The following is a 288,358-nucleotide window of genomic DNA, read 5'->3' on the forward strand; positions in this document are numbered from 1 at the left end:
AATTTACTCATGTCCTTATTCAAGCGAAGATAGGATGCACCAAGAAAGGAAGGCAGGAAAGCTGTAGGCTAAATAACTCATCTGGCAGGTGGGGGGCGGGGCGGGGGAGAGGTGGAGGGTGCAGCTCTTAAATGAAGTCTTCTTCATAAGAGCAAAATTCCTGCAGGGTAAGTCAGCTGATTGGTTTTTAATGGAGTGCAAAGTTTAATCCAGTTACAAACTAAATCGTACCTAAATCAAATCAGAACCCCTCCAGCTGACTATAAAAAGAATCTGAAGATGTGCCATTCCTGTTGCTTTTCCAAAGACCTGACACCTCCACGCAGTAGTCATCACCGTATATAAAACATAGGAATCATTTACTGGTAACTCTTTGGGTTAGGATTTACATTTCATCAACTGCCTTTGGGGACAAAAATAAAAAAGAAACTGTCTTCTCTTTCTAAGGTCAGGAATAATCTGGGGCTTTTTTTGAATAATGGAAGAGACAATATACTCTGAAAGAGGGTTATCAGTCATGCAAAGGTCAACTTTCATCTATTTTGAACTCAGCAAAAATAAACCAGATAGTTGATGTGTTTGAAGTTCTGACAAACTGAGAAAATGATCAATTACATCAAGGGATAGAACTTATCTGGCCATGGATTAAAAAAAGAGAGAGACAGAGGGAGGGTGGGGGAAGGAGTTACCATCCATTAAGAATCTATTATGTGTCGAACAGTAGTGTTTTATGTAGACTAAGTCATTTACTCTTCATAACAATCCAATGGTGAGAATATTACTATCCCCATTTTAGAGATAATCAAAGAAACTCAGGTTCAAAGAGCTTAAATGACTTGTCCAGAGTCTTACAGCTAGTAGTGACTCAGCCACGCATGAGAGACCAAAACCCATCCCTGGTCTTTGCACTGTACCATAACCTCCAAATGGACCAAGTTACTTTACACATGTCCACAGACTTTAACTTTTAAACACGTTTAAGAAATTATTAACCCAAGTGTTAAGAACTCAAAGTGAATTTTTATAGAGAAATAACCATATAAATTGAAGGCATGAAGACCAGTCTGCAAAAGAGTAACAAAGCCGGAATCCCACAAAAGTAAACAGTTTAACAGCTTTAATTGCTGTTGCTTACTTGTTGATTATTTTGGTTTTCTTCATTCTCTCAGGTAAGGTGTTTCAGTTTGTGGGAGAAGAAAGGTAAAGAACTGCAGTTAGTGACAACAGATATTAGCCAGGGACTAGTATTAGCCAGGGACTAGCTGGTTACAAGAAACAACTCATTTAAATTAGTTTAAGTAAAATAGGAAGAACAGGGGAACTCAGGCTGGGATTGGCAAACTGGAGTGAACGTGTATTCCATCCCCCACCTTGAAGGGTTCACTTCTTGCCTTTGCTCTGCATTGTCAGGTTGCTTCTTTCTTCTCTCTCTGAGGATAATTCTCCCTGCCTCTCCACACTTGGGGTAAAAAAAAAAAAAAAAAAAAAGTCCCACTTTTATCATGTCCCAGTTCAAATTCTTCCCTGAAAAAAAAAATCTCTGAATAAATTTGCAAATATTCCTTGGAATATCTGGTTCACTGGAAGCAGATTTCTTTTCTGCTCCAGTAGCAGAAAGGGGTTTCAAATACTCAGCACATAGACCTGCAACTTAGTCTGCTCAGGCTGCTAGGATAAACTATTATAGACTGGGTGGCTTGAAAAACACACATTTATCTCTCACAGGTCTAGAGGCTAGGAGGTCCAAAACTGAGATAAGTAGGTAGCTGCTTTCTCACTGTGTCCTCAGATGGAAGAGAGGGAAAGAGAGCTTTGGTCTCTCCATCTTATAGTAAGGTCACTAGATCCCATCAGAGAGACTCCATCTGCTGCCTCATATAAATCTAATAACCTCTCAAAGCCTCCATCTCCCAATACCATCCCACTGGGGTCAGGAATACACACATTCAATCAATAACAATCTGGGGGCACCACTGCCTTGGTTCTCAGACCAGCCCCCCTTACCAAGGAGTCCTAGTCCCACATTTCCTGGCCCCTCCTTCCATCCCCAATCTTCCTTCAGCTACTGGCACTTCTGCTCTCTGTTTCATCAACCGGTAAAACTCTAGAAGAGCTATTGGACAACAACTTTGGAGCAGGAGTAGTTTGGGCACTGCAAGCTCTAGCAGCAGGTACACATCTCCCCGCTGAGTCTCTGATGGTGGTCCCAAATATGGCAACCTGAGACCAGATTTAGGAATAGACCTTTCCAGATATTTTTTTCAGACACTGCCCCCTGCTACGGTATCTTGGGCAAGTCACTTCTTCCCTCTAAAGTTCAGTTAAAAAGTGAGAAGATCTGAGCAGATGAACCCTGAAGTCTACAGATCTGGGACCATGACACAATGCCAGCTTTGCCACGCCACCATTCATTTATCCTGAAGTCTATATGACTAGACTGGGTGCTTAAGCTACATTTACCCTAGTTTGTGTCACAAACTAGCCGATGTGTATACTTGTGAATACACTTATTTTGAGTTCTTCAAAAATCACAATCAATCAAAAAAGTTCTGTTGTCTTTATGAGCTCTTCACCGCAGCCAGAACTCCAGGGGATTCATCTATTCATTCATTTCTTTCAACTATGGTGAGCACCTATGCCAGGCGAAAGGAAAAGTGCAACACACGGCAGAAGCTCAGAGGAAACTGATCTTCAGTGGGGAGACAAATCACCTTCAAACAACAGCAGAGAATATGAGCAGCTTTAATGAGGGTTAACCATTATAGCAAGCTAAAAGACCTTTAAAGTTCAGAGAAATGGGAAAAAATATCAGTGATGATGTTTGTCAAGTTCTTAAATGTGTCTGAGAAAGCTGAGTCCTTACCAGACCACCTTCAATAAGGTGTCTCTTGGGAAATTAACAATGTCACAAAAATATATGGCAAAAATTGAGCACAAAGGAAAATGGGAGTATTGATTCTTGGTTGGCTCCTAACCCCATCCGGCTCCAGTTCTTATATTGTTACTACAAGTGGGGAGGGGTGTGGCAGAGAAGGTAAGGGTGTCAGATGTGTCATTCATGACGCCATACTCCAGCTGTCACATGGATATTTCATAGAAGTCCCAGGCCAGGGTCTTCCTGGTCATTTCATTAATGCCCATCACCATCACCACCCAACCCACTAAAAGAACCCTGTGTTTTTTGTGATTGAATTTTCCCCATCTGTATTAGTCAGAGTTCTCCAGAGAAATAGAAATCAGTAGCTACTACCTACATATAGATAGTGATTAGGAGGAATCAGTTCAAAAGATTATAGAGGCTGAGAAGTCCCACGATCTGCCATTCAAAAGTTGGAAACCCAGGAAAGCTGTGGCATAATTCAATCTGAGTCTGAAGTCCTGAGAAACCATGGGAGCTGATGGGGATAAACCCCAGACCAAGGTTAGGAGAAGATGAAATGAGATGTCCCAGCTCAAGTGATGAGGCAAAAAAGTGGGGGGGGGGGGCATGATTCCTTCTTCCTCCATCTTTGTTCTATTTAGCTGTCAACAAATTGGATGATGCCCACCCCCAATCAGTAAAGGGCAATCTTCTTTACTGAATCTACCAGTTCAAATGCTAATCTTATTCAGAAACACCCTCACAGACATGCTTAGAAAAATGTTTAATTTGCTATCTGGGCCTCCTGTAGCCCAGGCAAGTTGACACATAAAATTAACCATTACACCACCTACCACACTAAGACATGGCTGTACTCTATGTGAATGGCTTATAAGGAGGGCTAAGGAGATATGGGAGCTCAGAGTAATTAGAGAAACATGAAGTAAAAGTAACTATCAGCTTCCCACAGGCAAGAAAATATGCTGGAAGTCTAACCAAATAACAAGAAAGATGATGTATAAAGCTCCGCTTTTCTGAATGTCTTCATGCCCATGTTTTCTCTCCATTCCCATGCTGCCATCTTGACTCATTCACCATGGACATGGGGTTCCCAGCTGGCCTCTCCAGGGCTATGCTTCCTATCCTCTAAATGTATTTTCTAAACTTCCTTAGATTATCTTCTCCTAACTGCTTCCATCACATCACTCCCTTCTCAGAAACCTGATTCAGTCTACATCAAATACTTGGACCTAGGATTCAAACTTCCTGTTCTCCATTCCAGTCAAACTGGTCTCACTCCCACATGCGGCATGCTCGTTCCTGCCTCTCTGCCACGTTCCTCTTCTTGAATACTTGACTACCTCCCCTGTCACTGGCTTGAATCTTCCAGTCCAGAAAAGTTCCCCTCTCTTCATGAAAGTCAGCTGTGACCACTCAGATCCTCCCCAGTGGATGGTCCCTTCTATGAACATCTGCAATGCCATGTCAAATGAGTTTGCAAGGAATGATGTATTTTAATACCTTTTATTCTTTATACCTTTTTAATACCTTTAATCCAGTTAGACTATCAACATCTGTCAGATAGGCTGTATAGGTGTTTAATAAATACAAGAATGAACAATTGTACTGACCATAGGATCTATACTCTTTACCTCTTATATAATAAGTCATACAAGGCAGTACTGATATTTTATCCAAAGTAGGAGTTAAATGGCTTCCAATGGTAGCACCTGGAGGAGTTGTGGGGTGATAATACTTTAGGCAAACTTATGCCTTCACAGGGCAGCACACAAGAAAGAAAAATAGCATCAAAAGTACAAATGGGTGATTGAAATTCTGGATGTATCAAAGATGAGGAGATAGTTGTTACATGTACAGACCAAGAGCTCATGTGTGAGAGTGGATTTGAGTGCAATGAGGTGTCAGGCAGAAAGCAAGAAGTAGAGCAAGGACTGAATGAATAATGGAGAGGAGACACCTGGGTCGCTCAGTCAACTGGGCATTCAACTCTTGATTTTGGCCATGGTCAGATCTCAGGGTTGTGGGATGGAGTCCTGTACTGGGCTCCTCACTGAGCATGGGGCCTGCTTGAAATTATCTCTCTTCCTCTGTCCCACCCTTACCCCCCGACCCCTACCCTGGCTTATGTGCATGCTCTCACTCTCAAGCACTCTCTCTATAAAAAGATGAAAAACAATAATGAAGAAGAGCATGAAAAAAAAAATGTGTCCATACCTCAGCTTGGATTCTTTAGCAAAGAATAAGGAAATGGGCACAAGATGTAAGTACAACCTGGTACCTATTTAGATCTGTCCCCAAACTATGAGTATGTGCCTGTCAGAGTTGGAACAGAAAGGAGGGGGCTTGTTGGTTTACCTGTTGGTTCTAACTCCAAGTATCTGACTATATGATATCTAGTCACTGATTCCAGGTGCTGTGTGTGGGTTCTAGTGGTGATTCATTTGTTCGTTTACTATTTTTATTGGGTACTTACTGTTTGTTAGACTCCTTGCCAGCTGATGCTATTCACCATACAAGGTCCCGAGCCGACCTTCAGGTAGAAACAAAGACTAATGCAAAGGAAGAAAAGTGATAATGCAAGAAAAGTAGGCATGGTCCCTGTGGGTGGGACAAAGAAGAACCCTTCATATGTCCAGAGCAGAAGGGCCAACTCCGGAGGCAGCTAGCGCTGTGTAAAGTGCTCTCAACTGAGAGTTGCTTGAGCCAGCTTTTAAGAATATTAAACTTTCAGTTTAGGGTATATATTTTTTATTTTCCATTGTATCATATCTGCTATCAGGATAATGATAATAACAAATATTTAAATAGCCCTTGCAGTGTGCCATGATACATTCTAAATGCTCTACGAGGGCTCATTCAGATATTCTTCCCAACAACACTATGAGGTAGACACAATTATCAGTCCTTGGGATGCCTGGTGGCTTAGCAGTTGAATGTCTGCCTTTGGCTCAGGGCATGATCTTGGAGTTCTGGGATCGAGTCCTGCATCAGGCTCCCTGCATGGAGCCTGCTTCTCCCTCTGCCTGTGTCTCTGCCTCTCTCTCTCTCTCTGTTTCTCATGAATAAATAAATTAAATCTTTAAAAAAATTATAGTCCTATTTTAGAGCTAAGAAACTGAGGCACAGAGGAGTTCTGGCACTTGTCTAAGACCACAGAGTTTGTCAGTGGGGGAGCCAGTGTTCCCACTATGGAGCTGGTGTCCACAATCCCTGTTCATCAGTAGTGTGTTTAAGGGAATATGCACCCATGTGCATTGAATACATCTACCCCAAACAGTTATTAAACCAAAGTGCATCTTCCAACCAAGGACTCCTTAAAATCAAAGAAGCCTATATTGCCTTGAATTGGGGGTGGGAATTCAATGTGATTTAGCAAATATTTACGTAGCTGTGGAGGATTAAGAGATGAATAAGATGTAGTCACTCTCCTTAGGGAGGTCAATACGTAGTGGGAAATGCAGATAAGTAAACACCTCATTACAGCATACCGTGGTATGGCTGTGGTATTAGATCCATTGTGTCGACAAAGCTTGTGGGCTGCTAAAAACAAAAGGAATCATTCTGTCTGCCAGGTCTAAAGAGGCTTCGTGGTGGTGGTAACCACTGAGCTGAGCCTTGACAGAAGATCCATTTCACTTGGGCCAGGGGAGGGTTGTAGGTGCTAGCAAAGACACTGCGGGAAATCTTCTACAGAGAGCTAATGGGGGGGGGGGGGGGGGAGTGCATGAAATGGAACTGTACTAGTACCAAAATTCTGTTTTGGCATTTCTAGGCCTTTTCCTTAAAGGTAACTGAAGGGTATATGTGCACCAAAAAAGGCCTAGCAATGTCACCTAATATATTTTTCTTAGCTTCCTGCCCTCCACCTCAACCCCTGGTGTAAATTCAGGAGCCAAGCTAGGCTCATGGAAAATGCCTTTAACTAGGTTAGCATGATGGAAATGCCCTAGAATCCCAACAGCACACAACCCAAATCATATGTCTCATCATTCTGGTTTGATAAAAGCTTATCCAGAGCATAAGCTAGAGTCAAGATGAGCTAGTTAGAGTGTGTGTGGACACAATGGCTTGGACAGCATATGAGAGAAGGACCCTCCCTGCAAGAAGCCTGGCTCCCCTAAGGCCTTAAACAACTCCAGCCAAGGGGGCACCTGGGTGGCTTGGTCAGTTAAGGGGCCAACTCTTGGTTTTGGCTCAGGTCATGATTTCAGGGTCATGAAAGTGAGCCCTATATGGTGCTCCACACTCAGTGGGGAGACTGCTTGAAATTCTCTCCCTCTACCACTATCCCCACTCACTCACTCTCTCTAAAATAAATAAATATATCTTAAAAACAAAAACAAAAAACTGACTCCTCCAGCCAAGTAAGTGGAAGCACAGGATGTCGCAAAAAGCAGGTGAGAATCAGGATGCTTGTAGGCAGGTCCCAGTCCCCATTGCTAATCTTGCTTTGTGGGATCTTTTGGAATTTCTGTAATACATGCACTGGGGGCTTTATTTTTTTTTTTAAAGATAAAACATAATGAAATCTTTAGCCACTGGCAGTCCTTATAAGAGACTGATGATAGATAGCAACCTCTTCTTTCTTAGGATCAAATAAGGAGGAAAGGGGAGACTGTGAGGAGCAAATGGGTCTCCATCCCCCACATCACATGGAGGCCTAGAACTCTGCCATGTATGAAGGGGACCAGTTTAAGCCAGCGTGTCAGAGCATATATTCACAGGGAAGAGTCAAAGAAGTGAAGTCATGTCTCTCTGTCCGTCTGTCTCCCCACCTGAAAACGAAGGAAACTATCCTGAGATCTTAGTAGGCAGCAGATATTTCTGAGACTAACCATTTTTTGGTCCTAGCTGGGAAAAGACACAAGGCTTAAAGGAAGGATGGGATTTCCCTTCCTAGCTCTCTGGCCTTAGGCAAGTGACTGACCTCCCTAACCTCACTTTTGTAGATAGGGACCTTGACAAAATGGCAGTGATGCCTACCTCCTAGGGTGGCTGGGATGAGCCAATAAAAGAATGTATGTCAAGAGCCTCACATGAAACCTGGCACATGAAACTCACTTGTTCTCCGTGAGGGCCTACTATTATATAAGGTCAGTCCCTGCCCTCAAATTCCATGGGACTGGACATAACCAATGCTATTTGCACTAGGGTAGGGCAGGAACCAGAATTTACCCCACATATTTTAAGCAAAATGGGTTTAATAATACAGGAGTTGTGAGGCTTATAGAATCACTGGCAAGTGAGAGATGAGCTTCTTGGAATGAGTCCCAGAACAAGCAGAGCCAGCCTAGCAGAGGGGCTGCAATCACCGAGGCACAGCAACAGCCATGGCAGAGGCCTGAGGTCCCTGGGGTAGCAGGAAGCAGGAGAATGAACAGAAGAGGCTGTGCTTAGAGACTGGAGATCAGATCAAGAGGTGGCCACTACCTCCACTGCTTCTTGTCCAGCACGAAGCTAGAGAAGGCCAGAAACCAGTGCAGGAAATCCATAGTCTTGCTGGTCAGAGAGGACAGCCAGAATCTAAAAGAAGCCCCTGTCTCTCTTCTTCTAAATCTCCTATGAGAGCTTCCATCAGTGGAGCCTAATTTATAGCCAGAATCAGCTACTAGAGAGCCTGGGAAATGTAGTTTCCAGTTAGGCAACCATGTGCCAAGCCAAAAACGCTATGACTTGTGAAAGAAGGAACATAATTCTGGGAACAACTAAATGTCTATCTCTTCCAGTACAAGATGGAAAAGGCATGTGAGGGTAGAGAAGAGTATCACTAAAGACTCTGGGGAAGGAAAGAGGAGTCCACTAGAATAACGGGGTAATCATGGTGAAGGAGGCTAAGAAGGACCCTCCAAAGCAAGCTAGAAACCAAGTACCTGACATGGTCTGGCAGCTAAAATAGAGGCCATTTCCGACTTTCCTACTTTCAGCCTTAGAAGAGTGAAAACTTATCATTCCTTCTTCAGCATTAACTTGTCATTATGAAACAGAGCATCATTCACTGGTTTTGGAAAGATCTAGAAGCCCCTTCCTCAAGGTTGGCTCTGCATGCAGCTGGTCTCCCCCACTCCCCTAAAGCTGTACTGCATCATCTGCTTAGGTTCAATGAATGCACAAAGGAGTTGTCAAGAATTACCTGCCCACTAGGTTTTCTGAATTTCTCTTTTAAAATGCTACATAGTGTTATTATGATTATGATCATGAGTGATTAATCAAGGGATGCTCTGTGAACCAAGAACCAATTTGCTTAGAGTTGAGCACGGAATGGAAGGAAACAAAGCAGCCGATGAGTGGCCATTATATGTTTACAAGGAAACATATTTCAGATCTTGAAGCTCAGTCTCTGATGGCTGAAGCCATTTTTCTTTGCTTGTGAGCATGGTATGGGGAAGGGTGCTAATTCTCCACTGGTGAAAAAGGGGTGGCAGACGCAAGCAAAAAGACAGTATTGTTTCCATTTTGCACTAACATCCCCAGACAGAAGCATGCATTTCTCACATTTGCTTTCTCAAGGCCCTTATTGTCCCAGCTTCCTGTTAAAACTCGAGCTGGCGATGGCAGACCCATGCGATCCCATTAGAATACTGAAAGCAGTGTATTACGGTACCAGGCAGGAGAGTGAGAGCCAGACAATAGGTATAATAGGAAAGTATTAACCCCAAATGAAATCGATAGTAAGCTGCAAATTGCAGAGCCCAGGCTATGGCAACAAAATGAAGACACAAGTCACCATTGATGGACTCTCATGAGCAAGCAATGTCAGAGAGGCTGAGGGCAAACACAGGGGAGACTGAGAGGTTGGGGGAACCCAGTTTTGTTCCCACCAGCGCTTCCAGGGAATTCACCATGTCTCCCTAATTTACATTAAGTCTGCAATTTCAGACACAAGCATAGCTTGGACACTGAAAGAACTGTTTTTGAACAGAGCTGTTTGAACAAAGAATGTTGGATCCATCAAACAGAGAAACATGCTTGGAGTCCTTAAGCTTTTTGGGCATGCCCCCATGTGCATTATCAGTCATCATATCTAATGGAAACCCCTCTCTATGCCTGAGCAAAGAGTGGGGCAAGAGGAGAATCTCTTGGAAGCATAGAAGATGAACTTTAGGGTCAGTTTCCTAAGGGCTTACAGCTAGACTTCCTCCACCCTGCAATGAATCTAGAAGGTAGGAGGCCAGAGAAAGATCTGCATGCAGATAAACAGACATGAATAAGGATGAGTGATTCTAAAGCTGGGCCTTGAATGAATACCAGCAGAAGAATTATGCCAGAATATTTCCAAAATATTATAATGTATTTCTAAAGATGGAGATATACAGCCATAGGTCCATAACCTCTGTCCACATTAAACATTGACCTAGGGAAGGCAAGCCATCAATTGCACAGAAATTGAGTCCAAATTCTTTGTAAAGGTAATTATTCCAAGAAAAGACAAATTTACCTTCCCCACATCTGCCTGCCTGGAACAAATGTCAAACCTTTTAAAGAGAGAGGATACACCTAAATTATCTGAGGCATACAAACCTCTCGAAATTATCAGCCTAGATATTTTCAACAGAGATGAGTCTATTTGTACACACTTAACTGAAGTCAAGAAGTAGGAAACTATAAGACAATTCAAGTCAAACAAAATACTTTCACCTTAAGACCTACATGAGTAAAATCATAAAACTTTACTGAGAGACATAAAAGAGGATTTGGATAAATGGAGACATATGACATCACTAGATAGGAAGAATTGATGTGATAAAAATGCCAATTCTTTCCAAATTAATCTATAAATTCACTGCAATCTCAAGTAAAACACCCATAGTTTTCTTTCATGGAACCATTCTTTGGATTTCTGGGTACAAGAAAATGTCCAAAATTCATTAACAATTTTTTTAAATTAAGTAAAGCTATGCTAACTGAAACAGTGCACAACTAGCACAGGAAAAGCCAACAAGAATAATGAACTAGAACAATGTATTGACTACCTCCCATATATGTATGTGTCTGTGTGTGTGTTGTGTGTGTATTGTATGTGTGTGCGTGTATGAAAATTTATTTCAAATTAGTGGGGAAAAGAGGATAATTGATGTGAATGTAATTTTCTACCCATCTAGGAAAGATAAGGTCAATCCCTACCTTCTAACACCCCACCACCACTACAAAACAATAAAAAATTATCATAAAAACAATAGGAGATACAAAATCTAAAAGAACAAGACAAGACTGACGTATATAACTGGGCAAAACAAACTCTTGATTGTAAATAATGCTGAAAAACAAAAAGACAAGGGATAAGTGAAAAGAGAATGTTTGGAATATGTAACACAGAAAGGGAAAAGATCCTCAATCTAGAAATATATACTACATATCAGTAAGAAAGAGCACTAGGTCAAATGGATAGAAGGTTTGGAAAGGCAGCCATAGAAGAAACCAGGCAAATGGAATCTCCCTTGACTTTTCTGTCTTACTCACTCCTGCATGCAATCTATCAACATTGCTCTTCTTTCCAGCTCCACCATCAACACCCTGGGACATGGTCCATCTCCTTCTCCCTTCTACCGTAATAGCCTCCCATCAAATCCCCTCATAACTGGTGAGTCCTCCACACTGAAGCCAAACTGAGCCTGATGAAATGTATGTCACCCACACACCTGAATCACTGCTTCCATTACTCTTAGGGCTGAGAACCAAGTCCCAGCAGGGTCTACAAGGTCCCACAATGCCTGGGACTTAGCAGCCACTCTGAGCTTGTCTCCCACAGTGACAGACTGACTCTCTGGATATTAGCCTTGTTTATTTTTCTCAATAGCACAAGTCCCTCCTATCATAAAGGCTTTAATCAAGCAGTTTCCTCTACCTAGAAAGCTCAGCTGCTCTGGATCCCTCTTTTCCCCTCACCCCTGTAAGGGCCAAGGGCAGGCCACTGCAAGATATGGCATTGAACACAGTTTTGAGTTAAAGGTAATCACAACCCGGGGTTCAATAGAAATTCCTTAGCTCCCTTCAACTACCTAAATTTACAAGGGAAAGGAGAGCCTGTACCAAGAAGGCGACTAACCCTTAACAAAAGATTCCTCTTTACCTACGAAATTCAACTGCTTAATAAGGCAACCTTTATTTTTTCCAATATCTCCTCTCACCTTCCTGCTGGTGGTCTTCTCCCCTGTATCCCCAGGCCCCACCCCTCTCCTTGGCTCAGGATGGCATAATAAGCCTCCTGTTGCCTAATTATTTTTGCAATTTGTGTCTCTGTCAATTCCCTCTATGTATGAAACTAAATTTGATTTTCTGTAAAGTGGTCTCGTATCAATTTGAATCTTTTACCTAGAAGGGGACAGGAAATTCTTGCTCCTCACATGCCCATCTTTTTTAGGTACCATCTATTCTCCTCCTTAAAAGTCTAAATTCGGTATTATCACTTCTTCCAGGAAACCTTCCCTGGCAATCTTGGATTAAGACCCGTCCCCAACATAAAGTCTTACAGAATGTATTTCTCCTTTATTGCAGTTGCCACATTTGTAATGTTATATGATTCAATGTCTCTCTCTCTTGCAGCTGGCTGTTAGGCTCCACAAGAAGAGGGACCACGTCTGTTTTTGCTCACCATGTTATCCCATTGCCTGGAACATAACAGATGTTCAATATATAATGTTTAATAAATGAATTTTTAGGGCAGCCTGGGTAGCTCAGCGGTTTAGCAACGCCTTCAGCCAAGGGTGTGATCCTGGAGACCTGGGATCGAGTCCAACATCGGGCTCCCTGCATGGAGCCTGGTTCTCCCTCTGCCTGTGTCTCTGCCTCTCTCTCTCTCTCTCATGAATAAATAAATAAAATCTTTAATAAAATAAATAAATGAATGAATTTTTATTAAAAATGTGTGTATATTTTTATATATTTATATGTTATATATTTTTATAGATATTAGATATAAATATATTATAGATGTTATATATCTTTTTATATTATATATTATACATACATATTTTTATATATAATTTTATACGTTTGTATCTATCATTTATATTGATGTATCATATGGCAAGTGCTCGAAAAAATAGACACTAAATTTTAGTAGAGTTTTTCGCTGGGGGTTTTGGGAGATTTTTACTTAATTTGAATTTTTTTTTAAGATTTTATTTATTTACTCATGAGAGACACAGAGAGGCAGAGACAAAGGCAGAGGGAGAAGCAGGCTCCCTGCAGGGAGCCCGACTTGATCCTGGGTCTCCAGGATCATACCCTGGGCCACAGGCGGCTCTAAACCGCTGAGCCACCAGGGCTGCCCCTTAATTTGAATTTTTAATGGTGAGTACCTATTGTATTGCATTTAGAGGCTAAAAAAAATAAAATTATTACCATTTGGAGAAAAATACTCAAAGGTAAAAATTAAAGTTATGTAGCAGCTGGGAAATTGAAAAATTTATCAGGTTTGAGATAATGAAGATTCTGTATTCCTTTGTTTTTTATTTTATGTGAGATGGCCAAAAGCCACTGCTCAGACAGCCCACATGCCTACACACCTGTAGGATTTTCAGGCCACCTCACAGTTTATTAACTCAGTTTAATTTCTCCATCACTTCAGTTTTTTACTCTCATCTGTTGTTGTTGTTTCACTATTGTTATTAGTCTTTTTTTTTTTTAATTCAGCAAAGCTCATTTTAATTGCTTACTGCAAAAACCACCTACTTACCTGGCATCAGAGACTGTCCTCATCCTATTTGAAAAAGCGAACCTAATTAGCAACAATGCTAACAAGAAACTGGAAGCATGAGGGGGAGGAGGCAATGGAAAGAATATTTGAGAAAAATTATTTTAAACACTTTAGGGCAGGGCCCCTAGAAAGGCAAAGACGGCCCTGAGTTTTGATTGATTGTCAGGCTTCTAGATGGTGATGCTTCTCAAATAATGAAGTGGCGGAGCCAGAAAAGGTGTTAATTGACTTCAGGGATTATGGCGTCTTTCACTTTGCATAATTACTCAGAGGAAATTCAAGAGAGTGTGGGCTATCCTATAGGAGTCCATCACTACAGTAACCCAGGAAGGGAATAGGGTTGAGATAAATCAAAGTTAATGAAACAAGGATTTTCGATTAAAAGTTTTAGATTTTTTTGTCTCCAGCATTGGTAGGATTTCATTCCCCTTGCAACATCGAAAGCTGTCATGCACTCTACCACATTTTAACGAAATGAAAGCCATGTACCAATTTTAAACCTTGGAGACCCTTAGAAACCCAGGCATTTGCTCTGATTTTTATAGCTATTATGAAATTATTGCAAATCTCACCTTAAAAATTAATAAGTGACACTCCATGAACATAATTACATTGTTCATCTTTTCCTAATCCATAATTCCTTGGCGTGTAATAACATGTGATCAGTCCTCCTTGTAACCCAGCTGCTTCACATAATTGCTTGCTGTCCTACTGAGAAAAACATTTAATAAACGACATGTTAAGCAAAATAGTGTAACTCTGTTCTCATAGCCACAAAATCCAAAACGGTTTTTCCCCAGAATGAAGTCCTATGATTCTGCCTCCTTTTTTACCATAGCACTGGGAGAGGGAGGAGGGGTGGTTGAGGAGGACAGGGAACTCGAATATTTCAATTAGAACCCCCACAGTTCTTGAGGAATACGACCGGGACTATGTCACTAATTGAAGAAATAGATAACACGTGTCTTTCCTTCAGCAGCTCTTATTTCCTTAATAGACATTTTTTCCAGCAACTTTAAGAAATGTTTCCCTTTGAAATACAACATAAAAAAAAAAAAAAGAAAGAAAAAAGAAATACAACATCTACATAATGGGCCCCATCTGGAATGGAATGCACACAAACTGAGAAATGGGGGGGAAATCTTTTTTTTTTCAGCTTTGTCTAGGGTGAATAATTGCAATTAGCTACTGTGGTATCTATATATGTTACCATGCTAGAAAATGAGCAAAGCTTTTCAGTGACTAGGAACTCTAAACCTTGAAAAGGCTGATATCCAAAAAAAAAAAAAAAAAAAAAGGCTGATACTCAAAAATCTTGTGGATTTTGTTTATTCAAAAGGGAAGCATTTTCTTTTCTACTCAGTTCTATACTACCCTCATTCTGACAGTCTGGCTTTGTTTTGTTTCGTTTTGTTTTTAACAAAACGTGTATTTGGGATAACATCTGAACTTTCTAACCCCCTTCTTCAAATGTGGATGAACTCTTTGGTGAATCATGAAAGCTTTTCCTTCAGTCAAAAAAAAAAAAAAAAGGAGAATTTCATGGGGGCTAGTGTTGGGGTCAATGAAGACTGGAATAGGCAAAAGGATTTAAGACCTGGACAGAAAAACATTAAATCACAGCTGCTGAATCTCTTCATTCCATAATAATTTCTTAGGTCTGCATTGAAAGCAACATGAGAAGTTCAGGTATAATTTAAAACACTGATGAGGCACCTGGGTGGCTCAGTCGGTTAAGTGTCCACTTAGGCTCAGGTCATGACCTTGGGGTTCTGGGGTCAGGCCCACGTGGGGCTCCCTGCTCAATGAGGAGTCTATTTCTCCCTCTCCCTCTGCCCTTCAACCCTCATCATGCTCTCCCTCTCTCTCTCAAATAAATAAATAAAACCCTTGAAAAAATAAAATAAAACACCACATAGCCTATACTACTTGAAAGCAAGGCCCAATACAGGAATTATGGGCCAACAATGACAAGTGGAAGGAAGCGATAGATCAGTATAAAGTGAGCTGATCATTCTATTGAAGACCAAGCCAAAGAGGGATTCCCAGTCCTGTTGGGAAAGGGCCCCTAAATTTCAAATCATGGCAGTGGGATAAAATATTAGGTGAGTTCAGTGAAATCCTGCATCCCTGCTTTGGCAGATACTCACAGTTGGGATGGCATTAGTTGCCACATTAACACAATTTTGCATTTGCTTTGCCCTCCTCTGTCATCAGTGGAACCAACCCTGGAGAGCTGTTTTGGGTAGAGGCAGCCAGCTCAAGCCTTCCTCCAATTCCATTGTGTGATATGATTCCAAATCAACAGTTTTCCATTGCATTTTGGCCGCGGTTTGTCCTCCCAGAAATTAAGGAAAGGTATGTCACTTGGCAAACAGAGAAAAGAGAAGGGGCTAGTTCTAATTAAAAGCAGAACATGAAATTGACTTGAAAGCATTGGGTTTTGAATTCTCCTTGTCATTCTATCTGAAGTGCTTTGTAAACCCAATCATCATCTCTGACAGCCAGAATAAGAAGTCTTCTCAGTCTCCTCTAGCCCTTCTAGCAAATAGCCTTGGGACCACGGACTGCTGAAATGCAAATCCTATTACAAGGTCTATACATGGAAATAAGGAGCATCTTCCAAGATAAAACAATGAGTGCTAACTAAGCTCAAGGAGCATTAAAAGGAAAACTATCTGTATTTTCAGACCTCAAAGGACTGTCTATCTTTTGAAGATAATGACGTTTTGGACACAAAAATCACTACTTTACAATGGAAATATCTGATATTCAATCTGCCTCTGTCAACATATGTTTAGAACCGACGCATGCAGCTTATTTCATTAAACCGCTTCAGATCCAGGATTGGAATCATTATGCCATTACAGTGCAGAGCCTTCTTCTAAAGTATAATGTTCCCCATAAGTGTTTACCTTCATTCTTTATTCTAGCCCTCTATCCTATTCCCCCTCTCTCTGGCAGTTATCCAAGACAGTAAGAATTGCCTGATGGTGTCATTTTGTAAGACGGGATCATACAAAAGTTTTACAGTTAACTTTGAGAGATGGGATCAAAGACTCAACCATAACCCTCTGTGATCAAACAATTATCTACTACTACGAAAAAAAAAAAAGGTAATAACTACCTTGCCAAACTAGAAGTCATAATAAGCAGAAATTTGTGTGTTGTTGAGATCCTCCCAAAGTGTTGTCCAGCAGCCATAATGTGCAGCCCAAAATAATACCTGCTGTCGCTGCCCTCACTCGCCCCCGCCACCCCCTTGAAATGAAACATGGTAAATCCTAATGGATCCCTTGGGAGTCACAGATACTCCCTCAGGGTGACATGCCGAGTCACTGAAACTCAAGTTCCCAGTTAAAAGAGGTGACCTCAAGTACAAGTAATGTTCTAGAATTCATCTTCCAGGAAAGCTAGATCCAGAATCTCTATAATTCACATTTTGCAAACATTCCCTTCAAGAAGACACAAAGTAGATAAATACTCTACACATTTTCCTAACCAAAAAAAATGGTAATGTTCTGATCCCAGCCTGCCCGCCACATAAACAACTGACAAACCGGGCCCCATTAGCAAGCTCCTCCGAGGCTTGATTAAAGGCTCGATGCACTTTTCCTAAAATCTCCATGTTATGACACACTCTCTGGCAAACTCTGAATGCTGTCATGACCCACCCTGATTCAACAACACTCAGAAACCTTGGTCCCCAGGGATGCTGTCATGTTTCACAAAGGACCACATTGTGTCTCTAATTCCGATTCTGCTCGAGGTTCATTTTATATGCTCTGTCTGTGCTTTTTGATTTTCAGAACATGACTCATACCTTTTAAATTACTCTGCAAACCTACAAATGGAGAAAAGGAGTGATAGGTTGTCTGATTGAAAGTGAAAGAAGGTGTCCTTCTTTCCCTGGACAGCATGCCTTTTTAAAGAATGCACTAAGTGACTTCCTGGCTCCCCAAGATCAATGTTATGTGACATCTGAGAAGGGACAGGAGTAGTGGGTGTTCTCCTTACATTATTTTTAGGCAGCTCATCATTTTTTCACTGACAGGAATAAAGCTATTTTTTTTCTCCCCCGTCTTTCTCTCAATAGAATAACAGAGCAACATGGAATGAATCTAGCTCAGTTAGCTCTTCCCCATGGTTATGTCTAAAGTGAAAGATTTCACTAAGTGACCTATTTAAAGTTAATAGTCAAAATGTATTGGCTACGATTCTGTTATCCGCGTTCAGCCCTGAGAGGCCCTAGAATTTTTAGGTAATACGTAAATATTTCACACTTTTGTCAGGAAGTAAGACTTTATTCTCCAGATTGACTGGGAAGCCCTCCTCATCGTTTGAAAGAATGGTTTCTGGAAGGCGAGGGGCCCGCCCACCATGCGGGCCTGGGGGTGGTGGGACAAGTCACTTTGCAGGAGCCAAGAAGAAGAAATCTGTTCTTTGGGGTTAGGGTTGAGGGGTGTGGGGAGGAGATAGAAATGAGGAGGGAGGAGAAGAGTCAGTCTTTGGAAAGAGGCTCTTAATCTGTCCCAGAAAGGAGTGAGGACTCACAATATGTTCTGAACTAACTATTTCTGTCTTCACTGTTGCCAAATAAACGGAGTCCCACCTGCACACCCAATGCCCTCTCCCCTGTTCCCACATGATCTACCGCATGTCTGGGACAGATAATGTTGACCGTTGGCATCAGAGGGACTGAGTTTCTCTGTGCTCTTGCTAGGTTATGCAGCAAAGAGTCTGCCTGGTAGGATGCAGAAAGCCGAGGAGAGAGCCCTCCTTGTGTAAAAAAACTTGTGTAACCATGAGAAACCTGGGGAACTTGCAGAAATCTTGCAGGGACTTGGGGTGCTCAGTGCTACCCCTGCTATGGAGTCAAAGATCCAGTCACCTGACTCAGATCTGTAAGAGCAGAGAGGTTCCAGCTACATCTGGATTAGACTTTATCCCTCTCTCAACTTTTACACAACATGTATGTATTTCTTATGTGTTTATCTTAGGTACAGGTGGGTTTGAGTCTGCAATGTGTATGAGAGAGAAAATTCACATCAGTATCTGACCCAGAATGGGACCTTTTTTGTTCTTCTTTTTCTCTAAAGAAAATCTCTTAAAGACTTGGGTGGAAACCCAGGGGCCTACAGAGAAAACATGACTTATCATTGCATGTTCTAATTGTCCTGGGGTGAGAGGCTCTGACATCATTTCATTCTTGTATTATTTTGACTTGTGTTTTTATGCTTTTCAAAGGACTTTTACATCCATGATGACATCTCATACTGAGGACACAGGGGTAGGAGGACAGGTATGATCAGAATTCAGCCACTCTTCTGTCAACAGTTGTGGTTCATGACCAAAGCCCCAGAGCCCACAGCAAGGAAAGCAACCCAATCGCTTTCTAGAACCCCCAGAAAAGTCCTCTAAGGCTGATGGTCTGACCAGGTTTTGCAAGTGGCCAAAGGAAAGAGCCCTGATAAAAGGGTAGCCTGCCCAATGGCCACATGACAACAGCTCTGCCTGGCACGGACTGGGTGGGCTAGAGAGAGAGGTATTCTCCTATAGGGTGATTTTTCTTGTTTTGTGTCCATTAGAGCATCCAGGGTTAGAGGCACTGGGTGGGGAGGGGAGCATAGCTGGAGTCTTTACTTTCTTCCTACAATCTGGGAAGTATGATGCAATAGGACTGAATAAGAAAGAATGATCCCTCTTTTTTGTTTAGAGGTCTTTCTTTGGGAAAACAGCAAGAAAGTAAAAATCCCTGGATTTCAGGGAAAGATGTGTAATGTTCTCTTTTTTCCTTTCCCAGCCAGTGATGGCCATGCTTATGTATACCATATGGCTGGACCATTTCACGGCCAGGAGAGTCGATTTCTGATCCTCAGTAACTTCTATGTTCATAGCATGAGGTTAAAAACAATGTGGAAGTTATCAGCTTAGTACATAGTACAAGTTCTGTAGGTACCATCTATTATCATAATTATATACAAAAGACCAGCGACAGTATAAATTGGTATGTCTCTTGACATATCTTGTATATCTCTTGTATATCTATACAGATAATAGTTTTGTTTGCTTTTTTTAAAATTTATTTATTTAGGGCAGCCCCGGTGGCTCAGTGGTTTAGTGCCACCTTTGGCCCAGGGCATGATCCTAGAGACCCAGGATTGAGTCCCGCATCGGGCTCCTTGCATGGAGCCTGCTTCTCCCTCTGCCTGTGTCTCTGCCTCTCTCTGTGTGTGTCTCTCATGAATAAGTAAATAAAAATCTTTAAAAAGTAAAATAAAAATTATTTATTTATTTGAGAGAGAGAGTGGGAGGTGGGGAGTAGAGGGAAAGAAAAACCCAAGCAGACTCCATGGTCAGCACAGAGTCTATCATGGGACTCTATCTCATGACCCTGAGATCAGATCTAAGCCAAAACCAAGAGACAGACGATTAACCAGCTGAGCCACCCAGGTGCCCCAAGGTTAACAGTTTAAAATAAGTTAGACAAGTGTCCTGCCTGTCCGAGAACTGGAGTAAGCACAGCCTGAATGGAGAGGCCAATAGGTATAAGATTAGCATCAGCTTTTCATGACCCATAACGCAAAACAAACACACCTGCAAGACCACCATTACTTGGCAGCACGTGAAATAGTTTAGATTAGAAACAGGGAAGCAGTGTTACTGAACCCAAGGTATTTATTCACATTGGTTTGGTGATCCCACACTCAATTCCAAAGGCAAGAGCCTACAATGATTTTTAAATGTATCCAATTCACAGCCAAGTGAAAATGTTTCTGTACCAAGAATAATCTTACATTAAACTTTTTTTTTTCCCCACAGCCTAAATTTAACCAGTGGGAATTCTTTTTTTAGATGCTATTCTATTCAACCTTTAAAACTGAAGGATCTGAATTTAATGTGAAATCTGCATTTCATCAAAGGTGGGACACAGCGTCCTTGGCTTAATTATTCCTTGGAAATCGAACATCTTTACTACTGCATGCTTCACAGGTAGCAAGAAAAACAAGTTGCAGAGAATGTGATTCAGGGCTCAAGGACTATGAGCACTGATTCCATCTACACTGATAAAGCATGGGGAATCCACCTTGCACTGAAGCTGCTTACATGCTGAACTAGCATGCAGTGTAAACAGGCAATGATAAGGTCACTACTTACCTACATGTGTAAGGAGAATTTAGAGCTATGAATAAGTAGAGTAAGAACACTTCCCAATTACAGGACACCTTCCTTCAGAACTCCCCTTATAATATGGATCTCCCATTTGGTTCTTTTATTGGCCCCTGGAGGGGAGAGCCAGTAGGGTTCAGGGAAGAGATGCAGTGGTGACCATTCAGTTGGCAGGCTGTAAAGCCAAGATGCGCATGCGTCCCGCCATTCCAGAGCACCTGTCTTTCTGTCATGCAGCTTCCTATGAATGTGGAGATTTTGTGGACGGGGGCAGGAGGTGCAGTAACTGTACTTACGCAAACAACTTCATGAAAAACAGAGGAAGAACAGAGGGCTGGAAGTCAAACTCTGTGGAGCTTGGATTATGCTTTTAAGGCACTAGGGTGACCTGGGACAAGTGCCTAGATATCCATTACCTCTGCTTTTCATATCACAAGGGGGAATGTTAACTCTAGCTCCTTTCACCTCATCAGGTTTTTAAGGAAAGAAGCAGCTAATGAATATGAAACTGTTTTAAAAGGTATTAACTCTTTTCAAAACGTGGGTATGGAGAGGATTGTTTAAAGTATATTGCTAGGGGGCAGCCTGGGTGGCTCAGCGGTTTAGCGTTGCCTTCAGCCCAGGGCCTGATCCTGGAGACCCGGGATCCAGTCCCATGTTGAATTCCCTGCATGGAGCCTGCTTCTCCCTCTGCCTGTGTTTCTGCCTCTCTCTCTGTCTCTCGTGAATAAATAAATAAAATATTTTTTAAAAAATAAAGTATATTGCTAGTTAACAGAAGCACTTAGATCAAATGAATGTACTAAAAGCCTATGAAGTCCAATCTCCCACTGGCCATATAGATGATTCCATAAGGCAGTGATGGAGTGGGATCTGGTCTCTGCTGGTGAACCACCCTTTCCCTTCTGATGGTAAAAGGTATAGATTTGGGAAACTCCTCTCCCCCCTGGATACAGACAAGAAGGGAGCTTCATCGAGGAACCAACCTTCCCTGGGCCTAATCACACTGCAGACAAAATGGAGCTGGAGCAGAAGGATACGGCACCCAAGAAGAGTTGGTGCTCATTTGCCTCCAGGGCAGGGCTGGAAAAAGACCTCTCTGCCTCTAATCTTCCTAGAGCTCCTTGCTCCTCTGCCTGCACTGCTCAGTTTTTCAGCCTTCTCTTTGATTCTGGAAACTCTTCCACACCCTTGCAGTAAACGCCATCCATGCCCTCTTGTTATTGTTCTTTCTTTGAGGTGGCCAGTGCTAGCCCCAGAAACTTCAAACAAAATACCCTATCCATGAAAGCAGCTACACTAACAGGCCTATGCAGCCGAGGAAGGTGGACAGAAGAGTGAAAATCAAGAAAATCACACCATTTGGTCACCTATTAATCTACTGCAGAAGAAAAGGCAGGAAAGCCAAGTAAATGCTCCACCACCATACTTAAAACGTCTTTTTTCTTCTTTTTGTAAGTCAATACAAGTTTAGCAGCTCAAAACAAAAATATTAATGTTTTAACAAAAAAAATGAGTTTTTAAAGTATATTATACAATTTAGGGGCACTGGGGTGGCTCAGTTGGTTAAGCGCCTGACCCTTGATTTTGGCTTAGGTCATGATCTCAGGGTCCTGAGATTGAGTCCTGCACCAGAGTGGATTCTGTTTGAGATTCTGTCTCTCATTCTCTTTCTGCCCCTACCCCCCAAGATAAATAGATAAATCTTTGAAAAAATAAATAAAAGTAAATTACACAATTTATATATGTATATATTCTACGAAGTTTTTTATGGGACCACATAAATAGTACTGTCAGTTTTATTTATTTATTTTTAAAATTTTTATTTATTTATTTGACAGAGAGAGAGAGCACAAGCTGGAGGAGCAGGAGAGGAAGAAGCAGGCTCTCCTTTGAGCAGGGACCCTGATTGAGGCTTGATCTCAGGACCCTGAGATCATGACCTGAGCCAAAGGCAGACGTTTAACCAACTGAGCCACCCAGGAGCCTCAGTATTATTAGTTTTATAAGAAATGTAATAGTTAGTAACTGTTAAGGAAGTTGTCAACTTTTTGTATGCAAGTTACTCTCTTCAAGACCTCGGCTCTGCTAAAGTATATTTGATGGTGCATGGTCATCACAAAATGAAATCACAAGGAAGAGCTGCATTCCAAATTCTTCAAACTGTTCTGGAATCAGATAAATAAATATCTAGAAATATAGAAATATTTCTACAAAAGAGTGTTCAAAAGCCAGAAGAACAGATGTGAAAGGGAAAATCAAAAATTTGCCTACATAATAAAATCACCATTAGGGTCACATTTTCTTTGCATCTAAACATTGACTTGGTTCTAATATTCCCTCTTTCAAGAAATCTTCTGTTCGATAACTACTATGACCTGCCAAGCCCCTCTTAGTCATAAGAATTTAAAAGAACGATTTTATAATGCCTGTAGATTCTGCAGGTCAGGAATTCAGCGTGTAGCAAGGATGGCTTGACTCTCTACTCCATGATGTCTAGGGCCCACGCTGGGAAGACTTCACAGCTGAGGTTGACCCAGCAGCTGGGAGCAAGAATTGTCTGGAGGTATCTTCCCTCACCTGTCCACTGTGGATGTTGGCCATCTGCTAGGACCTTAGTTGGGACTGCCAACTAGAACCTACAAGTAGTCTCTCCATGTGGCCTGCGCTTCCTCACAGCATGGTGCACTCAGGTCAACTGGACTTCTCACATAGAGGCTCAGGAGTTTTTACATTGATATCCCAGCAAACAGGGCGAGAGGTGATTCTCCTTCTCTGCCATTACCTTGGAAGTTATGTGGTGTCATTTCTGGAGGGCACAAATGAGTCACAAGCCCATTTTAGAGAAGAAGACACCAACTTCTATGATGGGAAGAGTCATCAACATCTCGTCATAAAGAAATATGTTGGATGGGGGATATTGCATGGCTACCTTTGGAAGATACAATCTGTCACACCATCATGGATCTCTTCTTTCCAGCTAAAAATAAGCTTTGTTTCTCTAATTTCTCATAATCCTTGATTTTCAAATTGAGGCTTACGGATTTCCATCTTATATTATAAATCATCACAGACGTGTCATCTCCATCCCTCTATGAGCTTCTGGGTTTTCTCTCTTTTTTTTTTTTTTTTTTGTATCTTCACGGTGCCTGACAGAGCTCCTGGCAATTCATAAACCCACAGTAAAGTTCACTGAAGAAATGTGGATTGTTTGAAACCAGTTTCAGATAGGACTACAGCTGACCCTTCAATGGCACAGGGTTGGGATGCCAGCCCCTACTTCACACAGCTGAAAATTCACATATAACTTTTGGCTCCCTCAAAACTTTACTAATAGCCCACCACAGACCAAAACCAAAGCCCTATCAATAACACAAAGGGTTAATCAGTACATACTTTGTATGTCATGTGTATTATATACTGTGTTCTTAACACCACCACCTAACTTTTTCTTACTTTTGGGGTACTTTTAGGCTACGTAGTCCACCTGTGAATTTTTTCAAATTGTGGCAAAATCTCCAAAGAATTTTCCAATATATTTATTTTTTAAAAAGCCTGCATGTAAGTGGACTTACAGGGCCCAAAAGCTCATTGTTCAAGGGTCAACTGTATTCTGGACCTAGGAGACACTCACAAGTGCTTTTGGAAAGAAGCGAGGAGGAAGAGAGGGGTGGGGGAGGAGAAGAAGTTGTAAGGCAAACAAGCAGGCATACTGTTTGAAGTGAAACTTTCATTCTCAAAACACTTAAATCACCACATTAAAAAATTTCCAGGGACGCCTGGGTGGCTCAGTGGTTGAGTGCCTGCCTTTGGCCCAGGGCGTGATCCTGGAGTCCTGGCATGGAGCCTGCTTCTCTCTCTGCCTGTGTCTCTGCCTCTCTCTCTGTGTCTCTCATGAATAAATAAATAAAGTCTTCAAAAAAAAATTTCCAAAGCTGAGATGGCTGGGTGGCTCAGCGGTTGAGCATCTGCCTTTGGCTCAGGTTGTGATCCTGGGGTTCCAGGATCAAGTGCTGCATTGGGCTTCCTGTGGGGAGCCTGCTTCTCCCTCTGCCTGTGTCTCTGCCTCTCTCTCTCTGTGTGTGTCTCTCATGAATAAATAAAATCTTTAAAGAAAAATTTCTAAAGGAGGGGGCCTTTGGATCATGTTGTGATCCTGGGATCCTGGGATTGAGTTCCACATCGAGCTAGTCTGCTTCTGCCTCTCCCCATGGTTTGTGCACTCCTGTGCTCTCTCTCCCTCAAATAAATAAATAAAATCTTTAAAAAAAAAATTCCAAAGGAGAAAAGATTCATTTATTCACCTTTCATGTACAGGAGCTGAAGATCACTGGAGAAAAACATACAACCACGCTCACAGGTCTCACATTAAATTCACGACTGTGAACATCCTAAGGAGGCCCCTGTGTTAGGCACTGGGCCTCCCTCGTCCGTTCATGGCTTCCCTACCCAGATGTCTGTTTCAGACCTTCATCTGTTTCCTCAACTTTTGACATCTTCTCCTACAGCTTTGTGTTCAGTTGGTGACCTCCTTCCCTCTGTGTATGATGGAACAGTGCAAAGGGAGGCCCTAGAGATCCCCCACTCTAGCCTCTGCACAGAGATGCTCTGTCTTCCCATCACTGCCACACATGGACCATCCATGCCCTTATTCTAGAGTCAGTCCCTCTGCTCTAGTGCCAGACTCTAGTCCCACCCACCATGGTGCTCCCAGTAGGAACTCAGAGCAAAATTGGGCTAGGGTTGGCAAAGAGGTGAGGGAGACAAGAGACAGGGTGGTAGTCAAACGAGTACCAGACTGAGGTGCCTGTCTGGCTTGGTCAGTAGAGCATGCAACTCTTGATCTCAAGGTTCTAAGGACCTAAATAAGGATCTAAGTAAGATCCTAAAAAGGGGGAGGGCATTGGACTTTGGAAAAGTTGTATAATATCCTTTTCTCATCTGAAAGATTGAGGAGGTATATTATGAGCACTACATTTCACCCATGCAGTGAAGTATAATAAATATCACCTTGGAAGTCACACAGCTAGACTGAAATTCTTTCTCACTCAGGAGCATGAGAAAACTACCTAACTTCCCCCTCCACTCTAACCAAGAAGTAATATGAAGGCTCCCATACATACCCTAAAGGAGAATGCTCGGGATGTGTCCTCAGAAACAGAAGATGGACAATTTGGGAGGCCCTGAACGACAAACATGGCAGCCTCCATCATTAAGCCTGCTCTATGTGTGAATACGGCCATGACAAACATGGTCTCCCTCATCTTGAAAATGTCCTAGTGTTCCAAAGAGGATATGTGATGTGTAAAGGAGCTAAGATGCTGTTATCTTGTCATCCATTTATTACCCAGGGCTACGATGAAGACCTAGAGGGAAACATGTCCTAAGAGAGATTTCTTTCAGACTTTGGGACACAGGACTGTAATATTAAGATAAAGGAGACTCAGCGGCAGTCTTGTAAAATCCAGCCAGGCTAATCCCCTGCTGGGTCCTTTTAAGGTACACAGACATCAGAACCATGTGCCCGCATCCCCACTGCACAACCAAAGCAAGTCAGTTCAACAAGACCTTTACTGAGAGCTAATTTACTTCCTCGTGTAAATAAGTCAACGATAGTCATGAACTGGCTAATGTAGCTTGTTTATATTCTCCCCAATTTTTTCATGGACTACATCCCTTTCAGAATAGCTACAGACCAATGGTATTACCCACAAACACTCCCCTCTTGCTCTCTCCGCCACCCTCCCTTCCTGTTTCCCTGCCTCCCTCCTTTCCTTCAAGAATTGGTTTAGAAACCATCCCAGCATTATTTGCAGAACCAAGAAACTATGGTAGTGCTAATTACAAGAGGCCCGGGGCACCTGGGTGGCTCAGTCAGTTACATATCTGACTCTTGATTTCAGCTCAGGTCATGATTTCAGGGTTGTGAGATCAAGCCCCAAGTCGGGCTCTGCACTGGCTTAAGATTCTCTCTCTCCCTTTCTTCTGCCCTTCTGCTCATCTCCCTCTCTCTGTAAAAACAAACAAATAAATAAGCCAGATACCACAAATTGCATAGTGTATGACTGCATTTACATGAAGTTCAAAAATCAGCAAAACTAATGTATGATGTGAGAGGTTAAGGTCATAGGTTAGTTAGTGGGGGGTGGGGGCGGTTGTTATTATGAATACCTGCTAGGGAGTTCTGGAGCACTGGCAATGTTCTCTCTCTTCATCTGGGTGATGGTTAGACTACAATGCACTTTTCCATATGTTTATTTTACTTCATTTAAAAAAACTTTGAGGTGCTTTTTAGGGAACAGACTCCTTCATCTCGTCAGTGAGCCAAAAGTTCAATCACACTAAAATGAATATTGTGTTAGTTTTGTTCCTCAATAAAAAAAAGTCACAAAAATTATGCATAATCTATCATGCCATCACATATTTAAAAATCACCATGGATATTGATAATATTCTAGTATCAAATTATTCAAATATCTCAAATAGCAAACCTCAAGTGTTCATATTAACATGGTAGCTACTGCCTACTAAAATACTGAATATATGCAATGCATGCATTCAATTAGCATTTGAAATTTTTGGCAAAGCCAAAGCCTGGTTTGCGAACAAAAAAGAAATTCAATTCTAATACTTTTTCTGAGATATAGTGCTCAGAAAAATCCCATAGTATAATACTTCAACATAAATCATGATATGGAACCTGTCTTCCCTGGCCAGATTCTGAACCAGTGAGAATGAGGAGAGTGGAACAGAACCAATCACATGCTCGGTGCAGCTGACAAGACCCAAGAGAAAGAAGAAAGGCAAGGAGAAGCTCACCAAGTAGGTAACGTCACAGCCCCCTCTTACCCCCAGGGGAAGGAATGAGTGAAGACGATGTCAACACCAATCCGGTTCCAGGCTCCTAGAAGCATAGTGGGGCGTAAACTTCTTCACTTACAGATGCCAAGATTTGACAAGTTAAAAGGTGCCTTTTAATGAGGTGGTCATTGCTAAAAGGATATCTGATAAGCCAGAGAGAGCTGTGTTAGCCCACCTCACAGACCCAGTCTTGCACAGAAGTAGGTGCTAGCCCCAATGCTGCTTTTTCTCTTTTCCAGCACATTCTGTGTTAGACTGGGCTTTGCAACCATGAGCTAGTGAAGGCACATGAGCACACCCAAACATTAGGATTACACTTCCTAGGAGTGAGACTGGCCCTGGAAATCAAAAAGGATCAGGATTGGTGGTCTTCCCCAAGGGTCTATATTCCAAGCATATGGGTGCTAGGACAGACCCAGCGACTTGTGAAACTTCCATGCTGCTATAAGGGGATGATCCTGGAGGGCGTGAGGTGTGCCCCTGTGGAACCCAGGGAGACCAATTTGTCTGCTGGGGAGAGTTGGCTGGTCAGGTCACAAGAGGGAAGGGACAGGCCTCTCATAGCAGGAGCTCTGGGGCCAGAACAAAGGAGGAAGCACTGTGATACAGGGAGCTAGACCTGCCTGGGCTCCAGCACCTAGAGCTGCACTGACCCAAGCAGGTGCTTAAACTCAGCGTGTCTCAGGGTCTTCACTGGCAAAATGGGATAAACATGATTATCTCAGAGGGTTATTATAAAGTGTCAGTGAGCCTACAGATGTAAAGCCGTTTAAAACATCTGGCATACACCAAAAGTTATATAAATTTTGCTGTGAATTAATTGTCATAAGTAATAGATAATGTAATATAAAAGGTAAGAAGCATTTGGAAGCCTGGAAATATACATATTTTGGTTGTTTTGATTTATTTTTCTAGATCAAAGGGGGAAGGAAGAAGGGAGGTCCAGAAGTAGTAGTAGTTGAATCACGTAAAATTGCTGCTATTTTGCCAATTATTTTATTTTATTTTACTTTATTTTGCCTATGTAAGAGCAATTTCATGTGACTTGAACTATTATTAAGAGGGGGATAAAAATGTTCATTTTTCCATGGGACGCCTGGATGGCTCAGTAGGTTAAGTGTCTACCTTCAGCTCAGGTCATGACCCCAGGATCCTGAAATCAAGCCCCACATTGGGCTCTCTGCTCAGTGGGGGGTATGCTTCTCCCTCTCTATTTGCCCCTCCGAGCCACTTGTGCATAGGCACATGAGCTTTCTCTCCTTCTCTCAAATAAAATCTTTTTTTAAAAAAGCTTATTTTTTCCCATTTTTAAAAAAGATTTTATTTATTTATTCATGAAAGACCCAGAGAGAGAGAGGCAGAGACATAAGCAGAGGAAGAAGCAGGCTCCACACAGGGAGCCTGATGCGGGACTCGATTCCAGGTCTCCAGGATCAGGCCCTGGGCCGAAGGCGGCGCTAAACCACTGAGCCACCTGGGCTGCCCTATTTCTCCCATCTTTTGAAGTGTCTGGGCCCATCCTGAACTGGGCCAAGAAGTGCTTGTGGATTTGTGAACCCAAGGCTCATCCATTAAGCGCTCTTTACTCTTAGTTGCTGCACACACCCTCAGAGGCAAACCTGCAACTGGCCACGGCTGCACTACGAGGTACATTATTCTCGCCTGAGCTTTTAGGTGCACAGGGGAGGCACAAAGTGCCTGAAGGCATTCATGGATTTACCCAAACTATCTGATGGAGCTCTTCAAGTTTGTGCAATCTTTAAACTGAAAGGAATGTGAGATGACCTCCTTCTACCAGAAATCCCAGCCCACTGCTAGGAATGCCACCCCCATCTTCCTAAGGGGTACATTGCCAGCCTGGTTGAAAAGGCACAGTTCTTCTTTCACCTGATCCATAAAGGCATGAAATAAATACTAAATCTTGCTTGCCTACTCTCAATAACTGGTCCTTTTCCCTAAAATAAACATTCTTAAGAGTTTCTTAGATATTTATGGGTGCCTGGATGCCTCAGTCGGTTAAGTGCCTGACTCTTGATTTTGGCTCAGGTCATGATCTCAGGGTCATGGGATCAAGCCCCACACTGGGATCCACACAGCACAAAGGTGGCTTGAGATTCTCTCTCTTCTCCCTCTGCGCCTCCCATTTGTGCACTCTCGCTAAAATAAATAAATAATATCTTAAAAAAGAGGAAGAAGAATAAGAGTTTCTTAGGTATTTAACCAGAAAAAGTTACGTTTTTACCCATATTTATGTTTCTGCTTTTTACAGTTTACCCAAATGAGAGCACCTGGGTGGCTCAGGAGTTGAGTGCCTGCCTTTGGCTGGGATTGTGATTCTGGGGTCCTAGGATCGAGTCCTGCATCAGGCTCCCCCCACAGGGAGCCTACTTCTCCTTCTACCTGTGTCTCTGCCTCTCTCTGTGTCTTTTATGAATAAATACATAAATTTTTCTTAAATTAATTAATGAATTAAATAAAATTTACCCAAGTATCATCAATGGGATCTTGCCGTGCTTCCTGCTCTTTTGCTCTTTTTTTTTTTTTCCACCGTAACCTACTTAGAAATCTTTCCACTACCTTCGTACAGGAAACCATCCTGGAGCACACAAGGAACGCCCCAGAGGGCTCCTAAAGCCACATGTCTGTTGGGGCAATGGGTGATCTTGTTATGAGAATAGTAACTAGTCATACAAGTAGCTAGAAGACTCAAGCTAGTGAGGAGAGCTGTACCTGTGGAAAATCCCGTTGCATAGATGTGCCCCCTAACTTTTTAATTTATTTTCAATTTTTAAAAAAATATTTTATTTATTTATTTGAGAGAGAGCAAGAGAGAGTGACAGAGAGAGAGAGCACACACATGCGGAGGGACAAAGGGAGAAGCTGACTCCCCACTGAGCAAGGAGCCCAATGCAGGGCTCTATCCCAGGACCCCGGGATCATGACCTGAGCAGAAGACAGATGCTTAACCAACTGAGCCACCCAGGAGCCCCACTCCTAATTTTTTTTAAACAGTCCTTTATTCATGACCTTCCATGTTCCTTCCAGTTTTTTGCTATTAAAAATGTTGATGTGCTACTCTCTTTGGCTCAAAGATGTACTATTTTTAAGGCAATCTGTTCCACTGCAGGACACTCCAGTTATTAGGAAATGTGTCCTTGAATTGATATAATATCCAACACTCTTTGGGTTCAAAGTATTGGTCATAATTTACGACTTTAAAGTCAGGGAGACAAAGAAGCATGCTGAATAATGAACTATCACATTTATAAGACATTGCCAGTTAAGTATTGTAGCATGTATCCTGGGAAGGCTTGATACATTTAACAAATAAAAATCCAGAAAACCCAATCAAATTTCAATTTCAAGTAAGTAATGAATAACATTTTTGAGGTTAGTTTGTCCCATGCAAAATATGGGGAATAATTATCCTTAAAAAGTATTAAGTGTTTATCCTTTTTTTGTTGTTTCAAAAAAAAAAAAGATTATTTATTTGAGAGAGAGAGCACATGCAAGTGCAAGCAGGCAAGGGGTAGAGGGAGAAGGAGAATCTTCAAGCAGACTCCCCGCTGAGCATAGAGCCTGCCATGGGGCTTGTTCCCAGGACCCTGGGATCATGACCTGAGCTGAAGGCAGACACTTACCCGACCAAGCCACCCAAGAGCCCCTAGCATTGAGACATGCAGAGCTTCCAAGTGACCCAGAGCTGATTCTTCCTATTACCCTATTCAAAACTGCGTCCACATTTCTATTCATCCCACAAAGCCTTTGCCCCTGACACAGACCTGTGAGTAAAAGAGCATACATTTGCATCCTACTACACCAGAATGAGACCATTCCCAAAGCAAAAGAGAACGAACATCCTTAATGTCTATAAAATGCGTCATCAGAAAACAGCTATATATATATATTTTTTAAATGTTGTCAAATTGTTGGTTTATATCTTTTAAGCTTTGATAGTAGCCAAAGCAAGCAGGTTTCCATAAAACAGATCATATTGCTGCTGCTCAATCAATTATTCATTAGTTTGATAGTGTGAGCTGGGGCACATTTATTTTGACACTTTAACTACCAGTTTGGATTAGCCACGTTGCTCATTGACTGAGTTCAACTGGCTGCTAATGAGAGTAAACAGAGACAGTTTGTCATATGTAGATTTTGCTCCCAATTTTAACCCAGGAAAAGAAAGGATTAAGAGAAGGAAGAATGGGAAACTAAAGGGAAGGGAGAAATGATAAAGGAAAATGAGAAGAAATGACTAGAGGAGGCTGAGCCAAGGAGACGATTCATGGTTCTCTCATACCCCTGCTCCTTGGTCCCTAACTGAGGTCATTTCTATTAGGCAATCATTTTCCTAAATAGCCCCGATAAAACAGAATTATAGTACATTTATCATTCTGCAGCTTCCTTTTTCACTCAACACCAGCTCCTGAAGACATTTCCACGTGCCACTGGTAGACTCACCTCACTGTTTTACAACAACACAGTGTCATTGTAAAAATAGGCGGCAATTTATTTAGACCGTCGTTAAGCTGCTTACCTTTATTGCTGTTATACACAATGCCGCGGGCCATGTCCCCGTGCATTCTTTCACACGCACATTCAATTGGTTTTCTTAAGTGTAACTTCTGAAAAGTAGAATTTCCAGGTCAAGGAAAATGAACTTTAATTTAAATAGATGCTGCCAATTTGGAAAAGGTCTAGAGGGTAATAGTTTGTCTTCTGGGGAAGGGACTGGTATGACAGCCAAAAGGGATTTTAGCCTTATCTGGAATGTTTTAATTATTTTTTAAAGAAAGAGAATGAATTCACTTATTAATTATGTAATGAAAAATAATTTTTGGAAAAAGAGTTTAGATACAGAATGTATCAGTGGCTTAAATAACCCTAAGGATCACAGAGAGCCAGTCTACCTGCCCGTCCTATAAGGGCCCCTGTGTAGAAGTGATAACTGTCCTAGTGAAAAGGGTCGAACCCCAGCCCCCCAACATGTCACACCACACACCGTACATACCACACGTACATGTCATGCAGACACCACACACCACACATGCATATCTCACACACACCACCTGCATCTCACACACACACAATCACACATACACATCATACATACTACACAACACACGCATACCACATACATATCATACACATTCCACCTTCATCATACACACACCCATATCACACATACCACACATATTCATCATATACATATACACCACACCATAAACACACAACCAAACACACCACAGACCACCCTCATCTCACACGCCACACACATTACACATACCACACACACACCACACATACACACACCAGACACATACCACACACATACACACATCACACATTCACATCATACACAACATGACACTACACACACAACACCACATCGCACACCACACATACAAAACACACACCATACACACATACACATGTATATCACACACACACCACACACACCACTTGCATCACATACACATCCATATCACACATACCACACACATAAGGACACCACACATACACATCACCACCCACTGCCCACATCACACACACCACACTCCTACCACACAAACCATGGACACACCACACATACACATCATACATACCACACACACAGACACCACACACATACCACACACTCTACACATGGCATACAAACCACACACATCATACACACACACTACACACACCACACATGAACACATACCACACCATATAGATTTCACACACTACATGTACCACACACAGCACCTACACACCATCACACACATACACATTACATACACACACATCACTCATATCACACATACTATACACATCACACCAAAAACATACCACACCACATATACACCACAAATACCATTATATACTACACAGAAACACCTTGTCTAAAAGGTGCCCTTGTACGGGTCAAACACTTTCATGCAAATCTGGTACAAATGGCACTAGATGGGGTCAGGGTTTCTGAAAGAGCCACTAATGAGTAGCTTCCTCACTCCTGTCTTAAGCAATTTAAAGACAGAATTGATGTAGACGTCAAAATATCTTTATCCAGCTGACTTTTGGAGGTTTAAAGATATGGGTTCGACCTGTGAGAGGGTGGTCCTACTAATACTGAGTCTTGAAATAGGTCAGACTGTCCCAGAGGGGTCAGAGGCCTGGAGTGGGCCTACCCCGTGCCCCTGTCCCCATCACTGAGGGTCCCAGCAGAGTCCGGAGGGCACTCTCAAACCAGGATGATGCAGGGAAGCTGCATCAGAAGTGTGGCCAGAGCAAGTACACTGAGGTGGAGAAGAGCATTGTCTTAAGTTGGTGCCAGAGGAGCAAAGCGCAGAGACAGAGATCAGCATGCAGGAAGTTTGCTGGGGTAGCACACTCAAGACCCAAACTGTGTGGGGGACTGAAATGAGTGGAAGTGGCAAGAGGAAGGGGCTGAACGGCAAAGAAGCTGCAGCAAAGGCCTCAACTGATCCAAGGGCTGAGTTGAACCCTCCCAGATGTCTTGCTTGATGCAAGGAAGCTGCGCCATATGCTGACCATGCACCGGATGGGGGTTGCCTCTGGGGAGAGAGTGATCTTGGCTCTCTTAAGCAGAAGGCAGTTCCTGGAGAGGGCCTCAGCTGAGAAGCCCAGGGCACCAAGTCATGAACATTCTCAGAAGGCGGGGTGGGAGTTGGGGGGGTTGGTCTTCTGTCTAAAAGAGGTATCTGGCAGTGGCCCACAGTGCTCACTCGGGCTCCGCCCTGGGCCACTTGGATCCACTGTCTTCAAAGGTAAAAGCTAGAAACTGCTCCTCCGGGGATTCTGACTGGCCTATTTTTCCCATAAACTTGTAAGAGAAAGGTTAGTGACATGAGTTACAGCTCCCGTTGCTGTGGCTGGTTTAAAGGTAACTGATGCACATCATCTCTCCACTCCACTGTTGCTGTAGATTCCTCTGGCTCTTGGCTAGCACCTCTGTTGGTCTAAGGGGCTCACCTGGTGGGTCAGCCTGACTCTCATCAATGAGATGATCTGGGCCCACGGTCACCATGCCCTTCTCAGGCTGCGGCTACTGCCTTCATCCATTGATTGTTAAATATAATGAGTTCCAAGAGGCACCCCAGGATGTGACAGCAGCCCTACCTCCTCCTGACCACCCAAGTCCATTACTTCTGCTTGGATGGAGACTATTTCCCTTGCTTGGTTGACTGTGGCACAAAGGTGAGTCATCATATAGAGTTTAAGGCTTAAACTGACCCCTGCTGAGTTTCCTGATAGAAATGTTCTCCCTCTGGAAACTGAGAGGTCTAAACCCAGAAAGCCTAGAAGTGCAGTTAACAGAAAGCAAAAATGCCCTAAGTGGGTCAGTTGGAATGATATAAGCAGAGCTACACCTCCTTGGTTTCCAGACTCACACTTGCTACCTACTGGTGACACAGCCCCATATAACGGTGGTTGACATAGGGGTCATACTGTGTCCTGAGGATAGCGCCCACTCAAATGGCCGATAATCTCTCAGCTGAATGTTCGGTGGTTGTTCAGAAGCTGTTTTGTTGCACTCGGCAACTTCTGAGTGACGTGGTATGCGATCAGGCCAGTGGATCCCAGCCATGCACCCACTGCCATACCTCCTCATCTGTAACTGGGTCTCTCAGTCCAACAACCTGGGATCACCTGTCCGTGAATCAAGCATTCTGGAAACCCTTTTATAGGCATGCTGGCAGATGCCTCCAGGCAGAAAAGGCAATTTTCTATCTGGTGTACATGTTAATTCAGTCAAAACAAATTGCTGCTTCTTCAAGATGGGGGCTGTTGAATGTAATCACTTGCCACTAAGTCTCCATAAAGGATGATACCAAGTTAGCAGCTCATCATCGGTCCACTCCTAGAAAGGTGGACGTTCAGCAGTGGCAGATCACCCTTGGTGAGAGGAAACCCAAGCTGCTGGGCTCACGCATCACCTCCATCCCTGCCACCATGGCATGAACGTACGTTGGGATCCACTCCCAAGGATGCAGCCTTAAGAGCCCAATGTGTTGTTGAAGCCATGTAGATGGCATACCCGAGTGAACCCATTTAAGGCCTCTACATAAACTTGTAAGATCCTGGCAGGCAAGTGCAGAGATCTGCTGGACCTGTGGCCACCCCAGACAAGCCTCATATGTAAGTTCCCTTGCTTATTAAACCTACCACCTGGGGCGTTTGCGTGGCTCAGTTGCTTAAGCCTCTGCCTTTGGCTCGGGTCATAATCCCTGGGTCCTGGGATTGAGCCCCTCATTGGGATCCCTGCTCTGGGGGGAGCCTGTTTCTCTCTCCCTCTGCCTACCTCTGCCCCTACTTGCTTGCTCACTCTCTCTGTCAAATAAATAAATAAAAATAAAATCTTTAAAATAATAATAATAAACCTACCACCTACCAATCTGGAGTGGTTGGATTCTTTCTTTGAGCTCTCCTTGCCCTCTGTGTACAAAGGCCAGTTTGCAGACTCAGGGACCCTCTCACACCCCTGCAGCCTTAGGTGTAAGCCCAAAGAGAGGCCCCAGAGGAAGAGTGGTGGGTGAAATGGGTCCGTATAGCATGCGATTTCACCCAAGACAATTTCCTTGGGTGCCTGACCCCATTTATGTCCAGGGCCAGATGTAGCTCTTCCATCTCACCATAAACCGCTGCTGAGAGTATATGATATGGTGTATCTCAATAGAGGTCAAAGGAGCTCACGGAGCTAGAGCCATACAGGTGAGCTTCCGGAGCTTCAAGCAGGGTACAGACTGGAAAAGTGGATTTAAAGCCACACAGAAGATATTCAGGACACCTCACAGCCTGCCCACTATAGGGGCAGAGCCCTGGGGGAAGAGCAGAACTTGTATCTTGTATTCCTACAGACAGCTCGTTCCCAAATAAACAGATCAGGGAAGCATCTCCACCTCCCAAGAGCAGAAGTCAAAAGGCAGGTAGAGGTCAGAAATGTGCTTAGCGAAACATTCCTCCCAAGGAACCGGAGAGGGACTAAGCATTTCTGCTCTAATAAGCAGATGAGCTGGATTCTCCAGGCCCGGAAGAACTAAGTACAGCCTGAAAAGGGAGGTCCCATTAACAACCAGAATGTTCCAGCCAGCTAGCACTATCCACCAAAACTTTCTGAGAAGAGGAAAATGTTCTAGAGGTCTGTGCTGCCCAGAAAGATAACTGCTGGCCACTTATGGTTCCTGAGCACTAAAGAGCTTCTACCGAGACAGGGGAATGGAGTTGTTTACTGTGATTAATTAAAATGTAAGGGACGCCTGGGTGGTTCAGTGGTTAAGCGCCTGCCTTCAGCTCAGGGCGCGATCCTGGAGTCCCGGGATCGAGTCCCACATCGGGCTGCCTGCATGGAGCCTGCTTCTCCCTCTGCCTGTGTCTCTGCCTCTCTCTCTCTCTCTCTCTCTCTGTCTCTCCTGAATAAATAAATAAAATCTTTAAAAAATAAAATAAAATAAAATTTTAAGTGGTCATAAATGGCTAGTAGACTGTACTGAGCAGCCCAGAGACTGGGGAATACACAAGCCTTAGCCCTAGAGATAAAGAGATAAACAGGCTCAATCACACAAGTTCCCGTGGTGCTGGCACTGAACACTTTCACCCAAGTCCCTTGCACTTGATGGAGTCATGCTCTTGGCCGGGGGTACGCCACAGGCTTTGCAGTCATGCCGGCCGGGCCTCTGCTAGCCAGCTGCGTGATTTCAAGCCAGCTGCTTGACTTCCCTGACACCCAGTCTCCTCCCCCCGGGGCATGAGGACAACACTGACGTTACAGGGCTGACACGGGTGTGAGTTGTGACGCCTGGTGCCCAGTGATCCTTTCCTGGACACAGCGTCTGCCTGCAGGCCCCAGCCTCAACTCGGGCCTACTTCCTCCTCCCTCATGCATCCCCACAGTGTGAGGCCAGTTCTGTGGGTGCCCCTGGCCATCCCACTGCTAAGAACCAAGGCAGCCTGGCTTCCTGCTCTGGATATTCCTATTTGGGAGCTCAGGCACGGATTAAAAAGCAGAAAGTGAAGGGCCAGCCCGTTACTCTTTGGGGAGAGAGGCGTGGAACCCATTCTATAATCTCATAAACGTGGCGTTTCCTTCCACACCATCCGGGCGACCCCACCAACAATATGGGCTCATAAAAATCAGCAGCCTCGCTGCATCAGAGGAAGCGAGATTCTCACCTATTTTGGCTGCCAGGCCTTAGGAGGAAAAGCCTAACAGGAGATGCTGAGATTCGCAGGGAGGGAGAGCTCTTGTCTGGGAATTACGTAATTCCCGCGGGGCAAACAGCCAGAGCCGAATTTGGCAACTCACCAGGGCTTGCTGATTTCTGCGCTTGTTTGTTTGGCCCTGTGGCACCCCGCTTTTGTTTTGGTTGGGGATGTTGTGAGTGAGGCTCGGGGCCCTGTGACGACTCTCAGGTCGGCCTCTTCCCTGGCCGGGGAGGAGAGAGAGCTTCCTTTGTTGGGGGGAGTTCAGTAATGATCTCGTTCATTCTGTGGCAGGAGGTGTCAGAAAGTTCACCGGTTCAAATTTTAATCCGGTTCCACTCCGGGTCCCTCTGATGAATTTCTGTCATATTATTATTATTATTTTTTCATCCACATCTCAGCAGCAGACATCACATAAATACATGAATACATAAATAAAATTCACGAAGCGGGCCCGGGGGATTTGAAGCTAAGACGCCTTGCTGAGTTTCAGGGCCAAGTTTTAACCTCAGAGCCTCCTCGTTTTGTTATTGTTACCTGTGCAAAACTCAGTAATGAAAGACAAAGTAGGTCAGTCCCAGCTGTACGGAAGGAGAACACAGTGAAGGAATTATCACAGAAATGTAAAAGCCTGTCATAGCCATTCAAAGCGCACACTTTTGTCGGGTTTCTTTCAGTGAGAATCTGACCAGTCAAAATCATGCCAGCCGACCGACTCTTCTAGTGCTGTCAAAGCAGAACTGATGTCAGTATTCCTAACAAGGTTTGTGTGGGAGAGGGCAGGGAGTATTCATGATAATTAAAAGCACTGCGAACCAGTCTGATGTTATTCTTAGATCTTGGGGTTTTGCTTTCCTGTGTAAAATAATAAAATAACTTCAGGCTCCTCTGAACTCCTAAAAGTCACTTTGTACTCTTCTGAAAGCGAAATGCATGTTTGAATGGATTATGTGAGCGTTTCCTGGGATTACCTGCATTTCAACAGCTCTCTACCAGTTTGCAAACCATTTTTGGAAAGATGGGGGAGGGGAAAGGTTCTGGCAATTTGCCATCCTAAAAGGAGCTAAAGCTGAATCCCTGGAGATAAAGAAAAAAATGGGATTAATTCCAGTCCCCCATGTCAAAGGTAGACAAAGGTAATGAATGAAGGCAGAAAGCAAGCAAAATGAACTTCCATCCAGCCTAGATGATGGGTTTTCCTTTGCAGTCTTCCTCCAAGAGAAGTCCCATGTTAGAAAACACTTAGCTCACAGAGATAGTCTTAGCAGACCAATGCACAGGGTACGGGCCAGCTCTTCCCAAAGACAAAAGGCACTGGTTTCTCTGGTTCAGAAGAAACTCAAGGAAAGTCAGGAGCCTGGCCTGACATACCGCACCTGGTCAATACATGTCAATCCCCTTCTTTCTCATCTCCTTTCCCACCTTTTAGCGGGCCACTTGAGGAGGAAACCAGCCTCTGAACAGATGCCCAGGAAACCTGAATGAAAGCAGTGCCCCAAGAGCCCAGTCTGCCAAGGGCCCGGGAAATGACATCCTCTTGTTTGGTACACACTCAACAGGCAGGGTGACCTGAGAGTTCCATCCCCCAAAGAGAAGACACCTGCTCTCTTCCTTTTCCTCCACCTCCCCATCCCCACCCAGATCCCTAGAAGCATCTATGCCATCAGATAGCATACTCAGGACCTTAATACTAGTATCATTATCCTTAATACCTCTACAAGATCCCTTTTTCCTCCCAATGTCCATTCAGTAGGGGGGAAAATCCTCAAAGTAGAAAGGAGAGAAGTAGGGCAGGTGGTTTAGCAGTAGCAGAATATCCCCTCTCACCTGGGTTGCTGTCCTCAGGCCATGCACACACACATACAGACTGTCCCCTTGCATCGAGGGTCAGAGTTAAGGAGCACATCCTCTGAGGGCATGAACTGACTCCTGCCAGGCCACCCCATGTCCCCCATGAGAAGGAGCTTCCTACCCCTAGAGGTCTGGGCAGCGCTCCACACAGGGCCCTGGAGACATGGTATAATGGAACAATCCTGGGCCAAGTCAGACGCAGAGCCTGAGTCCAGCTCCCCACAGATGTACAATCTTGAGCAAATTTCTCAACCTCTTTGCACCTTCATTTTCTCCTTCAGTATGTGTGGTAATAACACCTAATTCACAGAGCTGGTACAAGCCTCAGAAAGATAATATATAAGAAGCTTCTAATCTGGGACACCATAGATCCTAATAAATATCAGTGTTCTCTCTCTCTCTTTTACACACACACACACACATACACACACTTAAGACAAAAGGGATGGAGAAGTCAGGAGAGGAATATGTAGTTGTGTTCACAAGTCACTCAAGCTTCTTGGCCACAGATCCTCAGCTGTAAAGTCAGGAGGTTAGGTTACATGATTTTGATATTCCATGAAAAACTGAAGTGACACGACTGAGAAAGAGAAAAAAAGCAAGAAAGCAAAGGAATGGCAGATCTCAGAGCAGGATGGCCACTAGGATCACAGTCTACAGAATTCCAAGAAGACTAAGGAGGCTGCCCTGGAAGGAATCACAGGGATTCCTTCTGGTTCCCTGCAAGATCCCACTCCCAGAATTCAACCAACATAAATTCAACTCAATAAATATAAGGTAACAAGTTCAACAGCACACACTAAAAGTGTTGCATTGGGACTGGAAATGCTGCTTCTTCCTTGGCTCCTGTCACAATTTTCTGTTAAGCCAAGAGGACAAGAGGTGGACGGATGGAGGAGAGGTTCAAGCAGATCCTTGTCACACAGACATCCTCTTCCAGTCTTGCTCTTCAACCCAGATTACTTAGAAGAGGTTAACATACCAAAGTGTAGACTATGGGGATCCCTGGGTGGCGCAGCGGTTTGGCGCCTGCCTTTGGCCCAGGGCGAGATCCTGGAGACCCGGGATCGAATCCGACGTCGGGCTCCCGGTGCATGGAGCCTGCTTCTCCCTTTGCCTGTGTCTCTGCCTCTCTCTCTCTCTCTCTCTGTGTGACTATCATAAAAAAAAAAAAAAAAACAACCAAAGTGTAGACTATGAATACTGCAAGGAGCTTTGATTTCCACGTAAAGATTCTTGAGATACTGAGCACTTGTCAAATGATGGGCGGACTCTAGCCTCCTCTTTCATTTTGGAAATGGGTCATTTGTTCCCTTTTGACCAATCCCAAAATGTTTAGGAGCCCTGTGGCCCAGGGTTTGTGTCACTTTCTTCCTCAGTGTATAATATAGACCATGAAGAGATGGACTATGTCCGTAGTTACACTTAGGATGGCCAACTCTGTTCTAAGTGGCGACTGATCAGAGGAAACTAAGAAAACAAGACGTCTTTTAGAAGAGGTGTCTCTCCTTCAACTTGAGATGGAGTTTGGAGGATACCTGGGTGGTAGTCAAAAACCAGGTGGTCCTGGAGAACCGCCAATAACCCATCCGTTCAGTGCCTAGCAGATATTCTAAACAAGCAAAATGTTTTACATTTTTGCAAAGGGTGTTGGCTTTGGATTCAAAATCAGTTCAATTCAACAACATTCTTTCCCTGCCTTGTATTGTCCTTGGAAGAGCTGATGGTTGCCAGTCCTTGAGCGAGCGGAGGACTGCCTTTGGTGCCTGTAGTTGGAGATTCACAAAAGTGGGGGATTTTGTTTCCCTAACTTCAGGCATTATAGTTGTTTGTGCTGGGGCCCAGAAGAGCCAAGGCAGCTACCCTGTACTCATTTAACCTTAAGATAGACAGCTCTGTGAATGCCTGACTCCCTAATGAATGCCTGACTCTATCCAGCCAGTATCGCATAAAATGAAGCCAAACACTTTTTGCTGGCAGGTTATAAAGAGAGACAGAGAGAGAGAGAGAGAGAGACAGAGAGAGAGAGAGAGAGAGAGAAAGACAAAGAGAGAGAGAGAGAGAAAGACAGAGAGAAAAGCAGGATTAGTTAGTCCTAAACACTGTTTTCTTCACTATTGGAGTTCTTTGCTCCATTCTCTCTCATTTTAAAACTGTAGGAAAGTGGTAAACACAAAGAAAATTAAAGATTTCTGGTAAAGGGTAAGTTTGATGGAAGCTCTCCCCCCCCCGCCCCTTAGCTCTAGGAATAAAATGCTTTTTACGATTCCCTTGAATTCAAACTCCAGGTAGGTTCACCCATTCCAAACTGGACCCCACCCTGTGCACCTTGCATTTCAATCTGTGCCACACTGCATCAGTGTGACAGTGTTCCAGGTGTCACCCTCGAAAGGTGTGACTTCGTAGAGAGCCCAGTCGTAGGGTTTTGATCTGCACCGTCTGGCCCTTCTTCAGTGCGTATTGAATAAAAAATAAAAAATAAAATCATTGAGGGTGAAGTGTTCCCCTTCTTAGCATCACCCAGGAAGCCTTCTTGGCTTTACAGGGAGGTGTGGAGAGAGTCTACACACCTCAAGACTGCGGAAAAGCAGGTCAGGTGCTACAGAAAAGTCACTGGCAGTTTTCCCACGTGGAGATGTAGAAGGAACGGATGGCTTTACCATTCTGCGTTTTTGCCAATGAGCTGTCTGCATCCACCCCTGGAAGACTGGGCCATTGTGAGAGTGAACCCCTGATCAGAACACCAAAGACCTGAGCTAAGCTTTCTGCTAAAAGGGCAGCCAGCCTGCACACCTCGCAGGGTTGGGAGCTCCAACTCTCAGGAGCCAGATGAGCTTGTTTGATTTAGTGGCAGCACCAATCTGATCCTTTAAATTGTTTCCTAGCAGAATGGAACCAGCTCTTTTGAAAGTCATTCTGACAGTAATTTGCTACTAATTGTAGTGTAAAATGAGCTACTCTGGGTCCAGCTGATAGCAAAGCATAAATTCAAGAGGCTGCTCTTAGGATGTCCTTGAATTAAGGTGAGCTTTAATATTCTCACTACCTGGGCTTCTGGAAATCAGATCATTTTCATGCTATTGTACATATCACACTACTCATCAAATTAAGGTAAGCTCCCAAATGATGAGAAAGATAAGAATTGTTTGGACAGTGTTTAAATTTCATCAAAGAACAGTGTCTTAGTAACTAATTGTGCAGCTTGCTTCTATTACAAATGTCTTTTTCTGGCCGCCCATATTCTGACCTTTTTTTTTTTTTTTTTTTATTGTTCCTTGGACCACTTACTCCTTAGGGCTATATTTGCCAAAGCGTGATCCACAGAGCATGCTGCAAAAATGCAGACCCCCAAGTCCTAACCCAATTCTACTGAATGGAAACTTGGGTGTGGGGTAGGAAACAGGTCTCAGCAATCAGCACTTAAAATAAGATCCCAAAGGGATTCTGATGCACGTCCAAGTTTGAGAATCACTGCCTTATAGAGAGATTGGGCTCGTTCACCAATGGGAAATTTTTAAATCAAAGAACTGAGTGCTGACTGTAGTGAAATCGAAACCAAGAGGAGTGTGGAGTGGAGGTGCCAGAATGAGCTCCTGTATCTCCCTCCAACCTCCACCACTATCCAAATTATTGCCTCTGCCACTCTGGGAGGGTGAGGGGTAGGCAAGGGGTGGTATCAAGATAACAAACCATGGGTCTGGGTTCTCCACTGTTTAGCTTTAACATCCTCTTTCTCTCAAGCATATGCCACTCTGGCCAGATTAGTGGCCTCTCTTCTCATGTGGGCTGTGCTCACATGGTCACGACAGTCTCCATGTCTTTGCTCTGCCTCCGAGCACCCCCACCATATACAAAGTCTTATCTCTGCCCCTTGATACATCCTAACCCCACACATCTTTCCTGCTTAAGCTCTAAACTCCATACAAACCTTTTCCGACCACCTCAAAACACCTTCAGCTTTCCATTCTTTGAAACTTATTTCCCTTAGAATCAGTCTCAGGTTTGGGTGGGGTTTTTGTTTAGCACTGAGTTAGGACATGTAAGACTCACCTTGCCAGCTAGACTTCGAAATTCTCTAGGCAATTATATTTTTTTAATATTTCCCTGTTTTTTTTTAAGATTTTATTTATTTATCCATGAGAGACACACACAGACAGAGACAGAGGCAGAGACACAGGCAGTGGGAGAAACAGGCTCCAGGCAAGGAGCCCGATATGGGACTCGATCCCAGGTTTCCAGGATCATGCCCTGGGCTGAAGGCGGCGCTAAACCACTGAGCCACCCGGGCTGCCCATATGTCCCTCAGTTTTTAGCACTGAGTACAAAGTTAGTATATAGTGCAAATCTAACCAATTCTTCTTAAATCTGGCCAATTCTTGTTGATGGCACACCTGCCTGCCCAGAGAACTATATGATAATTTCCACCTCCCCTATCACATCCGGCCCCACCCAGCACTAACTGAGTCAGTGGTCTTATAGAAGACACTACGAACTGCCATGAGAAACATGCAAAGAGGACAGCGTTCAACCAGTCATCATTTATTAAGCACCAACTGAATGCCAGGTACGGGGTTAGGTGCCGAGAATATAGTGGTTAGGAAAACATTCTCTTTATGGAGTTTCTGCCCCCCTAGAAGGGACAGATTATTCAAGTGATCATAAAGACCAATATAAGATTATGACACGATACATATTAGAAGGGAATGATTTATGTGGGCACTGAAAGCAAGATACAGGAGGACCTTCCCTTCACATGCATGGGATCAGAAGGAAGGGAAGAGTGTTGGAAACAGAACTCTGTGCCACCAGGTTGAGACCATGCAAACCTCTCCCTATACCCACCCTTTCCCCAAAAATTCAAGTTTCAGGACCTTCCGTTTGGGAGCTCCCCACAAATTTCAGAGCTGCTTGAGTCCATATGGCTGAAACATGACTGCCAGGTGATTCATATGTTTTATCCCAAAATGGCCAAACCCCTGGAATTCTTCTTGGCCTTTCTGGCAATAAAATGGATATGAGAGTAGAGCTCTGCTCAACTCACACTGAAGATTAAGAATGATTGCAATGCATTTGAACTCCTGGAAAGGTGAAGCGGTCACACCCCCTCCTCAAAACCTTCAGAGCTAGCCCCAAATTTCTACACTATCCAACCCCAGAAAAAAATGTGAAGGGAGGAGGGACAAGGATTCTGCGTGTGTGTGTGTGTGTGTGTGTGTGTGTACACATAATAAATTAAACTCAGTTATTCAGTTCAGCTGTTCTCCTGTGACTTTCTGCGGATTGCAACAAAGGGACATTTTAAGGGGTTCCAAAAGAATCTTCTGAGGGAAATTTGGCTGCCTATCAAATGACAGAGGGTATTGTTTATCCCTGAACAGCTTTGTCAGCAATAGGCAAATTTAAGAAGATAGTTACCCTGAAAACTCAGCGTGTAGGAAGAGCAATAACATATGGAGATAGATATGTGTGCTTATTATTTTTCTGCTCTGGAAAGCTTACGTAAAGTGTGCCACTTGTCCTTCCCTCCTGAGAGTGTAAGGAAAGGTAGGAAAGGGTGGTGGGGGGAGCCGCCAGAGGCGTTGGCTAGCCACTTAATATAGCCCTGCTCCGTCAGATGGATTGTATTATGCAAACTCACACATTGAAGACATTTCTTTCCAACCTTTAAAACATGAGATTCAAAATAGCACTGTCATAAGACCCAGAAGTTTCATAGAGATAATGCGTCTAATTGTATTTCACAAAAAACAAAACCCTCAGTGAGTACAACTAGACACACCTTTGTATTAAATCTGACCCGCTTCTAACTGCCATTATTTTATACTCAAACCATAAAAGCAAAAGATACCTGTTTTTACAAATACATGCTTTCCTGGTCCATCTGCAGGTTTTGCTCGTCCGAGAATTCAAATATTACACATTTAGAACACAACTTATTGAGAAGAAAGCACGCTAATATTTTGCTTCCTATGCATAAGGCACCCTCCTGTCTTGAGGTGTATCTTAACTCATCTACTACTTGCAACAACCCACGAGGAAGATATGAGCTTTGCTTCCATTCACAGATGAGCAACCTCAGGCACACAGAGGCCCAGTAACTGGCCCTAGGTCACAGAGCAGGTAAGTGGTAAATGCATGATTTGAATCCAGATATGTGGATGCCAGCATCCACCATCTTTCTGCCACTGCCATATCCTCTCTCTAAGGCTCTGGAAGAGAGATGGCTGCTCATAATTATAATTTTCTTGGGGTGGATTTGAAAAGTACAGTGTTCCCCTAGGCTTTCCATAGGCTGATTTTTAAAACTCTTGTTTAGCTAGATGGTTAATGATAAGGTAGATGCCAGTTAACTTACAGCAAACCTAATGTCATAAATGAATGGCAAATGGCTAATTTGTACCACCTAAGTCAGATTTTGCAATGAAAGCAAAGGGGAAAAAATGTTTGAGAAAAGTATCTTCAGAGGAAAAAGCAATAAGTTAAAATTGACTCCCTGAGGTAAAAAGACTCTACTCTTTGCAATTTACCCAAGTGCTAGGAGGTGACTTACAATTCCCAGCCTACGCTCAGATCTGAGTTTAAAAGTGCTTCTTTTAGCAGCTCTTGCAGGATAAATTATGACTTCAAAGCAGAAATGTCTCCATTCACAAATGGGTCGCTGACAAGAGCTCTAGGGTGCAAAGGAAGTATAACAAGCAAAGAAATATGGCAACAAGAAAAATGAATTTTTACCCTGGGTTCTGCTTCCTCTCAGCTCTTTCACGCTATATTATGGCGAGCCTCATTCTCCGGCTCATCACACTGGGAGGAGCACGAGAAGGGGAAGAGGCTCAATTAAGCCCCGTGGGCTGGGCCCACACGGAGGGGGCTGGCAGGGGAAGAGGTACCATTGACATTCTCTAAGGTTCCTGTGGCTCGAGCCATGGGACGACCTAGCCAAAGCCCTTTCCGTGGGGGCTGACCAAGACTTGATGGCCACACTTGGGGCTGGAAGTCTGGGCCCACTGTGACATAGACATGCTCCACAGAAGCCCCCGGTGAAGTCCCTCTGAGACAAGAGATTCCAGGTCCATTGAGAATCCATGAAGGCCTGCAGCCACTTCTCACATCTTTGCATCAAGGTGGGGCTTCTGTCTAAACAGGAGTGGCCAGTGCTGACAGGATGGAACTGCATAGACAGAAGTGCATAGACAGCCCTGGAAACGCCAGGGCTTCCAGGGTGGGGACAAAGGAAGATGGCATTGCAGAAAGCATGAGAGCCTTCCGTGTGCCCAAGGGCAGAAGCCTAGAAGGTCTGGTGGTGCAGGTGACAGAGCAGAGCAGCAACATGGATCAGCCAAGAAGGCGAAGCACACATGTGCTGGGAGGGGGGGGTCTCAGTCACTACAGGTGTGGGGATGATGTGAGGGCACCCCCAGCAGCCAGGTGATGAAGGAACTTGGAGCCAAAGTCAGCTTGGCAGGATGAGGTGATGCCGTTACTTCACAGGCTCAAATGGGAAGCAGCCCTTAGCACAAGGCAGCTCAGAACCTCCAGCTGACAGGCAGTGGAATTTCAGGAAGGGGCCTTGCCCCACTCAGGTCTCTGGCCTTTGCCTCAGTTTCCAGCCTGGTACTGTAGTTCTTTCTGAGAATCAGAGCATAGCTGGGACTCTGGCCACTTGGCTGAGGCCCTGAGGTCTTATTGGGGTCTCACTGTCTTCCTCCTTCACCCTTCAACCCAGAAGTATGAATATTTTCTCCCACCTCAACCCACAGGAAAGAAAACCGGTGGAATACCTCTGTGTCTCATGACTAAGGTGCTCAGAGAGAATCTGTGAATGTTTCCAAGAAACTATGCCTTACCTATTGGTGCCGCTCAATAAAAATATTAACTAACTCATGGAGGGCCTGGGGTAGTGCAGTCGGTTACACGTCTGACCTGGTTTTGGCTCAGGTCATGATCTCAGTTTCCTGGGAAACCTGGGGCTCTCCCCTCAGCACAGTCTGCTGAAGATTCCTCCTTCCTCCATCTCCCTCCTTCTCCCTCACTTTCTGCTCTTCCCCACACTTGTAGGCTCTCTCTCCTAAAAAAAAAAAAATTTAAAAAAAGTCTTAAGTAACTCCACCTTAGGCTTTGTGCCAAGCACTTAAGTTAATCTCCCCGATTTAACCTGAGAGAGAGAGTTTTTTTCCCTCATTTTGTAGATGAGGAAACAAGGCACAAAGGGCTCATGACTTTCCCAGATCAAATTTGGAGCCTGTCCTTAAGTGGTAGGTTACATTCCTTCCAAGACACGCTGGATATATCCCCTTTCGGTGCTTCCCCTCGCTTCTCTTGAGCACAGGTGACAGTGTTGAGGAGGGTGTCACAGGGTGAAAACTGAATCCAATTCAATAGAGTCACCAGAAAACGGGATCCCGTCCCTGAGCTAGCACTGCAAGTAACCGGTGTGATGGGAAAATCCTTTTCTATAAGGGAGGAATTCTTCACAGGTTACTAAAGCCTTCCCTCGCCACCATCCCATCTTCCTCTCCTTTCGTAGAAAAATAAGCAGCAAGACAAAGTCAGCACTTGGATTCTTCCTACTGTCTTGATTCAGCCAGGAAAACATGGAAAACAGACCCAGCTCCCGGAGGAACAGAATATGGAGGAGAAGGGGTGGGAAGAGTTAGCTGGGAGCCCAGTGGGGATGGGGAGGGATGGGAATTGGATGCATCGAGAAAAATTAGAAATGAAAACAAAAGCGAGTTCTTTTATTACTGCTAATATATACCATATCAAGCCACAGATGGAGGAAAACATGGGGAACAAAACAAATAAGGAGACAAAAGAAAGAGGGAAATGTTTGCAACTGTGTCTCTTATGTCCAGTGGAATGATAATCCAACTGGCAGTGAGAGCTGAGGGTCTGGTCCTGACTGTGCTGCTAACCGGCTGTGTGACGATGGCCAACACGCTGCCCACTACTGGCCCCCAGTTCTAGGTTTGGGCTGGCCACAATCTAAACAAACACATTCAACCCATGACTCAATCCACTGGCATTTGCTCATTAGCATGAGTTGTTCCTACCTTTTTACACTCATAACATTCAGAGAAGCAAACAGGAGAGAAAAAGAGGATAATACTAAGTCACCTGCTTTCTTGTAGGGAGATTATTTCATCTCAGCGTCCCTGGGAAATAATTTAAAAGTCATCTTCACATATTCACACACACACACACACACACACACACACACACACACACACAAATGCTTCCCCTGTGATTTAAAAAAAGATTCGTACTGACATTCCGGAAAAAAAAAAAAAGTAGTAGGTGGAAAAACTGTGAAATTAACATCACCACGTTTCAGTTCTGGCCACCCTTAACCTTAGTTGGGATTCAGACAGAGCTGACTAAGCATGTGGGCTTCGAGAAAATAACACATATTTCTCTTCCAGGAGGAGCTCATATCATTTTCTGCAGATAAAACAATGAATGGGGGGCTTAGCCTTTTATCTCTTTTTTAGAAATTAGTCAATGTTGTAGGCATAATCATCAAACCCAAGTATATGTTTTCAGAATACTTGAGCAACAACAGGTTGGAACTGATGGGACCACTTATACATGGATTTTCTTCAGTAAGCACAGGAGAGTAGAGCAAATGCATTTGCGCTTCCTTAGGATTTTCTGAAATAACGTTCTTCTCTTTAGCTTTCTCTATTGTAAGAATATAGTACGTTACACATATAACATACAAATACATGTTCATCGACTGTTTATGTGATGGGTAGGGCTTCCAGTCAACAACAGCTTTAGCCTTTTGGAGGAGTCAAAAGCTATATGCATAGATTTTCACCTGCACGAGAGTGGGGGAGTAGGGATCACTGTCCCAAACCCCACTGTTGTTCAAGAGTCAAGAGTAGATGTTTTCAGACACTCTTTCTCAGTTAATAAGACTATCACCCACGTTTTTGAATGTGAAATACACACAGTATAAAAGTGACAGGTATAAGTGACATCTTGTATCAAAATTAGTCTTCCTGTAGTTTACTGGGAACTCTGAAATTCTTTGAACCCTCTTTGATTAGTTTTTGATGGAAGCAGAAAACGAAAGTGATAGATAATGTCTGAAGGAAAGAGATGTGGAGAATGGGTCTATGCTCTCCACCCTTACCCCCAATATATTAAGTAGAGAAAAATAAGGAGTTGCTTCTAACCCCAGCAATGCGTTCCCCTTTATTTAATGCACTCAGCTACTTAATTAGCATGCCAATTTAAAGCTCTGAAAAACTGTGGGCAAAGTCAACAGGGGGTCTGAGTCCTGATAGTATTTTTCCCACAGCTGAATAAATGATTTCCACCACCACCACCACCACACTCACATGCCCGTCCTCATTAGTATGTATGAAATGAGTGGAATAACCATTGGGAGATTTATACTGTGCCACAGCCAGCTTAATTAATAAGAAAGGGAGCCGATTTCTAGAGGAAGAAGTACATGTTCACAAGTTCCCACATACCTCTGTTTAATTAATAATATAAATCCGTCATAAGAACACTTTAAAAATGCCCTTCTCATTTTCTCTACCCGCTTAACAATTAACTAAACTTTTTAGTAGCTTACAGATGTCAAGGTGCCATGATCTTTGGGTACACATCTATAATTTAATTATAACCTTAACATCCCTTACCTCATGCCAATTCAGTGATTCAGTGAATATTCAGCAAGAGTCCACCAGGCCAGGCAGTGTGCTTGGGACCCAGAATGCAAAGGTGAACGAGGAAGAGCCCAATTTTCTCAAGTGGGTTGCATGCATAAATCACTGAAAAAGCCACAGGTAATGGTGGCAGGTGAGAAGAGTACAGAGAAAAGTTTCACAAAGAGCTGATATCTGAAAAATGATTTAAAGGCCACATGCCAGGATGACAGGATTAAGTCCATTAAGTCACATCCACCAGTATATCCCCAGCACCTGACACACAGTCTGCGCGAACAGAATTTTCTCAATGAGTTAACCAAATCAGCCAGGTATAGAAGGATGTGACAGCATTTTGGGCCAGAGACGGGGACAAGAGTCAGAGGACTTGATTCCGAAAACCTCAAGTAACTTATTACAAAGGAGGAGGTGGTTCGAGCAAGGAGGGGGGAACTGGAAAGGGATTATAGAAATCCTGGTTTATGAAATTGGGCAAAATAAATAGCTTTTTTCCAAGAATATTTACTTCACTGAAACTTAGAAGCATATGAGAGCACATGTCAACCACATACATAAATTAAGCATAATATTAGTGGTGCCTTGATAACCACCCTATATTGCTTCTTGGTTTGTCTACACCACAAAAAAAGAAAATAAAGCCAGGTGTCTCACAACAAAAACATATTTCTTTCAGTTCGGAATAATGAAAAAGTTCTGGAGATGGAGAGTGGTGCTAGTTACATAATAATACGAATGCACTTAATGTCACTGAATTGTGCACTTAAAATGATTAAATTGGTAAACTTCATGTTATGTATATTATACCACACAGAGAAAGTATTCTTTGAATGCCTACCAAGCACAAGACACACATATTTTTATCTTATAGAATTCCAGTAATGATGGATATCAAGCTCACTGGGTTTTCATTTTTTATTGAGATACAAGTGCCCTACACACAAGGCTGAAGTCTACAGCTTGACACATTTTAATGCATACCAACACCCAGATCAAGCCCTCGTATCCAATGTCAACAATTTCCAGCACTGCCCCCAACGTACCCCTGCACCTTCTCAGGAACCCCTCATCAAGCTAAGCACAACACTGAATTCTATTGGAAGAATCTTTTTCTTCCTTTGAAAATACACATTCATTCTCACACTCTCCTGATTTTACTCGGTAGGAGCTTTCGGCGGTTGTTGACCTACTAGTTTAGGTTTTTGTTACCGTATCATGAAGGGCCACAAACTCAGTGACTTAAGATGACATAAATACGTTTCTCTCAATGCCCAGGGGCTGGGAGTCTAGCCACAGGTTAGCTAGGAACTTGGACCTCACCACCCTCATCAGGGTGCAGCTCAGGGCTGCTACTCCTTGGGGGTGCAAAGTCCTCTCCCCAGTGTACTGGTTGGTAGAATTTATTTCCCTGTGGCTGAATTACTAAGGTCCCTGTGTTCTTGCGAGCTGTCAGGCAAGGATGGCTCTTGGCCTCTTGAAGCCGCCCTCTGGTGCCCGGCCCCCTCCTCTCCCAACATGGCAGCTCACCTCTTCGTAGCCAGGAGCAGACTGTTCTTTCAAGGAGAAGCCATCTTGCAAGGGCCTGCCTGATTAGCTCAGGTCCACCGAGGATCATTTTTCCCTTCTGATTAACTCAAATTCAACGGAAAGGACCTTAATTACATAAGCAAAATGTCTTTAGCCACAAACATAATGATGGGGGAGTGACAGCCCGAGTCACAGTAGGAGGAGATTATCCAAGGCTAGCACCCCGGGGGGGGGGGGGGGGGGGCAGGAGTCCTGGGGCCATCTTAGAATTTGCTCTTCAGCTGTTTCACCTGACCACGAAAGCAGTTGTTTTTCTACAGAAGGCACTTATTACAGAGAATTGAGAAAACACAGATCAAAGAAAAGCAAAATACAAATTAATATTCCATTCACTGGGCAGCCCAGTGGCTCAGCAGTTGAGCACCTGCCTTCAGCGCAGGGTGTGATCCTGGAGTCCCAAGATCAAGTCTCACATCGGGCTCCCTGCATGGAGCCTGCTTCTCCTTCTACCTGTGTCTCTGCCTCTCTCTCTCTCTCTCTCTCTCTGGGTGTTTCTCATGAATAAATAAATAAAATCTTTAAAAAATATATTCCATTCACTATTATAACCACATAGAACTTCTTTAGCATTTTAATGACTATTTCCGGTTTTGTGCTAAGCATTATAAATATACGTATGTGGGCATTTATAGAATGGTGATTGCACTGTATAATATTAGGTAGGTATTTAAACTGAGTTTCTGTCTGGTCACTGTGTTCTTGGAGGACTATTTTCATCTTCTGACTCTGAGCATATGTTACAGAGTAGCCCTGTGTTTATCTATGCCATATATTTGCGTGTGTGTACAGATGCATAGTTGTAAATTCTGCTAAACTAGAATGTGCAACAAAGCAACATTACCAAAATATCCAACAAGTCCTTCTTTCCAGGTAGAAAAACACAGAAAATGGAAGAAGAGTGCTCCTCAGCTTAGGGTTTGCCCAAATGGGCTTTCATTGGGTAGCAGGAGGTACAATTAATAGAGCAGGGAAGTATGTCATATTTATTTCTTACTAAGAATTTTTCTCTTTTTACATCGGTAGCGATCATCCAGGCTTTCACAAATATTCCATTTTTCCTTTTCTGAACATATCACCAGACAGCATTTCCCTGTCCCCAGATGGCATGGCCTGTTTGACTTATCTTGGCCACAAAATGGGAACAAAAGCGATGTGCGTCACTCTAGAGCAAAAACGTCAAGGATGAGTTTGTGGCTGGTGATGGGGATTTCATTACACCAGTTCTGTGACTGTGTGTGCAGCTTGGTGATGGCATCTTTGCCAGCTGGATCCCTGGGTGGTCGTGATGGGCAGAGGGCCCCCTCACTGTAAGCTCCCAGTGAGTCGGACACAAAATGTTGTGTTCGGCCACTGACAGTTGTGTCTTACTGCGGTATAATCTAGCCTACTTGAACAATGCAAAAACGAAAGTTTGAGAATAATGTGTCTCTTTATAAAATAGAGTAGATCCAAGTTCATACCTGTAAAATATGATGTGTGCTCACTTGCATTCTGATGAGCTTCTGTTGAGGGGAATGAGTGGGTAAAGGAGACACGGATGTGCTGAGAAGTGCACATGGGAGCCTGTCCTCAGGGTGAATATCTTCTGTCACATGTGATTTAGTGGGAAAACCATTGAGAACAGCAGATTATCACACTGGAGCCGCCGGACCAGAGAGCTGAAGCATCTGCATCCCTCGACAATTGTGTATGACCCACTGTTAGTGCATCAGGTTAGTTAGGAACTGAAATTGAATGTATCTGAATGCATCTCCAACCTATGAAAGTCTAATTCCACTAACATTCTCTCTTGAAAGTAGGGCATCATAAATAATTACTTGTAAACTACATGATTAAGTCTTGGTACGCACTTAACCCTTTAGAGTACCGTCTAATACAAATCAGCAGAGGGAAGAGTGTTCTGACTCACCGCTGTAGCCAGGTTAACACTATGTGGCTGAGAGACACGTAGGAATTTGGGTGGTTGTGGTTGATACAGAATGAAACCAGCAAACAAAAACAGTTTTGTTGAGTGTCATGAGTTGAAGGGATGTTTTTTAGCACAGACCAGACGAATGCTTTTAGACGAGCTAAAATCTAAAAATCTTTTAGACAAGTCAAGTGGCATAGGCATTATATTTGATATTGAAATCACATCCCCCCTCGCGTTGATTATGCCTTCTTCAGGTAGCTCCCCTGATTTTGTTCACAGGTAGCCACACCTTCCATGAGCACCTCGGGCTTTCCAGGAGGTCAGTGTCCCCTGTTCCCCCTGAGGGTAGCCCAAACTCATAGCCCAAGCTAATTCACATGCCCTCCTCCCCTGTCTCCACCGATTGGCTCAAATGGAACGTCCACCAAGTGGATGAACAACTGTGAGCCACTAAGATTGGGGGAGTTTGTTTCTTATAACGTCCAAAAAAGACCCATTCTTGCTCTTTTCAGGGTGCTTCTGAAAATAGCCATCTCTCTGGACCTCTCCAAGGATCCTTGTGAAAGCAAGCCCCCTGAGATTGGTTAGCAGCCAGATTACACTGCAAAGTAAAACCAGCCTTAAGGGGAATCCTCTGTTGTAGTGAGCCAAGAGGAGAGATGAAAAGAAAACCTTGATTGCTCTGCTGAGCTACTGAATTGAAGTAATCCAGGGGGCTGGCCTACCTGTGAACTGCCCGCTTTCCATGCTCATCTATATGCTTTGAATGCTAAAAGTCTGTCTTGGGTTTTGAAACAGATAAAATTGCAGACTGATTGGGAAACCCAGCTGCCTAAAGACCTACGTGGAACACAAAAATCAGATGCCCTTTTCAAAGCAATGGCTTTAAGCCGGCCGGGTCTACACTTCCCAAAATGACAGCTCATAGTAAACCACTCTCACAGTTCCAATTATGTCCAACAGAATATAAGCTGTGAAGAGTTGCAGGTATGGTCTTTTGAGTGTGTGCAGTGTTGGGGGAGTGGGGGGGTAAACAGGTGTGATCAGAAAGTGGATGGCAGAGAAAAAAAAAAGGGAACATAGACTTGATTACAATAATAGCTAATGCTGTGCTGTGCTTACCATGTGACCAGAAGCATTCTGCGCAGTGGACATATGAACTTATTTACTCCTCATAACCATCTGATGGTAAAGATGAGGGAACAGAAGGCTAGCCCATGACAAAGCACAAGCTGACACCTCCCCCCCCCCCCACTCCTGGGTGGGATATGTGTGACATTCCTCCAGGAAGTTCCCAATTGTCTTCATGTTGATGCCTTGCTAGAGGTGAAAAACAAGCTTAACCTGACAATGGCAAGGCCTCCAGGATACTGTGAGTCTTCTTTAATATGAAAATCCTTTTGAAACCTCCCTTTACTTACCTTCCCCTGACTCCCAAGTATATAATCAGCTACCCTTCACAACCTCCAGGGCAGCAGCTCTTCTTGTCCCTGGGTCCCGTCATAAAACCACCATTTTGCACCAAAGAGGTCTCAAGAATTCTTTCTTGGTTTTCAGCTCTACACCTCACCCCACCAAGCCTCACCTACGTTCCAAAACTACACCAGTACTATTATGTTCGTTTCAGAGAGAAAAATAGAGACACCAGGGGTAAAGCAACATGCCCCTGCCCCTCCCCCAGCTGCTGATACCAGCCACGCCTCAAGCAAGGGGTCTGGCTCCAGATGCTACCCCACCCTCCTACAGCATCTGCCACTTTGGTCCTTAATGTAAGGACCTACATAGAAATACCTCAGTATCCATAGGAGGCATTCCCTGTGATCTGTATGTAGCTTCCTTTGAAACCCCGTGGACCTACCTAGGATTCATCTGGATGAAGGCAGGTGATCTGATGGGGACGTACCTCGCAGGGCCTACGTGGACAGTGTTTGCACATGACTCACGCCAAGGAATTAGGTAAACAAAGGGAGTTCTCCTGCCAGTTACTTGCACAGACTTCTTGGCCACCTACTTACCTGTTGATGTCATTGAGAGCCAAAGTTTCTTCTCTGTAAACAAATTCTACCTTTCTTCCTCCCTCCTACAGACAGGGGCGTTGAACCACGGTGAAAAAGCACCGCCGTGGAAGAGATCTTTTTTGCTTCAACTGTGACAATGTTAGTTAAATCTAATCCAGCTGTAAAAGTAATGACAACAAAACAAAAGAATGTATTAAAACTTCTTTTAAGAAAAAAATTTTTGAAATTTTTATTTAAATTCCAGTTAGTGAACACACAGCGTAATTATTAGTTCATGCATACAACCTAGTGATCCAACACTTCTACACATCAGCTGGTGCTTGTCTCCATAGGTGCCCTCTTCAATCCCCACCACCTGGTTCGCTCATCCCCCCCCCACACCACCACCTCCCCTCTGGTGACCATCAATGTGTGCTCTAAAGAGTCTGTTTCTTGGTTTGCCCCTCTCTTTTCTCCTCCTATAATTGTTTGTTTTGTTCCGTAATGCTAGAAACGAATGCTCCTATTGCTTTCACTGTAACTATAAATTACAAGTTCAAGGAGTTAAATGAGACAAGTTTTTATTAAGCTACTTTTTGCATTATCGCTGGTGTTGCGTAAAGTGTGATAGCAAAGAGCAACAACAAAAAGGCCTAGAGGGTGTTATTATTTTTTTAAACATTCACTTAATTTTCTTCTCTTTTGTATTTTTCTTTTTTTTCTTCCTCTCCCAGTAAAGCTCTCCTACCCCACCCCATCCCATCCCAGCGGAGGACCAGATCTCCCACTCATTCAGGAAGGGCATAGAATGGAGTGGAAAACGGGCTTTTGTGTCTTTGTTTTACAAAAGCCTAAACCCAAGGGGAAGAGATTCTCTATTCACATCCTGAAGACACAGGAATGGAGAAGTTCCTCTAAACCCTCCCAGGTCCCTGGGCTGAGGGGAAGTGTGGAAGAGGCGGGGGCCTGGGACCAGTCCCAAGAGCAAGGAGCTGTGCCCCGCATTAAGCAGCCTGCTAGGAAGCCTGCCAGCCCCGAGAGGACGGCGACATTGTGCACATTGACAGAAATATAAGCAGCCTTCACGAAGATTCCTGGGCGCCCAGCAGGACGTGGGAACAGCAAGAGGACCATTAAAACTGAGCCCAGAGACAGAAGCTCTCAGACCTACCCTGCTTGGAGCACTAACAGAGGATCCAGTGTCTCCTGCCTCCCCACCCCTTGGCGCTGCAGAAGATCCCAGAACTTCCAGGGAAGTGGTTAGAGTAACAGTCCCCCCACACCCCACCCCACCCCCGCCAAAGAACTAAAATTTAGTTGCGTTTTGCTTGTTGGCTTGTTTTTCTCCAGGCCCAACAGAATAGGCAAATCATAGTTAGACCTCAAGATGAGACACATTGAAAAGATTCACTACTGCTTGTTTATCCAAGTTTGGGGTATGGGACTCGTGGCTGCAAAAGGAGCAGGCAGGGAATCCTATCACAGAGTTTATAATCCCATATAGGGGCTGCAGAGACTCGGTGAATCTGAGCACCGGCACGGAAAGCAGCCAGATGGTAGAATGTGTGGAAAAGGAGATAAGATGGTGACCTGAGTGACACTCTGGTGAGGGTGGAATCTGACTCAGTTTCTCAGCAGAGTAGGTGAAAATAGCAAGTATAGGGGGCGAGGCTGGGCTCTCCAGGCGATGGGACAACACGCGTGAGGACTCAGGGTCATGGGTGAGCATCTTCAAGGGTGCTAGTAAGGAGACACACTTGGCAGAATGAGCTGAGGGAACAGTGGGTGACCAGTAAAATAAGGGGAGACCGCCCTGCAGAGGATCTTGAGTGTTTGGTTCTGAAGTCTATATGGGATATCATAGGCAACGAGACACCCACTGGGAGTCTTGACCCAGACTGTGCAGTGGGTTCTGGAAATTATATACTAAGATTAATGTGAGGTTGGTATGAACAGATTATGAAGAGCCAGTGATACAGGAACAAGGCAGCAGCATGGGGTGCCAGTTCTATGACCTATGGAAAATAGGAGGAAAGTCCTGCCTTTGGGTTGGATGGGAAACAAAAGGAGTGTATAAAAGAGTGGAAGGAAACATTTCAAGGAGTGGCAGTCATTTCAGCAAGCTGGAACTATAATTTGAGCATTCTGTTTAGCTGGACTTCCAAGCAAATGTTGACACTGGGAATAAGATAGTTCATTCTGTCTAAGCAATGTGACTGGCAAAAGTCATGCGACAAATTTTAGTTTGCTATTTTATTTTATTTTTATTCCTTTGAGACCGAGAGAGTGCATAGAGAGACAGAGAGGGAGAGAGAGGGAGAGAGTATGAGCAGGGGCAGAGGGAGAAGCAGTTCCCCGCAGAGAGGGAGCCCGATGTGGGGCTCGATCCCAGGATCCCAGGATCATGACCTGAGCTGAAGGCAGACACTCACCAACTGAGCCACCCAAGCACCCCTAGCTTGCTATTTTAAGGTGCCGTTCACCTCAGTCCCTTAGGAAATGGGCTGTATTGGGTTGGGTTGGGAAAGAATTCCAAAAGTGAAAACGAGTATTTCCATCCTCAGAATGTTTTCATTCTCAGTAATGTTCGGTGGTCTTGCTGTTTAATATTTTCCCACACTGGGACACACTGTTGCACAAGGCACCTGCGAAGACATACATGCCTCCCTGCATGAACAAACCCACCTCAGGGTTTTTCCAGGCAGAGTCCTGCGTTCAAATTCTGATTCTGCCACTTAATGACCGTGCAGGCTTGGACAAGTTACTTCAAAGACTAGCCCTTAAGACCTCCTTCCAATTAGAAACAGGTGTTCCCCTGGGCAGATGAAATCCCGAGGAGGCTGGAGAGCTTGTTTTCTGATCTCCGCTCTCCTGCGACTGAGCACCCTCATGCAGTAAGCAATCCACCCGATTGTACCCAGTGGCTCTACTGCTTCCAATCTCTGTTTTCATTTCCTCTTCGTATATTGAAGGAAATGAGAGGATCTACCTCAGGGGCTGTTTGGAGGATTAAATTGCCATAGAACATGTCAAGTGTTTAGTATAGCATTTGGCACATTGTAAACATACTGCAAATGTTTACTATTATGATTGCATTTTTATTCATCTAAATCTTTCCTATTTTAGGGCAGAGGTTAGCAAGCTGTGGCCCATAGGTCAAATCTGGCCCACCACCTGTTTTTATACAGCCGGAGAGGTAACAATTGTTTGTATGTTTTTAGACGATTGGAAAGAAATCAGAAGGAAAATATTTTATGACACATGAAAATTACATGAAATGCAAATTTTACTGTCCATAAGTCAAGTTTTATTGGAAAAGCTCCTCTCAGTCACGTATAGATCCTCTACGGCTGTTTTCACAGCCCAGCAACAGAGCTGAAACATAGCATCAGAGATGGGATGGCCTACAAAGCTCAAATTATTTTCTATCTGGCTTTGCAGAATGGGCTTGCCAAGCCCTGTTTCTCCCCCACCCCACCCCACTGGCCTCAGGATGTGCTCTTCAATCTTTCCCAAGGCTTAGAATGAAATCAAAATGATTTTCGAAATTCTTGAGCACCAGTGAACATCGAACTGTTGAAAGAGAGGCATTCTCTTTCTTTCCAAGTATTTTGCAATATCTTTCAAAACACTGTCACTTCTTTTCATGGGTGATGACAATGTGCTTCACATTAATTTTCCTTCTGATATACAAAGATAGTGGCAGCGCAGTGCAATGTCAGAGCCAGAGCAAACACATGCCTGTAGAGGCTGCCCTTGGTGTTACTCTATGTTAAACAGGTTTAAGTTGGAAACACATTTCGTATGGACAGGTGCCAAGCCATCTTTGGCTGTCACATGATGTCAACATATACACGAGCACAGCCGAAAATTCAGCCCATCACTGAGATGTTTTATTTGTTTGATGCCAAAGATCCAGATATTTGGAAACATCTGGATAATTGATTACATTTTTCACGTTTCATCTGGATTTGGCCGTCAGCCTATTTCAGCTACAGAGAACAGCCAAATATTAGCTGTGTTCTAAAGACCAACATAGAAAACAAAATCCACTTTCTCCCTAGCTTTTCCAGGAAAAGTTTCTACTTCTTCTTTTGAGTACATTCTCTGTTTTCTTCTATTTTCCTGTTTATTTTTAACTTTATCTTCTTTATCTCTTATATTTTTTCTTGTTCTCTTTTTTTACCTCAACTGTTCTCTTTAGCACAATTTCTACCATAAAACTTTTTTAAAGAGTATGCTCTTCTTTCCAATCCAAGAAGAAAAATGAGTGGCTTCATAACAAATGAAGTTTTTGATTAAAACCTGACATCCAGGGATCCCTGGGTGGTGCAGCGGTTTGGTGCCTGCCTTTGGCCCAGAGCGCGATCCTGGAGACCCGGGATCGAATCCCACGTCGGGCTCCCGGTGCATGGAGCCTGCTTCTCCCTCTGCCTATGTCTCTGCCTCTCTCTCTCTCTCTCTCTCTCTCTCTCTCTCTCTGTTTGACTATTATAAATAAATACAAAATTAAAAAAAAAAAAACCCGACATCCAAGCCTCTGATGACGGAAAACAGCTGCAAAATTGCTGGGAGACTGCCTGCCTTGTGTACAATCGACCAGACCACGTCTGTAGCAGAATTCAAGGGAAGGTCACAGGAGCAGCCTCTGATTTACCTATTCACACTTTTTCTATTATTTTCAATTGATTTTTTTAAACAATCTGTTCAATGTTATAAGTGGATATAAACCCGCTGTGATATAATACAGACTCTTCTGGGCCACTTACTTAAAATTATGGCAATTACACCCTTTCCTTGACTTCGGCTATTTTGGGAGGCACAGTTATGGTCTACACTGTTCCACAGTCTTCTAATACTATGCACCTTGCCAAGACATATGCAATGTAGCGGACTACATTCCTATGAAGTCTTACTGTGAATACAGCATTGAATCCATGACACTCCTGTCTGGATGGCTTTTGTACCTTTCTGGTGAAGGCCGTTTCTTCTCCAAACAACATTGTAGGGTTAGCTGTAGACCTGGAGCATACAAACAGGAGTAGCAGCTGCAAAATGCAGAATGTTATTATCCTTAGTCCTAACCTGCAGGCTTCATATTTAAGAAGAAACAGCTTCATAAAGAAAAGAGAAAATATCTTGGTGTTCAAATAATCATTGTGTGAGTCCTGGAGGTAGTGAGTTATGTTCTATTTATCTGAATGTTCGGTTTCCTTTTTGCTTAAAGATGACTACAAAAGATACCTTTTCCCTGAAATCCTTTATAATTAAAGGGAGAAAAGTTATGCTTCCAATACTAGCTTGTACTACCTCATTTTAATGCCAGCCCAAATCAGGGATATATTAAATACAAAATTGCTAGAAGAATATAAGCAGTAATGAGGAAACAGCAACCAATATGGTTGTGTGATGGGAAAATCATGCTGAACCAATATACTGTCAAGGTAAAATCCAAGCATACTGTTTCAGAAACATTTCTGAAGTGCCTTAATGTCTTGGGAGATAAACCAGAATGACAGTGACTTTTAATTAAATTAAACACAATCCTCACTACCAAACTTTTATGCAGTACACACTTCTTCAGGTCTCTGCCAGAAAGTTTATATTCCCAACCCTTAGACACCTTTTGTCCTTTCTCTGTGTTGGAAAAATAAAAATAAAATAAAAAAGAGTCAAGATCATCTTAGCTATTCCACTAGCCTATCTGTTAGGAAGTTCAGGTCACTTTCTACCCCTCTTCCCGTCTGACACTTTCAACACCCAACCACAGCCCTCAACACAGGACTGAGTCCCTCAGAAGAGGGAGGGGACATGAATGACATCTCACTCTGTTTGGAATTCATTGCTCTCTTTAGGGAATGATTCACCAAAGAGCCTGGGAAGCAGTCCGGTTTGCTCCTAAGACCTCTGCTAAGATTAAAATGTCTGCAAGTTTGCTGATTTCTTACACTATATGGGATCATAGCCCTCTCCTTCTCAGGACCCTCCAGGAAGCCTTCTACCCCACTCAGAATGAAATCCCCAACAATTTTCTAGGAAGACCTACAAGAGCCCAGCTCTAGCTCCAACTCCTCTCAGGAACTTAGTCCCTGCCTTTTCCTGCCCTTTGTCTACTCTATACCAGCCATATGGGCCTTTCTTCTGATCCTATGGATGTACCCTGTTCATCCTGCCAACGAGTTCCTATACTCGCTGTCTCCCAAGAGAGACCTTCCACCAGGTGCTCCCAGGGCTCACTCACTTTCTGCTTAGAGGTCAACCTCACCCCACCCTGAGACCTTCCCTGATCACCCCATGGTAGGCAGATTAATAACAGATGTCCATGTTCCTACTTTCCTAAACCTGAGAACATGGTACCTTACATGGCAAGAGAGACCTCACAGGTGCGAAAAAAGGTAAGAATCTCACGATGGAAGATTTTCCTGATTATCCAGGTGGACCCGATGTAATAAAAAGGGTCCTTACAAGAGGGTAAGTGTTGGTTGGCAAACTGGCCCCATACAGAGAGCAAAGGGAGACTGAAGAAATAGACTACTCCAGAGTGGTTGGTGGCCATTTTAATAAGCAGGAGAACTGACATACAAGACTTGTCTTGGGCAACCATGACACCAGTAGATCTCCATACCAGCAATGAGAATCTTAAAATTTTGTAAAGAGGCCTTAACTGGGTTCAGTCATGTATACCATCCAAATGGTTCCAACAATACCGTTTCCATCAAGGTTGTGTCCTTGAAAGAGCTCATACTGTGGAAACAGTGGGCCGAATGTATATTCCAAAGATGGGTGTGGGAGTGAAGAGCCTTCCATTGCCCAGGTCCAGCTCTGGGTCAACCAGTGCTCATATCCTCCAGATGACATCCCCAACAGTAAGAGTCACAGAGAGAGTTGTAAAGATGTTAGGACATTGGCTTAGAAGATGGAGGAAGGAGCCATGAGCCAAGGAATGAAGTAAATTCTAGAAGTTTTTTTTTTTTCTTCTCCCTAGACTTCCAGAAAGAAGGCAGCCCCTTGGACACCTTGACTTTAGCCCAGTAAGACTCATTTTGGACTTCTGGCCTGCAGAACAGTAAGATAATATGTTGTGTTGTATTAAGCCACTAGGTTTGTAATAATTTGTTATGGTAGCAAGAGGAAACATATACACACCCTTCTAAAATAACTTTCCTTCCCTCTTTCCCACTGGGTTGCTTTCAATGCCTTACTCTGCTTTATTTTTCTTCATAGAACTTACTACTATTGAAAAGCATATTACTTTCTCATCTGTTTGTCTGCTTGTCTATCTCCTGCAATAGAATGCAAACCTCATGAAAGTAGAAACTTTGCTTCGTTAACCTCTGGAGAGGTTACCTGGAGAGAGTAGGCAAACCTACTCATACCTACAAGATTACCTGGAGAGAGTAGGCACTCAATGGATCTTTGCTAGGTGAATGAATTGAATAAGTAAACTAATACTTATTGAGACCAGACCCTACTGAAACAGAATTTGGATGCTTATGGAGAGGTGTGTGTATGTGTGTGTGTGTACACAATGGTCTGAGTAGAGTAAGAGGATTAATAAATAATCCTGGCTGAGAACAAACTGGCCCCATACAGAGTATGGGAGTAGCAGTACTAGCAGTGGTAGTGGAATTGTGGAATTCAAACTCTTTATGTGATAGAGCAGTGGCGCTGATTGACATTAATTAAAATATATCAATATTTCAAGAAGGCTTTTGATTAGATCCTCATATGTCAATGTCCTCCCTATCTAACTTCAGTATTTTCTGGACTATGTTTCCCTACCATTTAGATAACATGTTCAGGGCAGCCTGGGTGGCTCAGTGGTTTAGTGCCGCCATCAGCCCGGGGTGTGATCCTGGAGATCAGAGATCGAGTCTCACATCAGGCTCCCTGAATGGAGCCTGCTGCTGTCTCTACCTGTGTCTCTGCCTCTTTCTCTTTCTCTGCCTGTGTCTCTGCCTCTTTCTCTCATGAATAAATAAATAAGATCTTAAAAAAAAACAAACAAATAGGGATCCCTGGGTGGCTGAGCAGTTTGGCGCCTGCCTTTGGCCCAGGGCGTGATCCTGGAGACCTGGGATTGAGTCCCACATCAGGATCCCTGCATGGAGCCTGCTTCTCCCTCTGCCTGTGTCTCTGCCTCTCTTTCTCTCTGGGTCTCTCATGAATAAATAAGTAAAATCTTTTAAAAAAAATAGATAACATGTTCAAATGGCCCCACAAGGCCATTATCAATAGTTCAATGTCCGTGTATAGATAGCATACTTTGAAAAATTTCACCAAATTGTGTGACTAAAGAAGTTGACATTATTGTGATCAAAACCATAATGAAAAGTCAACCCCAAACTACAGTCAACGGTAAGATACCAAAACAAAATTAGACACATAGATCAAAGGAATAGAACTGAGAATCCAGAAATAAACCCATGATTATATGGTCATTTCATCTACAACAGAAAAGGGTGAAAATATATAATGGGGAAAAGACAGTCTTTTCAATAAATGGTGTTGGGAAACTGGACAGCTACATGCGAAAGAATTAAGATGGACCACTATCCTATCCTACCCTATACACCAAAATAAAATTAAAATGGATTAAAGACCTAAATGTAACAATGGAAACCATAAGATTGCTAGAAGAAAACCTAGAAAATTATCTCTTGGTCACCAACCTTAGCAAGATTTTTCTAGCTATGTCTCCTGAGGCAAAGGAAACAAATACAAAAATAAATAATTGAGACTACATCAAACTAAAAAACTTTCGCACAGTGAAGTAAACCATGAACAAAACAACAAGACAACCTAATGAATGGAAGAAGGTATTTGCAGAAGATATATCTAATAAGTGATATATCTGATAAAGGGTTAATGTCCAAAATATGCAAAGAGCTTATACAAACAACACACACAAAAATAAACAATCTGATTATCAAAGAATGGATGGAGGAACTGAAAAAAAACATTTTTCCAAAGAAAACATACAGATGGCCAATAGACTCAAGAAAAGATGTTCAACATTACCATCAAAAGGGACATGCAAATCAAAACCACGATGAGTGACCTTATACCAGTCAGAATGCATAGTATCAAAACAACAAGAGATAACATGGGTTGAGAGTATATAGAGAAAAGGGAACCCTCATGCACTGTTGGGAGGAATGAAAACTGGTGCAGCCCCAGTGGAAAAGAGTAAAGAGGTTCCCCAAAAGCTAAGAGTAGAAGTATTATATGATCCAGTAATTCCACCTCTCGGTATGTATTTGAAGAATATGAAAACACTAATTTGAAAATATATATGCACCTGTCTGTTTATTGCAGCATTATGTACTAGCCAAGTACATAGCCAAGACATGGAAGCAGCCCAAGTGTCCACTGATGGATGAATGGATAAGGAAGATGTGGTGTATGAAGACAATGGAATAATACTCAGCCATAAAAAAAGAATGAAATCTTGCTATTGACAACAACATGGATGGATGTGGAGGGTATTAGGTTACATGAACGAAGTCAGAGAAAGACAAATACTGTATGATTTCACTTACATGTGGAATTTAAAAAACAAACAACACAAGAAAAAACACAGTCATAAACACAGTGAACAAATTGGTGGTTGCCAAAGGGAAAAGGGGTGGGGGAGGGGAGTGAAACAGGTAAAGAAAATGAAGAAGTACAAACTTGAGGTACAAAATAAATTTTGAAAAAAGAAAAATTAACCCCAAGAAGTGGCATCTTGTTTTGCTTCAATTTGATTAACTTTCATCATTGAGGAATCTGAATTATTTTTCACACACCTGTTAATTCTTTTTTTTTTTTTTTTAAAGTTTTATTTATTTTTTTTTAATTGTATTATATGTATATATGACATTTTATTTTATTTTAATTTTTTTTTTTTTTATTTATGATAGTCACAGAGAGAGAGAGAGAGAGGCAGAGACACAGGCAGAGGGAGAAGCAGGCTCCATGCACCGGGAGCCCGACGTGGGATTCGATCCCGGGTCTCCAGGATCGCGCCCTGGGCCAAAGGCAGGCGCCAAACCGCTGCGCCACCCAGGGATCCCCACACCTGTTAATTCTTTTTGAATGATTCTGATAACTATCTGCTAATGACCTTTACAGGTTTTTCTTTTTGTTTTCTTTTGACTTATAGACATTTTAAAAAACTACATTCTGGATATCAGTTCAGTCTTTGTTACCAATGCTACAAATTCTTTCTCCTAGTCTGTTTTTTTTTTTTTTTTTTAAGATTTTATTCATTTATGCATGAGAGACACAGAGAGAGAGGTAACCTGAGACACAGGCAGAGGGAGAGCAGGCTCCATGCAGGAAGCCCAATGTGAGACTGGATCCCAGGACTCTGGGATCACGCCCTGAGCCAAAGGCAGATGCTCAACTGCTGAGCCACTCAGGTGTCCCTCTCCTAGTCTGTTTTAACTTTAAAATACTTCATTTCTTTTTTTTTTTTTTTTTTTTTAGTTTATTTATGATAGTCACAGAGAGAGAGAGAGGCAGAGACACAGGCGGAGGGAGAAGCAGGCTCCATGCACCGGGAGCCTGATGTGGGATTCGATCCCGGGTCTCCAGGATCGCGCCCTGGGCCAAAGGTAGGCGCCAAACCGCTGCGCCACCCAGGGATCCCAAAATACTTCATTTCACTTTATTTTAATCTACACATTTTTCTTTAGACTTGTGTTTTGAAATGAGCCTCTCTGATAAACCCTATATCCATTCAAGTGACATCACTGGTAAATGTATGTACATATTTTCTGGTCTCACTGTTACAAAATTTTGTTAAAGGTTCAAGTTATCTTTAGCATACTGAATGTATTAGGCGGAAGTAGCTTTCTTAAGAGAGTCGGACTGGATCATGAGTAAAGATATCCTAATACTCAGTAACATGACTTTCCTTAATGCCCAGTCACTGTATTTCCAAATACAGTTAAAATGTGCCTATTCATTTACAGGAATTTTCGGGAACTTTAATATTCTTTCCACATGGGTATGTTCATTTTTAGCACTTCCATGACATTTTCTTGGGGAAAAAAACCCCAAAAGACCAAAAAACTTCAACTTATTTTTGTTACAACATAGTTAATTTAACTTTTGTGAACTAAAAAGGAATAAGGTCCCATACCACATTAATTTTTTATTTGCCAAGTCAGTGATTCCTTTTAAGTGGCACATATTAGGATTGGGTTTCTTTCATTAATATTTAAGTACTATCTAGGTTTAAAGATACCAACTTTATTATTGTGTAAGCAAAATGAAATAAAATATAGATCTTTAAATTCCCCCGAAATGTTGAAGCAATGCCTTTTAAAGACTATCTAAAAGAGCATTAGATCAGAAATCTCTATAGACCCTCCCTCAAAGAAGTAGATGTAAGTTTGAGTGATCTATAATAGGAACACAAAATTTCACCTATAGAACTGGTGGAAAAGGTAATTATTATAAGTTCTCAATTATTCACAGTGTAAGGATAAAGCAAATCCACACAAAAAAGTTAATTTCCAGCCAATATTTCAGAGCTCTCTTGCCACTAATTCTCTTGGAAGAACTAGAAACACACAATGTGCATGGGTGGGTGGGTGGAAGGAAGATATGACTTTTGCTCTATCTTCTGTAACATAACAACATCTCTGGGAAGCTCTATTGAAGATCAGGGCACCTAGAAGAAAAGGGTGACCTGGACAAAGAACTAAATGTGCAGAGTCCACAAACAGAACCACGTGCTTCTGAACCGTTACATTCTTGGAGAGCCAGTAAAAGCATGTTGAGAACTGCCATTCTAGCCAGAATTGAAGAACTGGTAAATAAGGTGTGTCAGGGGTGGAGGGGAAGGGCCGGCTGAACATGCAGGCATCACTGTGTTCTGCTTCGCTCAAGATTTGTATTTAAAACCTCATATAGGAGATACCTGGGGGGCAGCCTTTAAGCACCTGCCTTCTGCTCGGGTCATGATCCCAGGGTCCTGAGCTGAACAGGGAGCCTTCTCCCTCTCCCCCTACTTGTGCTCTCTCTCAAATAAATGAATAAAATATTTTTTAAAAATTTATTCATGAGAGACAGAGAGAGAGAGGCAGAGACATAGGCAGAGGGAAAATCAGTCTCCCTACAGGGAGCCCGATGAGGGACTCGATCCCAGAACCCCAGGATTATGACCTGAGCTGAGGACAGACGCTCAACCACAGAGCCACCCAGGAGCCCCATGAATAAAATATTTTAAAAAATAAAATAAAATAGGTATTGCTGAAGATAGAAGGAGGGGAGAAAAGAGGTGCATTTCTTCAAACAACTGCCTAGAACAACAGCTGGGCAGACTCTGCTCAGTGTTCCCAACTGAGCAGTGAAGCTGTAATGACATGATGACCTCTCCTTTGCCATCTTCTCAGGGTTTCTTCTCTAAATACCTCTTTCTCTTTTTCTAGATCCTTTTCTTCAAAATCTCTAGCCACCTCAGGGGCAGAAGCCACTGTAAAAATACCCAAGCTGTTTCGTTCTACTTTGAGAGGCTCTTGGGTTGTAAACTATAAAGAGAGAGGAACTGTGGAAGAAATCTGCCACAAGCCTGCAAGTGTGAGTCCACACCACTGATGTTGGAGAAATCTCCTGGGCAGTCTAGTCTGTGCCAACCCTTGAGCTGAATTGACCACTTCAGCAGGTACGGAGTGGTTTTCTGCAGAAGACCATGCACTAGCTCTGCAGTTAGATGGCCACGGATTTAAATCCTGGCTCCATCCAATTCCTAACAGGGGCCTTGGAAGCTGGTTAGTCTCTTGGAGACTCCAGTTTCTTATCTCTGAACCCAGTGCATGTGCTTGCTTTGCTGGTTCTGGTCAGTGGATGGGAAGCCAAGGGATCCATGCCCCCAGAGGGTGGAGAAGGTTTGGTGCCTCTTCCATCTTTAGAGGGTGTGTATACAGGTGATATCACCAGAAGATGGAGGAGGGCTGCCCACTTGCTTGGAGCTTTGCAAGAGCAATGGACCTTTCATTGTCATGCAACTGAGATTTTAGAGTTCCTTTTCTCCTGCAGTATCACCTGGGAACTGGTTGGAAATGCAGATGCTCAAGCCCCACCAGGTCTGGGTTCTGACCTGGAACCCAGAAAATCTGGAGATGGAGCCCAGCAATCTGTTTTTGTTTTTTAAGATTTTATTTATTTATTCAGGAGAGACACAGAGAAAGAGGCAGAGACACAGGCAGAGGGAAAAGCAGGCTCCCTGCAAGGAACCGGATGTGGAACTTGATCCCGAGCCCCAGGATCATGATCTGAGCCAAAGGCAGGCGCTTGACCATGGAGCCACCCAGGTGCCCCAGCAATCTGCATTTCATCCCCACAGGTGATTTCAGCAATACTCTCAAGTTTGAGAACCACTGATACAGACCAGCCTGACTAACCCCACCCAGCACAAAATGAGGACTCAAGAAATAGGAGTTATTATTGGTTCAATCAAACCACGGGCGACAAACTAGTTACTGCAACTAAGTAAAAACACTCTGGTGATGTTTGTCATGATAAAATATGTGGGTCACATTTTATAAATGACATCTGATCCCCAGTTAATATCTTCTCCTTCTTCTTCTATTTGGAAATGCAGATGGTGGAATTGTTAAGATGATCAAGGAACCCAAGGATGTGGTCATCCTGAGGCTAAGCCAAGTTTATGATTATAATTAAATTGATATGTGAGGTTCAGTGGTGAAGCATGGAAATCAAATCCCCTGAACTTACAAATATTTCATAATCAATTATGCAACAGCTGCAGTTACCAAACAGGGGACCTCACGAAAAAAGCTGCAGTTGTAAAATGTTTTTAGAATTTTGTCTAATTTATACAACAAGGTGTGAGCGTCTGTGTGTGTGTGTGATAGTGAGATTGGCCTTTTTTGATAAAATTCTTACATTTAATTATAATGAGATTTATTGCAATCATGTCTGCTTTCCTTCCTTCCTTAACGTCTGCTTCGATTTTAAATTCTGTTCTGGCCCCACCAGGACTTTAGGTGCTGGAGTCACCAGGCTGTGCTGCTCAAACAGAAGAGTGCAGGCTTTCCACGCTCATACTGAGCCTCTAATGGATCATATGATGACCTTGGAAAATTGTTCAATGGCCTAAAACCTTTCCATGACATTGTACACGGCCTACGGCTTTGATTCCAACACAACAGAGCCCCACCTATCATGGCTAGCCTCACTAATCTGTTGCGATGATCCATTTTTTCCCCCTTAAAGGGCTGCATAACGTATATTTTTTGTCCTAATTAAAGTCAGTTAGAACAAATTTTGTCTACAGAATTAAGTGGCAGGCATGAAGCTTTCTGGGAGATCAGCAAAATAAGATCTGGAAACCACTTTTCTGAGGACACCACAACTTGACCATTCTTAACAAGCATGCATAAGAGAAAAGAACCTGGAATGTTCCCCTCAAAGACATTTTCCATCAAGACCAAGAGAACACTTCTGCATTCTTACTTGGAACATTCAATTCTAGTGGGAATCAGAATTTTTTCTATTTTGTCTGCGCTAAGGAATTTTGTCTTTTAAGAAGTCCCAGGCCATAGCTGCCTGCTGATAATGTCCCATCATTATTCTCAAAACCTTGGAGGAAATTCCCAGCTAACAAATGGATTTTTGTCATCTCCATCCATTCTCTGTTTGGCTGCTCCTTATTCACGCTTACTCACCTTGGAAACTCAAGCCACCTGCATTCACTGTTCATTCAACAAACATCTGTCCTCTTAAACTTGTTATTTTTCTATCTCATCTTATTTCCCATGTCCATCCCTGACTGCTAGAAGGCATCTCATTCTAATACGTTAATGTATTCCTCTTTGTATTCTTGAAAAATTGCTGTTTTGCATACATATATATTTAATTCTTTTAAATGGCATTGTGTTATAGATCTAATTTCCTTGTATAGTGCTTTCACTCAGCATTATGTTTTTAGAGACAGCCATACGAGGCCATGTAGACAGCCAGTCCACTATTTCCAATTCTTGTATGTTAATGATGGGCCCTTTTTCTAGCAATTAGGTATAAAGTGTCAAACAAGAAAATTCATGGCTCCTGTTTCTACAGAGCTTACATTCCCATTGGGTGAATACATATTAAACACCACCACCAGGGGACCTGGGTGGCTCAGTTGGTTAAGTGGTTAAGCAGCTGCCTTTGGCTCGGGTCATGGGGGGTGACAGGTGGTAGGTGTCCCTGCTCAGTGGGGAGTCTGCTTCTCTCTACTCCCTGCTTTTGCACTCTTGCTCCTTGTCCTCTTTCTCTCTCCCCATTCCCCACTCAAATAGATAAATAAAATATTTTTAAAAAGTAACCTCCACCACCCAGTAAAGTGTCTGTCATTTGTTTTTCAATAAATAATTATCAAATGCCTTCCATGTGCTAAATTCTTTAAGCACTGGGGATAAAGTGGAGAATGAGACAGGAGAGATACCTGCCCTCATGAGGCTTAAACTCCAGAGGATCAGCCAAGTCCTGAAGCTCATAGTAAGGATTTAAGGTCAATGGTAAATGATTAAATGGTTTTCTACAAAAGAATAATAGAATGTGATATCTTTACTCTAGGTACCATCAGAAGAATGGATCAGAGGGGACAAGACAGGATTCGGGGGAACCAGTTAGAAGGCTGCTGCAGTGTGGCAGGTGATAGTGCAGCTGGTGGATGGAACAGGAGAGAAAGGAGGTGGGGAGATGTGACATATCCTGGAGAAAAAACAGGTGCGAAGTCCTGCTGGATTCATTGTGAGGGGTGAGAAGGAACCAGGAAGCATCCCTGGATTTCTGGTCTGAAAACTGAGTTGCAGAAGACCGAGAGTAGGCTGAGATTGGGGAGAAAAGCCAAGTCTTGTGTTGGGTTGTGATGCCTGTGTGGCCTCTACATGGTATCTGACAGACAGGGATACCATGTAAAGGTATATGGTATATGCCTATATGAATCCGATGCTCTGAGAAGAGCTGTCCACTGAAGATGCATTCAGGAGTCATCACATAGAGATGGTTTTGAAAATCATGAACAGGAATGCAGACAATGGCCAAAAAGGGGGAGGGGGTGGTGTGGAGGGGGCATTACAGAGCCCAAATGAACCCAAAAATTCAGACACTAGATGGAGGACAAAAAGCCAGCAGGAAATCATACTGAATGTTCAGGGAGAGTCTACTAGGATTGAGCCACTTGGATGTCTACATGTATCCCTAATTAATGCCTTCAGCCAAAGCTGTCTTCATGAGGAGGTCAGGAGCACACCTTCAAAGAATAGTATAAGCAGTAGGTGGAAGTTAGGAAGTAGAGATGGTGCGGGTAGACAAATCTTTAGTGAACATGGGGAACAAGGAGAGGGAATAAAGGCAAGGTGGGAGATACCTGGGAGAAAATTTTGGATGAAGAAGAGGACTTTTTATGTGGGCAAGACTTGGACATGATTAAAACCTGGTGCACAGGGACACAGGGATGGTGGTGAGCAGAGCACTCCTAAGAGGCGTGGAGAGGTGGGATCCGAGCCTGGGACAGGCTTTGTCTGAATGCTGCTTCACTAACGAAATAAGACAAGAGGAGGAGCTCCTTTGGAGAGTTCAGTTCCAATAGATTTCACAATGAGCTGAAGGAAAGGGGACTTAAAAGTAATTTGTTCAAAGGTCATTGTCAAAGAAACGAGGCCTCAGAGTAAGAGGACATCTATAGAATTTGGTGCAGAATCTGATTTTATGTTGTCACAGGGCAAATCTGGGTTGGAAGAAGGCTGTATGGAAGATGAAAATTACTGTCTATGTCTGGGAAGAGCCAACAACAGGCTTTGACAGAAACTGAGAGACATGGAGCAGCCTTTTTTGTGTGTTTATCACAACGCTAAAAGCTCTCTTTTCCAGCCAAAGGAGGTATACAGAGCACTCTGTATACAGATGGGTTCTCCAGGATACATTAAATTCAGGAATGTCCAACTAAGTAGGAGGAGATGGCCAACCAAACAGGTAGAGATCGGAAGACACACTACTGCCTTCTAGCATTTAGCTGGGCACAGGCCAGGTGACTCTCCCTGTGAGACCTCATCTATGAGTCTGAGAGGACCTAGTTAATGAATTTCTACTTAGGCCCAGGAAAAAGACCACACACAAATTAATTCAAGGATAGGATTAGTTCAAGGATAGGAGCAACTATATCTAAATATATTTATTTCTTTGAATCTTAGACTAATGACCTCAGATATTTCATTTCCCTGGTCATATAGTATTCACAGTGTTTTGGAACTTTCTGAGTTGACTGCTTATGCATCATAATCGATTTGTCAAGTCACATCTTAGGTTTTATATTTCAGATCTTTACACCACAGAGACATGTGAGAAGTTGGATGGCAAAGCTAGATCCAAGAGGCCAATGCTGACATGGGAGGCAGGGTAGCTCAGAGGAGAGAATAGATCTCTACAGGGTTCAACTCTTAAATCCAAGCTTATAAAATGGCATCACAGGTTGTAAAGAGGGGCAGTACATTACATGGCAAAGAATGCTAACTTGGGAACTAACCTTTTACTACTGGCCTGCCCCTAACATATGGCACGACTCTGGGCGGTTTACTCAACTCCCCACGTCACTTCACGTGCAAAGTATGCACAGGTACTCCAGAATTGTTAAGGCCTATCTAGTTTAAAATCTCTTAATCTGATGTATTAATTGGGATTAGTTTGATTCCAAGTGACGGAAACAGACCTCAAACTGACTTAAGTAAAAGGGACATGTGATTTATTGATTCATACAACTAACTGTAAAGCTATTGGCAACCCACAGAGCCCCTTTTGAGAAAAGGGAAAAGGGACTCCTGAGTGAACATGTGACTTGGCAAGCAATGGGAGTCTGTGTATGAAACAAAACACAACAAAAACATGTCCCTTTCTCTTGGTAGAGGCAGCCCTGCTCCCTGATGCACCAAATAGATTTCAGCCCTATTTACCCCTTTGGCTGGGAACCCTCCACAGCCCACAAATTGCTCAACTGCTTATGGTGGCCCCAAATCTAAGGGTAACTTTTATGAAGTTCAGCTGGTTTTAGGGACTTAAACACTGTCACCAGGACTTAACACTCACTCTTGCCTTGGGGCTCTACTTGCCTTTTGTGGACTTCATTCCTCTGTGGGTGTGTGTGTGCGTATGTGAGAGAGAGAGAGACAGAGAGAGGGAGACAGAGACAGAGAGTGTCACCATGCTGGGTCACATGTTGACCCCTTGGATCTGAGGGTGGGGCAAAGGTCCCGTCAAACCACTCAGAATGAGAGCAGAGGAACTCAGGGTGATGTTCCTACAACAAGGGTGTGGATGTTGAGCTGGGAAAAATAATCCTTATCTTTTTATGTATCCCTGTAGCCCTCAATCAACTGACCTAGTAGTCTTAGAAGAGCTGAGGAACTACTCCCCCCCACCCCCCAGAAGTGTTTACATTACCTGGAATGACACTAGGCACTGCCAACCATGCTGCGGTGAAATCTGTGTATTTGCATGTGTATGGTGCTGAGGCATCATTAATTGCCATGAGGCTTTAGAAAACTATTGGGCAATTGTTACCAACAAGAATACAAAATATTGTACAAATACAATACATGACACATGGTGTCATGGGGAATGGGTAAGTGAATTATAACATAGAAACTGAATGAAATATTGAGTGGCCATTAAAACAACAACTGTAAAGAGAGTATAACCAGAACATAAGTGTTAGAAGGTATGCACAAAATTACATAAGCTTTTAATGATAACATGACATGTGAAAGCACATAGAAGAGGCCTTAGGAAGGGACACCCATAAATGGAAATCGTGCTTGTAGGGAGGTGTAAGAGGAAAGCCATTTTGTCTTTCAATTTCCTTTTTAATTTTTTTTTTAATTTTTTTTATTTTATGATAGTCACAGAGAGAGAGAGAGAGGCAGAGACACAGGCAGAGGGAGAAGCAGGCTCCATGCACCGGGAGCCCGATGTGGGATTCGATCCCGGGTCCCCAGGATCGCGCCCTGGGCCAAAGGCAGGCGCCAAACCGCTGCGCCACCCAGGGATCCCTGTCTTTCAATTTCTTATGATTTTGGTATGACTCTAAAAATAAATAAAATCTAGTCAGAGGGGCAGCCCAGGTGGCTCAGCAGTTTAGCGCCGCCTTCAGCCCAGGGCATGATCCTGGAGACCTGGGATCAAGTCCCTCTCCCTCTGCCTGTGTCTCTGCCTCTCTCTTTGTGTGTCTCTCATGAATAAATAAAAATCTTTAAAAAAAAAATCTAGTCAGAAAATTCTATGATTTAAGAATTACCATCTCAATTTCCTCATGAGGGTTTTGGATAGTTAAGTCAGAGGTTGTACATAAAATATTTGGGAGGGGCGCCTGGGTGGCTCTGTTGGTTAAGTGACCAACTGACTCAATTTTGGCTCAGGTCATGATCTCAGGGTTGTGGGATCAAGCCCCTCATCAGGCTCCAGGCTCAGCATGGAATCTGCTTAAGATCCTCTCCCTCTGCCCCCCCGCCCATTCATAGGCATGCGCACACACACTCTATAATAAATAAATAAATAAATAAATAAATAAATAAATAAATAAATAAAACCCAAGCAAATAAACAAAAATGTGTCGGGAATGCCTGGTCCATACCGAGGAAGCAATAAATGTCAGCCATCACTATTAGGGTAATAGACTTAAAACACTGACTATACACCCTATAGTAACAGATGACAGAAAGTGACTTTTTCACTTGAGCCCTGACTTCTAATGCCGAGAAAGTGATTTCCCTTTGCTACACGCGTCCCTACCAAGTCATACTGCCTTACTCTATGGATCTAACCTCAAGTGCATTCGATGGTGTCCTCAGAGGTTCCTGGTTGAGTCCTCTGACATGAAGGGAGGTCCTCTTGAAAAGTCTTGCTAGGAGCCTCAGAATGTAAGTGTCAGCCTAGATTAATACTGCTCCGGGGATAGGTAAGTAGCAGGGGAGGAGACCAGCTACAGGGAAAGTGAGAAGAGTAAATTTACTTCACAAAGTGAAAGTTTTAATCACCCAGCTCACAGGGAAATACATTCTCACCCTAGAATACATTGAAAAGAGCTAACCTGGGATGCCTGAGTGGCTCAGTGGTTGAGTGCCTGCCTTCAGCTCAGGGCGTGATCCCGGGGTCCCAGGATGAGTCCCACACCAGGCTCCCTGCATGGAGCCTGCTTCTCCCTCTGCCCATATCTCTGCTTCTCTCTCTCTGTGTGTCTTTCATGAGTAAATAAGTAAAATATTGGGGGAAAAAAGAAAGAAAGAGAAAGAAAGAAAGAAGAAAGAAAGAAAGAAAGAAAGAAAGAAAGAAAGAAAGAAAGAAAGAAAGAAAAAGAAAGAAAAGAGCTAACTTGTCAGCTACGGCTAAAGCTCAGGCTGATGTCACAAAATACCGTAGCCTGGGTGGCTCCAACAGCAGACATTTATTTTCTCACAGCTCCAGATGCTGGGAGTGCAAGATCAAGTTCCTACAGTGTTAGTTTCAGGTGAGGACGCTCTTCCTGGTCTGCCGATGGCTGTCGTCTCACTGTGTCCTCACATGGGAGTGAAAGACAGAGAGGGAGAAAGAGCAAGCTCTCTGGCACCACTTGCTATGGATGTGTTAAATCAGGGGGACCCCATTCTCATGACCTCATCTAATTACTTTCTTACTTCAAATACAGCCATCCTGGAGGGTTAGGGCTTCAACATAATTACTTTGAGAGATACACACATTCAGTCTATGACAACGGTCCCCTCCTTCCCCCACCTACATTCTTCTTCCCCAGTTAGGACTCTATGATTAGTTCTCAGGTACAGAACTATATTCAGACTTTCTTCTTTTAAAGAAAAAAAAAAACCTTTAGACTGTATGAGGTTTATTCTTTGCAGTTTTAAAAATCTTCCTGATTGTACTCTTCAACTTGTTTTTGTTATCATCATCATATTATTATTATTACTAAGCTGCTGCATAATATTCTAAAAAAGGAACTGACAGATCCTATTAGCTACTTTATTATTTTTATCAAGCAATCTCTACACCCACCATGGGGCTTGAATTCATGACCCTGAAATGAAGAGTCACTTGCTCTTCTCACTGAGCCAGCCAGGTGTTCCCTATGAACTACTTTAAATAACTACCACCATATTGATAAACATTTAAGTCATTTCTGATCTTTCTTCCCCATACAGACAATTCTGCAATAAAAATCTTTACACATATCTCTGCACACAAAGGTGAATGCTTCTCTTGGGTAGATATTCAGAAGCTGAACTGCTGGATCACAGAATATGCATATTATCAATTTTAATAGATACTGGCAAATTGTCCTCCAAGGTGGCTATCCCATTTATATTCTCACTAGTAATTTATGAGGCTGCCTGAACCTCCTTGCCGACATCTGAAATGATCAAACTTGAATATTCTTTCTCAATCTCATGAGTATCCAAAATGTTATCTTATTATTTAAATTTGTATTTCCCCATTTGACATGACGGTGAGCATTTTCTGGGATATTTATCAGCCAAGTCCTTAAGCGTTACCACCTAAGTATTGCCTTTTTTGTGTGTTTTGACTATTTTTCCCTATCAAATTGTTTATCACTGTCTTATTGAATCTGTACGACTCCTTTCTATATATGTGAATCCTTTGTCTATTAGTTAGGTTGCAAATATTGTCTCCCAATCTGCCAACTGCCTTTTTTTTTTTTATGGTACGTTTTGCCTTATGAAAATTTTTATTTTGGAAATAGTCAAAATTTCTGACTTTTTCCTTACATGACGTTGCTTTTAGTATTACAAGGGGGCGTTTTCTGTGCCAAGATTGTAAGTATATACTCTTATGTACTCATTTAACTCTCTTATATTTTTTTCCTTCTACTTTTAGATCCTTAATCCATCTGGAATTTTATTTTCAAAAATGATGTGGGGTGGGAGCTAATTTTACTATTTTCCAAATGGATAGTCAGTTGTTCCAATGTAGGGAGTTGATTCTTTATGGGGACGGAGGGGATGGAGGGAGAGAGAGAAACTCAAGCAGCCTCTATACCCAGTGCAGAACCCAACTCAAGGCTCCATCTCACAACCCTGAGATTACAACCTGAGCTGAAATAAAGAATCAGATGTTTAACCAGTTGAGTCACCCAGGTACCCTGGGAGCTGATTCTTTCTGTAGGGAGCATAAGCTCTAAGATGAAAATACACTTTTCTATCTCACTGTCTCTGGGATCCAGCTCAAAAGGAAATGAGCTGGTATCTACAGCCACACCCAACACTCTCCGGGAGAATAGGACTGTATACTTGGAAGCCATGGAGCTCAGGGCTCATTTCTTCATGCAACTTATAGATTATAAGTGATATTTTAGTAAATTAAACATTAAACGTAAATTGAGAGATGACTTCAGCACTGACGCTGCTTCTTAAAAGCACATCATCTTTTCTAGAAATTAAATTATTAAGCCCTGCTTTATCTGTCTTATAATTAAGATTTGCCTGCCTCGGATTTCATTTTTGGTTGAATGAGCACCCATTTACATTTAAACAATTTTCTGAAGTTGTGCTAGAGGAAGATTCACCATGACGCCACACACATTTTAAACCAGACGCTATTTTGTTAAGTTAGCAGTAGCCTTAAACACCACATGCCTTGGGGATCCCTGGGTGGCTCAGTGGTTTAGTGCCTGCCTTTGGCCCAGAGCGTGATCCTGGAGTCCCAGGATCGAGTCCCAGGATCGAGTCCCAGGATTGAGTCCCAGGATCGAATCCCAGGAACGATTCCTGCCTCGGGCTCCCGGCATGGAGCCTGCTTCTCCCTCTGCCTGTGTCTCTGCCTCTCTCTATCATGAATAAATAAATAAATTAATTAAAAAAAAAACACCACATGCCTCAAGGAAGTTCTGGACTTCTATGTGTTTCTCAAAAGGGTTGGAACAAGGAATCAGCTGCATATAACACACATGCTTCTTTTGCCTGACTGCTCGGTGCAACCAGTGGTGGGGTGCCAGAGACCTGGCTTTGAATTCTATCTTACCCACCTTATGACCACGAAGCTTTGGCCATGTTTTCTTCTGTTTGGCTCCTCTGTTGAATGGGGACAATAAAAATACCTATTTATTAGAATCATTATAAAGACAAAATGAGTTAATGCCCACAAAGCTCTTAGAAATGTCTCCAGCATGACCAATGTTCAGAGTTAGGGGCAGCCTTCAGCCCTGCAGCCTCCTGCTTTCATAATGTCCCACTTTGGTCCTTCTGAAAAAACTTCCCATGTTTTTAGAGTCACGTCTCTTTTTCATTCTTACTACTTTTTCTTTTGTGTATTTTCAAAAATAGAGCCTTTGTCCCAAATTCGCTGTCAGAGAAATCTGGGGAATGTCTTGGTGGCCAGTCTGATGAGGAGAGCAACCGGATCCCCCTACCTCAGCTTGATTCCAAGACAATGTGAGCCTCCATCATAGATCTCCTCTCACAGTCGCCATGAAAAGTCAGCTCTAGGTCTGCACTGCTCCTACTGCCGCAAGGCTCAGAAAGCATGCTTGCCACATGGATTGACTGAGGTCTTTTTTTGTGAGTGGCACTGTGCTAGGTTTCAGCTGAGGAGCTAAGGCTCAGGATCTCGGGGCACATCTGGGTTTCCTGGGCCAGCTCTATGCCATTAGCACACAGGCTGCCTCACCATTCCCAAAACTATATCTTACCAGAGGTCTTGACTTTATAGAACCCAGGCCTCCATCATTATTTGGGGGCTCCCCTGTGAGTACCACCCTGGAGAAAATCAGTTTGGGGAGTAGTTTGCATGTTTTTGGCTCTACCCTCTATTGCAACTGATGAAGTCTTCATCACCCAAGAATGGCCATGAAGGGCCTGGGGTCCACTTGTATGCCATATTAACAGAGAACTGGAGGTGGAAAGATTAGTTGGTGAAGATGCTGAGGATGCTGGGGTGGGTACTGTTCATGCTGGAGAAGTCTCAAAGAGATAAGGACAAGGCAGGGAGGTCCAGAAGGCAGGAGAGAGTTGGAGACCCAGCTGAGAGAGAAGCAGCACACAGCTGCAATGACAGTAAAACACAGGGAAGGATCACTGGAAGGGAGGGTCAATGTTTGAATGATAATGAAGAGAAACCAGGACAGCAGGCATGGTAGATGGCAGTGCCCCAAATCTACAAGGCAGGTCCTGTGATGTCGACAGAAGCGAGATGTTCCACTATATCAAAAGATAAAAGGTGCTAAAATGAGTTCATAAGCACTGTAGAAATATTTAATTTATAAAATAAAAACATAATGGCCGTATGTTATATATATTTTACATGTTATATACATATGTATATATATACATATGTTATATATATTTTTTGTATGTGGTGTGGGTGTGAGCCTGAACATTATGTGAAGAAAAGTTTAAGAGATTATTGGAGAATGTTCCTGAAAATGAGACCCACACCAAATGGCCCTACCGGCCCCTCCTCCCTGTCAAAGCCTGCCTGGGGGACGGTGGGCAGGGGATTTCACAGGGTTCAGCTCAGCCTAGAAGGGAGGCTGTTAGGAGCTGAGTGCCTGTGTTCTCCCGAAGAGTTCATACGTTCATGCCTTAACTCCCAGGGGAGCTCTCTTTGGAGTGGGGAATTAAGGTTGAGTATAGTCATAAGAGTGGGGCGCTTATCCAATGGGATCAGTGTCCTTTGAAGGTGAGAAAGGAGAGAGTTCAGTACCTCTCACAGGTAGGGAGAAAAGGCCATGTGAGGACAACAGGGAGGAGAGGCAGCCATGTGCATGCCTGGAAGAGTGCCCACCAGAAACTGAATCAGCCAGAACCTTGGTTTGGGCTTCTCAACCACAGAACTCTGTGAGAAAACAAATGTGTGTTAAGACAGCCAGTCTGTGATGCAGCATCAAGGCAGCCCAAGCTAACAGGGAGATCTGCATGGAGGCTATGATGTGAGTTGGCTCTCCTTTTCCTCTAGGTCTCTGGACAGGATCATGTGAATCACCACCCAGTAACAAGAAAAATCCTCTTCTGTCCATAGCAAGCATTTCTACTTCAGAACGTCCTAGCCCAGCATACCTGTTCCCATGCTCACCCTCCAACAGCAGGCACTGCCTCAAAGCAAATGGTATTGAAAACACAAACACACCGCAGGCTGCCTATTGCAATGTTAGGCAGAGAACCCATCAGAGAATTCTGCCATTTCTTGACAGAGAGCTACTCGCTCTGCCCTGTGACGGAGTGCATAGCACCTGCACCCTGTGGCCCTTGTATGACTGGCATTAAAAGTGGTGAGGTGCAGTGCTCCTCTCATTCCCTCAGCCAATATTCACTGCATTTCTAGGATGTACTAGGTGTTGTTCAAGCCTAGAGGTCAGCCAGCATGGAGACTGTGAAAGAGAGGAGGCCCAGGAGGGCAACGGGAGGCCACATGGCACTGGCTTTGGCTGTTGCTCCCAAGGACGTGGGAAAGGAAAACCACTGGATCATTTTGAGCAGATACTGATAAGTCAAGTAGCATCACATAGGTCACCAACACCCAGTAACACACTGATGGGAACCCAAGAGTGCAAGGCTGATTTTCTCTCCGCGCTGAGTGAATGAATACTGCCGTGTAACATTCTTATTACAGCTTCTCTGTTCTGTTTTGTATGAAAAACACCTAAACATTTTCTCCCCCCTCCCCCCCAAAAAAACTACTGGAAAAAGTAACGTATTGAGCAAAAAGAGAAAAGTCTCCAAGGCAAGGGAATCCAGGGGACCCATGTCAAGACCAAATCGTAATCCATTCAAAAATGTATTGCTCAGACTCTTGTTTGGAGGGTAGGAAAGAGTGGTGAGGAAGACACAGAGGGTCAGGGACTTTTTCAAAAGTTTGCCTGAACAAGAAAAGGCTTGAAAAGGCTACATTTGAAGAAAGGAAATGTCTCTGTTGCTTTGAAGCCTGGAAAAAAAGAAAGGAGCTATGAGGAAATGAATGTGTGTTTTTCTAAGAGTCTCACTAACAGTTCCTGACACAGTATTTAAGAAAATAGGTGTGTACATTTTCAGTTCAAATGTAAAAATGTTAACATTCTAGTTTATATTAGTAAGTACTTGGTTAGGAATAACTGTATTTAAGAGGGTTCATGAGGAAAATGCCATCAAGCATTCATTCCACTTGTCTTAAATTGTGGGATAGTACAAATTGAGCGTTACAAATTAGTGAATCATCTGAAACGTTCAGGAAATACCGGAGAATACATTACTTATGTCAAAATATAATGTTTAAGCTTGTTTCAACCTACAGGTTATCTCTGAAAACATTCTTAAATCCAGCTCGTCAAGTGGCATCAACGTATTATGGAACTATTAACTAGAGACCTGCTCACATATAAAATCCAACATCAGGTTAAGACACTAAGAAACCACCTTAATGTTTTATAGCTACATGTATAGGGGGGTTTTCAGGGGATAACTTTATATTTAATGACGTTATTTGTTAAAACTTCATTAAAAAATCGACTTCGGAGCATATTGGGTCATTTTTTTTTTTTTTTTGGTACTTTCACTGTCTGCAATGATCCAGCCGAAGTTTAGATGTTTAAAACAGCTGTCTTCTGTTTTAAAGTTAAAGCAAACAAAACACCCTCATTGTCTCCATTTCTCTGGTTATAAAATTACTCTTAAATACACATTTATCCTAAACGGCCTGGAAAAAGTCTTTCCGTTGATAGCAATACAGTGTTTTCTCACATTATCTACAACCTAGATTTGGAACAAGTTGGAAGCCTCATTTTTTATTTAAGCAGGGGCCAGAACAATTCCCTCTTCCAGCCAGGCCTTCCACTACCTGGAAGCAAAGGCCCTGAAAACAGTTCTTCCCCCCGAAAAAGTTCTACTTTGCTTTTCATCAATCTTTTGGCCAAACAGCAAATTCCAAAGTGGTGTCTAATCATCTGGTTTATCTGGTTATGAAAAGTATAAATTACTTTTCGGTCACTGTGTTTTTAAACAAACTTATATCCAAGTAGGTACTTTTAAGTCTAAATGTTAGCAAGAAGGGCAATTAAGAGCAGTTATGTTGGAACAGCAAGCCAAAAACAAGGCCAGAGACAGCCTTGGCTCTGTATTACATAACCAAAGACTTCAATGAAATGTAAAGAGCTTTTGTGGGGGGAGAAATGGAGTTCTGGTTTACTTAACGTTTATTGTTCATTCATTACCTTATTTCTAACCTACCATTCTCTTCATTTCCAAACAATAATCTGATATCAGGAGTGAATGGGGCCCCAGCTCCGCAGCGGTACAGTGGAGTGATTGTTACACCCGGAGAGGGTACCACCCGTGAAGCTATTCATGGAGGGGCAGACAGTTAATCACTGTTAGCGCTCCGGCTTGCTGGGAGAGCTCGGAGCTGTTCCTTGGAGATGTTCCTACAGTGTTCTCCGTGGATTCAAATTGCACTTTATCTCCTTCCACAGGTCTTTCAGAGTTCTATTTATATTCTCATGGCAGCGTATTTCCAAGCATCTTGTTTTGTAATTGTGGTTATTTAGCCATCACTTACATCTGCAAATCCTTTTTTCCTCATTCCAAAAAGAAATCAGACACTACACAATAGAAGTTCGATGTTGGGGGAAAGCCTAGTTTTTGTTCATCTTTAGAACCAGAAACTCAAAACAACTGTCTAGTGTTGTGGGTTTTTTTTTTTCTCTCTTTCCATTTTTAAAGGGTCCTATCCCATGCAAAAATCTTTTTTTTTTTTTTTTCCTACTGCAGCCTTGAAAAACAACTAACTGCTCTCACTAATCCACCACTCTTTTACGTGCCAAGCCCTTACTCTCTTCTAGATACTGGAGATACAAGAGAGACAAAAGAGATGGAGTCCCAGGACTTTAAGAAGCTTCTGCCCTAACAAGAAAGAGAAGCATCCAAACAAATAATTGTACCAACAGTTAAGTCTAGTTGTGATATATGGACTAATTTGGAAGGGTACTTTGAACCTATAATGGAAAGGTATGACGTACTCTGCAATATCAGGGAAGCCTTTCATGAAGGGAAAGGGATGTTCGGGCTGACATTTGAAGGATGAGCATGGGCTAACAAGGTAAAGAAGTAAAGAAGTGTTCCAGGCAGAAGCACATGGGCAGGTCTGTGGTTACAAAGCAGCACGGAAGTTTCCATTAATGGCAACATTGTGGAAGAAAAAAATTGATGGCAGCATGGCAGACAGAAGAGACCAGAGAGGTAGATGATAACCAAATCGTCCATTGTCTTGAAGGCTCTATGAAGGTTTTGGGTTGCCAAAGTACTTTTTAGCAGGGGAGTGATGTGATCAGATATTCATCTTTCAAAGATCACTTCAGCTACAATTTGGAGAATGAGTTCAAGGGCTAGAGTAATTGAGATATTACTTAATTTGGGGGGAAAATCCTGCTACATACTGGTTCTGGGTACATACAGTATACGTAAAAGCACAGAAAACTCAGGAAGATATTGCCCATGGAGAAGTGGAGAGAGGTAGGAACAGTATAGACTATATGGACGTGAAGCTTTATATACCGCTTTTCATTTCTTGAAATAAAGACAGGAAACATATATGACAAAATATTAACAGTTGCTAATTCTGCAGAGTGAAAATTGGGAGGTTCTATTATTCTCTGAAAATTTCTGTATCTTTCAATTTCCTCAAAAGAAAAGTAAATATTTTGTAAAGATTTTACTTATTTGACAGAGAATGAGAGCGAGAAAGAGACGACAATCAGGCAGAGTGACAGGCAGTAGGGAGGGAGCAGTAGGCTCCCAGCTGAGCAGAGAGCCTGATTCAGGGCTCCATCCCAGAACCCTGAGATCTTGACCTGAACAGAGAGCAAGACGCTTAGCCAACAGAGCCCCCCCCCCCCTCCCCAGACGCCCCCTGAAAAAAAAAATTAAAAAACAAATGAGAGAAATAGGAAGACAACAGGAAAGAGTGATGTGTTGTAGAAGTCAAGGGCAAAGAGAGTTTCACAGGAGGAGTGTGGTCCTATTCATCACTGCTCAGGATACAAATAAAATGAAAACATTAAATATCCACTGGATTAACTGTCACAGATGTCGCTGAGGACTTCAGCAAAAGCCTGGTCAATGGAATTGCTGGAGACAGAAGTCAGATGGAAAGGAGTAAATAGGAAAGGAGGAAGGAGCAGTGGTGCTTGTCACTATTCCTTGGTGAGGTCTCGCTTTTGAAGAGAGGGGAGAAGCGGTAGCTTGGAAAGTAATGGAGGACCCAAGAAGGGCTTACTTCTAAGACTAGAAGAGACTAAAGCTTGGTTACCTGCTGATGGGGAGATGCAGGAGAGGTGGAGAAAGAGCAAAGAATTTGTAAGTATAAAGGATCAAACAGAGGGATTGGCCTCCAGTTGGAGGAGAGGCATCACCTCCCCTGTAAGAGGAGATGTGTAGGAAAGAATGAGTAGAGGGGCAAAAAGTCCCCATGTGACAGACTCGGAGTTTTTAAAGAAGTGGGTGGCACCAAGGTGTAAACATCTGGTTAAGGGGAGAAGGTCAGAGCCTAATGAGAGAAAGGGAAGATGACGAGGCTGTGTTCGACCAACCGAGTTTGGTAATTGAAATTTTGTTCTATCAGGCCTCAGCCTGTAACAGCCCATATGTACAAACAGCCCTCTCCAAGGGCCCCCCAGGAACTCTTACCCACCAGGAGCTGACCGTTAAGCATTACTAGACCCCTAATCTCCCAAGTGCACTCGCCCTTTTTGTTTTAAAGCTGAGTTTCTGATCAAATAACTAGATGTGCTCTTTAAAAGGTTCCTGTGCGAGTTTACTTTTTAAATCTTTCTTCCACACTTTTCCCAGGTGATGTGGGGGGAAAGCAGGCGTTGTCATCACATAAAGTTATCAAAGCGTTTTAGGGGTAGCTCCCAGCACTGACACAAAACAAGCCCTGTTTTTCCTCAGCGCTTCCATCTGACTGCTGTCAAAGGTAGTGGTGGGACTGACATGGAGGATGACAAGGATGAGGGCGACACTAGTCTACCTCGACAGAGTGGTGTGTACCAGGCCCTAGACTCAGACTTGAGGTTTACACACAGCATCTCATTTAATCCAAACAATCCCTGGGAAGCGAGAAGGTGAATCCCCATTTACAGGTGAATCCACTGGGGCTTCTGAGAGGTAAGTGACCCAAGGTCACCGGTTATTAGGTTACACAAGCATAGGCCACCTCCAGAGACCTAGCGGGGTTTTCCTCACTCCACTTCATGCCCTTTAACTACAAAAGAGTCTAAATTTCCTTTCAGTTCTTACACTCTGGGACTCTTTAACCCCCATTGGCTTTCTTTCCCTGGAGGGACAAAGTAAATTGCAGACTTCAAAGGCTTTGGAAGAGCAGTGGTTTCACTGAAAAGTTAAGGCAGGCTGCTGGTGGTGAGTCTGAGGTGCAGCGAAGGGGAAATGACATCATGGGGTTTCACTGGGCAGCCTCCCCACAGGTGCTCCCCTGAGGGCCTTGGGAGAGACACAATAGCTGGCTTCTCTTCCACCTCTGGGAGCATCTCTCTCCAGGCAGGTGGAAATGTAATCTCACCATGTCAGGACAGATGGGTGCCTCATTGGATGGTGAAACTTTGGGATCTAGCAATTGCCAGGAAGATTCTGGGTGGTATTTCTTGGCCGTCTGAAAGTTAAGTCGAACTCTTTACTTCTTGTATTCCATAGCCTACAATCAGGTAAGTTTAATCTCTTGCTTCTCGGCTCAGCGTTACTGCAAATTAAACATGCGAGTATTAATAATGGGAATAACCTCCCTTTTAAAAAACACATCCTGAAACTCGATGTGGGGCATTTCCAATATATCCATAAAGCAAACAAGACAGCTTAATTGTTTGTTTCTCCAAGGAAAGAAGCTAAACCCGGAATTAATTTGGTTCAGCTTGTGAAACAATTCGTTTGCTCTGCCTAATTCTGCCAATTAAAGAACTTTTCCCAGACACAATTAGCATGGAAGGCAGCGGCTGAGAGCGAAGAAGCGGCCCCGCGACGCGGGCGGGGCGGAGGTGCCGGTGAGAGCCCCGGGGCCCCGCGGTCGCGACCCTGGGACGGAGGGAGCCCCCGGACCGGCTCGCAGCGGCCCCGAACACCAGCCGAAATCCGGGCGTCCGAGAGCGCAGCTGAGGACCGAGCCGGCCCGGCCCGCACCCGGTCCCCACGGACGTCGCGCAGCCGCCCCCACCCGCGCCGCCGGGACGCCCGGCCGAGGCCCCCCGCCCCGGGCCCGCTCCCGGGGCCCGCTCGCGTGCTGCGGGGGCTGCGCGCGCACCTCCGGCCGCGCCCCCCGCCGCCCGGGCCCCGCGGTCCCCGCTTGGGAAAGGTGGGGATAGCGGCCCCTGCTGGCGGCTCTGGCGAACGGCGGAGATAGACCCCTCCCGGTCCTCGCCGCCTCTTCCAGGTGGGTGGGGGTGGTGGGGTGGTGGGGGTGGTGGGGGGGGTGGGGGGGGGTGGGGGTGGTGGGGGTGGTGGGGGCGGGGGGATACATATACGGTAGATGCAGGGTGTTGTCGCATGTGCGTTTATTCTCCGTGAGTCCTCGCCAGTGTTTGTACGTAACTTGAGTTCTCGGCAGGAACATGGGCCCGAGCCCCAGTTAGGGAGCAGGTGCGGCTCCTAACGCATTTCCTTGGGGGTACTCGGCTTAAGGACACCTGGGACCCCCATCCTCCTCCCAGTGCCTTTCTCGGCCGCCCCCGAGGTCGCTAAATATCGCTCCGCGGACTGCTTGGCCGCCCAGGGCTGCTCTCTGCAGAGGCTTGTGGCTCCGGCCCGCCCCGTCTGCGAAGCCCGCTGGGGCGCGGGGTGCGCGGGCGCCGCGGGGACGGGAGCGTGCGGCGGCCCGGGGCGGGGGGCAGGGCCCGGGGCGGCGGGACCGGTCGGCACAGGCCTGTAGCTGCAGGGGTTTGGGCGGTTGCAAGTTCACGCGGCGGAGAAAGGCTGTGCCTGCCATTCTCCGTGTGATCCTAACAATAGCGCCGTGGAAGAAGTTGCGATTTCACTTCTTCCACGCGGTTGTGGGATTCCCGTTGGAATTGTCCGCGTCCTATTTCTGAAGTTTGCTTATTGCTGAGGGCACTCCATACACTTCCTAAGTTTCGAAACAGATCATGGCTGTCGTTGACAGCACCATCCTTTGTACTAGGGGTACGTGCTTCCCTACATGCTGGATGTGCTGGATGCGCCTGAACTTGGTGTCCGTGTCTTCGAAGTGTGCCTTTCACTGCCCCGGCTTGTATCCAGTTCACCTGGGTGCGCAGGGCAGGGCGCCCCTCACTTCTGGAATCTACCTCCCGGTGCAGTGATCAGAGTCAGAAAGGCTCGTCGTTCACTTACCCTCGTCCTTTAAAACTTTTCCATTTAAGAAAATCGATAAACAGATCCTTTCTTGTAACTCGCTCCTGCACTACGTCTATTTTTATTTATTTTTCTGATTTGGCAGGGCTCAGCAACGCTGTCCGGGCTCCCCGCCCCCCCCCCCCCCCCCCGCCTTGCTGGAGCAGATGCGCGGGTGGGGGAAGCAGGGGCTGGGATCCAGCCCGAGTCGGGCCCGCGGGGACCTCCACCCGGCGCACGGCGGGGCCGGGAATCGCGGCGGAAGGAAGCCCCGCCGGCCGGTCGGTGCGCGGCTCCACCTGCAGCCGCCCCGCAGAGGCTCTCCCGCCCTCCGCCACGCTCACTCAGTCACACACAAACACCGCGGCCCGCCTCCGGGTCGGAGAAGACGCCAGCCCGAGGAGGCGGGGCTGCGGGAGGAGAGTCCTCCCTGCGCAATCCAGTCCGGGACTTGGCTCCGCCCGGGCGCCTCGGCCTCTCCGGTGACAGAGGAGTAGTGAGCGGCTCCGGGCGAGGCTGCAGCCAACTCCGCTCCCCGCGCACTCGGCTGCCCGGGCGCTCGGGACGCAGCAGCGGCGCTTCTCCGCGGGGCCGACCGCCCGCGATGCCCGCTTAGGAGCAGCGGCAGCGGCCAGCATCGCCACACCCGTCGCAGAGCGGGGCCACCGCGCGCCCCCCGCCCCAGCCCCCACCCCGCCCCCCACCCTGAAATGACTTGTTAATCCGCGCAGACACCACCGAAGGGGCTCACCGGAGTGGAATCCCAAGTGGAATTTGGATTTGGAGAAGAGTTTCTTGAACATTCACTCCTTCCTTGTTGGGGTTTTTTTTTCTTTCTTTCTTTCCTTCTTTTCCCCCCTCTCCCCTTCTGCGCCTGTCACTGGAGATGAACACAGCGCGTTTGCTTCCCAGAAAGTAGTCGCCGCGACTGTTACCCCCAAAGAGACAAGCACACATGTGGGAATGACAAAGGCTTGCAGAGGAGAGAGCGCAGCTTGCGGCCCGGAGAGATCTCCTCGATAATGGATTACTAAATGGGATGCACGCTGTACCAGCCCGCCCCGAGCCCCGGCCGCCTGCCCGTCGATGCACCGAAAAGGTACGGCGGGGGCGCCCCGGCGCGCCCCACCTCCCTGGCGGCCCGGCTCTGGGCAGCGGGTCCCGGGGCCGCGGCCGGCACGCGCTGTCGGCTTTGTGGTCGCTGCGTCCTATTCTGTCTGGTGTCTGCCTCCCGAGCGTTGCCCGGCCCTGGGGGAGCAGTCGTGAGCCCAGCCCGCCGCTCCTCTCCGCCCTGTGCCCGGGAGACCGCGGGGCTCCGCGCCTCGAGCTTCCCCACCCGCGCGGCGCACACGCCCGGCGCCGCCCGGTGCTGCCTGGCAGGGGAACGCGCGTGTAGGACCCGGGGCCCGTCCTCACTTTCGGGCCAGCAGGGAGGGAGCAGAGAGGCCCCGAGAGGGTGGGATTCTCAGGAGCGCCCAGTCCTGGTGCAAAGGCGGGGGCAAGCGTTGTGCCCTCAAGGGCTGGCGGACGTTGGGTGGAAGAGCGCCGGTGGTGCCCAGCACCAGGTTTGGGTTCTGTGGTGGGAGAAGGGGTTCCGCAGAGACGGTGGGGAAGCGAAGAGAATCTTTTGTTGTCCGCTCGGGGTCTGGGAGTGCGGGAAACTTGTAATGGCCCTGGTACCCGTGCGCCCTGCCACTTGGGGACATCCTGGCTTTCGCGGCCGCTGGCACCAGAGGTTCCGGGCTTTGTTTGCTCGAATGAGTGCCCAGGAACGGTCTCCTCCCGGTGTGGCGCGGTGCCCCCCGCCCCGGATCCTGTCCCCCGCCGCAGCTCCCTTCTGGCCGGCGAGGGCGGCATCTGTCGCGGCTGCGTCCCCCTCCGGCACGGAGCCCGCCACGCCGGGGCTTCACGCCCGCTGCGCCCTCCTCCAAAATCTAAGGGGTCCCTCTGTGGAAAGGAGTTGTCCCTGGAGGGGAAGGGTGGAAAGACTTGCGAAAGATGGCCCAGTGCTTGCTACCCAGACAAGGGCTCTGCCCCGGCCACAGGTCCTGGGGGCCGGAGTACTCGCTGCGTCCTAGAGAGCTGCGTGGCCGGCCGCGGGGCGCCTGGGAGCTGGCCCGGCAGTGCCCGCCCTCCCCGGGTGACTCCGCGGGGATGGAAGTGCCCCTTCTCCAGAGCCTCTGCCTTTCCCCCTCGGCTCCCCACTGTGGTATACGGTGCAAAAGCAGGATCCCAAGATCCGCTCCCTCTCCCCACACCCGAGAGGTACAGGGGGAGCCAGGGAGCAGTCCCGAACTTGTGCGTTTCGGGAAGGGAAACAGGATTCCGCTGCCTTTCCCGCTCCCGCGCCGCCTCCTTTTCCAGCACGGGGTCACTCGACCGGGCGCTTCTGGAAAGTTTCTCTCAAAGCCTGGGCCGGCAGGCATGACGGGGTTGGGGCGCAGCCTGTGCGGCCCGCGGAAAACCGAACCGGGAGGGAAGCGGGCGGACCGCCCGGGCCGCGGGGACTCGGGTGCTGGCCCGCAGGCCGCGGCTCCCCCGGCCGGCAGTCGGTCGGGATGCGGCCTCGGCGCTGCCCTTGCTGGGCCGCTCGAGAAAGCGGGGGCGAGGCGGAGGGGAGGGAAAGGAAGTTCAGGGGCAGGATTCAGGATGCTGGGGCGGCCACTGGACAGCGGCTGGCGCAGGGGCCAAGCGCACCAGCCCCAGGCTCCCCCTGGGCCACGCGCGTTTTCCCAGCCGGCGGGGGTCGGGGAGGGTGGAGCAGGCAGCCAGGTGTTCGTGGAGCGGGGAGCAGCTGCGTCTGCACAGCCGGGGAAGGCGCCGCCAGCCGCGGCCTCCGGCCCGCAGCGCTGCGGGCAGCCCCAGTGGCCGTGCCAGTGGTCCTGGGAGAAAGGTGGCCGCTGTGCCAACGCGGTGGCCGGCCGGTCGGGCGGCGGTGGGATCGCCTTCGGCGTCCGCTGGAGGATGGAAATCAAGTTGCTCCTTACCGAATTTGATCCGTGAAAGGTTTAAAACACAGGCGAAGGCGGACGCACAGCCACGCGCGCGCGCGCACACACACAGAAGCACGCAGATGCTCACACTTGTACGCGCAACTTTCTTCGCCTCACATCTGAAAAGATGTTTAACCCAGTTGCAGTGTTCCGCCAGCAGGTCTCCAGAAAGCTATGCAATGCCCCCCAGCGCTGGTTTTTAAGTCTTTCCGGGGTAGGAAGGTCTCGAGTGCTTCTGCCGGTCTTTCTTGAATCCTGATAATTGTCCGTCTTCCTTCAGACCTACATCTTGGGCATCAAGTCCAATTCTGATGGCGCAGAAAAGCTATAGGTTCCAGACACGTGAATCCTTTCTTTAGGCTTTTTCTCCCAAAGTAAAGATGCCTGTGCTCAATTCTGAATTAAAGTATCGTACTTTTTTACACCATAACCAAATGGCTACCAGAGGTCAAGACTGCAAAGCATTTGGTGCGTATTTTTTATAATACCCTGTTTAGTCTGCATGGAGCAGTTTTATGATTTACAGTAAGCTTTGATGAAACTACGCCAGGCACCAAAGTTAATTATTAACCTGACCTTAAATACTGTGGCAGAACACTGTCTCCACCTATTAACCTCAGTTATTTGTCAGAAAATAATTGCACTATTTGAATTTGGTTTACCCGTGCTTGTTTACACGGTAACTTTTATTTGAATCTTGAGTAACTCCTACTCTGTATTATTATTTTGCTTTTAGGATATTCTTGAATGAGGCACTTGGCAAACCAATCCGAAAGCGGGAAAGAATGGAGGTCAGGTTTAAAGCCTCATCTCTGTTGCATCCTTTTTCAACTTGATGGAAAGGAAGCATTCTAGTTCCTGTGTCTTATTTACAGTGCTGGGGTGGTGACAGTCTTCCCAAAGTGTTGGGTTTTGTAACTATCACCCTCGAGAGATGGGCCACACTCTTCAGTAATGCATGTAGTCCTCATGTGTAAATGTTGAGCAGCCACCCAAAACCATAGTCTCAGGAGCCATCTGCAGAATGTACTTAAAACTTCTACTACACTTAAATAGGTTAAGAATTCATTAAGAACTAGGGTAGAAACCTAAGTAAATGTTGAATGAACGAAAGAAAGACATAGTCACACATGATTCACATTTCTCTGCTTAGAATGGACCTGCTGTTTTCCCCCCCCTACAAAGCAGCTTCAAATAAGTGATTATTTATTATAAAGTGGCAATAAGTGCAACTCTTTATTTACACACACAGCAACACACACACACACACACACACACAAACACACAGCCCTCAAGTTCTTTCCAAGCCTAGTGAATGCTTTTCCCATCATTAAAAAAATATAGCATTTGCATTTTGAGTGGGCGGGTAATATTGCTTAGTATGTTGACTCAGAAGGAGAGCAAGAATTAAGAAGACTGTTATCTTCATTGAATGAAAATAAGGCACCCAAATTAAGAATTTGTATTAAATTCAAAATAAATACTCATGCTTTAAAAGCATTGCACTCCCATGTGAAATGGAAGGAAAAATACCGTTTTGAAGCAGGAGGTAAGTCAGACACTTTACTACCGGTACATGGTGGTTCAGCTCTTTTCTGAGCAGGACAAAAGAGTGATCATGGGAGAAGAAGTTTTTTAAAACTAGATTGCCAAAAGCGAATATATTCTCCCATCTTATTTGTTTGCAGAAAGGAATCACAGAACAAGCCAAACTAATTGCAAATGCTTTAATTAAGCATCTGCCGTTTGCAGCAGTATAAAGCCTAAGAGAGACTGTGTGTGTCTCTCCCTCTGCCTCCCCCACCCCAGGTTTCCACAATTTATTGTCCTCCTCCCGGAGTGGGTGTTCCCTGGGCCATGGGCGTTCACACTCCCAGAGGAAGGTGGAGCCTGGAAACATCCTGCTGTGGCCTCCCCTATCAGTGATCAGTGTCCCCCACTCTCTCGAGGTACCCTGGAGCCAAGTCATCTCTGAGATCTTACTATTCCAGAGTGAAGGCTTTTCTCAGCAAGTGAGCTATTCTCTGCCAGCAACCACATGGTTGCCTCTTGGGGATATGAGAAGGCAGGGAGGCATTTAATCCCTCTGAAATGGGCAAGTGAGATGTCATACCACACAAACCTCAAGGGGAGAAAAGCATACAGGATACTGCTCAGCATGGGACTATTGCAGAAGAGTCCATACACAAGGGGCTCCTGCTTTGTGAAGCTGGCAAGTTCTTGTAAAACTTTCTGATTCGAATTAATTCAGATTCCACTAATGGAGAGTATCCTCTAAAACTGTCAGGACTCAACACAATGTTTCCCAAGTAACCTCTTCACCCCAGACCTCTCTCCTGGGTCTCTCAGATAGCAAATCCTACAGGTTAGGTAGCCTTCTTGGATCTGATAGACATCTCAAACTTGACATGTTCCGAGCACCCAATTCTGGGTCTTTTCTCCCCTAGAGAGGCTTTTCTTCTAACTTCCTCCATCTTGGTAAATGGTGGAACCACATGCTTTGGGTTGTTCACATGTGAAAACTTAAGACTTACCCCTTCACTCTTTGTTCAGACCCACACCCACTCCAGCAGCAATGCTGTGGGCCGCTCCTTCAGAAAGCGCAGGGGCCTCCTCCATAGTCGTCCACCTCTGGAGCCCTCCTGGTGCCTGAGCCGCTGCCTTCTCCTGCTGGGTGACTGTGCCAGCCTCCCAACTGGTCTCCCTGCTTTGCTCTTGGCCCCCTACAGTCTCTTCCCCACACAGCAGCCACAGTGATTTTTCTGGAAAAAAAAACAACAAAAAAACACGAAGCCAGATCAGATCACTTCCGCTCAGATGCTTTCCCATCTTCTTCTAGAAGCCAGAGTCCGACCTACAACCTTTGTGGCCCAAAGGGATCTGGGATTTCCACCCCTCCTTAGGGCTACATGACTATGCCAGACGTGTTCTCTTCGGGGTCCGTTGCATGCTCTTCACTTCTGCTCTTCCATGGCCTGGGATGATTCTTTCCCCAGATAGCTGTGTGGTTTGCTCCTCACATTCTTTAGGTCCCTGTGCAAATATCACTCTTGCAGTGAAGCCTTTTCTGATCACCTAACTTTACTCTTTCCTCCAGGACTCCCACCCCCACTCCCCCTGCCTCATTTTTTCCCCCCTTCTCACTTTTAACAGCCCGACAGAGTATATGTTGTTCTCATTTATCTTCTTTCTTCCACTAGAACATAATACCACGAGGAAAGACTTTCAGGTGTTATTCACTGCTGTATCTCCAGCCCCTAAACCTGTGCCTGGCACACCATAGGCCCTTTGTAACAAGTATGTGTTCAATCAGTTAACTGATTAATCAATCCATCAAGAGTGACTCTTTTTACAAACATCTAATTTTTCTTTTTTATCTGCTCTTGTTTTTCTTATGTTTCCACCCAATGACATACTTCTTTGCGTGTGTGTGACAGTCTTCCATGTACACAGGTGATTTGTCTCATGCACCATTAGTGGAGCGTGCATGGCAGGTTGTTTTCCCAGTCCTGGTGATGGATTGGGGCCTGTGAATTCCCACACCTTCACCCAGTCCCCTTCTGTGGCCAAGAGCACACATCTGTGGTACACCTGGTTGAAGCTGGAGGGAATCTGAGTTTTAGGTAAAAGCAGCTTGCCAAGAAACAGAGCTAGGAAGATAGCCAGCACTTATGGGGATTGAGCTTTTGACCTTGGCCTCATTTGTTCTGCATTGTAACCACTGGCCACAGACCCGTTGTGCTTTTTTGGAGTTTGCTGATAGTACTTTTTAAAATCCATCTTTCCAGGGGCACTTGGGTGGCTCAGCAGTTGAGTCTGCCTTCGGCTCAGGGCGTGATCCCGGGATTCGGGATTGAGTCCCACATCGGGCTCCCTGCGAGGAGCCTGCTTCTCCCTCTGCCTGTCTGTGTCTGCCTCTCTCTCTGTGTCTCTCATGAATAAATAAATAAAATCTTTTAAAAAATCCACCTTTCCGACAGGAGAAGATAGTATGCTTATGAACCCACATTTCTGCCCCCTACTGCCAGTACCATGGTAATTGTAGTTAAGATCCTCTACCTGGATGTCCTGAGTTCTAGACTCTTATTTGGACAAGCCACTTAACCTCTCTAAAGCTGCATTATTTTAAACAAAATTTGTGAATAGTAAACCTATGCTTCCCACCTTGTCGAAACTGTTGGGAGAATAATTTGAAACCACAAATGTGAATATTTGGTAAGATGTGAAATGCACTCTGCAAACTTGGAAGAGTATGACGCTAATTCCTTTCTACTTACCCCAGACCCTGGGCCTCGCAGAGATCTTGCTTTACCGTCTACTAAATCATACAAGAAAGATTATATTCTGTTGGCATCACATTTTAGTATAAACCACGTGATGAAATTAAATAAGATCCCCAAATTCATTGGAAATTCACAGTCTTAATAGAGCACGGAGAGCGGCAAACCTATTCATCAGAATGCCAACTGCCTCAAGTGACGATGGCTTTTCAGTGTGACCATTAATTTGGGCAAGGTCATGGGAGTGGCACTCTGCCAGGCATTATAAAAGGTGAGGGCATTGTTTTTGCTGAGGTAAGCCTTAAAATAGTTCATGTCAGTGTAAGCATTAGTGTAGAACAGACATGTCAGGGTGAACCAGGGGTGCTAGGAGAGGAGTTTTGATCCTTGCTGTGACAAGGGCGAATTCACTAGGATATTGAGACCTCGAGTTTATAAATGTGGAGGGACTGTCACGGGAAGGCAGTGGGCAGCGACGGGGACAATGCAGAGGCCATACTCCGTAGGCAGATGTAGCCCACTGATTTGCAGCCTGTTTTTTGTTTTTTTTTGTTTTTGTTTTTGTTTTTTGTTGTTTTTTTGCCATTTACAAATAGCGTGACTTTGAGCCAGTTACTTCTCTGCCTCAGTTTCCATCTGTAAGATGCTGGTATGACGCTAATGTCACGGCTGATGAGAGTCAATATGGTAACATCTGTAAAATTCATAGCACAATATCTGACACAGGATACCCGCTCATTAAATATTAGATGTTATTTTTATTTGGGGGATAGAAGTCACGGAGAGTGCCCTGGTGGGGAGAGTAAAAAGGAAATGGCCACAGAAGTGTAACAGATGGTACAAAGGAAGCCGCCTCTGGACTAGAAGTGAACATTCACACCACGAGCTGGCCGCAGTGCCAGGGGTTTTCAGCTGGGAAGCATGTGAAAGAGTCACTTGTGTGAGGAGTTGTGATCCTCTTCCTGACTTTGGATGCTGAAATTTCACACCCAAAATACGGAAGAAAAAACATTATACCAATAAAACCACTGTAGGCAGTATAAGACTTCACATCAGGTAAGAGCCTAAAGGATGACTGCTTAAAAAAAAAAAGATAGACTTCACTTACTGACATCTAAAAATAAAATACACAATTTGCATGCGCTAAAGAATCTGAGAGCAGCCTGCAATGTTGGTTCAGGGATGAGCTGAATTGACCGCAAGGACCCTACCTGTCATGGAGAGAGGCTTGTCTGCTGACTGCTCCAGGAGGCTGTAGCTAGGCCTTCTACCAGAGGGCCTTCCTGGTGGCCATCTCCTTGCTGGATTGCTCTTCCCTGGCCAAGCCCAAATCAACTGGTTTGGGAGAGCATTGAGTTTCCACGCAGAAGCAAAACTCCACCTTCCCCACCAAATGGAGCAAGTAGTTAGTTGGCTGATCCCATAGGAGCTAGCATTTACCCTCCTGACTGGTACAGTGTCCTATTACCTGACATCTGACTCAAATGGTAGTTGTAATACAAGTTCTTATCAGGGAGAAGAATCTCACTTCTAAAAGACATAGAAGAAGGGGCAATAAATTGGTATAATCACCACAATTCCCTGATGGACTCTTCTTGGACCCAGGGGGAGCAAGACTCTCCCTCTGTGGCTTACTTAGAATAACAGTTATTTTCATCCAGGAGGAAAAAAAAATTCTTTCTTAGACTTTGTAAGTAGAAAGAGGATGTCAGGAGAGTGAAATAAATCAGCAATTAACATGCCCCAAAGAGGGAAGGGCCAGGTCTTTCTAGCAGCAAGTGTGATGACTGGTGCTTTGAAAATAATGGTTAGACAGGTATTTCCACATCCGGCTCATAGACCTGAGGCTTTCATTTAACATGACTCGGCACTTTCTAGTGGTTTCCAACTAACCTATAATTGCTGTTTGTAGAAAATCTAATTCAAAGAATCCACGCCAATTAAAAAACTGGGAGAAGAACCACTAAAACGGATGCTCTTTCACAACACTCTCATGCCTTCTGCACCCACCCACCCCCATGTTTAAAACCAAGCCTTTGCCATGATTTGATTGGAAGCATGTCTAGAACACAACCGGATCAGCCACTGAACACAATGAAAACAATGCCACCAGAAAAGAAACATTTTAGAAACTGGGAAGAAATAAAGAATCTATTAATTATGGTTGGACGTCAGATAAGAGTTTTACAGACAAGCTTTCTGGGATGGATCCATTCTTCTTTCCCTTTTCCTCTTCCTGAAATCTTTTTTTTAAAGAGAGTATTCAATCTTTTCATTAATATTGCAGCAACACCAGGGCTTCCCCACCCTTTCCCCAGACTCCTACTGTCCTTGAATGAGGAAACTGAGAGAATACTGATTGAGCTGGTGAATGGAAATGTTCCTTTCCTGAAAATGGAATGCTTTATGAAAAACTGCATTCCACACACACACACACACACACACACACACACAACTCCCCCCCCAAAAAAAACAACACCCCACTCAGACAATCCAACAACTGTCTCTCCTCCTTTTTATTTCGGAGAACCACATGACTCCACTCATGTATTTTGGTGTTTGAATGCATTTGTTCTTAGGCCTCAAATACCCAGGTGGAAAACCAATCTATTAAGCCTTTCGTTATTCCAAAAACGTGAGCATCTGAGTTACTAAGAACATTCTCATCTCTGCAGGGTGAGCGATAAATAGAAACCAAATTGTTTATAGCATTCTAAAGTGGAGTATATGCAGCAGGATGGCAGTTGGGTGGATTTTTACAAGAAGAATACTTGTAAATGGTTTGCGAGATGGATTCTGTGCTAATTCTTCTCGTATCATGAATGATGGCCCTAGCTAGACACTGTCGCTGGGATCTTCATCTATAAATCATGGAGGCTGCTTTCTTATTCGGTTGCCATAGTTTCAATGCCTCAGATAGTGTTGGGGTGTCTTGGGAAAGGTTTGAGATATACTGGGGCTTGCAAGCCTTGCAGTTATTTTGGCAGTTGTGGTGCTCTGAAAAGAACCGAAAACCGCTTCTCGTATAATTCAGTGTTGGATTAAAAGAGGCAACTTCTGAGTGTCTCTCTGGACCTTGTTATGTGCACATCCAGCTGATATTTACTCCAGGATTTGCCTCATGCTCAGTCTTGGCTGGTTAAAAAAAAAAAAAAAAATTACTGTCCAGGGACTGATGTCACTTTCATCTTTCAACAAGAAAGCCAAAGGGTGCGAGCTCTTCATTAAGACTATTCACAAATGTGGAGGTAAATGAGGGCATTCATGGCTCTGCTCAAAATTTCAGGTTCATAATTCGGGTTCGGCTCTGCAGATGGCTAAATAAATAGAATGACCTCAGGAGTGCTGTACGTTGTGCTTTGGTATGGCAAGGGAGACACGCTGTGCTTTACCTAAGGTTTAACCTCCATTTTTTTTGTTGTTGTTTGTTGTTTTTTTTTGTGTGTGTGTGTTTTGGTTTTTGTTTTAGGGTGGATACACATTGCTAAGGAGCTAGAGACCATTTCACTGTATTTTGTGACAGTGGCCCACAGGGCTCTTGAGTATCTAAGCTTTTTGTTTGTTTGTTTTCCTTTCTGTAATTATCATCTTTGGTTGTTTTGCCTTTAGGTTTGTGACTTCAGGGCTGATTAGGAAAAGCTGTCCAGTTGTGGATATATATTGGGTGACCGAGTCAAGAGTAAGATGGGGAGGAGTAAGTTGCTGCAAGAAGGAGATACACACACTCAGTGATTTATGTGCTTCGTGGGTGATGTAGAACACAGCTTTCCTTTGTTAGGTACATTTGGCCTTGTGTAACAGATACTGGTACACTTCTTAATGCTTTAATTCCCATTTCTCAAGTGGACTTTCAAGGACTCCTGCCATTCGAAGCCAAGCCATTTCATTCCTTTGTAGATTAAAACATAAAATAAAACAAGCGCACACTTGAAGCAAACAGCACCGAATTCAGGACATGCAAGGCGTCAAATAAAAATCCAGGCAGAGTCACAGGAACAAAACCTTGAATTCATTACAAATGGGTCTAATCTAGAAAATTAGTCACTTTTTTCTTCCCTTACTAGAAAATGACTAGTTTTTATTGCAGGGTGAGCTTCAAAAGCAGCCGTTTTACATTTCCCCAGACCCAGCCTGCCAACATTTTTGTGTAAGATCAACAAGCATTTTTCATGCACGTGCCTATTATTTTTACCCCCTCCCCTATGCAACCACACAAAATGATTGATTTTAGAGGCCAATAATTTCAAGTAAATTAAAAGGATAACATGGCCTTAATTGTTACTGGCTTCACCAGGCTTCTGGGCACCAGAATTCCTTGAGGAGAAACACTTTTAAGTGTCACAGCAGTTTCTGATCATGTGGTCTGGCTTACCCATAGGCTGCAATTATCCGCACACACTCCCCGCGCCCCCCCCAACCTTTCTTCCCCTCCCCCTCCAAATTCTCTGGGAAGCAAAGAAAACATGTATTTGTGAATTCAGTATGATGGACCTCTGGTTATTTGGCATAGTCTTGTTCGTTTTTCAGTGTTCTCCTAAGTGAGTTGTTTCTTGGGGATTTTGTTTGTTTGTTTGTAAGATTTTATTTATTTATGCATGAGAGAGAGAGAGGCAGAGACACAAGCAGAGGGAGAAGGAGGCCCCGTGCAGGGAGCATGACATAGGACTCGATCCCGGGTCTCCAGGATCCCACCCGGGGCCGAAGGTGGCGCTAAACCCCTGAGCCACCAGGGCTGCCCTGTTTCTTTGTTTTTTGTGGAAGGCTTAGTGATGAGGAGGACCGGGGGGAACTAATATCTCAGATCAGAAGCTTTTTCTTCGTTGGAAGAAGAGTTTGTATGAATTCAATTTGCTGTCCTCCTGACAATAACAAGATTGTGATTACTCTTTGGCGTCCAGGCAGACACAGTATTGTACACATAGCCTAAAGAAAAGTAAGCAGTACTTTTGTGTGAATGTCAGTCAGATACAATGTGGACTTTAATTAACCTTAATTAATGATTTCTGATTACAGATTTTCTTTTGTGCCTCCAAGATGCCAGTGCCTTGGAGGCTGTATTTTGGTGGAACATTTTCAGACAGCAGTGACTCCAACATGCTTCTGTTATCTTGCCATGCAAACCATAATAGGTTCTTATATGAAAAGCGTGATTCTGTATCACTTGCAAAATGGTCATGCAAAGGAAGAAATATCATTTGAGGCTCAACTGAAATTTATAAGTGATCCAGATACTTTTAATCTTTAGGAGAACCATTTTTAATTTTCTCAAAACTGAGATTTACTGGCTCCTAGAGGGACTGGATGCCCTTCCTTCCCAAGATCAAATGGGACTTTGAGTTCTTTCAAATGAAAGAACTGGGGGCAGTGGGCCAAGTGGCATTTCCTTTGCCCAAAAGTACCTGTTACCATGTGCTAAACATAATGATCGGGGAATACTATAAACATGGGAGAGATAAAGGCCTTACTTTTAGTTAAAAGTACTTTTTCCCGTGGCATGAGTTCTACAACAGATATCAAGAAGCTGAATTATAATGTTAATGTGCTACTTAGGTTTGACTTTTAACTAGAGGGTCTAATAAAAGTTAGGTATAATATATTAATTAGATTACAAATATCTTATTAATTAAATTTTCGTGTGAATAATCATTCAGTAGCTTATACAAGATTCTAATAGCATATAGCCCATCTAGTTTAGCATAATTTGTGCTTATGAATTATATAAATGTTTAACTTTTTACAATTAAGCTTACCGATCTATAAGCATCATAATGAGAAATTACCTAAATTAAACTGATGTGCCGTATTTGCTGTACTGTGTTCTAGGGTAGTGATTATCTAAGATAATTTTCAAGATGGTTGTCTCATTGCATGCAATATGGTTTTACTTTTAGCGGAAATAAAGTGAACCCAAGATCTCATGCTTGCCCAGTCAAGGGGAGATGCTAATGCTATCAAAAGTAGAAAGAACAGAGTAGTTTCCTGTGTAGCCAAGAAAAAAAAAAAGGTAACAAACATCTCTTGGATACTTTTCTTCTTTAAAGGGATGTACAGAGTACAAGGGAAGGTTTTCTATTCAAAAGTCAACTTGTATCTACAAGGTGTTTCCTCTCATTTGTGATGAGGGGAAGTTCACCATGTTGAATATGCTGATTAATTAATTCTCATGGGCTATCTTGGAGGGTGGAGCTTTCATGTCCATATTTTGTCATGTCCAGAACATAAGACCTGTTAATATTGCCCAAGCACATCCGCTCCCAAGAATGAAAAGGACAACATAATTGCCTCTGCTGTTAGAAAACAGCCACATCCAGTTCCCCAGCAGATCCTACAACATGCCAGGTGTGCAAGAGGAGGCTTTGAAATGTTGTGAATAGCTTGACATTATCACAATGTTATTGAAATGCAAATTCTTCTGAGCACAACTTGAAAAGGTTTTACATGTAGGACTAGGACAATATCTTTTCTTGCCTGTAGTCGACCATACCTAGTCTTAACTCAGAGTGCTTCTTCTATTAAAAGTCATCATAAGCATTTGCATATTTCATTGTTTCTCACTGCCCGTGTTTCAAGTGAAGACACATCTTCCCCAGGGTGGCACCTTTTGGGGCCCTTTTGGGGAGAGGATGCACTGGCCTCCAGCAACGAGGTACAAACACAGGACTGTGTGTCTGCCTTGGAAGGAGTCTTTTGCCGAGTTGCAGATTGCATTCAGAAAACAGGCTAGCTGATAACCATCAACCTCAACAGTATTTAACGGTGTTATTATGAATAATAAAGGCCTTATTTATATCATAAGGATATTTTTCAAGGTGCTTTTATAAACATTGCCTCATTGGATACCAACAACATGGGTTAGGCAGGGCAGGGATTATGAGGCCCAATTTATAGATGAGATAGCTGAAGCTCAAGGAGATCAGGTAATTTGCCAGTGTATACCTCTGGTGAGGGAAGGGCTTGGGACAAGGTCCCCAACATTCGGAATCTGCGTTTTGCACTCCTCCATGCTGCTGCACTGTTTTCTCAATGCTTTAACAATTCCGAAAACTGATGACTGCCTCCCAACCACAGACATCGTCCCATTCTGCCTCTTTCGCAGGTTGAACCGTGACACAGAACAAGTTCAGGAATAGCTTTCCAAGGACTCCACCTGTGGCATCAGTGCAACTGGAACATAAGTTCCTGCTTCTCAGTGGAGTGCCATTTCAGGACACTGTCCCCAAAGGCTTTTAGGGTCTGGACGGTCATCTGAAAGGAGATCAGTTGAAAAGTGGAGGATGTTTGAGGATGTTTTTGAGGGGTTTCTAGTCCAGTTTTATAGAAGGAATACAAAGAAAGAGCAACGTCAAGGTGCAAACTCTGACCCTGGTGCAGGGTAGACCTCAGAGGGGCAGAAAGGTGAACCCGATATTGTGGTAGGAATATCCTCCTGGGGCTTGTAACTTGGACCTAATACAACAGATACGTGTTTTTAGCAAGGAATAAATAGACAACACGGGTGTATCTTCCCCTCTGACAAAGGTCATAATATTCCTGAGCCAGGCTACCAAATCTAGTGAAAGCAGCAGTTCTGTTTAATCCAACAGATTATAGGCAAGTTCTGGGTACTGCAGAGACATAATGATGACCGAGTCCAGAATTTACTAATCAGCTGTGAACCCAGTATAGGCCAGACACTGGATCCACGTTCTAGCAAGGAAGGCAGATACGTGAAACATCACTTTGGTGGAGTGACTGTTCTCCATTCCTAAAGCAGTGTGTTTGCTCAGCGAGGTACTTAGTTAATTAGGGATGCTAAGAAGGCCAGGAAGGAGAGCTCTGTCCAGCGGAAGTTCAGGCAGGACTTTGTGAAGGAGGAGGCATCTCAGGTGCTCGAAGGAGACTCTAGTAGGTGGGAGTGGGTGGGAGAAAGAGCCGTGGGTCTAAGGGAAAAGCAAGAGCAAAGGCCCATGGCAGGGAAATGGGGGACTTGGTCCCAGAGGAGCAAGGGGTCTTCCTGGCCTACCTGGAAGCCTGAGGATGGAAAGAGATTGAGAGCACCCTGCTGAGAGGGCTCCCCACTGCTCCAAAGGGGGACGTGGAGCCACAGGCGGTTGAAGCTTCTCAACAAGAAGATGACATCATCAAATGTGTGTTTTAGAAATATGAATCTGCTAGCACTGTGAGTAGAAGAAAGGAAGCAGATTCTGAGTGTGTTGGCAAGATACAGCCGTCAGGACATAGGGACCAGTTGGACGTGTGGGGCAAGAAAATAGAAGGAGGAAAAATTGCTCCAAGCTGTCATATCTGGGGAGCTGAGAGGATCATGGGGGCCAGTGAACTCAGGTTTTCAGACAAAAAGAGTTCATATTTCACAGCCATCACATCCCATATTTAAATGACACATAATAGCCCAACACAGAGCCTTGGCCCTAGCCCTACCGTGCTCACACCCAGCTCTGTAAAGGGAGTGCTAAAGATTTTGAAATTAAGAGTGATTAAACGGTCACATTTGGCCTGGCAGCTGGGGCCACTTTCCCCAACATCACGGTAACAGGAGGGGGATAATTGGAGGAGAAGTGAAACAGCATCCCGCACATCTCTAAAAACAGGTTACACAAGCGTGGGAGAGGCAAGTTCTGATGGTTCGCTCCTGCAAGATCAGGGCGCAGATCAAGCCGCCTGTTCCTTGTCTTTTTCATTCTGAACAATTTTACTTCATACAAGTATCTGAGCTCTGAAATTAGACGTCCGCGTGTTTGTCCCTCCACCCTACCCCACTCCATGCTGGGCATCTTTTTATGTGTTGATCTCTTAAACTGCCTTGTACAGCTGAAATGTTGCAGATGACGTAATTCACAAAACACAAATAACACCTAAATTGTGTTGTTTATTTAATAAGACAGTGTTCACAGACAGCTAGGCCTTCTTATCTGTTGAGTTGCGCTAAAATTGAACACTGCTTATAAGAAAAAAAATGTGTTTTATAAGATTTCACTTAAGAAGAGATGGATCTTCATTACATCAGTATTGAGGTATCACAAGTTTTATTTTGTGGTTTCAACCTTTAGGGTAAGGGTCAACCACAGAGCGCAGCTGTCCAGCAGAATCCCCCGATGTCTTTAAGAGGTGCAAATAAGTAATATTAATGCCACAAAAAAAGAATCCTAAAAAGATGAATGTTGTTGTCTATTTACCCTTCCCATCATATTCTTCTTTCAGAGGTCTCTAAATACAACTTGTGTTTTTATTTTTTCTCCATTTTTTTTATTGGAGTTCAATTTGCCAACATATAGCATAACACCCAGTGCTCATCCCATCAAGTGCCCCCCTCAGTGCCCGTCACCCAGTCACCCCATTCCCCTGCCCACCTCCCTTCCCACTACCCCTTGTTCGTTTCCCAGAGTCAGGTGTCTCTCATGTTTTGTCACCCTCACTGATATTTTCACTCATTTTATCCCCTTTCCCTTTATTCCCTTTCATTAATTTTTATATTCCCCAAATGAATGAGACCATATAATAACGATTGTCCTTCTCCGATTGACTTTCTAAACACAATTTATAACGAGAAAGTTTTATTCTGTATTTTAAGAAAAAGTTGAATAACAAGTGAAACAAAACAGGATGAGTTTCATCAGGCAGCTCTAGCAAACTAAACGAGTTTCTAGGAGGGAGACAAGTTTAGGTCTTATTTTAAAGGCCAATTCAGGTGAAACGTTAGGGAGTTATTTCATTTTGTGAGGACCCAATATTTGAGTTGGTGTCAGAATGCTGAGAGACCCAACTATAGATTACTTACCTATTGGCATAGGCCAAATTATTGCTTTGGTGTCCTATTACTTGTTTCCAACTTGTAGGCTGCCCTCTAGTGTCACTTAATCTCAACACAAGCACTTTTGTTCAGCTCCCACGAAAGATGAAAAAAACAATACACAGGATCAGACCAGCTAGTCAGCAGTTAACCCCACCCAGCTAGACGTCATCTCTAAACACAGTGTCAAGAGGCTGATGACACCTGCTTTGAAATACTGTGAACAAATGTAAAGATGCCCATCACCAAAGCTCTTGAGGATAGAGGACAGTACTGTCTAGAAAAACACACTGACCAGCACTCTGAGGTCCCAAATGCAAGTCAACTCCCAAATATGAAGTCACACACTGAACAAGAAGCATTAGGACATTACGAATTTCACTTCTGTTTTCTGTTGGTGTGTGTGCAAAGGAGCGATCAATGATAAAATAAGCCCTGACGAAGTACGTCTGAAAGGCCTCCTGGAATAAGTTGAAATAAAAATGACAACTGTCAGGGGTAAGTTTCAGCCACCACTGGATGGGAGGCGTTTGTCCAGAGAGCCACAAGGTCTCTGGCGTAATTAGCCCTCAGGGAAGAGTTCTCCCAATGTCAATACACTGCCCCTACTCCCAACCTTCAAAGACTCAACCCCAGCTCTTTGTAGATTAGCCTCTGAAGATATTAAGGAGAGATGCATGCACTGCAGCCTCAACTGGCACTCTCTGACAGTAGTGCCAACTCTGGTTTTTTCTTGGATGTAAGAGTAAGCATACTCCAGAGTCTACAGTCAGTGGAGGGAGTAAATTTCGAACTCTGCCTGTACCATGTTGGCATTCTCCATGGGGTAGGAAGATAACCTGACAAGGTTCAAAGCACACCCAGCTCATAGCAGCAGAATGCCTGACACCAATTCAATAAAAATGGTGACTGATGATAATGATGGTTTCCCTACGGTTTCAAGACTTGCATTAGCAAGAACAAGAGCACAGCAGTGCTAGACACAGAGTGAAGCTGAAGGTCAAAATTACACCTGGGAGTCAACTTCTTTTCTTCTAGAGGGCTAACACGAGGGAGTAGTTAAAAGTATGGTGTTTCCTATTCTACTGGCTGTGATCTTGGGAAAGTCACTTAACCTCTCTGCCTCATTTTCCTCATCTGTGAAATGGGAATACTAACAGCGCCTACCTCATAAAGTAATTCTGAGGCCTAAATGTGACTGTATGTGCCAGAACAATGTCTGTACGTAATAAGCACTCAATAAAAATTAGCAATTGTATTTTGACAACAAGTCCTCTTACTAGAATTGGCTAAATTCAGTATTTTATGTCACGAGCAGGGTATGGTTCTTGGCATATAAATTAAAACTGAAAAGACAAGATGATGACGGGATGATAGCATCCAGAAGGATCTTTCTGCCTGCTTCTGTCTCTGTCTCTCTACTCTTTTGACCATCAGGGAATGATTGAAAATAACTGACTAAATCATCACTCATTATTTAATTTAGGAAATATTTAGTGCATACCTACTATGTGCACCGAGCTGTACTGCATCTTGGATCCTATTGGATAAATAAAGTATTAGGTGAGGTGACTAGGTTTTGCTCCATTTTAATCTGCCTTTGTGGGGTTTAGTACTCAGCTAGGAGCCTGAGTGTATCAGGCTTATGCCACATGCCCCAAGCTACAACTTTCTTGTGTTCTGGAAATAAAGGACATAGAAACTCCTGGGGAATAATACCTAGAATTTTCTCGCTGAGTTTTCTGTATGCAAACATTTCAATTGTCGTTAATGTGTATTTAGAGTCACGAAATTGAGGAATCTCCACTAACAAAGAGGCCCCAAAGATCTCTGGTAATATCTGACTCAAAACCAATGTATATATGCAAAGAAGTTATTTTCTACAATACGACTTTAAGCGATGATGTGGCCTTAACCTCTTACACCGGTAAAACCAAACACATCACAGTGATGCGCTGGCTGTAAACCCTTGTTTCTCAGAAAACCTACTAGTTGAACCATGAAATAGCAGTCAGGGGGTTGCAAAGTCAATCCCTAGAAGGCAGAAAAAAAGAAGCTGGGTGATCAGAGAAGAGAACCAAGGGCCGACTAACTTGATCATTAGCTCTCGAGTAAACACAAGTTACTTCTGACTTCATCCACCCCAAGTATTTACTGCAATGGGCAAAGCCTTGTTCACAAAAATCAGGAAGTTGCTGGTCAGGAGTTAGGGAATGTGCTAACAAGTCAGAGCTTGGAGACTGGGTACATCCGGAGACAGATAATAGGAACTGGGGCCCCGCCTCCCCAGTGGCAAGGAGGATTGTGTTTATTTGGTACCCGTCCAAGCTCAGGACCATCTGACAGCTGTTTGGTGTTTCTTGTGAAATGGACTTGGGCCCTGGCCAGATGCTAGTGGACAGATGTTCACAACACAAAACCTTCACCAAAATAGGTGCTAATTGGCACTCTCCTAATGATCTGAACAAATGCGGCAGGAATGGGCTGCATGTGCCAGTGACCACCACCTCCACGCCCAAGCCTGCCTCTCCCACTTAGGGGGGAGGCCTGGTGGGAAACCGCTTTCCCACCAGGGGACTTTGGGCTGCCAGGCTCCTGGACCTTAAAACCTCCAAAAGGAGTATTTCGTTGTTTGTTTTGTGTCTGTGTATGCTTGTAGGTATGTGCTTAACAAGTGAAACTTCGCAAGAAGGTGGGCAAATCCGGGTCCTTTGGATTTCACCCACCTGCCACTGAGGCAAGTGTTAAAATGCAGATTTTCTCTACGCGTTTGGTTTCTATGCGGTAATTCTTGAACAAATACTTTGTAGAAATAATTACGTATTACCTTCACGTGAACCCTCACACAGAATGTATTTCAATTCATACCTCTGATTGTAGCTGTCATAGCAGCCATGTAATTTGGCCCAAATATTTTGGTTAAAATGGAGTTTAAAAAAAATCCAAATTAGTTTATAGGGAGGTTTTCAGGGGCAAACTGGTTTGACAATGCCTCATTCATAATTAGGTGGACTTGCTCCCACATGTACAGGCTACAATTTACTGTCTTTGATTTCAACAATTAAGCTGTCTTTTGAGTGCCTGGAGCACTCTTTGAGTAGGAATTACTCTACTCCCTTTTTCCCTCTGTTTTGCGAGCTGGGAGCAAACTTTTTTTTTTTTAATTTTTTTTTATCTATTTATTTATGATAGAGAGAGAGAGAGAGAGAGAGAGAGAGAGAGGCAGAGACACAGGTAGAGGGAGAAGCAGGCTCCATGCACCGGGAGCCCGATGTGGGATTCGATCCCGGGTCTCCAGGATCGCGCCCTGGGCCAAAGGCAGGCGCCAAACCGCTGCGCCACCCAGGGATCCCTGGGAGCAAACTTTTAACTCCTGGCTTATTCTTAATAGAATCAGTTACCCAGCTAGAGACCAACAAATACTTTTTTTCTAAGGTGGGACGTAGTGTTATCATAAGGTGGTTTAGAACATCATATGGATGCTGCTGTTCACTATTTGTCTTCCATGAAATCCAATCATATGTGGATTAGGACATAGAACAGAGACCCTCCCAAGCTCTATAGCCCCCACTCACACTCATCAGAGCCTCCTTGGTCCCATACCTTTCCAGAGATTAAGATCTAATAAAGACCCATTGTCCACCCAGATCTTTCTAAAACACACTCCTATCATACTAACCCAGCTAAAGAGGCTGGACACATTTTATTAGTCATTTCTATAGTTATTTCTCCCCCCAAATGATTGACTTGGCTGAAGCACATTGAGTGGAAGAGGCTAGCTCATTGTGGCATTCACCTTGGTGGAAAGTCTCCTGGCTTTTTTCCCCTTAATATCTTATGCCCAGGATTTCTCTGGACCAATAATAACACCGCCACCCCCCTCCATTCTCCAGCGTGGCTCCTGCTCCCTTGAATGAAAGGCAGCTCCCACTGAAGGAGCTAGAATATGCCCAGCAACCAGTGCTGGGGACTACTGAGTCCATTGTTTGCTCTCAGCACTGTGGAGCCAAATCTCATTTTATAGCACAGTGTGTTCTAGGAATTCCACTTCATCAGTACAACAGACCCTCTCTAATGCTTTCCTATTTTCCCCATTGGCCGCTGTCACAGGCAGCGCCACACAGTCCTGCGGCAGGCAATTATAATTCACTTCTCTCCAAGGCTTTGCTCCCCCCCCATTTGCAAGGGACCACAAGGCATCAGCTGCCGTATTAAATAGACGCTAATGACACCAAGCGTGAGCAGCCAAAGCAGTCAACGTGATGGCGTATTTAAGATTTAATACCTTTGAAGGACCCAACTTTGGGAGCTCAGAGGTGGTCTCCCCATTGTGGTTACGCTGAGGTTTATAAGAAATTCGGCTGAAACTATGCTTGGTGCTTTTTCAAGTGCTTAAAAGCAAAGAAGGTGATTGTGTTTAAAGTGAATATGTCAGTAAGAGTTGCCCAATACAGTCACAGAAAATAGGTCTGTTACAGAGTCATGTAACATGTATTGACATTATTCACACGTAAGATCCATATTTAGTCTTCCTCTATAGGTTTCCACGCACTTTGCAAATTAGTAATACTGCCCACCTTCCAAGTGGAGAAGTGTCCTTTGGTGACTCGCAAGGATTCTTGGGAATGAATGAGTGCTCTCTAGAGCATAGCCAGCTCCTCTTGGACCCTCATCTGTGCAGGGAGATGCTTTTCTCTCAGAGAAAAGGATCTCCATCATTGCTTATTTATCCCTACACCCACACAAATCTTACTCCAACTTGCCAGTCTGTTTTGGCAATGGTTGCATGGAGATGTTTCCATTTCTGTCCCATCTGGCAATACATGGCACCACTTAGGAATTAAGTTTCTGTGGGATTGGTAAACTGCCCCATTCTTGACCCTTCCTGTAAGTAAGAGTAAGTGACTGTCTCCCACTGGTAGAAGGTTTCTGAGAGAGAAGCTGATCTGCATTTGTAGGTGGAGAGGCTGATGGAGGCTAACCCTTATCCTAGTAGACAGGATGCAGCCTAATGCCCCACCTAAGGCAGAGGCCCTCTCCCCCTTCCACCTTTTAGGGTCCTTATCTAACTAACCTCATGGCCTTGTGCCAAGAGATGGCGATGAGCATTATCCTGATGGGCCCCACCTTGGGGGATTTCATCTTGTACCACACCATCAACTGACCTGGAGGGTAACTTAATAACTGGTACAAGTACAAGACTTTTCAGGGCTCTTTTAGATGCACCGCCCCCTTTCATCCTTCCAAGACACAATGGCACCTGGCTTTGCGCCCTGGTTTGGAAAAGAGAAGAAACATTCTCCTCTTGAATAAAAGGTAGTCGATGTAAAGTTATGGGTTCTCATCCTTTTGCCCAACTCTTGCACTTACTTGGTAATTTTCAGCTTGGCAAACTAAAACATGTTGAAAAGGATGGCTGGCTACAAAATCCTTTTTAAAAAAAGAAATGTGAACATCAGAGGAAGGCTTAGGCCGGGAACAGAGTTATTTTACACATTCTGGGAAATTTTAAAGAAATAAGAACAATAAGAAAGGGGCCATGGCTCCCTTTGCAGTGCTCTCTCCAGGTTAATCAGTAATTCCGAGATGGTGTTAGGGACTGGGCTGGGTGGGGGGAGAGGGAAGGTTGTCACATCTACGCTTTTCTGTTGTCACCATTCTTCATGTTCATGTAAGTGACCAAGTCCAGATCTGTAGACAGGATCCTGTGACAGACTCTCAGGGGGGTCCTTGTGGCAAATATCAGGCAGGTATTTTTTAAAAGCCCTACCCTAGCTGTCAGAAAGCTGATGGCTCCTGATACTTAAATGTGTCAGCCCAGACATTCTAATTCCTTCGTGGGATTATTGATGATGTTGTTGTAGGAGGTCTGCGTTTAATTGCAAACAGGAAGCTGATAGAGCAAGCTTGTTGTGATTACATCCTCTGAGGTACCTATTATATCTGAATTCAGTAATCAGGTCCAAACTTCGGGGTGAGAGGGACGGAAACTACATGTGCAAGAGAAGAGGGGAAGAGAGGCTGCGAGTCGCAGAGACGTAGGTGCCGGGGTCCAAATCCAAAGTTCACCACTCACTAGGTACATGACCTCAGGCAAGCCTCTTAACCTCCCTGTACCTCAGTTTCCTCCTCTGTAAAATGGCATTAGTAGTAGTGTCTGCCTCAGGGTTGCTGTGAGGATAAAGGAGTCAATGTGTAAATTGCTTAAAGGGTCTGTTATATAGTAAGTGCTAGATAAGTATTTCCTATTTTTACTCTTTTCCCCCAAAATCTGTTCATCTAAGCATGCTGATGAGGCATAAGCTGCAAAAAGAATGTATGTATGTGTGTGTGTGTGTACACGCACGACTAGAAAATAGCAAGCAGAACTGCTTCTATGCTTGAATTCTAATAACATGGGCAAACATGGCTTTTGTTGCCTACCTGACCTGTTTTGATACCTTCTCTCCACCCAACACCACTGCCCTGTCACTCCCCTCTTCCACATTCCCCCTCCAGGGTCTTCTACCCACATTTTCTTTGGTCATGGCCTGTATCTCGTCTAAGTGAGGCTTTACAAATTCCATAAGGCTGCTCCCCATTCAGGTCCCCAAGAACAGAGACTATACCTAGTCATTTCTGCACTCAGAGTTCCTTGGTGAATGTGCTAACGGATGCTAATATTGAAAAACAGAATCAACCCAAGACCTCTCCTGACGATGCTGGATTCCTGTCCTTAAGGGTGAGAACCGTAGGCCTGAAAGCTCCTTGGGAAACTGGGATGCCAGACGGCCTACCCGATCAGGATCTCCAGGCTTGAGACCTGGGAATCTGCAAGAGTCAAATGAATATCCCTGGGGTGATTATAATGATCCGTCGGTCTTGGGAACCTCCGATTTAATTTATTCTGAGAATGACGTTCCTTGTGTGTGAGAGGATTAGACAGCCGAGCTTTTGTCCTGGGGTTTTGGAAGATGCCAGACCGGAAGATGCCAGGCGGTTTTATACCATGTAAAGCCCCAACTGACCCTAAGGAGCTGTTCCTAGCACAAGATGCAGAGCACCTGGGTGCTGTGGAAGGCGAGCAGGGCACAGAGGTATCTGCTGGCCACATGCTGACAGGTCACTGGAGAACCTCTCTCCTTCCACATCGTCTCTGCTTTTGCCCTGATGTAGTAAAGCCAGTTAAAGGCAAGGTTTCAAGCCCACGGAGCCTGACTTGGGGTTCTCTGTACCATTAGGTATTATTGACATTAGCACTTTAGAGTATTATTTCATAGGCCTGGTTTCAAGTTCATGAACTAAAAGGTAGGGTAATGGTATCAGATACCCTTGGCCAGGATCCTTCTCTTGGTAATCTCTCCTTTCTTAAAATAATCCAGACATGCTGACAGTGTGCAACTTGTGACCAACCTTCAGTAGATACGTTTGTTTCGCTTTTAAAATACAACCGAGGAAGCTCAGAAGTCGCCACAGAAATAAATATCGTGGAAATTAATGACCTGAGACAATTGAAGGATAGTTATAACATCTATATTTTAAAACAATGGCTTAAAATGCCTCAGATTGACAAACTCTTCAACCACCAACCCCCTTTCCATTCAGATCCTAAGGAAATGCAATTCCGTATTTTCTATTTGAACAAGGTCAGGATCCATCACTGATTTAAACACCATCCTAGGATGCCCAGGAATAGTGTGACACCAGTCACAACCAACTGAATGGGGTGTGTGCTGTCACCACCTCCGAAGGTAACACTGGCCTTTGCCAGAGTGGCGTCTGTGACAGCGCATGAATGTTGGTTGTGCCTTCTGATTATTGTTTGTGTACTATTCTATGCTCTGAAAATTTATATGCAATACAGGTGATGTGAGGGAAAACTTTTGTGAATTTTGCATAAAAGATGCACTGCATTCCTGTTGTTACTAGACACACTCGGTTATCAATAATCAGGAAGAGTGTAATTTCTCACTTATTATAAATAAAATCATTTTTATCTCCTGTATCTCACGTCTCTGGGTTCCAACTCTGTTTTGTCTCCCTGCTTGGTGTTGGTAGAGGTGAAAAGAAAAGTAGCCTCTAACCTGCCAGTCAGAGGATGGGCAACAGCAGGGCGCTTTGGGTTCCAGCAGGAGCCATTCCCATGCTGCTCCTCCATCCTTTCCCCACTTCTAAATGACATGAGGATTTCATGGAAGTTTACACTTCTCCAGGGGATAAATGTAATCAAGATCCTTCTGCTGTTCATCTCTCTTCAGGCTTTTGCCTGAATTGTGTTCTAGTATCTGATATCTCCATATGCTTTGGGAGGGTAACAAACAGAAGTTATCCATTAAAGCTAACTCAGTTTCCAGGAGAGATTTTTCTTTCTTAATTCAGTCTTCAAGTGCTACAGAGTTATAAAGCAACCTCTTAGTAGGTCCTTGGCTATAATAAGGGAATTTGGTATGTGATTTCTCCCCCCTGATTTTCAGAGACATTTAAGAGATGATAGGTCATGTCCATTTTGCTGTTTGCTCTTTTTTAAAAAAAGATTTTATTTATTTTTTCATGAGAGACAGAGAGAGACAGAGACAGAGAGAGGCAGAGACACAGGCAGAGGGAGAAGCAGGCTCCATGCAGGAAGCCTGATGTGGGACTTGATACTGGGACTCCAGGATCACACCCTGACCAAAGGCTAAACCACTAAACTGCTGAGCCACCCAGGGATCCCCCATTTTGCTGTTTGTTTATGGTGATTTTTAGTTTTAGTTCATCCACTGAGAGCCTGAAAAGTGCTTATGTGGTCTTCTCATCACTAAGAACCTTTAAATTAATGGTTTGGAATATTTTATCTACAGATCATGATTTAATTACTGTATACTTCTTTCTAGAAGTAAAAATTGCAGGCAGAGAAGATTGAGTTTGTCCAATTAATTCCTTTAGCTTCCAAGGCAGCATTCATATAAGAAAAGAGTCTAAAAAAGTAGGGCTTTTTTTTTTTTCTTGATATTGACAAAATTGTTTTGGTTATCCATTGTGGCTAATGGAATCTGGCTGGGCAGGGCAGGGCAGTACTATTTTCACGTAAATAGAAGCTGTATATCCAAAGAGAATACAGTCGTCTTCTTGTATTTTCTGTTGACTTGGTATATAATCTATGGGGAGGCACATTTGTTCCCTGGCCTCAGTTTCCCCACTGAAAGGAGGATTTGGGGAAACAGATCTTAAAAACCTCCAGCTGGAGAAGTTCTATCAATGATAAATGTATTATTTAAGCACAACAACAGTGTCTTCATGGTACATACAATTTTGTTTTATTTATTTACTTTTTAACATTTTATTTATTTATTCATGAGAAACACACACACACACACACACACACACACACACACAGAGGCAGAGACACAGGCAGAGGGAGAAGCAGGCTCCATGCAGGAAGCCCAACGTTGGGACTCGATCCCGGGTCTCCAGGATCAGGCCCTGGAATGAAGGTGGTGCTAAACTGCTGAGCCATCCAGGCTGCCCTGGTACATACAATTTTATTTATAGACTACATATTGAACAGAGCTTTGAATGTAATATAAATATGAGGAGACCTGTTTTATAACTCTTGATCATCTGCACGCAGAGATGGGTTAGCAGCCCATGCTGATCCTCCAGAGCCCATTGCATAGTTGTCTGTATAGAAGGACATGCACACTTCCTGTCCTCCACACCAGAAGCTTGAAACTTTCCTCCATACTCCACCCCAAAGAGAGTTTTCTACTCCAGCCTGACAATAAATGTACTCAATGAAATGCACCATGAGCCTTAAGAACTATTATTGAGCTGACATGGACATGGCAGCTAAATGGACAGTAGCAGAAGTGTGCCAGTCCTCCCTGGAAGCAAGAGTTAAGGTCCATAAATCAGGACTCAAGAATGGCAAAGAAAGAAAGAAAAGAAAGCTGTCACCGAGGATGGAGGCATTACAGCTGGCCCTTGCTGTGCCCTAAGACCTAGCTGTTGTTGGTACCCACAGAGCTCTGGAACCAACTCAAGACCCATCAAGCCCAAACTAGACAACTAAGTTCCAGGGCTGCCAGACATCCCAGGTGCAAATGTAAGTGTTAGGGTAGATGGTCCTACACAATGACCGTGATAGCCACACGGCCGGAGTCTCCCAGCAGTAGGGCATATACAGGGATAAGGTACAGCACTTGTGCAGATGGCATTCATTTGTAGCCCCTAAGGACATCTTAGCTCCTCTCAAAGAGTAGCTTACATATTGTAAGGTTCTCCATATAATATACCTTAATTAACAGTGCTAATCATGTTCCCTCTTTATTTGCAGAATGCTTTACGCTCATGGGTGTTGACTCAAGGGATTATTCAGCTTTCTTTTATTAAGTATCAGATGTATAGCAGTTTACATCACTGGATCCTCTCCTCTGGTTTAGATCCAAAGACATTATTAGCCAGTCTTAATGCTTGCTTCTTAGTAATACTGTTATGAAATAAAAGCTTCTGTTGTAGAAGCTTCCTTAATAGACAAAAACAAAGGCCTTTTCTTAATCAGTACATTAATATTAATCAAATAGTTCAGGAATGAGAAAAAAATGGTCAGTGCTTTAAAACGCAGACCTTTTCACCTTGAGACTATATACACACCACTAATTTCTGATAATATGCACCCCCCCAATCTGCTGACACTTGAGGAGTTAATTCTTAGGAGTTACTTTAATATGTTTGAATATTGAAAAATGAACAAATATAAATGTTGTTTGAAATACATTTAGAGGGTTTAGCATATGCCTTGGCTAGGACTGTAATTAGGATGACCTGGAAAGAAAGCATGAAAGCAAATATTTCCATACAACCAAATACAAAGTTTTTTTAGCAACATCGGTGCTGCAGCCCTTTGGGACACTTAGGTAGTTTGCAGGCCCGGTACTACCTACCATTTTTTTGATGCCACTAGAATAAAAAGGATTTGTTTTTTTAATCCTTTAAAAATCTTCTAGAGTAGCAGGAAAAACTGATGCAAAAGCGAAGAGCAAACAGGATGACTTAATGGAAATCAGGCAACAAGTCTAGGGGAAAAAATAGGTTTGGAACCGAAAATAAATTGAATATATAACACCTTTCCATTCTGTTCCCTTTTTCTCTTTGTTTTTCATGGCAATCTATATTTATGGAAAAGTCAGTTGATTGCTTATCAGGCTGAAGCTTGTGTTTGCTCAGACTAGTGATAATGAGCAATAAAAAGAGGTGGGAATGGCTAATGTGTGAGGAGTTAGGAGTCAGGGAAAATGAGTGGGTGGGCTCAGGACAGTTCTCTGGATTTGAAAGCTGAGTTTTGAAGGCATTGTGGTTCCCCCTGATGCTGCTGTGTTAACTGGAGGGTGTTGGGAGGATAAGATCTGCGCTGAGGAGTATAGGGGCTCTCCAGGCAATCTGGAAAGTCGGCTGACTCTGGGGAAGAGCTCCCAGTCACTGCTTAGTGACAGCCCTGTGGTCCGGTTGACAAGGTGATCTAAAGCCTTGCTCACCTGAGAGCTGATCAGAATGCAGATGCTCAGGCCCCATGCCAGAGAGACCGCAGGTGAGTCCGCATTTTAACAAGGTGGTTGGTGTACACGTTCACATGGGAGAAGCACTGGTTGAAAGGACGCCCAGACGTGAGCTAGGACAACACCATAGAGTGTACAGTACAAAAATGGGATTGCCTTAGAAAATGGAGCAGACTCTTTAGATGACTAGCTGACTAGGCTGCAGGGGTGTAGGCAGTTTATCTTTCGTGAAGCAATCGGAGTGGCTCAAGGAAGTAGTTACCTGGACCTCGAAGGTGCCTCTAGAGTCCCCGGAGCCCAGTGTTTGCCCGTTGGCCCCAAGGCCACATAGGCAAATGGAGCTGAGGTAAGAGAGCTGGGTGATAAGAGGAGTTGACACTAATCTCAAGGCCTTTAGGATTATGGCTCTCGTCAGGTTTCAGAGCTTTGACTCCAGTACACCCACACTCTGCCCTTGGTTTCCAACACATATCCATTATTAAGACGCCTTACCATTTTGCTCAAGCTTCCTGCTTCCAAAATGCTTTAAAAACCATCTTGATCATCATGACAGCGCCACGAGATAGCCGTGTGCTGTGTTTCCCCGGCTCTGAAGGACAAGTGAGGGTTTCTGCCTTCACCCCTGCAGCCTCCATGGACAGCAGAACGGAATGGGGCCATGAAGACGGCGGGATGGCAGGACGCCTCTCTGCAGAGCATACCGTCGCCCCAGCTGAATGGCAGCCCAGGCCGACACGGAGAGACTAGACTGGCCCTTGTCTTCACCTTCCCCCCCTGGGCTGCCATTTTCCAGGGCAACCGCGTCCATTAGGTAGTGTGTGAATAAGCCTCTCACACAGTTTCCTGGAAACGGTGGAGGGTGAGGCGCCCATAAACCCTCTGCTCCTTCACGTCTTGTGCCAAAGTCTAAACGCAATAAATACCAAGCGAGAGAAACATTGACTAGAAATGGTGATATCACAGTAATTACAGATTTTGGTTTCATCCTTGTAACTTATTGATAAAATGACCTCCGTCCTGTTGGGCAGGCAGGGAGAACCATCCTGAGGGGGGATGTGGGCAGGGGTGGGGGTGGAGGTAGGTCTCTTCTGAGAAATACATAAGGAAGCTGCACACAGCTTCTGGGCCCTAGATCATGCCCAGCCCCAGGCCTGGGAAAGAGGATAGGGAAGGCGATTCCTCGGTGATCCCAGAAACCAACTTTGATAAGGAAGGGCTACCCAGAGGGCCAGCGGTTAGAAGGAGTGCCTTCAACACTAATAAACCAGAAGTGTAAATACGTTACTAAGAGAAAGCCTTGACTCTTTCCCAGCTTTTCCAGCACCCAAGTTATTTCTCAGAAATGTTAGGGACCACAGGGAATTCTGTTTTCCTATCTAGACAAAGTGCATTTATTCTGAAAGAGAAATGCAGCAGAGAACATTGGCTGCCATATAATCAAAGATCCTCTAAGACTTATTTTAAAACCTGCCCAAAAGATTCAAAGCACTTAATGGAAGAGTAAAGGAGAAGACAGAGTCTACAAAATCTACCACAAAAGTGAAAAGGTCTACTTTGGCCATGAATTTAACCATGCAGGAGGCTTGATTAGGAGACTGAAGCTTGACTCCGTTATCATAAGGCAATTTGCTTGCCTTACCCAATTGTCCTATTTACTTTTCTTCTTCTTCTTCTTCCAGCACAGACTCTGGGCAGCATGTGGGGGTGGTGGTAGTTCTGCTACCTAATCTTGGTTAAGCAGCCCTGGAACGTCAGGAAAGTAGTCAGATTATAAACCTTTGGAGAAGATCCAATGGTTATCACCTGTTGATCTGTCTTGACCACCTGCTGATCAGTCTTGACCACTCCGAATTGAAAACGGAGTCTTGTCCTCACTTAAAAGTGTCACGAGCCTAGATGCTAAGGATAAGCGTTGTTTTTATATTAGCAAGTATTTCTATACATACTGTTTGGTTTCTAGGGTAATGAGAATTATTTCAGGAAGAAAAAGGTATTTTTGGCAGAAACTAGACCAAGAGAAAAACAAGAGGTTGAGCCTCATCTACAGTTTTGAAGACTACCCCAGAAATGATGAGAGCAGAGGGGTGCCAGGTGATAGAGAAGCTGGGTCCTTCTGTTCACTGGCTACATGGGAGGAAGCAGGCAAAGGGGACTGCGACTGAACCTAGGGGTCCTAAGAGTTTTCCAAAACTAGTATAAACTTAGATATAAAATAGGAAGACACACTTCCCTGCCTTAAAGAAATTCAGTTACAGGCCTGACAGGGAAAGTGATCATCATCCCCTAGCAGTTCAAAGATGAAATTGACATCATCTTGCAAGACAAAAGCTGGTCGTTTTTGAACTTGGGGCGGGGGGGGCGGGGACCTGCAACTTTATGATATGTGACTTGGGCTTTGTTATATTCAAGCAGATGTACACGCACAGAATTTCGGTGTTCAGAATCAAAAACGCTGCTATCTCCCAAATAACAAACAAAAGCCAGGGCCAAGTTTCAAGCAGTGCTGAAGCGGCAGCCTCTGGAAGAAAAGGAAGTGGTTGCCAGGCTAGAGAACCAAAGAGAGGGATTCCTGGGTGGCGCAGCGGTGTGGCGCCTGCCTTTGGCCCAGGGCGCGATCCTGGAGACCCGGGATTGAGTCCCACGTCGGGCTCCCGGTGCATGGAGCCTGCTTCTCCCTCTGCCCCTCTCTCTCTCTCTCTCTCTCTCTCTGTGACTATCATAAATAAATATTAAAAAAAAAAAAGAGAGAACCAAAGAGGGAGAGGGTGGAGCTGGTACGAAGTTGTCCTGCATGGATGAGGCCGGACAGCCTCACTTCCTCGGGCCTCTCACCGTTCAGCCAGAGACACATCCTGTTTCTCCAAGCCTGATGCAGGAACCAGCTGTCTTTAGGGTTTAAAGTGATGAAAACCCCCACAAGTTTTGCCCTGATCCACTAGTATCTGCTCATGGTCAAACTTCCTTCAAAGAAACCTTCAAAGGAATCCAGATTCTTTTGGGATAGTTGTGTGTGATAGTTGTTGCCCTTTTTAAATTTTGTTTTCTTAGTTTCTTTGAGCAGTAGATGTATGGACCCGTTTTGCTTTTAAATTCCCTGAAGTCAGGGCGCCTGGGTGGTGGTTAGGTGGCGGCCTACAGCTCAGGTCACAATCCTGGGTCCCCCACAAAGGGCTTCCTGCTCAGCGGGGAGCCTGCTTCTCCCTCTCACTCTGCTGCTCCCCTGCTTGTGCTCTCTCTCTCTCTCTCTCTGTCTCTCAAATAAGTAAATAAAATCCTTAAAAAAAAAATCCCAGAAGCCTAGGGTGAATGAGAGGGGAGAAAACAAGTGTTTTCTGAAACTTGTTAATGAAAGATAGAGGGGCAGTCAGGTCCTTTTGTGAGCCTAAAAGGCTCGCAAAAATGCTATCTGTATATAAAGAGGTTGGAGGGGGTCTCCTGGGAACAAATAAAAGACAACAGAACAGGAAAAGGAGAAGGCAAATGCTGAGTGTCCTTTAGAAGATACTGTACTTTCCAAAGAAGTGGCTAGATTCCTGCCTTCTATAAACACCAGATTATGGGGCAGTTATGATAGCTTGGTTCCTGAACTTTACATGATTTGGTTAGACGATATTCGTCTGTGAAGGATGTAAGAAAGGATGATCTCAACCTCCTTGTCCAAATGAATCTGCAACTATAGATGCATTTACCACAACAGGGCATGTGCTTCTGCACATGAGGCTGCTTAACTGAATAAATAAAGCATCTTAAAGAACTTAAAAGTTTTCTTCTGCCCCAGATACCCATTCATGTGTAAGATGTTACCAAGTTCACTCTAACTATTAATTAGCGTTTGAACTTGTAATGACAATAACTGGAGCTTGGTAGTGACAGGATGAAGTTGTGTGGGTGGCCTCTGAGCATAGGGATATGCATAGTAATTAACCCTTTACTGACTCATGCTAGTCTGGGTTTGTTGCCTCTTAAAAATATTGCTTTCAAATGTCCCTGAATGCTAGTTATCATATACAAAATAAAATAATAGTTTTGGTTACTCCACCTCTTTCCTCCTCAGCACACAACAGACATAATAGGACTTCTGCAAAAAGATACAAGTTCAGGTGAAAAAGACCTGTGGTGCTAATTTGAATTCTGATTTTAAATATCTAAAATGCATCTGACACCATGATCATTGCTAATTAGCATTTTGTGTAGCCGGTCCAGCTTATGATTCAACTGTTTTTGTGTTCACCCTCCGCCCCCACCACCCCTCACTGCTGATCCACATGAATGTTTCCCAAGCCTCTGCAGCGTGAACAAGACATGATCCAGATCTGATTCCTTGGTTTTGCCCCAGTTAGGATCAAGTGGGGCTGAACACTCTCCACTGTTAAGTCTCTTACATTGCCATCTTACTATTTTCATGATTGTGAATGTCACTGTCTTGGGATGGGTTGAGAGCTCTGACATCAGCTCAGTATTGCTAATGGAAAATATTATTTACACAAGACCTTTTCCTGTCTGTGTTCAGCTGTGCAGAAATATACTGTCACCTTGGACGCCTGGGTGGCTCAGCAGTTGAGCGTCTGCCTTTGGCCCAGAGCATCGTCCCAGGTCTGGGGATCGAGTCCCGCATCGGGCTTCCTGCATGGAACCTGCTTCTCCCTCTGCCTATGTCTCTGCCCCTCTCTCTGGGTCTCCTGTGAGTGGATAAATAAAGTCTTTAAAGAAAAAGAAGGAAAGAAAGAATAATACTGTCACTCAAGTGCCAGCAGATGCTGATCTCAAGTAGAAGTTGTTGGCTGGTCTCGGTGCCAGTCAGATGACGGTCAACAGCCAAGGAAGACATGAGTGAAAAATTATCATCTCGGCCATGTTTCTCTCTCTCTTTCTCTGTCTCCCCCATTCTTGAAATGAGGTTTGTAACACAGGCCTACACACAATATCGGGCTCAGGGAAACATGCCTGATTCCAAGCAAACAGGGAATGTTGTAGCAATACTCTAGTGCAGCTTCATGCCCCACCTCCCTCATCTTGCCATGTCATGGTTCTGACAGTGAGAGACGAAAGTGGCATCTCCATGTAGGACAAGGGGACAGCCCCTTCTAGTAGAAGTGACTCAAAAAGCAACAATAGCCAGAAATCAGAGGATCTTTGGGAACACATCTGAAGCAGGAGTTTATCCAGAGATAGGCAGTTTTTCCAGGGGTCTCTGCAGTGGTGGAGACAACCCACAGGCATGTGCCAGAAAACGGCTTCGCTGCTGCAAAGTTTGTAATGATGACAGGATCCAGATGACCTGCATTTACCGTAGCCATACTTTACTGACCTGCTTTGAAAGTGGTATTTGAAAAGAATGTGAATCAAAAGCAGGATAATGGATACTTTTCCCAATTAAAAAAATATTTATCTATCAACTTATTTATCTGTCTTTGTGTTAGAATAACTACATGCCCTGAAAACAATGAGGTTCTGAAACCTAGCTCATTATCTGAAGAAAATATCAGAGCATATAAAGATCGATCTTTTACTAGCCGAGATGCTACTATGTAAGTAAAGGAGTTTTGTTTTAAAAAAATACACAGCTTCCCTCTGCCTGTGTCTCTGCCTCTCTCTCTCTGAATAAATAAATAAATCTTTAAAAACATAAAAAAAAACATAGCTTATCACAAGAAAATGAGTAAGATGAGCCTGTAACTGAAGTAAGACTTAACACAACTAAGAATGGCATCAGACAATTCCCAAGAGCACTTACTCAACAAATAAAAAATTAACGAAAGCAACATAATGCATTCTGAGTCTAGTGTTAATTTATGATACACTAGAAAAAGAAACTGATGTGACTGATGACCTGAATAATTAAATTTTTATGTAAAAATCAAAAGGTTAAAGTCCAGGACAGAAGTAAAATAAAGACTAAAATATAAAGTATCTGGACTTCAAAGACCTGTAATAATTTAATTTGAGCATCTACCACTGATAGAAATGGTGTCAACAGTTCTAGTAGTGAAAATCAAGTTATTGAAGGAAATCCATCATGTATGTTTATGTGTGATTTGAGGGGAATTAATCAGGCACAAACTTTTTAAAAAGCCACCTGTGTGAGCATTAGAGGAATGATTAGAATGTACTGCAATGGAAGGTACGGGTTATCGCATTGGAATATTGGGAGCCATTTCTGTGGAGCGTAACCTAAGAGTGCTGCCCTGCACTCCCTTCCCTTTTGGGGGAAGGACAATTCTTGGAAGTGACGACTGTCAATGATTTGTTTTATTCTCAGGTTGCAAAACACAAAAAATGCTTTTCATCGCATATCAGGTAATGTGCATACTCAATAATCTGTAGATCCTTAACAGCCTTAAAACCAGGATTATGTGAAATATATCCCAGAAGGAACACCAGAATCCAACAAAAACTACGCAAACAACCCAGTATCGCCTCTGGCTTTAGGAAGCAGAACTACCACATAATGTTTGCCCAGATCATCGCAATGCAACTAAAATCTTGTAAAAAGTTGTCTAGTGCTGAAGAAAGCAAAGCCGTTTGTTCTAACTTCCAGAGGTGGGGGCACTGGGTTGTGATACATAAGGATAAGGCACAGATGGTTAAAACTGCATCTTATAATATACAATGAAGAAAAATTTGTCTCTAAACTGAAAATGGTATTTTCAATACCATTACAACTAAAAATGGTATTTTCTATGAATGACTTCCATGGAAGAACACCGCCAACTCCAAGTACATGGAAAACACCTAGGAAGTATATTCAAACAGATACATAATATCTTAACCAAGGTAACAGACAAAAATATTACAAATTGTTGTTGAAAACAGAATCACATCTAACAACACTCCAGTGAAATTCTGCTGCTCTGAACAGAACTACAAAACACGGGAGCACCAGGGACACGAAAGAGTTCATGATGCCAACACTCTGGGTGGCTCTGCCGAGTGTCAGGTGGGCATCTTAGCCACCCAAATTAATTACTCCAGGACACCCACTGGTCAGCAGGAAAAAAATTTTAAGGCCATGAATTTGTTATTTTGAGGAAGATAAAACATTCTTAAGCAATCAACAAACGCCTATTACTAACATTGGAAAAAACAGTCTCAAACCACTGAGCCCAAGTAGATGGACTGGAGGTATAATACTCATTGATGAAGACGGCACAGACAGTTATTCCTACAGAGCATGTGGCCTGGGTTTTTAAGAGCGTATAAAGCAATTAAACGTTTTGCTCGTGTGATCTGTCTTACATTTATTACTCATATGCATACTCATATATCTTTGTGGTTATTTTGTACGTCCTCCCTGTTCTTTCTTTCTTTCTTTTTTTCCCCAAACGTGTTAAAATTCCCAAGCAGGTAGAAACGCAACTACTGCTACTGATAGCAATAATCATAGTAACCCACATTTTTTTAGTGCTTCCTATTGGTTCAGTTAATCTCTGCAGCAACCCTGAAGGTATGTGTTACTGTTATTCCCATTTTTCAGTTAAGTTAGTTAAGATTTGAAGAGTAGGGAGGCCTGGGTAGCTCAGTCGTTTAAAACTCTGACTCTTGAGCTCAGGGCACGATCTCAGGGTCATGAGATCAAGCCCTATGTAGGGCTCTGCGCTCAGCATGTTGTCTGCTTGTGAGTCTCTCTCCCTCTCCCTCTCCCTCTGCCCTTTGCCACTGTGCTCACTCTCTCTCTGAAATAAATCTTTAAAAAAAATTCTGAAGAGTAAAGGAATTTTTTCCTAGGAAAACAACAGTTCTAGGGGTTCAAGCCCAGATGAGACTGATGGTAAACCCACAATCTGGTCTCCACTGACCCCTGAACACTGAGCAGCGTGCAGGGTAGCATATAAGTACCAGGACGTGCTCCCTGCTCCTAAGGGGGGGCTTCAGGGCTTGTTTGTGAAGTATCTGTGTGTCTTTGGGCAAGTCACTTAACTTCTCCAGAAGAACAGGATTCTCTGCAGATGCGAGTACTGGACTAATTGATCCCTAGCTCGAACTGTTCTGTTCCCATCCTGCATTTTCTGTTCCCACCCTACTGTCAAGAAATTCATTTGTTACGAATACATGCTGTGGTTCCCTAGCGATAGGTCTCTGTGAGTGTGTGTGCACACGCGTGTGTACATGTTTGTGTGAGGCTGTTGCCCAAAGATTTTCATCAAAAACTCGTGAATCAAAATACTTAACTTCTAACTGCTTGTCTGAACTGCTTCTGGCTGGGTAGGTGTTCCAAGCATTGGGCTGCTCTTACTATGGACGCGATTTTGAGGCACGCCTACTCCTTTCTTTTCTACACATGCTAATACATTGTCCATCTTGCCTCTGCTAATAGCCCATGAGTCTTAAACTTGGAGCTAGAAAAGTGCAGCCTTTGTAAAGCACAAAAGAACACCAGTGGGTTGGTTTTTTGGTTTTGGGTGTTTTTTTTTTTTTTTTTTTTTTTTTGGAGATCACACGAGGCCTGAATAAAAAGCTCTCCGGCCATTCAGAGGCTGCTTGCATTGTGCAGCTGTTCCTTGACTGCTGAGAACATCTCGCGGCTGACAATGCCCTACCTGAAGGAAGCCGCGCACATGGCCTATTCAGGAGTTGCAGGACCTGGGATTTCTGCCAGTGATCACTGACTGAAAGATCGGGGGCCTTTTTTCTTGGTCAAACCCCGATAAGCATATTGCCGCTTGGCTGTTATTTTTTGTTGTTGTTGTTTGCCTGCCAGCCATTTGTTTCACAATTTTATTGCCATGAGGTCTTCCCAACACGCTGGCACTTAGGGCCTTTTTCTTTTCCTGTTTTGGTCCCACCTCCGTGAAATGTACAGGGAGACTTTGATTGGTCCGAGCCGGCTCCCAGTTAGCAGTTCATCCCTGCGCGCACTCCGTTCCCATGACTCTGCTTCCCTGGGACAATGTCTCTTTCTTCACCAAGCTGATGGTAAATATCTGGTCAGCCTCATCTATTTAAAACCAGCCAAGCAGGAATCCTAGTGCAGGGGAGAGGATTCTTTTGTTTGTTTGTAAGTAAACAATGGACTCGACTCTTCCCAACTAAAATTAAATTCCAATCACTCTTAAAATAATACCAAAGAACTAATCTAATTGCAACAGGGAGGCGGAGGGCGATGAAGGCAGATTTACTGGTGTTGGCTGCGGCCTTGCCACTGTGCCTTCTGTGTCCTCTGACAGATGATTCGAGAGAACCTGCCGATGCAAGGGAAATTATTATCTTCCTCGCAGGTAGACAGAGCTGGGTAAACTAAAAGCCAGGTGGGCATCTTTATCCAAAATCATTTCCTTTTGAGTAAACAGGATTGAGTTGATGAAGCTATTTCACGGGTAACATTTCATTTCTTCTATTTTTTTTTTAATGCCTTAAAAACTAAAGAGCTATGCAAAATGACTAGTGTCTCTTTCTGGTTTAGAACGTTCTAGAAGATCCCTGCTCTAATCAGTCTCAATAGAAGAAAATCTGGATTGATGAAAAATCAAGGGAAGCGGGTATAGCCTGTGTTACAAAATCATTTACAGGAGAAGCCCCTGGAGCAGTATCTCCCGTCCTGTAGTTGTCATGTCATGACCTCAACCAAAGTTGAATGGGTGATGGAAGGTGCCTAATTCCCCCTGCCCCCCACCCCATCCCCCAGATCAGCCCGTTTCCACTGTCTTGGAATAGGCAGGACACCAACACAAATAGGAATGCTGTCAGGTGCCAGCTGCAGCTCACCTGGTGGGCAGCTGCCCATTTTCTCCATCAGGTTGCAGGCAGCCTTCTTTCTTGACATTTTTCACTCGCACCTGAGACACCCATTTGTAAAGTCAGGATACAGAGTCAGGATAGCTGCCATACTACCCTGATCAGTTTTGAACTGCACAAATCCAAAGAACACCTGCTGATCAAGAAACCGCTACTGCTTACTCGTCTGTGCCCACAACAGCCTCCTTCTGCCACTGTGCCTTTTGTTCATCACTGCAATTTCTACTCATCTCCACCCAAATCTCTCCTGTCCACTTCCCCTAACCACTGCCAGGCCAACCCTGCGTTTGTGCAGACTTGCAGTTTTGCATCCCCCTTGCTGTCCGGCTTCCCTGTTTCCCCGCCAGGCCGATGACCTTGTTACTTGGTCTAACTTTAGCCTCCTCAGTTGGGCAAGGTCACCCCCCACCAGTTTACTTCTTCTTCCTACTGGACTCCTTTCACTGGGGCACCAGGCTGCTCTCCTTCCTGCCTGCCTTCACACCACCCTGGTCATTATTCTCAACACAGTGTCAACACAATGTCTTTTCTTTAGAACCTCATTTCCTTAGAAAAGGACAGGTATGTGTATTCGGCTAAATGCTTTTCTCCCCCAGGATGAGTGGCCTGGTTTATGTATATGTAAGGATGAGTAAGGCATTTCAAATGCTAGAAAGCTTAAAATGTGAATTTCTTCTAGTCATTCCTTATTCAGTTATGTCTTTGGCTGTGTTCCTTCTAGAAAAGGCTTCTGTACTAAAAGTATAGATTTTATGCAACTGTTCATTCATTCATTCATTCATTCAATAACTATGTGCTCCATATAGGGCTCAGCACTGAGTGTCTTGTGGTGGATAAAAAGGACATGACTCAAAGATTCATGGAACTCACAGCCTAGTGGAGGCACATTCAACCAGCAAGCATACAAGTCCATTTTCCATTACAGTCTGTGGTCACTAGCATAAATGACAAGAATAAGGTGCCATGAAAAAGACTGTTGTCGTGAAGGGGGGGTGTCAGGAACCCACATAGATGGTTTGGTCACAGAACAGATTCCCAAGGAGGGAACATCTGAACTAAGATCCACAGGAGGACGAGGAGACAGCCAGGGGAGCCCAGGGGGAAGAGTTCTCTAGGCAGAGGGTTCTCCAGGCAAGAAGGAGCTCTAGGAGGGGTGCGAACGGGCCGCTCATTCAGTTAAGCACCTGCCTTCTGCTGGGGTCATGATGTCAGGGTCCTAGGATTGAGCCATGTCGGGCTCCCTGCTCAGGGGGAAGTCTGCTGCTCCTCTGTCTTTGCTGCTCCCCTTGCTTATGCTCTCTCTCTCTCTCTCTCTCTCCTATCTCTCTCTCTCTCTCTCTCTCTCTCTCTCTCTCTCTCTGTCAAGTAAATAAAAAGGAGCTTTCAGGTATTTGAGGACCCAAAAGACCGTCTGGGTGGGATGTGAAGGAGGAGGGGGCAGGGCACTCAGGAGCTCAGCTTGCAGGAGTCTGCATGTTGTTCCAAGCACCCTGGGGAGCAGCCGAGTGACAAGGTCTCATTTAGGTTCTCTACACACGAATTCAGCACAACTCAGCACAGCGGTGATGGCAGTGGGGATGGACAGAGGGAAGGGAGCTCCAGCTGTGTTCAGGAATGACCCACAAGCTTGCTGAGATAAGCCACTGGGTTCTGTCTTTGGGCTTTGTGAGAGCACTTCTGGTGGTTATGGGCACGTCAACAGACTGGGAGAGAAAGGGCCAAGAGCTGAGCCGCCTCTTTGGGGGAGGGTGGGAGATGATGCCAAAGGCATGGGAAGGAAGGGGCAGCCTTGGGTGCCAGTGGACCCCGGAAGCCTGGAGGTGCAGAAAGGTAAGGGAGGACCTCAGTTTTATCCACCCGGTGGAGGTGAGGCCTCTGCCTTGAGATGGGAGAGGGGCTGGGAAGAGAACAGTAGGGCCTCACTGCCTCACCAGTCCAGAGGGGCTGCTTCTGAGCCAAGAACCAGGACCGAGGAGCAGTTTGCAGCTTTGCCACATTGTTCTGCAGCCCTTCCAAACAGCTCTGCACGCTCCGCTCCTTCCCCAGCAGTGCTGCCTCACTCCAGAGAAGAGCGCCCTGATGTACTTTGGAAAGATTTTCAATAACAAGGGCTTTCTAAATAACTTTCAGTTTAACCAGGAAATCACTCACCCAGAACGCCCCTCCCCCAAGTATTGCAGTTAGTCAAAAGTTTTACTGAAACATGTCAGCAGTGAAAAATGCGAAGGCCGCTAAGCAGGCTGAAAGCGCATCAGAAATCCCACATCTGCGCACAGAGCAGCAGCGGCCGGGGCTCCTTAAAGGCTGTTTCCAGCCCTTCATGTACACTGCTGAGGTGCACCAAGGGTTTAAAAAAAAATGGGGAGACGGGGAGGGAACAAACAAGGAAACCTGCAGCTCTGAGTAGAAAAACAGCCCATGCAGAGTATTCAGTAGCACATGTGTTTATTTAGTTGTGCACCACGTTTTAAAATGTTGACCTGGAAACTGATCAATAGCTTTGCATAGTTGGAGGGGACAGTTTAAAGGACTTGAAAGAACAAAATGTCATGTAAGGGGTGCAGAGGATTCATTTTAGAACAGGGTTGTAAGAATGTGTAGAGGACACACACAGGGCCAAGTGAAGGTGTGTTGGTGAGCTGTTGGCAGAGGGCATGAGGAAACCTGATCCTGCACTTTGTAAATTATAAACTGTTTATACCTGTCATCTCTGTCTGGGTCTGTGCTAATGACACTTTAACAATTGGCTTGTGTGTGACAGAGCAGCAAGTGCCAGCAGTTTCAAAGCCAACCACGGCCAAAGGCATTGTTTCCTTTTTTTTTTTTTTAATTTTTTAAAAATTTATTTATTTATGATAGTCACACACAGAGAGAGAGAGAGAGGGGCAGAGACACAGGCGGAGGGAGAAGCAGGCTCCATGCACCGGGAGCCTGACATGGGATTCAATCCAGGGTCTCCAGGATTGCGCCCTGGGCCAAAGGCAGGCGCCAAACCGCTGCGCCACCCAGGGATCCCCAAAGGCATAGTTTCCGACGTCCACGGGAGTTTGAGGGAAAGGGACCAGGCCTTGGAAGGAAAGGGAGGACTTGGACCACTGGGGTTCGGTGCTTTCACAAGGGTGGCCCTGGAAATGTGTCCAGGTAGACTGGATCTGAGCATGCAGTTATACCCCCCACAGGGACCCAAATGCCTCAGAGAGACTAACTCCTGGGTCCCACTATTCCTCAGACTGGAAGGACCAGTGGGAAAAGGAATGGTTCGTTACATCTAGTGTGTGTACGGTCAGGATGTTGGGTCCACCTGGCTTACAGAGCTGTGGTCGGAATTGTGGATTTTTAAATCCTTAAAGCTGTGTTCCCTCTTTTTTCCCCACTCCAGACCCTCCCCCCACCCTCCTCACCACCCAGTGTCTAGTACAATGCCCCATGCACAGACTAATAGACACTTACGAAACGTGTAGTAAACTCAGGATTTGGGAAATACTATAATTAGTGGGCAGGGTACCTAGTAGTTAGAGATGTGGACTTTGGAGCCAGCTTGCCCAGGGTTCAAGTTCATATAACCCTACTTACTGATACATGACCCGGGGAAGTCTCCTCACCTGTACGATGGGAATAATAATGGCATGCGTCTCAAGGGGCTGTGAGGATTAAGTGAGTCATTACACATAAAGACTTAGATCTGGGGGCAGCTGGGTGGCTCAGTGGTTGAGCGTCTGCCTTTGGCTCAGGTCGTGATCCCGAGGTCCTGAGGTCCTGGCATCGGGTCAGCATAGGGCTCCCCGTGGGGAGCCTACCCCCCTCTGCTGTGTTTCTGCCTCTCTCTCTGTGTCTCTGCCTCTCTCTGTATGTCTCTCATGAATAAATAAATAAAACATTAAAAAGAAAGACTTAGATCTGAGCCTGACACATGGTAAACACAACAAAATATGACTGTTTTGCAAAAATAAATCCCTCTTGAGCAGAGGGACCCCTTCTGAAAATACACCACCTAAAATGATGGCAAGCAGGCATTTTTTGGTCACTTGATTAAGGAAGGGTTCTACAACTTCTTCATATATATTCCAGAGCCTGTTTTTAAAGGTAAAACTTTTAGATTAATATGGGTTTTCACTCTTTAGAAGCCCAAAATACGATTGTTTACAAATTGTACACAGTTTTGCTTAAAACAAAGCAGACAAGTAGGAGTCTTTTTAAATAATAAAGTAAGCTTTTAAAATATTTCTTCCTCTTAAAAAAACTTATCAGATTCTGTTTCCGTTTAGAAACAAATTCACATCTGGGATGCCAAATTTCAGTCTTAATACAGTATGGAACAGCTGAGTTATAATTTTTTAACCTCCCAGAACATGCAGAGTTCTGATGGGAACATGGGAAAGGACATTTATCTTTTCAGCTGCGTGAAAATGAAACCCACAATATTTTAGTGAACTGAAAGAAAAATAACGTATTAAAAATTAAGGCCGTGTGTAACAGGGAGTGTCTGCGTAGCTACGACCCTAGAATTGGTACAATTGCCCTACTATACAGACTATGATGCCCTTTACCGATTATTATAAGTAATAGTGCCTTTTACAGTAGAATGAAGGTAATGTAAATAGTGGTTATTTTCATTCTAAGATACTTAAGGATTTATATTTATTTCAAATGGATGGCTGTACAGCCATATTGAATAAAAGCCACCTGCTGATTAGAGGAACAAAACAGCACTCAAAGAAAAGGGGGAGATGCTGATTAAAGTTGGTCACTTAATACTTAGTTCTAGGTCTAGTTTGGAATAGTTCTCTTCGAGCTGTATCTCAAGATATTAAAAGATATTAAAGTACTTGGTTGAAACATAAAGTATTCTGTTTATCACTCTTCATACTAAACAGATTTCTTTATTGACACTGGCCATATTCTTTGTTTTTGTTTCTCTTTTCTTTTGACGCCTGAAGTTAATAACACCCTTAAGAGGCCCGTTTACATGTCCACCCAGTACCCGCAGAGCCTTGGCTTATTATTATGCCAGTTTCACAACCAGAATCCATTAGTTAATTTAACAGAGTCAGAGAAAAACTCATTTGTCTCCTTCAGTGTGTTGCACAGAGTGACACGGGGTCAGGCATTATCTGGTGGAGGGGGACAGTGAAATTAAAGTCCCCGGGTACCAGCCGGTCACAGCAGCAGAATGGATGATTATTGGGCTGGATATAATTATAGAGCCACAGCAGCCCCCCACAATACACTGGCTATCTGCCCAGCGCAAAGGTTTAAATCCCTAATTTGTTGCGGGCTGGACTGTCCATGAAGGAGCCGTGCATTTTTGGGTGCCATCAATCACAACTTACTGATAGGCAACTACTGCTGTTTGCATTCTGGAAGCTTGGCAGCTTGTTAGGGTTCAGCCTACTTTTCCGACCGAAACATAGGGTGCAGGGCTGCAGGAAGGCTTTTAGTGGCGGCAGAAGGATGACACTTCTGCCAAGGTCCTAGCGCAGGCTCATTAGCTGAGTGGAAATTTGAACCTCGTCAGTTTCAAAGGTCTACTTAATACACGTCCGGAGTCATCTGTTTCATGAAGTTAATGTACCTGAGCTGGCTGCCTGGCTAATCAACTGCTCCTGCGGCGTGAGCCCTCTACCTCGGAGGCCCAGGGGGATGGAGTGGGGCGAGGGGCGCTGCTCCTCAGGACGCGGCAGGAGGGGGGATGCGGGGTGTGTGTGTGTGTGTGTGTGTGTGTGTGTGTGTGTGTGCGCGGGCGCTCGTGTGCTGGGGGTGGACCGTCCTTTAAATGCGCACTTCCAGAAGTCCGCATTGTGTTTGCATTGTGTTTGTAAGGGAGAAACAGGGCAGGAAGCTCATGCAGGCTTGTTATTTACTTTTGGTTCCAAAGGATGAAGTTGGAAAATGAGAAAAGAGACCATGCGCTACGCTAATCACTCAAGAATAGTATCCAATTGTTAAGAGAGGAAATGCAAAAAGGAAAAGGAAGCGGTAGAGAGGGCTCCACGTTTTGTTGATTAGGTGTTTAACCTCTGCTGAGCCTGTGGAGTGCAAACTGCCGTAGGGCCACCTTCACTAAAATGATCTGACCTCCAGGAAGCTGTAACCTGCGACTTTACATCCTACACAAGTTGGTAATTAAAGTAAATTCTCTATGTTCTCTCCCTAACTACCCCCCCCCCACACACACACACTCTTTTTTGGGGGAAAAAGGGAGGGACCTCAAATTTGTGTCTTTGTTCCTTTTTCAGGATGGCTTTATGGTGTTTAGTTAGACTTGAGAGTTAATCAGTTGAGAGCGGTTTGGATGTTAAAATTTAATCTTATCTAAGGTTTTGTGGTCTCAGGGTTGACTTTTAACTGAAAGTTGTTACTGGCTTTCGGGCTATGCTGTTAACTCTTGACTGCTTAATATGAACCATCAGACTTCTGAGAACCAACTGGGTTGACAGAGAGACATAAGAACATGGGATCTTATCCCTTTGTCCCAGCACAGAGCTAGAACATCAGTTATTCAGAGGAAGATGGAGAATTCCTTCTCCAGCCTCATGTATACTTGTATCTTTTCATGGCCTATTGGGTACAAAAGATGACTTTCTCAAAATACTTATGTGAGATACACTTCCCTCTGCATAGATAAGAAGTCCACTTATTCCTTGCACTGAATCATTAGAAATAGTTTATTTTATTTTGCAAGCCCCAAATCCATTTGTTTAGTTTGGCAATAATTGTCTTTTTTGGCCATGTTTAATTTTCTTTATCTAGCATTTTGGAAGATCCAACTCCACCCATTTTTAGGGCAGCAATGTTCAATTGCTTAGCTCTGATGACAAAATGTTTAATGTCAAGTATGACTGTGAAGAATTAACCTCTGTCTGGATGGACATTTTGCTGGTAGGAGCCTTAAGTAACAATTTAAACTTCATTGTCAGGAGTAGATAAAATAAATATCATCTCTTTACACCCAGGGGATTCTGGGCCAGCTGTATCTTTCTGAGGTTTTATTTCATTGTCCACACAATTGAATAAAGTATCTACTCTAATGCAATATTAAGGTCACAGATTTAATAATATAGAACTTGGGGAATGCAAAATTTACTTTTCTCAAGATAACAATTTCTTCTGCGTGATGGGCATTATATGCACTTAAGCTATGCTTTCAGTAATGTAACTAGGTCAGGGATTTCAAAGAATGTAGAGGTGTCCCTGTTACTGCACCAATACCATCCTCTTACATTTATATTTCAAAAGCTTGTATATGCAAGTAAAAGGCAAACGCTATGTCAGTCTGATGTGTGTTACCAGGGCATATAGACATAAATAGGTTTTCTGAGACCAGCTAGTACTAAGGCCTTTTTAAAAAGAAAACTCCGGTGCAATTTATGGTAACTGCTCCAAGGCTCCAATGTAATGACAAAGTGAGCTAGGTGAGTAAATCTAAGCCTTTCTTAGAAAAATTAAAACTTACAATCTGTAGCATTCTTCTCATAGTGCATAGGTACTTGTATTTTATTTTGCAATTTGTTATTGATGTGTCCATGTGCCCCATAAATTGTAAATCCTCTGAGAACAGACTGTGTATTTGATTACTTGTTTACTGATCCATTTGTTTGTCCATCAAACATTTGTTAGGCCTTGCCAGGTTCACTGTCTCGTGGTGGGCAGATTACTAAACAAATAATGTCAATTGGATCACTCTGATAGAGCTTTTTCATGTGGAAGAAAGGAGAGAGTGATTAGTGATTAACTGGGGGTATCAGAGAAGGCTTCACAGAGGAAGTGATATTTGTTGAAGAGTGAGTGTCTTAAGGGAAGGGGTAGGAATTTTCAAGGTAGGAAAAAGAATGGGATGGAGAAGTGGGTGGGGCAGGAGGTTGGGGATCAATGGGGAAAGCACTCTTCCCTAGTCAAGGGACGAGTGGTATAAGATACAAAGGAATGAAAGGAGAGAAGAGAAAGCACAAGAAAATCCAGTTGGAGCCATCCTTGCAAACTCCTTCAATTCCACTGACTTATGAGAAATGCTCAACCTCACTGGGGTGGGCGGTTCACCGAGACCCTGGTGTACATTCTTAATCCCAGGCATAGGCAGAAAAGCCACGGCACTAGGACACTAGGACAAGGCCTCGCCTAGGACTGCTAGGTCAGGTGGGAGGATTCCAGAGGGCACCCCTACTGCCTGCTTCCCAAGGTCTTCTGCATTAGCCATCCCTTACCCTTCATACTGGCCACAGTGCCTGACACAGTGTCTTGTTCATAAACACAGACAATCAATACTCAATTCTGGTGTCTTTCGTAAAAGGGCCTCTCCCTGTGAGGTGCCTGTACAGTGGCTGGAAAGAGGGATATGAATGAGACAGGTCAATAATGAGGAACACCAGTGACCACAGACAATGGTTCCTCCTTTTCACATGGATGTGGCTCTGAAAACTGCATCATAAAAAGCGCAGCCCTCTCTCCTGAAAGGAGTAATTTTAAACTTCAGTAAAGTTTTGGTTAAGCACCCAACTGCAGCTGCTGTCTTCTGAGAAGGGCAGCTGTGCGCCAGGGAAACCCGTGTGGGCAGCGGCCACGTGAGATGCAGAGGCTATGGTTGGAATTTGGGGGAAGGGGACAAGGAACTATAGTGAGGCAGTATTTTTAGGAAACCAGTGATGCATTAAGTGTACAAAATCCAAAATGTGGAAATGTGAGGATACCTCCGGGTTTCCAAATGCCAACCCCAGGCTCAAAGGGGATTGAGAAGAAAATGGAAGCACACATTTATTAAACACCTCTTTACAGGCGGGTACTTCTAAGTCCTAATAACAACCATATGAAGAGAAAGCGTCATTATCCCAATTGTAGCGGACAAGCCCAGGGCTTACTGAGATTATAAATAAACTAACCCATGGCCACTTATCTACTAACAGAAGGAATGGGATGGAAACCCACTAGAAGGAACACAAGCCCAATCGAGCAAAGACTTCTTTTGTTCACTGAGAAATCCTCAGTGCCTAGATCATACCTGGCACACAGTAGGTGCGCAGTGATTGTTTTCTGAAACGATCCAAGCTCCAAAACAAAGCCCATGTTTACAAAGTGGTCAGGGTCAAGTTAGTCTCAGAGAAGACCAACTTGTACTTGTCCCCGGGATAAAGGAACACCTGGGACAGGTAAGTGGGCAGACACTCAGTGAGGTGGGAAAAACAAACAAGACAGGGAAGATGAAGAGTTAAGAGGTCTGTGCCCAAAATATTGTTTCTTGTGCTAGTAAAAAAAATGTTTTCCTTGTCCCTGAAATAAGAGCTAAGACAAAGCATAGAACATCTGGCCCTTAAAGTATATCTTCTAAAAAGAGAGAGAGAGAGAGAGAGAGAGAGAGAGTATACACACATAATCATACATTCTAGAGGTTAGGAACCTGTAAAAATAAATGGTTGCATTGAAAGAGCTTTGTAACCTTAACTATAGCATTTGCTAGTGAAACTGTAATTACTGTTGTGTTTTTGGTGGCGACTGTTCGTGATTTTTTTTCAGGGCCTGACAGCTGCCCTCTTGGTATTTGTTTCTTGCTAGGGAGCCCATGATTCCCAACTCTGGGCTTATAATGAGGAAAAGAAGACCATACAAATAACATGAAAAGGAGTATGAATTGAATATCGCCAGAGAGACAAATCACATATTCTATGCTGCTTTAATTGGAAAGCATTTCTTTCGTGGGGTTACTCTCTTCCTCAGCTAAGATAATTAAGTCTGGGCTGACACTGGTGACCAGCTACTGATGATGTATCGTCAGTTACTAACAATGGAGGCATCAGTAATCAAAATTTATATTTCCCAGGTTACTGGGGCACAGTTGAGGAGAAAAGCCATTTTGATAAGGCTAGGAGATAGGCTTCCTAACCCAGGATTCGCATGGCCTCTACTCCATAGCATCTGGGAGGGTTAATTAGGTCTGCTTTATTTCAGCTCTGTCATAAAAGAGAACATACCTATTGTCTGTGTTTACATTAAAAAGATGTTGCAAGCCTCATGCTAGAAAAGGAGTCTCTGCCCGGCTCCTTTGTCATTTTTAATGGATTAAATTATATTTTCTTAGTGGTTTGGCATGGAGGTAGGTGGGCACAAAATAGACTTCGATATTTTAAAAGCCACCCCATGCAGCTGGCCCAAGTACAAGTTTTTTGAATCATGATCAATTATCCCTGGGTATAGCTAAAGGCACTGAAATGGAAGGATTAGGATTATAATTTGGATTCCATTTGTTTCAACCAGCGGTTCCCAAACTTTTCTGGTTAGGAGAATCTCCTGGGGATCTACGAAAATTTCCAAAGCCCTGGGGTCACACCCCCCAGACCAATTAAGTCACAATCACTGGGTGTGGGACGCAGGCATCCTTAATTTGTGAAGCTCTCCAGGCGATTCCATAGTCCTGACAAGTCTGGCAAACTCGGGTTTATGCTCGCGGCACAGTATGTGTTTGCATTTAGCTGTGGACAGAGCAGGATCCACTCGTGGAGTGAGGAGAAGGGAACACACGCGATCCAGGGGGCAGCAGCTGCCTCCAAGGTTTAAGGTGGAGTTGAAACTGGATTCTGAAGCCACTGTCTCCCTCCCCAGTGAGAGAAGCAGCATCACAGTGGTTGCAAAGGACTCTAGGGGAGAAGGGGAACCGAGGAAGAAGAAATGAGCCTTTGCTCCTGGCTTGGCACCTAGCTCAGCAGAGAAGTGGAAAGGTAAGAGGGGGCAGTGCCCTGTAGCTGGCCTTCCAGAAAGAGACGCCAGGGTAGGACGAAGGATACTTTTTAACAGGCCATATGCCAGTACGGTGGGTCCCTCTCTACCCTGCCCTCTTCGCTCTGCTGAAGTCCTATCTTCTCTCCAGTCCAGGCAATGTCCTCTCCTCCCTGGGAATAGTCGTTCTGGGAGAGTCTAAGGTGACCATTCCCAAAAGAAGACATGCATTCTGCTTCTCAAAAGTCTGGCATCCTTTAGAGATGCTCAAGAAGCAGCCTTTGGCCTTCCTTTGACCTGGAAGGTGAACACCAAGAAAGGGGCAGGGTCACCAGAGGACATGGGGGCAGGAGGCTGCCCAGAAATGAACACGCAATGAGAGGGAAAATCAAGTTCCCATACACAGCCCTGGAATCTTGTTTATGGAAAATAAAAAATATGAAGGGTATTTGCTTTGAGCTCATCTGACTCTCAGTTTGACTTCACTGTGCCCTACCCTTCTGAGTTGATTTACATTTTTATTTGAAAGCTTATAAATGAGGCAGCCATTCACATGGCGTGCAGAAGGGTTTGTGGTGCTATGTAAACTACCCACCACCATATATACCCGTCCGTGTCACAGATACACTCACAGAGTTGCCACTTGATGCCACAATGCCCATCAACGCCCCTCACCCTCATCCTGTCTTCCAGAATGTTACTATTGACTGGACAGACTGTGAAGGGATGGGGTCCTGGGGAAGACTGTGGGAACTGGCAGCTATTGGGCAGCTTGAGTTCCAGGTCTGCCTCGGGAGACACAGATTTGAAAAAATAACTAGTTTTGGTTTTTTTCCAAAAAATGAAACACATGGATGAGATTAAAAAAAAATTAAAAAACAAAACAAAACCTAGAAGAGTACAACACAAAAAGGGAGTTTCTTTCCAACCTCTCACCTCCAGTCCTCCTCCTTCAGAGATGAACCTGTGTTACCAGATGCCTATATAATGGAACTGGAATCTTCACAACACTTCAGAAAATCAGTCTTGGCTTCTATTTACATTTTCGTTTTAAAAGATGCCCCTTTCACAACCACCGTGGAACTCCAAGTGGTGGTTCAAAGCCACTTGAATTAAAATCAACAAATATTTAGCAAGTACCCCCAATGTACCAGATGCTGCCTAAGCAAGACATTGGAATGGAGGATTTTACATGTACACCTTTCAGGTTTTCTGGTGCATAATCAACTCATGTGATTTTATGTCTTTGCTTTAAATCCTTTTTTCAGAAACAGATCATCTCTTTCTTGCTCCCCAGCGTCCCCTCCACTCCCTCATTTCACTTCTGAGCCTTTCACACATTCCCTACTTTGAGAACTGTTTTAAGCCCAGATATCTGGGTTGGTGGTACGTTCTGGCCAAAGTACTCTGTCTCATACCTTCTCCAGATGGACTGGCTCAAGGATCTAATATTCCCAAAAGAAATAAGCCTTCTATAAGCTGTAGAAGAAGAGGAACTACAGTGCTCAGTGTAGACACACATATGTGCTGAGGATGAGAGGTGGGCCATGACAAAGTCAACATCCCCACCCAAGTCTTGCCTGCAAAGGGGAAACACCCCTACTCTGTAGCCCACTGAGGCACTGTGGGCTGACCACACAAATGAGTGCCCCACAGCCCCCTCCAGCTCCAGCCAGCAGCATCTGTATGTGTTCTCCAGCTGGCTGGCCCAGCTGTTCTGGTGTCAGGAGAAAGTTATGAGTCACTGGGAAGGGAATTGAGATGAGAATGGAATTAAATCATCTCTTGGGGTCTATATGTCATTGGCAATAGGATCTTAGTAACAAGCCAGTGGATGACATTCACCCAAAGGTAGGCCACACACCAGAGCTTAACTTTGGATCCCACACTTCAAGTCTTCCTCGAAGCCTTGCAGAGTTGAGAAGAGGTGGGGCAGTATGGATGCTAGATGTTCCCACCTCAAAAGACCTCTGGTTAGTGTCTGTGATGTTCATTCGGTTATGACCATCTCTCCTATGTGCACTTTTTGGCTACCAACCTACCACCTATACAAGCTGCTGGTCAGACTGGGATCCTGAATGAAAAAGCCCTGGCCAAAGCCTGAGGACTTTCTCTTTGGTCCTTTGATTCTAGGCAGGTTATTTCATCAACAGAGCTATATGGGCAGCCTCCAGCAAAAGCTTGAGTCAACAGCAGGATTTTCCTGGACCATCTGTGGTTTCCTGCTCTAAGCAGTGCTTCCTCAGTACGTGGGAGGAAGAACTTGTCAGAGGATCCAAGAAACATAAGCAGTCAGGCTCTCCATTGGGACCTTACATGTTGTCTAGTCTAGCCACACATCCGATGTCTGACTGCCCTGGACAATATTCCTTCCACTCCAGCACTCAACTGGCCTCCTGCCCCTTGGGCAAGCCAATCCATGTTTGTGTTCCTGGGACTACAGAATGTTCCTCCTTACATTGAGCAGAAAATACCTTATAATGATTTCTACCCACTGATCTTAGCTCTTCCCTCCTGTCTTCCAGGTTCCTCTTCAGATGTCTGAAAAAACCCATCCTTGCTCCTTACATCTCCACTTCTTTTTTAACACCCGTCTCTCAGAAATTGTTCTGATGTTGTTTCTAGGGCTAACATTTACACATTATTCAATGAATATTGGTTAGAAGTTCACTGTGTAGTAAGCTGTGTTCCAGAACATGGAGATACATGATTAACAAGACGGGCTCGTCCATACCAAGCTTACATTTTGATGCGGTGGAAGAAAGACAGCAAGTAAGAATATAACTGTGGAAATATCAAGTAGGGAAACATTCACTACAGAAATTTAGAGTAATGTGATTTAAAAAAAGGCATTGGGTTGCTTTCAAGATCAGGGAAGGTCTGTTCAAAGAAATGACTTAAGAAAAAAGATTTATTTATTTTAGAGAGCGAGCGTGAGCATGCAAGTGGGAGGAGGGGTGGAGGAAGAGAGAGAGAGAGAGAGAGAGAATCTCAAGCAGACTCTTGCTCAACAGTGAGCTTGACACCAGACTTGATCTCACAACCCTGAGGTCCTAACCAGAGTTAAAACGAAGAGTCCAGGGCTTAACCAACTGAGCCACCCAGGTGCCCCAGGAAGTGACATATTCTTGGAGTTCTGAATGACAAACATGAACCAGCAAATGAAAAATGGGAGGTAATTCCAAGTGGTGGAGGAGGGGGCAGCCACAGGTCCAGAAGGCAGGACTGGAAAGCCAGGCAGGGCTGGTGGAGCCGAGTATGAAATGACAGAATGGAGTGAGATGGGGTCAGGGAGGTAGGTGGTGCTTCTTGCACCCAGGATTGGTGATTTCAGTTCTGTCATAAATGCAGTAAGGGGCTGCTAGAGTTTATGCAGGGGAGGGAGTGACCTGAGTTGTAGGTTAGCATGTAGAGGGCGGACAGATGTGATGTGTTTTGGTTGTAAAATCACTATCTTAGCTTGTAGTATTTTGTGTTTTCACAGCTCTGTGCTTTGTTACAGCGATTCCTATACGACCTCCCATAGCAGTGTGGGGGCTCTGTAAGGGCGGAACCCACTAAGGAGCCCCTGACCTTGGTCCCCTGCCGTGTCCCAGCTCAGTGCTTTGCCTGCACATTTGAGACTCCACCATTGTTTGAGTGGATGGATGGATGGATGGATGGATGGATGGGTAGATGGATGGGTGTAAGGGAACCACTGACAAAGGCAATTGCTTATTCAACCAAATACTGAAGATAAAGTCCTCCCCCCATGCCAACACCCTGGTATGACATTTCCTCCTGTCTCGTGTTCCCACTGATAACTCCCACAACTTTGAAGGAGTAATCCATGATATACAAAAGCAATGCTCCTTTGGAATGAAATCACGTGCAGAAAATGGCAAAATCACTAATCGTGATTCTCAATCTCCAAATCTACCTTTGGTGAGGGAGGAGGAGCATACGCACGTCTTACATTTTCAGATGGTGACACAGTGCCCCGGCCTAGGTAATGGTGCCCAGGCGCCATATGGCACCTTGCTCCCTCCTCATTGAAGATTCTGGAGGAGACTGAGCCTTTCTTTCATGTCTTAGTGCTGCTGGAAAGGGCTGATTAAATAGATATGCGAGGAACACATCTGCCTCCTCTTGCATAACACTTCAGAGTGACTTTTCTTTTCTGTTTTTTTTTTTTTGCTCTTCCGAGAGCCAAAGACTGTGTTAACTGAACAAGAAGAATATCGCTATTTGAGTAGAAAATTGTGCTGCCATACTTAGTCTTTTACCTATTCAAAGTGAACCTGGGGAATCTCCCTTTCAAAACAAGTTCATGCATCATTCCCTCTCCGTGTGGTCCATAGCTGTGTTTTTCCCATCTTACTGCTCAGACCTTAGGATCCTTACCAGTGAGCAAGCCTGCAGGACCCTGCTGGACCTCTGCGCTGTCCAGTAAGAGGGTGGAGAGCTTTCAGAGGCATTCCTGCACTCCCCGGCCTCTTTCTTCCCCTGCACTTGTGTGTAGGGATCCTGGGGTGACCAGCCTGGGCACCTCTGCCAGACTGGGCCCTGGTCTCATGCTCCCTTCCTCTCTGATACATCGCCTCTCCTGGCGGGCCCTCAGCACTTCGGCCTTTGGCTTCTGCTTGTCACATCCAGGAGTCCTGGATAATGTCACTTTTCTCTCGATTCTGGTCTCTCTCACACAGATAGTGATTACACTGATTGTCTGCCATGCTATTAATTATGAGAATTGTGATTTATTTATTTATTCATTCTTAGCTTTGGGGGTTAATTGGTGACAGCCAGGTACTGTTTTCCCTCCAGATAATGTGGATTGCCGCGATTAACCTTGTGTCCAGGTTATCTACTGTTAACCATTTGCCTGCGTGTCCTCTCACAGCTAGAAGTGATTGCCATTGTGCCAGATGCCCTGTGTCCATTTTGGAGGAGGAAAGGAGGCAGGCGGTTTGTGGAGGGGACGATTTGTGGGGAGGCTCTCAGAGAAGAGAAGAGACTAGGTCTTCCTCCTTTACCACCGTACCACCTGTTGCACAAGAAAAATGCTGTCCTCCCAACATATTCTTGAAATTAAATTCTTCATTTTATTAATTGATCCTTCAATGGACTGGTATTATCTATGAAAAGAAAGTTGTAGGCATTTAAAAATTAAAGGCAAGTACAGAAAGCAAATACTGCCAACCAACAATTCCCTCTGATTATGGGGGACTGGCAAAAACCATGACCAGGGTCATTCTGGGAGAAAAAGATTGAAGGCACTCTGAACACTCCTTTGGAGAAACCACCACTAACTGCATAAAAATGGCTGTGAAGTCTACCCATTTAACACAGGGAGAGAGAGGAAGGAGTAGTCGGCTATAGGATGGGAAGAAGATTGTCGCTCACCCGGGTGGTGGGGGGCTGCTGCTTAGATAAGGCCGTCCCTTCTGCTGATGGTGGCTGTCACTGCTTACTCACCAGTCTTTGAGACCGTCGCTACCAAGATCACCTCTGCTTTGTGAGCTGCAGTCATTCTGTGGAAGCCTGTTCTTGTCAGTCCCTTGTATGGACCAAAGCCTGTCACTGAGTGGAGGACAGAGGAAATTAAGACAAGTTGACTCAGTCAGCAACTCCTAATCTCTGAATTACTCTTTCAAGTATAATATGATACACTAAAAAGGAAATCAGATTACACTTTTTCCGTGTTGAGACTCACACCAGTATAGCTGGGATAATTAGAGAACTTCTGGGTTTAGCAAAGCCAGGGTTGTGAATTATGCTCTAAAGCATCTCTTTTGTTCTTGTCTTTTATCTTGTTTTTAGTCTCTTCAGGAACCAAGGAATAGAGTTCCACAGTCTCTTTCTCGAAACTTTTGCAATAGATGGACTTCAGAATTTTTAATTTTTCAGATTTTAGAGAAGTGACATGGGACATATACCCCAGTGGGAACAACGACCAGTAACCAAACCATTAATATTTTTTGGAGTGGATCATTATTTACAACGGCCAAGATATGGAAGCAGCCCAAGTATCCATCCATAGATGAATGGATAAAGAAGAGATGGTGCCTGTGTGTGTGTGTGTGTGTGTGTGTGTATACAGAATATTACTCAGCCATAAAAAGGAATGGAATCTTGTCATTTGCAACAACATGGATGGACCTAGAGGGTGTTATGCTAAGAGAAGTAAGTCAGACAGGGAAAAACAAATCCCATATGCTTTCATTCATATGTGGAATTTAAGAAACAAAACAAATTTAAAAAACACTCTTAAATACAGAGGCCTAGTAGTTGCCAGGGGGGAGGGGGACAGAAGATGGGCAAGATAGAGGGGATTAAGAGGTACGCACCTCTAGTTACAAGATAAATAAGTCACAGAGCTGAAGCGAGGAGCATAGGGAATGTAGTCAATACGATTGCAGTAACATCGTTTGGTGACAGATGGTGACTACCCTCACTGTGGTGAGCACTGAGTAATGTCTAGAGCTGCAGGATAAGGTCGTACACCTGAAACTAATATAATGCTGTATGGTAACTACATTTCAATTTAAAAATATTTTTTGCAGTGACATGTATAAATACTCATCCCAAGAGCAATAAATAAAGACTATAGATGGTCTCATGCCAGTTCAGGTCAAATTTTGTCACCACATAAATAGGAAAAAATTTGGCTGTCAGGATTTGTTCCCTTGGTTTTGTTCTGTAATTGCAAATGAGGGACTGGGTACCTCTGTTTCAAAAACCAACTTGTTTAATCCAGATCTAGAGAAAAAAGAAATCAAATCTTGTTTTTCTTGAAACTTATGAAAAAATGAGGCTTTTTCCAAAACAACTATGGCTATGAAAATAGTTCGTTCAGATGCCTACCAGCTTCATTTCAATGAACAGGACTTTAAATCTCGAAGTTTCTGTGCAGTGAATTTGAAGTTACCTATGTAAGGAATCGTCATTAAGTGGCAGAGACATTTAAACAAACCCGTAATTTCCTGGAACTTGCTCTTTCTGGCCTTAAGAAAGCATATTTTTTCAGGATGCTTGGAGATCGTTATTAATTTTCAGAGTAGGATTTCACATTATAAATAAACGAACATTACAGGGATCATTATCACCAGATTTGACTTGATTCTAAAAGAAGCAACTAGTCCATGGTGCTCTCCCTACCCCAATTCAAACCGATACCTGCTTTAAATAAATCAAGCCAGCCTAATGAAGAACATGAACAAAGCCAATGAAGATATCATTCATTCAATTTCAGGAAAATTCAGCAGTATCTGCCAAACACAATAATAAATTTAAATCTCTTAAATGTATGGGTTTGCCGTTTTCATCCGGTTCACCAGGACTAAAAAGGACTAGTTTTTCTTTTTAATAAGTGAAGTGAATTTCCTAAAGAATATAAAAAAATTATGGAAATTCAAGAGATAATGCTTCCATCTCATTTCTGTCCTGGATGCTTGTAGACAGAGACACGCAGATAACCCACTGTGTATGTAGATGTTTCACTGATGATAAGAACCAGTCGGCAATATCATGCTTTGTTATGGAGCCGATCCTGAAATGATATTATGTTGCTCTATATGCAATTAGAAGCTTGTAGTCAAATATAAACTCTATTTTTGGCTCTCACATTACTGGAAGAGCATCAGGGCTCACTGAAAGAGACAAGGGATACAATGCAGCAAACACCACAGAACTTGATTCAAAAGGTTTAGTTCAAGGAAATGTTTTCACTGCCTGATTTTGAGACTATTTTACCCAAAAAAGGCATTAAAAATTTGTTCGGCTCGGTCACAGTGTCAATCATGTGTGAATGGTGATGTTGTGACTTTGGGCTGTTTATTCAGGGCTCTCAGGATGAGAGACTTGCGGGTTTGTTTTCATTTCTCGCCACGTTTGAAGTCAACTCTCACTCCAACCCCAACTTCTACTCCAACCCCAACCAGGGGAAGAACACCTCCCTGTGCCCCAGCTAAGCATGAGGCAATCCCAGGCCCAGGGAGGGGCAGCAAGGTGAGAGTTGTGGCTGGGAGAGTCTGTTTATCATTAGCTACCCTGAGAGCAAGCAGCTTGAGGAGAAATTATTGGGGAGAGTCATCCTGTCAAAGGCTAGAGATTGCTCCAGTTTAGTTGTAAAGCAGCTCAGGATTTTGACAAAGTTTCGTGGAAAACTCTAGACACGGATGTCTCTGGTTGGCTCTTTATAAAGTCACTCTGGAAGCCTCTTTCTAAGGATGAAAGGAAAGTGGCTCCAATTTAGGCCTGTTATTTTTGCCCTATTTCATTTTTAATGAAATTAGCAATGTGCAGAAAACTAGGGAGAGTAATAAGAAAAAACTCACATAATCAGCACCTTGAACGAACTAATACCAATATTCTGAGGTTCTGCAGCAGAGCTTCCTGCCCCCCCCCCCCCCCCGCTTTCTTATTCCTGGGTCATATTCTTAGAAGGAAAAAGTAATCTGATACATCTTTATTCTCAGCTGTAATTCTTTTCACCCGAACTCTGGGTGCAGTGCAAAAATCCATCCACTACTTTAGACAAATATTTGAAATTCCTTAAGCAAAGAGTGAAATGGTCCAGTTTCAGTGTCTGAAAATCCAATCAGCATGGAGTTGCTCATTTTAACACACTGTTCTCTAGACCCGGTCCTGCTGGAAATCTGTTAGTTTCCGCTTGTGCCTCCTTTACCTGCCTGTCTGCAGTGACCCGGCCAAGTCTTTGTCCATCCAGAGGCCTAGGGTGATCATCCCAGCTGCACATCCCTGCAGCACCCTCACCCTTTAGACACTGTTCTTCCCAATAGGACTTTTATTTCTTTCTGAAACCGGATTGGTACTTGTTTTTATATTCTATTTTGGGACAATGGGCAGGAGCTGTGCGGGGTCCATCTACTAAAGAGTACGGTCCTGGGGGATGAGGAGACCTTTCTTTCCAGCTCTGTCTGCATCAGCATCTAGCACAGAGCCTGGCTTCCAACAGAAAGCAGGGAATCGGGCAGTGGAAGTAATGAACATCAGGCAGCAAGCCCAGGAGAAATGAATGAGTCTTGGCTGCTTTTCTGCAAGCAGTGTAATGTAGGAACAGAGCTCAGTGAAGGAGTCAGGAGTCCTCAACTGCTGTTCAGCTTTGCCACTTTTGAGCCGCCCCACACTTGGCAAGTGACTTCACTTCTCAGGCCTCAGTTTCCTTAACAGTAAAACAAAGGGGGCATGTGTTTCTGCCTCTGGAGCAGATGTTTGAGCTCAGCAATATTATAAAAGCTGAAAAGATGGGAGGTGCCCAGAAGCCGGTGTGTGACATGGCTACACAAAGCTGGGACTGCTGCAGCTTTTTGAGGTCAAGACAGTTTGCCATATATTTTCGGGCCTGCTAAAGTCATGGACACACCTGCAGGGTGCTAGTGAGTCAGGAGACTATATCTGAAACATCCAAGCAAAGTGCACCACTGGCTCAGGGGTGCATGTGTGTGTCAGGGTGGAAGGTAAAGACAAAGAAAGCAGTCATAACACAGAACCTCCTGAAAGATAAGACTTGCCTTCTCCCCTTAAAAGATTAAATAGGTTTCCACCCTGACCTTATTTTTCCAACAAAAAAAATTTTTTCCACGTAGGACTTCTGAATTCACAGCTGTTTTCCTGCTCCTTTGTGACAGTGGTTTCAGACCTAAAATGGGGCATAATGCACAGTCGATGTTTATGATTATACTCCACTGAATGCCAACAGCATTCTCCAAAACGTGTTGAGGCTAGGCCTGTGGCATTTCCCTTGAAATGGGTGCTTCTGTGTCTGTCTCCGCTGAGGGCTGAGAAGAGGAGAAGGAGACCAGAGTATTAAGAGCCCAGGGCAATTTTTCTCATTTGCATGAACCTTCTATCTTAATGAAAGTATCACCCAGCTGGTGGCTGGACACGGTCCCTGTATGTAGACTGGGTTAGAGCAGAGGTTTCAACCAGGATCACTGGGCCCAAGGTTTTCATTTCACCTGGGAAGTATTCTCTGATGGCCCAGTTATGCATCCTGTGGACAGCAGCAGCCTCAGTGGTGTGGCCCTTGAAACAGGGCTGTCTAGGCCAGTGAAAGCCACCTGCTATTTAAACACTCCTTAATTCTCGAAATGGCCCTCTGGTGCAAGAATAATCAGCAGTTCAGTCTCTCGTAAGATGAGTCTCCAGCATTCAGCAAGCTGGATTTTCTGCACCAAAAGCCTGCCCTCCCGCCTCTCTTTGGGAGAGGTGCCTTTCTTGGACGTGAGGGGTGTCCAGATCTGTTCATCTTCTCAGCTCCTGAAGCAGACAGACTTGTTTTTAGCCTTCATAACAGAAACTGTTTTCTATGATGGATTGACTTCAAAACCTCACTGCTGAGGAGATGGCAGGCAAGTGGTTCCACTTAACACAGTGTTGTCACGAGCCAATCAATTTTTCCAAAAACTGTGGCTGAGAAGTATTTGCATCTTTCTATCACGTTAAGCCTGCAATCACAGGGCCATAAAGTGGAATGAGCCTTTGCATGCCTACATGTTTGCAAGCAACTATGTACTCCTTTTTATAGATTTTTATTACTGAAGCCATTAGGGACTTCCAGCCACGTGAGCATAGATGCATCAAAACCTATATTCAACTATTAAGATAATAGTGCAGTTTCTATGTATGTCAGCAGTTCTCTCTTGTCCAACCTTCCTTCTGTTCCCCTTTCTTTGATGTCCCGGAAGGACATAAACTTTGGCGTCACACAGACCTGGGTTTACGCCTGCACTTCTCCTTCTTACTGATAGGGTTGTAAATATTGACCGTGTGCCACCTGGACATGTTCCTTAATCCCCCGGAGCCTCAGTTTCCTTGTGTGCATAAGGCCTTAAGACCAGAAGGCCTGTCTCGTGGGGTTGCCATGATGTTTAATTAAAATACTATGTGTAGGTACCTTGCCCACAGAGGTGTTCAGCAAAGCTCCACACCCATGCCATCCCTTTCCTGTGTTCCACAGTTATTTTCCTTTGCATTCGAGTGGCTGCTAGGATTACATTTTACAAATCACATCATGTGAGTTAGGCCATTCTGAGACTGGCTCTATGCCTTTCCCAGATGCCCACCCCCAAATGGAAGCTTAGTGACCCAGAAGGAGAAAGGGGGTAGTGAGAGTGGAGGGAAAGAGAGGGACCAAGACAGGGGGGCTTCCTTTCCCACTAAGGAAGTAGAATGCCAGCTGCAAATCTGGGGCCCAGCTGAGAATTTCTTAAGAAATTCCAAGAAAAGCTATAAAAGGCAACTTTTTAGTATCACAACAGAAGAATAAACACTTATTGAGGGGCACAACTTTTATGAGCGTTATCTCATAACCAAACTCGAGGCATTATTTTGCCCACTCTAAGGCTGAGGAACCCAGGGTTCAGAGACCTTCAGCATCTTGTCAGAAGTCCCAGCTGGTAAGTGGGACTCAGGACCTCATGTTCTCACCATCTGCTCTTTCCGCTCCCTACATCATGACCAATAGTTTGGTTTCATGTAGGAGCTTTTACACCAGTTCCAATTCAGGTTTTTAAAGACAGTCGTGTTATAAAGACTAAGATGATGAGGTCAGAAAGCTGGCACATAGTAGCCAAGAAATGGAAGCAACCCAAGTGTCCACTGACAGGAGAAAGGATGAGAAGGAAGTGGCGCACACAGTGGAATATTACTCAGCCATAAAAATGATGAAATCTTGCAATTTGCAACATGGATGGATCTAGAAGGTATTCTGCTAAGTGACAGAAGTCAGACTGAGGAAGATAAATACATTTCACTTATGTGGAATCGTAGACACAAAATAAATGAACAAATAAAACAACAGAAACAGACTCCTAGGCATAGGAAACAAACTGTGGGTTACCAAGGGGGAGATGCATGAGGGGATGGGTGAGAAAAGCAAAGGGGATTAAAAGGTTCAAAATTCCAATTATAAAATAAGTCAGTCATGGGATGTACAGCATAGGGAACATAGTAGTACTGCAATAACTTCGTATGGTGACAGACAGGTAACTACTCTGATTGTGGGTATCATTTTGTAATGTATAAAAACATTAAATCACAGGACGCCTGGGTGGCTTAGTGGTTGAGCACCTGCTTTGGCTCAGGGTCCTGGGATCGAGTCTCACATCGGGCTCCCTACATGGAGCCTGCTTCTCCCTCTACCTATGTCTCCACCTCTCTTCTGTGTCTCTCATGAATAAAATAAAATCTTTTAAAAAATCATCAAATCGCTATGATGTAGACCTGAAGCTAATAGGATATTTATTATATGTCAGTTACATGTCTTTTTTTTTTTTTTTTTTTAGTTTTGTAAAAGCTAGAGCAGTAGAAATGGAAGTGTCACTCTTAGTGTAAAATCCAACTATTCAAGGGCTTCTGGGTTGGCTCAGTCAGTCAAGCATCTGCCTGTGGCTTAGGTCGTGATCCCAGAGTCCTGGGATCGAGCCCCATGTCAGGCTCCCTGCCTGCTTCTCCCTCTCCTTCTATCTTCTGCTCCCCCTGCTTGTGCACATTTTCTGTCAAATAAATAAGTAAAATCTTAAAAAACAAAATAGCCATCCGAATATAATTAAATGGTAACAACTATGGTCCCTGACCAGGTTAGAACTACTTACGAGACTTGAACCTTTTCCTGATGTTGAAACTAGGTGGTGTCACATGCTGAGATTTCTCTGCTCTAGCTCAAGGAACTTGTCACAAAAGGAGTGCCCTGGTTCAAAGTCCCAACAGGTCCTGCCCTCCCTAATCACCACCATACACCCACTCCCTTCATCACTGGGGCAGAATCACCTAGAATCATATCATCTCAGAACCTGGAGGAGTTCCAGAGGCCATTACATTTTATATCCTTTCATATTACAGGTGAGGAAAGAGAGCCAGCAAGGCTACGTGACTCACCTAGGTCTCCCAGTTAGTGTGCCCTTCCTTCTATTAATGACAGCGTGAATTATTGATTACCCTTAAAACTTCCTATGATGTCAGTACAAAGTGTGCTTTTTAAAAGAATTACTGAAACACAGTAGTAAATGATGTACATCATCAGAAAAAAAACCCTGCCACTACCATTATCCTCTTTATTCCTAGGACATACTTAAAGTTATTATCGAGAGTATTTTGCAATTGCAATATTCCAGATAAATTTTTTTCCTGTTGTTAACGCTTATTATTAAAATGTTCACTGGATACCAACATACTGGAAGATTGTACCACAAGTTGTATCCATACAGCCAAGTCCAGGTGCAAGGGCAAGTGTACTGGGCTGCTGATTGCATGTGTCCACAGGGTGTGAAACAACCCATTTGGGTCTTTAAAACAAGCAACATCCATTCACTTGTGTGTACAGACATTGGGTCCCACCAGGTTCATTTGCTAAGACTGACCGGTAACTGCTGAGGTCCGAACAAGCAAACTAACTCATGTAGCAGCGCTGATGTGCTCTTCCTCAGTGGCATGGAGGCTGCCCTCGGAGCCCTCAGGAGTCAGACAGGTGAGCTTAGTGGGTGAAGAGGATTCCTAAGACAATGGAAAGTAGTGGGAATGTTTCCAACTGGAGAGGACTAGCTGCTCTCCTTTGGGCAGCCACCACTCGGCTCCAGAGTATTGACCATGTGAAATGTTGGCTAGCAAAGGCAGATCTCTGATTTTCTTTTTTTAAGAAGCCAGAAACCCAGAGTTCTATGTTAAATCTCCTTCTCCACCCCACCCCCCGAAATGTTAGCAACTAATTTAGGTTTTTTTCTGCTCTGTAAGCCAAGCTGTGGCCAAGTCCTACCAGTTTATGAGCCCGAGTACAATTTTCCAGGACAGGCTTTGGGGGAGTAGCTGGGCAGAGGATTGGAACTAGTACTGCGGTTAAGCGTGAGTGGTACCCTGGCTGTACATGCTTGTCATGGTTCACCAGTCCTCGTGGCACTTATGAAAGTAACCTGAAATCAGAAGAATGACATGGCAATTTGTGACCTCATTTTCTGACTTCTTAATCATTCCCAGTTCTAGTGACATCCCCTTTGCTTCATGCTTTGCTGACACAATGACCTGCTATATAACAAGGGTATGGGGGAGGGAGGTGGATGGAAACTCCAATTACTGAAAATATTTGATCATTTTAAGGAACAAATATCAACATGAATGTAGTCATGGGGTTTTCAGACAGACTTCCTTCCAGCCCCCTTTGTATGGCCCTCAATCCGGAATACTGAAGGCTGGTTTCCTGGCCAGTCAGCATTCTGCACAGACCCTTCAGCTCATGGCAGCCAATAGCCACAACACTATCTGTGCGCCACGGCTCTTTAACTCAGTCTGGTCTTAAAAACTGTAGGGGAAAAATTACAGTAGAAGAGAATTTTTAGCTGGGCTGAGAGTATGCAGTAAGTCAACACAATTCTTGCCCATGTGACTCAGAGTAAAGTCATGTAATTAATTTTAGATGAATCCAAATAGATCTAATAAATTCACCTAGCAGATGCCTATTAAAATTAAGAATGCTCTTAAGGTTTTCCACAAATACTGCAGGTTACAGAAGAGTAGGTTATAGCTTTAGAGTAATGGTGTATTTTACAAAAGCCATGTCTCTTCAGGCTCAGAATAGCGGAAATTTGAGACCATGAGACTGGAAATTCAGGCATAATGGGCTTCTTTTTGAAGTAAATGTTTATGTGTAGAATCCTCACTGACAGTCTTCCCATTATCTAATTGTCTGGATATCTGCTGAAGTCGAAGTCCTGTTTAGCCTATATACAGGCTCGGTCACAGAGAGGGAAATGGGCAAATGGCTACAGGTGCCTAGAAATACGCTGTATGTGGGTAGCGCTGTTGACAGTCTCCAAGATTACCTGAACAACCTCTTTAACTGAAGCAGCCCAGCTAACTTAAGAGTTTTAAATTTAGGGGCAAGTTCCTGTTTGTTTTTTGTTCTCCTAGGCTCGAGGCATGTCTGTATGTCTCCACCGCTGTGGACTTAGCGGGGAGACCCAGCCTGCATTCCACAGAATGGGAAATGACAATGTGATTGAATTGGGATCTCTCCACAAAGTAATCATTTCAACAAGAAAATATATTGTCTCCATATTTACAAGGGTTAGAGCCCAAAGTTGTGTAGGAGGGAAACAATACATCAAAACCTCAGCCGAAGACAACTGTAAAGTATTCGTGTGGACGGCCCAAGGTACCTCCAGAATGCTTCCTCCCATATGATGTACATGTTAACAACCTGATGATATGATGATAGAAAGACACATAAAACAGCTATTTTTCCTGGCACAGGGCCCTGCTGTAAACCTGGAGATCTTTAAATACCCCACCTCAGCTATGATCCTGGCTGGGTATAAGGATCAAAGGAAGCCACTGGAGTGTAGAAGAGGTTTCTCCTGCAGGCACCTGCCCTGCCTGCCAGCTTCTGGGGATGGCACATGGTTAAGATAGGAAATGCGAAATTTTAAGATAGGAAACACGAAAATTAGGAGATACAGTGAAATAGCTGGGCTCTGTCTCGTTGGTTTGTAGGACATTTGTACAGAGATGAATGTCAATTGTGGAAGACCAGAGATTCATTTGTCATGTCGAGGAGACAAATTAATCTTTAAAAGTATACATTCTATTTCCCAAAGTTTCTAAAGGAATGAGAATCAGCATTCTGAGTCTCCATTACTCTTCCATTACATGCTGCAAACTCTCTGAGGTAATCTCCTTCTGTATTATTCTGTAATACTGCTCTTGAGCCCTTGGTAAATGTTGCCACTTCCCCTTGCTCGGGTACTTTCTCATCTAAAATGTAACAGCTGACTGGGATCTGGTTTTTGTCTGTCTTACTCCGGTGACTGATTTTTCCTCTTTAGTGTTATACTGAACAGATGCCATGAGAAGCACACAAGGGGACCTCAGAGCTTCTTCCCTTTGGGTTCAGAGTCTCCAGAATAGGAAGAGGCAAATGAATGAATGGATAGTCAATCGCTTTTAACCTGTCTATAAATCTATGTTTACGTCTCTTGCTAGTGGATTGCCGTTGTGAGCAAGTCATCATTTAAAGTTTAATTTCCGCATCTGAGATGGAGATATGGAATTGCTCAGCCTTTTCTCTCAAACTCTCTCCCTCTTTTTCAAGATAAAGCAAATTAATTAATGTGTACTTTTCAATTGAAGAAATGATTAAGCCCCAGCTGTGTCTGTGAAATCATAAGTTGCGATGCAACACTTGGGACTTGTTAATGCTTTTTTTGGCATGAAAAAGAGAGACATAGGTATCTAATATTAAGTGGTGTTCTAAAAAGCGTAAGTTAGCAGTTTGTTTGCCAAATTAACTTTCAAAGACATCTAAGTTACTTAGTTTGACTTTTCTACACACAAATCTTAAATGATTGATGGACTCCTGTAAAATAGCTTTGTTCAAAAAAGATCATCTTTGGCAGGCTACTTCAAAGGCTTTATCACTCTGGAAAGATGAAAAGATATCCCCATTTTACATTATTTCCCTTATAGATCAACACTTCCTTGAAATACGCCCGAAAATTATGCAATACTTACTGTATTATGAGCCTTCTTTCACTGTATCCAGCGGCCCCACATGGGATTGCTTTTATTTCTAAGACTTAGGAGAATTTTCTACACATAAAGAGCATCTTTAAGAAAATACAGCTGGGCAGAATGGTATATCTGGCATTTTTATTCACTACTGCTTCATTGCAAGGCAGTATTTCAGACTAAAATGTACAGAGATACCATTTTTTAAATCAACAATACCATTTCAGGCGGCCCCTGGGTGGCTGAGTGGGTTAAGCATCTGCCTTAGACTCCGGTCATGATCCTGGGGTCTTGGGATGGAGCTGTCAGGCTCCCTGCTCTGTGGGGAGTCTGTTTGTCCTTCTCTACTGCCCCTCTCCCTGCTTTTTCTCCCTCTCTCTCTCTCTTAAATAAATAAGTAAAATCTTAAAAAATACTATTTCAGGATGTGGTTTCAGAGTCTCCCAATGGTATTCTTTAGTCTAAAAGGATCCATTTCTTTCTTTTTTAAACATAGCTTGTGTGATTTTATTTATGTCTAAGGTCATTCTAGAATTACTGTGGAATGATGTAAACCAAGGGTGAACATTTCAACTAAGGGGTCAAGCAGATAACAGAAATTAGCCAACAGGGCCTGTTATGGGGGGCGGTATCCGTGCATGCACACATGTGCATGTGTGTTGGGGGTCCAGGGCGGTGCCCGAAGGGAATAGTCATTTAGGTCCACCTGTCAGATATCCTGATTTTTATTAGAAACCTCCTAATTTTTCCAATATTGGCAACAAATTTGTGAAAAGATCTGGAGCTGGCCAAATAAAACATGTCTGGGGGATGGCATGCTGCCCTAAACCTGCTGAGAAGAAAAGTATTTACATTAAAAAGAAAAAAAATGCTTTCTCAGTTGTCCACACTTTTTGGAATGCAGTTTTGTAATTGTGAAATAGCCACCTATAAAGGCTTTAAAATAGTTCAGGACAAAGGAACTAAGACGGCTCTGGGTCATGTCTTCATATGCGCGGGGAAGGAGGGTGCAGGGGTTAATGGATACAGGTTTCTATGTAAAACACAATAATCCGAGAATTCACAATGGAAAAGATACAAGGCAGTGGCCCCTTTTCTCCTAAATTTATCTACAAGGCTATTTCATTTTATGGAGGTGAATAAAGCTGACTTGCAAAAAAAAAAAAATTCCTTCTTTGCTCTTTGGCAGGGTGAAGTAGAGAAATAAAGTCTCCCCGCTGAACTACTATGAGGTCAGAAGCCTTGCTGCTATATTTCACACTGCTACACTTTGCTGGGGCTGGTTTCCCAGAAGATTCTGAGCCAATCAGTATTTCGCATGGCAACTGTAAGTATCCACAATCTTACTGTCATTCTCTCCCTCTGTGGGCATTTCAGGCTGCATCAACCAGCCAAACACCAAAATTTTTCTGAAATTTAATAGAATAGGAGACTTGTTAGTAGATGACAAAGATGTCTCATCAAATTGGTGACATGACTGTTCCATAACTTCGTTAAGTACTGTTGTGGCGACACGTGTATGAACCTGTGTGTGAGGATTTGAAACGTTCCTCAGTACCTCTGATGAAGCCTCAGGCCATCCTCCATCGTGCCTGAAAGCCAGCTGTGGGAGAGTATCATTACCATCTGGGTATTGCTTGGAGCATACATTTTTGTGTGTGGTTAATGCATGGGCATTTCTTCAAGATGAGAACAGGAAAGAAGACCACTGTTTTGGAGTACTTAGGGACAAAAATGAACTTTTCCTTCAGACTTACAGGTTCTATCATTGTTGAACTCTGAATTCACAGTGGACCTGTTTCAACTATTTATAACTTTCTTTTGGTCTCCACTTTATCATGAAGAGTAGAAAGCCACGTGATTAAGAGGACAGTTGACTACGTAAGAGAAGTCCTACCTGTAGGTGGGATCGGACACCAATATACTACTTCATTTCTTTCCCTCCAAAAGCCAAACTATTTTATCACAGCAAGAGGTAAAAAAAAGGGATCACTTTTACCCAAGTATCCATTTTCCCAGTAGCCATCCCAAAACAAACACTGAACAAACCCTGGGGAAAATCTTTAGCATTTATAGGGGACACTAAGGAGATCTATCAATGCCTGGCTTTTGCTGGACAGTCTTTGAAAAGGGAAATAATTTTACACGAAGGTGAACTGGCTAAGACTTGGCATAGAAAACAATAAGCAAACAAAAGTCAGGGCGTGAGTAAGGACCAAATTATGTAGTTTGAAATCATTGAAGTGGTGGACCACCTGACTCAAGCTACCAAATCTCGATACACATTTATCAATCCCCATTTGGGACACGGAATCTATCTCTGGTGCCCCTGTAAAGAAGAGCCCCTTGCCCAAATATGCTGCTGAAAATGAAATGTCAATGGATCCTCAAATCCTTGACAGTAGAGACATGAAATGTTTTAGCATGCTTCTTGATGAATGGGTAAAGCACGAGATAGACCCATACCGAGCTTGACTGTGAGTAAAATATACCAAGGCTCTCTGATATGCACTATGAGTAATGCTCAGATACCACAGGGGATTATAGTGTAGGGGTCTGAGTATATCTGTGAATGGTTTTCCAGTCATTATTTACACCCCACCCCCACCCCCAAAAAAACATTTTTAAATGTGACTCATCCTTCTTTCCTTCTGAATTTCCTTGGAGGATTGCCAGTGCTCTGGAGATTGTATGTTTAAAGGCAGAGAGATTTTTGACTTGTAGGTATTTATAAAGGTCATGTGTTATTATAAATTGCCCACTCTTAACTAAAGAGAAGTGTAGGAACGCAGAAATATGTTCATGACTATCCCAAGTCAGGGGATATTCCAGATCACCCGACTGGCTACACTCAGTGTGACCCCGTCCCATTAAAGCCCCGACTTGTGTGAGATTAGCCAATTGCTCAACTCAAGAGTGAACTTCCCACAGTTCCTAGAATGCCAACCAAGCTAGCGGGGCTGCCTTCAATAGTAGATTATTCCAAATGGACGCCTGTGGAGACTGTATTTTTCTTCTGGCTCCTGGACGAGGGTTCTCGCCTCCAGACCACATTGCCTTTGTGGTGATTGATGGGAAAGCTGCTTTGAAATAGTTTTGTCCGGAGACAAGATCTTTGGCAGGCTGCCTCTCAGGCTTAGCACTCTAAAGAAGATGAAAAGAAAACTGGAAGAAAAGAGCACCTTCATGTAAAGGGTTCACTTGCAAGTTTAACCCCCCAAAAGAGGGACAAGTCAGAAATTGTGACACTGAGAAACAGAAGTCCAGGCTTATTATCACTGGAAATGAGACTGTAACTTGATCGTCCTCAAAGAGCACCCGTCTATCACAGGCTTTCCTAAAATAACAGACTCGTTGGAAATGGAAAGTGGTGGCATGGGCCGACTTAAGTATGGTTTTGTTTTGTGGCTGTGCCCCCCCCCCCCCCCCCACCGCCTCTCCTCTCCCTGCCCTGTCAATTCTTGGCTTGATTTCCTTTCCCTCTCTTGCCCCATCTCTTCTTTTCACAGATACAAAACAGTATCCGGTGTTTGTGGGCCACAAGCCAGGACGGAACACCACACAGAGGCACAGACTGGACATCCAGATGATTATGATCATGAACAGAACCCTCTACATTGCTGCTAGGTGAGTGGCCTTTCCCTCACATTTGCCCTCAGAGTATCCGAAGGCCCCAAGATCTGAATGTGCTCGTGATGCATCAGTTTGAAGATCATGACGTTACCAAACAATGTGTTATTTAATTTAAAGGCTACTTTAGTTTGTGCAGCAATCATGCTTTCAAGATTTTGTGTCTGTTTAACTTTAGGTGGATTTGGATGGAAGTATTTGCCTATTTTGGAGCTTAGACTCAAATAATCCACTGTCTGTCTTGACCATATATGCAAATATCTACTCACAAAACCAGTAGAGTACTTCTCTCCTTGATACTTGTTAAGTTAACTTGAATGTGTAAACATGTATTATACAGTGTGTGTGTAGGTGTATATTAAGCCTGTTCGTAACTTCGTAGTGAATATATAGTATATGCCACTACTGTAATAGAATGACGGTGGCACTGATTTTAGAAGAGTGTTTGATTTGGATCTAGTAAGAAAATGCTCATCCACTGTGTAATGTCATTTAAGCAGACCATGTCTTAAGGCTGAGTGGCTTGGCAAGAATACAGCCTAAACACGGCTCACAGGGATTTAGGCTTTTGTCTTAATTCTATTCTTAAGTAACCTGGACCACAACTTCTCTGGCCATGTGTCCTCTCTCAAATGAGACATTAGATTACTTTAAGAAGTCCCTTGGGATTCTAACACTATATGATCCCCAGTTTTGGAGGTGCATAGTTCATTCAACAAAATTCTGAATGGAAAAGCAACAAGGAATACTATCTTGTGGGATTCCACTGCGATCTTAACCTGGGTCTAGACTGATTAATCACTTAACATGGAAGAAGAAATAAAGATTTACGTCTGTGATACTTGTATGGCTCTGAGCATGGAAAAGAAACAGGTAAATAACAACGGTGCTTCATTCTTCTAAAGCACTTAGGTGTTCCCAAATGACAAGCTATGCAACATAAACCACAAACCACTGGCCACATTACAGCATCCTGCAAGTACCCCATAGATGTCCCAGGGAGCAATGCCAAGGCACTTTTCAGCAATTTACTTCAATACGTATATGGTACATATCTGGTTGTATGTGCTATGTAAATTGTGTTATGTAAGTTCTTTAGAAATGTTAATTCATTCAATCCTGGAAAAGAGCCCTAGTTCAGTGAAGGAACATGCTTTACAGGAAGAAGCCAAGGTACACAGAGGTGAAATGCTTGGACCAGAAATGACAAGGGTAGGATTTGAAGTGGGGTAGCCTTGCTCTAGAAACTGGGTATCTACTCCTGGTACGAGGCAGCCTACTGAGGAGGACAGGTGGTACTGTCTGTCCTGGCAGTAACCTTCTACCAGGCTTTGCCTGAAAACAGCCAGTGTGGTTATTCATCAGCGAGCGTTGCAATGAGGTCCTCAGGAGGTGCCTCTCTGAAAGAGTATCAGCTTAGCTCCTTCTTAAGTATCACTTTTAGATTCCTAAATGTAGTAGGGCTGGAAGATTACACTTCTAGTCAATTAATCCATAGGCTGGTCAAAACAAATGATTAAACACTGAATCTGTAAGAAATAGGTTGAGTCAAGAATCTTCTAGGAATGATTCACTCTGCAATGGAGTCTCTAGGGGGAAAAATAGTAAAATGGGCTGCCCTGGCACCTGATGATTTAGTGTGGGTGCAGGCTGCAGGTCCAGGGCCGTGCCTGCGTTAGGAGCAATATGCTGTGCAAACTTAAAAGTGACCGTTATTCCAGCTCATTAAAACTAAGACAGCGTTACCCTAACCCTCCACCCCCTCGAGAAATGTAAAGGGCCAAAGGAGAGACACACATTCATTTTTTAAAAACTATAAAACAGACTTGCCTCTCATTAAAGGTCAAATCTGCAACACCCTTGGGCTATCACATTGGTTTTCACTCTACACCCAAGCTGCCTGCCTTCAGCACGCACCCTTGGGAAAATTGTTGAAGAAGGAGTTTCCTGGCCACCAGGTTTAGGACCTCTCCTCTCCCTTCAGTTCCCAACCCTGCCCAGAGAGATCCTGGTTCCTGGGCAGCAAGTGACAGATGGAAAGTTAACTCCTTCCCCCAGGCTCAAACATCGGTGACACAATTCAGTTTTGCTCACTGGAGGGGGGAAGAGGAAGTCCTTGGATTAAGTCAGTTTGTGTTCAAATAACTTAATTCAGTTAGGGCAGCTTATGAATCCTGGGATGTACAGGCGGCAGTTGGGAATAACCCTCTACCCTAGTCTTCTTAGGTTTAGCATAAAGCATGGTTTCTGTTTGCTGGGCAGTGTGATCTCTTGGTTACCGAAAAAGATTGCAGTGGTCCAAAAGATTTCATTCACAGAATTCTATTTTTAAAATAGACTGCCCGGTTCTTCCCATTGGTGTCAGCAATCGGAAGCCAAGCCCCATCCAGAACCCAGAGATTGAGTGAGCCTTGATGGCAGGAACCCCTTTAAAATTCTGCTTTATTACTATCCATTTTGAAAATTCTGGGTTTTTTTGTTTGTTTAATCTCTAAACTGCTAATTAACATAAACAGGTCATGCCAGGAGGGGGCAATCCGAGAGCTTTCTGAGGAATTGCCAGTGCATATTAATCAACTGTTAATTTACAATTCATATATTCAGCTCCTACTTAAAGTTTTCAGGGGAGGCAGGGCAAGGAAAAACCTAGAGTCATATCAAACCTGATACCAAAGTAATAGGCAATTCCATCCCAATAATGAGCCTGACCCGCAGCACCACCAATAAAGTCGAACAAGTAATAAACGAATGCAATAAAACTGCCTTGAAATTAAAGGGCAGGGTGATTCTGGCACTCTACTGAGGTTCCAAAAACTTCCCAATTCAGCAATTTACAAAACACAGGCTCCCCATTCTCCCCACACCACCCTCACACACACACACACACACACACACACACACTCACACTCACATTCACACACTCAACCGCTCAACCACTCACAGTTGCAAGGAAATGTCTAAGCAAACTGCCTTGCCCCCAACTTTTATTTTCATATGACAAAGCCTGTTTTTATTTCTATTTTTCTCTGTTGTACTTTTCCTAAAAGCAGTAGCAGACAGATTTCCAAAGGAGGCGGGGGAGGGGGAATTAAAGTGACTCCTGATGGCAGATCATTCCTTTCTTTTTTCTTTCCCCCTCCCTCCACTTTTTCTTAAGTAATGAGGGAGTTTGAAAGTCTACATGGGAACCTTGAGGTCCTCCTGGTTTAAAGCTGTGGGTAATTTTGCAGCCCCAGGACTTCCTTCGTTTTAGAAAAAGTCAATGTTATTTCAAGGGAAAATGAGCTGTTTTGCTTTCCCTCACAAGCCCCCCATCTACCCAGTTCAGTGAGTTCTTTTCTTTCCTTTCTTCTGAATTCCAGACAAAAACGCCCTTGTACTCAGCTCACACAGAAGGGGATGTTTAAATATAGCCCCACACCTGAGCTGCTGATTCTGTTTCTTCCCTTCCAAGGGGAGATTGGCAGCAAATCGTAAAGACAACCAAATTCTCCACAAAACAGGAAGGTGAACAGAGCAAGAAATGCAAACTTTAGCTCAAGGACATTTTAGACCTTAATTGACCATCACTGTGTGAAGAAAACAGTGCTTTTTGGAAATAATTTCACCTTTATCATCTTCCATCTTGTCAATCAAATCATTGAAGCTTAGGTTGGAAATATGTTTTTTACAGGGAGAAACAGCCAGAGATGGGCTCTTCTGTTAGCCCCCATGATGAACAATGTGGTTTGTTGAATAGCAAGTTTTTGGTACCTGGATTTGAAGATAATGAAAGGGCATGGGAAACCCACCTGGGTTCTGGTTTTTGGGTCAATTTAACTTTGCAAGTCCTCTCTCCTGAGCTACACACATACAGTGATTACAGTTCTGGTAGGAGGGAGATGACAGCAAAGAGTTTCCGTAAAAGGTGCCCCTTTCAGCAAGATGCCACAATTTATCAGAAGTAGCAGAGTGTGATCGAGAGGCACCTCTTGAAGGCTGAACTATTCCCTTTTTCTTGCATGTGGATGTCTTGTTTTCTAGTAACATGGATATGGATTTATCCACCTCGAATGAGATACGTACTCATTCAAGAGAAAATTAACTGTCTTGACTCCTGTGTTTGACACTGTATCAATTTCTCATTGTTCACAGGGACCATATTTATACTGTTGATATGGACACCTCACACACAGAAGAAATTTATTGTAGCAAAGTAAGTGGTTTTAAAAATGATCTTTCTAAAATAAAGGGTTTTAGGATAGTTCTTGAAGGGAATATGTATCTTAAATGCACTGCTTGAGACGATGTGGCTAATAATTTGGAACATTTTTTTTTTGCAATCCTACTAATTTGGGGTGAATTCATGTTTGGAAACAGTTATCTACTTTGTAGTTTATTCATCAAATACGTGTGCATATAAAGTCTGGAGTTTTAGGTCATTTTGAAATTCCTTTAATAAAATACTACCATGTTTGTCCAGGAAAATATCAGTTTTCATATGTAAAATTTTGCCCCACAAATGTTTCAATGTTACATTTCCATGTCTTGCAGTATTAAGTTTGATTTGACTGTTGTGGCTCAGGAATCTGATCATTATCCACTTCAGACAGGCATAAAATATAACCTAAGCTTCCCCTCTAACTCCACATGGAGATATTTTAGTTAATAAAATCTGCCATAGAAGTAGATGATCGCTTCAGTCCATGAATTTACGTGGAGTGTAACCTGAATTAAATCTTTGTCCACCCAAAGTGAATGTCCCCTTTATGTTTAAGTAAATGACTTCCATATTTTAAGGAAAAGGCATGCTTTATGAAAAGTGATTTATCAACTGAAAGGAAAGGGCAAGGACATGTATTTTATCAAAATGAGCGTCCTTTAGCAAGCTGATTTGGATGTTTTATGAGAAATTTCCACACTGTTGTTTGTTGTTCTTTCCTTTCTCCTTCGTCTTCATCTCAAGGAGAAGATGGTTCTATAGTTTAATGAATAGATAGGAGTTCAAAATTAAATGAAAGGTTCCCATCTCCGATCTTTTGTCGTTACGGTGAATTAATCATGGAGAAAGGGTGCGGAAAGCTTTCAATAAATATATGTTCAGCCTCCGCCTCCCCAAGGGAACTCTTACTTCTAAAAATCAAATGCAACAACCTCTGGGCTCTAATTGATTTCTTTCTTGATCCCTGCAGAAACTGACATGGAAATCTAGACAGGCTGATGTAGACACGTGCAGAATGAAGGGAAAACATAAGGTAGGCAATTTTCATTTCTCCTGCAGCTGCCACTTTGGGTTAAGTTCTTGACTGTTAGCTCCGGCCGTAGACCGTGATGTGGAATGGATCGCGCTAGTCCCTTCTCCCCCAGTAATTGCTTTTTCCATCAACTTATTGAAGGCTTTAATTTGCAAAAACTGTTTGCTTTTAATGTGATGAGATACTACGACAGCTGCGAGGGCTGCATCATGAACTACTTAGGGGCGCTAGGGACTGTGGTCACAAAGCTGGCTGCCCCAACTCTTTGGAGTGCACTCTCCAGTAGCCCACTGCACCGACCTGCGTCCTCCGGGAGGCTCAAGAATTGCTCAGAACAAAGCTGCCGCAGACATCCAGGGGTCTGTGCCTTTAGTCCCAGAACAACATACAAACACACTTCAGCCAGGAGCCTCGCACATCAAGGGACCCTGGGACATCTGGCATTAAAATTAATATGATGGGAGGTTGGCATTTCCAGGCTTGCCTTCCTTTTGTGACATAAATGCACACTCATCTCTCTCTGCCAGGTTTTTAGTTACTGTTAAAAAAGCCATAGTTGTCAACATCCTCTTTTGGTAAGCATCAGGAGAAACTCGAATTTTTAACAGGGGAACTCCACAGCCACCTTCCTTTAACCTTACTATGGGCAGATCTTGGTACCTGGTGAAGAATGTGTTTCTGTATTGGGTGGATACAAGAGCGTTTGCATTATTTTTCAGGATGAGTGTCACAACTTCATTAAAGTTCTTCTGAAGAAAAACGAGGATACTTTGTTTGTCTGTGGAACTAATGCCTTCAACCCTTCCTGCAGAAACTATAAGGTAAATGTGGTTTTGTCTGTTAGAGCCACACGGGCCGGAGGTAGTCCATAATTTACTGTGATTATACCTGCAGCAGCCTAAGAGGGGTAATTCAACACCATCTGGGTTCCTCTCACTCCTTGGACTTAATGTACTGCTCCACATGACTGATCTTGAGCAGGCTCCTGAGCTTCCTGTGTGTGCAGGATTGATTGACACATCTCTAAGGAGCCTACCCAGCAAAGTTAGTTTCTCTAAGACCCTATTCTTCATTGTTCGGAACACCAACAGACTTTTCCACGTATACCACATGGATTTCCTGTCTCTCCCTTTCTCTTTCTCCCTCCCACCCCACCATCTCCTCTCAGAGCCCAAAACCACACTTATGTTGTAAATGATTCCTATTTTAAGAGATATCTCAAAAGCATGCCCTTGGAAACTGCAGACTTTCTTCTAGGTTAAGATTTCTAAGAACACGGACATGCAATTCCATTGAGCACTCTGCTCACTCGACAGTGGCCTTACCTACTGTGGGGGTAGGTAAATTAAGGGGACCCTGGGACATGCAGGGGGTAAAAAATTAAGTTTCCGAGCATTAACAAATCAAGTTAGTTCTGAGCAGCGGGTAGAGGTATTACTGAAGCAGCAGAAGCAGAGGTTGCAATGATCTAAGGTCTTGGCTCCACATCTTTTAGCTCCCCTTGCCCCTTCTTTCCACCACTGTCCTTCTTTCAGCAAACATGTGCTCGGTTGATTGCATGGCCAGGCACTGAGGCTGTGAGGACAAATAGGCCTCCATCCTTAGGGAAGCCAGACAGGGAGAAGAAAACTAATGCCATGGGGTTGCTGCCATGGTAACATAATGCAGAGCATGATGGAAGCGCAACAGAGAGGTACTAATCTTAGCCTGAGATGAGGACTCAGAGGAAGCTTCTAGAAGGAGGTAGATGACCCCTCTCTTTAAATGCTCCCTCCTGCTGTTCTCATATATCGACCATGAACACCCCCGGTCTGGAAGACAGACACCTTCAAGCCTTGTGAGTACAGGGACCATGTCTGTGGCCATGGCACCCAACCTAGTGCCCCCTGACAGGCACTCTGGATTTTTGTGAGGGTGAAGAGTGAATGAGATGCCTGACCTTTGTTTTAAAGAAGTAGAAATTAACCGAATGAAGAGAGAAGGGCATTCCAGGTAGAGGAAAGGGTACTACAAAGGCACTGAGTAGGAAACAGTCTGTTCAGTGTGAGAAACCTCCTTAGAGTCTGCAGTGCTGGACTGGGAAGTGACAAAACAAACCAGGGGCTGGAGAGATAGGTGGTCCCAGAGATGAAGGGAAGAGAACGGATTCAGAAGATATTTAAGTGACCCAAACCAGGAGGATTCAATATGTGATGAGCAGCATGGGATAAGGAGAGAGAGGAGTTAAGAATGACTGTTCGGGACAGGGGGGCAGCCCGGGTGGCTCAGCGGTTTAGCGCCGCCTTCAGCCCAGGGCATGATCCTGGAGACCCAGGGTTGAGTCCCACATCAGGGCTCCCTGCACTGAGCCTGCTTCTCCCTCTGCCTGTGTCTTTGCCTCTCTCTCTCTCTCTCTCTCTCTCTCATGAATAAATAATAATAATAAAAAATCTTAAGAAAAGAAGAATGACTACTCGGCTATCTCTTTGGGTAGGTTTGGACAGGGAATAAAAGCAGAAGAGCAGTGGGATTGGCTGGGGCAGGCAGTGAGAAGGTGTGGCTTTGGTTCTGGGCCATGATGAGGACGCCCAGCCCTGCGGGTGGCGATGCCCAAGGGATGTGAACAGACACAGCTAACAAGCAGATGGATGGGTGAGCCTTGATTGAGGGACAGATGTGGAGAGAAAGACACATTTGGGTTTCACCAGCATCAAGTGAACTCCGAGGGGTGTGAAGAATGAGAAAAGAAATGATGGGCTGATACCCAAACCAGAGGGCTCACCAACAGTTTTAAAAGCCCCTCAGCCTTAGCACAGACCTCAAGGGGAGGGCCTTGTGGACCCTTCCGCTCCTCTTCCATCTTACACTTGGAAATGGGGACCAGCAGAGCCAGGATTGGGGTGAGCAAGGGAGGCATTCGCCCCAGGTACAAAATGTAAGGGGGCACGGTTGTTCAATATCAAGGTAAGTGATATCTTCAGTGCAGTATTTTTCAAAAATCTAAATTAATGTAAAAAATTCTGTCCTAAAATGGCGAACTTTTTGATACTGGCAGGATCCATTCAGCCTGTAACAGGCAAACATTTACTCTGGCCAAGGGACAGCGTACAGCTGACGTTTTGACTTGAATTCTCCCACTTAATATTCCATCCCCGTTTGTCATTGTTTAGGACTCATTAAGATTAATGCTTTTCACAATTCCCAACCAATTCCCTAGCTGGAAAGCTATCTTTTATGACAAATGACAGGTTTTCTTGGCACTGTGAGACACAGACCCGGAGTGGTCTAGCTCATTCTGCCCATACATGTTCCATTCCCCAGGATGCCTGACCTGTGGCAAGACAATCACCTCTCTCTTGTTCTGGCCACATCTGCTGAGACCTGTTCGGGAGCCTGCGCCTCTCCGAAACCCACGGGATGCTCTCCCGCACTTCCTGTCTCTTGCCCAGCACTGTGAAAAGTAGGGAGCACTCGGAAAAGTGTTTTTCCAGACTCAGGGCAGCAGGACTTTGTTGATGATATGAAACAAGAATGTATTTGGCTGCAGGAAGAATGGACAGTGTCTCTCTCTCTCTCTCTCTCTCAAGCACTTTTTCTGAACAGATCAGGACTAGAGGTTGAAAAACAATACAATGACCAGACCCCCTCTCCCAAAACCCAAGTCTCTTAGCACAAAAACATCAAGGTGATGATACTAACTTGAAGCAGGAGGGTGATACATTTTCAGAGGTCTCCACCTCTGCACCATGCCCCGATTTATACAGTTTTAAAACAGAAGCAACCTGAATATATTAGGAAGATTATAGCCCCAAATAAGAATTTGGGATGTCACCCACTATAAATCTAAAACCACACCCCATGGTCTTTCTTCCTCTGTTCTCTAAAGCTCTTAAACTTCTGCAAAAAAAGTCAGGCTGATTCTTAATGTAATTATGTGTACTCTATGGTGATTTAATTTCCAGGGGCTGATATTAGGTCTGAGATTGGGCGACTACCACCAGGATTAGTTCTAACTTCATGGAAAGAGGATTTCACCATGCATTGTTTTGTCTCTGGGCTTTTCCAAACTCACCAACCGAAACATTAATACCTCACTGCTTCTTGCCTTTGACTTGCTATAGCTATGGCTACTGCTTTTTTTTTTTTTCTGTTTTAGAAGTAGGTACATTTAATAATGTAAATCCTCCATTGTATATGGTCTCCCCATTGCCAGGATTACAGCATGCACTGCTTGGGATAAAAGCATTTCCGCTGCATCACTGTGTACTTGCCAGATCCAGAGACCACAAAGTCTGTCACAGTTTAACAAGATGCCCTTATTGGAGGGTGGGTGGGGGAACCTTTCATAGAAATGTGCTGAGGGGAAGAGAGTACTTTTAAAGGGTGTCCCACCTGAACATCTTTCCCCTAAAAATACTGCTTTGGGGGTTCTCAACTAGTTTGAACAAATAGGATGGGTTTCAATGGGAGCTATCTCAGAGCCGTTACTGAAGACAGAAGTCCTGGCATATTTCTGCAACAGTTCCTGGGGGTTGAGGGCAAAAAGCACAACGAGTGGACAATACTGCCAGCTGCTCCAAAAGCACCTCACTCCTCCCACCCAGCAGACTCCAAACACCTTGACTTAAGGCGCCCTGACTTCCAGCGCTCAAGGCCTTTCAGCAGACCCTTCCTCTGCACCAGTGCCGTCTTGGGCTCCCCTCCTTCCAGTTTCGTATCTGTAGTCAAAGCAGGCAACTGCCAGGTGTAAACAAGATAGCCCCGAGCAACAAAAAGAAGAACGAACCACAGAGAGTTATAAAAACATTAATGCCCTGGAGTAGATAATTTTATGGGCTCTGTGGTACTGAGCTGTAAATGCTAAGGAGATGCCCTGGTGTAAGGAAGACGACCACATGGTACAAGGCGGAAACTTTGAGCGGGGGGCAGTGACAGAGGAGGGTCTGTGCCACCAGGTCGTGCAAAAGGCTAAGCGTCATCCTGCTCCTACTGCTGCCATCTCCTCGGATCTTGGGCTTCTGTACTGGATCCTTCGTATCTAGTGGAGCAGAATATAGAAAGAGAACAGGAGTGAAGGACACTGGAAGGTTTTTAGAGACCAGACCTAGACGAGGCACACAGCCTTCCACTCACATGCTGTTGACCAGAGCTCATTCTGTGATTGTGCCTAACTCCAAGGGAGGGTGGGAAATGTAGTTTAGTGTGATGTGGAGGAAAGGGAAATAGAATTTGGTGCGCAGCTGAACAACCAGCAAGGCTCTTCCACACCCTCAAATCTCATGAAGCTAGGTGGGTAGCTTGCAGGAGTAAGACAAGCAGGGCGTACATACGTCTTGTGGATAAAGAGGCCTTGGTGCTGGAGTCCACATGCTTCTTTGAAGTAGATGATAGGGTGACCATGACTGAGCTTCTAGTTGGTTGCTGCCACTTGGGTACAAAAGGCATGAATTGACTTTTCCACTTGCTCGGAAATAAGAAACCAGGTTTCATTTGCAATCTCCTTGCGTTAAAATAGAACTCAGTTTTTCTTTTCTTTTCTCTCCCTCCCTGTCCCCATCCCTGCCCCACCCTTCCTTTCTTTCCATACTAAGAGGGCCAAACAAAACTCACTGACAGACCAGTTATAACCTCCAGCATGCAGGAACAAGGCCTGGGGTGAGCACACAAATGGATGTCAAATGGCAGCCCCACTCCTGACTGCCTTTGACTTGTGTGAGCCCCTCACCTTCTGAACCTCTCCTTCTGATCTACATGATGGGAGGCTGGGACATGTTTCTGAAGTTGGTGCAATAGGGCCACCTAAGCTCTGCTTGCCTCAGTGTTTTTGCATCTCTGCTGATGCCATACTATCCTGCCAGCTAACCAGAGGGAGAATTCCAGTGTCTACTATTGGGATTTAACCCACAAAGGCAGGTTCCTCAGACAAAACAAAACCAAAGACTGAGATCATTCTCTACAGAGCTCATGACTCAACATTTAATTCAGAGGCAGTGGCAGAGGAAGGGAGGAAGTCTTCCCAATGATTGCCTTAAAATTTCCTTTTCCAAAGACAAGATGCTTATTTCTAGGCCATTCCAAAAGGATAGGCAAATCTATTTACTATAATGGTTAAGAGTGAAGCAAACAGGCCTGAATCTCAGACTCTCCTAGCTATAGAACCTCGGACAAAGGAGTTATTCTCTCCAAAGCTCAGTTTCCCCGTCTGAAACCAATGGATGTATCTCAGGGTATTTGAGGATTGCCTGCACTACACGTATGAATTACTTCACACACTAAGTGCTTTATAAGTATTAGTTGCTATGACTACCGTTGGTTGTTATTGTTCCTAATTAAGTCCTATTGTTTCATTTAGATGGATACCCTGGAACCTTTTGGGGATGAATTTAGTGGAATGGCCAGATGCCCTTATGATGCCAAACATGCCAACGTTGCACTGTTTGCAGGTAAACCAGCCGATTTCTCCTCGTTGCATTTGCTCTCTCATGCCTGTTACCGAGAATCTGCTCTGGAGGATTCAGAGTCACACTTGTACTCCGAGTCTCTGGTGAATACTGTAATTAAGAATGCCTTTTCCATTTGAAAGTCACATGGAAATTGTACACTTGCTTCATATAAGGAGTCTCTGCCACACAGAATTGGTGCCTGTGTGCCTTAGAAGAGGATACAGCTTCGCACTGAATGCGTGGCATGTCTGTTTAGGGCATGTTGGGTTCGAACAATAGAAGATTCTTCCTTGAACCACCAATGTAGATTGATGATTCAAGGTAGGATTGACTTTAGGGGTCGTGTGATTCAGAGACTCCTCTGTACCATCATCTAGGACAGAGGGCCTCTTCACTTCTCTGCTCTCTTTCACTTCTCTCTCTAAGAGGGACTGGCTACTCTCATAGACGCAGGGTGCCTGCCAGCTCCAGTTAGGGCTACATGTGCTCTTGTCCACGTATAGATGAGGAAAGGGAGGAGACAAAGTAAAGCTGCAGGAAGATCTCTACGTAGTGAGGCCACATGCCTATGAGTTTCTAGCAGTCATCTCAATCATCATTTACCTGATTGGGGTGCATGCTTCTCTCTAATGGAAAGATAATACTGGGGGGTGAAGCTGACGGGCTTAGGTTGATGTATACTCCTCATCCCCCCCCTTCCTTCTTCTGGCAAATAAGCAATCATCTTCAGATTGGGATTCGTGTGTGTGTGTGTGTTTCAATTAGGAATTTATTTAGGAATTCACTGCCAGCTGTGTGGAGGTGGGTGTGGGGAGAAGTGTTGGTATAATAGTGATTGTTACAGCATGCAATAAAGCAGTTAGCTATAATTTCTATCACAACAGCTAAAAACTGGCACATCCCAGCTTGATGAGGAACTTTAGGGCTTTGATTATGAAACAAGATTAGCAATTTGAACCTTGTTCTCGGGGCCATGCATTTGTGAGCCTGGATCTGCAATCCCAGATTGGAGAAATGGCTTGAGCCAAGAAGGGTTCCTCAGGTTCTCCCCAGCCCCCGAAGTTAGAGCACAGTATGGTAAAACACAATCTTATAAACCTGCCAGTCAGCATGAGCAGGAGCAAAGCCAATGCTAAGAGGACCTGAGTGCACAACTTCTACTACAGCACCGTCCTGACACTTGAACCCACTGGTACCATGGAGGATGTGGGCTACAGTGGAAAAGTTTACTGTCAACTGAAGAGAGGACTGTTGCAGCCTGAGGTAGAAAGGGAAGAGAGAGTCTCAGAGTATTAGCTCAGGCCACCAACCTTCCAGGAGCTCCTCAGAGCAAGCCCTGTTAGACAATACTGTGAATACCTCTCCACCTCCCCCTACAGGGATACTGGAGAGTTTTTCATTGGACTGTTTGAAATCCTACAAAAGCTCAGCCCTTATTAATAGAAGATCCTTGTTGGAGCTAAATGTTTGTCATATTAGCAAGAGTAGCAGAATAGTGCTCTGTTTTATTAAGTGAAAGTTCTGGTGAGATACCCAATGTCATATACAAAACAAAAGGCATAATAGAAAGTGGATGGGAGGAAAACACACAGACCACACACACACACACACACACACACACACACACAGAACCATCCCACTGCCCCCCCACTAGCCGAGCAGCATCACCCCCCAATATTACTAAAGATTGATTCTTTAAGAAAAGCTGTGATTGTAGATATGTGTTTAGCAATAGATAGTATGTCTGCCATCTGTAGTTCGAATCTAACCAGTCAACTTTTATTGATATATGGCTGTGAATAATGCAGATATCAAGACAGCTCTAACTTGAACCTCAGCAAGTTTTAGTTATTTTTAGCCCAAAAGCATACATCCAGAACTTTTCATAGATATGTTTGGATAAACTTTTCTAAAAAATTATTATGCTTATCCCACCAGTGGATGGGCTGAAATAGTACTGTAGTGTACATAAGCCAATTTGACATACAACCGATGGAGGTATGTAACCACTAAAACTGAACCAAGGAAGTATTTTTTATTTTGAACAAAATTACTGTTTCTGTTTCACATACTGCATAGATTTTACTATTCCAGAAGATCCTATTTGATTTTTTGTATGCAGGATGTTTATCAATCGAAGAAAACACCCCCAAAGTGTTAGGGATTAATCTTCAATGTTCTTCATTCTCTTTTGCCTTAAATAGCTCCCCAACAGCAGGAATTCTCAAACAAAGGCCAGACTGAACTGTGTCACCCCTTTCCCTTTTCTCCTTGCTTTGGCATTTTGAGTGTCAGAATGTTTTTATTTTATGACTTTGAAACACTGAAGCAGTTATTTCTTCTTTAAGTACACTGACAGAGCTCAGTGGCTCTCATGACTGATGGAAAGAGAAGAGAAGCAAGTGATTCTCACAATCAAAGCAGCAATTTAGTCAAGTTGGTTTTGTTTTGTTTTGTTTTGTTTTGTTTTGTTTTGTTTTGCCTATGAAACCCCTTTCTCTGACTCTCCTCACCTGCCCAGGCTAAGGACTCCATCACTTGTGCTCATACTTAGAATTTCTGGTTATACAATCAGTTCCTGTCTTTCCCTGGGCTCTTACCTAATCCAGTTTGCCACAGCGTGGTGGCAGTAGCAGTGTGCAAGGGGCCTTGGCCTTGAAATTCCAGCCAAGGTCCATCTAATCAAGTGAAGCAAACAGCATTTTTCATTTGCCCAGTTCCCTGAGCTGCCGCTGCTTAGAAATTGCCATGCAATTTAAAAATGAAAAATGTTTCATCTCTCAAGATCCTAATTTAAAATGGTTGGGAATGTGGGCCAAGTATTTTCCCAGTGACTCTTGGATTTTTCCCAGTTGTCCTATCTCATTTGCCTGAAGTAGGAAAGCAATCCGGGGGATGTCTCTATTATTCCCCCACGCCCACTGCCTTGCTCCCACCCTGTTCATCTCTTTTCTTTTTTCTTCTAAGATGGAAAACTGTACTCAGCCACAGTGACTGACTTCCTTGCCATCGATGCGGTCATTTACCGGAGTCTTGGAGACAGCCCAACCCTACGGACTGTCAAGCATGATTCCAAGTGGTTGAAAGGTGAACAAACAATTAAGAGAGGGGCGGGGGGTAAGGAGATGTGTATCTTGAGGAAGATTAAGAGTCTGGGCAGACCGGACTATAGTTTCATTTTAGTGAAACTAAAATGGCTTCTGACAGACAGGAAGGTGGAAATGGCATCTTTTGCCTCAACTGATTTATTTACCTCCCCCCTTTCACTTCCCATGAGTTTCTGGAGAACTAACACAACTACCGATACCACTACAGCAGAATACACTACATTCATCTTCCCTCCCTGAAGCTCTCGTTCCAGAGCCTGACATGCCAAGAACTGAACATTTCTTTCATGGAGGGGAAGAGGGGACTGGAAGTGGGGGGGGGGGCAGGAAAAAAGCTATTCACAACCCCATAGGAGTCAGGGTTCACAAGGGGGAGATGCATACCAAACCTTTTCTGTAATATGGTCATTCTGTTGGAGAAAATAAAATTACAGATACATGAAAATTCATTTATTCTTCATTGTTCATTGCAACCACTTCTGAAAGACAGACTGTATAGGCTCGAACGCCTTCTGGAATCATCAGCACTTGCAGGTGTGATCATTAGAAATGGTTCGTGTCCACCCCATGTCTAAAGGACCTACACTTTTAATTAATATCATGTCTCTGGTTGCAACTGATTTCAAGTTCTTTTCACTCTGTGATGTGTCCCCAATTAAAGTGCCGTTTGCCCACAGAACCGTACTTTGTCCAAGCAGTGGATTACGGAGACTATATCTACTTCTTCTTCAGGGAGATAGCAGTGGAGTACAACACCATGGGAAAGGTAAGAGGGGTGGACGTTTCACTTGGAGCAATGTCGTTATGAATGACCTTGACAGAAGAACTATAAGTCTAACCACAAGGTCATCATTTTGAGAAGATTCTGCCAAAAACTGGTGGCCATGAGCACTGTGCTGCCTCAGAGCCCTGTGAGCTTTTGCAGAACAATCCTAGACCCCAGGGAACCTCTGACATGTTTCTACTGAAAATGTAATGACAGAGGTTTGTTTGGTTGATTTCATACTGAGTTTCAAGTATCTTGAGATGTGGTTTCCAGATATACTCATTGTTGGTTTTTTTTCCTCTCTTTTTAATTCAGTTTTTTTCATGGAAGGAGCATAAATATGCAGTACCTTTGAGCAAACTGAGAGTCTTGACTGTCTTTATTGCAAAAAGCAATACCACACTTAACGGGATGTCCACTTCAGTTATTTTTACCAGAGTGGATCAAGGTCACAAAGTTGGAGGGCACAAATTCATTGTCAGGGTGGCTTGCAGGGTTAGAAGAATTCAGAGTATGAGATTCGGGCCCAGAGGCAGCCAGTGAGAATGGCAGAGATGGCGCATACAAAGTGTGCTTTTGTTTGAGGAAATAAAAAGCTAAGCAGTCTGTATGGAAATGAGTTTATCTGGCTGGGAGCTGATCCCCCGAAGGATTTATGGCTCGGTATTAAATGCCACAGCCTTATCTTTCAAAACATGCTGTTCCAATGAGTCTCCCCCCACCCCCGCCTCTTTTTTTTTTTTTTGCTACTAATTTTAGAAACATGGGATTAAATGAAGCACCTTGTTGTTGTATTTCTATTTCTACGAAGATCTCTCAAAGTGAGCGTATTTCATTTTCCCTGTGTGTCTTTCTTCCGCAGGTAGTCTTCCCGAGAGTGGCTCAGGTTTGTAAGAATGACATGGGAGGGTCTCAGAGAGTCCTGGAAAAACAGTGGACGTCTTTCCTAAAGGCTCGCCTGAACTGCTCAGTTCCCGGAGACTCTCATTTTTATTTCAACATCCTCCAGGCGGTCACAGATGTGATTCACATCAATGGCCGTGATGTTGTCCTGGCAACATTTTCCACACCTTATAACAGGTAACCATGCCCTAGCTGTGCTGACCTCGCTGGGCCTTCCCAGCTTCCTTTGCCCAAGGGATTCTCTCCTAATACACAAGATTTACAACTAATGCAAAAAAACCTGCTGCTAGCTATTTGTGGCTAAAAAGCACTTAACACTGCCATTTCATCAACAAATTAACAATCGGTTTTAAGCATTATTAGATTAGGATTTTAGGGGGATGTAATCAGATAAATTATAACAATATCTCCTATTTATATGCCTGGCGTGTGAACACGTCTCGTGTGTTATTTCTAAATCTCCCCAGTAATATTGAAAACTGTTGCCCTCTTTTTATACTTAAGAAAACTAAACTCATTTATAGCACCTGGTCCAGCCAGTCAGGAGACGGAAGAGGCGCGGTTAGAACTCAAGAATGCTTCTCCTTCCTCGTCAAGGTCATCTGGCGTTCTGTTTGTCTTTTACTATTTCTATGTCTGGATCTATAACTTTTGAAGTAAAAACACTGAACATTTATTTAGAGGCTACAGGGTGAAATGTAGGGTTCAGATGGTGCAAGTCCACGGTGCATCCCGCCGGAAGGGCCTGGAGCCAGGACCCCCCCTACCACCACTGACTCTGGGGGGGCCTGCATGAGGATGTAGAAGTCGTTGAAGCTGTACCTAGAAATACTGAGTGTCAGCCTGTTCATTCCTCTGCTTGTGTTTATTTAAACAAAGACTGAGTAACCAAATGACATACTAAAAGTCGTTTCTGGAGCAGCAGAAATGTGTGGAGATTGAAAAATAAGAGGAAGGCAGGCATTAAATTCCCCGGTACTGAGCTCTCCCTAACCTCAGTGTAATTGGACATGGTCATGAAATCTAAAAACATATACTTCATTCTTATTCTTGGGGAGAACTTTGGGTGTTCTATATTCTCTTCCTCTGGGCATACACTGTTTGGGTCTGGCTTATACTTCTTATCAAGACTTTTACAAACCCCATGAGCATCAGATGACAGGCACCTGCATGATGAGAGTGGAAGACACCCGTAGAAAGAAATGCTTAAGATGCAGGGAGAGTCTGAAACAGAACACGGCCAAAGGAGGCACTAATGTTCCTCAGTTATCTGGAGAACAGGAGTCAAGAGCTCTCCACTAAAGATACGTGAAAATATGAATCCATATTGCAACAAGAAGTATTCAGTCCCATCTAAGTGAGCTTTAACCATCCGCAGGGATTTTCAGCCTTGAGAATAGAAAAGATACAAAAATCCAGGCCGTGACTGTTCATACTTTGGAACCCAAGTATCTAGGATTGTTTAAAAAGAATACTGTCTTGGTACATGGGAATGCAGGGCTAGAAGAATTTCAGGACACAGTTCTAGTTTGTTTTGGGGAAAGTGGTTTGAGGATGAGTTGCTGTGTAATTACAAGACAGTAGTAGATTCTTGTACGTTACAGATACTCTTTTCTTGTATATTATAGATACTCTTTTCTTAAGAGATCCCTAGGAAGCACCCAATTAGTACATGCTGAGGCAGTCTCAGGAATCTTATTTGTTCAGTAAAATCAGAAAATGATGAAAATGCACATAACCCATTTTCATCTATAAATTAGAGTCCATCTCTGGTTTTACTGGCTCTGGTTTCATCTTTAACACCTCATCCTCTATACATGTGTCTTGAGCTGAGAGCCTATGTTATTTATTGAGCATTTACTGCTGGAGATTAGGGATTCCATAAATATATGCTGAAGGAACAGAAGGTGGGAAGAAAGGATGAATGAAGGAAAGATGAACAGAAGGTGGGAGGGAGTAAAGGAAGGAAGGAAGAAGAAAGGATTTCACAAGTGATTCTGACCTTGGGAAGATTATCAAACTCCACAGTGACTTTAGTTATTATGAGGTGCCTCATAAAATACTTTAGCATCTATCCTATTTGTCATAATATTTAAAGCAAATATGCATACCTGTTACTTTTAGGAAAGGGAGATGTGAAGAGAGTCTTTGCTAGGCTCTGAGATTCCAAAACGAATAGGGATCACTGTCTTATTTATTCAATTCCTTGCACAATGTATACATAGTCTACATATTTGAAAATTCATCCCGCCACCTTGTTTTAAATGAGCTTTCTAATCCTCTCCCTAATTCTTGCTTTATTAGTAATACTTCACTAACTGTGTTATGAAATTAAAGATGGCATAAAATTCCCCTCATCACTTAGGAAGTGATTTCCATATCCTTTCAATGTTTGCAAAATCAATACTAAATCATCTCTCTGCGCTGGACGATGTTGACATGCTGCAAAGTGCCCCTTCCTTGCCCTGGACGCTCCTGCCCATGCAATGGCCCACTACCTCAAAGCCTGGTAAAAACTCTTGGCCAGACAGTGCCTGCAGTTTATATGATCAAAATCAAAGAACAACCATACTTAGAAACAAACATGGGTTCTAAGAGTGAACCCAGATGAATGAATAATTCATGCTTTCTCTCCACTGATGAAAATAAAAATCCCAAAGTCCTTCCATGAGTACCAGAGAAGGATGTAATTACAGAGATTACCACTATTATTATTATTTAGCACTTAATAGGGCACTTTATTTACAAAATGTTGGTACTTTAGAGATTTAAGTTGTTTAGTCTGATGCAAATAAATAGGATATAATCATTGAAATGGGCTGTGGGGAACCTAAAACAAGTGTGCTTTTCCCAATGCGTGCACTCTCACTTCCGGAGTCCCGGCTGGAGAAACCAAATCCAAGGAAGCAATATAGGAACACTTTTACTTCGAATGTGCACCAGGATTAGAGATGGCAAAATGTTTTCCAAAGATTTTATCTTTGGGTTAGTGACTGAAAATTCAGGGAGTTTATGAACATTCTAAACCACCAATTATAAACAAATGCAGTTCCAAAGGCAACAGAAACACGAAGAAGTTTTTTTATCTATGACTTTGCTATTAAGCAATCCTTTCTTTAAATCCACTGACATAGGGACACCTGGGTGGCTCAGTGGTTGGGTGTCTGCCTTCGGCTCAGACGTAATCCTGGAGTCCCAGGATCAAGTCCCACATCGGGCTCCCCTCCAGGAACCTCCTTCTCCCTTTGCCTGCATCTCTGCCTCTCTCTGTGTGTGTCTCATGAATAAATAATTAAAATTAAAAATAAATAAATAAAACCACTGATGCAAACGTGAGTCAGAGAAACATTCACTGGAATATATTAGGATCCCTTACATCTACAGAGATCTGGGTGTGAACTTTAGGTTTCCAATGCCCCTAATAGGAAAGTTGCTTTGGAGTGTGTTTTCCAAGCTGCATACATAGTAACTTCTGTGAGAGTAACACTGTGAAATGTTATGTCCTAGCATCCCTGGATCTGCGGTCTGTGCCTATGACATGCTTGACATTGCCAATGTTTTCACTGGGAGGTTCAAAGAACAGAAGTCTCCAGATTCCACTTGGACACCAGTTCCTGATGAACGAGTGCCCAAGCCCAGGTATGTGTAAATATTTATATGGCTATTCTGAACTGTGAGAAATGAGCAGCTTGGTCCTCTGATGGTAACGTATTAAAGAACTGCACACCAGCACCTTCCACGGGGCCACAGAGATACAAATCCTGGGACAACAGAAAGCCCTATGAGGCCATTTGCCCTCATCCCCTTAACCAAAACTCAGAGTTACCTATAGTTATACAATAGTTAAAACAATGACACTCTAGTCTTCTACTTACCTCCATCCCAGGGGCTTGGCCAACGTAATCATAGGAAGATGGGAAGCATCTAGTCCAGCCCTGCTGGTGTTTAGTTGAGAAAACAGAGGCCCAGAGAGTGAGAATGTGTATTGTGGAAGTTCGGAGACTTGAATAGATGATTTCCACTGCTCCACCCTGCTTCCCCGTCCCTCATACAGAGACCCATGTCCTTATACCCTAATAAAATGTGAAATATAAATGGTGATCCCTGGATTCTGTAACCAGGATGGATCAAAGCTGGGTCCAGGACTCCAGGATGGGGGCAGGTAGAGACCAGTGGGCACAGTGAACCATCAAGTTTTTTCTACTCTACCAAATTTTAGTCTGTTGTGGATCCAGACAGGGTCCACATCCTTCTACCAACATGTGCCCCAGAATCGCTTTCATGGGGAACCGGCTGTCCCAGGACAATGCAGAGACCTCTTGGTCCTGTGTGACCTCCATGAAATCTTCACACTAAACCAGCAAATTCATTCTCTTTCAGTGGGACAGAATGAAACTCCCCCCCACCCCCCCGTCCCTGTGCCTGCCCTCCTCATGTGGCATGCACTGTGTACTCCCACTAGAGCCCTTGCCATTGAATTGCTATGGAAACCTCCCTGTGGGGCCAGCTTCCTCCACTGCATTTGTGGACTTCTGCAAAGAAGCCCAATATCTTAACTTTTTGGTCTCCAACCTCCTCCTCCAACCCCCAGTCCCCCACACAAAATAGCCCAGTTTGTTTAACTGAACTGACTTTGATTATGTGAACCACTGTATCCGGGGTGGGCGGCGGGTGTGGGGGGGAGCCTCTGTGGTTCATCCGTCTTCATTATCTGAATTATCTGCTGTGTGTATATACTCTGCTACTCACGGAGAGCAGACTAGGTGCAAAAAAAAGCACACTATGGCAACCTCAGAGAGGGTCTCTACAAGTCACTACCTGGAAATGTTAACTACTTTTTAGAATAGCGGGAAGGGGGTTAAGCTTGAGGAATGGAGTTCAGGGCATACTTACAGCACATGTCTCCCTTGCTGTGTAAAGACGTGTGTCCATCAGCTATCCCCACGACACATACTTTGACTTTCTTTCTTTCTTTCTTTTTTTTTTTTTTTACATACTTTGACTTTCTAATAGTGGTAACATGTTTCTCTCCATCCTTCCACATCCTTCCTCATTCCTCTCACCAACATTAGGAGGCTTTCATGGAGCTGGCTTGTTTCATGCCATAGACTGATGTGTATGTGAGGCCAGACCAAGCCACTGTTAGCAGGGTCCAGTTTACTCTCCTGGACCAGCAGGCAGGGCCGGGGTGTGCACAGGATTGTTGTCAATGTTGCCCTGAGCTGACCTTACTAGACTGTCCCTTGACTCCTGAAACCATAGAACTATTTGTAGAAATGAATTTCCACTGTCATTGTTCAGAAATAAAGAAATGACCTTTGCGGAGAGACTCTTCAGTGTAATTGGCCTTTCATACCTGCCCAAATCAAAGAAAAACAAAAACAATAAAAATGAAACCCATCGGTTCTCTGACCCCCAGGTAATAAGAGATGGTTACAGTGAGTCTTGCTGGTATATGGACTGGCTCATGGCTTTATGAACGCCTTTGTTTTCTGCATTTGTGCAAAAGTTAGCTGCGTTCTCTCCTTTTGCACAGCAAATGCCTCAAGAGACTTCTAGCAGGGTTTGGGGACAGGTAGAGTGGTCTCTGGCACCTGTGCAAAGCACATAGTTCGCCACTTATTTTAAGCTCCGTCACTGTTTATGGGTTTTGTTTGTGCTTCTGGGGGGAAGCCAAGCTGCCCCCGGCTGAGGCTGAAATGCCCTGGCTGGAGCTTCTTTATGGAATGAGGAGTCGGCCGGGAGAAAAGCTAAGCATATTTTGTTTGGTGGCATTCTGCATTGTTCAACTTCCTCTTCTCAGCCTACGGTATATTTTCCCTCCTGCCAGATGCTTAGGGAAGCAGTTCGTTCAAAGAACTTGCCAGAAGGCATGAAAAAAAGCTCCTTCGCTTTGTTTCTTTTTAGGCCAGGTTGCTGTGCTGGCTCGTCGTCCTTAGAAAAATACGCAACCTCCAATGAGTTTCCTGATGATACCCTGAACTTCATCAAAACACACCCACTCATGGATGAGGCTGTGCCTTCTGTCATCAACAGGCCATGGTTCCTCAGGACGATGGTCAGGTGGGTGTCAAGCAAATCACGTCCTAAATGGATTTTTCCCCACTCCATCTCAATGCTCACAGAACCTATCAGTGGATCGTGATTTAAAATGGCACAAACATCTTCTGTTATCCTGGGCATTGAGTCAGCTATGAAATGCTGGCCAGTTGGGTGCCTGCCACAAAACCCCCATAACCACATTCCCAGTGAGAAGAGTTCTCATATTTTCAGGCTAATTGGACACATGCCAATAATTAGAGGTAACGAAGATAATCTCCTTCCGGGTTAGAGTCTTCTATAGAAAAGCAGTGAAGGAGAACCAATCGATGGATTTGGATACCTGTTTGGTTGGATATGGTTGCAGAAACATGCTCCAGATTCCATCCAAGCACACCCCTGGGTTGTTGGTTGTCAAACAAACCAGGGATGAATGCAACATTTGCATAAGTATGCTAGTGTGAAGGATTCATACTGTACCATTTGTAATCTGCTGGGACGGCCAGAAGAGAAGGGATAATTGATTAGAAACCTGTGATAGCACTAACTACTCCTTCTTGTATTTATTTAGAGCTTATTTCCAAACAATTCAACGGGATTTCCCAAGTACCCTCCTACTGCAGTAATCATCAAACAAAATGTTATTCAACTTTACCACCATTTTTAAGCGGTGACTTTATTGGAAGATCTTAAAGTACTATAATGGCTCTTACCCCTAAGATGGAAACTGTGGTATATAACTTGTAGGATGGTCCATGTTTTCTGGTTTCTGCCAAGGTGCTTGGCACAGACAAGGCATTCGTGGAGTGGTGAACAGCTGAGAGATACCCGAGAAAGATGATGCCCAATAGAACTTATCGTAGGCATATGACAAGACTGCTGCCCTTCGTCTGTGGCTCTAAGTGGACCTCGTTTGGCTTGCACATCCTCCTATTTATCAAGAGGCCATCAGCACTCCACCTTCCCATCCTTCGGTACTCTCAGCCCCTCTATATTCACTTGGAAAGCTTTCCAATCTGACATTTTTTTGACGAGGCTTTGCGCCTCAGAGGACGAGTACAGAAAACTGGTAGCTGATACTTTTCTTTTCAGTGTTAAGTGAAATATTAAATGAGTTCAGTTAGTATTTCTTCTCCTCTTCCTGGGAGACCTCAGCCTTTCCTTGCTGCTCATGGAAGAGATCATTGCTGAGTGGTTTCAGATGGTTATGGCTGTCTATTTGTTCTGTGACTTGGCCTCCACAAATACATACCTCCTTCCTCCCCTTGGAGCCATACTAATGCTCTGCATGTGGAAATGAAGGACCAGAACAGCTTGAGAACATTATCTATATGCATATATTTTTCTTGAAGTTATTACTAGAGAGCTATGTCACAGTGTTTGAAGTGGAAAAGGGGACCCTTTAATGACAGACCAACAAAGAGATAAAAACTGTGATCCTGTCATTTTAGATACCGCCTGACCAAAATCGCGGTGGACACTGCTGCTGGGCCATATCAGAATCACACTGTGGTTTTCCTGGGATCAGAGAAGGGAATCATCCTGAAGTTCTTGGCCAGGATAGGAAACAGTGGTTTCCTAAATGACAGCCTTTTCCTGGAGGAGATGAGCGTTTATAATCCAGAAAAGTACGTAGAATATTTGGCTGTTTCTTAGTAATTATTTGTTGTTATGATCCTTTTCATTCAGAGAAAATCTGATGACAGCAGACTTCAGTTTCAGGCATTTTTAGGTGACTTTTAACATTATTTGTAAAAAAATTTTAATATATAAAAGGCATTATGTTCTGCTCGACAATAATGTGTGTGCTTATATAGATACACACATGTGGGGGAGTGGAGGACACCTTAGAGGATGTCTCATCTTTAGTGAGATGAGATTAAGCTATCCTCTCATGGGGGATGCCTGGGTGGCTCAGTGGTTGCGCATCTGCCTTAGGTTCAGGTTATGATCCCGGGGTCAGGGGATTGAGTCCCACATCAGGCTCCCCACCAGGAACCTGCTCTCCCATTGCCTATGTCTCTGCCTTTCTCTATGTGTCTCTTATGAATAAATAAATAGAATCTTTTAAAAAAAGCTATGACCTCGTGGGCTGGAAGGCAGGGTGGGAGGAGGTGGCAGGAAAGTGAGAACGGACTCAAGAGAGACTATGAATGCTATTACCCTGCCTTATAAATTAGGTGCAGCTATGATGGAGTAGAGGACAAGAGGATTATGGGCATGCAACTGGACAAAGCAAGCAGCTCTCTGTATGTTGCATTCTCCACCTGCGTGATAAAGCTTCCCCTTGGCCGGTGTGAACGACACGGAAAGTGTAAAAAGTATGTATTTGGCCTCACTAAACATTAGGAAGTCCCCACTGCTTAGAAAGGAGTCCTGGGTAGCTCACTGTCATGTTCTTCCTGCAGAACCTGTATCGCCTCCAGAGACCCATACTGTGGGTGGGTAAAGGAAGCAGGTTCCTGTGCCCATCTGTCACCCAGCAGCAGGTAAGGAGCCTGAGGTGTGTAAGTGTAAAGTGGCCTTTGGCTGCTATGCATCCTAGACGTATTTAACTGTGCTCTCATACACCACTGCCACCGAGCCTTCTGCGCACAAACCTCATCAATGGAGCTGCCAGCCATTCTCCTTCCTTTTCCCATTTCATAGAACACCCCGACATCGCATGTGGCAGATTTCCAATTGATTAATCATCCATCCCCAGACTGATTAAAAACACAGAGCAAAGAAACACAGTGGGCTTCTAAGTATTCCCTGGAGAGAGGGACAAGAAGGTGCACGCCTTGATCACTACAGTGTAAGAACAGCCGAGAAAAGGGGGCAGTAGGGTACCAATTAGATTAGTGCTGTGGTTTGTCTGGCCATAGCAAAACTGGCTTCTCTAATTGACCATGTAGGGCTGAGGAGAGATGGCAGAGTATTTGTTAAGCACTGCATTTGTACTGCAAGTGTGGTGTATGCATCCAATAAACCATTCTCCGGCACTGAAGAACAGTTGACCCTATTACTCATTAGGGAGTCAATCAATTCTTGGCAGTTCTCCAGCAGATCATAGCTGATCAGATCAGTCTATCATGCCCATGATTTTGGTGCTAAAAATTGTTACCTCAGCTTTTAAATGCTGAGATGACATTAGTTAAAAAGTTCCTTTTCGTTTTTACTTCAGTGGATAGGAAATCCAGTGCACATCCTTGACAAGCTATGGCAACTCAAGGAAGGTGCCATATGGCAGCACAGTTCCGAGCCATTCCTTCAACATCCCCAGATCCAAGAGGGCAAAGAATCATCTTGGCATCTCTCTGAGCCTCCCCTCCTATTATAGAATAGCTAGACAGGCAGGAGGGCAAATCTGATGACCACCACATGCATAATTTGAGGGAAAGGTATTCCCACAGACACAGCTCATGACAACTCTAAAGTCTCACCTGGAAATCTGACTAATGCAAAGGGTTGACTCACTATATATTATTATATCAGCTTTACAAGTAGCAATGTTGACATACTAGTGTGAGAGCTTTGCATCTTTTCATGAGAACTCTTGAAGCGAAGGAGTGAGGATCACATATTGCATTGACGGAAGCTAAGAAATGACCTGTCTCCTTTCTATAGTCAAGGTGTGACCGAAGGTAATAAGATTGATTTTTAAAAATCATTTTTAAGTCAGGGTGCCTGTTCAGCTCAGTTGGTTAAGTGTCTGCCTTCAGCTCAGGTCATGATCTCAGGGCCCTGGGATCGAGCCCCACATCAGGTTCCAGGAATCTGCTTCTCCCTCTCCATCTGCACCCCCTACTTGTGATTTCTCTGTAATGCATAAATAAAATATTTAAAAAAATAACTTTTAAGTCAACATGTGAACTCCAGAATTGTTTTCTTAAGGATCCACATATATATTTCATTGCTCCAAACACGTGGCCCTCTCCTTGGAAAATTGCCTTCTGGGACTGATGGAGGGTGGCTTTTACTACCACTGAAAGCCTTTATCCTTTTTATATAAATTTGATTTTTAACAGAAACAACACTGGAAAACAAACGTGGTGAATTATTAGATCAAGGTGTAACTTTCCAGATAGTTTTCCTAAATGTTCCATAAAATAAAGTCTAAAGGCAATTGCAAAATAAAGTTTTAATGATCCTGTGAGAAGCAGCATGGAGCTCCCCCCAAAAAGGACAGTCCTCTGAATGATTCCAATGCGTTTATTTTAAAAATCAACGTAGGTATATTAAGATTGGTCTTGTTAAACAGCCTGTACAGCCCAATGGTAACTAAGTAGACTTGAAAGAAAAGTTAGCATGTAGAGCAGGAGGGCAGTGTGGCAGTCCCAGGGCCACAGAGTCTCAGGTGGTCTCAGCACAATGCACCACCATGTCCCAGCCCCTCGAGCATGCTACATGCCCACCAGCCATTTGTTCTTTGAACACTTTGTTATACAGGTTATTTCTAAGCAAAAAAACAAATCAACGTCTGGGAAGGCAGTTCTGGGAGTCAAAGGAAAAGTAGAGCGGAAGAGACTTTTTAAAAAAAACTATAGACTTCTATATCAACTTATAAAGAGTTAGGCTAACATCCAAACTTTTTAAATGTTTAAGAAATGCTCAAAGAATCCTTAAAAGAAAGATATAAATAATCCGCAAACTAATTAACTCCCTGAATAATATCGGAATTAACTGCTTAAACCATGGCTTCTCTTCGGAGAGGCACATAAGACTCATTTCTCTAAACTTACGAGAGAAATTTTCCAGCTGTTATCTACTTTTTCTTGCACCTGCCATTTAGTTTATCAAACTGTGTTCATTTCTGTAGTTAAACTTCAGACTCATTCTGGAGTAATGACTTGTGTTATTGAATTTGTTTCTTCCCCCTGCTTTTTTTTTTTTTTTTTAAGATTGACATTTGAACAGGACATAGAACGTGGCAATACAGATGGCCTGGGAGACTGTCATAGTAAGTAAAGCTTTGTATCCATGCTCATCTTTGTGCAAGGATCTTTTTATTGGATGGCCTAGAAACATTACCTCACATGTGGAATTAGGTGCAGCTGGCATTAAGACAGGCAGAAGTAACAGAAATCATCTTCTAAATATCAAATAAAGAAAACTGTGTTTGAAAGCCAGTGTCGTCAGTGCTGTTGCTATAAATGCTGGCACCTATTTCCTTGTTACAATGCCATGGAACCAATTCACTCTAGAGGATATTAATTATAGCAGAGCAGTACGTTAGATCAGCATTTCCATTAAAAAACTGGTTTTGTTGTTTTAAAAAAATGTGTTATTACACCATAATTTTTAGCCAAATAATAAGAAGATTGATTGCTGTACTCTAGCTTTTTAATTGAATGGGAGTGTTTTGTTCTTCTTGAACATATCGACTAATAAAAGTAATTATTTTTAATTAGATTTATGTCTATTACCATTTGCCATAGAAAAAGATTTCAGGAAGAACCCACTAAGTACAAGATGACTCAAAATAACCCTTTTTATAGAAATTAACCTATTATGCTTACTTCGGAGTTCATTTCAAAAGTTATTAAATGGTAACATTTTAGTTCTAACTTCATATAAAAGATCCTGGTCAGACATTTTTCCAGTTGTCCTATGATCTGATTAACATGGATATTCTCCTTAAAATGTTTATTAATGCCAATTTAGAGAATAATGCCATTCTTTTGGAAAATATGTAGTTTGAAGTGTTTTAAACATTACATATGATGAATTCCAGGAAGCTTAGACTCAAAAAGGCACGCAAAAAATAGCTCCTAAGGGACTGGAACAGCGTTACTCTGATATCTAATTCCATAATGAAAATCATGGATTCGGGAAGCCTGGGTGGCGCAGCGGTTTAGCGCCGCCTTCAGCCCAGGGCCTGATCCTGGAGACCCAGGATCGAGTCCCACGTCAGGCTCCCTGCATGGAGCCTGCTTCTCCCTCTGCCTGTGTCTCTGCCTCTCGCACACGCTCTGTGTCTCTCATGAATAAATAAATAAATAAATAAATCTATCTTAAAAAAAAAAAGAAAATCATGGATTAAACTCTCAATCTTTGCCATGAGTACTGAAATTTCTAAATCTAAGGTACCAATTTCCTACCTTACCTTTTTTTGGAGATCAAATATAATCAGATAAAGAGGGCAACAGGTAGCCTCATCTCCTAATTCTTCGCTTTCTTTTTTTGTTTGCAAATATTACATATTGGCAAAAGCTTATTAGGGCTTCAAACACAAAATGTATGAGTTAAGAAATCCACAGAGGAGACGGTGTCATCACCAAAAGACCTGTGTTCCTTGTGTGCAGTGAAACAGTTTGATGTTTGATCAGTGGATCTTAAATCATGTTAATCATGTTGGTGCCTTATGGCTCCATTTTCAGAGAAACAAGTTCTGGTTTGTGTGTGCAAACTTAATTAGCTGACTTCAATGAATAATATTCTTCCTATTTTAATGATTTGGAAGCCTGGGCATCTGTAGAAAATAAGGGTGTCAATTGGGACCGAGTAACTAAACACATGAAAAATGTGAAAATGGTTGTTCCTGTCTCTATCACATGTCCATGACACCAGTGGCTTCACACTACATGTGTTTTTGGGTAAAGGAACATAGGAAATCCTCCGTATCTAACACAGGCCCCAAGCCAGTGAATTACTCTTCAATCTCAGGGGTCAAGTCTTTGTGCTTTCATGTGTTACCTAACTTTGAACTCCACCCCTGGTGAAGCACTAAGGGCCTGGCTTAGGGCAGGAGGGTACAACTGACCCTCTGTTGCCTTTCCTAGTGGCTTTTCTGCTCTCTGTGCTCCCACTGGAGCATGACCTATTTCTGTTAGACATACCTATTCACATAAAAGCATTCAGAGGATTTAGAGAGTTGGTGCACAGTGACTTTTGCACAGGATTTTAAGGGAAAGTGAGGAAATCGGCAAGTGTCTGTGTCAAGAGACTGAGGAGCAAGCTGAATGAACCAGTGATCTGACCCAGACACACCGCACACACACATACACATACACACATGTGTGTATGTGTGTGTGCGTTGCCTAAATTTGTGTGTGATTGTTTTTATTTTGGTTTTTAATTTCCTAACTAAAACTTCTGCTGAGTTCAGAACACTGTGATACCGGACCGTTCCCCACAGGATGGTTGAGAGGATGAAGTAAAAGAGAATGTAAAGAAAAGTGTTTTGTAAGTGTGGTCCAGGTGTCACTTATTTTACCCATATATACTTCCCTCTAGAGAGTAAAGCCTAAATTCCCAGAATCACATATAATTGCAGTTCCCATCCCTTCTACTACCTCTTGCCTTTTCTCTGAATCTTGGCAACAAAAACAGTGACTTTGAGGAAACTTCACTCAGGGAAGAGATAGGAAGGTGTGAAATCAGACCCAATATAAAGCGTCTTGTGTTACAAGCAGAAATTAAAAAGCACTTACTTAGTACCGGGGATCATATGTTAGCATAATTCTGTATTAGCTCATTCCTACTTATTATGTAAGTCACACTAAGCAGAGTATTCAACATTAAGTAACCTTCTCCTCCCTTTTGTCTTCCAGATTCCTTCGTGGCTCTGAATGGTAAGGAAGAAATTACTCATAATTTAAAATCGATGGAAATCTATGTGGGAAACCCTGTTTCACTAATCCTCTTGAGTATTTTCAAACCTTAGGTTTCTTTTTTAATTAATTTTTTTATCCTCATTATTTTTTTTATAGACATTTCAACTCCTCTTCCAGATCATGAAATGTCTTACAACACAGTATATGGTCAGTTTGCGGATTTTTTTTCTTTTTTTTTTTTTTTTGGTAATTTCAAGCCACTCATCCTGTGGTAGTTTATAGTTTTCATCCCTAAACATCATGGACCAGATTCCTTGTTACTTCAGGGTACCAATTCACTAAAATTATTTATCAGTTTCATGATGCTTCAAAAATTACTGCCTGTGAGAAATAATTGACATATGAGGCTGGTTCCTACATTTTTAATCCACATAACATGAAATTCGCCAACCTTAGGGAATTTAGTGAATATATTTAATGAGTTCTTGAGGGAGAAGAAATCGCTCTTGGACATAAGTATATCCAAGATAAAAGAATAGTGCTTAGAAGTAGTAGACCATAGCTCTTAACTGATACAGTACCATTCCCTAAAACACTGACTTTCAGGGCAATGCCGTCTGCAGGGGAAAAAAATCTATACAGCATGCAGATACCAGTTCTCTTGAGGCAAACCCTTCCAACATCACATGAAAATTGGCCATCGAAATTTAAGTTCACAAAGAGTATGAATATTTAGACATATTTGCAGTGAGAGTTCTTCAGAATGTATACAAGGAAGTGTGACGCAGTGGAGATGATGTGCAAACAGGATTTATCCCATTGTTCCTGCCCTGAAATACAGGCACTACATTAAACAAAGCCATAAAGTCCATAAACAGAATATTCTGAGCCCTTGATAAGAAAAGTTGAAATGTAGTTGATTTCAAGTGTTCCACTGCTGTTTCTCAGAGTTTCCCTAAATGTTTATAGGGTAAACTATTCATGTGTTATTTTTTAAATATGAAAAACACGTGTGATGGCAGATTTAAGTTTTGTATTGGAATGAGGACTAAGAGTTTCACTGATGCACAAATATTTTATAGCTTTTGTGTTATAAAAATATGTAACAGTGACAATTCCAGTAAGTCTTTAAATGTAGACAAAGGAAGAGAAAAAAGGAAAGAAAAGTAAGCAAGGCAGGTTTAGGATTCAAAGAAGTAGTTCCAGGTGGCTGCAAATGTGTTTACTAGCTCTACGGAAACGCTTGCTAGGGAGCAATCTAATGTCTAATTTGTAGAAATAAAAAGCCTCTTTGGAAGTCCCAAAAACTATGCGGGCCTGAGTGAGCTGAGCGGATGTAGGAAACAACTTCTGGCTTCTCCCGACTGTGCCCCTGGTGAAGGGCGGCGATGTAGAGCAGATGAGCCCCCGGAATTCATCCACTTTTAGTCTCATCGATGACGCAAGGCAGATGTCATCTAGCTTAGCTCACCCTTCAGAAGGAGAATCCACTTAGCATCTGCTCTCCTCCACTATCATACTTTGCAATCATTTCCTATAATTGAATAATCTTTACCAGAGACTGAGGAATTCATATCTTAAATCTAATTGAACCTCCCCAGCATTCATCAACTGGACTAAGACCAATTTTAACTCCCAGGTAACTTCTCATATGGAAAGAATAATTAAGCGATGGGATGCTTTTTATGAACACAAATCACCTTCCAATCTGTGGATCTCTCCTATTTCCTTTACAAAGGGAAAGGAAATTATTCATTCCTCCATATTAACATTTTAAGGGATAATGCCTGTTTGCCTTCAGCTCTTGATCAGTGGCTTCTGGGATGAAACTGAAGAGGAGTGAAAATTGTCCTTTCAACTAATGATCCTGTCTGTTTTAGGCTAAGTTTGTCCAGTATGAGGTGCTTAGATGATTGATCACCAAAATAAGAAATGGTCCAGACACTACTTACAAAAACATAGGAGACTTTCTTTTCACAAACTAGTCCAAGAGATGCTTATTTTGGAGTTAAAAAACCTAGAATAGACTTATTTCACTCAGCAGATATGTGTTGAGTGTCTACTATGATGCGGGGATTTGGACTACGCACATTGTATTTCTACCATCAAAGGAAAGACCAGATTGAGCATGGATATAGACTAGGAAGCCAACCACAAAGTCAAAAACACACCCACTGCTCCTAGCTGTGTCCTTTGCATGTCCTCCTAAAATGTTCAGTGGCTGAGTGCAAGCTCATAGAGAAAGCCTTAAAACTTGAACTGCCTAACTCAGAAAAAGGAATCATTAAAATAAACCATACACTCTCTCTTCTTGGTGAAAATTCTATACCGCAGTAGTTACATCCCAAGAACCCCTTTTTAGTGAATTGGACCCTGTTTCCTCTTTCCCTCCCTCTCTCTCTGTCTCGTATTGATTTAGTGTTTCTTGTTTTATGTCTAATTGGCTACAATCACTATTAATAGGTAATAGTGGGTTGAAGGGTCTCTAACCTCTGGAATCACAGACTTGTAGATATAGAGAAACGATATGATGCATATTAAAGTTAACTTCTAAAATCTATTTCTTTGCATATTATAAGAATAGTACATCAGAAGCACCTGGCTGGCTCAGTCAGTACATTGTACGACTCTCAATATCAGGGTCATGAGTTCCAGCCCGACATTAGATGGAAAGATTGATTACTTAAAAAAAAAAAAAAAGAATACATCATAAGCTCCAGTGATTAAAACATGACCTTTCATAAGTCATTGACAGACAAAATCATAGGCTCAGAATCTACTGACCTATAATACCATATCCACAAATAAATGCCTATTTTTGCATCATTGCTTTGGTTAGAAGTGATTTGAAGAAGAGAAATGATTTCCTTGTAACATATTTTAAGGTTGGAGAAATAGTAATAATAATATACCTCTTTGAATTCAAACTAAGGACTACTACTTTATGGTGCTCTTACAAAGCGGTTCTAAAATTTTTGAGAATCAAGTATTGCTTTCTCTGTCTGATTCACCAGTGACACGTGTTGCCTATCCTCAAGCATAAGTTTAAAAGAATACAAACCTCATGCTGCTCAATTTTTTTCTTTAATTTTGAGTACATCAGATGCATGGTTTCTCTAGATTTACATATAGAAAAAGGGGATGTGGTGGGTATTAGACTAACATTTCAGCAATAGGAAGGAGCTGATTTCTCACATTTGTGTAAAGCATTTTCCTACCTAACTACCATCTGGTCCACATTAATTTCCTCTCATAGCCATAGCTTTCCATTACCAATGAGTTTTCCATGTATTTGCAGCATATGGTCCAGGAAATCTTTTGACGGAGAATGTGCCCCTTAGGCATATATTTCCCCTAGATTATCGTATTAAGAAATGTTCTCCCTAAACCATACTTAGAGCATTACCATAAAATTGCCCCTTGAACACACTTAAATTGAAAGTACTCAAAATGCATATCAATTCAGGTAAAAGAAATTCTTGCTACTTGGAGAAAAGAGTTTTGTTTTGTTTTTTCATTCTCCCCTTTCTAACTCCCTACAAAACAATTTCTAATAGTTTGCTTATGCTGGGTGCTGAATTCTCTGTTAGGCTGACCATATATTGCCTAAGAGCAGTGTAGACTTCAGGAGTAGAAAACAGGGGCTATGATTTAGACCTCGATATAAGCAAAAAAGAAGTCAAAAAATTCTGCATTTCCAAGTCCCGCTTAATTTCCCTACTCCTGTTCTCTTATCAGTATTATAAGATGAGCTGTGAAACCCAGAAATGAAAGAACAGAAAGTCTAGAATGCAAACATTCTTTAGTTTTAAATGAACATGTTCTTAACAATTGGATATAAACCCAACTATGTGCAACAAAGCCAATGTTTGAAGCTGCGTGGAGACCAAACAAACTCTATATAGAAAGAGATTTCTTAAATGTTACCAAAGTTCTGTGGTGGCATTTATGAGTGATGCTTCCACAGAAATCATTATAATTTAAGTGAGCCACTTGGCTCGTTTGCTTTTTCCCATTGTCTTCTTTACATATGTTATCTGTTATGGGCAGTACTGAAGTCTCCTGGAAACCCAACTTCTTATAGTAACTGTGATAAAGAAGAATGCAGTGCATTGTTCATCATAATCTTTCTGGTCACCAGTATTTTATTTATCACATACATGGTGATCACAGCCCAAGGTTTGAGCCACTTGTGAATCTGTCCTACTTTCTACCAGAGGCGCTGATCACATATTCACAGTAGTTGCCTTGATGTCTTTTCAAACATTGTCCAAGAGGTGGCTATAGGTAAGATGGTTTAATAGGCCAAAGATTCTACTTGGAAATCATGGAGAAGTTAAATTTTATTTCTACCAGAGAAAACAGGTAGTGGGGCTTCTTTAACTCACTGTGACAGTTTGCCTCAAAGCACCTGGTGTGACCTGTACTTAACCCTCTGGAATGATGGAAGGAAAGCTCGGGAATGTGTTCTCAGGAAGTATTCGGAGTTTCTACTGTAACTCCCAGCCTGGCCATTCTTTCCTTGTGGTAGGCTGTAGGCCCCTCTGGGTCTCAAAAAGCTATCCCTTTCTAACCTGAATCACATCAGTCTGCGTGGCCTCAAGAACAAACTCTCCCAAGAATGAGTCACGAAACCATGAAACTGACTTTGCAGAAGGCACAGCCATGGCAACAAGGGGCAGTTGAGGCTGTCATTCCAGGGAAGCGGTGCTGTGAGTAGCTCCCTTTAGAAAGCAGTCACTTCTTCTAGAAATGGTCAACCTGTGAAGTTGAGTTGAAGCTGAAAACTAGACACCCCGTCCTTGAGAAAGGCTCCAGGAGAAGGGCTCAGGACAGCTGAGCTGTTGCTAACAGGCAAGAAGCTCATCCACTACCATAAACCAGCCCCATCAGTCACAAAGGGTGTCCTCCAGAATGGACACATCTTGCCTTTAGTGGTGCTAGGGGAATGCCAAAGAAGGACACTACTATTTCTTGAGCATGTGCTGTGTGTCATACACTGCTGAGTACTTTTCACCATTATGTCACTCTATCCTCTCCACACGGGGAGGTAAGTGACATCACCCCCATTTTGTGCGCAAGGAAATACAAGGCCCAGAGAGATTAAGTGAATCTCCCAGGCTCACCCAGCAAGCAGCAGAGATACGACCTGGCCCTTCACCCTCTACCTGCAGGCGCAGGGAGTCTTCTGCTGAGCCTCAATACCCAAGCTTGTTATTTCTAGGGCAGTCTCCTTTCAGTCTTACAGCCAGCTTGGGTGTCCACCTCCTGGCCTCCGAGCAAAGGGAATGTGGGGGTCTCCAGCGATGTTTTCCCTAACTGTATTTGTGATGAAAACAGGGCACTCCAGTTCCCTTTTGCCCAGCACCACCACGTCAGATGCGGCGGCTCAAGAGGGGTATGAGTCTAGGGCAGGAATGCTGGACTGGAAGGATCTGCTCGATTCACCTGACAGCACAGACTCTTTGGGGGCGGTGTCTTCCCGTAATCACCAAGACAAGAAGGGTAAGGCCTTGGAAATGCCTCTTCCTCTGGGGGGAGAGGGAGGGAAAAGTGAGGAGGACTGTGTAACTGCTTCCAGCTGAATCGTAGCAGTGTTTAAGGATCCTCCAACACACCCTGATTGAAAGCTTCTCAGAAAAGACTGCCATCCAATCCTCTGTGCGAGGCTTGATCCAAAATTATTCCCCGATCAAGGAGAAACCACACAAAACAAATAACACATCTCTGAGCCTCCTCCATCCAAAAGAGGTGCGGCTTGGCCCAAAGCAGATCCCTCTCCACTCGTCTGAGCTCACTCTGTGAATCTGGGTCCTCTCTTCCCATTCCACAGCGGGGTGGAATGCAGTGCGCTTGGCATGCACACGTAACCCATGGGAAGGCCCGTTTAATGAGTGAATGGAGCAATCGCAGGGCAGAGTCTTTTCTGGCTGGTGGCGTCCCTCACTCACGCATGGTGCTGAATTTGAATAGAGCCGTGGTCCTGCGATGTACTGTAACTGCCCTTTGAGGACAACAGCTAAAACAAAAAATATGTTATTTAATCAAGCAGAATTGCTATGCATTTAAAACGGAAAGGAAGCTGCACTCAATGAAAGGGACTCTACTGTGAACTGTCCTAAATTCTCCCCTGCTTTCTTTGCTCAACTAGAGACAGGAAATGTCCTCTCTTTTCTCGCCAGTAGCTGCTTCTGGTAACACATCCTACTTTAGTTGCAGCTGCGACCGAAGAGGCCTTTACTTGTCCAGAAAACAGTCTTGTAAATCAGAGACTGAAAAGCCCAGTTATGTTGAGAGCTGTTTCCCCTCATTCAGAATTGTTTACTTCTATATGTTTTCAAGGGTTTCATCCAAGCAGGGGTGTGAGTCTCGAGGGCAGACCAGCCACAGTGACCCTTGGGGGCCAGTCTCTGGTCGTGGCCCCCACACGCCTCACCCCCCACTCAGGGTTTTCTATATACGTATTTCCATCTTTACTTTGAGAGAATGTTTGCCAGGCAGACGCATGGGCCAGATCTTCACCCTTTTTTGGTGACTCCCCTCCGGAGAGCACCGTACACTCTGCTGCTCTGTGCGCCAAGCCACAATGCGAAGTGTCACCCTTGCAACTTGTCCTTGAGCATGTCCCCTCAAAAATCAATTTGATTTTCCCTCGTGACTTCTCATTCATATTCCCCACCCTGAATCTTAAGAAGAGTGGCTTTTGTCTCCGCAGCCTCCTGAAGGTGGAGGCACTCCCATTCTTTCCATTCCGAGAAAGCACCAGGCTCATCGGTGTTGGGACTCTCAGGGCAGGCCACAAGCCCTGCCACGCATGTGCCATTATTTGTTATGTGTGGCTCCAGACCTCAGATGGGTTGTCTTGGCCGAGTTCTCAAGAAGAGATGGCTCCGTAAAATCACTCTGTGTTTGCCCACCGTAACCTTCTGAAAAACCAAACAGCTTTTCCAGTAAAGCATTAGCTATGTCAACCAAATCTCTAGCTGTTGGTTACAATCATTTTCTCTTCACTTCACGGAGACGGGTGGCATGAATCTTTTCCAACCGTTAACTCCCCCAAGGGATGGAGGTTATCAAAGAGTCCAATTAACACTTTGACAGATCATTTGAAAATTCAGCATCGTTCATCCTCTTGGGTCTTATTATGAATATTGACAAAGCTGGAAGCAGTCTACAAATTGTCAAACAATGGTGGCAGAGGTGATTGCATGGGTGTTTAACATGATCACTGTTCTTGTGCTATTAACTCCTTGCCTTGCCCTGTCAAATTCGAGTTTGGTTTTTGGCAATTGATTGTGTATTTGATGGGGCAATGACAATGGGTTGTTACGCCGACAATTTTTCAAAAAAAAAAAAAAATGTAGCTTGATGTTCCTTTTACCATGATTTTTATGATTTTAATTTCCATTTTGCTTTGAATTGTTTTTCTGTTTACTGTTCATGATTTATTTTCAACTTCTGTTCTGTTTTGCTAAGCACTGTGTGGTATGACTTGGTGATGGCGTTATTCTGTTGGAAAAGTCTTGTTTCTTTTCTGACTCATTACGATGTCCCCTAACTTAGCCCAATCTGTGATCTCCTCGCTTCTTTTCATTTCCTGATGTGGGTGCCTTAATGATGTCACATCCGTGCGTACAGCATCTCCCGGGATGTGAGAGTTTTGTGGGTTTTGCAAGGGCCTCTGGCGGGTGCTCTTTTCACTGGGTCGATTGTCTCATGGGAATGTGACATTTGTGTGCCCCGGCTTTAGGAGCTAAATATACTCTGGAATTGTTTCTAAAATATCACACATTTCCCCACTAAGCAGAAAATGTGTCCCGCTCACCAGCTAGCTGAGGAGGAGTCAAGTGCCCCATGCCTTTTTTAATTTTGGCTGCTGAATAAAAGGCCAGTGAGCCAAGGAGCCCACAGCTCTGCCCTGCAGATTGGCAGGACACCACTGGGCTGACCCTACTTTTTTCCCACCACAGCCTCCAAACAGCCCTGCATTTCCAGAGTATGTTTGCTTGCCTTTTTCTTTCTTTTCCTCGCTGTGTCTTTCGTCTTTATTTAATCCTGTGCGTCCCTCATATTCTGTCAAAGCACCAATCCTCACCTTGCAATCTAACCCCCTTCTGCTACCATTGTTCTCAGCCTCCCCCTTGCAAAATAATAGACCCAAGCCCTCTGCCCTTCTGTGGAATGTTCCAAGGCTCTTTCCTTCTACACTGTGAGTAGCATTCGGACGCTGTGTGTACATATACAGTCATACTAACAAAGCCGGAGAAGGGGCCTGTAAGGCTCACAGAAGCATTATCACCGAAAATGAAGCAATTTTCTCTCTCAGTAACTGGCCTTGCCCTTCATTACCCTACTGGCCTTGTCTAATGTCTCTTGTCCTTGCTGCTTTTCTTTAAAATTGCCTGATATCTTTCAAGCCCTAGATTCATTAGTAAAAACACAGCCAACCGCTCTGTTTTATCTCTGGGTCCCTAGATGTCTGGAGCCTCCAGAGCCAGCCCTTTAATCACCAAGTTGATAAATTGGATGCAGCCCTGGCTACTTCTTTCTTGGTTTTGCCACATTTAAAAATATATATTATTTATTCATCCTATAACTATTGAGGTGGTAATGAGTACTTACAAAGAGGCTCTAATTACATATGAATAAGAAAGAAAATCCACTTTATTTTTAGATCTGGCTTGTCTCCCCCCACCTCCCTTCCCACAGCAAAAGAAATAAGAGCTTTCTTTTTTAGCTTAAGCAATACTGAAAATTAATAGCCACTCCTGTGCCTCTTGTTTCTGACCAAAAGTAATAATACCATAAAACCTGATTTCCAAGAAGACTGCAAGATATGTGAGGAAATTAGCCATGTACTGATCTGCCAAGAGAGCTGTGTAGCATAAATATAAAATGTAAATGCTGACCGCTGCTGTTAGGACACAAGAATAAATCAGAACACAAGAAAATCCCCTACTTCAGACTTTATAGAGTCCTTGCGAGCTGTCAGAAAACAGATAAAATAGTCAATAGATACAAAGATGTTCTCATTTGATTGGAAATGCCAGCGTTGTAGTATGCTTATATATTTTGGGAAATCTTTAAAGTAAGATATTATCAATTACATCTAGTCAAGTGGATATACTCATTACAGACAAGAAAAAGATGTAGAAACAGAATTTAAATTAGAGATCAAATGAATAATTTAAACTAAAACATACAGTAAATGTTGAATATATTTTAATCAATGTACAAGCTATTTGTGTAAGCAATTTTTACTTTGGGAAATAATATTGCAGTAAGATTCATAAGGCCTGTAAAGTATGGTGATGAGTATGTTCTCTGTACTTCATAACAATCCTGAACAGAAGTTTCCAGATGATAGAGTTAATCACTGATTCCTCTAACACTATGCAGCTTACAACAGTAGGGCCTCCCTGTAGGACAGGTGGTTCCTTACGTGACAGGATTTAGACAGCAAGGGATATCACGGCCTTCAAGAATACTGAACCCTGTGCTGCAAGGTCATGTCTTTTTCATTTCTCTTCCAGTCTTCTTGGTTATGTCGAGGGGCAAGTCTCAGTTTGGTGCTTTATGATTAAGAACTCCCTTCACTTGCTATTATCCCACTCTGACAAGAAGAGACAGGCTTCAGACTGGGGGCTTTGCCATATAGCTGGAACTAGGTGGACATTGATGCTGTTTGCTTTCAGTTATTCTTTTATGGTTACCTTTTTCCCCCATTGATGATAATGACATAAGGTTTCTACTTGAAATGCATTTTAAAGGTAACTTAAATAAAATACTAAGTAAATGCAAATGCAGGAAGTATTACAAGGGTATAAAATTATTAGGTAAGATGCCTTGGTATCACTAAAACTGTGGTATTGGCAGCTGAATGACTAAAGTTTGGGTTACTTTGGCTTAGAGCAATTATAGGAGTCCAATGAGGATTAAACTACTACCAAAACATCGCTTCTGGCATTTGGAAGAACAAGATTCATAACTGCCACGCTCCTGTTGGCTGGGCTCTGAGGGTTGCAATGAAATGATCTAGTGCTCTTCTGATATCTCCTCCCACTGGTGAGCTTTGTGACTGGGGATGAGAAGTTTAATCAAGTGGGAGTTTAGAGAAAAATGGGTTTAGACTAGAGGGAAACTACTCATTCTAGTCTTGTTAAGCATCTGGTGAGCTTTTTCTCCAGACCAGCAGTGAGGACCCAAGTATACCTGTAGCTTGTTATTTCCCAGGCTGTGGCCTAGGCAGGTGTTCCGTCAGCATTCCTGCTGCCTGTCTACTTTTCCGTTTCCAAACAGTGTGTTCCCCTGACCTGGCGGTAACCTGCACTTGACCCTTTTTGCCCTTTGCTCTCATTCAAACTCTACCTATTTTGAGTCTCAAACCCTCAGAACCAGGCTTAACTCATTAACAAGCTGAGAAACCCAATTTTCGGTGAGCACCGTAGATCAGGGAGCCTGGCTCCGATTGCTCTAGCATTTTTAACAGCCTCCAATGCTTAAAATCTAATGGATTGGCGATTTTTAAAGTGCCCCGATTCTCTCAATGGGTCAAGTTATTTTGTGGCTCCTATCAAGTTTTTATGTAGGTGATCCTACATACCGAGAAAATTATTAGTGATGACCATAGTAAAGAGAGTAAAACAAGCTTCTCTTCTTTTCCTGACTCCTAAACTTGGGCCAGATTTTCTCTGCCATTTCCTCAGTAACATTACCATAACAAAAATGTTTTCTGAGGCCTCTCAAGCAAAATTTATTACTGGCTCCACAGCACAGTACTGGATGCCAATAAGAAGTTAGAGGCTACACTAGAGATAGACGCAGTTCCTATCCAAGAAATAGCAAACCGCCAGACAGACGAAGCACACGTAGACAAGAAAGTGCAGCAGAAAGCCTCTCTGACCACCACTGCCTGTGTGAACAAGGCAAAAGTGCTCATCACAGACTTGAGCAAAGGGCATTAGACAACTGAAGGCAGATTGGCTGATGTCAAGGACACAGCCCTTGGAAGAGGGTTTCTCAGCCCTTCCTTTCAGCACCAGTGCAGCAGTGGTCATATGCCACTGGACAGCGGGGAGGCGGGAGGAGGTATGCTCGGTGTGGGATTCATAGTTTAAGATTTTGTGGAGGTGCTGCCAAACTCAGGCTTATTTTTAACAGCCTTAACTTTGTTTCAAAAAGACTGAAGCTCTTGATAATTTGCATAGCGTTTATTAGTAAAACCTATAGCATCAGCCATTTTTAAATGTGCCGGTAGGGCAGTCTTGGAGAATTCAGAGAAGAGAGTTTGGTTTGATGGGGAGGACTACCAGGGAGCAGGGCAGGAAGCTTCTCCTTCCACCCCACAATCCACATCTGAGTGGACCAGGTAGGACTGGGCATGCACAGAGCCCAAGAACACTAAAAGATGGAGATTGACTGCTATTGCTCCAACAAGCATCCTGAATTAAAATTCACTTATTTCTGTCTTGAGCATTGGAGGAAAGCTATCCTTCAAAGTCCATAAAAAGTATCTATGTTGCTACTGCTGCTGCTAATCAAATACAAGATACAATTCTTGAAATGTAGTCCATTGGTATTTTAATTTGTAAATAATGCTATACTGGCCCCATAAAGGTTTCAGATCATTTTTATTACTCTCTGTTAAGCTATTTTAATCTCCAAAGTGTATATTCTTCAAAGAATATTTGTAGGAATCATTCAAAACACATTATTTAGGGGTAGCAGAATAAGATTACTAAATAAAATACAGAATTCCTAGTTAAAATTGATTTTCAGACAAGTTATGAATAATTTCTAGGGTAAGTATGTCCTACAGGTTGCATGAGACATACTTATACTAAAGCATTATTATCCCATTGAAGTTGAAATTTAACCAGATATTCTGTATACTTGTTACCTGGCAATCCTACTGGAAGAGACTGCTGTTAATTTATTCAATGAGTACATAAAATCTAATCTTTAGGTTATGTCTTCCAACTCTTAGAAAACCCTAGAAAAACCCATGTAAGAGGAATTAAAGTAAAAGTTTCATTCTGTGAAAAATCTTACCATTTAGAGAATTATCCCTAAAAGTTATACATGCATTTGGATGTGATAGAGTAATTTAAAAGATTATCCCTGAATGGTGGCTTTCAAATGCCACTTTTTAAAAAATTTATTTATTTTAAAGATAGAGCACGGGCAGAGGGACAAGCAGACTCCCTATAGAGCACGGAGCCCACAGCAACTTAATCTCACAACCCTGAGGTCATGACCTGAGCCGAAACCAAGAATTGGACACCTAACCGACTGAGCCACCCAGTTGCCACTCAAAAGCCACTTTTAAAAGTGAGAAAAGCTCAGAAATCAAATTGTCCCTAAAAAGGGCATAGTTTAAGTTATTGGTTCCTTCTAATTGTATTTAACCTCAGGTTTTTATCAACTGTTATGTTACCCTAACATGTTATTTTTTTTCTTTAACTATGTGGCTTCCCTTTTTTTCCCATTTCTTATTTCCATGGCTTTGAAGGAGATTAAGTGGAATCCAGAAAGCACTATAAAATCTGTTTAATGATGGTGACAATAATCCTAGCTCAAAGAAAAGCAAAACAGCAGCCTCAATTTCCTTCTTCATGCATTTAACAAACAGCCAAAAGGTGCTATCCGCAGACTGTGTTACACTGGGTGCTGATCTGAATTCAACCTAAGTTCTCAAATGAAGGAAATCATGGTTTCGTTAGGGGGGCGGGGTACATGCAGGTGACCTCTTGGCTAGCCAGTGGGGCAGGGTCAGTAAGGGAAGTAAAGGAGAGGGGAGTCAGCAGAGGTCTGAGAGAAGAGGAAAAGAGACACAACTCTGATCCGAGCCGGGGGCCAGGGAAGGGTCTTGCAACAGTACTGAAGGGTAAGAGGAAGGAGGACATTGCAAACTAAACAAGCCACAGGATCAGGATGTGGAGCTAGGGAAGTACGGAGTGTGCAGTGACTAAAATAATCCGGTATTTAGGGGGCCAGAATGGGACCTGAGACGGAAAGGGTAGTCTGGAGCCTTACAAGTTATGCTAAGGGACTCGGGCTGTAGCTGTGGGCAGAGGGGGATAGGAAGGTGGATGGGTGGGGAAAAGGGATGAAAGGAGAGAAAGACAGATCGAGAGGATGATAGACATGTAATAAATGGATCATTCAATCATATTAGGTTATTAGCTTACATATATATAGTAAGTTTGGGAAATGGAATTTTACATCTGTTCTGGATCTACTTCTCTGTTTCTGCACCTCACCGGCATTTCCCTGGTAGATGCTCCTTGCCAAGCTCTGAGCTCTATCCAAGGTAAAGCTCCAAGCAAACTAAACTCCAAATCTGAGCTTCTCCTGTCTCTCTAGTTAAAACACTGGGATGCATGGCACAGAGTTTTCATCGAGATCAGATACTGAAATTGGGGAAGACTGAGAAAGAAATAATATATATTTCTAATATATAATATAATCCAGGGTGCCACCATTTATTTTTACTATATTAATATTTCCCTGTCACCTATCAGAAGAGGAATCTATTTGAATAACCAAGGAAAGCAGTATTGTAAGCAGGTCAGGTGCCAGGCTTTCGGACAGATGATGTGCAGTTCTCCATGTGAGCATGCGCTGGGGAGGAGGGGCACGGACGGAGATGCCCATGTGGAAGGCTGTAATTGTTCTTTCAGCAGCACGGGCAGAGATGTAGATTTGATCTAATTAATTTTGTATCCTCCTGACAACTTGCTGAATTTATCTAAGGTCTTGATGAGATTATTGTGGAAAGGGTAGATGGAAAAAAAAAAAAGTTAAATGTCAGCCATGTAGAAAGCTGTTTCATCTCCCTGCCTGCCTGAATCTGCACACCAATATTTAAACTTTCTTTTCGAGAAATACCAACTAAAACCTTTTTTTCTTCACCTAACATCCATTTTCTTATAAAAATGAAGGGTTTAAATTAAGATTATGGAGACTTGAACTTTTTCTTCTAAAATTAGCAACTTAAACCTTAGGGTATTTTAAAAATCAATTCGTGTTCTAGAGGTGCTTCTTACGTTTAATTCTGTAGCCACTTTTTCAAGCCACATCACCCTTGACATGAATTCATTTTACCCCCACCCTTTCCCCTCAATCTTTTTTTCCACTCTCTCATATCTTTTGCACAAACACACACACAATGACAAAGTTTTCTGACAGCTTAATGGAACCTTCAAGGGCTACAGGGACCAGGTTAGGCATGATCTTATTAACTGAACATCTGGAGTACTTAAAAATTAGCTCTTTAATTGGTTCAACCGCACAGTGTTCATCTAAAATTTGTTTTGACCTAACAATAAAATTGTAAAGATTCGATTTGTATTTTGGATCATGTGTAATAGTGGAAAAGTAATAGCTTTATCTCAAAACTTTCTTTCTGATAGCTTTATATCCTGGAGTTTAAAAAAAAAAAAAAAAACCTTGTTATAAGGTTCAATCTGTAAACCTTACTGTTCCTTGGACAAAGTAGCCTAGAAAAGGCCAAAGAGTGGAACTGGGAAATTTCCTGAGGACAGCTTCTCTTTTCTTGACATTATACGTGAGCACGGCCTTGAAAGCTGTTAAGTGTTGCTCAGAATACATAATTCATGTCCTTACCATAAAGAGCAAGGGGAAGGAAAAGCTGCATTCACGTGCCAGTCTCAGGAAGCTATAGGCCATGCGAGCAATAGGCGAAGTCCTATGAAGTGGAGGGGCTGCGCTGCAGGCCTGAAAGGATCTGCACAAACCGCATCAAGTGTACATCTCCCAGCCCCTTCAATCACAGAAAAGCCCTGAAGTAAACCAGTAAAAAGTAGATGGCTATACTCAAATATATCAAGTGCACAGTAGACAGGATCTTAATCGGTGTCAGAAAGCTAATTATGGACCGTGTGAAGGTTTGTCATCTTTAATTAATATTTCGTAAGCTCTTGTAAGCATATAGCCTGGGTACTATATTCGTAAAGAGATTCATTTCTAATGGGATAATAGGAATTTCCCACTCCAATTACTTTTAAATTTCATAATTTTGAAAAGGATGCATCCTTTTTAAATATGTTTCTACAATTACATTTCTTCACTGAAGGCAGAGGCAGTCATGAACTGTACAGAAATAATGGAAGTTCAGTGCAGTCACCACTGACAATGCTTTATTAGGAGGGAAAACGGTGTCAAGAAATTTACAGGGCAGCAACCTGCATTATGCCTAACCTTTTGGACATATAAAGCTTGTCATTTCCAGTCCTACAGCCTCTTGTTATTCATAAATAATAGATAACACTGGACACAATCATCTGACATTTGTTAAGGCAATAAATATACCCTAAGTGCTGATGGGTCTCGCACTGCATGATTTAAAAGCACACAGCAGAAATTCAATGTAACTTAAAATGTCTTATATAATTCTATGGATTTGCAGATTCAGTTCCACTCAGCAGATCTGTAAGCACTAAGCCCTGTTCGGTACACTGTTGTGTGAGGTATTTTTATTATGATAGAGCAGGACGTTGATTTGGGAAATGAACTCCAGTCCTTCCTTCCGATGCAGATATAAAATAATATAAAAGATATATCTTTTAGATATAAAAGAATCTCGCAGAGTTTCTTATTCTCTTGTCTGATCAAACAGGAGGAGGAGGAGGAGGAGGAGGAGGAGGAGGAGGAGGAAAGATGCCCTGACCCACCATCAAATGTTGCTTGATGGCCGTGCATTATTTGAGTGGAGTCCATTTCGAAGTGACGTTGACATAACGTGCAGGCCTCTACAGGAGGTTGCTCTAGTTAGCGTGAGCCCCCAAGAGACTGCTTCTTCTGTCCCTGGGACCCAGTCCTGACAGGGCTGACCCAATCTAGGACCTCTCTGGGCTCTGTAGTACCAACCACTACCTGAAGGCCCCTGTGACCGGGATGGGGAGCATCAGAAACTCCCTCTCCACCGCCCCATGTCTTCATGCTGGGGCAAATAAAGAGACCACAGGCATTTTTCCAACAGCTTTTGGCTCTAGCAAATTGGGCTGATTCTGTTACAGCAGGGCCACTGTGTTTCAGGCCATATGTCAAAGCTTCTGTCAGGTACCAAGGGAAAGTGTCAGGGATTTGTTTGTCTTTCCAATAAAATCACATTAATTTTGTATTCTTTGTCAGAATATGGTAACTGCACTAAAGAACTGTGATACCTGAGACCCACTAAATACTCTTACTTTGAACATCAAGGAAGGTTTATTTATATATATTAGAAATCCCTTTGAAAGTCTGGCTATGCACTGCCTCGATGGTACCTGAGGCTGGACTTTAAAGCTGAACATTTGTTTTCTGGCATGTCATTCATGTCATGTAGGACAGTGTTTCTCAAGTTTTAGTGAACATAAGAATCATCTGGAGGACTTGTTAAACCACAGATTTCTGAACCTCAACTCCAGAGATCCTGATTCAGAAAGTCTGGGTGGGACCCAAGGATTTATATTCCTAACAAGTTCCAGGTGATGCTGATGCTGAGCAGCAATGAGGCTGAGCAGCAATGAGTTAAGACACAGACTTGCTTCCTCATATTTGTTTTCTCTTTGCTTTGTGGAGGAAAAAAAAATCAAAGCACTGCAAATAATTCAAAGAATCACCTGAATTTCACAATATTAGTGAAATTTTAGTGGGAATCCACTTCCGTATTTTGTAGCTTTGATGTCTTGTGAGAGCAAAGCAAGAAGATGGGACTAGGAAGTTGGGAAACAGAAGCACTTTGCCTGGTTTCAGAAACTGCTTAGATTCTGGGTTTCCAGTCTTATCAGAAAGAAAACCTCAAAAAGAAGGGAAATAAACCACACAAATTCTGCAAAAATTTTGCCCATCTGAAATTATCATTACCTTTACAAAGACAGTGACAGTCCTAACAAATGCAACCACAGACCAACATTTCAGGGAATGGCTTTAAAAAATGATCTTATGATGCCCAAGCTAGACCTCCATCCATGCAGTGGGGCCGCACTCCCATAGGCAGTGCCAAGTGGAAAACCTCAGAAATCTGAGGGCTCCCCCTGGCACAAGGGAAAATTAAGCTGCTTTCCCTCTGAAAAATGTGAAAGATAATGAATTTCGTGCTCGCTCTCCCTTTTCGGCCTGTGATGGCATCCTGACAACAACAACAACAACAAAAATGCATCAATTTCAAAGGTGACAGAACTGGAAGTGGCTTCACCCACAGACAACCACAGTAAGCACATGAGTTTTAAAATAGCTTCTGAACTGAGGATATTAAACAGCCAGGAAGCTGTCTCTACTTTGGCAAGGTCAGTCATTAACTTGATACATCTTGGGGACCATGGTTCCTCCCAGCACCTAATCTTCAACTTGCCAGGAAAAAACGGAAAATAAAAGGAAAAGGAAAGTTTGAGTTATATACTCTGAGCCCATTTCCATGGCTGCTAGTGTTTCAGTTTATTCTTAAACCATCTGGTTTGCATTATGCCCTAAAACAAGAGAAGGCTCTTTCCTGCCGAGATAACCACAGAGAGTTCCCACTACTCTTTCAGGATGGTCATCTCCATTGGGTGGGGCATGGCTCTGAGGACAAATTGTCTCCAGTTAGGGTTTTTCCCCCCTATTTGTTTTCTTCTCTCTTAATAGGGATTACAGCCGGCCTTGTGTGGTTAGCAGCCACGATGCCTGGCCCATGATTAGTTCATTCATTCATACTGCCTTGCAGGACTGTGAGCCTGGCATTTTGTTGCAATAAGATTTTCAAACAAGAAAAATTGGGTTGTTAGATTCCATTCACCCAAGTTGTTATGAGGATTTCAAGGAAATTGCAGGCTTGTCTTACTATGAAGGAAAATCAAGAGTTTATTTTTAGGGGATCCTACTCCAGGGCTTTTCTTGGTGTTTTGCCATCTTTGTTAGCTCTCAGACCCAACACGAAACCCGCTCTGGCTCGGCCGTGAAGGAAATGTCCATCCTCCTTTTTGCCTTTGCATATTTCTCTAAAGGACACAGAGAGGCTTTGTTGTCTTTGTGGTCACCGGGTCCGCTTTACACAGATGCCTATTAATCACTTCACTATGGAGACAGACACATCCATCATATCACAGCAGCTCAAAAACAGGCAGTCCAGTGAGCAAGGGTGAGAGGGAAAAGTGCGTGCTTAACCATTTCGAGGTCCTGGCTGCCAGGGCCTCATGTACTTAGCAAGGTAACTGGGCGGGCATGGGTTGGGTAGGGGTCTTCCTTGGCATTTTAACAGGTGCAGTTGATTTTATGTGTTTTCACTGGTCTCGTATCATGCTTTGATAGGACAGCCATCTCCCCGCTATTTCTGCAGGATGCAGGGATTAAGTATAGGTGAAAAAAAAGTTTTGATTTTAAAAACAGTTACAGTAAATTTAGATGGACTAGCTGTACTTCTGATGCAAAGGTGTTGACTCTCTGAAGCCAGTTGTTTGTCAGTAGTGCATTCAACATCAAGCAGAATAAGCTGAAAGTCCGCTTTCTCAGGCAAGCGACCCTTCAAATTGCAGGTAAATTAACCAAGAACTTTCCTTCCGAAATTGACATGTCTTCTAAATATCTTTTTTAGCCATTCAAGGCTTTCCACAGCCTGTTTCTAAATGGTGTTTAGCTCTTGCTCTTATTTTTCCTCTACAAGTACGCAGGCATTCCCTCTCTACTTATTAAACAGATATATCCTGAGCACCTTCATGCCTGGGAATTTAGGGGTACATCTCTCTCCTAAAACAATCTAGGTGAGAAAAACAAACATCAAGTAACGTAAGAGTAATGATTTTAGGAGGGAGAAGTGCAGACCTCTAGGGCACGCATAGAAGAGCTAACCTGGTCAGAGGAAGTTGGAAAAGGCTTCCTCGTCCAAGCTAAGGCCAAAAAAAGGAGAGTCAGAAGAATGGGGGGTGGGGGTTAGCAGGGATATTCCAGGCACAGTGAACAGCCTATGTGAATGCCCAGAAGCAGGGGAGTGTACGGCCAAGTGGCTGGTACCTAGAGCCTGAGAGACTAGACGGGAGTTAGACCATTCACTGTTAAGAACACAGTTTTCTCGTCCTTTCCCTCCGGGCACCGGTTCTTACTGCTCTCTGCTTCAGCTGACAGCCTTCAAAGCCTTAGGGCTTGGCGCAAATGCCACCTCCCAGGCTCAAGTAGAAGCAGTGTATCTCCTGAGGCTTCCCCACTCTGGACGTGGTTCACATGCACGTGCGGGCCTTCGCCCCTGGTGGTGGCAGGCCGTGTGCCTCCTCCACCTTCGTCTCTCCAACACCTGGCCCAGGGCTTTGGTCTGCGCTCGGTAGGTGTTTGTGGAAGGCACCCACAAAGGCTGGAGCGGAAACCCTGTCCTACCACGACGGTGAGAGTGAAGGCACCGAGAACATCACAACCCAACCCTGAGTTAGGAGATCGTGTCCGAGGTATGCTGTCCCAGAGCCCGACTGACGCTGGGCTTCCCTTGCAGGTCTCGGCAGCTGTAGGGAATCCAAGAGCAGGGCCACCAGAAGCCATTTTTTTTCTAAATAAAGAACTTGATGTCCGAGATATCAAAATGTCTTCACATGGTCATCATAGGAAAATTCACAACTGTGTTGGACTTTTTCTTGCTTTATAGTTTGGAACGATTCTTATTTTAATTACATTCTGCAAGACCTGGAGGGTGGGGCTTCAGCCTCCAAAGAGCTTCAAAGTGTCCCTCTGAGACCTCCCTCTAGCATCCCTTCAGCATCTGAAACTCTGGGGGGAGTGAAGATTCCATTCTTTCTCAGTTCTGCCAATTTAAGGCATGATTTCAGAGAAATCTCTAAGCCATTGTGTGCCTTGCTTCCTGCAATAAGAAGGTGGAAAGAATAACCATTTAGCACCTCATGACTGGTGAGAAATAGCTGGTGGTTAATGAATCAATGCAAAGGATGTTTCAGATACTGTTTTCATTATAATGCCCCATTTTCAACCGGTGAGAACAGAAGACAGAAGACCCCGGGGTGAAGACAGACAGAAGACCCCGGGGTCGTTAGAGGAAGTCATTTCAGTGCCCCAGGGTAGAGAAGCCAACTCTTACCTACCCTCTATGGCGGGGTGTTGGGGGGAAACCTGGAGAGGGAGTACACCACCCTACAAAAGCCCCTCCACCTTCTCCAAGGTCTCCATGCAGCATCTGAGGCAAGGACGTTCAACAAGCACCCTTTGCAGAGTTGAAAGTGTTTTTGAATTATTCAATTCCACTGAACTACCAAGTTGTTACAAATAACCCACCTATGCTCATCATCTCTTTTGGAATTATCCCAGAATGAACTTTTCATTTTTAAAATAGTTTCTCTTACTATTATTTTGAACGTATACGGAGTACCTTTATAGATTTCTTTTGTCTATTGGATGTTCGTATGATTATACTCTGTTCTGTGGAGGGAGATATAATTTGGTTCTGTACCTTCAGGTTATGGTCACTGCAAAATGACCCACCAAGTTTAGAGGCCATTTAAAAGTGTCTCTACAACGTACTGCAAATCCATTTATCCGATAATCATTTATTAAGTGCCCAACTAAGAGCTCTGGTGATGGTGAGAGTTATAAATCCATATAAAATATGGTCCAGGCACTGGTTCTTATTGCTCTCTGCTTCAGTTGACATCCTTCAAAGAGCCGAATGCAGGATTATCTTCACTAGGAGTCTAACTATAACCGCTGTGTTTTGCTCAACATTTCCTGCTTTTGTTGTTTTACTTATTTCAAAATGCAGGACATATAGGCAGTCCTGAGACAGAGGTGCATGTTCCCTTATGTTGCCTCAGCATATCCCTTCAACATTTGGACAGCACAAGGTTTGGAGCCGGGAAGAACAGGTCTATCCCCCTCCTCCAAGAGACTCACAGTAAATGGAATCCCATGGAGTAGCCTTGACTATTAATCTTAAGCTTTCAGTGAGCTACTAACCCACCACTTCTCTTTCGAGGCTTCTTTTGACCTATAGATTTGTCCAGCAAACTAAAGCATTTAAGTTCTTTCTTATTTGTTCTGTATTTGCTTCTGGCAAGAACCCAGTAAGGCATTAAGTGTATTAACCCCACATTGCAAATAAGGAATAACTGATGCCCAAAGATGATAAGTCACTTGCCAAAAGGACACCCAGCAGTAAGTGGGAGCCTAGGACCCCAGGCCTTTGGAGATCTCTAGCGCTGCTTGCACCATCACCCACACCCCACCCTCTCTGACAAGACCATTGTGTTCAGTCCTTCGCAGTGACCAATGTCACAAAGTGGATTTAATCATTTCCATGAATGGCCCTTCACCCTTTTCAGAAATATAAGCAGAAAGCTTTAGATTTGGAAGGTGTTTTCCAAAAGCCACTTGTAACTTCTTATCTTCTTCAACTGCACTTTCAACTTAATCTCTGATCTGTTTCTGATTCTGTACAAGGAATTTCTGAATTTGCACAAGCAGATGAGAGAAGCCACCTGCTTCGTGGTAGGTATCTCGAAACTGAAGAGATGCAGGCTTTTAAGAGCACTATTTACATAACAAAATGAGATGGGAGGGGCTGTCTGAGACACCATTTTTCCATACCCTCCTTGATTTGTTAACAACCCAAAAACCTGAGCTCAAATGTCATCTTCTAAAAAAGTTTTACCCAGTGGAAGAGCAAGTGGTCTCCATGAGATTAAGATAGTCAGAGACCTTAAGACAAGAAAGGATAGCTAAAGGTAAAGAAGCAATGGACAAACTTGAAATTTTTTGCAGTTTTTCCCAATTAAACAATGAAGGAAACAAATGGACCTCTTTAGCCTTAATCTTTCCCTGTTCTTCTTAAGCTGAGAGGCCAATTTAAATTATAAAATACCAAAGTCAATTGTAGAAAACTACCATTATAAGGACACATTTATTGGGAAGACACAGCGCCCCCCACCCCATTCCGTGCAAATAGGGCTGCCAGGAGATGATCCACGAAATGCCCACTGCTATGAAAACTTTACCTCGTAACCCCCCACCCACCTGCACTGGGGAGGTCTACCCTGTGGTCAGATTCCATGGAGATTGCCAAGTCAATGTGGGAAGTTCAACTCCTTTTATTCACAGGTGTACATTTTTATGCCATTGTACGTAGGTGGTTAAAAACGTTCAATCCAACCCCAAACCATCAAAACTGAAAGAAAATCAGTTGCTATTTTAGCATCATGGCAAGGAGATGCAAATTTAAGGGAGAAATTTTCATTAGCACGGTTCCTTGGTGACTAGGTATTAAAACATATTTGAATGCGAGACCCCTCGCCGTTTGGGAAGCTCCACGCTGTACAAGGTGTGAGTTATAGCAGAATTTCCTGCTGTTTTTTAGTCCATTTCTACCCCTCAAAACTTCATGAATATAAATCTGGAAATACTCTAGAAGTGTCACATTTGGAAATGATTCAGGGTCTTGCCATCTTACACATTCTTTCCCTGGAGGTGAACTGCCTGCCCTGCCCTTCATTACCAAGAGCATTTGTTTAATCACAGAATCTTTGTTTCTCAAGAGGTATTTGCTGCTTCTATTTATTCCCCCTAAAGTCACAATCCTTTGTCACAAGACAATCATTTCCACAGCAACCAACTGTGATGTCACAACTGAGGGGAGGAGGAATGTTTAGAAAGAAGAGAGGATGTTCTCTTCCACAAGCAAAGGTTTCTGAGTTCTAAAACGACTGCTTCCCTAATCAAAATATTTTAACGGAAAGACCCCATGATCAAGCTGCATTTCTTTGAGGTCTCAGCTGTGACATACGAAGCATTTAAGAAGTTGAGGGGCTGCATGTTGTGGCTTAGGAAGGGGTAGAGATTTTTATTTCATTTTATTCTAATTCTGTGCCAGTGATATCTGCCAGTAAAATACATTAAACATATTCCAGAAAGAGTTGATTTAGCAGATGAAAAATGTGTCTCCTGAGACCAGAGAAGGTACATTTTCTGTCTTACTATCATTTCCATAATAGGAACAATGTTTACATTTCCTCAGCCCATGCAGTGCCTCTAATGTATTCATGTTCTTTCACTCTCCAGAGGCAGGAATTGAGGTATTTGAGATTTTATTTTTTAGCTACCGCATCAGGCACTTAAGATCTGACAATCGTGATGTGTATTCTCACTTGGTATTAAAAAATAAAATCCTCAGTGTTTGCATTTGATTAGAGTCTCTCAGCTTGGAGGCTGATTAAGCAGGAACAGGGAAAGCAACTTTCTTCAGAAACACAGCATCTTGGTTAATGTAGTGTAAGATTACTGACGGGTGTAGTCACATAATTTTTATTAAATTGATGAGATTAGCTCTGCTGAAGAATCTCACCGTGACAGCAAACTCTAGCCATAATAATGAGTCCTGACACGTCTCAAACCCACGACAAGGCCCCAAATGGTTCTTCTTTCTCTAAATAGTCTTTCAGTTCAAGCAAGGGAAGAGCTTCATTCAAATACTCAGCATATTTACCTGAAATTGAGTGTGCATGGGGTTTGGGGTGGTGTGGTGGTTTGTTTGTTTGTTTGTTTGTTTGTTGTTTGTTTGAAGGATGATACAAAATCAGCCTAAACATTTGTGATGTGAGCTTTAGCTGTTTTCTTTCACTGTAAATGACACAAGCTGTCTTTCCTCCAGTTGCCTGAAATGCAAACATAGCTTTTCTCCAGATAGAGGCCACAGTGCCCACAAAGAAGTCGTCAGAAAAGACCCTGGAAGCCTGGAGCGTTGTGCCATTTGTTCATTTACCGGACATAAAACTGTTGCCTCTCCCGCCCCCCCACACCCCCACCCCAGACTCAAAGTATCTCCACACTCTGAATTTTATGAGGGGAAGATTGAGAAAAGATGAAGGAGAGGGGGAGGAGGGAATAAATTTTGGAAATGAGAAACTGTCATATTCCATAGACTGAAGCAAAGTCGAAAGAGCATGTGCTTGAGAGAGTGGGGGGTGGGGTGGGAGGGGGGAGAAGCACTTTTCCAGAACACAAAGGCGGCCACAAACCAAGGCTGCTTACATACTACGAGGGGGGCGGGGGGGGGGCTTGGGAAGGACTTGGGAAGGATTAATTAGCTGATGTTTGGCAAGCTGCGCCCCAAAACAGGTTAGCGGAGGTGCTGTTGTCACTCACTGCTGTTGTTAATGAACGGGGCGAACGCCAAGCAAAAATGAGCCTCACCGTGTGCTTTCGGTTCTTGACGCCGTATGCGATGTCTGTTGCAGGAGTGATTCGGGAAAGTTACCTCAAAGGCCACGACCAGCTCGTCCCCGTCACCCTCCTGGCCATTGCGGTCATCCTGGCTTTTGTCATGGGGGCCGTCTTCTCCGGCATCATCGTCTACTGCGTCTGCGACCACAGGCGCAAGGACGTGTCCGCGGTGCAGCGCAAGGAGAAGGAGCTCAGCCACTCGCGCCGGGGCTCCATGAGCAGCGTCACCAAGCTCAGCGGCCTCTTCGGGGACACCCAGTCCAAGGACCCGAAGCCGGAGGCCATCCTCACGCCGCTCATGCACAACGGCAAGCTCGCCGCGCCCGGCAGCACGGCCAAGATGCTCATCAAGGCGGATCAGCACCACTTGGACCTGGCGGCCCTGCCCACCCCCGAGTCCACCCCGACGCTGCAGCAGAAGCGGAAGCCCAGCCGCGGCAGCCGCGAGTGGGAGAGGAACCAGAACCTCATCAATGCCTGCACCAAGGACATGCCCCCCATGGGCTCCCCTGTGATCCCCACGGACCTGCCCCTGCGGGCCTCCCCCAGCCACATCCCCAGCGTGGTGGTGCTGCCCATCGCGCAGCAGGGCTACCAGCACGAGTACGTGGACCAGCCCAAGATGAGCGAGGTGGCCCAGATGGCGCTGGAGGACCAGGCGGCCACCCTGGAGTACAAGACCATCAAGGAGCATCTCAGCAGCAAGAGCCCCAACCACGGGGTGAACCTGGTGGAGAACCTGGACAGCCTGCCCCCCAAGGTCCCCCAGCGGGAGGCCTCCCTGGGCCCGCCGGGCGCCTCGCTGTCCCAGAACGGCCTGGGCAAGCGGCTGGAGATGCACCACTCCTCCTCCTACGGCCTCGACTATAAGAGGAGCTACCCCACGAACTCGCTCACGAGAGGCCACCAGGCCACCACGCTCAAAAGAAACAATACTAACTGCTCCAATTCCTCCCACCTGTCCAGGAACCAGAGCTTTGGCCGGGGAGACAACCCGCCGCCCGCCCCGCAGAGGGTGGACTCGATCCAGGTGCACGGCGCGCCGCCGGCGGCCCAGGCGGTGACTGTCGCGCGCCAGCCCAGCCTCAACGCCTACAACTCGCTGACGAGGTCGGGGCTGAAGCGCACGCCCTCGCTAAAGCCGGACGTTCCCCCCAAGCCCTCCTTTGCCCCCCTTTCCACCTCCCTGAAGCCCAATGACGCGTGCACATAATGCCAGGGGACGGGTCAGGTGTCCACGCGGCGGGAGCGGCCGGGCGCGCCCAGCGGGGGGCCCTCGGCTGCCCGAGCCCCCACGGAGGGCGCAGCGGGGAGGCGCCGGCCCGGGCCCGGGCCCCCACGCGGGACTCCCCTCCATCCGCAGGCTCCGCTCTCCCTCACTCTGCGCGACAGGTCGGACTCACGAGAGACTTCAGCGATCATCACAGACACGAGCCAAAAGCACACCCCCCCAGCCACCCGCGCGCGCACACACACACACACACACACACACACACACACGCGCGCGCAACAGTGACCGCGACCTTCTGTCCGCGACTGTGCGGGGCGCAGCCCACCAGGGCGGGAGCCCCCCCTGCACACCACAAATACACTTTTACGAATCATGAAACGCAAAAAGACAAAAATAGAAATAAAAAAGAATTCATTGATGATTCTAACTCAGACTTTAACAATGGCAGAAGTTTACTATGCGCAGATACTGTGAAACGCCCAGCAGTGTTACAGCTTTTCTGTCCTTAGCAGACGATGCCGCGTTGGGCAACCAGGTCATAGGGTTCTGCTCCTCTCTTTTAATGAAATAACGTGACCCTTAACGCAAGTAACTCTTTATTTATTGTTCACCCTTTTTTCCTTAAGGAAAGGACTCTTCCACATGCCATCCTACCGACGGCTCTTCAGAAAGCCCCTTGAAGGTTAAACTATTTAACGTGAGATCCATTAACTGGAATAATTGAGTTTATTTTTACAATAAATTCACTGAGTAAATAAGCTGGAGCTGGAATTCTGAGCTTTGTGTTTGGACTGTCTGATCTCTGGCTAGAGGAAAAAGTTGCGAGGGGAATGAATATTTATTGAAGCCAACCAGTTAATTTGCTGGTCGGGTCTCTGGCCTATAACATGCAAAAAATTAATTAGCTTACAAGTCCTTCCAGATCCTAACTTCTTAAAGCAACCGGGAGAGGAACTTTTAGAATGACACATCCCGCGGCCCATTGCTGCCAACGTGGCTTTGTCAGTGGTTCCTACTTTCTGTGAAGGCACCAGCTTGTGAAACCCATCTCATTTCACCTTGCATGTGAGACCGCAAACAAAATCCACTAAAGGTGTGAACTAATTAATATGCTGGCTGCTACCTTGCATAAATTAATGGTTTGCTCACACGGGTTTTTCGTGGGGTTACATCTGTGAATAGCCTCTTTTCCACATGTAAATTTGTGCCTTACACCCTGAGTTGTGTACACTTGTAAACTGTCGTTATGATAAACTTTCCCCCGCCTTTTGAAATAAATGCAGATATTTATTTGACCCTCCCTCCCCCCACCCCCACTCCAGCCCTCTGGAAGATTCTTAGCGTCTAGCAGATGGAAGAAGAATGCAGTGGTGGTGGTGGTTAGAAGCCTGCCCCCTGGGAGAGCTAGGCAGCAGCACACCCTCCAATTCACACTTCCTTCTACTCGTGCCAACTCCAGCCACCCCTTGGCCATGCCACCAAGCATGGACACCAGTGTTGAGGGTGGCAGTACCCCTTCTCCCTCCGGCGCTCCCTGCTTCCCGGTGTTCTCAGATCATTTCAACATGGTGATAGCCTCACTGGCCAGCAGAGAAGGGACTAACGTCCCAGCCCTCCTTTCTGCCGTGTCCACTGGCTGGAGAGCACGCTGTCTGCGGTTGCCAGACACCTGGAGGGTGTCTCCAGGCCAGGGGCTCGGCACGCACGAGCACTGCACACAAAGACATGACGTGGAAGTAGATACAGGCAGGCTGGTCCCTGCTGTGATGGATGAGTAACTCCAAGTACAAAGCCAACCACAATGGATGCTGCAAAAAACGTTGACTGGGGCAGAAGATTTGTAATTTCTCAAAAAATTTCTTCATCCTTTTGTTATTATTGTTTGTAAGGGGGCGGGTGGGGCATGTTTTTTTTCTCCCCCGGTTGGTTCTCATTAGCTCAAGCACACAGAAGGGACTATTGTTTACTCTATCATGAACAAAGGACTGTCAACATACTGTAAACAGTGAGCATTGTTTGGGGTTGTTGTGTTTTTTAACAGTTAAACAGTATATTTGGTGGCCTCTTTGTCTCTTTTTATTTCCAGTTTGATCTTCTGAGTTTAATCTTGTCTTTAAAAAAAAAAAAAAAACCTTTCAAAGAAAGACTATTTGGAACAATTTTGAGTTTGTTAGTGAAAAAGTGGTCTTCCATAATCAGAGTGAGACCAGGTGTGTCGCGAGGACAGACTGGTAGCTTTGTGTTCCTGCAAACCTCCCGCGCAGTTTTGCTGTCGTTTGGGGTAGGTTTTTGTTGTTTTGTGTCCTTATGCTTTTATTCTGTTTTGTGAGCAGAATCAATGTTCACATCCTGTGAACTCTGTACCCTGAAACCAACCATAAAGTCTCTTCTAGAAACTGAGATCATTGTTTTTCCCTTCTCCCCGAATGAAGCTTGACCCCCAAGAGTATTGACCGGCAGCACCCACACTCTTGTCCCATGGGTGGGCATCATTGCCTCAGCTGTGTTACCGAGACCTGTGTCAAAACTTCCAGCCCGCGTCCCCACCGCCCCTCAACCCATCACTTGCGGTGTTCTTCCTGAAATGCCCACATGTATTGAGCTGGTCTTTTGCATTTAAGTGTTTTTTTTCCCTTTTTTTTTTTTCCCCACTGTGTGTGGGGGGAGGGTCCATAAACCTGAGTGTGCCTTTGCTTTCCACCCTTGCTAGACACTGGTAGATGCAACAAACTCAGATTTATATTTGTTGTAAAGTTGTAAAAATATTGTGATGTCACCAATTTTCCTTCCATCTCCACATCCCCTAACATCTGATTCATGACGTAATGTATGTTGTAAAACAGGAAAAAAAAAAAAAAAGAAAAGAAAAAAAGGGAAAAAAAAAGACAAAAAAAAAGGCAAGGAAAAGGCTCTTTATTACTTAAAAGTAATAAAACAAGACTGTTCTACATTATCCTTTGTGTCCTGAATGTTTTTATTTATCTCTTAAGTTTTCCCTTTTGAACCCCATCATTTGGAGTTGGAGCCTACTCTTTCCCCATCTTCAGAGCATAAATAACAGGGGATTAGACCCATTTGTTTGCAGTACTCACACCCTGCTCAGCCCACCCCTACCCCCACCCAAATTATGGATGCATTTTCTCCCTCCACCCAGCCCTGAGCAGAGGTTGTAGCAGAAGCCACCGGTAATTAAAAGGCAGAGCACGCATTGACTCCCTCTATTCATTTTATGCATTTTCTTTTTATGGGCTTGTTCATCATCAAACATTTATGGTAGGCTTGATAGTTTAAGAGATCAAGGCTAGGATTTTAGTATGTAGGGTCCACTAAAAATAGATCCCAGCACAGATGTGACTTCAGCCTTTTTACATATTAATAAGATGGAGGGTGCTGGATTTTACTCCTTGTTAGCATTTCTTTCTTATAACCCAGAAGACACGGTGGGAGGTATATTGGGATGCAGCCCTGGATTTTTATTTTGTAGAATAGCATCGCAAGATGTCTAGATAAGGTTTACCCCCCTGGAGTATTTTTTTAAACAGTTATTTAAATAAGCCCTCAGCTACATTATTTTACTTGTGACCTTCTGAAATCAATTTTTTTTTAAGCGTTTTCAGCAGTTCACATGTGGGAAGCTACGGGTTGGGCCTCGGTCAACACCTATAGTGATCCAGTTACCTTTGGGTATTTCCAATTACATTTGTGAATCCCACCCAGAGGGCCTGGCATGTTGGCGCAAAGTTGACTAGAATAAAGTTCCTGGTTCCTCGTTTATAAGAAAAGATGGACGGGCTCTCTGTGATTGCCACTGGGAGTTAGAAGCAAAGTGGCCAAGAGTTTGGGGGCACAAAGCTACATTTGGGCTGGTATTTTTTCTTTTTTAAAGATTTATTTATTGGAAAGCCTGGATGGCTCAGTGCTTGACCATCTGCCTTCGGTTCAGGGCATGATCCTGGGGTAGGGATTGAGCCCCGCATTGGGCTCCTAACGGGGAGCCTGCTTCTCCATCTGCCTGTGTCTCTGACTCTCTCTCTGTCATGAATAAATAAATAAAATCTTTAAAAAAATAAAGATTTTTTAAAAATTAAATAAAGATTTATTTATTTGAGAGAGCAAGCACATGCATGGGTGGGGGAGGGGCAGAAGACAAGAGAAAGAGAGAGGGAGAGAGAGAGAATCCTCAAGTGGACTCCACGCTGAGCACAGAGACCAAAATGTGGCTCAATCCTAGGACCCTGAGATTATGACCTGAGCCCAAATCAAGAGTTGGACACTGAACTGAGTGAGCCGCCCAGGAGCCCCTGAGCTGGTTCTTTAGTTCTTTTAGTTCTTTTTTTTAGTTCTTTTGAGTTCTCTGAACAGCTTTACCAGGCACAAGGATGTCTTGGGCAAAGTTGTCAGGTGCACTGTGCCTGGAAGACAAAAGGTTTATCGGGCCTATGAGAGAACCGCTGGAAAGAAGGCTGGGAATGGGGAGATGAAGAGGAACCTGCTTACCGTGTGCTAGGATTTTAGCTGATGGGCACAGAGCACCTTTGGAGTAGATGAAGCAGTAGACACATGTGTTTGTGCTTTAGAAGGCTACCTGGCAGCGATGTGGAAAATGGACGGGTCCAGAGAAAGGCCAGCAGGCAATGCGCCAAACGGCATACCAAGTAGGTAGGAACCCACAAGCAAAAACTCCACGTCTTATTTCAGATTCTTTAGGAAACAGAACCGAATCAGCTCTGTGACCATCCTCCGTTCTGCCAAACCGAAGATCTTCTTCCTCCTTATGCGACTGACAGGTTTGCCTGTGCAGCTCTAGCCAAATGCAATCCAGAAAGAATGGTCTGATTTTCATTTTTTAAAAATGGGGAAGCTAAGATCCATTGAATGAAAGGATTTGCCCACAATCCCAAAGCTGATGGTAAAGCAGCTCTTCCAAGAACAAATTCATTGCCTCTCACCCCCACTCATTTACAACATGAGAGCAAGACTAGCCAGGAAGATGGGACACTCCTCCGTGCAGACAGCATCTCATCTCACTCGGGGAGTCCTTCCTCTGGGGGAAAGCCCTGAGTACATGCCTCCCCCTTCCCTTGTGGGGCATCCCAAAGGCTTTCATCTGGGCTGAGTCAAGGGGGCGGGCTGGAGCCCGAATCTCACTGGTTGGAAGCCAGACAATCCTTGCAGTGTAACCCGATTCCTGTTATGGTAGCTTTTGCTGCAGTCAGCTTTGTTCTGGTCTGGTGATGAGGTGACAAGGAGCTGAACAGGTGCAGCCTGCATTTTAGCTACCCCCCCCCCCATGCCTTCGCTCAGACTCACAATGTGCCTCAGATAACCCAGCTTTTTAACTGTTGTGATGGCTTGCGTGCTTGCTTGAACCCTTGTTGCAGGGTCAGCGGTCTCTGTAGGGTGTTTTGAGACTGCTGGCTAAGTCTCTAAGTCACTATGGAGTGACTGTCCCAATACAGCCAACAGCCTAGGTGTTCTATGGGGCCGTCGATGGCATCGTAGACCTGCCAGCTTTCCTTAAATGCCGTGTCCGGTAAAAACACAAACAGGTCTCATTGTTCAGCCTTATCATTTGGCAGAAGCCGCACCAAGTGCCTCTGAACTACACACCTACTGCATTTGAACTGCCCAGGGCAAAAGTTCTTTCAAAAAAAAAAAAGTCATTCAGCCAGTCCCGTAGAAGTATCTAGAAGGTACCTACAATTTCAGGCACTGGTATGTTTTTGCTTGAGGGACAGGGGTGACAGGGATTTAAAAGAACGCCTTTGTACCAAAATAACACGATTAAGAGCATAATCCTGGTCCTGGCTGAGCACTGTGACAGCTGGGTGCATGCACTTAGTAACCAAGAAACCTGCATCTCACGCTTGTCTTAAAACCAGGTGGTGACGTGTCTCTCGCACAGGATTGGGAAAGAAGGGCTCACATTTATTGATTGGGACTGCCAGACAGATGGGGATCTTCAATATTCCATTTAGAGTATTGTGTATCCTTGGCTCTAACCCCCCGGGATGCCGGGAGGTGGGAGGCCGTTGACCTCCACAGAGCGTTGGGCTGCACTGATGTGCATTAAATGTGCCTGGGCAGAAAAATGTGCAGATGGCCCTCTAGCAAATGGAAATGAAATTTGAGCAAATCAAGAGAGGCAGCTGAGTAGGGGAGAGCTCCCCAGCCCCCTTCCGCAAATACATCCACAAACACACACACACACACACACACACACACACACGCACACAAATGGTATCAAGAGGCTGTCTCCTCTTGGTCTAAGACACAAAATGTCACAGAGGTCAGAATCTGTGTCCTTTTTTTTTTTTATTTATTCATGAAAAACACAGAGAGGCAGAGACATAGGCAGAGGGGGAAGCAAGCTCCTCATAGGGAGTCCAATGTGAGACTCGATCCCTGAACCGGGATCATGCCCTGACTCAAAGGCAGATGCTCAGCTGCTGAGCCACCCACGTGTCCCCAGAATCTTGTGTCTGCTGAAGGTGGACCCTGTGGAAGTTCTTTTGCCCCTTTTCCAGGTAAAATGTACACCTCCTGGTCGAAAATGAACAGTCATAAAACTATAGCCTCAGTAATACAAGCCAAGACATAGCAGAGGAGCCCGGACACAGGTCCCTTTCAGCCCCGTTGACAATGACTCAGGTGGCCGGCAACTTTCTTATTCTTGTAATCACTTTCACATAGAAAACTCTCTTGAGAATCATTACCATCATCCCAGATCATTGGTCCTGCTAATGGGCTGTAATAATGGTCCAAATAAGTGGATGCTAATGAAGGGGAAAAATAGGTAACCATGAAATCAGAAGCATTTTTCATTGATGATTTTCAGGAAAAAAAAAAAAAAAACAGAAGAAGGTGACATTGGACACGATACCAAACGCCAGGAAACCAACATAAAAAAACTTCAGGCAGGATTCCCAGGGAGTTCCTCAGATGGGACAGATGTTTAAAATCTGTGTGAGAGCCCAATGCTGTCTTTTCTCCTGTTCATCATGACAAGTGACCTCACCACGTTATGGGGTTCATAAGGACATGAGCCGATCATGGTGTAGATACTGAACATTTTGCACCCATAGGGCAAAAGCATGAATTTCAGCAGTAGGGCTAAGGTTTATATCAAAGAAATTAAAAGTGGAATGGTACCACCCAAGAGAGGCGGGGCTTCCAACGGTCAGCAACAAAGATAACTTATCTCCATGGCATTTTACAGTTTGCAGACCTAATCTTATCTGTGATATGGCTTGATCATCACAACAGCTTCATGGGGAGGGGCAGCTCATGTATGATCATCCTTATCTTATTTATTTAAAGATTTTATTTATTTATTCATGAGAGACACACAGAGAGAGGCAGAGGCACAGGCAAGGGAGAAGCAGGTTCCCTGCAGGGAGCCCAATGCGGGACTCGATCCCAGGACCCTGGGATCACGAGCTGAGCTGAAGGCAGACATTCAACCACTGAGCCACCCAGGTGCCCTCATCCTCATTTTACAGAGATTGGGATTTGGAGAGAAGGAATCCATTGGATCACTGATCAACGTGAGAAGGTAGTACTGTTTCAAAAGCCTGTGTGTTGATGTTATCCCCCTCAGCCCTCTTGGGAACACCTCAGGTTACACAAGTGCTCTGCTTCACCACAGGGGAAAAGCCTCCCACAGCACTTCCCAGGAGAGATAATTACAACAATATAAAGACCCCAAAATAAAGGCTAGGCACATGCATTCTATTTTAAGGACATTGTGCTCTAAGATTTTTCCATCATTAAAGAGCACATCTCTTCCTTCCTGCGTCTGCAAAGTCCTGATGCCAGCAGTGTTATTAGGAACTGTCAACAAAGCAAGAAAAGGGAGAACAAAGCCAAATTCAGTGGCCTCCCTCCTTGAGACGCACCCTGCCACTTCTGGGGCAGTGACACAGACCCACAGTGAAAGAAAAAAGGGGGATGAAAGGCCAGCTTCTATACCTTCTTCATCCAACTTGAGCCACACACATCACAAGAGAAATTTGAGAAACTTAAGAGAATGTAGGGTTAATTGGGAATGGAGAAGAGATGCCCTACACCTAGAAGGGTAGAGTTTGCTCACCCTTCCCTTCACAGAAGACTGGGGTAAAGGAGTATGAAAGGAAGAGGTAAGGAAGACATACCACTGTTGTCTTTTCATGTTGGCACCATTGGCCACTTTGGCAACTCATGGGTACCAACTCAACACTGTGACCTCCTCTCTAATGTCATTGGTGGGATGATATGGCTGAGAGCTAGAAAAATCGCCCAGAAGGAGAGAGAAGGTAGAGATTGCCTCGACCTCGGTACCTATCTCCCTCGTCCATATCGCTGCACTCTGGCCTTCCTGGAATCAATGAGCTACTTGGCCTATGTGTGTTCAGTGCAGAAGGGGCAGGGCCATCTTCTCTGCAACAGGGTGCCTGGCCTCCCTCTTGCCCTGGGGACAGCATGGCCCACGCAGAACTATTCTACTGCATGCGGAAGAAACCAGCATCTTCCATTAGCTGCCATGATGGATCACCTCACGTAGATGCCACACAGAGGAGGAGGAAAAGAGCCGTGCTTCTCAGAGTGCCACAGTTCCCTTTCTGTTTGGTTGCTTGGTTGGTTGCTGTTGTTTGTCCGCTTCTTTGCCCCTTAAAGCCCTGTTCCCACAGAGACTTATTCCGGTACAGAGAAATGCTTTTGGTAAAGACGAAGGCTTGGTTGCCACCAACTTTGGTAACTCTGTCATCAAATACATACGTGATTCCAACGGCTGCACGGTGTTACTTATTCAATTATGTCCTCAGTAAAGGGAGCAACCTTTCGAAACACCTGATTTTCCCTGATCTAAAGGGTGCCAGTCAACAACCGAATGACTCTGAAAAGGAAGTCTCCTGTTGCAAAGCATGCATTCCAGGACAACAGCAGATGCTAAAGTTCTTCTGCAAACCTGCCTTCTCCATTCCCGGGGAAAGGACACGTTTTTTGTGTGTGGGCAACAGAATTATCTATTGAAGTGTGACATAGGCATTGGCTGATTTAAGTTCTTATTGTGTTTAATTTTATTTAAGAACCAAGATTTCTCCCCCTCTGTTGCCAGGGTGAAGAGGAGACCTGTGATCACATTTCTTGCTTTGGGAGAAAAGATAATGTGTTAGACTTCTATGTATGAATAGAAATAGGTAAATAGTCATATTTCCTTCTGACTTTGTAATTTAAACAGTGTAAGTCAGTAGGGAAGGGCTGTAATTGGATCCAACGTAAGTGAGGTGAAAATTACTAGGTGTTGGAGCATCTGCATCTCGTTTTAATTAGGTGCCTATAATAGCAAGATCAAAAACTTTTCCTTGTCACTCAATCTGTTGAGCTTTCTAATCGAGAAACCAAAGGGCTTGTTTTGTCCTCAGGAAAGAGTGACCCAGAAAGATCCTCTCTAATTACTTGGCCAGAGCAGCAGACAGGCCTGGGCCCAGGGAAGAAGTGGGCTCAGTGGGGGTGGTGTCATGAGGGTGACGTACCCCAAGACCAGCCCCCACAAAGGCCAGCTCCCAGAGGCTCCGGGGAACCGGCATCTCAAATCTGGCAGAGTTTCTGCTTCTCGCAAGACAAAGTAGCTCAGAAAGCAGCACACACAGTGGGAGTCTGTGGGCCTGGCTTCCAGGCCGAGCTGGCCTCTGCGTTTGCGGGGCGGTCTTTCAAACTCTCCACGTTTCGTTTGCTCCATCTGCAAAATCGATTTAAGTCACAGCTGCCCTGCCTACCTCACAGGAGCGTGGAAAAGTCATACGAGGTGAGTGTTTACCGGCACTGGCAAAAACCCCAAATCCCACTGTGTCCCTCTTCTCCAACTTGGCATTCAAAACCAAGATCCCAGTCCTCAAAACTTTCAAATTAAATAAATGACTTTGAGTCCCCATCCTGCTGATAATGAAAATGTCTCTTTTCTCTCTCCCCTAAATACTCCTTATCTGCCAACAAAAGCAGCCAGCCGGACCTGGTTAAACAAAAGCCCTGCTTGGCCAGACAGAGTCTGGCTCTTTGTCACGCATCTAGTCGCCTCGGCCACCCGATGCCTGCACAGAGGCTCAGGGGGCTCCTGCACCTGAGAGCTGACCTCCTCCTCCAGTCCTGGGTCTGGGGAAAACAGGCTACGCCCTGGCTGAACTGGGCCTCCCCCCTGCTACCAAGACTCTTCCTATCTGCTCAGCCTAAACTATGACCTCCGGGCAGGATTCTCTGGCCTCCAGAATGGATGCAGAATGCACGGCAAAGAACAAAGCTGTAAGGTCGCTCACCCTCTTTGTCCACGAGGCTTATGCCCATGGGCACCAGTACATGATGCCAGGCCCTTGGGTGGCCTATCTGCTCAGTGACTTGCTCCTTGAGCTGCTCCTTCTTCCTGCACACATCTGGTTGCCCTACCTGGGCCCAAAGAGATTCCAATCTCCACTGCAGCTCTCCTGGATGGAAGTACTGCTCACTTAGTTGTAAGCCTATCCCTGTCTCCCGTCCCCAGACTTCAAGACATTTCATTTCTTTTTTAAAAGATTTTATTTACTTATTTGAGAGGGAGAGCACATGAGCAGGGGCGGGAGGGCAGAGGCAGACAGAGAAGCAGGCTCCCCACTGAGCAGAGTCTAACATGGGGCTCGACCCCAGGACCCTGGGATCATGACCTGAGCTGAAGGCAGATCCTCAACAGACCAAGCCACCAAGATACCCCAAGACATTTCTCTTAAGAGAAAAACTATTGTGTTATAAGAGTAAAGCATCATACCAAAAAGGTAAGTGATCGTCATTATCTCATGGCACTGAAAGACCCTCTTTCTGGAAATGAGTCAATCAAGGCATGAGACCTTGCTCGACGTCATACCACTTGTTTTGTGGCCCAGCTGGTGGCAAGAAGCTGGTATCCCAATTCCCACTTCCCTGCCCAATACCATATTCTATCATGTACTGACTTAACATCTGAAACAAAGTAACACCAGAACAGAGCAGCTGACCAAAAGCTAGAAATTTCTTTTGCTCTTACATAATAGCCCCAAAGTACATGATCCAGCACTGGCGGGGCAGCTCTGTAATCTTCCACGTGTGGCTTCCATCTTCAGATCCAAGGTGCTTTTCTCATTGTGCCAATTTCTCATCAACAGGAAAGGCAAAGGAGAGAGTGGGTGGGGCCCACCCAGCCATTTTTAAAGACTAATCCAGTCGTGGCACAGAATACTTGAGCTCACATCCTAGGGACAGGAGTACAATCACAGCTGTGGTCGCACCAGGCAGCAAGGGAGGCTGGAAGACACAGGCTCCGGCACCCTGTGCTCTGCTAACACTCAGGACTGTGTAGTGCTTTAAAAACAGGAGGGGGAATGGATCCTGCAAGGTAATCAGCAGCCTGCCACATTCTGTACACAGAACACCTAAAGCTTATTGCACAGTGCACACACGTAGTATACATGGATGTGTGCTCACACATGCATGTACACACTTTACAGAAATAAAATTCAACCAGCCAGTGCACGTGCTACATTAACACCTGGTTCAGGTACCCTGCCTCCGCCGAGCCTTCCCTGAGCTCCCAGGCAGTACCAGGATCTCCTTCTCTCCTCCCTCAAAGCACCTCCCACATGAAGGTCTCTAATATGTACCATCATGCCCATATATATATATATATAGTTTATATACCTTTATAAGTCTACAGTCTATACTGAGCCAGATAAATTGTAGGTGCACAAGAATTCATTTGCTAAACTGAGTTCATCCTCAGACATAAGATAGTAAGTGTTGAGTCTCCACACACACATCCATACAGAAAAAAATTACCACTATGGTTGTCATAAGAATCGTAGCATGGATCCCACCCTCACCACCAGATGCCCAACACTGGGTAATGTGTTTCCCCAGCGTTAGCTCATTTAATTTTCTGAGAATCCTACCCTTTGTTGTTTCCATTTGAAAGATAAGGTGCCTGAAACAGAGAAATTAAAGAACTTTCCCACAGTTGTGGAGCTAGAAATTAATTGGTGGACCAAGGATGTAGATTTGGCCAGTGCTTTTAATAATCTTGGTTTGTATTAGGTGAGGTGGGCTAGGGGATTTTTTTTTTTTTAACCTGACAGAGAGCGCCTATGAGAAACCAAGAGATAGCTAACACCATGGGGAGCTAAGTGATTACTGACACTAGGGTTGAGAGTCAGACTGATCCCTTAGCGACACTTCCAATGACCCAGACAGCAACCCCAAGATATTCCATATGTGCTTTGCATCCGCGTCAATACTGCGGAAATGCCCGTCTGGTTTTCTGGGGCTTTTCACATAGGACATAAAGTTAGGAGCTGAAATTTCAAGTGTTAAAAATGATCAAAACTTTCCAATACCCTAAATCCTTGACCCTCATGAGATTCCCCAACCCAGTGGACATTCAAGTACCCCCATCATTTGCAAAAGCATCATAACAACCGAATATGTAATGATAGTGGAATCTAAAGCAGAGTTGACCCACAACAGCAGAAATGGAACTGGGGGATTCTGACTGGGGGGGTGGGTGACACTGGGGACACAGAAGCACATCAGCTCCAGAGACCGAGCACATGGGTGCTGAATGTGTGTGTGTGTGTGTGTGTGTGTGCGCGCGCGCGGGCGTGTGTGCGCAGGTGCGTGTGTGTGCATGTGAGAGAGAGAGGGAGGGAGAGAGAGGTTTGTTTCTCCCTTCGCTGATGCTCTGCTGTGTAAGTGCTAATAAGAATCTCCCAAAACTATTTTAGGAGATATTTTAGTGCAACTTGGGTACGTTGGGGCGAAAAAAAGACTTGTGATTTGGAAAGGGAAAAGACAACAAGATTTGATTTCAGAGACGCTTCAAAAATAATGGCATAATCTTAACCGTTTTCAGAAAATACAATCAAGCATTCAAGCCTCGGATAAAGGTGTATCGCCTTTATCGGTGCAGCAAACTGCAGATTAAGCTTTTTTTTTTTTTTAATGCTGTTCAAATTGCCTGTGAAGCAACCTTTTATGAGATATGATGGTTCAAACAATTTTGCAAAGAGCAGAAGACAAAGAATACGTTTTTACACCGAACTGGTTTCCTAGGAAACCCTGAAAAAATGTAATACGATATCTCTTAGAGGTAGTTCAAGGACCAGGACTCCTCTTTACTTATTTAATTTTTTTTTTTTGAATGGTGTTTAATATCTGCCTCTCCCTCTCCCTGCAGCGGGAGCGAGGAGGGTAGAACAAGCTCTCCCGGACGCAGCAGCCCGAGTGTCCTCTCGTTAATTGAGTGCCCGGTCTACACAAAGGAAAAATATTGGAGCCAAGTTGAGCCTTCATTACTCTCTGCAGCAATTTGAAGTAAGAAATTAAAGGAATAGAATTTGAACTTTTTGCTCTATCATTATAAAAAAAAAAAAAATTCCCCAAATCCCAGCTAAGACATTAAAGGAAAGAAAAAAAAAAAAAAAGCCAACCCACTCTTTTTCAAACCACGTCTAAATTAATCTGTTTCAAGGTCTTCAAATACCATTTATTTTAGGTTTATTTTTATTCTGGCTCTTCATCCGTCTCTGTGATGTGCCGGCATATGCAGGCTGGCAGAGGATGCGTGAATTAGCAGGCGTATTCACTTCCCGAGTTCAGATGCAAGATCACCAGGGTCCCGAGGTAGCAGGGGCGCTCTGGATGAGGAGATGGGGGAGTCTGCAGGTCAGGAACCCTTCAGGGAGCACAAGGCTGTTTACAGTGACGCCTCTGCTGGCCCCGATTTCTATCATTCATCACTCATGTCAAGAGGAAATCCAAATAGGAAAAGTGAAGGAACATCTGGGCTGTGTGGGAAGGAGTTAAATTTGATTTTAAAATAAATAAGGTATCAAAGCTTCAAGTTTCACTTATTCAAAAATTGAAGATGAACATCAGAAGATTGTCTCAAAGAAGTCTGGGACGTGTCTGTGAGTGGGCAAGGGTGGAATGGGGCTGTGGCCTCCCACGAAGGTCCTCACTTGTGGGTGCTCTCTCCTCACATCTGTGCAAAGTACTGGAGAGAGCCCAGAGAAGGTGGTGGCGCCAGAGGACAGTTGGTGATGGATCCCCTCTCAGCACCAGCAGACCCACATACACCCTGCCTTTCCTCACCATCACTGAGTTGCGTAAGCATAATGTTCTGGGAGGCAACCTGGGAGGTATTGTCAGGCTGATGACAATACCATTGTTTCTCGTTCTGGATCTTTGAGGAGAATTGATGTAAGAGTCTTCAGGGTCTTTGAGACACTGTGGGTGTTCTGGATGGGACAGTTGCCCAAGGAGAAGGAGGGGAACCCAGAACTTGAAGGCTTTTCAGTAAGATTTAAAAAAACATGAAGGGCACCTGGGTGGCTCTGTTGGTTAAGCATCTGCCCTCAGCTCAGGTCATGATCCCGGGGTCCTGGGATCAAGCTCCAAATTGGGCTTCCCCACTCAGCAGGGAGTTTGCTTCTCCCTCTGCCTTGCCCCCCTAGTTGTGCTCTCTCTTTCCATCTCTATCTCTCAAATAAATAAATAAACAAATAAATAAATACTTTTTAAAAAATAAAACAGACAAAACCCCATGAGATACCAAATCAACAAAACAAGATTGACAAGCAGGATGGTTATCTTTAGAGCTTCATCAGATCCAGCTCACACTAAAGGACTTGGCAGGCCTTGGATGGACCCTAAAACCCCAGCCTACACATTTTTAATGCAGGTAGAATTGGATTAAAATGGATATAGGGAACCTCATGTGAATGTGGGAAATCTAAATATAAAAGTAGCCTGTGGGATACCTGGGAGGGGAACAAAGTAGCCTTCCCGTTTGCCTTGGTGTAGCTAGGACACAGGTAAAAATGACACATAAAATCCTCAGGTAGCGATGGATATTTGGATGCCATGTTTCCTTGCTTTTTTTTTTTTTTCTTGACAACAGCATCATCCTATTTTCCTTTTGGAGAGCTGGCATCCCCTTTGTTATGATCTTGATGGGCCATGAATTAAAGTTGCTTACTCTCCCCTAAACTAGAGGTGGACAGGTGGACCCAAGCTAGATCAAAGACTTTCCCCCAAAATCTTCAAAATAAAGATGTTCTCAGTAGTTAGTACTCATGCCTTGGAGCAGTTGAATGCTTACCAGTTGTATCCTGGAAAGCTCAGGCTCGGACTTCAGGGCCAAAAGCTACTCTGAATATGGAGACGGTAAAATATCCATATCCCCTAAGGACAAGGGTAAGTGTCCTTTGAGGGGGAAGGCATGTACTGGCACACAAGGAGGTGAGACAGGAAGTGGAGAACCAGGGGGCATTGCGTCTCTGGGACATAGGGTACAGCTTGGGGACCAGATTAACATGACATAGAGTGAAGCTTCAATTAAGTACCTTATCAGGATATGGAGCTATCTCAAATACTGGCTGTCAGAGTTCATTGACATGACAGGAGGGCCTGGGACGCGGAACTTGGAAAGTCAAGAAGTACAATGCTGTCTGTTTGTCTGGGCCTCCTGCATTGGTGGAGTCCCAGAGACTGTTGCTCTCTTATGATCTACACGTGAGTCTAAAGTGGCCATTCCAGGGGCAGCCTGGGTGGCTCAGCGGTTTAGCACCGCCTTCGGCTCAGGGCGTGATCCTGGAGTCCTGGGATCGAGTCCCGCATCGGGCTCCCTGCATGGAGCCTGCTTCTCCCTCTGCCTGTGTCTCTGCCTCTCTCTCTCTGTGTCTCTCATGAATAAATAAATAAAATATTTAAAACAAGAAGAAGGAAAAGATTTAAGTGGCCACTCCAGAAAGGTAGCCTGTGCTTCCAAAGTACATCACTTCCCTGTTCAAACACTTGGCTGAGATTGACCAGCCTCTCTGAGGCTCAGCCTAGGGATTTGGGAGTGGATCCCCGCACCTGGAGTCTGTAGCTGGGATGGTTGAGGTCAGGGAGGCTGGAAGCCATCCTGCCGGCCAGATCATAGTGTACCTGTGCCCCGAGGAGACCCCATGCAGATGAGGCATCGCCCTGTCCTCTGGAAAGCTTCTCAAGTGCTGCTTAAGGGCAGAAGGAGGGAGCATCATCTAATTTGGGAGGTTCAAGAATTAGCACCTGGGAGATGTTGGGGAGAAAATGATTTAATCTTTCTGAGCCCCAAATCCCTCATTTTAAAAAAGGTAAATGTTTTTGGAAATCATTAAATTAGATAATTGAGGAAAAGTGCTGGCACACACTAGCTCCCAAGAAATGGCGGCTGTTCCCCCATCTTGCCTTGCCACCTAGAGCACCACAGATGGGTCAAAGGATGGGGACTCTTCCCTGAGGTGTTCACATGGTCTTGAGGGTTGACCCACATGGAGGCAGTACTGGATTTTTCTCAGCTTTTCTAAAAGTCCATTGTGGCTGTAAACACAAATTCACTGAGCTTGCTCTGACATCTCCACTCCACATAGGAGAGCATTAGGTTGAATGTCAGCTCTGTAACTTGTCTCAGGGCCCTGAGCGTGTTGACACAAACATGACTTTCCACATGGCTAATCTGACCCAGTAGGTGCTCAATATAGTTTTATTCTTCAACGTCAACATTAAAATATATGTTCCCTGGAATATAGAACACCAGATGTCAGGTGAGGAGGGAAAATCTCAATCCATGTATTGCTTCCAAACATGGGGAGGACTGGGCTGCTTGAATGCAGTGGGTAGGAAGAGTGTCCTAAGAATATAGAGAACTTCCTTCCTCTAGTCATTGTTAGTTTATAGGAATCATGGCATTTTCTAATGATCACACACACACACACATACACAAAGTATTTTCCCCAAATGTCAGAAAATCTGAGATTCATTGAGTCAGTGCACATTGATTGCACATCATGTTGCACACTGCTATTCTAGGGACAGGAAAAGTGGATACATCAAGGGATGAATGTGAAATGGTGGGTCAATGTCATGACTGGACACATGTGGCTCATCGAGAAGCCAAAGGAGGGGCTAGAGGGGGCTCTGAGAAGGTTTCTCAGAGGTCACCCCTAACTGTGTCTTGAAAGATGAGCAGGAGTTAGCCATATGAGTGGAGGTAGGGGTTGCATTTGAACAGAGGGTGGCATAGAGGGATTGTTCCATGAGGAAAAAACCCCAGCAAATATAGCTAAAGGCCCAATAGAAATGGCTCTTATAAGAAGGTGCAAGTACCCAAAGTCTTCACATCTAAGATGGACACATTTCTTGAGATATTAAGGTCCCTGGAGTCAGCCACGTTACACAATCAATACCTAGACATAATATTGTTTTTCCCTAGGCAGCCTGCTCCTCTTTTATACACACACGTGTGCATGCACATACACACTGCAACCACTGTTGACAATTGGACATATGCCCCTCCCATACTTTCTCTTTTGCTGGATTTTTTCTCAAATACGGAATCTATCTCTACTTTCACGGACCATATATTGCTAACCACATTATTTGCACTAACCAGATATCCAAGTAAGAGTGGTAATGTACTTCGTAATGTTATAAATAGTGCCAACACGAAGCATGACGTATTCAGTTGTCTCCGTGTTAACAAGGCTATGTACTTCATAAACTTGAACCCCTGACTTTAAAAACTGACATCATTTTTTTTTACCATTCCTTCCGGAGAAGGTGGATTACCATCACAAAAAGTTATGTGTATTCAATATCAGTTTTTTTCTGAAAATCACTCAAAAATACGTCTTCACAGTGATACTGACGTCTTAGCTCAGGCCACTGTAACAAGATGTCGTAAACTGGGTGGTTTAGAAACAACAGTTCTATAGACAGGAAATCTGAGATCAGGGGGGCTGATGGCAGATACTTCTCATTGTATCCTCACATGGCAGAAAGCAGAGAAAGGACACAAGCTCTCTTGTGACTCTCAGAAGGGTATTAATTGTACTGGAGAGGGCTCCTCCCTCATGACCTCATCTAATTGTAATTACTAACCAAAAGCTCCACCTCCTACCACCACCACAGAGAGCAGTAAGGTTGTAATGTAAGAATTTAGGGAGGTGATTTCTCTTCTCCCCATACCCTAACCACCCTTTGTAGGCCTCCATCTTTTTAAGTTTGGTCAATCTTTTTTTTTTTATTATTCATAAGAGACACACAGAGAGAGGCAGAGACACAGGCAGAGGGAGAAGCAGCTCCCTGCCGGGAACCTGATGCGGGACTGGATCCCAGGACCCCAGGATCACGACTTAAGCCAAAGGTTCAACGACTGAGCCACCCAGGTGTCCTAAGTTTGGTCAATCTTGTAGGTAAAAAGTCTTACTGTTTTTAGTGTCCATGGTCCCAGATGCTAGTAAAGCTAAGCAACTTTTCACTTGCTTAGAAAAACAGAAAGAGAATGTTTTCTCTGTTTTCCACAGATTTTCTCCATTTTCTTAATTTATTTTTCTATGTGCATTACATTAGGAGAGATTTTAAGCTTCTCATCTTCCAAACAGTTATAATTTGTTCTAACCCTCTCTGTTAAGTACGGCATCCCTCCCCACTGTGTTATCAGAGCAGTGTGGTGACTTTGAACTCTTGTCAACCCAGCTAAGCTAGAATTGTATTTTCCAAAAATTCCCTTTTCTTTGTGGTTGTGAGTTAGGGATGACGATGAGAAAAAATTAGGAGGTGGAAGTAGCAGAGCGGTTATTATGCTTTGAAGGTCATTGTCAAGGGCAAGGTGCTCTTGCATGTGATTGTCTCAGGGCATCAACCAGTCCTTTAGCTGTTTTGGCTTCTCTGAGTCCCGGGCCAGGTGCACGTGCAGCTCTGAAGCATGGAACACCAGCTTTTCTGGCAGGTCACCCGCGACATCAAGGTGGTGAAGGCCAGACACGGGCTCCAGTTGGTTCTCATGGATTCCAGTTTATTCTTGCTGGTTCTCTCTAGTTCGTCTTCATCCTCACCAGTTCCATGTCACCTTTTCTTCCTGACTGCCCCTTGGTGACACAGCCCTAACAGCAGAGACAGTAGGCTTGCATAGACTTCTCAAGAGCTCCCGCTGTTGCTTGAGGTCTACTTCCTACAATCAATCCTTATTTATTTGTTTGTTTGTTTATTTATTTATTTATTTAGGTTGGATAATTCTTTGTTATGCGAACCTGTCCTGTGGATTGTATGATATTTAGCAACACTCTGGCCTCTACCAATTATGTAGAAGGGGCTTCTACTCCTTAGCTGTGCCCATAAAACAGGTCTCCACACATTGCCAAATGTCCCTTGGGACCAGACCACCTCTACCGAGAAATGCCATTCCATGTCACTGATAGTTCTGCTTCTGCGATATGACCTTGAGTGACATCATCAGCTTTATCCAATATTATTTCCAAATTAACTTGGATCTCTTCCCTTATTCTCTTTCATTGATCAGTGTTCATATTTATGTCAGTAGTGTGCTTTTTTAGTTATGATAGATTTTTTTATCTGTATTTTTTTAGAGGGACGGGGAGGGGGCTCAGTGGTTTAGCGCTGCCTTCAGCCCAGGGCATGATCCTGGAGACCTGGGATCGAGTCCCACGTTGGGCTCCCTGCATGGAGCCTGTTTATCCCTCTGCCTGTGTCTCTGCCTCTCTCTCTCTGTGTCTCTCATGAATAAATTAATAAAAATTTTTAAAAAATAGAAGGAGGGGGGGGAGAATCTTCAAGCAGACTCCCTGCTGAGCACAGAGCCCGACATGAGACTTGATCTTATCACCCTGAGATCACGACCTAAGCCAAAACCAAGAGTTGGATGCTCAACCAACTGAGCCACCCAGGCGCCCCTAGTTATGATAGTTTGAAAGCGGGTAAAGAAAAATCATTACACTTCTCCGTTTTTAACATTTCCTTGGCATTTTTCACACACTGATTCACCCACATATAATGTAGCCCTGGCTAATGTGTAGCCACCTCCAACTTAGAACAACCTCCTGTTTATGCCACCTGTAGAGAATGGGTTTTTCTCATTTTCTCTCTCTCAGGAGCTGGAGCTCCTGACCTCCTTGAAGCTGTAGGTAAAACTGTGTGTGTATGAAAAGGGGTTGCTCTGAGTCATAACAGTTTTCTCATCATCCCACCTTTTCAAAATCTCCTACAAAGCACTTGGCAGGCAAGTTAGAGTGGACAGTGCCCAGTGAGGATGAATTCCCGGTTAGTACGGAACCTCTTCTCTGGGATTGGTGACAGATGCTCCAGAGAATAACAAGGACACTCTCCCCAGGTCCAGCTAGTGAGGATATGAACAGCAATAGGGACCTCTTTTCTCGTGCAACCAACTATGACCTGGAATCTAGAGTGTGCACCTGAGGGGGCCAGGAGCACCCTCACCCCAAGCAGGGTGGCGAGCCTTCTGCTCCATCAGGCAAGCCTACTGTGCAGCATCAGAAGAGCACCGAATTGTATGTTCATCTCTTATTTATGATCTATAGTCTACCTGCTTCCAAAGAGATGTGACACAGCTTTCAATGACAAGTTCAGCTGGGAAAGAACCATATCACCTCAAAAACTGATGTCAGAGGGCAAGAGCCAAGGACAAAGGGCAGTGGGGGAGGAGAGAGAATGATGGAATAATTATACCAGAAAGCAGTGGCTTAGCTCCCAACATCCTGTCCTCCACGAGAGGTAAAAGAAAGAATACACAATTCCCTCTAGCCAGGAACAGGAAGCAGATCACCAGGAGAGGCATTAGCGAGGCATTTGCCTCTAACCCTGGAATTCTGGTCCCTTTGGGCAGCAGAGAGCCAGGCAAGGGGAGGACCACATGTGTGAGTCCCTCTCCAAACTTCCCACCCATGAAGCAACGTTCATTTAAAAAGCACTGACTTGGGGCCACCTGGGTGGCTGAGTGGTTGAGCATCTCCCTTTGGCTCAGGACATGATCCCAGGGTCCTGGGATCCAGTCCCATATCGGGCTCTCTACACGGAGCCTGCTTCTCCCTCTGCCTATGTTTCTGCCTCTCTCTCTTCTCTCATGAATAAATAAATAAAATCTTTCTTAAAACATCCCTAAATCCACATCCAGAAATCTTACAGAGTCTAAAATCGGTCAACAAATCCTCACCTGGAGCAAGCAGGAGCTGCAACAAGGGCATTCCATGCAAGCTCAGTGTTCTTTTGCAAAGCTGGACTGTGTGTTCTTCGTCACCAGAAAACAGATGACAAGGGACTCTGGCTCAGCAGTCCTCTTAGGCACAGCCAAGAGGAGAAGTCAAGTCAGCAGAGGGGGGCCGCTTCCAAGAATAAATCTAGGAGTTTGGGAAGAAAAAAAGAAAAGATGCCGTTGGAAGCCATCTAAAAATATATTCCTTGGTGAAGGACACACAGGTACTTTCTGCTTCTCTGTAGTTAAAAGGACCAAAAAATAAAATAAAAGGGAGGGGGAGCTTGTTCCCATTAATGCCTGCAGGTTTCTAATGGGATCAAAAGCAAGGGGCAGCACAGGTGAATGAGGGACAGGAACCCAGAATGGATTAGGGACCAGGGACAGTGGTTCCAGGCAGAGCCCAGCAGTCTGTGGGGGCATGTGGGCAGGAAATACACCTGTTGTGCCCATGGGGGAGGGGGCCCAGGAGGCTGGGAAGAAGCAAGAAGCCACAGAGAGCTCCTTTTCCTGCCCTCTGCAGGGAGAAAGATGGGACCACTTACTGGTCCCATCCGCCTCTGACCATAACCAAATACCCCCCCTCCTCCCTGGCAAGGCTCAGCAGCCACCCGTCCAGCCTCCCATGGCCTGTTCCCCAGTTTGCCAGTCAAAGATTTCCTCATGACACGTGTTCTTTTTTTTTTTTTTTAAAGATTTTATTTATTCATGAGAGAGAGAGAGGATGAGGCCGAGGGAGAAGCAGGCTCCATGCAGGGAGCCCAATGTGGGACTTCATCCCGGGGCCCCAGGATCACACCCTGGGCTGAAGGTGGACGCTTAACCGCTGAGCCACCCAGACGTCCCATGACGTGTTCTGAGCCTGAAGAATCGGTTGGAAAGGAAATATTTCTATGGTTTGAACCTACAAGGCATTCATGATACCAGCAGCAGGAGTGGGCTGCAGTGAAGCCCCTGACACTCTTCAGGTTACAACTATCAAGACCTTGATGTGTCAGTCCCGAGCATTGTGACGTGCTGCTTGACGCGGTAAGTCCTCCAACAGGGCTGAGTGATGTCCTAAGTTTGCTTTTTCAAAATGCAAAAGCGATTTTATTTTTCTCTGCTCTTTTTCCTTTTTTCTTTCTCATGCTTTCTCTGCTCTCCTAGTCTCCCATGGCTTTTATGACTTCCCCACGAGCATCTCTCCGGCTGACTTTGCCTATGACCATGCAACAACTCAGATCTCCCAGAATCCGTGGCAGAGACTTGTGTCTCTTGAAGCTTCAGACTCAGCTAATAAAGACAGAATCTCCTCTCCTTGGAGCTTGCCTCCTTGACTCTCTGACCCCATTTGGACTGGAATGCCAAGAGAGAGTGTTGAAAATGGTTACTCTGGAAGGGTAGGGCTCGGTTAGCGAAGATACTCCAGTCTGAAAGTCAGAGGGCTCCCTAGACAAGCTGGAGAATGAGACCTATTTTCTGGTCATGGCCCACCCTCCTCTTCATGCCTTCGTATCTCATTCCACACGAACTTGCCAGGTCCTCTACACCTCCCAGGGCTCAAACTCTTCTCTTTCTCCTGGATCCCTCATCCAAGTTTGCCTCCTATCACATTCTACATTCTAGACCTTTCTTGAAGCCCCATCTTTCATCGCACCACTGGGTGTTGCCTCTCCTCATGCCCTGAACTCCGTGATTCAATCCAGGGGTGAAGTGGCCCAGCAGCGGAAGTCCCTTCTGATGGCAGATTGCTGCAGAACTTGCTTCCCTCTCTGGAACCCACATTTAATGTGGGTCACCCACCTGTCCCCCATTCTTGGTAACAGCTCCCCTGCTCCCTGTGCAGAATGAGTTGCCTGCCTCTTTGACAGGACTACTGCTCAGGACGACCTGATTTGTCACTAACGCAGGGTGGTAACATGACCCTACACAGGCCAGATGGGCTTTCCTGTGAAAGAAATAAAGGAAAACAGTGGCAGGAAGCAGTTGATCCCAAGCTAGGGCAGCACAGCCCTGCATGAATCCTGGCTCTCTAGACCTCCACGTGTGGCCTGGTTCCCTTCTTGTCCTTCCTAAGGCCTGAAAAGCTACTTGTTACCCACCCCCTCCCCTGGCCACCTTTTTTAATTCTCCCTTAGATCAGTTTGCTGGGCAAAAAGCCCTAAGACCATTTCTTTTTCTTTTTTTTTAAGATTTTATTTATTCATAGAGACAGAGTCACAGGCAGAGGGAGAAACAGGCTCCATACAGGAAGCCCGACATGGGACTCGATCCCAGGTCTCCAGGATCACACCCCAGGCTGCATTAAACCGCTATGCCACCGGGGCTGCCCTTTTTCTTTTCTTTTTTTAAGATTTTATTCATTTATTCATGAGAGACACAAAGAGAGGCAGAGAGGCAGAGGGAGAAGCAGGCTCCCTGCAGGGAAGCCCAATGCGGTACTTGATCCCAGGACCCAGGGATCACGATCTGAGCCAAAGGCAAAAGCTCAACCACTGAGCCACCCAGGTGCCCTTCCAAGACGATTTCTCACCTCAAAGAATGGTAGACCATAGACATTTTAAGAAAAGGAAGACTTAGAAGAGATTATTTTAGACCAAGTGGTCTTTGGGGAGGTTTGGGTGTTCCTTGAGAAAACAGGAAGTGGTGGTGGATGCTTGCAGAGTCTCCCTGTTATTCTATGCATAGATCCCCACTGGCATGATCAAAGGGCTAAGGGTAACATGTGACACAGGCCGAGACCTCGGCATGAGTGGCCCACTCATTTTATGGTCAGGAGGGATGAATTCGGCCAAGCGGCCTGGCCACGCCCTTGCTGGCGCCCTGTGAGGGTGACCCCACAGATGGTGGGCACTGGCCATGTTGGCAGGGTGCCCCCACTTGGCGATGCACGGTGGGGGGCCCACTGAGGGCCACTCGCCAGGAAGCCCAGGGAGGGGGACATTTCTCCTGCTCCCCTCTGAAGAGGCTCTGGCTCCTGCCTGTCACCCTCCTAGACCACAGGGGCAGAAATTAAATCAGTTATGCTCAGAGGCAGAAGTACCTGGACCCTAAAGCCCAAACCTCAGGATCCGGTGCTCCTATCAGACCCTTCCATTCTCAGAGCCAACAGTGGTTCCCTGTTATATCAAAATCTATACCATTTTCCTTTTTTTTTTTTTTTTAATAAAACAGTCCCTCCAAATGGCGTGAGCATTGGGCCCCACCAGACCTGGATCTCTCCTAAGCATCACCCAAACAGAGGAAAGGGAAACCAAGGAAGAGCAGAGGTGGGAGTTCCCTGCACAACATTCAGACCTGGAAATGATTTTTGCTTTTGAAATGGAATAGAATTGGCAGCGGGGTGTGTCAGGGCCCTCCCTCCCTTCTGCCCCCCAGGGGATGTCCTGCCTTACCTCACTGGGACCACCCACCCCAACACCCCCACCCCCACCGCCGGAGCAAGCCGGCAGAGGGAGCACTAGGCCGCGGGGCCCTGGGGCTTGAGGAATTGTCCACGGTCTGCAATCAGCTCCGCGGAGCGCGCTCGCGGCGGGAGGGCCGGACGGCAGGTGCCCAGGAGCCCAGGTGCCCAGGTGCCCAGGTGCACCCTCTGGGAAGAACGGCGGCCCCTCCTCCTCGGCGGGAGCCCACTCGGAACCCGCAGGACCGTGCCCTGGAGGCCGGCGAGGCGTCCTGCAGCAGGCAGCTGGAGGGGCCCGAGGCCGCGGCTTTATTTGACCGACATTGTTCTTGCCTTAGCGAGGCTGAGGTCGGGGTGCAGGACAACACCACGGAGGCGCTTTGCTCTGGCCTCGGGGGCTCCAGTGCGTGGCGCTGCGGGGAGGACGAGGACAGCAAAGGGCCCCGACCGGCGAGGGCGCTGGAGACAGGTGCTACCTGGCCAGCAGGCCCGGCGCGCGTCGCACCACCGGCTGCCTGACGCCCAGTGTAAGCCCCGCACCTGCGCCCCTGACGCCCAGTGTAAGCCCCGCACCTGCGCCCCTGACGCCCAGTGTAAGCCCCGCACCTGCGCTCCTGACACAGTGTAAGCCCCGCACCTGCGCCCCTGACGCCCAGTGTAAGCCCCGCACCTGCGCCCCTGACGCCCAGTGTAAGCCCCGCACCTGCGCCCCTGACGCCCAGTGTAAGCCCCGCACCTGCGCTCCTGACACAGTGTAAGCCCCGCACCTGCGCCCCTGACGCCCAGTGTAAGCCCCACACCTGTGCCCCTGACGCCCAGTGTAAGCCCCGCACCTGCGCCCCTGACACAGTGTAAGCCCCGCACCTGCGCCCCTGACGCCCAGTGTAAGCCCCGCACCTGCGCCCCTGACGCTCAGTGTAAGCCCCACACCTGTGCCCCTGACGCCCAGTGTAAGCCCCGCACCTGCGCCCCTGACGCTCAGTGTAAGCCCCGCACCTGTGCCCCTGACGCCCAGTGTAAGCCCCACACCTGCGCCCCTGACGCTCAGTGTAAGCCCCGCACCTGTGCCCCTGACGCCCAGTGTAAGCCCCGCACCTGTGCCCCTGACGCCCAGTGTAAGCCCCGCACCTGCGCCCCTGACACAGTGTAAGCCCCGCACCTGTGCCCCTGACGCCCAGTGTAAGCCCCGCACCTGCGCCCCTGACGCCCAGTGTAAGCCCCGCACCTGTGCCCCTGACGCCCAGTGTAAGCCCCACACCTGCGCCCCTGACGCTCAGTGTAAGCCCCGCACCTGCGCCCCTGACGCCCAGTGTAAGCCCCGCACCTGCGCCCCTGACACAGTGTAAGCCCCGCACCTGTGCCCCTGACGCCCAGTGTAAGCCCCGCACCTGCGCCCCTGACGCTCAGTGTAAGCCCCGCACCTGTGCCCCTGACACCCAGTGTAAGCCCCACACCTGCGCCCCTGACGCCCAGTGTAAGCCCCGCACCTGTGCCCCTGACGCCCAGTGTAAGCCCCGCACCTGCGCCCCTGACGCTCAGTGTAAGCCCCACACCTGTGCCCCTGACGCCCAGTGTAAGCCCCGCACCTGTGCCCCTGACACTCAGTGTAAGCCCCGCACCTGCGCCGAGGCCGAGGTCTCCTAACTAACGTCGGGGACACTTCTGCAGCTCCTTTCCGTGCCCTGCTCCTTCCAGTATCTTCCAGTATCTTCCAGTTATCTTGCCGCTGTCTGGAGACAACCCACCCCCTGGGAGACAAGCCTGTGGGGCCATTGGGAATGCTGTCTCTGGGAGCTGTGGGTGAGGCGGTACCTCTTTTCCTTTGCCTTCCTTTGCTGGCTGTGTGGGGGGGAGCTGCCCCCATGCACCGAAGGGATTCACATTAGTTTCCCCACCACCCATAGCTAAAGCTACCATATGATCACCTGAGAGCAAACACCGTGTTCCTCTGAAATCAACACAATCTGGTTTTGTACAAAGTGTGCCTGCTTATTTTTCCTCTTAGCAGTAATTTGGCCCTACCCAGACAAACGATAATTCTGGCCTTATTACCTTAAGGGAAACAGAGCCACTTCCAGAGGGTTTCATTTTGTTTACAAAATCCCACACCCACCAAGATGAAGAGCGAGTTTCAGCACATGACCCCACTAAGTGTTTTTAGGGGCTGGCAGAAGAAAAAAGCTCTAGTCCCTTCTGTATGCCAATGATCCACTTCGTTCTACTGCTGCCCTGGAACAGGTAGTTTCTGTGCTACTTTATATATGCAGTATTTATTATGGAGTGTGGACAAGGTAGGTAACCACTAGCTATTGCTACGGTAACGTAGTGTCAACTTAGAAGCATACAAGCGTCAGCGTTCGTTTCTCCCTGGTGCATTTGAAGATCAGCTGGCTAGAGCTGTTCTAGGCCGGGCTGGACTGGAATGGGCTCTAGGCTGCGGACTGGGGCCAGGTCTTCAATGCAGGTCTCTTATCCATCTTGGCCCAGCAGCTTTGTGAGGCACATTGCTCTCATGGTAAGAAGCAGGAGCATAAACGAATAAGCTCACTCGTAAAAGCACATTTCAAGCCTCCATTCATGTTAGAGCTGCCAATATCCCAAATGCCGAAGCAACTTGCATGGCCAAGCCCAAATCAAGCAACCACGCCCACGATCAGTGGGACAGAAAAATATATCTTTCCTTCTCCTGAAAGGAGCATTAAAGTCCCACGGTGAATGGTACCCAGACAGGGGTGAAGAATGGAGAATGATAAGGCATCTACCATAGAGAGGGAGGAGGAAGGGAAAGATGGCAAAAGAAAAAATATTTTTAGGGATTGGCTTTGAACCAGGTACTCAACTGTATGTTTCAGGCTCAAAATTTTATTTAAAGATCACAAGATCCCTATATTAAAAATGGAAAGCTGACATCGAGGTGGGAAAGCTGGTGAGCACCCGAGCCAGAATTTACACAGGGGTCCAACAGACTCCAGACTCTGGCAATGGCTACAGAGCCAGAGAGAGCGGCCTCTAGAGCTGTGTCTTGCTCTTTCAGAACTACAGCTGGATATTGAACCAGAAAGAGGAAAATAAACTGTGATCCTTTCAAGACCAGGCTTCTCCCAAAGGGTTTGAAGCAGGGACATTATGCCTGAAGCCGTAATTGGAGTCCAATAACCCGCGTCCTTCGCCATTAGACTGTAGATTTGCTGCTTGCTTATTCTCGGGGCTCTCGCAGGCATTCAAGCTAATCTGAGTCAATCTTGCCTTAAAGTCTATGTTATAACAGGATCAAGAACCATTTTCAAGTCCTCTGTAACAAGTTCAGATTTTTACACTTTTTAAATTGCTTTCTTGTGTTTGGCTTCTTGCGTATTAGTGCAGAAGGTTAAGTGTTGGAGAAAGAAGATAATGTTAATCAGTGCCCCAGGTGTAGCTGTGAATCCCTTACCATCCAGTTTTGGATCGACTTGGGTGCCCTTAGGAAGAAGGAAACAGGACATAGAAGTGTACGGACCCCATATTAGCAAATTCAGCAGCAAGGATTTTCCACCTGTGCCAAGCAGCTGTACTGTGAGTAGGAGACCTTCCTGGGCCCTGAGTCCGTGGCCTGGAAGGATGATCGTCTTTCTTCTCTACCACCCAGACGCCTTCACTCAGAGAAAAACCCTACCGCCGAGGTTTGGTCTAATTCACCCACTCCCTCCCCCTGTCGGCCACCCATTGCCATCGACTTGGGCTCCCACATTACAACCTTACCTGGTTCCACAGGCCTGGAAGTTCTGAGGAATCACGTACCAACACCGTGAAGGATCATGTCATACCACTGCTAGGGGTTCTGCTCACTGTCACTGTTTTCATTTCCATTTCCATTTTCTTTCTTTCTTTCTTTCTTTCTTTCTTTCTTTCTTTCTTTCTTTCTTTCTTCCTTCCTTCCTTCCTTCCTTCCTTCCTTCCTTTCTTTCTTTCTTTCTTTCTTTCTTTCTTTCTTTCTTTCTTTCTTTCTTTCTTTTAGATTCCATTTAATTATTTGAGAGAGAGATGAGCAGGGAGAGGGGCAGAGGGAGAGGGAGAAGCAGACCTCCCACTCAGCAGAGAGCTAGATGCGTGGCTCCATCCCAGGACCCTGGGATCATCACCTGAGCTGAGGGCAGACTCTTAACCAACTGAGCTACCCAGGCGCCCACAACCCCTCACCATTTCCAAACTGTGGGGCAGAGTCATTGGTGAGTCATAGAATGAATTTAGTAGATGGCAGCATGTTTGCAAAATAAAATAGAAAAGAAAATACCCAAGAGCACTGCATGTAATAAGGGTATTTTTTTAAATGAAACTTTTGTTTGAATTATATGTAATGACAGATGTACAGGGCTGTAATATCAGATTGTTTTTCTGAAGGTTATGGTCCAAAAAAGTTTGAAAAATACTTTCCCTGGCACTTTTTTTTTTGAGAACATTCCATTTTTAGAATATCATTCTCTCATAGCCACCTATAGTGGCATCTGCTCGCGCTCTACTCTTCAGACACCCATCGTTGCAACTCTTATGGTTACAAGTGGCGCATAGCACAGTGGGTGAAAAACTGAAGAACTGGGATATTTTTGCATTACAGATCTCCCACTACATGGCAATCCCCTCTGACACATGCGCACGCATATGATCCTATATTGCATGCACACACGAGTTGTCTAGTGGGCAAGGTATGTGTATATGCACACTGATACTTCAGTGGAAATGGGGACAGAGGGTAAGTTTCCCACATGAGCTGACATGGGACAGCACAGACACACTAGGTGTAGTAGAATGAGATGACCAGGAGCTCACCCATGGTGATGGTGGGTATCTTGGACCCGGGAGGTATGGACTCGGGAAAGTAACACAAGATGCGAGGAGATTTCAGCTGTTTTCACAATGACAAAGTCATGAACCAGAAAGAAATATCCAGTATCACAAACTCAAGCCATAGTCTAAACTTTGATTCAATGTAAATTGTCAATTCAAATTTTCCCTTGGGTGATAGAACATGGCAGGATTTCTCAACCTCCATCAGTGATATTTGGAGCTGGATAAGTCAATATTGGAGAGAGTTTGGGGATGTTCTGTGCATTATAGGATGTTTAACGCATCCCTGGCCTCTGCCCACTAGATACCAGTAGCACCCCCTCCTCACATATGAAAACCAAAAATGTCTCCAGACACTGCCAACTGTCCCCTGGGTGCAAAGTCATCGTACACGAGAACCACTGGGATACAGCAATGAGAGCAAAGACAATGTCATAAAGTATCCCATGGTTGCTAAGTTTCTCTGCAGCCATGATTCCTTTTGCCCCACATAGCGGCTCTGCAAGGTAAGATTGGCCCTGATGGAACCTTCCATTGCCTCGTTGACTCATCACCTAGGTATCTCAGTGCTCTTTGGAGATCAGTCTCAGCCGTCCTACTCTGAAGTAGACAATCAGTGGCTACAGAATGGGAACCAATCACAAAATGAGCCACCTTTTACCCACTCTCTGTGTTTGGGCAATGCTAAGACCGGAATCAAAATACCAGGAGATAAGACATCAAAAGTGCTTTAGGAGGTCAAGTTTGGACATTCTGGCCCTGCCTTGAACTATAAGAATGCAGAACATCATTCACCTTCCTTATTTCCTAGAGACTGACGCCCAGAGAAAATAACTTCCCTACATCAGATGTGTCTCAGTGGTACCCCGAGCTCTCAACCCCAAGTCCCCTGACCTCAACACAGTACTCAAGGAACATACACCTCAGCTTATCACAGTCCCAGTCTCCATCCCAATTCCAAACTCTGGGGAGCAAGTCACAGTGGGGCTCTCACATAGCAGCACTGCACAACTCCCAGTGTGCTACTGACACAGACCATGGAAACGCTCTGGTACCTAGTTCTGAAGTATGAACAGGGCTTCAGGGACCACCCCACGGATATATCGCAAATCTCTGAGAAGGTAGTAATAAGTTAGAAAGGTACCTCTGAATGTGTCTACTGAAGTGATCTCACACAAGTCGTGAAACTTCTTAGAGCTTCAGTGTTCTCATGTTATTTTGGCAATTTTAAAACGTGGACCCCCAGGGCACCTGGATGGCTCAGTCTGTTGAGCATCCAACTCTTGGTTTCAGCTCAGGGGATAATCTCAGTGTCATGAGATTGAGCCCCACCTTGGGCTCCATGCTCAATGTAGAGTCTGCTTGAGATTCTTTTCCCCTTCCTCCCCCTCTTCTCCTCCCCCTGCTCATGCACTCTCTTTCTCTCTAAAATAAATAAATAAATAAGTAAACCATGGCGCCCAAATTCTTTGCCACATCCCCCATTGAAAGAGGCAGGTCAGTGCCTGCTTTGTGATAATTGACCAGTAGAATTTGATGCAAATTCTGCTATGCCAGTGTCCAGGCCCAGGTCTTAAAAAACTGCAAAATTTCACTTCTTATCTTGGGATGCTCACTCTTAGAACCCAGCAGCCATGCTCTAAGGAAACCCAAGTAGCCCCTGGAGAAGCCCACCTGTCCAGTTGTCTCTGCTCACCTCTCATGGAGCTAGGATGAGCCTTCCCCAACAGAGCACATCCCAAAATGCAAACCCACATGGTGAGAAAAATAGTCATTGGTGTTTCCAGCCGCTGTGCTTGGGGGTGGGGGTGGCAATGCAGCAATAAGCGGGAATACTCATAATCTCTGCCCTCGCTGTGGAGGGCAGTAGGTAATCCGATGAGACAGAGTATGTAAAGTGAAAGCTCTTGGTAAATCTGAGAAAGTCAAATCACCCTTAAGTTGTGTTATCCCGGGATCCCTGGGAGGCTCAGTGGTTTAGCGCCTGCCTTTGGCCCCCTGGAGACCCAGGATCGAGTCCCACGTCAGGCTCCCTGCATGGAGCCCGCTTCTCCCTCTGCCTGTGTCTCTGCCCCCCTCTCTCTCTCTCTCTCTCTCTCTCTCTGTGACTATCATGAATAAATAAATAAAATATTTTTTTAAAAAAATTGTGTTATTCCAAGGTAAGAGGCAGCAGAGCCGTGGTTCTCCTGGCTGAGGAAGCATCTGGCCCATGTTGCTAAGAGCAGCCACCAGAGGAGCCAGGCTGCTGAGGGTGGGGGGCAAGGAGCAGTGACCTAGGACGGATGGCTACAGTCCCTCCAGTCTCAGGGCGAGAGGAGCCCCTGGGAGGTTGTCTGAGACCTTTCCTCCAGGCAGATACATGAAGAATAGGGATTTTATTTTAAAGGTTCTAGGAGGAAACAAATATCGTGTCCAGCAGTAAATCTGAGTTATTCTGTATTCTTGGTCAGGAAGTTCGAAATCGAAATATGTGGCCCGGATCCTTGGGTTATGTTGTCAGATCAATTAGGGAACATGAGGAGAAAATCTGCAGGGAAAACTCGTTAAGGCAGGTGGCTGGAGAGGAGGAGCCAGTGGAAGAGACCACATGGAGAAGAGACGGGGTTCACCAGGCACCCCACTGCCAGCACCCGTTGGTCACAGTGAGTCTGGCCCAGAGGCTGTTTCTAAAATCTCAATCAATACAAAGGGCAGTTGTATTGCTATCTTTAAAAAAAAATTTCCCAGGGGACCGGGTGGCTCAGTGGTTGAGTGTCTGCCTTCAGCTCAGGATGTGATCCCGGGGTCCTGGGATCGAGTCCCACATTGGGCTCCCCATGGGGAGCCTGCTTCTCCCTCTGCCTGTGTCTCTGCCTCTCTCTCTCACATATCTCTCATGAATAAATAAATGAAATCATTAAAAACAATATTTTCCCCATCATTTTAATGGGGAAGTGTAGTAGGCCAGGTCCCAATGTGGTGATGGAAATCCATAAATTATTTTGCACATCAAGAGGTGCAGATACCCTCTGAGAGATCTTTCTGAATCTAGTTCAATGTCTGGTCATTGTCCTTCGGTGTTTCTCCCAAAGGAGAGAGACCTTCTCCCTAGGTCTCTAGGTCCTTCTCCCTAGGCCATCTCTAGGCCTGGTCTTGGTATAGATGGCCTTTAAACCTTTCCTGCTACACTGGATCTGCCAAAAAGCTGAAAGCCAGTGAGTGGCAGCTGAATATGTTCTAGAAACCAGAGACAGGGGTGGTGTCAGTACTACTGCCACCATACTAGACCCATAGAAAGTCAAGACAGAAGCCCACTCAGTCAAAGATAAACAAGAAACAGAACTGCACAGTGTGAAGAGGAAATGAGACTTGAAACACCCTGAGGTTTACCCCTTTGCCTCTCTCTCTATGCCTCTCATGAATAAATAAAATCTAAAAAGAAAAAAATAAAAGAAAATCAAAGGCTCATTAGTTCACTACTTTGTTTTGACTCTGGTTCAATACTTTTAACTTTTGGTAAAGGAATAGCCATGCTAGATGTCATAGTCGGGGAGGCCTGGAGTGGAGGGTCAACATGGGGCGATGACACTTTCCACACTCAGGGAGGTCCCTGTCTAGTCAGAGGAAGGATGGCAAAGCGAGATGATCCATTTTACCCACAATTCTCTAGCCCAACGGTGGGCACCCTGCAGTTACCCTTACAGGATAACCCTCAGTGGACCATATATATGTGTTTCGATATCTTCACCTACTACAAAGCCAGGCAAAAGAGCTTCTCAGATCACAGACGTAAATCTCATAAAAAATAACAGGCGTGGAATGTGAGAAGCAGTTGTCACCCCAAGGGAGGCACCAGGAGTAAGGCCACAGCCTGAACGGCCAAGTCAGGAAACCTAAATTCAGAGCTTGACTGTTTCAGTCACCGGCTGCAGGTTGTGAGTGGACTTATTTCTCCTATCTTTGGCTTTAGTTTCCTCATTTCTGATAGTAGATTAGCACGCCAATCTCCCCAAGTTCTTGTGACAGTTCAGCTAGATTATTTCATGTACCTAGAGCCCTTGGCTCACGGTTGGCAAATGCTGACTGTCACTCCCTCCTCCCCCCTTCTGCCCCCCCTCAAATGTACAGAACCAGGGAGGAAAGGGAGCCGGTGGCCGCCAGGAGGGGGCGAAGCGGGGTGCAGGGATGTGCCTGGCTGTGGTTTTTGCAGGGAGCAAGCTGCAGCTACCCTCGCCTTCCAAAGGAGACGCTTTGCTGTGCTCTAAGGGAAACCAGCTCCTTGACATCATCTGGCCTCGAGGAGCAGACACCAGGGAGCGAGACAGGTCGGGCCAGGGCAGAGAGATCTGGGCTGAGACTGGAGGCCAAGGCTGCGCTTCCCAGCCTGCTCTGCCCAGGGGCCTCTCCCTTGCCTCAGGACGCATTTTGGATTCTTCCTCCTACGGGTGTGCTCTCCAGCCCACAGGCCTGTGCGGCAACCAGACTCCCAGCGATGAGCTGGACTGCTGGCTGGCCACGTGGCTTGGACGCCACCGGACTCTGCAGTCTGGCGGGACGGGTCAACTGCAGCCTTGGTGCGGGGCATCTGATCCAAGCCTAGAAAGGAGACGTCTGTAGGCTTGCTCTCTTTTATTATTATTGGAAAATGATTATATACATAAATATACACACAGACCAAAAACTGGAGCAGCAGACCGAAAGGTTACCGGTGATCTCGCCCCTTGGGGTTGGGGTTGACCACTGTAGGTGGATCTGATCTGGAAGTGTCTCAATGCTCCCTTGTTAAAAACTAAATTACCCTGTACTCTTACTTCTTTCACAAAGTTTTCTTTTGGCCTAATGAGACACAGGGCACATTTCAAGACAATTCAAGGCTCTTGGTTCTGGAGGTGCCCCAGATTTTGGAGGTGAAGGGGGAGCCCTTCTGGAAGATGGTGCCAGGTCCCAGGCCCAGACGTGGCCTTCAGAGGCCGGTGCTAGTGAGGAGTGTCAGTCACATGCTGTTAGGAGCCAAAGAGCTGACCCTTCCTTGGACTGAAGAACTCAGCAGAGAAGAGGGATGAGGTTGTTGCATCTGGATTTCCGCGATCAGAGCAGGACAGGCACAGACAGAGAAATGCACAAAAGAGCCCCAACCAACCTCATCTCTCCAGTGCCTCCTCTTAATATACTCTGGGCATCTTTCCCCAACTGCAAGGCCTCTCAAGGGCAGTCCATTCTGCTGGCCTCTGCATTTCGAAGAAGGATGAGGTGGGGTTCGTAATTACCCCATATCTCTATGAATTAGAGTAATATTCAATTAGTACATCGTGCATTTAAATGATTTATTTATGATGCATAATTGATAAAGTTCTGTGTACACAGCTTTGCTGAGTCACTTGAAAAGTTTCAAGGCCTCAGATGACGGCTAGGCTTTCTCTCAGCACTTGGCATCCTTGCAACCTGTTCTTCTGGGGCCTGTTCCACCAGAGACCTTGTCCTTCTTGCAGGCCCGGGTCTGTGACTTTCAAAACCAAAATGGCTGCATCTCAGCTGCTGAGAAGCCAGGGCAAGTCCTGGCATTTCTGCTGCCACCTCAGGAGGGAAGGACGGTGTCAAGAGCAGGTGTGGAAGTGGACCTCATTCTCCAGGAGCTAACAGAGCGGAAGGGAACAGCTGGCTGGCCCAAGTGGTGGCCCAGTGAGGGGAGGTCTCCCAGCATGGCTTGTGCTTCCAGCTCCGGCTTCAGGGACGAGGGGACACCTGGATGGCTCACCTTCCTGTCACGAAATTTCGCTGACAGCCTCTACCAGTCTCAAGATGGTAGCCCAGGCAGGCCGAGCAGGCAGAGAAACTGGGCCCAGGGCAAGTCCATCTGTGGGGGCTGTCTTAGTTTGCTGGGGCTGCCCCAGAAAGGTACTGCAGGATAGGGGCCTTGAGAAACAGAAATGTCTTTCTTCACGATTCCAGAAGCTGTGAGATCAAAATGTAGGCAGTGTCAGCTTCTTCAGAAACCTCTCTCCTAGGCTTATAAATGGCTGTCCTCCCCCTGTGTCTCCACCTGTTCTTCCCTCTATGTGTGTGTCTGTGTTCTCATCTCCTCTTAAAAAAAAAAAAAAAAAAAAAGATTTTATTTATTTATTTGGCAGAGAGAGAGAGAGAGGCCATAAGCAGGGGGAGTGGCAGAGGGAGAAGTAGGCTCCCCACTGAGCAGGGAGCCAGATGTGGGACTCAATCCCAGGACCCAGAGATCATGACCTGAGTTGAAGGCAGATGCTCAACCGACTGAGCCATTCAGGCGCCCTTCATCTCTTCTTTTTATAGTGGTGATGTTGGATTGGGGCCCATCTCATAACCTCATTTTAATGTAATTATATCTTTAAAAGCCCTCTATCTACACCTACCACTTGCAAGAAACAAAAGCCACCTCAAGGGCAGCATAGGTGTTACACAAACAACGTATGTAATTTTTAATTTTCTAGTACCCACAGTAAAGAAATTTAACAGAACCCGATAAAATGAATTTTAACAAATATATTAATTCAGTACATCCAAAATATTTTTACTTTGACACGGAATCAATATGAAAATGTTTAATGAAATTTATATATATTTATATATAAATATTATATTATAAAATATTAAATATGACATATGTTATAAATATAATAATGTATTATATATTGTGATAATATGTTATTATTCATAATATATATGGAAAATGATAATATATGTATTTGTGTATCTCTAAGGGACTCTGGTGTGCGAGCCTCCAGTCCCACCAAGCACACAATTAAAGTCATTCTCTGGATCATTCAGGTCCTAAGGTCATCTTTTTCTCTGTAATCTAAATTGAGTGATTGAGGTGCCTGGCTGGCTCAGTCCATAGAATATGTGACTTTTGATCTTGGGATTGTGAGTTTGAGCCCCATGTTGGGTGTAGAGGTGACTCAAAAATAAAAGTCTTTGAAAAATATAAATAGGGCAGGTGGGTGGCTCAGTCAGTTAAGTGTCTGCCTTCTGCTCAGGTCATGATCTCAGGGTCCTGGGATTGAGCCCATATGAGGCTTCCCGCTCCACGGAGAGCCTGCTTCTCCTGCTCCCCCTGTGGCTCCCTTGCTCATGCTCTTTTTCTCTCTCCCTTATATAAATAACATCTTTTATTAAAAGAAAAAGAAAGAAAGAAAGAAAAGAAAGAAAGAAAGAAAGAAGAAAGAAAGAAAGAAAGAAAGAGAAGAAAGAGAGGAAGGAAGAAAGGAAAGAAAGGAAAGAAAAAAAGAAAGAAAGAAAGAAAGAAAGAAGAAAGAAAGAAAGAAAGAAAGAAAGAAAGAAAGAAAGAAAGAAAGAAGAAAGAAAGAAAGAAAGATTGTTTCTCTAGAATCCCAGCTCTGATGATCTTGGAGCACAAGGACATATTTGCTGGGAGCCTGTGGATGTGCCCCTGCTTTAGGATTAAGGAATCAGGGGCAGGGCGGGATGATCTGCCAGCCTGAGAAACGTGCCAACACCCCAGCACCCTGGGGACTCAGCCAGCCAGCCTGCACCATGGAGGCAGGCCAACCCGACAGCATACAGCCGTGTCCAGCTCTGCTTAGTTGTCAAGATAACGAGTGCGGGGCGAGCTCCGTGATACCCCCTCGCCCCTTACAGAGGAGCCCGCTGAAGCTTCTGAAGGTGGTACGACTTGTGGAGGCCGCTCACGGGGGAGACGGGCCGCTTCCAACCTGGGTCCCTCGTCATTCCAAAATTGCCGCTTTTCATGGTGCCCAGGGTCGCAAGGACTCAGATTTCAAAATAATCGCCTAAGAAAACAGGACTCTAAGGTTGGAGGCACCTGGGTGGCTCCCCGGGGTCCCGGGATCGAGTCTCGCACTAGGCCCCCTGCACGGAGCCTGCTTCTCCCTCTGCCTGTGTCTCTGCCCCTCTCTCTCTCTGTGTCTCTCATGAATAAATAAAATCGTTTTTTTAAAAATGTTAAGGTTAAGTGGGAAATACCGTTGCTGTCGTGTCGGCGGATTCGGGGCCGCCGTGCAAGCTCCGGTGCCCGAGCAGGCCCGCCCCGCGGGCGTCTACCCTTCCCGTTGGCCGGTCCCGGGTCAGGCCAGCCCTCCCCGGCCGGCGGGCTCCAAGGGCCAGCGGAAGCCTCAGGGAGCGGAGCCACATAATCAAGGCGCATCCTGGCGTCACGGGGCTCACCCAGGCCTTGTCCACGAAGTCCCGAGCCGGCGGTGCCTTCCGAAGGAGCCCCCCGCCCCGCGCCCCCGCCCCGCGCCCCCAGCGCCCCCCCCCACCCCGCGCCCCTTGCCCCAGCCCCGGCGCCCCCTGGGCCGCATTAGGAGACTCACGTGGGTGGGTCTCAGTTTGATTATACTCGTCAGGCCGGGGATTTGGGGAGCTTTAATTTAAAGGTGGTGTTGAATGCTTTTAGATTATTTTGAACTTTTGAGGCCCCGGCAGCAACACGCGGCTTTTGTAAATGACAGAGCAAAGCCGCGAGGCCGTGCGCACGGGAGGGCAAGGATCAGAGCAGATCCCCAGGGACGCGCCTCCGCCTCCGCCTCCGCCTCCGCCTCCGCCTGGCAGGGAGGAGCTCAGCGCCCGCTCGTCGCTCCAGGCGGTGGGGGTCGGGGGCGACGCCCCGAGACGTCCCTCGGACCCTGGGCTCCGCCACGGCGACCCCTGGGTCGGGCTCTTCAAATCCTGAACTGCTGCCGGAGGAAAATGGTCAGCGAAGTTGGCCTGGACTTAAGGCCTCCTCGGGGCGGGAGATGGAGATGGAGATGGAGATGGGAAAGGGTCCTGGAGATGTCTGCGTCCCGCTTGGTAGGGGTCCGCGAGCTCTGGGCCGGATCTCAGCCGGGCTGAGGGCTGAGGGCTGAGGGAGAGCTCGGGGCCTGGGGGCCCCAGGCCTGGCCGGGCGGTCAGACCCCTGCGGTTCTTTGTTTGTTCGTTTGTTTTTAATATATACATTTTTAAAAATTTATTTACTCATGGGAGACGCAGAGACACAGGCAGAGGGAGAAGCAGGCTCCATGCAGGGAGCCCGACGTGGGACTCGATCCCGGGTCTCCAGGACCACACCCTGGGCTGCAGGCGGCACTAAACCGCTGAGCCACCCCAGCGTCCCGTAGACTCCTGCATTCTTGCCACCGGTCTGCCAAGTGACCTCGGGTGAGTCACTTAACCTCTCCGGGTCTCCTTTTTGGAGTCTAGAAGATTCTGATAGGAACCCCAAGGCATGGGAGTAGGATGCTAAAATGGGACTCAGTATGACTCACTCTCGGTGGAAACTCCAGAAGCTGAGAAGTACTGGTGGACACTAGGAGGCAAGAAAACCCCAATGCAAGGTGGGGTGCTAGAGCACTGAGGCAGGCAGGCCACTGTGAAGATTTGTCCTCTCACCAAAATCTGCCTGGAGGATCCAAACGGGTTGAGGTTAGGAAGCTCCCAGACTTTCTTCACAGCTAGGCGAGGGCATGCCAGGCCCTATAGGTCCTCCCTCCTGCTCTAAAGTCAAGAAGGAGGTGCAGGACTTCCCTCTTTTCAATCCAGTTGAGACAGGCTTCCAAAGAATCCCTTGGAGAGGCTGACCCATGTCCCCAGGGGTGTGTTGGGGACAGAGGCCAGGTCTGACTCCCACCCCAAGAAGCCCAGAGGCAGAGGCTCATCACAGCAGCCTGGCGACAGAGCAGAGAAGTGCACTGAGGGCCGATCCCCCGACCACACGGGCAATGGCCCACAGATCTGACATGAGACCCCAGGAAGGGAAGGGGCTTGGCAGAACCTTAGACCTGACCCCCTTGGGACACCTGGCGGGAAAGGGGACCCAACAGAACCAGCAGATTTTCATGTGGTCAGGGGTGGAAGGAGAGAAGGTGATACCCACTGCAGCTGAGGCCTCCTCCAGAAGACAATGCCACCCACAAAAAAACAACAGAAAGGTGCCTGATGGGAACCCATCAAAGCAGGAGGCAACAACGTGGGTGGGGTAGGACGCCAGTCAAATATTACCTGTCCTGCCCTACCTCTCCTCCCTCCACTATCTCCAAACCATGGAGGAGCCACAAGTGGTCCCATGAAGTGAGGAAGAGGAAGAGGAAGGACCAGGCAAGAGGACCCTGGGGAAGACTCCAGCATCCTCTGTCTGCTGCCTGTCAGACCCAAGCGGGGGGGAAGGAGAAGATTTCACTGTTGAGGTAGGTTTGAGTTTCATAGCTACGGCAGACTGCATATTTTATTATGAAAATGAGAGTATTCTTAAAACATAAAGTGACTGGGAGACTTTTCAAAAACGACAGGAAAAACCATGGGGTTTGTCCAAGTGGGTAAAAATTGATCCCTAAAATGGATTTGAAGGGTCAACAGCAAGAAAGAATAAAATTGTTTTTTTTTTTAACGTGGACCCCCACAGAGTTCAGCTCGTTCAGCGCGCCAAGTACGCAATCTTCAGGGACCAGAGTGTGCCAGCAAGGATGACCCTGTAGAACAGGTGTCACTTGGCGAGAGCAGCCAGTCCATTCACTAGCCTGGCTGGATGTCTGAGATGGCGCAGGATGACAGCGGAGCCTCTGCTCCCTGGATGCAGAGCTTGGAAGGATTTGAAGACACACTGCCTCTTTTTGGTCCCTGGATATTTGGTGCATGTCCCAGAATAAATACACTTCTAAAAGTGCTCCATTGCCTCTAACATGTATCTTTAAATCATTAACACTGTTAGATAAAAGGAGACTCATTTCATTTTACTTTATCAAGTATATACTAAAGGCCAGAGAGGGGACTGTTCTTTTGGTGCAAATGACAAAAACCAAGGCAGAAATGGAAAGAAGGAAAGAAGGGAGGGGGAGGGAGGGAAGGAAAGAAACAAAGGAAGGAAGGGAGTGTGGGCGGGAAGGAAAGAAAATAAAAAGACAAAGGGGGAACCTTTACTAGCTCAAGTATCTGAAAAGTTCAGGCAATATTCATGCAGGTATGGCTGTATCCAGGAGCTCAATTAATGTTTTTCCAAACATATCTTTCTCCACTTCTCGGCAGTGCATCCACTTTCCTACACAGGGTAAGTAACCACTAGAAGCTCTAACCTTGTAGTCTATCAACTGAGTAACCCCAGCAAAAATGAAGAGACTTTCAGTAGGTTTCAGTAAAAGTCACAGCTTGAATTTCATTGGCCTTGCTTAAATTGCATGTCCGGTCTTGAGCTGATCATCAGGACTCTGAAGGCTGTGGCCTTGCACTTATGCTCCCTAGGGCAGGGCTGTGGGATCAGCCCCAGGGAAAACATGGCACGTGAGCAGGAAAGAGCTGCTGCTTCTTGAAGACAGGGATGTGGGGCACATGTAGGCAAAAGCAACAGGTGCCTGCTTTGGACACAGAGTCCGTAAGTAAACAACAAAGCCAGGATTCAAACTTCCATCTTTTGATTGCTAAACCAAAGATTTTTTTGTTTACTGCCATGTCCCTCTTTTTGTTTTATCAGCCAGGATTAATAGGGTAAGTTTGCAGTTTAGAAACTCAATTTATCCCACCCGCCTAGGTAAAAGACTTGCTAAAAATAAACCCATGTAAACAAAATCATTTCATATACAAGACAGCAAATGGAATCATTGGCCTCATTTTATTAGTATTGTTCAAGATAAGAATTGGTGCTCTAATTTAGTCTGACACTAGAGAAAGCTCTAATTTGATAAACCCCTGATTCAGGACTACAGAGCACCCTTGCTTTCACATGAGCGAGACACAACGACAAGTCGGCAGTAGAGTCAGATGCATTCTTCGATGTTCTCTGGAGTTCTGACATCCTGTCACAATTAATTCTAAAAGCAGAGAGCTGAATATGGCTTGTGGAAGTGACAATGTTGTTCATTTGTCAGACAAGAGAACAAGAGCATAAATAGGATGACTAATGCGAAGTTTGGGGGTTTTCTTTTATTTATTTACTTGCACATAAAAAAAGAGTTTTTTTTTTCTGCAGTGAAATGACAATTAAATTTTTAATCATCTGTATCCCTGCTCCATAAAACTTTAGAAATTTCAGTGAAACGAGTGGCTTCATGCAGGTTATTGGCCAGCCCCTCACCCCAATGACACAGTATTTTGCCTGAAACACAGAGGTGCAGCAACAGTGGGGAGGCGGGCCCTGATACAAGCAGATCGTGTATTTCTTTACTCTTCTCTTGATCCTCTGCTTCCTGGCTACAAAACTCAGGATTGGAAGAAGTGCAGATCCTGCTCTTCCAGGACCTGGGATGGAGGGAGTGGTCATTGGGAACTACAGGGCAATGTGCACAGAACGCGAGTTATGGTATATGATGCAGGCAAACTGTCGATGGACAATGTATTTTTACTTTATTTTATCTTATTTTACTTTATGTATTTAAAGGAGTCTCCACATCCAGCATAGAGCCCAAGCCAGGCTTGAACTCACGACCCTGAGACCAAGACCTGAGCTGAGATCAAGAGTTGGATGCTGAACTGACTGAGCCACCCAGGCACCCTGGTCAATACATTTTTAAAGAAGTCATTGTGGGCACACCATGTTACTGAGAAAAGTGGGCTTTCCTTGACTCCCCGCAAAGAGAAGCTTATCCCTTAGAGTGGTAAGTGACTCGTGCTAACCATTGGTCAATCAATTACCTGTCCGCACAGAAGTCTGACGTGAGGCCAAGCACTCGGTGACAGCCTCTTTCAAGCTTGATAAACTTCCACCTGTCCATCCATCTGAGAAATATTCCTGAGTGCTCTCATGTGCTGGACTGTGCCCAGGAGACCCAATTTTTGACATCGGGGAGTGTAAAGCACCAGGAACGCGTGCATGGAAGAAAGGTATTCTAGGAGCGCAGAACCAGGCCCTGACCATGCCTGGGGTCCTGCTTTCAGCAAACAGTGCTGCCCCAGGTGTGGGTCTTTAAGAGTGTCACAGCCAATGTGGGACAACAGCTGGAAGGATGAGGCTGCCCAGGGCGCCCTGCACAGAAGGAAGGCTTTGTGCTAGCTCAGTGTGGAAACTCTGAGTCGGGGCAGTGCGGGCTTTCAGATGGATTTCCTATCATTTATCTTCTTATCAAAAGGTTTAATCACTTCCCACTCTCCTGACTGTACGGGAATAATGAGCTTATTCTGTCCCTACCAATACAATGCACAATAGAAACAGTTCAGAGACTCTTCGGCCTCCTAAAATGAATGTCTTATTGTGTAAACATCATTAAAACCACAGGAAAAGGAATGTTTAAAGACGAAAAAGAAATCTCAGTAATCCCACGCACAGCCGTTGCATATTGCCTGCTGGCGTTTGTGTGCGCACCAAGATGAATTTTACGTGAAAATTAGTTGTCATTTCCCTACGAAGCTGAATATAGTCTGACATGTAACGGACCTGTGGCTTCTGGAGAAGCTCAGTATGTTCCCCCAGGATTTTCGGCTTCTCTATCCAGAATGAAAAAGTACTTGAAAACAAATCGTGGTGGTTTCTGCCCAGAGTTGGATTGCTTAAGTCTTGCTCTGGAAACAGTTAAAAATTGCATTACGTTCCCAGAGGGCAAGGTCTATATTATATACCTTGATGCCTCAATTAGCTCCCCTTCCTCCCTAAACAAAGCTCCTTTCTATGAAGTCAGAGGTATTAAATAACAAAAGCAGCTTGGAACCTGAGACGTCCTGGGAGGCAGTGGCTGACACCGTGCCAGGTCCCACGCAGAGCTGTCAAGTCCTCCAAGTGATTCAGCTTCCCCAGACTCCTTCCTCTGTCCTCTCTGCCTGGTCAGAGTCAGGGTGCTCATCACTCTCCCCGCCACCAGAAGGGAGAGTCCTCTGCAACTCACCAGTCCTTCCATCCCATGGAAGAATTCAGCACTGATACTGTCACTTGGGCTGTGTTGAATCTTCCCTCTGGTCATATAATAAGGATGGATTTTATGCACTTGTAAGTGGGTGAAGACGTATGGAAGCAAATGGGCTATTAAAGCACCCTGCATCCTTACTACTCAAAGTGTGGTCCTTGGACCATGGGCATCGGCATCCCGTGGGAGCTTATGAAATGCAGAAGCTCAGGCCCTACCCACTGGTATTGGGTCAGAAGCTACATGGCAACAAGACCTCCAGGTGGTGTGGCAGTTGTTGATCAGGGACCACGCTTGGACATCCACTGCTCTAGAACTAGTCAGGGAATCTGCATACCTGAGTATCCTCCTGGGGTAGTTCCCTTAGGTATAGAAGAGGCAGTTAGTGACCTTTCATTTCCATGATGGCAGAGAAGACCAACAGCAGGGCAGCACACCTGGGATGGAAAACTTGTGCCCACTCACTGCTACCAGCCATCTCCTGGGTCCAGCCTACCCTGCAGCGCCCATCCTCCCCTAACCTCTCCCTCCTCTCAATCTGCTCAGGATTTCCAGCTTAGATTGGCAGGCACATGGGATCCACTTAGTTATCATGACATACACACGGCCAATCTGAACCTTGTGACACAAAACAGTATTGACTTGACAGTCTCCTGAGATACATGAAATTAGAATTAACATGAATCCTCCAAAATTAAAAAAAAAATCTATCAAGAATTGCATAATTTGAAGACCAGCAGAGGTCCTGGGAAACCATTTCATTTTCCCCACATAGCAGGCCACAGAAATGCCTGCCATCCTTTCTCAGGATCTGTAATCTGTGAACCTTCTTATTATTTATATGAGTCAAAGAGTTTTGTTAGCATCTTGGTGACTATTTTGCCAGTACTGATCTTCACTGATACAATTTATTGTCATCTAAAAGATCCATGAATGGGGGTGCTCACTCTGAGGCTGATAAAAAGCTCCCCCAAATTTAAATCTATGCAAGGGAAGTTAGATGTGGTAAAATGCCACAGCGAAACCCATGCACGCACTCTGACTTGCTATTGATATGGGAAAAGACTCTGCAAAATATTATAGATAATGCTGGGGTGGGGGGAACAGCTTTAAAGCCAAAAGAAAACATAGTAATTACAGATTTATGCTCTCCTGGAACACATCCCTCTGACTTTACATTTATTGCTATGGGAAAGTTTGTCTTGAATTATGCAAGATCTTCAAAAAAGCATCCGTTGCATAAAATGTGACCACGACATATATGAGAACATTTTATTCCTCAGGTCACTGAAGCCAAAAAATGTGTCCTGATGTATCCAACATGATTTCTCTCCTTGTTTGTAGAATTCATCCCGTCCCCTGGGTCGGGCACCCCAGGCTCCCTTCATCCCCCCCGCCCCCCGCCCCGGGACCCCACACATCGCACTGCGGGCAGCATACACCCGACAACATGATCATTTGGCCATTACCACCACCAAGAGAGCTGATTTTTAACTCATTCTCTGTTTTCATTCTTTCTTTTTTTAAAATTCAGGCTGATAGTTTTTGAACTTTGGCTTTAAGCAAGGCTCTTGGTGGCTCTGCTGGATGGCTGTTTGACTTCTCTTACGCCTCAGTTTTCTGTCTTTGAGATTTGCCCTCAGCCTGACAGCCATTGCTCTGAGGGAGTTGTGCAAAGAGGAAGATGGTGCCCTTCAGGGTGGAGAGGGGCAGGGCTGCAGCCGTGTCACTGGAAGTAGGAGAGGGTATACAGGTTCATCCATGGTCCTGTGTTCCGGGGTGAGGGGCCATCCGAGGTGGGACACAGCCCTCACATGCCTTTCCCCTCTGCAAGTGAGACCTGCAGGGCTGTATCTCAGGAGAGAGGTGGGGCGTGCCCTAGAGTCTCTCTTGGAAGTGGCCAGTTGTAATCATGACTGAAGGAGCTTTGACTATTAAGAGGTGACCATAGGTTGAAATCAGAGCTGTGGGAAACCCTCCTCAAGGACTGAGAGAGGTGGAGGGACAAGGCCCCAGATGGAACAGTCCCTTTGCTTCCTCCTATGGAAATTCCTCTTTGGCCTCTACACCAAAGGAAGGTCACAGAGGCCAAGAGAGAAAGAAGTGTTGAGTTGAAACATATAAAATTGCCATTTTTAGATACCAAAAGGTTGACTGTTGGCAATTTCATGTGATTTAACCTAAAATCACCCAGTGGAAGGGGTGGGGAGGGTGTGAAACCTTCTAAAGTTTGCCTGTGGCAGGAGGTGGGCATGGGAAGAGTGGGGAGAGTGAAGCTAGCTTTAGGGAAGACCTCTGTCTGTTTCCCACCATGGTGGAGGCTGCGTAGAGTGGGACAGTGGGCTCTGGAAGTCACCCCATTCCCTCTGGGTGGTGGATGCCAATGATAGAGGGGATTTTTTTTTTTATTTTGATTAATTTATCTATTTGAGAGACAAAGAGAGAATGAACAGAGGAAGGGGCAGAGGGAGAGAATATCTAAGCAAACTACTACTGAGCATGGGGCTTGATCTCATGAGCCATGAGATCAGACTCTGAAGTCAAACCAAGAGTTGGACGCTTACCTGACTGAGCCACCCAGGCACCCCCTCAGTCAATAGATTTAAGGCACAACTCTAAATCCTCCTCACCCTGAAATAATAATACACTATGTGTTACCTAATTTGAATTATACACACATACACACACAACTCTAAATCACTCTCTGATCACTGATGGCAGCCAGGGTTAAGAACTTCTGTAGCAGATATGAAAACTTGTGCTAAAGACCTGTATCTATTCATTGAAGGGAAGACAGTAAAGATTCACTCCAATAGCCTGAAACAATTCTGGAGGATTAGAGGGGATTATTTCTGCGAGCTGCTGCCATACCGCTACTGCCCTCAATCACACTGCCTTGTGATTGATTTTCAGGTGATGACCCTGAAGACAGGGTCAGGGACAGTCTCCTAGTCTTCTGTGTATTCTCAGCACCTTGCCTGGGTTCCAGACACCCATTGGAAGCTCCAAGAAATGGTTACTGAATTAAAGCAGAAGGCTACTGATTATATCGCATTCCTATGGAGAGCTAGTAGCTGGAAATCTTCAAGACTAAGGAATGGGATGCAATATTTCTTAAAAGAATTAGATGACAAAATATATTGTTTTCATGGAGCATCTCCCAGGACTGCTGATTCTCCCAGAATGTATTTTGGTCCTTCAGATAGGAGTTAGGCTGAAATATATCTATGTATGAATTATGAACAATAAATTAATAAACTAGATTTCAAGGTAGAAATAGTAAAATACAGGAGGAGAAGAAACTCTTTCTAAAGACCTGAGAACTATTTCAGGAGCACCAAGTACATATAAATAATTGATAGAATATTAATAATAATTTAATTATTCATTGAAATAGGTTCCCTAAAGATATGGATGAAGAAAGACTAGATTAGCCTAGTTGAAGACATATACTTGAAAAGAATAGGCTACTTGCTCCAAATATATTCTAACTTTTCAATAATTCAAGCTAGTTGTACCATTTTATTCCATACTTAAAGGTTTTAATCTATCTATTTAATTCACTAACTCATTTGAAAATATGTGAAAGGTACTGTGTTTGGTATCGTGTGGCTACAAAGATGAATGAAGGGAATTTGTCCTCAAGGACATTGATGAAAAGAGGGGGTAAGCCAGGTAGATTCGATTAAATAAATATTCTTCAATGTAGAAAGGGATCTGTGGTAAATGAAAGTGCTAGAGTTTTCTGAGGGAGAGAGGTTGCTTCCATCTGTGGGAAGAGAGAGGTCTTGGTGTTGGGAATTCTTTCTGGGAAGGAGATCTGTTGGTGAGGAAGGCTGCTGATGGCAGAAGGAAAGAGCATCCTCAGTGGGCAGCATAGACACAAGCATGTTTATACAATCAAGTAGCCAAGATTTGGAGCTGGATTCAGGCAGTGCTCATGGGTGCATGAGAGGTAGAATTGACAGCTGGAAACCCATAGAACCAGGTTGTAAGAGGCTGTACTGGAGAGTTCTGAGTTCAAAGAAATAACGTGGATTTTGGAAATGTGAAATTCTCAGCTCTGCTTCATCTGCCTTGGCATTAAAATGATCTACCAACCAACACCTGAGAGTAACCAAGGACATCCTGGAGACAGGCACCATGTGGTTTGCCTCGTGAGAATGGGAATGGAAAGCACCCTTTGGGTTCCTGCCATTTAAAATAACATAGGAACAAAATTAATGAGGGCAGATCATCTCAGTGTGAGGACACTGGGAAATGTCCTGGCAATATCACATCAAGCTCACTTTGCACTACATGAGTGGCATATGAGCAAAGGAAAAACAAACACGGTGTCCAGGGTTCCGATAGATTATAGCCAGTATTTCCACTATGATTCAACACCTCTCATGCGTTCTCATTTAATTTTGGTATCAATCCCATATATTACATTATTCTCATTTTAGACATTTCAGAAGGAAACCGAGACTCAGAATGGCCTAAAAAAACAAAAGAGGCAAGCTTGTAAGCCAGTGGCAGGGCTTTGATTTGAATCTGGGTCTTTGGGCCCCAAATCCAGGGCTTCCCAGAATTAACACCTTTGCCTCATAAACAGAAATTCCTAGCCTTCTCCAAATCTTGGGTCCCTTGTCTGTGAATCAGGGAGTGAGGCTTGGGGGAGGGGCAGGCACATACCAGTACCAAGGCTGCTCACACCACGAGAGCATTTGGAAGCTCAAATGGAAGCACATTTTCACCGCGGAAGTAAGGACTATATTAACAGACATGCTTTGATGAAGGGACGAGGGTATTGCAAGCTGTGCAAAACAGGAGTGCTTTCTAAACCTGCCGAGTTGGCACAGCTGGGCCACAGTGGGAGAGGTATGTGTGTAAGGGGGTGGTCAAAGGAGGTGGCCCTCTTCTTAGCCTCTCCAGTTCTCCCCAAGGTCAGCTTCAGGTCCTAATTACCTGGGACTGGGCATAGCTGTCCTTCTGGTAGGCCCTCAAGCATTGAGTGTAGCCCCAAAGGCCAGAGCTAGGCCTGCTGACCCCTCACACTGCTTGCTCGTGGTGTGTGCCCCCGCTGGCCGGGCCCCATGCCTCTGCCAGGTGCTCGTGCTGATAGCTTGGAGCCAAGGCCACCACGGAGAATGCTGCTGAGGGCCTTGGCCTGGTCCACGTCCTGCCACAGCGAACACCGTGCATCGGACCTGCTGCCGGGAAGCCTTCGCTGCCTGCTAGCAGAGGGGGCCAGGGAATCCCCACAGTCTGCATGACAAATCAGTTCAAAGACGCCAGCCTCGAGGGCATAAGGGGCCCCTGTTACCACCTGCCAAACTCAGAGTCAGTGCTACCAGATTTACTAATTCATAAATCCTGGTGGATCAGAGCATGTCCTCCCAGCTTTGCTGAATCCTCTCTGGCAGGAGCTGGGAACAAAGCCACAGCCCCGGCGCTCGGCCTTCGCCTCCTGTCTCTAGGGACAGAGTCTAGGGCCAGCAGAGATGGTGCCACGGGCCTAGCAAATGGCAAATTTTTGGTGTGAATTTCCAGTATTTGAATATTGATATTCCAGAATATTGAATGTTGATGGAAGGAAGGGAGGGGTTCTCGCCACATTGTCCCCCAAATGGCCCCTGCCTTCTGCTTGGGTTGCAGGGGGAGAGTTGCTCTTTGGGATCTTGGGCTGCCTTCAAATGAAAGTTCCAATCAGAAATTGTTCCTGGGCTCCAGACTCCCAACAGGCTTTGGGGTGGGTGTCAGTGAGTCTGTGCACTTCTTGGACTCGTCTGTGTCTTGTCTATACTTCTTGAATATCTCGTCTACATTGCACATGGCAGTTAAGAATCCCTACTGGTGGGGCACCTGGGTGGCTGAGTGTGCATCTGCCTTCCAGCTCAGGTCATGATCCCGGGATCCTGGGATCAAGTCCTACATCGGGCTTCCCGCAGGGAGCCTACTTCTCCCTCTGCCTTTGTCTTTGCTTCTCTCTCTGTGTCTCTCATGAATAATAATAATAATTTTTAAAAATCTAAAAAAATCATTAAAAAAAAAAGAATCCCTATTCGTACCCTAGCAGTCTCTCTCTCTCTTTTTTTTAAGATTTTATTTATTTATTCATGAGAGAAAGAGAGAGGGATCCCTGGGTGGCGCAGCGGTTTGGTGCCTGCCTTTGGCCCAGGGCGCGATCCTGGAGACCCGGGATCCAATCCCACATCGGGCTCCCGGTGCATGGAGCCTGCTTCTCCCTCTGCCTGTGTCTCTGCCTCTCTCTCTCTCTCTCTGTGACTATCATAAATAAATAAAAATTAAAAAAAAAAAAAACCTTTAAAAAAAAATGAGAGAAAGAGAGAGAGGCAGAGACACAGGCAGAGGGAGAAGCAAGCTCCATGCAGGGAGCCCGAGCCCGATGTGGGACTCAATCCTGGGACTCCAGGATCGCGCCCTTGGCTGAAGGCAGGTGCTAAACTGCCAAGCCACTCAGGGATCCCCCTAACAGTCTCTATTGGGATTCTATAGGGCCTTTCTTATTTCTTGAGAGATCCACGATCCAAGAATAGTTAAGAACTGTTGCTCCAGAAAGAGAAAGCTCCTGTGTCCTGCTCTCTGAAAACAGGGACCCTCTGCTCCCAGACTTCCAGGAGCTGGAGCATCAGCTGCAGACAGGGCCCAGGGCGTGGCTCTGGAGCAGGTACTCAGGTATCCAGAAACTGGAAGCACTTTCCCCCTGACCGATCCAGGGACACGGTTGCGCGCCTCAGCCCCCTCCTTCCCGCCCCTCTCCCTCATACCGCAGGCCTCGGAAAGGGCGGGACCAGATCCCCAGTCGCCCCGGCGGGACTTACCAGCTGGACGGGGACAAGGGCCTTCCCTGGGGCGGGGCGGAGCACTGGTGCGGAGGGCTGGGCGCCTCTCTAGGATCCGCCTCCCACTAGCTCCGGGAAGGGAATGTAGCAGCGTGTAGGGAGCGCAGTGGGCTACAGAATCCTGTCTTCAAAGAACGAATACCCCCAGAGGTCAACAACTACCGGGAGGGGCGCCAACAGCCGTCGGAGGGGGAAGATCAAGGCAACAGCAGAGTCCAGAAGGAGAAAGTGCTGGCTGACAACATAGACACAACATAAAGATGTGTCTGTGCTAAATATTTTCAGTGCAAAACCAAAACCAAAACCAGACAATGACTACAGTATCAGAATCTCAGAAGGTGGGGGAGGGAAGGGGGGAGGGAGGATGAGATCCAGGCCACGAAAGCACAAAGGTGCCCCAGGAGTGCCTCCCCTCCTGTCTGAAGTACGGAGGTTCTAGAAAAGCACTGGGGCTCCCCAGAGAGGCAGGGAGCGCTGCATGCTGTGCTCCAGTGAAAGCCCAGGGACCCTCAGCCCCAGCCCCAGCCTCCACTGGGGAACCAAGCCTGAAGCCCTTTGCTAGTAAGGGGGCCTCAGGTCCCCACCATCCCCGCAGTACTCTCCTGTGGCAGAGAAAACCCCGAGTCTTCTCCGTCCTCTCTCCTTGGCAGTTCAGGGCCTCCTTGGGGCCGTGCTCCTAGCTATTCTGGAGGAAGGGAGGAGCATAGGAAATCACTTTTTCCACCAATTCCTCATCTAACAGCACACTCTGCTCCCAGCTCTGTCTCCAACAGGCCCCCTGCCGACCTTGGGGACCCACTTTTATCAGGCCCGCAAGGTGACGGGCACCTGCCCACTAGCTGGCTGCCCTGCAATGTGGGTCCAGGGCTGCCCCGGATAGGCTGACTCTCCAGCAATCCACATCGGCATATGAAGGGCCCATTTACAATCCTTGGTTCAAATGTTTAGACAGCCGTTTTTAGTGGGGCAAAGGCACCCTGGGGCCTACCCCCGCGCTGCACCCCCACCCCCACAGGTAAGTGCCCCTGCAGGTGGCCCTGCTCCTCGCAGAGTTTCAGGGGGCACAGGGCCTGGGCTGCCCTCATGGTGTGGAGCTCAACCACAGGGCAGTGGGGAGAGCTTACCCAACCTCTTCGTTGAGTATATTGTTCTGTGGTTTACTAGGACACCATATATGGTTCCCAGGAAATCCTGGGGGGCAAAAATCCATCATCGATGGTGAGCTTCAATATTCTTATATATTCCAGCATTGCTTGTAAGCACAGGAACTTCGCTCAGGGTCAGTCTCTCTTAATCACTGAATTAGCCAATCATTAACACCTGACCATTTCTGCCCCGCTCTGTAAAGAACATTAAGAACGACTATTAGAAATACGGGGTCCTCCATTGATTAGTGAAATATGTCTGTGTATGCATGTGTACACATGCATATATACTGATACAAAAGAATATCTAGTTAAACTGCTGAGTGGGTGACAGAGACATTGAGTCCTCTAAGAGCTCAAAGAAAGGGTAAAAGGAGCACAGTGAAAGATGGAGAAATCAGGAAAACTCCCTGGAGGAGGTGATGTCTGAGCTAGAACTTGAGAAATGGGAACAACTGTCCTGGACCTTGATGGGCAGGAATGACCCTGGTTTAGTTGGCTGGGAGAAATGGAATTTCTGATTGAGTGGTGGTGGAGGAGCGTAACTCAATAAACAACACGGATAACACTTTGGTTAATGTGGTGGGGAAATATCTGGCTTTTCAGTTCAGCATCTTTTTAAATGGAGTTGAGCAAAATCAGTTTGTTACTGGTACTTGGACTATGCAGGACACACAGATGTCAGCAAGGGCAGCAAATGCTACATTCTAGGTTGGGCAAGTAACATCTGCCAAGAGTCACTCTTAGAGGCACCTGGGTGACTCACCTAGTAAAGCACTGGACTCTTGATCTCAGGATCATGAGTTCAAGTTCCGTGTTGGGCTCCACACTCCTACTTAGAAAAATAAATATAAATAAATAAATAGATGGATCTTATAAATCAATAGGAAAATAGCAAACATCTTCTTTGAAAAAGTGGGCAAGGGACAGGATTGAGCATGATGTAAAAGAAGGAAAACATAAGAAAATGTACAACTTCATAAGAAAAGCAGAAAGTTAAAAACTACAATTTGGCAAGGTTAAATAAAAAGATAAAAGCCAATGTAATGGGCAATCATAAGATCATATACTGTTGGTAAGAACAGACCAGTGTGCAGCCTTCAACTAAGCAGATAAGTCCGCCTTTTAGAACTTATCCTGAAGAAAGAATTACGAGTTTGAATAAAGAGTTTGTGCAAGGATTTTCATTACCTGAGTTTACCACAGTCAAAAACTGAAATAACCTTAAAAAAATTTTTTTTAAGGATTTTATTTATGAGAGACACACAGAGAGAGGCAGAGACACAGGCAGAGAGATAAGCAGGTTCCCTGAGGGGAGCCCCATGTGGGACTCAATTCCAGGACCCCAGGATCATGACCTGAACCAAAGGTAGATGCTCAAACACTGAGCCACCCAGGTGCCCCTAAAATAACTTTCTAAATGGGAGAGCCAAGGGGCACCTGGGTGGCTCAGTTCATTAGGCATCTGCTTTCAGCTCAGGTCATGATCTTGGAGTCCTGGGATCCAGCCCCATATGGGGCTCCCTGCTTAGTGGGAAGCCTACTTCTCCCTCCTGCTTGTGCTCTCTCTCACTCTCTCCCTCACTCTCTCTCTCTCTCTCTGTCAAATAAACAAAATCTTCAAAAACAAATGGGAAAGCCAAGAACAGGGTATAAGAAATATGTTTACTGGGGGTGCCTGAGTGGTTCAGTCAGTTAAGTACCCAACTCTTGATTTCAGCTTAGGTCATGATCTCAGGGTCATGAGACCAAGCCCTGCATCCAGCTCCACAGTCAGTGGAGAGTCTGCTTGGATTCTCTCTCTCCTTCTTCCTCTGCCCCTCCCCCTGCTTGAGTGTGCACTTGCTTGCTCTCTCTCTCTCTCTCTCATTCTCAAATGAAATAAACAAATCTCAAAAAAATGAAATATGTTTATTAATTTGGAGGTTTGTTTCCAATATATTATCACATTTTTTAAAAGGCATAAAACAGATCACAGAACAGTATGCACGCACAGTGTATATGCTATTGGTATATAAAAGTAAAAACAAACCAAACTATATAAACCTACATACATACACATATGAATATATAAATGTATACATACATGCATATGCATTCATCTGTATGTATTTCTCTTTCTTTCTATATGTACATGTAGGCATACGTGCACACACATATGCATATATACAAATAAATACACAGACGTCTATACACCTAGGTGTTATCATTCCATATTTCTAAATAATGGGATTACAAGCAATGTCTATTCTCTTTTGTATATATTTTATGTTTATTTTACAACTGTTTTCTACACTAATAATATTTTTCCCTTTAATTTAGAATAAGAAAGCTCAGAGAGCCCCACGCAGCCTCACTGCCACCGCTAGCCTAATTTCCATCACACCCAGGAGGAGCTGCAGCTGTGGCCGCTGGCCCCTGTCACCATCCCTGCAAGGACAAGCCACCGGGCCAGACCCAGCAGCTGCCTGCCTGCCCTCTGCAAGGCCACACCAAGCACCCGGAGCAACAGCTGAGGACTCACTTGTCTGATGCACCTGCCTGCTGGGCCAAGGTCACTGCAGTGAAGTTTTGGGGAACAGTAAAATGGTTCAGTGTAAGAAACGAATATGGTTTCAGCAAACAAGGAGGACACCAAGGAGGAGGTGTGTGTACACCAGACCGCCACAAAGAAGAACTCCAGGGTAGGAGGCTGAGAGACTGGGATTTGATCCTGTTCAAGGAGAAAAGAGGCAGGGACAGCAAATCCTGGGGGCCCCTGTGGAGCTCCAGGGCGAGGCGGTAACACACAGCACACCCTAGGCTCCGCAGACTGGCCCAGGGGCCCAGGGCCCCCACCGCTATCACCAGCGGAACCTCCAGAGCCGTGAGAGTGCAGGTTGCAGAATGCGGCACCAGGAGTAAGCCCCGTGGTCAGTCCCAACATCACCAGCCTTATCCTACTGCCTGCTGGCTCCCAGCTGGCTGGACCCCAGCCTTCCAACCCTCCTGTGTGGGGAGAAGGGTGGCAGGGCTGACAAGCAGGGTGCAGGAGAGCAAGGTAGGCCCATGAGGCAGGACATGCATCGGGCTTACGGACCACGATTCTGCAGGGGTCTCTCCTTGCCAAAGACAGAGAGGATGGCAGTGAAGAAGACAAGGAAAAGAGACCCAAGGTCAGCAGCCAGCTCAAGGTTGGTACCCACACAACCTCAATCACCCACGCAGATGCACAGAAACCCCAAAACACTAGATGGCATGGGGACAGAAGCAGCCGATCTATGGGCTGAGGCTCTGCTCCCAGGCTGGGCAGTCCGGGGCTGAGTAAATGCCAGGTGACCCTCTCTCCCACCACCTGGTCTAGCCATCCAACAAGTACAAATTTAACATTCCAGCAATAAGAGATGAGCAAAAGATTGGAGCTGAAGACATTAAGTGCTTGCTTTTTGCCCACTGACCAGATAACTAGAACTACCTACATTATCTCTGCAGGATGGGGTTTCTATTATTTTTACCTCAAGACAACTCTTATTGGGAATGACAAATGTGGGTTTTTTTAGTTTTTTTAAGATTTTATTTATTTGAGAGAGAGAGAGAGAGAGAGAGAAAACATGAGTGGAGGAGGAGGGCAGAGGGAGAGGGAGAAGCAGACTCCCCGCTGAGTGGGGAACCCGATGTGGGGCTCTATCCCAGGACCCTAGGATTACCACCGGAGCCAAGGACAGATGCCTAACCAACTGAGCTACCCAGGTGCCCCTATTTTGTTTTTCTAAAGAGACCTGGTTTTTCTCAATTCACCTTTAGAGGTTTTTTAATGTTTCATATCTGTTCAAATTGAGATTTCTAAGGACCTCATTTTTAATTTGTAATAAAAGTTTACAATTTGATTTTTCAAAAGGACCAACACACAGCAAGCACATGGTAATAAAGATCTTAAGTAATAAATACATAATTTTAAAAATGTAAAGCTCAGATTCTTCTGCAGGAACCCATGTTAGTAGGACGGATGGAGTAGTAGGAACTCACAGTGAGAGTGAATGATGCTGAGGAGCCAGGAGATTCTGGAAGAAGCATCCTAATGTTTACAGCCCGGAGCCCAGCGTTTGTGAGGCCGAGCAGAAGGAGATGTGGCTCTGCTTCCTGACACACACTGCATCTGCCAGAGTGTATTTCAATTTTTTTTTAGATTTATTTATGATAGTCACAGAGAGAGAGAGAGAGAGAGAGAGAGAGAGGCAAAGACATAGGCAGAGGGAGAAGCAGGCTCCATGCAGCGGGAGCCTGACGTGGGATTCGATCCCGGGTCTCCAGGATCGCGCCCTGGGCCAAAGGCAGGCGCCAAACCGCTGAGCCACCCAGGAATCCTGCCAGCGTGTATTTCAAAGAGCAACACCTGGAGATAGAAAGAGGAGAGAAAACTGAAGTGATAGACCTCAGGCCCAAAAGGGAAATAGTGGCAAGAGCACATAAAATCCAGCCTGGAGGCTGTCGTTTTGCACACCACACCCTCACCAGTGGCTTCCACAGTCTCAAGAAGTTGAAAAATGAATCCACATTAAAGAAGGTGGATGTGTGTTCTAAGAATCTCCCTCAAATGGCTCAGAGGTACTTCTATTTCGTTCAAGTTGGTGAAGTGTCCTCTCCTGAGTTCTGAAAAGCAAGACTTCCTCCTTCCCTCTTCTAGAAGGAACAACATGAACAATGAAAGTATCCTACTCTTAGGAAAAATTTCTTCTATCCAATCGTTATCATTATACCCATTCTACAGCCGGGGAAGTGGAGGCTTCGGGGCACATGCAGGACTTGATCCCAGTGTACTAACTCCCTCCTCCCTTGGTAATTTTTTGGAGCACCTAAAAAACAAAACTAGGGTCAGCACCTAAAAAACAAAACTAGGTGGCTCAGTCTGTTAACTGCCTTCGGCTCAGGTCATGACCCTGGGGAGCCTGGGATGGGCCCTGCACCTGGCTGCCTGCTGGGGGGGGTGGGGCTGCTTCTCCCTCTCCTGTTCCACCTGCTTGTGCTCTCTCTCTTTCGGTGTCAAATAAATAAATAAGTAAGTAGTAAGATATTTTTTTAATTCAAAAATTAAAATACAATAAAACACAGAGCTCATTCGAAAGCAGACGTTTACACCAAACAGGCGCTGCCGTGTTTGATGTTTAAGGGAAGGCAAGGGCGCAATCACGCGCGCCTTATTTATCATCTTGCCTCATTACACAATCACGTCAAAGCTGCTGATACATCGAAGCGGGAGCCCCACGTTTTGCGTTGTTTGCTTTGTTTTGTTAATCCCACGGTGGACTCTCTGGTCCACTCCGCGGGAGGCAGGAACAGCAGCCCCGGGCCGGGCCGCACGTGCCGCTTCCCTCCCGCGGCCTCGCCCGGTCCCGCCCGAGCCGGTCTGCGGGGCGCGGGTCGGAGAGGCCGGGCGGGCTGCAGCGCTCCTCCTCCCTGATGCTTCCTTCTTTTCTTTTAAAAAAAAATCTTATTTATTTATTCATGAGACACACAGAGGGAGGCAGAGACACAGGCAGGGGGACAAGCAGGCTCCCTGCGGGGAGCCCGATGCGGGACTCGATCCCAGGACCTCGGGATCATGACCTGAGCCAAAGGCAGATGCTCAGCCTCTGGGCCACCAGGGCGCCCCTCCCTGATGCTTTTCAAGCAGGAGCTGCAGTCTTCAAAACTAATGAGAGCTCAAACAGACCCATAAAAGGGAGCAGAGGATGCTGTTTCCCCTGGTGCTGAGAACTAAAGCGAGACTCGCCCCGACCCCGACCCCCGGGGTGCGCGCGGCCTCCAGCCCCGGCAGGGCCTCCTCCGCAGTCGCAGTCGAGGACGAGTGTCCGCAGCCCGCAGCCTTTGCTGGCTTGTGTGTTTTGTTTGGCTGTTCCTCAGACATCCTCGGGGTTTTTTTGTTTGTTTTACTTTAGAAAAAAAAAATGGATTTCTGTGCCTTTTGGACTGAATTGTTTTCGATAGGCAATGCATTTGCATAGTCCAGAAACAAAAATATAGAAAAATGAATACACAGCGAAATCTTTTTGAAGTTAATTTTATTTTATGTCATCTCCACCCAAGATGTGGCTCAAACTCATGACCACAAGACCAAGAAGTGAGTGCTCTACTGGCGGGGCGCCGGGATGCCTCTACATGGGGAAATCTTGATCACACCTTTGCCCACATCTCCGCGGGGCCCCTCTCTTCCTCATGGGCAACTCTTTTCCATTAGTTTCTTATGTAGCTTTCCAGTTTGCTACATAATATACTTATTTTTCTCACTTTCTTATTGAATAGGCACTCTCAATGGGGGTGATACCACCCCCAAGGGGGTGAAAATGGATTTTGGGAAGCAAAAAATTCTTCCTCTTTTTATGGATAAATCACAAATACATTAGACATAAAGCATATAAACAAATATACATGATATTAAAATTTCATGGGATGGCAATCAGGAAAAAATGTCTCTAAAGGTTTCTTAGGAGGGTGATAATGAAGAAAAATCTGAGAAACACTGCTATAGAAAAATCAGTAGACGATATGCACTAGTCTGCACCTTGCTTTTTTCACTCCACAGTATATCCTAGGGATCTTTCCACATCAACTGATGCATTTACTTCATTTTTTATAGTGACATGGTATTCCATTGTGCAGATGTCATTATATCTTTAACCTGTTCCCTATTAATACATACTTGGTTTGATTCTAATCTTTGGCTGTTGTAATATCACAGCGAACAGCCTTATGCTTACATTGTATATACTCACAGGTAAATCCATGCATCATGGACTCCTGGAACTGGGGTTGCTGGGTCCAAAGGTAAATTCCTTTATTTACTTATTTTTTAAAAAATTTTTATTTATCCATTCATGACAGACACAGAGAGAGAGGCAGAGACACAGGCAGAGGGAGAAGCAGGCTCCATACGGGGAGCCCGACGTGGGACTTGATCTCAGGTCTCCAGGATCACACCCTGGGCTGAAGGCAGGTGCTAAACCGCTAAGCCACCCAGGGATCCCGGTAAATTCCTTTAAAGGCTGGCAGACACTGCCAGATGCCTCTCCATGTTGCACTGAGTCTGTCATCCAATGTAAGAAACAGGTTGGCTACTCTTTAAATGACTGTCTGACACCCCCTGAGGATTATTATGTTAGTTGGAACTGGGCTGGGGGCAAGGTGGTCATGGGGTTCCTGGGTCTCCTCTGGGCTGGGCCGTGTGCCTCAGCGAAGCAGAGAGAGGGCCCTTGGTGATAGTAGTCATACAAGGAAGGGGTCCCTACATGTATGATGAGGAGCTTTGGGCCGTCAGAGGGAATATTATTTGGGGTGACCTCAGGCAGTGGTGTGGGATTTAGCACTCCTCCCTCATAATCTAGGGCCTGTAGCTTATGGGAAGGCAGTTCCTAGTACAAAGTGAGGATAACTCAACCTTGACTTTCTATCCTAGAAGCAAAGAGCCTGGCAGGGGAGGTTAGTTCTGCATGGAACATTCAGGCTCTCACACAGCTTGGCTCCTGACACAATTCCCTTTCCACAGTCCTGTGCAGGGAGGGATGTCACGTGGCAGAGGCCTCATCTTCCCCAGAAACCTCAGGAAGGTGATTGCATGTGCATACACACACACACACACGCACACACACATGCACACAGGAGGTGCGGAGCCCTCCCTGCAGCCCCGTTATCACTTTGATCTGGACTGAAATTAATTGCTCGTGAGACATTTGTGCTCAACACCTCAACTGACTCTGCAAAGATTTTATTTGGCCTTTAAATTATTTAAACCATTGTAATCATATTTGCTTTCCACAGAAATCTGCTGTATTTACCAGCTTGAAAGGAATCAAATGAAGCTCCTCGGGTGGCTGGCCGCTGCTCTGGGCTCTATTTAGATCCCCCTCCTGGAGACAGTCATCCCCGCCTGGGGTTCGAGGCGTGTTTTCTGGTGCTTGTTAACCAAGGTTGAATACATCACAGCATACAGAAATTTAGACTGCATTACAGTCATGTCTGAGCGATCGCTGGGCAGGATTGTGACTCTGATAATTTATTCAAGACATCGTCTCCTTCCTGTTCCAGTCAGATCCCGGAGCCCACCTGGTCTTTCCTGCCTAGCTCTGTAAGGAACTCGGGATTCCCGCTCTGCTCAGAGAAGACTTTTTAGTCTAGTGAATGAATTTAAATAAATAAACAACTGCCGTAAACCTGACTTCAAGGAAGGAGTGGGCACAGGGCCTCCCCTTGCCTCTGCAGCTTCTCTCCATGATGCTGAGCGCTATAAAGCTCCAAGCCAGCACGAGACGCGATAGAAGTGGCAAATGACATAAATTGTGAATCATAAGTCACAGTTCCATTTGCTCCGCCACAGTGTGAAAATGGCAAATTTTTCATCAAGAAAGACAAGAAGAACTAGGGTTGCCTCCATGTCACTTGGCTGCCGTTGTCCACATCTTGGCTGGTGGACCTTCTCCGGCCCCCTGCTCTGGCCTGCTCGGACTAGCACTTGCCTGCCTTGTCTGTCCTGGATGCATGCATTGCTCACTCTCCCTCAGGTGATCGATGTTTTAGACAGTTTGGATTGTTGTTTCATTCATGGTAACAACTGGGGAAAGTGGAAAAACAACAGTGGAATCAACTGGTAATTCATTCTCTCTCTCTCTCTCATTCTCATTCTTTTGGTCCTTTCCCCCTGCTCTTTCCCATCCCCATATTTTCTCTCACCTGCCCCGGAATTCCAAAGAGAGGTAGGATAAGAACCAGTAGAACCCAGGTTTAGCCGAAACCACCAGGGCCTTTTACAAATGATCCTCAGAACAGGGCTGTGGACAGTCATACTTGCATGGAGTATTTGGAGAATTTGGAGTAAATACTCCCAAATTTGAGAATTCACACCAGGTCTATGACAAAAATTCCGTGGCTTCTCCACAGCCCTTCCTGGGTCTGGGGTGTGTCTGAATCACTACCTTCTACTTCTAGAACACACATCTAGCCCTACTGAGTGAGTCTCTACATGGTGGGCCAAACCATATTGCAAGATGCCAGGCACTTCGAGAGAGGCCTAGGCAGCAGTGATTTATTTTATTTTTAAGACTTGATTTTTTTACTTAGAGACTATGTATGAGCTGGGCGAGGAGAAGAGGGTCTGGGAATGCCTGGCAGTAGCCCTTTTGCTGTCATGGCAAAACCCTCCCAAGGGAAACGGAACTTTTTTTCTAACCGGAGCTGGAATGAGCCCCAGCCAATGTCCCAAACTGGTTCAGTTCCCTTTTTAGGGTGAAGTATTACCATGTTCTACGGAGAAATGATCCGATCTTAGCAGCTGGCTCTTCAGGCTGGTTAGTGACCAGTCTACTGCCCTGTCCTGTTCCTCCCCGCGGGAGATGAATGGCCCCTTCTTTCCTTAAGTTTCATGGCTGGTCCCACTGCTGAAAATACCATTCTCAACACAACGTAGCCTCTGGTAGGCTCTGTACAGGGATGTCCCAGCCTCGGGGCTCCAGGCAGGGTGGGGTCCACCAAGCAGAGCTGGCACCTCGCTTGCCTGGACAGTGCGGGTGTGAAAGGGAAACCACCCAGGGCCTTAGGGTGCAGCCTGCAGCCCTGGCATCAACTGGAGTTGGAAGAGGTGCCAGGTGATGAGGGCGGCCAGACCTGAAAAAGAGGAGGAGGCCTGGCTGGAAAGACAGGGGAGGGAAGGCGTGGCATGGTTAAGGACGACCATCAGCGTTCCTGGTTTTTACAGGCTCTCGATTGTTCACTTGATTCAATATCTAACTTAGGTGAACAGATGGTAATCAGATAACATCAACTGCTTCTACTTCCTCTGGCTTCTCCTTCCTTGTCCTCAAAGGAGTTCCAAGTTTCTTTTGTTTTGTTTTGCCTTTTTTTTTCTTTTACAAAGGAAATTAGACAAAGCAGGACCTAGAAACCATTGACACAGTGTGTGTATCGGGGCGGGGAGGCACATTTTCTTTGCAAAAGGGAGGCTGGCAGGGTTTTCCGTGCTGCTTGGATCCGTGGCTCAGGGAAAGAATCCTGGAGTGAAGAGCAGCAGAGTTTCAGTTCCTGGGCATAAGACCATCGTGGGCAAACTAATTAGGCTTCTGCTCTCAGATGAAATCTTTTGCAGGGCAGAGAGCATGATGACACAGAGGAGGCAGCTCGGAGATGTGTTTCCTATAATAAATTCTCCATGCATGCTGGGGACAGTAAAGCACTTTCGTACACGGTTTTTTATGAGACATCTTGGGCACACAGAGGTGAGGCGGGGGGGGAGAAAGAAAACGACAACAAAACAGAACCCAAAATAGCCCAGCATTGCGTGGGAAGGATGATAAACTTACAGCACTCTGGTGACAGACGTGGAGGTTTCACTTTATCGCTCTATAACCGAGTGTCTTGGGAGGTTTACTGTTTCCATTCTTTCCTTTCTCCATGTTCCTATGTTTTCCTCATGTGAATATATATGTTGTTGCATATTTTCCTTCCATTTTGGATGTTTTACCTCATCTCAACCTACCTTGTATCCCTGCAGCCTTGCTGCTCGGGAGGGATGTGATTGGCCCCGTGGCAAAGTGCCCTCCAGCGCCGCGTCTCAAGGGCTGCCTCGTGTGAAAATGCCTGTGGCCCCAGCTGGCCCCCGAGCATCATCATTCAAGGACCAGGCCCAGCTGCTGCTGCTTTGAAGGCAGAGGCATCCCCCGAATCTGAGGAAATGGGATCCCTGGGATCTCCCCCACTACCAGTTCACGCGAAGCCAGGCAACCATCTGTTGGGCCGCAAGGAAAGTCACGGCAGCCTGAAGCAGCTTTTGCATCTTGCTTGTGCCCATTCCTTGATGATCAGGCTGTTCCCGGGGCTTCCACTTTCCACAAGGAAGTCCTACCACTCCTGCGTCAACCCTAGGCCCAACCCGAACAGCCCAGGAGAGACAAGGAGTGGTGGGCGCCACAGTCCTGCACCTCTGCGATGGCATTTTCAGGGTCTAGGCCGACTCATTGCACATGAACTTGGACGATGAGGCGTGACCACCACCATACCTGTAGGCACCAGGGTCCATACATGGGGTCTGCGATATCCCCTGGATCAGGCGGCACTGAATGGGAGAAGCAGAAGGGCAGGGGGTGAGTGACCAGGGAAGGATCTGTGGAGTTTGCAGAGGCTAGGTCTGTGCTAGACCAGGCTACTCATGCCAACCATGCGGGCTGCTACTTTGGCATCCAGTCTTGAGCGTGCGGCCACTGCAGGTCCGCCAGGCCATCAGTTGAAAAGAAAGCAGGATGTAGGTGACAGCAAGAACAAACTGGAACTTGCAAAGGTGAGCTGAAATTCCTGTGACAGCTGAAACGTGGAGAGGAAGGGGAACCTGCTTGTGTCTCCTGTCACCTTGATGCCTCGAGTGACGTGGGGGGGAAGCTGGCCCCCTCTGCTGCAGAGCTGCATGCACACATGGCGCAGGACTTGGAGAGGGTGAAGGAGGTCTGGTGGGCGCTACAAGATCTCCAGAGCCTGGCCTGTCCCTCACCACCCCGGGGAGCTGGCGGGGCCAGCGGTGGTGTCTACAAACCCCTAGAGCACCTGTAGCCCTGCCCCACATTCAGAGCTTGAGAACTCTGGTTCTTGTTTCACCTCCAGCTTCCCAATTTTGGTCTCATGTGGCCAGTGCTCACCTGGGACCATAGGGACAAGGAAATCCGGGGACTTCAGCTCTGGTTGTCTGTGCTGCGGTAGTACAAAACCGCTCTGATGCCTGTCCAGAGAGTGGTGATCTTCCACCTCCACGTCCCTCAATCCCACCTGTGGAAGAAATGCCAATCCCAGGGTGGTACATTCGTTCTCGTGCCTGTGTGTTTTGTTCACTGCCACATCTCTGGTCAATTCCAGAGACAATCTCCACAAACTCTGATCTTCTGGCCAGTTTTCAGGCCACTCTGCATTTTTATGGCAGTCCTCGAATGAGCAGGCATTTGCTGAGCACCCTTTTGGAGCTAGACCCTGGGCTGGAATTGAGGATAAAGCAAAGAAACAGAAAAAGCCACTCGTACCCTCTGGGTTAAGAGGCGACATGGATTCATTGGAAGCTAATTAATATCCCAGTGTTACACTGGGTAAGAGGCAGGCAGTGCTAATGAGTGCTCTAGGAGTCTCCTTGCGGAGGACTTTGGGGAGGCTTCCCAGAGGAGTGGGACTTCCAGCAGTGTGTTAAAACAGATGGAGAGGGGAGGCAGGGGGAAGGCAACAGCAAAGGAGCAGAAGTCGGAGATGGAAAGGTCCACTGGGGGCAGGGAAGGCCCCAGCCCCCCTCGCTCAAGGGCAGCGTGTAGAGGATGGGAGACAGAAAGTCGGGGCACACATCCAGGAGGAGACTGGCATGTGATCCCCCCAACTGCCTGAGCTCCCCCAGCCTTGTGAATGGAAAACACGAGCCTGATGATCTTCAGGGAGGATGACAAATAGCGGACAGTCACGCAGGTTATAGGAGCGGGTGCTGGTTCCCTGTCACTTCATCCCAGACTACCCCTCACCTAGTTACTGTGATTCCCCACCGACGCACCAGGAGCCCGAGTCTTAGGAGATGAGGTCCCTGGCCCACCCAGTAAGCGGCCGACCTGGGACCCGCATTCCTGGCTGCGCCCGCGGCTCCCGCCCTCAGCCTCATGGACACCACCCAGGGCCAATGCCACCTTCCTGTGCACCGGCTTCCAGGCTGCCCAGCGGCGGCCCGCGGCGGTTCCACGCAGAGGGGCCGAGACATTGCGGCGGATGCTGAGCGACCCGGCAGGTGGTGTCGTCCCCAGGGCCTGCTTCGGTCCCCTGATGCCAGTTCCCATTAGGGCGGGAGGCACTTGAGGATTCAGTCTGGCTCATAAGAGCATTCCGCCACCTGAGAGAGAGAGGGGCGACAGGGCCCACAGGGCGGTGCAGCACGGGGGCTCGGGCAGCGTGCCCTTGCTACGTCTTTGCTTTTTCTTGCATGCCCCCCCCCAAGAGATGACAGATTCTCTTGTGCTGGGGGGGGGGGAGCGTCTTCAGTTGGGAAGTCGAAATGCATTGGTGTCAGTAATGAGCACCCGTGCACAGAGAGACCCCCCTCCAAAAGAGAGCAGAGCCCCCCACGCCCGCACCCCCGCACAGAACCACTCCAAGCGAAGAGAGGCCGACGCAACGAAGCGGGAACGCGAAAGGAGCTCAAGCCAGTAAATGTGTCAATTTACTTGGGCTCCCTGCAATTTAGAAGCTGATTTCAAAGAAAAATTGCTTCAGGCCTCAGACTCCTGCGTGGCCAACTGTGGCCCAAGCTACCGCTGACTGCCCACGGGCTAGGAAGGCGGGTTCCTGGGAGGGGCCGCAGACCCGGCTCCTTGCACGCGAGCCAAGGACCACGCGCGCTCCGGCCACAGGCGCAATCACAGCTAATGGAGGCGGCGTCCCCGCCTCCTGCTCCCCAGGACGGCGCCCCGGCCGGCGCAGCAGCTGTCCTGAGGCCCGGGGCGACGGCGGACGGGATTCCAGGGAACCTCGTACCCCTCCACGGCAGTCCCCTCACCCCTTTGCAACCTTCTCTGGTCTCCGGGCGCAGGGCGCGCTCCAAGGCTTGGTGCTCCCTGCCTTCCCGCTCCCCCCCCTGCCCTGCGAGACCTCCTAGGTTAACGATGCTGCCTCCAGCCCCCCGCCCCCAGCCCCCGGAGGAAAAGAAACAGTCTGGCCTGAGCAAGAGTGACTAGGCAGAGGGGCAAGAAATCCAGCCCCCAACCCCCCGCAACACTCACACATAAATCATGACAGAGGCCTTTTCCATTGACAGCTTCAATCTGAGAGTGTCTCATTTAAAATCCACCCCTCTCCCATTGCCAGCCTGAGACGAGGGATACGGGGTTATCAGATTGCTCTGTGGTAATAAGGAACATATTAATCTCAGCCGAGTTTCCAGAGAGATGCTGGGTTTTAGTTTGGTTTGGTTTGATGGGGTTCTGGCTCAGAAAGGGCAGTTGTTCAAATAGTGTTGTTTGAGAGTGAACCATTAATCAGTTGTTCCTTCAACAGAGCCTTTGAGAATCTATCAAGGGAGCTTCAGTTGTTCAGAGGGGAGAGACCTCTGCAGAGCCAATCTGAGAGCAACTGGAGGATTGGTTACATCTGGTCAAAGGGAGCCTGTCTGGAGGAAGGAGGAAACCGGTGATCTGGGGAAAGCTTCGGGATGGCACCTCAGCCAGTGGGGTTATTCTAGGTCGAGGCAAACCGTGGGAGGCCAGAAGCAAAGGGACACAGCCACCAGCAGGTGGGGCTGAGCGGACAGAGCAGGGTAGACCAGATGACTTTTCTCCTTAGCTGTCCCAGTACTGCTCCAGCTCTGGGTTCTCTACCTGAACTTTTTTATTTTGTGAAGACAACCGTCTAGACAAATGAAGATAACCTTTCCAGACCAATCATGACCTTCCACTGGGACATTTGCATGCAATTCTTACAGAAAGGTCACCCAGAAAATTCCGTGGTTGAAGAGCATCCTTCCAAACAACAAATGTGACAATTAAAACAAAGCACCCTTCTCATGTGGTGGCGCGGAAGCAGCTGGGCTCCAGGATGGCTTGGCTGGCCCAGGCTCATGGCATTTGTCACCTAAAGGAAACAATAGCAGCTCTGTAGGCATTTCTGTCTGAAAGGGCAGGAGCTATTGCTGGCTGCTCAGTTCAGGACAATGAGACAGGGCAACCAGAGACTTCCCATCAGGACTACAGGGTGGTTTCACACCTTCCCCAAGCCCCTACCTACCCCTGCCTCCCAGTATGTGCGTGCATGTGCTGGTGAAGAAGATTTGGTTTTGATTCCAGAGCAGGACTTGAAGCTTGGGGAAGGGCACAGGCAAAGAGGCTGTGGGTGTGTCTCTTCCATTCTACTCTGAAAAAGCCAGATTGCCCATGACTTTGTCCTGAAATTGAAAAATGTATATTAGACTGTTAGAGCCAAAGACACATTTCTCACTTTCTCCTGTGGAACCAGCTCTTCCACAGAAACGAGTGTTTATGGATAGATTATGGCTCCTCTAAAAACATACTCAAATGCTGGTTATCTTGGTGGGTACTCTACCTAAAGGGAAATTAACCCATGTAAAGCCCTTACAGCTTGGATGGCTTACTTTTGGACCTTCTTCCCCATCCATACCCCTCCTACACAGCTCACTGGGTCAGGGGTTGGAGGCCTAACCCACAAAAAGGACCCTTCAATACCTTTCCAATGACCTATGAGCCATATGGTTTCCAAGAAAATAATAAAAGGAAGAGAAATAACTAAACCTATTACATTCCCTCTGCCTTTCTGTGTCTCTTTCTTTTTCTCTCTCTCTTGGACATGAGCCATGAATAAGAGGAGAATTTCCCACTGGCAGGAGAAATTACTCCTGAAGAGTCATGAGGTAAATTTAGAACAAAAGCAACCAAAGTTAGGGGCGAGCTGGGGCAGGAGACAGGCAGAGGGAGCCCCTGTTGGCTGGGAGTGAGTAAGAAAGAGACATAGAATGTAGGTATTTTGTCTCGATGGTGCAGTGCTGGAATAATGACCCTGCTGGAGCCCCCTTGAATCCTGCTCCATTTCCAGATAACCCAGCTACCAATCCCCTGGTTTCTGGACTTCCTCACTTGCACATGCACCTTAACATTAATTCCCTTTACTTTGGCAAGCTTCAAGAAGTCTCTATCGCTTCTTTGAAAATAAGCCTGGGAGAGGGAAAAAAAACCCCCACACAACAGACATCTTGGGGAGACTTGCTTTCCCCGGGCCCAGAAAGGAAAGGGTGATTATATTGAGAACACATTTAATTGTTTCTAATCTATTTGATTAAAGGAAGGAGGACCCAAAGCTCTGCAATCACTGGACACAGAGAGGATGATCCGAGGCAGTCAAAGGTGCTGCCATTTATACAGATTATTGAGTAACCTGATTGCCTCAGAGGGAGAGTGATGGGTGTCTGATCTCTCCCAGCAGGAAGGCTGCCCATTGGAGACTGGAAAAACTGAAGTCACAGCAGCTCTCCTGTCTCCCTCTGGGCAGGGCCAGCAGCATGGGCACCATAGCAAATACGGCTGGAGAAGAAGTCAAAACCCTGTTCCACCTGATTCCTTGAGCCTTGTGGACTCTGACACAAGATGAGAGGCTACAAGAAGGCTAGGAGGATGCTAAATTGTCAATCACTCAGGTGTTTTATCTTTTTCCTATTGGGTTTACAGTGAACATGCTCTAGGTGAGGAAGAATGCACAGCAGTATTACAAATATCAAGAAGTTTCTACGCCATTAAATGTTCTTTGCAGCCTGTTTGAGGAGGCTGGGAAGACAAAGGTAGAGCAGATTATAAGACCTCAACTAACCATAACTTCTCAATTAATTAGACACTTAACTTTCTACTTTTATAAACATGAAATGTCAAATGGCCAAAAAATTCAATTAAAAAATGTCAGACTAGGTTATTTCTTAGCAGCTACACATTGAGATCTCTAGGATTATGACCTTGCCATACTGCAGGATCTTGACTCACATGAGAATGTTTGTTTCATTCAGTAAGTTCTAGTGACAAAGGCATGTGTATGATTCCAAATACTTTGGATAGGTTTGCAACAGGTTTCTGTTTTGTTCTCATAGAAGCAGGGAATTGGATGCTTAAATGCTCACCCATGAGATCCTATACATTATTCTTTAAGACTATATTATAACAGCCTGAATATCATATTTTCTTCTGAGAAGAGGGATCATGAGGATGGATTTTTCCAGGTGCTCCCAACTTATACAAATGCCTCAAGCACTCAAAGACATGAGTGAGCCATTGCCCGTAAACAAGTCTTGGAATTTGGACTTGTTTGGTTAAGAGACATGGGTTTAAGTCTCAGCCTTGCCAGTTGAGGAATGACCTTGAGAAAGCCTAGTCTCATTTTCCTCAGCTATAAAATGGAGAGATTGTATCAGTGTCAAAAATGATCTATCTTGGGCAGCCTGGGTGGTTCAGCGGTTTAGCGCTGCCTTCAGCCCAGGGTGGGATCCTGGAGACCTGGGATCAAGTCCCACGTCGGGCTCCCTGCATGGAGCCTGCTTCTCCCTATGTCTCTGCCTCTCTCTGTCTGTGTCTCTCATGAATAAATAAATAAAATCTTAAGGGCACCTGGGTGGCTCAGTGGTTGAGCGTCTGCCTTTGGCTCAGGTCATAATCCTGGGGTGCTGGAATCGAGTCCCGCATTGGGCTCCTCACAGGGAGCCTGTTTCTCCCTCTGTCTGTGTCTCTGCTTCTCCTCTCTGTGTAATAGAATAAATAAATAAATAAATAAATAAATAAATAAATAAATAACCAACCTTAAAAAAAAAATAACAGGAAAGTGTTTTGGAAAACCCAAAACAAAACAAAAATGCAATGATCTATCTCCAAAGATATTTTCACTTCCAAAACCTGCCACCACCATTTGGAGAGGAAATTTCAAGGCTACTTGTCTTAATTTGAGCCCTAAATTCAAGGCAAGTTGTGGAGGGTGGTACCTTTGAGCGAATCTCCTGCTCAAAGTATTACAACTTTGCCCTCTGAGGGAAATTCCACCCGGGACGATCATCCTGCATATTTAGTCCTGATTGTAGTTTACAAACTTCTTGATATAGAAACACTTTGAAGGTTCCAGTCCATCACCAAGGTTTGGCATTTAAAGATATATGCCTCCCATACTGGAGACCCCCTGACCAGACCTGAGATTACGTAGCCTGGAGGACACCTTTGTATCCCTCAGACCTCTCATCCCAGGCCGAAACTAGAAGTTCTTCCAAATCCATTTGGAGATGAAGAAGCGGCAGGCTTCACATGGGAAAATGATGAGGTGCTTCCTTCCTCTTAGAGCTGGTGACCTCGCTTTTCAGGACTCCCATGGCCTCATAGGCCAAGGGGTCAGGGGCCTGAAAAATAGGGCAGAACCAGGTTTCCTTTTAGACCACACACTCAACCCACTGCAACAGCTGCATGTAAGCTAATGTAATCAGCGTGGGAGAGACAATATTCCTAATGCTGAGGCTTAGGCTCTGGAGCCATGAAGCTTGGACAAGTGACTTCATCTACTAAGATTTTAATCTCATCTGCAAAATGGGTTTAGAAACAATCCTCACTTTATAACCTTGGTGTATTCAGTGAGAATTTATGCCAAATACCTGGCAAATAGAAAGTGTTTAGTAACACGTAGCTCCTATCTTGTCATATCCCAACGACCCCCAAAACCTTTCTCTGTCCCCTCAGTCTCCCGAGGACAGGGCATCACAAGAGCTAAGTTTGCTATGACCTCTCTGTCTCATCTAGGAGGAGTGGGGGCTGAAGAACCTTCTGGTTTGTGGTGAGCATGAATCGGTTCACTGGCTGTGAGTCAACAGCTCTGATTTCTGCACCTGTGACTTCACTCAGTCCTGAAGCACCACCTCTGCCCTTTGTGGATAAAGGTGAGAAATGAGTCATTTTTGCCACCCTCAAAGCCCTGATGGTTTCAATCACACCTATGTTCATTAGAGTTCTACAGGAATCATAAAATAACTTTTAGTTGAGGTTTGGGGAATCAGATGCAGCCAAGCTTAATTAGAAAAGAAGAGGTTGTATAATTTGACACAAGGAGGGATAGCCAGAGTTTCATTGTGGCACTTGGGCTAAACCAATGACGGTTCACTCATTCTGCCTCTGCCATTTGCCAGCTGCATAGCTGTGGGCAAGTTGGCCCTCTCCAAGCCCACACTGCCTTCATTGTGAGGAGAAGGTAAAACCCTAGTAGTAACTCTATCCTAGGGTTTTGCTGGAGACAAGCATTCTGTAGCTTAGCGTCTGTTGATATTGAGTCTACTGAGCTTCTCTCCCAGATCCACTGATGGCTAGTAGGCAATTCCATGAACCATCTGATATCTCTCCATCAATGGCAACTGTAAACAAGCAGCTCATCCTCCTTCTGGACTGGTCTCCCAACTTGCACCACATCTACCAACTTGGACTGCCCCAGGACAGCCCTGAGCCTGCAAATCCACCACCAGCAGGGGCACACTTCTTTATCCCCTGCAGGTCATCAGCCCTGGAGCAGGCTGGGGTCAACAGAACAGGTCAACAGAACCTGATCCCCTCTGGAGATCACCTGCCCCTAGAGAGACTCTATATCCAGCAGGAAAGTGGTAGGGACTTCATGACTCTGGATTGTAGCTCTGGTAAGATACATGGCAAAGCTTCCTCCTCCTCTCCTTCTCTTGACTACCTCTTAGTCTTTCAGTGGCACTTCCCACCACCCACCTGATATCCTTCAAGTCTTGGTCATAGCATTTCCTACTTGGACTTAGTGTTTATTTCAACCTTTTTTTTTTTCTATCAAATGTTCAGCCATTCTTAGCATGGACTCTGGTCTCAGACTACCTGCATTGCAATGCTGCTTCCTATGGATGTGGCTTTAGCCAAGTTACTTAAACTCTCTGCAGCTGTAACACTAGGATAATAATAGCTCCCCCTTTACAGAGTTGTCCTGAGGACTGAACAAGTGGATGCAGGTAAAGCACCGGTGAGCGCATCTGGAGCACAGTAAACAGCTGACTGCGTTGCTATTGTGTTCTTATGCCTGAGGGACATCTCATAACCTGTGGTGTTCTTCAGAGGTTTCACCTTGCAGGAGAAAGGGAGTAGAGACTGTCCAGTCAGCTCTACACCAGGATGCAGAGTTAATCCACTGTGTTGCAACGCACAGTTGGACTCTCCCTCTGCCTGTTTATCATGATCCTAGGGCAGCTCAGAGCTTCCTGCGCTGGGGACAGTTCCTCTTCTGGAACTCTCTGTTTACTCACATTTCTGTAGATCCGCCCTTCCCCAATTACACACAGGGAAATATGTATCCACATTTTACAGACAGATGTAGATTTAATTTTTAAAAACTCAGCATACCCCAAACATGTCCATCTCACCACCACTCCCATGCTCAACCCCATACCTTTGCAGGAGATGGGAGAGAAAGGGGCAGTTATGCTGTGTCCCTCACTCTCCCTAAAGATGGGCTGCTGTGGTTCTTAATATTTCTCCTCAAGAGCCTCTTTTAACAATCTTCAACAGCAGAGGAGTAGAATTAAAGGAAGATTATGGGGAGCATCCTGTCTTTTTGGCCAGTTGGGTAAAACTCATGGAAGTAATGTTCCCAAACCCCACCCTCCATCCTCTCCCTACCCAGACCCCAATCCTCACAGTCCTAAAAATGGCTCAGGACAAAAGTCATCTTCACAGAAAGTGCTGGCAAAAGACCCAGTGGGAAGGAAGCTACCTTTGCTGCATGCAGGGGCTTGCGAGGGCCTGAGGGCCTGAGGGACTCTGAGCACTCCTCACACCTCTCCCATCTGTGTGGCACAACAGACTCCAGACATTTCCAAATAATTGCCCATCAGCTTCCCAGTAAAACAAAAAGGCCGTAGTTGGCACTTTCTTTTCGCTCCCCACCCAAGCTGTTCACGCAAGAGAAAAAAAAAAATTTTTTTTAAGCCTACGAGTTGAAAGGCTTTTTTTAAGCACCTACCCACATGAAGGGAAGACTGTTTAATTTAGAGCTAGAGCTACAAGATCAAAAATAGGAATAATTAAAGCCTGAGATGTAACTGTTAAGATAGGCACTTTTATTTTCTTTGCCAAGTTCTTAAACAGGTAAACCACATATTTAAAGAAAGTGCTAAGATCTGAAAATCCCAATGGGGATTTTTTTTTTTCCTTGTTTAAGACGTAATGAGTGCAGTCTTCAGAGACCAGGGCGCAGGGTTTGTTAAGCTCCCTAAACTGTCAGCTGAATAATTACCTAGCAAAGTCTGTGTGTAGGTGACTCCCCACGATTTAGCTTCTTTCCTGTTTTGAAACAGAAGGTTACTAACCTCTGGAACAAAATTTGGCAAACTCAGGGAATGTCAGTTTGTGGCCTTCTTTTTCATCATGTGATTATTTGATTTTTAAGCCTGGTAAATATACTGAATTTCACTCAAGTACCCTTTCCATTTTGTCCTAGAGGATGTAGAATTTAAAAACAAAACAAACAGACCAACAAATAAAAAACCCAACCAAACACAAAATATCTCCCTTTTTCAGAGTGGCTGGAGCCAAATGAACTTTATGTCAAAACCCACCAACAGCCTGACAGTTTATACTCCAAGGAGAAGATGAAACCGGCACATTAAGAACTGAATGCAAAATAAGAATTCTGAAAAAAAAAATCTCATGACTGCCAAACCTGTTGGTTTTTTAATATGATTATAATTTTAAATTATGGCTTTAAAATATCTGAGTGCTTAGATGTTATTGCTTTAAAATCTCCACTTGAGGGGCTGTGGCTGTGGGGTTTCCCATTCACCTAAAAGGAATCTGGACAGCTGAATAAAGGGCTCATCCTCTTGTGGCATGGACCTCCTCCTCATCATATTTTAAAACCAAAGTATTCAACCTCCTTCCCCACAGGGTGCAAGGTACCTTCAAACAAAGACAACGCGTGTCACTATGCTAACTTGACTGAAAGCACACCTAAGCAATGAACTCAAGAGCTGACACAAAACCTGATGTGGAGCAGAGATCATACCTGGCTTGCTGGTGTCCAGAGGAACTTTGCCTGGGTGTTGGGCAGGTCTGGTAGCTTCACCTGACCAGGCGCGAGAGGTGGGATTTGCAGAAGAGAACACCAAAATCTCAGTTCCTTGTTGTAAAGGAGGAAAATTAAGAGCCAACCTGTTCCAGAGCTGGCCAGCTTCCTTTAGGTTCAGTTGAATAGGATGTTCTGTTGCTTCTGCCCTAAAACCAGCAAACTACCTCCCGGCTTCTGCTACTACCTCTGTCATCTGCCAAACATCAAAATGGGCCCCGAGTAGGCCGCCTGCTTCTCTATCAGGGATAGTAGAAGAGTTCAGAGGAGGGCAGTGATCAGCCAGTGTTATCTTAGACTCCTGTCCCCAGCTAGAAATCTCCATTGTCCATGTAGACAAAGGTCATTGGCGAAAGAGGCAAATCCCCAGTGTAGCTGCAGAGTGTTCCTGATGGGACCTTATTTCTAGACTTATCAGCCTTGATCGTGTTCCTGGGACTGGAGACTGGCCATCAACATTCACTGGACAAACCACAAAATGAAGAAACAAATGTAAAGGAGCGATCCTGTGGCCACATATTTGGTAGTTTCCCATTGGAATCAGGAATTAAGTTGTTAAGATGTTTTATTTCACCCTGATTTTTTTTTCAGGTCACCCTTGCCCTGGAAAGACTTCTGTTTATATGAGTACCCCTTGCCTCAAGACAAGCTGCTAACTTCTTGGGAAACTTTTCTATCTTGACACCCAGAGTTATTTCCCAAAGTTCAGGGCTGGCATTTGTCTCCACTCTTTACTTAGGCTACTAGGTTATCAGTGTTCCAAGAACCTTGAACACCTAAGGCTTTTTCACTGTGTCTCCCTCAAGTTTCAAATCGCTTGTGAAAACCGGGTATGTCCTGATGTCTTGTAGATCCCAGCCAGGACTCCAGTTATGCCTCGATGGGGCTACAAACCAGTTTCAAATATATGGGACACACATATACACCCACGAGAGCTTGAAAGCTACCACTGTTGATGCCAGCCTGCCTCTGTGACCAAGAAAATGGCCCATGAACCCAGTCCTCAAAAGATGCTGAGAAAATATCTCAGCATAAGCAGAAAACAGATATTCCTCCAATCCCCACCTCCCATATTCTTTGATAATATTAACTCCATGGCTGCATGATTGCTGCTGTTACCAGATCCCACTCTTCCCTGCTGCCCAAATCCAGCCCAAAACTGTCTTGATCCCTCCACCCCACTTTCTTTCTTTCTAGAAACTACAAGGACTGTATGATTTGCTTGAGCCGAGCAGTGAATACGTGGCCTGTGGTCATTTCAAGGAAGAGCTTTCAGTTCTGCAAAACTTACACATCAAACTGAGAAAGAGACAAGTAGACAAATGGCTTGGGGTCAATCAGGGCCAAGGGCTCAAATAACATCTAATTCTGATTCTGACAGGTGCATGGACTTGTGAATTAAAATTTGGGACACCCTGTAGGAGAGAAAGTAAATCCACGCTCTTTTTTTTTTTTTTAAGATTTTATTTATTTATTCATGAGAGACACACAGAGAGAGGCAGAGACATTGGCAGAGGGAGAAGCAGGCTCCACCCAGGGAGCCCAATGTGGGAGCTGATCCCTGGTCCCTCGGATTGTGACCTGAGCCAAAGGCAGATGCTCAACCCCTGAGCCACCCAGGTGTCCCCAAACTCATGGTCTTAATAGGAAGTCATTGGTCAAATGTTATAGTGTGGTCCTGTCTCACCCAGACAGGCCCCTTCATAATTCCTACGCTTCATAATGTATCCTTCAATCTGTGGGAAATTGTTTCTGTTTGGGTTTTTTTTTTCCCCTTGTGTAGTTCTTACACATCTTCTAGTTTATTCTGGGTAGAGTTCCAAAAATGTCTTTTTTTTTTTTTCTCATGACATTTTGCAATTGCTTCTTAATGAAATGTAATATCTGGCCAACTTACTGAGATTCTCTTATTAGTTGAGATTATATTTCAGTTGATTTGCAAGGATTTTTCAAAGAGACAATTATATGGTCTGCAAGTAAAAAACAGCTTTGTCTCTCCTTTTTCAGTATTTATATGTTTTGTTATTTTATACTATTGTATCCCATTAGCTAGGATGTTGAATCATAATGGTGTTTGTCTTTGTTTCTGATTTCAAACTAGAGATTCACCATTGAATATGAAGTTTGTAGAGGGGTTTCTTTCCTTTGTTAAAATGTGGCTGTTTTATTTTAATTCTATTTTGTTAAGTGGTTTATTACATCACAGATGGGACTTTGTTGAACTCACTAAAATATTTTTTTCTGAATCTATCAAGAAGACATTATGGTTTTTCTCTCCTAATTCCTGATCAAATGAATGACATTAATATGTTTCCTCATGTTGAAATATCCTGGCATTCCAAGGATAAGCCCTACTTAGTTAAGATGCATTATTCTTTTAGTGCACAAATGGATTTAATTTACTAATGCTTTATTTAGGATTTTGCTGTCCTTGTTCATAAATGTGATTAATCTGTATTTTCTTCCCTCCCAATATCTTTGTTTAGTCTTATTATATGGTTACGCAAGTCTCATAGAGGAGCTGAGAAGCTTCCAAGTTTATTCTGTGCTCTGAAAGAAGTGATATAACCCCCAAATTATCTGAGCTTTATGACTAACTGCCTAATTTTTACATGTTTCTGTAATTATTTATCTCTTTAGTCCATTTTAGAATTTATATTTACCAAGAAATCACCCATTTTAAAATCCACATTAGCAAATTTATTTTATAAAGTTGAGCATGGTGTGTTTTATGTTTTAATTTTCTTAATAGAATATATGTCCTTTCTTATTTATAATGTTTCATTAATTTCCTTCTTGTTCATAATTGGCTTTGATCAAAGCCTTGATCATTTTTCTTTTTTGCATTTATTCTATTAACCCTGAATTTTCTCATGCTTATTAATTCTTTCCTTCTGCTTTTTGGAGGATCACTTTAATTTGTAACCTAGCTTCTTGATTCAGAAGTTCAAT

General features: G+C 44.9%; 1 protein-coding gene and 1 long non-coding RNA gene across 8 annotated transcripts; both read left to right on the forward strand.

Annotated features, from left to right (window-relative positions):
* Positions 1–89,036: 89,036 nt before the first annotated feature.
* Positions 89,037–214,637, forward strand: SEMA6A (semaphorin 6A). 6 transcript variants are annotated; one of them, XM_041761433.1, is made up of 22 exons: positions 132,049–132,600; positions 137,069–137,184; positions 139,808–139,954; positions 154,869–155,006; positions 157,189–157,306; positions 161,444–161,504; positions 162,481–162,543; positions 163,263–163,364; positions 168,875–168,965; positions 171,933–172,052; positions 172,750–172,838; positions 173,701–173,918; positions 177,249–177,380; positions 179,649–179,804; positions 181,232–181,408; positions 181,961–182,101; positions 182,189–182,269; positions 184,664–184,722; positions 187,316–187,336; positions 187,475–187,525; positions 192,659–192,823; positions 211,519–214,637. In XM_041761433.1, the coding sequence occupies exons 4-22, from the start codon at positions 154,907–154,909 to the stop codon at positions 212,715–212,717; spliced, it is 3,144 nt and encodes a 1,047-aa protein (XP_041617367.1). In that variant the 5' UTR covers positions 132,049–132,600; positions 137,069–137,184; positions 139,808–139,954; positions 154,869–154,906; the 3' UTR covers positions 212,718–214,637. The 6 variants fall into 6 exon arrangements, with proteins under 6 accessions (XP_041617364.1, XP_041617369.1, XP_041617370.1 ...); XM_041761431.1 differs by lacking the exon at positions 132,049–132,600 and having other exon boundaries at positions 136,872–137,184; XM_041761430.1 differs by lacking the exons at positions 132,049–132,600; positions 137,069–137,184; positions 139,808–139,954 and adding an exon at positions 89,037–89,275.
* Positions 214,638–250,559: 35,922 nt separating this feature from the next.
* Positions 250,560–252,738, forward strand: LOC121494327. 2 transcript variants are annotated; one of them, XR_005988791.1, is made up of 3 exons: positions 250,560–251,140; positions 251,828–252,165; positions 252,381–252,738. It is a non-coding gene; the product is annotated as an uncharacterized LOC121494327 (long non-coding RNA). The 2 variants fall into 2 exon arrangements; XR_005988790.1 differs by having other exon boundaries at positions 252,028–252,165.
* Positions 252,739–288,358: the final 35,620 nt, after the last annotated feature.

The sequence above is a fragment of the Vulpes lagopus genome, chromosome 7 (genome assembly GCF_018345385.1).
Source record: "Vulpes lagopus strain Blue_001 chromosome 7, ASM1834538v1, whole genome shotgun sequence".
Taxonomy (NCBI): Eukaryota; Metazoa; Chordata; class Mammalia; order Carnivora; family Canidae; genus Vulpes; species Vulpes lagopus.

Bases quoted from the DNA above. Each gene is read 5' to 3' on its own strand.
- SEMA6A (XM_041761430.1), top strand. From the start codon at position 154,907: ATGAGGTCAGAAGCCTTGCTGCTATATTTCACACTGCTACACTTTGCT. The intron at 157,307-161,443 runs GTGAGTGGCCTT...CATTGTTCACAG, and splicing joins ACCCTCTACATTGCTGCTAG to GGACCATATTTATACTGTTG. The intron at 187,337-187,474 runs GTAAGGAAGAAA...TTTTTTTTATAG, and splicing joins TTCCTTCGTGGCTCTGAATG to ACATTTCAACTCCTCTTCCA.